This window comes from Aquarana catesbeiana, linkage group LG01 (assembly GCF_042186555.1).
Source record: "Aquarana catesbeiana isolate 2022-GZ linkage group LG01, ASM4218655v1, whole genome shotgun sequence".
In the NCBI taxonomy this organism is placed as follows: domain Eukaryota; kingdom Metazoa; phylum Chordata; class Amphibia; order Anura; family Ranidae; genus Aquarana; species Aquarana catesbeiana.
The window spans coordinates 675,913,739-676,202,096 of record NC_133324.1 but is presented as its reverse complement, the minus strand read 5'-3'; the positions used below and the strand labels follow the sequence as shown (position 1 = coordinate 676,202,096).

Here is a 288,358-nt window from a genome sequence, read left to right as displayed (position 1 = left end):
TCTTCATGCATGCCTGTTTTTTTTACCTTAATCATTTTTGGGCCTACATGCATATTCCCCTTCAATAACCTCCCCACCATGCAATCCTGGGTTCATTTATACCTCTAGCCTATAGTCCTTTGAACAATGTATATTGTCAGCTCCATTGTACTGTTTTACCCTCCCCCACCCACTCAAATGTTTGCAACTGTCAGGTGTGTTCTTGGCCCCAATTAGTACCCCTCCCCCACCCCCTCAAATGTTTGCAACTGTCAGGTGTGTTCTTGGCCCCAATTAGTACCCCTCCCCTACCCCCTCAAATGTTTGCAACTGTCAGGTGTGTTCTTGGCCCCAATTAGTACCCCTCCCCCCACATACAAATTGATCAATGGTCCATCAGAGGGGGTGAGTAATCTTATAAGTGGGCCTTATTTTTATTTTATTTTTTTTTAGTTAAAAATAACACATATTAATAATGTTCTACTGCTGTTTTTCAAGACTGTTTTTGTGTAATCTGATATCCAAGTTATGTTTAAAAGTACTTATATTTTTTTTTCTTGTTTGACTCCACAGTTTCCTTCAAACACACAGGAATGGAAGACTGTGGCCTCCCAGTTCGCTGACCGTTGGGACTTTCCCAACTGTGTCGGGGCGATCAATGGAAGGGCTTGAGAGGGGAGCTTACTGCAAAAACATATATAGCAGATGAAGCCACTCCTGCTACTCCTCCTCCTCCTGCCCCAAGTACACCACCAGAGGCACAGCCTCCAAGGAAGGCTGCAGCGAAGCGTGGAAGGAAGGCTGCAGGGCAGCGTGCAGGGAAGGCTCCACGGAAGAGTCGAAAGTGATTGTCTGGCTTCTGTCTGGTCTGACTTCTGACTGTGCTCCCTGTGCTCCCTAGTCACAAGATACCAATTTTATCGTCCTCTAACTTGATGTGTGTCCTGGGGGACAAAAGGCTTCACACATTCCAGTGTCTCCAGTGTTGCCTTCCTCATTTCTGTTTTGACCAAAGTAAATGGATATTTTCGTTACCTTACATTATTGACTATGTGTTTTGATTCAAAAAGGACATTTGGTTTGTGAGTAGGCAGGTACAGGTCAAAAAGACTATATGTGGGTTATTTACAAAAGGCTAAATCATTTTGCAATCCAAGTGCAAAGTGCTAGTGCAAAGTGCACTTGATAAATTGCACTACAAGTACACTTGTTGGAAGTGCAGTCGCTGTAAATCTGAGGGCAAGCTCTGAAATGAGAGGAAGCTCTGCTGATTTTATCATACAATCATGTGCAAGAGAATTTTTTTGTTTTTTGGGGTTCCTTGCATGTGCCCCTCGGATCCACAGCGAATGCACTTCCAAATGCTCTTTTAGGGCAATTCCAAGTACAATTTGCACTTGTAGTGAAAAATGATTTTGCCTTTTTAAAATAACCCCACTATGTCTAATTAACAAGGGACACCAACCTCATTAAGGTTCATTAAAACAATAAAAATTATTAAGGTTATTGTGGTAACTTGAAACTCAAAATCCAAAAACAAAAAAAAATTAAAAAGAAACATTTTGTATAATTTAGCACACATTGTAAAATCTATATTGTTAAATTCTGTAAAAAGTAAAGATGAGTCCAAAAAAAAATTGCTACTTTATAGTTCTGGAGATCTGGCTTTTAAAATATATCATATTAGTCATGGCATGAGGATAAATCATGAAGAAAGTAGTTTGTGAGAACTCTGTGTGAATATAAGCAGCAAAACAACTTCCTTCTTCTCGCATTATAAAGAAAAAAAGAATGTGCTGTATTAAAAGATCACAGAAGAGGAATGTGCTAGCTTCAATACGAAGGCTAGTTTTACCAGACAGAGCGCTTCCGTCTTGTACTTGCTTCAGAGCATGCGTCAGTTTGGGTCCGTCGGACTAGCACACAGACGAACGGTTTGTACGCTAGAAAGCAGAGTCCGTCGGAAAGATTTGAAACATGTTTCAAATCTAAGTCCATCAAACTTTTGAGAAAACAAAGTCCGCTGGAGCCCACACACGATCGAACTGTCCGACGAAATCTGGTACGCCGGACCAAGTATGCCGTAAAGTCAGATCGTGTGTACGCGGCATTAGACCTCATTCAAACGGGTGATGACTTCTTCTGGCTTAGGAACACCTGCATGCATACAGTGCATAACAGCAGCAGTGGTTGTCTGACGTGTATTCTGTACAAATCAATCACTGCCACTGATAATGTTTATGGCCTCTAACCGGCCCTGGACATTTTGTGTCCAGGGATGGCATTTCTGGTCTCACAAAACTCTCACAAAAAATCAGTCAGTCTGTATACACCCATAGCTGCTGCATCCAAAGCTGTTGTTTAGCCACTGCTGAACACAGCAGCCTACCCACCATTGTTGCAATTTGATCAGAGGAAATCATGGACTTTTTAGGCACCAATATACCCACCATTGTTGCAATTTGATCAGAGGAAATCATGGACTTTTTAGGCACCAATATATTAAAAAAACTGTTTATTAGTAAGAATTTAACAAAATGTATTTAAAAATATATAAAGTACAGACTTATAAAAACTTATAAAAACAGCACATCCAACTCTATCCGATGGGCCCGGGTCAGTGCATGTATGACCATTGGGAAGTTCCCTTGGTAGAGAGGGAGCAAAAAATCATTTTTAAAGATACAGCTCGACATGTTTTCCGCAATAACGCTTCTTCGGGAATTTATCAATGTTTTTCACTAAACAGATAGATAAAACAATAGTAAATATACAAACAACACAAGGAAAAAAAGGGTTGTCAAACATAATACATATGTCCTTGTGGCTTTCCATGGTCGGTGTCCCTTGGTTGGTTGTCCCGGTCAGTCCTACTGTTCCATCAGTGCCTGAGCCAGCCTTACAGCCTTGTGGTAACGTTGTCATTCAAATTTGTACTGTTTTAATCTTTGGAATAAATTGCCAGCAACCTTTTTGAGTATACATGTGGTTCATTGCAGCCATTAACTATCAATTCCAGCTTAGTTCCTGAGCGCTGTCAACCCTTTTTGTCTTCACAAATATATGTGTATTTATTTTAGTCCATTCAAGCTTGTAGCCCATCTCCAAGGTATAAGCAACCCCCCTCCCTCCACCCTCAAGCTAACCACTGGTATAGAAAAAAAATCTAAATGCCAATTTTACTGACTTGAAGCCACTGTCACACGAAAATCCTTCCCACTGCTTCTACAATGCCGTATTTACATCCCGGGGCCAGGGGTCCTTTTTTTGGGTATCAGCCCCACTGCCTGTTTGATGTGCTTATCTCCTATTGGTGGATGTAACACTTGCAGGAGCCTATATCATAGGCTCCAGAGGCAGGATAACTCCTGGGGGAGGTGAGGGGACCAGTGCCCAAGAAGATAATGAGCACATAAAAATGCCTGGTCTTCAGGGCAGGAAACTAGCTTGACTCATAGCAAAACAAAATTTTATTTGATCTATTACACTGCAGGATGGCCAGGAGGGCACAAAGCAGTTTTTACATTTCATTTTTGCCTGGAGCTGGGCTTTAAGGTATTTGTAACCCCAAGTAACTACCCCACCTATACTTGAAGTCAAAATAAAACTTGCTTATAATTGATAAAGTAGCATCTGAATTGTGTCTGCTAAATTCACTTATAACTCTTCAGTTACCCTATTTCAGGCACCTATATTTTCTGTATTTAAAAATAAGAAATATTTACGTAGTTTAACATACAAAAGTAAAGACAGAAAGATACAAAACACTTGAATTGTTAACCATGCTGCATAATTATCTACTTTAGAGCAGAAGGGTTCAGTAAAAAAAATCCAATTAAAATAGCTGAACTCTTGATAGCAGCTCTTATCTCTTGTACACTCATTTTAGTAAGCCTCCTGGGAATATTGTAAAATCAGTTACTGTTGAAATTAATCATGGCATAGTTGCTTCACATATTCTCCCATGAGTAAAGAATGGGTTTTTCATGAGAAGTCAGCATGAACTTGTGAGTGGATAAAGGTGGTGATTTTGAAATCCAAGACAGATGGGTTGTGAATGTACTGTGGCTGTGTCATTATTTTCTGCCTTACGTAACCAGTACAACAGCTATAAGAAAGGAATGTATGGCTCAGCAAATCCCCATTTTATTGACTGTTATAGGTTCCACTGCTTGTAATTCTCACTCTTTCTTGACATACAAAATTAACCACACTTTTTTCTGTGTTTGCAGATCTTAGGAGGACATAATTCTACCCCTGTAATGGACCAATAGCTAAACCATATGGTCCATGTTTTGCACTGACTTTGGAGAAAGCCATGAAACAATATGAATATGGAGATTTGAAAAAAAAAATCACATCTATCATATCTCACCTACATTTTTACCTTACTAACCAACAGATTCCTGCATCTAAAGTCCCTAACTAATCCACCTACTGGCAAATGTTATACCACATACACACGGTCGGACTTTTCGACCGGACTTGTCTGACGGACGCCGTTGGACCAAATCCGGTGGAAAATCTGATCGTGTGTGGGCTTCGCCGGACCTTCAGCGGACTTTTCCAGTCGCAAATCTGACAGACTTTAGATTTGGAACATGCTTCAAATCTTTACGTCGTAACTCCGCCGGACCCAGAAATCCGCTCGTCTGTATGCTAGTCCGACGGACAAAAACCCACGCTAGGGTAGCTATTGGCTACTGGCTATCAACTTCCTTATTTTAGTCCGGTGTACGTCATCACGTACGAATCCGTCGGACTTTGGTGTGATCGTGTGTAGGCAAGTCCGGTCATTAGAAAGTCTGTTGAAAGTCTGCCAAAAGTCTGTCGAAAGTCTGTCAAAAGTCTGTCGGACGGGCTGTCGGCTTTTGTAGCTGAAAAGTCCGACTGTGTGTACGCAGCATTAGAGTCTATTGCAACCATTCTAAACCTTTTTACCTAAGAGGATGCCTTGAAAAACAGTTCAGATCTTGGGAAACCCCTGCTAAAACAAATTTATTGGGGGTCAGTAGGAAGCATTTCTAATACATTGGTTGGCAGTGGGAATAATGTCCCCCTTACAGTTCGATAAAAGGATCATTGTTGTCATGGCACAAGAGGTGTTGGCACCAGAACTATGTAGGCACAATAGAAGGAAGGTGCCAATCAGCCACAGCTTAAGGAATCCCACGCAAGCTCTGGAGGAACCCTAAGGTACCACAGAACCCGGGTTAACAATGCATACTGTAACCCTTTAAATTCTGCACTGATCCTTATGAACATGATGAGACTATTTCTGTGGGGAAAAGTTCAATGAAGTACCTGCTTGCCACTAGAGTTGGGCAAACGGTTTGGCCCGAGCATCAGTGCGGGTCGAACATTGGCTGGTCGCCCCATTCGGGGTACACCCAAATTTGCAGGCTTTTTGGTGGGTGTTCCCCCGCTGAATGCCCTGCAATGCACTGTGAGCTTTGCCCAATCAGGATGCAGTATAAGCTAGTTGTTAAGGAGTGGGGCCAGGAAGCTGGCTGCGGCGTCCTTAACAACCGATAAATCATCAGCTATCAATGGGCTTCCCCCGCTGATATTTGAGGGGAAAAAAATGAGGTCACCCCCAAAATCCATGCCAGACCCTTATCTGAGCATGCAGCCCCCCACGCCAAGGTACCTTGTCCCCATTTTGATGGGGACAAAAGCCTCATCCCCACAACCATGGCCGGTGGTTGTGGGAGTCTGTGGGCAGAGGACTTATCAGAATCTGGAAGCCCCCTTTAACAAGGGGTCCCCCAGATCCCAGCCCTCCCATGTGAATGAATATGAGGTTCACCAAAAAAGTGTAAAAAGGAATAAAACACAGAGACAGTTTCTGAGAATTCTTTTATTAAAATATAGAAAAAACAGTGTCCCTGATGTAAATCCTTCTTCAATCATGCCAGCCCTGCTGTCCGCCACATCCGAAAAAACCCCCACTCCCGCTGTCCATTAAGGCTGGCCGCCTACTGCAGGCTAATGCCCCGTACACACGGTCGGATTTTCTGACAGAAAATGTGTGATAGGACCTTGTTGTCGGAAATTCCGACCGTGTGTAGGCTCCATCACACATTTTCCATCGGATTTTCCGACACAAAAAGTTTGAGAGCTTGCTATAACATTTTCCGACAACAAAATCCGTTGTCGGAATTTCCAATCGTGTGTACACAAATCCGACGCACAAAGTGCCACGCATGCTCAGAGTAAATTAAGAGATGAAAGCTATTGGCTACTGCCCCGTTTATAGTCCCGACGTACGTGTTTTATGTCACCGCATTCAGAATGATCGGATTTTCCGACAACTTTGTGTGACCGTGTGTATGCAAGACAAGTTTGAGCCAACATCCGTCGGAAAAAATTCTAGGATTTTGTTGTCGGAATGTCCGATCAATGTCCGACCGTGTGTACGGGACATAAGACATTTGACAGTTCTTATATAGGTAAAGGGAGGGGCCACCTGGCTACGTCATCTGGTGGCCCCGCCCTCTTCGGATATTAATGGAAGACAGGAGCGTTTTTTGGGGTTTTTTCTTTCAGGTGCGGAGGTCAGCGTAATTGACGATGGATTTGCATTTTCTTTCTCTGTGTTTTTATTACTTTTTGATACTTCTTTGGTGAATGGGTAGGGGTACAATCAGTGGCGGATGGTGTTCCAAATTTTTGGGGGGGTGCAAACTGAACTGAAAAATACTGAACCCCCCATCAATTGCAGCCTCACTGTGCCCATCAAATGCAGCTATGGTGCCCATCAAACGCAGCCATTGTGCCCATCAAATACAGTCATTGTGCCCATCAAATGCAGCCACTTGCCCATCAAATGCAGCCACCTGTGCCCATCATATGCTGCCATTGTGACCATCATATGCAGCCACTTGTGCCCATCAAAGGCAGCCATTGTGCCCATCAAAGGCAGCCATTATGCCCATCAAACGCAGCCACTTTTGCCCATCAAATGCAGCCACTTGTGTCCATCATATGCAGCCACTTGTACCCATCATATGCAGCCACCTGTGCCCATCATATGCAGCCACCTGTGCCCATCAAATGCAGCCACTTGCCCATCTAATGCAGACATCTGTGCCCATCAAATGAAGCCACTTGTGCCCATCAAATGCAGCCACTTGTGCCCATCAAAAGCAGCCACTTGTGCCCATCATATGCAGCCACTTGTGCCCAAACGCAGCCACGTGTGCCCATCAAACACAGCCATTTGCCCATCAAATGCAGCCACCTGTGCCCATCAAATACAGCCACTTGTGCCCATCAAATGCAGTCACCTGTGCCCATTATATGCAGCCACTTGCCCATCAAATGCAGCCATTGTGCCCATCAAATGCAGCCACATGTGCCCATCAAATGCAGCCATTGTGCCCATCAAACACCGCCCTCTTTGGATATCAATGGAAGACAGGAGCGGTTTTTTTTGGGGGGGGGTTCAGGTGTGGAGGTCAGCGTAATTGACGATGAATTTGCATTTTGCATTGCATGTTGCATACATTAATGTGTACTCTTTATAGGCAGCCCATACATTTGAATGGACTGGTAATACACCAGATTGCACTTAAAATTGGATATGCACCATTTTGCAGCACAGTTCACCATAGTGGGTTACCATGCATTAAAGGGCGCTGCAACACAGGTGCATTGGGATGCCATTAAGAATGACCAACAATGCATTGCATCAGTGGAAGCAAAACGTGTATAAAAAAGAAAGTAGAGTAAAGTAAAGTAAAGTAAAAGAAAGTAGCCCATGGGACTTTGAATGAGGCGAGCATGGGGGCCAATGAAGTAAAGTTAAACATAGTAACATGGTTTATTAAAACCTGAGTAAATACATAAACATGAAAGCCAAGCTATTGAGGTAGCATGATGACAAATTGCTTAAAAACATGACATGTGTAGTTATATAGAATTGTAAAGTTATACAATCATAAAAAAAAAATTGACTTCACGAGCCACTGCATGCTTTTTAAGGTCTTCTGTAGGTCTTTGTATGCAGTATATCTAAAAAAAACAAAGTATCACATGAAATTATATGTCACAGAGAATATCTTTTTTGCAAACATGGGCACTGATAGAGCCCCATACTTACAAATCAGTGTAAGCCGAGGTTCCAAAAAGTGATCTCCCTGGAGGCGGCCATGGAATGCATCTGGCCCAGGAGCTGTGTTCCCCCAGTGTTTTGCTGATGGCTCTACCCCTTCAGCTTCTGGGCCAGATGCATTCCGTGGCCGTTTATGTATTTACTCAGGTTTTAATAAACCATGTCACTATGTTTAACTTCAGTTTGTTGGCTCCCACGCTCGCCTCATTCAAAGTCCCATGGGCTACTTTCTCTTTGTTGCATTGTTTAGGGATGGAGGTATGTCATGGGTAGTATCAGACCTGCCTCTTCTTTTGCAAAACATGTTTATGGCCCATCCACACTTTTGCATCAACCACTCTGCAGCAGTGTTGGTGAGTTTTAAACATGTTTTGCCATTTGTTTGGGGCATATGTACAGTATATAACAGTGCATGTGACATTCACCAAACATTCACTGCAGATGAATGAATCATTGCAATTTAAAACACATGAACCAGGAAGATACACCTCCAGTGAATGTTTGGTGAATATACTATATGAAGCAGTGCTAAAAAAATTAACTCAACATTGTGAAAACACAAAAATAAAGCAATATAATGACATCAAACTTATAAGGCCAAAAAACGTATAAAAAAATCACACCAAATATGTAAATAAGTGTTCAGAAGAGCCAATTCACAAGGGCTAAAAAGGAAAAATATACTTGAAACCAGAAAGTTTGAAGGAAACAAATCAGCCACGGTTTACAATATATTGATTTATTTTTGTGTTTTCATAATATTGAGTTCAACTTTTTAGCGCTGCTTCATATATTTATCACAATTCTTGCATCTAGTGTCACAGACTGCTTAAGCGGCTGCTCATTTGTAATTTATATGTTTTAGTGCAGATATCCTATATGACTTTTGATTTATTTTAAGTGATACCAATTATCGGCAGCTGATCCTGTTGGTCAAATGGATGTGTTTGATTATAGGAACAATCGCACCCTCAATACTGAGTGTGTCTTTGATGGTTATAATGCAATTAGTGATGAGCTAAGTGGCATGTTCATGAGGTTAAAAAACCTTATGTCATCAGAAATACATGCCGATTGGGACATCGCTTTTCCTGAACAATATGTGGGTGACAAAATATGTTCCAGATAGCCTCCGTTCCCAGTTGACGCCTTGTATGGGGAAACGCGTCAGTTGGAGCACTAATTCTTGACGTGACCACGTATCAGCCAGCTGGTCTGAGCCATGGCTGTTTTGATATTTTACTCTCTACTGTGTTCTAAGATGTAAGTGTTGTTATATTTTTTTCAATTAATCTCATGGGAATACTACACTATGAAGTCCTTTTCTTTCATTCTTTGCTAACAAGATCACTTAGGACTATCTGAGAAAAGAAGATGATCTTTGTCTCCAAGCTTTTTTCTTAAGTGGATATCCCACTGTATCAGAAGGATTTTTTTCCCCTGAGAGGAATCTAAGGAGGATTATATCCCTGCTGGCAGGCTTTTGCACAGGTGTGTCTGATCTCTATAATATGAGATCCTACGAATCTGGTAAGCGACATTGATTTTACCATCCTTTGACATCAGAGCATTGGAAGATTTATACTGTTTCACATCATGTTTTTCTGCTTTGAATTAATATGGACTTTCATTTATATGATCATATGTGTGTATATATATATATATATATATATATATATATATATATATATATCAGGTTTTTGATCACCAATTATTTTTCACTTGTTTTTTAATTTTTTTTAGTGGATGCGCGCTTGTTCCTACCACTTTCATATGTTTTAAGCTGAGTGTTCAGGCTAACTTTGAGCTGCAGCACCCTGTTCCACATATAACCTTTTTTGGGTTAGCGCAGATTTTTATCTTTATACAGGTCTAAATGAATGGTTCACCTATTTCAATGAGGCAGGATTGAAATTCCTACAGTTCCGTATAGGGAGGAAATGGAATAAGCTGACCCGACTAGACCGTGAGAATGGTGAGCTTAAAGACAAACTTACCCCCTTTAAGGAACTGGTTGAATAAAAGAAGAAATCTGAAAATGTAACGAAAACTCTATAAAAGGAGGAACAAAGGAATAAAAAAAAAATACATTTAATAGGGAAGTACAGGTTTATGCTAGCAACTTGGTATTTAGATGGCAGGCTAATGAGATATTGCCTATTTTGGAAACAAACAAGATGGAGGTTGAGGTTAAACCCTCCGCTACCACACTCCCATCTAGGAACCAAGTAAAAAAACAAATTGTGAAGAGAAATGCCCCTAAAAAAAACTTATCCTAACAATACTTACCAAACAGTCCCTGGAGGATCCACGTACCCCAATGATGGCACACCTAGAGGAAGATATAGTAATAATACCCAGTACTCCACCCCTAGGGGTTTGAGACATGGCAATATGAGGGGTCGCCCATATAACTCTTATAACAATCGAGGTCCTTGCAACCCCCCTACAGATGATTATCAACAGTTTTATACTGCTAATAGATTTTACACTCTAACAGACACTGAATAAGACCTCTATGAGGAACAGAATGTTATGACCCAACACCCACTTCACATGCCAGAAGTGGATTATTATCATAGACAACCACAGGGATATAGTAATTCTTCAGGATTTAACAGAACTAATGATGCATCCTGTTTATTCCTCCACCTATGTGGGAAGGAAAAAGGTCAAGCGAACAAAGAGAGGGACCCAAGGGGGAGGAGGCAGAGGTCAAAAAAGAAGAACTTAGCCTGCTCAGGCATCTTTAATCTCAGTGGAACCTGTCTTTCTAAGGAAGAGGAGTTAAAACATGTTCCCCCGAAATCACTTAATAAATTTGGAATCTTTATTAATGTCCAAAAGTTTATTAGGAAAATCAATATTAAGAGATATATGCTTACCAACCCCACACAGCGTACATTGGGACTGACTGATGGATTCAGACATACTCAACTTTTTAATACCTCTTTGTTTAATTCCCTCAAGGCCACGGCAACTTGTGTTTCTATGTTTCGTGATCTGGTTTGTAAAGATTTAGATAAGCTAACAATAAAAAATAGATTTAGGGATTTGTATTTTGAGAAAGGTTTACAGAAAATGCGCAAGAGAACTGACATTGTGGTGAGACCAGTGGACGGGGGGGCATAGTTGTACTCACTAAAGATGCATACGATGCAAAAATGAATCGTTTTCTATTTGATATGGACATTTATGCCCCCTTACAATGTAACCCAACCAATGTATATAAAAAAGCTTTGGTAAATATTATTGAAAGGAGTTTTGAGAATGGTATAATTCATTAAAAAAAAAGCATTTTTGGTCCCCCTGGCTCCACGGGTACCTGTGATGTACCTCCCTAAGGTCCCTAAAAATCTCCAGAATCCACCAGGTCACCCCATTATTAATGGGATAAACTCCATTACCTCTCACATGGCAAATACACTGAGCATTTTGAACTTTTGTGTTTGGCCCTATTTATCATGAGCTGAACTTAAAGAGCTACGACTTTTTTCTATGTACACAAAAGGCCTATTTCTCTCAAATATTGTTCACAAATCTGTCTAAATCTGTGTTCGTCAGCACTTCTCCTTTGTTGAGATAATCCATCCACCTCACAGGTGTGGCATATCAAGATGCTGATTAGACAGCATGATTATTGCAAAGGTGTGCCACAATTAGGGATGAGCCGAACACCCCCCTGTTCGGTTCACACCAGAACATGCGAACAGGCAAAAAATTAGTTTGAACATGCGAACACCGTTAAAGTCTATGGGACTCGAACATGAATAATCAAAAGTGCTAATTTTAAAGGCTTATATGCAAGTTATTGTCATAAAAATGTAATTTTGCTGTCAGATTGTTCTAAACACGGGAAACATGCGCCCCTTTACAGGCATACTGTAGACACCCCCCCAGGTACGAAATTTAAAGGAATATTACACTTTTATTGTTTCACTTTAAGCATTATTAAAATCACTGCTCCCGAAAAAACAGCTGTTTTTGAAACTTTTTTTTGCATTGATCCATGTCCCCTGGGGCAGGACCCAGGCCCCCAAACACTTTTTATGACAATACCATGCATATAAGCCTTTAAAATTAGCACTTTTGATTTCTCCCATAGACTTTTAAAGGGTGTTCCGCGGCTTTTGAATTTGCCGCGAACACTCCAAATTGTTCGCTATTCGGCAAACTAGCGAACAGCCAATGTTCGAGTTGAACATGAGTTTGACTCAAACTCGAAGCTCATCCCTAGCCACAATCAATAACCTGATCAACTCTATGCGAAGGAGGTGTGCTGCACTGCGTGAGGCAAATGGGGGTCACACCAGATACTGACTGGTTTTCGGACCCCTCAGACCCCCCAATACAGTAAAACTGCACATTTTAGAGTGGCCTTTTATTGTTGCCAGCCTAAGGCACACCTGTGCAATAATCATGCTGTCTAATCAGCATCTTGATATGCCACACCTGTGAGGTGGATGGATTATCTCGACAAAGGAGAAGTGCTCACTAACACAGATTTAGACAGATTTGTGAACAATATTTGTGAGAAATAGACCTTTTGTGTACAAAGTCGTAGATCTTTCAGTTCAGCTCATGATAAATAGGGGCAAACACAAAAGTGTTACGTTTTTAATTTTGCTCAGTGTATATTAATGAATTCTTGCAACCCTAGGTAGGTATTACACCTTCATATATAAAGACACATCAAGTGTAATTAATATAATGAATTATTTTGAGTAGAAACAAGGCTATCTGTTAGCTATGGCTGACATTACTCAGTGCCTTTTATTGTTGCCAGCCTAAGGCACACCTGTGCAATAATCATGCGGTCTAATCAGCATCTTGATATGCCACACCTGTGAGGTGGATGGATTATGCTCAAGGCCTCAGTGCCGTTAAACACTTTCTTCAGACAGATAGCACCTTATGCCTGGAACAGATTGGTTTTCTGTTAGAATTATTGAAATTTGCTATGACGCATAATCATTTTTCTATGTTAACCAATATTATGTTCAGAGAAGGGGGGTTGCGATGAGCGCAAAATTTGCCCCAAGCATGACTAATTTATTTATGGCCAAATGGGAGGAGGATGTTGTCTTTTCACATAGGCACCCAGAACTCGTATTCTGGGGCAGCTACATAGACAACATCCTCCTGGTATGGGATGGCACATTGGACTCTTTTCAAGAGTTCATTTGTGCCATTGATACCAATAACCGGGGCATTATTCTTAAATGCGAAGCCAGTGCTGGCCACATTAATTTTCTTGATCTAATCATCAAGGTGGGAGTAGAAGATCTGTCAACTATTACTTATTTTAAAGAAACTGACAGGAACTCCTATCTGGATCATGCAAGTTGCCACCATCCTTCATGGTTAAAAGCAATTCCGAAAGGTCAATTTTTGCACCTGAGAAGAAATTGCTCAAAAATGTAAGACTTTTTTGTCCAATCTCAGACTATAAAGTCCAGGTTCTTGGAAAAAGGCTATAATAGTAGTGAACTATTGAACAAGTGGCTTCTAGAACTACAGAGGACTTGGTGGCCCATAAGGGACAGGCATCTAATTTTGAAAAATATAATTGGGCATTCCTTACTTCTTATTCACAAAAACATGAATTAGTTAAAAATATTAAAAAAAAACACTGGAGGGTTTTGCAAAATGATTCTGTTCTAGGTCCTCTGATTCCAGCAAAACCTGATGTCTTCTTTAGAGGAGCCCCATCTTTGAGAAATATTGTGGCCCCTAACATCATCGAACCTCCGAAAAAAATGAATATTTTCCAAGAATTGAAACGTTTCTATCCTGGCTGCAGATGCGAAGTTTGTAGGATAAATGCATTTAGGTGTAGGAAAATTAACTTCTTTTCATCTAATCAGACTAACAAAACCTAGAAAATGCATTATTTGATTACATGCGACACTAAAAATGTGTACATGATAATTTGTGGCTACCAGTATGTCGGTAGGACAACAGGGAAATTACAAGCCCATTTAAAAGAGCATATTTCAAACATTAGGGCAGGTGTTGTAAATCACAGTGTGCCTACATTTTGCCAGATGCCATGGTACTACCTTTTTGGCCATTGATAAATTTTCTCCACATTGGAGAGGCCGTAATACCAGGAGGGAAATTTCTCACTTAGAAACTAAGTGGATTAACAGCCTGAAGATTTATGCACTGCATGAACGTTGATTGGGACATGAATTGCTTTATTAATAATAGCTGACCTACCATTTTTTCCCTTGATGGTATTAATAATTACTCTGTATATGCACTCTGCATTCACCAATGGGTGAGGCATTGGTGGTTTTTTGGCCTATGGATGTGGTTTAAACAAGTTTCATCAAAGAGAGGACAGCGTCGGAGGACTGAATTACACATCGTACACCACGCAAGACGCTTTTAAATGCCTGCTAATAACCAGGCAACCAACACAGACAGTGAAGTGCTTGTTATTGTAACGCAGCACATCTGAAAGAAGAGAAATTGTGGATGATTTGTTTCCTTTGGACTTTCTTGTTTCACATATATTTTTCTTTTTTAGCCCTTGTGAATGGGCTCTTAAGGAAACATATTTATTTATTTATTTATTTACATATTTGGTGTGATTTTTTTTTTATACATATTTTTTCACCTATTAAGTTTGATGTCATTATATTGATTTATTTTTGTGCTTTCACAATATTGAGTTCAATTTTGTAGCACTGCTTTATATATTTATCACAATTCTTGCATCTAGTGTCACAGATTCCTTAAGCGGCTGTTTATTTGTAATTTATTTGTTTTAGCGTGGATATCCTATATGATTTTTAATGTTTGGTGAATGCCACATTCACTGCTTTGTAAATATACCCCTAGAATAGAGACAAAAGGTTATCATTTTTTTATAATGTAATATTTAATTATGTAGCATATCAGTGATCTTAATGTACTTTTTGTAAAGTGATTGGAACTACTATTTTCACCCATGAGAGTTCAATTTGTTTATTGTAATAAATGTATAGATTACATAGCATTTGAAATTAATGTGTTAAGTGTCCCATTACAGCTTTTTAAAACATTATGTCATATAGGATTACCAGTGTATTGCAGTCCTTCCTCTAAATTACTTTACAAGGTTTCCAAAGTGTTTATTATGCATTTCACATGACATACACGATGACTGAATTAACTAGAAACACTTTTTAAGCTGTGAATCAAGTCTGTAACTTAAAGACCTGAATGGTACAGCCAAACACTTGCACTTCATTTATATGGATAGTGTTATACTAAAATCAACATGTAATATCCATGGTGTAATACTCTTGTTACCACAAAGCAAGTATTTTATAATACTTTGGTGGCATAATATTTTTTCTATGCTTGTAATATTTTTTAAAAAGTCAATCATTTATTGAAATAAATGTAAAAAAATGTAATCTCTTATTAATAATTATCACACTGTTTGGTTCATTACTGCTTCTCTATTGCCAAACTTCTTATAGGGCGTACACACGGTCGGACTTTGTTCGGACATTCCGACAACAAAATCCTAGGATTTCTTCTGACGGATGTTGGCTCAAACTTGTCTTGCATACACACGGTCACACAAAGTTGTCGGAAAATCCGATCGCTCTAAACGCAGTGACGTAAAACATGTACGTCGGGACTATAAATGGGGCAGTGGCCAATAGCTTTCATCTCTTTATTTATTCTGAGCATGCGTGGCACTTTGTCCGTCGGATTTGTGTACACACGATCGGAATTTCCGACAACGGATTTTGTTGTCGGAAAATTTTATCTCCTGCTGTCCAACTTTGTATGTCGGAAAATCCGATGGAAAATGTCCGATGGAGCCCACACACGGTCGGAATTTCCGACAACACGCTCCGATCAGACATTTTCCATCGGAAAATCCGACCGTGTGTACGGGGCATTACACTTTTTGTTTAACCACTTGACGACCGCCTCACGCCGATGTACGTCGGCAAAGTGGCACGGACAGGCAAAATCACGTACAGGGTACGTGATTTGCCTTCCGCGGGTGGGGGGTCCAATCGGACCCCCCCCCGGTGCCCGAGGCGGTCGTCTTTTGTCCAGCGGCGATCGGTGATGAGGGGGAGACCATCCGTTCGTGGCCCCCCCCTCGCGATCGCCGCCGGCCAATGAAAACACTCCTTTGCTGCTGTATGCTAAACAGCAGCAAAGGAAGTGATGTCATCTCCCCTCGGGTCGGTATTTTCCGTTCCGGCCCGAGGAGAGAAGACATCTATGTGAGTGCACCAACACACACACACACAGTAGAACATGCCAGGCACACAAAACACCCCGTTCCCCCCCCGATCGCCCCCCGATCCCCCCCCAATCACCCCCCCCCCCCCTGTCACAAACTGACACCAGCAGTTTTTTTTTTTTTTTTTTTTTTTTTTTCTGATTACTGCATAGTGTCAGTTTGTGACAGTTACAGTGTTGGGACAGTTAGTATTACCCCCCTTTAGGTCTAGGGTACCCCCCTAACCCCCCCTAATAAAGTTTTAACCCCTTGATCACCCCCTGTCACCAGTGTCACTAAGCGATCATTTTTCTGATCGCTGTATTAGTGTCGCTGGTGACGCTAGTTAGTGAGGTAAATATTTAGGTTCGCCGTCAGCGTTTTATAGCGTCAGGGACCCCCATATACTACCTAATAAATGTTTTAACCCCTTGATTGCCCCCTAGTTAACCCTTTCACCACTGATCACCGTATAACTGTTACGGGTGACGCTGGTTAGTTCGTTTATTTTTTATAGTGTCAGGGCACCCGCCGTTTATTACCAAATAAAGGTTTAGCCCCCTGATCGCCCGGCGGTGATATGCGTCGCCCCAGGCAGCGTCAGATTAGCGCCAGTACCGCTAACACCCACGCATGCAGCATACGCCTCCCTTAGTGGTATAGTATCTGATCGGATCAATATCTGATCCGATCAGATCTATACTGGCGTCCCCAGCAGTTTAGGGTTCCCAAAAACGCAGTGTTAGCGGGATCAGCCCAGATACCTGCTAGCACCTGCGTTTTGTGCCTCCGCCCAGCCCACCTAAGTGCAGTATCGATCGATCACTGTCACTTACAAAACACTAAACGCATAACTGCAGCGTTCGCAGAGTCAGGCCTGATCCCTGCGATCGCTAACAGTTTTTTTGGTAGCATTTTGGTGAACTGGCAAGCACCAGCCCCAGGCGTCAGGTTAGCGCCAGTACCGCTAACACCCACGCACGCAGCATACGCCTCCCTTAGTGGTATAGTATCTGAACGGATCAATATCTGATCCGATCAGATCTATACTAGCGTCCCCAGCAGTTTAGGGTTCCCAAAAACGCAGTGTTAGCGGAATCAGCCCAGATACCTGCTAGCACCTGCGTTTTGCCCCTCCGCCCGGCCCAGCCCAGCCCACCCAAGTGCAGTATCGATCGATCACTGACACTTACAAAACACTAAACGCATAACTGCAGCGTTCGCAGAGTCAGGCCTGATCCCTGCGATCGCTAACAGTTTTTTTTGTAGCGTTTTGGTGAACTGGCAAGCGCCAGCGGCCTAGTACACCCCGGTCGTAGTCAAACCAGCACTGCAGTAACACGTGGTGACGTGGCGAGTCCCATAAGTGCAGTTGAAGCTGGTGAGGTGGCAAGCACAAGTAGTGTCCCGCTGCCACCAAAAAGACAAACACAGGCCCATCGTGCCCATAGTGCCCTTCCTGCTGCATTCGCCAATCCTAATTGGGAACCCACCGCTTCTGCAGCGCCCGTACTTCCCCCATTCACATCCCCAACCAAATGCAGTCGGCTGCATGAGAGGCATTTTTATGTCCTCCCGAGTACCCCTACCCAACGAACCCCCCAAAAAAGATGTCGTGTCTGCAGCAAGCGCGGATATAGGCGTGACACCCGCTATTATTGTCCCTCCTGTCCTGACAATCCTGGTCTTTGCATTGGTGAATGTTTTGAACGCTACCATTCACTAGTTGAGTATTAGCGTAGGGTACAGCATTGCACAGACTAGGCACACTTTCACAGGGTCTCCCAAGATGCCATCGCATTTTGAGAGACCCGAACCTGGAACCGGTTACCGTTATAAAAGTTAGTTACAAAAAAAGTGTAAAAAAAAAAAAAAAATATGAAATAATAAAAAATAGTTGTTGTTTTATTGTTCTCTCTCTCTCTATTCTCTCTCTCTATTGTTCTGCTCTTTTTTACTGTATTCTATTCTGCAATGTTTTATTGTTATTGTTATTGTTATTGTTATTATGTTTTATCATGTTTGTTTTTCAGGTGTGTAATTATTTACACTTTACTGTGCTTTATTGTTAACCATTGTTAACCATTTTTTTGTCTTCAGGTACGCCATTCACGACTTTGAGTGGTTATACCAGAATGATGCCTGCAGGTTTAGGTATCATCTTGGTATCATTCTTTTCAGCCAGCGGTCGGCTTTCATGTAAAAGCAATCCTAGCGGCTAATTAGCCTCTAGACTGCTTTTACAAGCCGTGGGAGGGAATGCCCCCCCCCCCCCACCGTCTTCCGTGTTTTTCTCTGGCTCTCCTGTCTCAACAGGGAACCTGAGAATGCAGCCGGTGATTCAGCCAGCTGACCATAGAGCTGATCAGAGACCAGAGTGGCTCCAAACATCTCTATGGCCTAAGAAACCGGAAGCTACGAGTATTTCATGACTTAGATTTCGCCGGATGTAAATAGCGCCATTGGGAAATTGGGGAAGCATTTTATCACACCGATCTTGGTGTGGTCAGATGCTTTGAGGGCAGAGGAGAGATCTAGGGTCTAATAGACCACAATTTTTTCAAAAAAGAGTACCTGTCACTACCTATTGCTATCATAGGGGATATTTACATTCCCCGAGATAACAATAAAAATGATTAAAAAAAAAAATATGAAAGGAACAGTTTAAAAGTAAGATTAAAAAAGCAAAAAAATAATAAAGAAAAAAAAAAAAAAAACACCCCTGTCGCCCCCTGCTCTCGCGCTAAGGCGAACGCAAGCGGCGGTCTGTCGTCAAACATAAACAGCAATTGCACCATGCATGTGAGGTATCACCGCGAAGGCCAGATCGAGTGCAGTAATTTTTCCAGTAGACCTCCTCTGTAAATCTAAAGTGGTAACCTGTAAAGGCTTTTGAAGGCTTTTAAACATGTATTTATTTTGTTGCCACTGCACGTTTGTGCGCAATTTTAAAGCATGTCATGTTTGGTATCCATGTACTCGGCCTAAGATCATCTTTTTTATTACATCAAACATTTGGGCAATATAGTGTGTTTTAGTGCATTAAAATTAAAAAAAGTGTGTTTTTTCCCCAAAAAATGCGTTTGAAAAATCGCTGCGCAATTACTGTGTGAAAAAAAAAAATGAAACACCCACCATTTTAATCTGTAGGGCATTTGCTTTAAAAAAATATATAATGTTTGGGGGTTCAAAGTAATTTTTTTGCAAAAAAAAAAAACTTTTTCATGTAAACAATAAGTGTCAGAAAGGGCTTTGTCTTCAAGTGGTTAGAAGAGTGGGTGATGTGTGACATAAGCTTCTAAATGTTGTGCATAAAATGCCAGGACAGTTCAAAACCCCCCCAAATGACCCCATTTTGGAAAGTAGACACCCCAAGCTATTTGCTGAGAGGCATGTTGAGTCCATGGAATATTTTATATTGCGACACAAGTTGCGGGAAAGAGACAAATTTTTTTTTTTTTTTTTTTTTTTTTGCACAAAGTTGTCACTAAATGATATATTGCTCAAACATGCCATGGAAATATGTGAAATTACACCCCAAAATACATTCTGCTGCTTCTCCTGAGTACGGGGATACCACATGTGTGAGACTTTTTGGGAGCCTAGCCGCGTACGGGACCCCGAAAACCAAGCACCGCCTTCAGGCTTTCTAAGGGCGTGAATTTTTGATTTCACTCTTCACTGCCTATCACAGTTTCGGAGGCCATGGAATGCCCAGGTGGCACAAAACCCCCCCAAATGACCCCATTTTGGAAAGTAGACACCCCAAGCTATTTGCTGAGAGGTATAGTGAGTATTTTGCAGACCTCACTTTTTGTCACAAAGTTTTGAAAATTGAAAAAAGAAAAAAAAAAAATGTTTTTTCTTGTCTTTCTTCATTTTCAAAAACAAATGAGAGCTGCAAAATACTCACCATGCCTTTCAGCAAATAGCTTGGGGTGTCTACTTTCCAAAATGGGGTCATTTGGGGGGGTTTTGTGCCACCTGGGCATTCCATGGCCTCCGAAACTGTGATAGGCAGTAAAGAGTGAAATCAAAAATTTTCACCCTTAGAAATCCTGAAGGCAGTGATTGGTTTTCGGGGTCCAGTACGCGGCTAGGCTCCCAAAAAGTCCCACACATGTGGTATCCCCATACTCAGGAGAAGCAGCTAAATGTATTTTGGGGTGCAATTCCACATATGCCCATGGCCTGTGTGAGCAATATATCATTTAGTGACAACTTTATGAAAAAAAAAAAAAAAAGTGTCACTTTCCCGCAACTTGTGTCAAAATATAAAATATTCCATGGACTCAATATGCCTCTCAGCAAATAGCTTGGGGTGTCTACTTTCCAAAATGGTGTCATTTTGGGGGGTTTTGTGCCACCTGGGCATTCCATGGCCTCCGAAACTGTGATAGGCAGTGAAGAGTGAAAGCAAAAATTTACACCCTTAGAAATCCTGAAGGCGGTGATTGGTTTTCGGGGCCCCGTACGCGGCTAGGCTCCCAAAAAGTCCCACACATGTGGTATCCCCATACTCAGGAGAAGCAGCTAAATGTATTTTGGGGTGCAATTCCACATAGGCCCATGGCCTGTGTGAGCAATATATCATTTAGTGACGACTTTTTGTAAATATTTTTTTTTTTTTTTTTTTTTGTCATTTTTCAATCACTTGGGACAAAAAAAATAAATATTCAATGGGTTCAACATGCCTCTCAGCAATTTCCTTGGGGTGTCTACTTTCCAAAATGGGGTCATTTGGGGGGGTTTTGTACTGCCCTGCCATTTTAGCACCTCAAGAAATGACATAGGCAGTCATAAACTAAAAGCTGTGTAAATTCCAGAAAATGTACCCTAGTTTGTAGACGCTATAACTTTTGCGCAAACCAATAAATATACGCTTATTGACATTTTTTTTACCAAAGACATGTGGCCGAATACATTTTGGCCTAAATGTATGACTAAAATTTAGTTTATTGGATTTTTTTTATAACAAAAAGTAGAAAATATCATTTTTTTTCAAAATTTTCGGTCTTTTTCCGTTTATAGCGCAAAAAATAAAAACCGCAGAGGTGATCAAATACCATCAAAAGAAAGCTCTATTTGTGGGAAGAAAAGGACGCAAATTTCGTTTGGGTACAGCATTGCATGACCGCGCAATTAGCAGTTAAAGCGACGCAGTGCCAAATTGGAAAAAGACCTCTGGTCCTTAGGCAGCATAATGGTCCGGGGCTCAAGTGGTTAAGGTGGAAAAAAGCTAGGAAATGTTATCATTTTTTTTTCGTAGTTTCTAGACTCTTATCATTTCTGCAGTATTTCTAAGGTAACGTGTTTTGTAAATGGATTACAATTGATTTTTTGTAAAATCACTCCAGTACTAAATAAACCTAAACATTGTGTATAATAAGTTTATCCTTCCCTTTAAGGCCTCCTTCACATAGCCAAATCAGTCATTGTTTGGCAAGTATACTGCAAATATCTGTTTCTGGCAGCCCAGGTGTTTGCAGACAGCCACAGCCAGGAAGCCTAAATAAATCAATAGCAGGCTGATTGTCCTGTAAGTGTGTCTGCATATTAGTGGTTACACATGTGGTTATGGACAGCTGATGATTCCTGGACACATCCCACATGACGTCACTAATAAAATATAGTAATGTCCATATTTGGTCAGTTGTGTCAGTCGAGATCCCCCCCCACCCCTCTGTTCACATTCTGCTGCTGGCTGTCATTTACGTTTAGCCTGCATTGTCAGTGTATTTTTGCTTCAATGGCTCAGCAGGCACTGATCATCATGATTGATGTGGATCTATGTTGCTGGTCAATATGATTGATGATGAATTGACATACTGGAACATACAGCATTTTTGAGTTTTTTGTAATAAAGGACTTAAATATTCCTTTAAATATTTAAATGTTAAATATGTGTGTTTACTCATTTATATGGGGGGGCAGTATCTGAGAGCCTCCCTGGCAAAGAACCTTGTCATTAAGTCGATGGGGGCAAGGGCTGCTTCCGCACATCCCTGGCTGGTAGGTGTGATGAACTGTGGGCAGGTTTATCAGAATGTGGGAGCCATCTATAAAATAAGAAGGGAATTGCACTGTAAAAAAACACATACATGCATAAACACAGACGCCAGCAGAGAAGGTCTTCCACCATTCACTTCCTCTGCATCTCTGCCAAATGATGTCTTCCAACGCAGAGTGTGGCAGAGGAAACAAGTAATGGAAGCTTTCCTCTCCTTGCTGCTGTATTTACAAATGACAGCAGTAATCAGGTGAGCTGTCAAAACATGTGTGGGCCCCCCAATCGAGGTCTGGATGGGGTCAGGCTAAGCGGCAGCTGCTGAAAAATTATTGTTACCTTACCAGCAATCCAAGTCCATCTACAATTAAGTCCAGGTATCTTTTTTTTCAGTAGTTCCTCAGGTAATTGTTTTGAAGTCTGTAGAACAGGTAGGAATAGTTGTTGACCCATAACAATGACAAAACAATCCAGTGGTAACAATATAGTAGGACCCTTTCAGAATTGTTCTTTTAAAATATTTTCATTACCAAATCTGAGCTATGATTTAGCTGACAGTTTTAAAATGTTATATATCATAGGCCATTTAAATTACTCAAATGTGGGTAATGTATAACAGTTAACAGATAGACAAATCAGCAGTACAGCATGCTCATTTTTTTTTACAATTATATTTGCAGACTTTCATGGTCCATCTGAGTTTTACGTATGACCCTTGATTTTTTTGTGGTGAGATCTCATTTTTTCCATACGCCATAATGTATATTTCCTATGCCGCCAAGCCTGATTCTGTAAGTCATGCTGTACGTTTACTATTCCTCACCACCCCATTCTGTACGCCATGCTGTGTATTCCTTTTGCCACAACACCTAATTTTGCATACCATGCTGTACCTTTCTCATTCTGCAACACCTCATACTGTATACTGTGTTGTACCTTCCCTATGGAATTCCATATAACATTCCATATAACATGCTGTAATTTTTTTATTTCACACAACCTCACCAAGAATGCCAAACGGTACGTTCCTTATTCCCACCACCTCTTTTCATATACCATGTTGTGTGTTCCCTAATTTGTACCACCTCACTACATATGCTATGCTGTATTTTCTTTATTCTGCACTGCCTCATTCTGTATGCCATTCTGTACATTGCCTATTCCATGTTGGCTCATCCTTTAAGCCTTGTACATTATATATTCCATACTGTCTGATTTTGTAAGCTATGCTGTAAATCCTCTTTTCTGCACTGTTTGACTCTTTGCAGCATGCCATACATTGTGTATTTTATATTGCCTCTATGAATACGCTGTGCTGTTTATTCCACACTAACCCATTCTGTATTCTGTGCTGTACACAGGTCTGTCACTTATCTCATTATCACTGATGCGTCCTCTGTAGTCCTGTGTCACTTGCCATGTCAATTAGAGCCTTGTATAAAAGTTTTTCTTTTTTACTTTTGTTTTGGAGTTCTGTGATCTCTAGTTACTTCTCTGACTCTTATGTTTGTACTATATTTCAGCAATGCATTTAGCTGTATGCCTGGAGTTCAGTTTAAATAAAGAATAAATAAAGCAGGAGACAGGAGGTATACCATCCACTTATTAGAGCTTGGAGCACACTAATAAGGCGTACACACGGTCGGACTTTGTTCGGACATTCCGACAACAAAAAGGATTTTTTCCACGGATGTTGGCTCAAACTTGTTTTGTCTACACACGATCGCACAAAGTTGTCTGAAAATCCGATCGTTCTAAACGCGGTGACGTAAAACACGTAGGTCGGGACTATAAACGGGGCAGTGGCCAATAGCTTTCATCTCTTTATTTATTCTGAGCATGCGTGGCACTTTGTCCGTCGGATTTGTGTACACACGATCGGAATTTCCGACAACGGATTTTGTTGTCGGAAAATTTTATCTCCTGCTCTCCAACTTTGTGTGTCGGAAAATCCGATGGAAAATGTCCGATGGAGCCCACACACGGTCGGAATTTCTGACAACACGCTCCGATCGGACATTTTCCATCGGAAAATCCGACCGTGTGTACGGGGCATAAGTCTTGCAACCCTTCATTGCTGTAACGCAATCTCTTGGCAGCTGGAGAAAAGCTGTGCTAAAATTTATTTCCCAAAAAAAACAACATATTTATTTACAAATTGAACCTGATGGCTTTTCTAGTTGTATAATGCAGTGTAATAAGTTTAGCATCTCTTTAAGAAGAACACTCTGTAATCATACTCTGCTATTGTTCACTAATCCAAAATTAATATATTTTAATCCCTGGGTTTTCCTTGTTTCTCTTTAATTGTGTTCAGCGGTGTGTAGAAAGTTTAGTTGTGGCATAATTAAAGTTAGATGTCCCACTGGCTTTAATTACATGTCTTTGATGAAGCACTTTGTACTTCCCTTCCCGTTCTAATAATAATTTTAACATAGAACATCTTGATCATGATTTACCGTAGTACAGCTTGATCAAGATTTAATGAAACTTTGATAAAGGCCTCTTTTAAAAAAAAAGTGACAATTTGTTTGCCAATGTGATTGATTTTTATAGGTAATAAGAATGACGGATTGCTTACATCAAAATTGAATTCAAGCTTATCTGCCCTTTTTTGAACTGGTAACACCGCCTATTCACTGTCTAACATCTAAAACAGAAACATGCCATATCCCTGGCTATACAGACTTGTTGGGCTGGGTGAATCACAAAATGTTTAAAGGAGAAATACAGCCAAAGATTGTTTGGCTGTACTCCTCCTGTGGAACGTAGGAGTGCAGCCCGTTCTGCACCCCTGTGACCCGTTTTTCAGCAGACAGTGGGCTGAAGCCTGCTTTTGGCTGATGTCACAGAGCCAGTTCAGGCTTGGGCAAGATTGTGACAATGGAGCCGGGATCCGCCCACATGCCTGGACCAGCACTCAGCTCAGCCTCTCAATGAGCCGCTCAGAGCCTGACCCGGCCGTTCCCACCCCCTCCACAGCCCAGCGCTCCAGTGAGCATGGGGGAGCAGAGCAGAGAACTGTGACTGTAAGTCACCAGCTCTTTGCTCATGGAGCTGTGATAATCAAGCAATCAGCGGTGTTTGATCGCTTGGTCTCAGTGTTAGAGCTGACAGGGGACAGATGCAGCATTGGACCTATGCTGCACTCACCTAGGTAAGTATGATTCTGAAAAAAAACTAAATCCCATACTTCTCTTTTAAAGTACTTTGTTGTGTGTATATATATATATATATATATATATATATATATATATATATATATATATATATATATATATATATATATTATATATTATATATATACATATATTTCAATGTGTTGGAGCTAATACAGTGAGATAACAAGGGGTTAATGTTCTGCTATTATCTTATAAGTAAAGCTGGCAATATGATAATAGATTTTTTTATTTAGCCAAAATAAAAAAGATTCTTCCATCCAAACTATACAGTGCAGCTAGATGAATATCCCACTGAGGCTATTGCATTCTGATAGCCAGTTCTGTCAGAATACAGTGGACACTGCCAAACAGTGATTGCAGCTGATTGGCTGCAGTCACTGTTCAACCAAAAATCTCCCTTTATTTTCAGATCAAAGGATGTCGGGTGTTAGGGTGATAACAAAGCCATCCACTTCTCATATCTTGGGTGGTTTATCAAAAATCGGACAAAAATTGATCAGTGTTTGGCCAGCTTAACCAAGCCGTTAGCCTTCAAATGTCAAATTTCTGAAAAGAAATTGCTAGAATTTATTAATAATTAATATATTTATTTATTTTCAGCACAACTCTCAAACTCAATAAAATGAATAAGAATGCATATAGTTTAGATTATACTTCTGTGTAGTATTTAACTATCGATTCAGAAAAGCATAGATTGCATATCATTGTATATCACCATTCATCAGAATTTAACAAACTTCATGCATGGAAGTTACAACAGGCTCTCATTCTTGAGAGTATGAATAAAGTTTAAGAGAGGCACCAGGCTTCAGTATAATAGCTAAAGAACAGAAAAGCTTACGTTACGCACTTTAAATAAAGATTTGAACTTTCCTCAACTTGGTTACCACTTGCAATGCCCCAATAAGCACATTTATGAATTTGCTGCTCTGCACACCATGTTTTCAATAATCAGTCCAGCCAGTAAAAGCTGCCAATTGTTAACTCTATCTCTAATATTGAGTGCCATTAATCTTTTTATACTGTATATCTTTATAACTGCAGGCTAAACTCATAACACAATTTGTAAAAAAATAAACTTTCAAACTCCAGGCTTGTATACTGTGGTTGAGTGTTAGTTTCAGTAACAGCTAAGGCCTCTTGCACACTGCAACTTGAAAACTGAGGTAAAATACAACCCATTTATTGTAATGTACCTATGCACACAGGCACGTAAACAAGCACTGTGCATTCTTCAGTAAAAAAATAAAATAGAAAAATCAGCTTTTTTGGTCAGTAATTTACCTTTCATGAGCGCAAATACGCACAAATGCGCACAAATGCACGCTAATTCCCGCTTACATATTATACGGAACGAGAATGCGAGAATAAGTTTTGGTGCATTTGTGAGAAAATGAGGTAGTGTACGTGAAAATGTGCAAACGCATATATGTGAAAATGCGTCTAAATACGTGCAAATACATACCAAAAAAAAAAGTCTGAAAAAGTAGATGCTCAAACAGGAGTATCATGTGCAAGAGGCCAAATAAGGCACATTAGTATAACACATTTGGTGCAGAGTGGCAGGCATTCAGTATTGTAAAGTGTAAAACAATATAAAGAATAAAAATACATTTATAAATATTTGTGCATACACCCAATTCTTTATTTGCAACTAAATGGCAAAGATTTCTAATCTGAATAAACAAGTGATAATAGGGTTTATAGTAACCAAACTTTGACACAGAGCCAGACCACATCTGAAAGTTCTCACCTTGCATTCTGTTCTCAAATGCGTCATGCAACTACAATGAGAAAACCACACAATGCTTAACTTGCACTGCTTCAACAATCTTGCAAGAGAAAAATGATTATTTCCATAAACATAAAATAGTTTTGCAACATGGACATTTGGAACATACCAATACTTCTGGAAACCTAAAGTTGACCTGAACTAAAAAAAATTATTAGATTACTGTACCAGTCATCAGGGATGCTAAACAATAACTCCACTGAAATGGTGCCTCTACATAGAGAGGCATATCCAGGCATGGTAGGTCAACAATAGGGAAAGATATATGTGGGGTAACCACATGAAATACTTAAAACTAGTCATCTGCCCTCAGCATGCCTTTTTTTAGGCACAGCTTTCAGAGTTACATAGTTTATGTAAGTTCTAAGTGTCATTCAAAAGATCACCAATAAAGTGCCAACAAGAGAGAACAGCTATGCCATGGAAATTTTTATGAACAGCACCAAGGAGGATTAAAACAGAGTCTAGTGTGAATAATCTGATGTGTCAAATGTACTTCAATTAGACTCTTTAGCATCCTTATGTCTTTGAGAAGGTATATTTAAAGTGATATTAAAGGCGGATTTTTTTTTCAAATAACCAACATGTCTTACTTACCTGCTCTGTGCAACGGTTTTGCACAGAACAGCCCTAATCCTCCTCTTCTCGGGACCCCCGCTGGCGCTCCCGGCCCCACCCTCCTGCCGAGCGCCGAGAATGCATGAAGGTAAAAAACCCTTGATGTGGAGCTGTGCCTCACTGTGTAGTTTTAGTGTAGGCTACTCTCCTGGCCAGAAGGATCTTTTATTTATATGGGAACCATGTAATTGCCCGCATAGTATGTGTGATTTATTACAGATTTAAACAAACACCTGGCTTACAAACACATGGCTTCTTATCAACATACTGGAGAACGTGGGGAATGGCTGGCGGTGTACCTCTGTGAGGAATCAGTACCCGAGAGCTTCATTAACGGCAAAGGTGTAATATATTGGTCTATGAGAGTGTTCTGAGTCCCATGAAGGTTATGGGGGAGACTTGTGTACTGTGTTCAGGTGTCTGTCATCCTTCGTACATACAGTATGTTTATCTTCCACAAGTTCCTGAGGAAGCAGTATAGTAGTGCTGTAATTTGAGTTGAACCTCTCCCTCACCTCATTGAAGTATTCAGCAATCAAGGAGAAGTAAAAAAGTTATAGCTCCATTATATATGTTTGTATTTGGCTGACTGGCACTGGTACTGGTGAGGGGTTTTAGGGCAGTGTATATGTGGAGAATGTTTTCTAGGACTAATAACAGACAGATGCAATTAAATGTTAATATGTGTATGTTGTATACTTTTTAATCAATTTTTCTACATGATGAATTCAAGTACTGGTTTTAAATCTTTAAATATGGTGTGTGAATCCTTTTACAGTAGCACCTGAAAAATCTGATTGTTCATAAATGTTTGCATAGTTACTCTTACAATAGGAATGTAATGTAATTGGCCCAGTGTAACTTGTCTGGTTGGACTGATTATTGGTATTAAAACTGAACTCCAGGAAACCTAAAAATCTTCCCGTATGGTGGGACTGCCCCTGCACTGGAAGGGTAAACATTTAGGTCTAGAGGACTTAGGAAAGCAAATTTCCTTATCAAATCCTTAGCTCCTGCCAGCTCCTCTGTGCTGCTAGACCAGTCCCCGTAGCCTCTTTTCCTCTATGCTCCAGTGATCTAAGATCCTCTCACATCATCAAGACCATTGCGGGTCCATAACCCTTCACTGGATGTGAGGATACTGAAGAACAGTCCACCATAGGAAAAAGGGGAGTGTCATTTATGCATAAAATCATAAAATTAGGTATGCTTATTACTTGGAATTAAAGCAGACATGCTACACTACTAGCAAATACTAGTGCAAAAACAAATATTGTATATGTGTGATTGTTGTTCTCATACGTTGTCAGTCATGAACAAAAAAAGTGGCAACAGTGCAAACTCAAACAAGTGTTTTAGTGAGTTTTGGTGAGTATCCCCAGTGGTCCACAGATCTTAACACAGCAAGATCTACATGCTGTTACACAGCAATAATATCTCTCTGGTAGGGATGAGCTTCGAGTCGAACCCATGTTTGTCGTCGAATTTTGAACGTTATGGGCTGTTCGCCCCAAATTCGAGTGGCGCGTCATGGCCCATAATTCACTGCGGCATCACAGTGCAATGCTGGCTGATGATTGGCCAAGCATGCACTATGACCCGCATGCTTAACCAATCACAGCGCCGTCTGTACAGAGATCCGTAATTGGCCAAAGCCAGGGTGGCTTGGCCAATTATGCCCCACACTATATAAGGCCGCCTGCGTGGCAGACTTGTGTAGTGTGTTGCGGTGGCGGCGGAGATATAGACAGAGAAACAGTATCATTTGATTTAAGTTAGATAGAGTAGGCAGGCGAGTTAGCTGGACTTACAGTGTATTGTGTATATATATATATATGCATCCTAGGTGTTGTGTATATATATATATATATATATATATATATATATACACACTGTATTCAGTTTAGCTAGATCCGTTCTTGTTATTCTCTTCCTACTGACAGGCAGGCAGGTGTTTTTACAGAATTTACAGCTACCTGAAGAAAATTGCTGGTGTTCTTCTGATCCTATTAGTCCTATTAGCTACAGTATTTACAGTTAGTGTAGTGCGTCCTCTGCTCAGTGTGCACCTAAAGCCACCTGAAGAAAATTGGTGGTGTTCTTCTGATCCTATTAGTATCACAGGCAGCTGCAGTATTTACAGTTAGTGTAGTGCGTCCTCTGCACAGTGTGCACCTAAAGCTACCTGAAGAAAATTGGTGGTGTTCTTCTGATCGTATTAGTACTGCAGGCAGCTGCAGTATTTACAGTTAGTGCAGTGTGTCCTCTGCACAGTGTGCACCTAAAGCTACCTGAAGAAAATTGGTGGTGTTCTTCTGATCCTATTAGTACTGCAGGCAGCTGCAGTATTTACAGTTAGTGTAGTGTGTCCTCTGCACAGTGTGCACCTAAAGCTGCCTGAAGAAAATTGGTGGTGTTCTTCTGATCCTATTAGTACCCTAGGTAGCTGCAGTATTTACAGTTAGTGTAGTGCGTCCTCTGCACAGTTTGCACCTAAAGCTACCTGAAGAAAATTGGTGGTGTTCTTCTGATCCTATTATTACTGCAGGCAGCTGCAGTATTTACAGTTAGTGTAGTGCATCCTCTGCACAGTGTGCACCTAAAGCTACATGAAGACAATTGCTGTTGTTCTGATCCTATTAGTACCACAGGCAAGCAGCTGCAGTATTCACAGTTAGTGTAGTGCGTCCTCTGCACAGTGTGCACCTAAAGCTACCTGAAGACAATTGCTGTTGTTCTGATCCTATTAATACCACAGGCAGGCAGCTGCAGTATTTACAGTTAGTGTACTGCGTCCTCTGCACAGTGTGCACCTAAAGCTACCTGAAGACAATTGCTGTTGTTCTGATCCTATTAGTACCACAGGCAAGCAGCTGCAGTATTTACAGTTAGTGTAGTGCGTCCTCTGCAGAGTGTGCACCTAAAGCTACCTGAAGACAATTGCTTTTGTTCTGATCTCATTAATACCACAGGCAGGCAGCTGCAGTATTTACAGTTAGTGTACTGTGCCCGCTGCACAGTGTGCACCTAAAGCTACCTAAAGAAAATTGCTGTTCTTCTGATCCTATTAATACCACAGGCAGGCAGCGACAGTATTTACAGTTAGTGTACTCTGGCCTCTGCACAGTGTGCACCTAAAGCTACCTGAAGTAAATTGGTGGTGTTCTTCTGATCCTATTAGTACTGCAGACAGCTACAGTATTTACAGTTAGTGTAGTGTGTCCTCTGCACAGTGTGCACCTAAAGTTCCCTGAAGAAAATTGGTTGTGTTCTTCTGATCCTATTAGTACCGCAGGCAGCTAAAGTATTTACAGTTAGTGTAGTGTGTCCTCTGCACAGTGTGCACCTAAAGCTACCTGAAGAAATTTGGTGGTGTTCTTCTGATCCTATTAGTACCGCAGGCAGCTGCAGTATTTACAGTTAGTGTAGTACGTCCTCTGCACAGTTTGCACCTAAAGCTACCTGAAGGAAATTGGTGGTGTTCTACTGATCCTATTAGTACTGCAGGCAGCTGCAGTATTTACAGCTAGTGTAGAGCATCCTCTGCACAGTGTGCACCTAAAGCTACATGAAGACAATTGCTGTTGTTCTGATCCTATTAATACCACAGGCAGGCAGCTGCAGTATTTACAGTTAGTGTACTGCGCTCTCTGCACAGTGTGCACCTAAAGCTACCTGAAGACAATTGCCATTGTTCTGATCCTATTAGTACCACCGGCAAGCAGCTGCAGTATTTACAGTTAGTGTAGTGCGTCCTCTGCACAGTGTGCTCCTACAGCTACCTGAAGACAATTGCTGTTGTTCTGATCCTATTAATACCACAGGCAGGCAGCTGCAGTATTTACAGTTAGTGTACTGTGCCCGCTGCACAGTGTGCACCTAAAGCTACCTGAAGAAAATTGCTGTTGTTCTGATGCTATTAATACCACAGGCAGGCAGCGACAGTATTTACAGTTAGTGTACTCTGTCCTCTGCACAGTGTGCACCTAAAGCTACCTGAAGTAAATTGGTTGTGTTCTTCTGATCCTATTAGTAACGCAGGCAGCTGCAGTATTTACAGTTAGTGTAGTACGTCCTCTGCACAGTTTGCACCTAAAGCTACCTGAAGAAAATTGGTGGTGTTCTTCTGATCCTATTAGTACTGCAGGCAGCTGCAGTATTTACAGTTAGTGTAGAGCATCCTCTGCACAGTGTGCACCTAAAGCTACATGAAGACAATTGCTGTTGTTCTGATCCTATTAGTACCACCGGCAAGCAGCTGCAGTATTTACAGTTAGTGTAGTGCGTCCTCTGCACAGTGTGCACCTAAAGCTACCTGAAGACAATTGCCGTTGTTCTGATCCTATTAGTACCACAGGAAAGCAGCTGCAGTATTTACAGTTAGTGTAGTGCGTCCTCTGCACAGTGTGCACCTAAAGCTACCTGAAGACAATTGCTGTTGTTCTGAACCTATTAATACCACAGGCAGGCAGCTGCAGTATTTACAGTTAGTGTACTGTGTCCTCTGCACAGTGTGCACCTAAAGCTACCTGAAAAAAATTGGTTGTGTTCTTCTGATCCTATTAATACCACAGGCAGGCAGCGACAGTATTTACAGTTAGTGTACTGTGTCCTCTGCACAGTGTGCACCTAAAGCTACCTGAAGAAAATTGGTGGTGTTGTTCTGATCCTATTAGTACCACAGGCAGGCAGCTGCAGTATTTACAGTTAGTGTACTGCGTCCTCTGCACAGTGTGCACCTAAAGCTACCTGAAGACAATTGCTGTTGTTCTGATCCTGAAACTATGACAACCCCATATCGGGGCTTTAAAGCAGCCAATAAAATTCAGCAAGGGTAGTCAAAAAAGGTTGATTTTATTAGTACAAAAATTTGTATAAAAATAGATAAATAGCTTCTGACAATTCAAGTCAGGACATGAACTGAATACAGCATAAAGTGGACAACCCATCCTCTGAAGAAGACCCAGTGAGGGTCGAAACGCGTCAGGATTAATATATAATATTCTTGTTGTCCTATATACTGTACTGTACATTGCTCCTATTCACAGGCCCTGTTTTTTGCAATGTCATAAGTAGGGATGAGCCGAACACCCCCCTGTTCGGTTCGCACCAGAACATGCGAACAGGAAAAAAGTTCGCTCGAACACGCGAACACCGTTAAAGTCTATGGGACACGAACATGAATAATCAAAAGTGCTAATTTTAAAGGCTTATATGCAAGTTATTGTCATAAAAAGTGTTTGGGGACCTGGGTCCTGCCCCAGGGGACATGGATCAATGCAAAAAAAAAGTTTTAAAAACGGCCGTTTTTTCAGGAGCAGTGATTTTAATAATGCTTAAAGTCAAACAATAAAAGTGTAATATCCCTTTAAATTTCGTACCTGGGGGGTGTCTATAGTATGCCTGTAAAGGGGCGCATGTTTCCTGTGTTTAGAACAGTCTGACAGCAAAATGACATTTGGAAGGAAAAAACACATTTAAAACTACCCGCGGCTATTGCATTGCCGACAATACACATAGAAGTTCATTGATAAAAACGGCATGGGAATTCCCCCCAGGGAAACCCCGAACCAAAATTTAAAAAAAAAAAATGACGTGGGGGGGTCCCCCTAAATTCCATACCAGGCCCTTCAGGTCTGGTATGGATATTAAGGGGAACCCCGGCCAAAATTTAAAAAAAAAAATGACGTGGGGTTCCCCCTAAATTCCATACCAGACCCGGTGGTTGTGGGGGTCTGCGGGTGGGGGGCTTATCGGAATCTGGAAGCCCCCTTTAACAAGGGGACCCCCAGATCCCGGCCCCCCCCCTGTGTGAAATGGTAAGGGGGTACTTACCCCTACCATTTCACTAAAAAACTGTCAAAATAGTTAAAAATGACAAGAGACAGTTTTTGACAATTCCTTTATTTAAATGCTTCTTCTATCTTCCTTCATCTTCTTCTTCTTCTGGTTCTTCTGACTCTTCTGGTTCTTCCTCCGGCGTTCTCGTCCAGCATCTTCTCCGCGGCGTCTTCTATCTTCTTCTCCTCGGGCCGCTCCGCACCCATGGCATGAGGGGAGGCTCCCGCTCTTCTCTTCATCTTCTTCTTCATCCTCTTCTCTTCTTCATCTTCTTCATCTTCATCTTCTCTTCTTTTCTTCTCCGGGCCGCTCCGCATCCATGCATGAAGGGAGGCTCCCGCTGTGTGACGGCGTCTCCTCGTCTGACGGTTCTTAAATAACGGGGGGCGGGGCCACCCGGTGACCCCGCCCCCCTCTGACGCACGGTGACTTGACGGGACTTCCCTGTGACGTCACGGGGAATGCCACAGGGAAGTCCCGTCATGTCCCGTGCGTCAGAGGGGGGCGGGGTCACCGGGTGGCCCCACCCCCCGTTATTTAAGAACCGTCAGACGAGGAGACGCCGTCACACAGCGGGAGCCTCCCTCCATGCATGGATGCGGAGCGGCCCGCAGAAGAAAAGAAGAGAAGATGAAGATGAAGAAGATGAAGAAGAGAAGAGGATGAAGAAGAAGATGAAGAGAAGAGCGGGAGCCTCCCCTCATGCCATGGGTGCGGAGCGGCCCGAGGAGATGAAGATAGAAGACGCCGCGGAGAAGATGCTGGACGAGAACGCCAGAGGAAGAACCAGAAGAGCCAGAAGAACCAGAAGAAGAAGAAGATGATGAAGGAAGATAGAAGAAGCATTTAAATAAAGGAATTGTCAAAAACTGTCTCTTGTCATTTTTAACTATTTTGACAGTTTTTTAGTGAAATGGTAGGGGTAAGTACCCCCTTACCATTTCACACAGGGGGGGGGCCGGGATCTGGGGGTCCCCTTGTTAAAGGGGGCTTCCAGATTCCGATAAGCCCCCCGCCCGCAGACCCCCACAACCACCGGCCACGGTTGTGGGGATGAGGCCCTTGTCCTCATCAACATGGGGACAAGGTGTTTTGGGGGGCTACCCCAAAGCACCCTCCCAATGTTGAGGGCATGTGGCCTGGTACGGTTCAGGAGGGGGGGGGCCGCACTCTCGTCCCCCCCTCTTTTCCTGTGGCCTGCCAGGTTGCGTGCTCGGATAAGGGTCTGGTATGGAATTTAGGGGGAACCCCACGTCATTTTTTTTTTTTTATTTTGGCCGGGGTTCCCCTTAATATCCATACCAGACCTGAAGGGCCTGGTATGGAATTTAGGGGGACCCCCCCCCCACGTCATTTTTTTTTTTTTTAATTTTGGTTCGGGGTTTCCCTGGGGGAATTCCCATGCCGTTTTTATCAATGAACTTCTATGTGTATTGTCGGCAATGCAATAGCCGCGGGTAGTTTTAAATGTGTTTTTTCCTTCCAAATGTCATTTTGCTGTCAGACTGTTCTAAACACGGGAAACATGCGCCCCTTTACAGGCATACTATAGACACCCCCCAGGTACGAAATTTAAAGGGATATTACACTTTTATTGTTTGACTTTAAGCATTATTAAAATCACTGCTCCTGAAAAAACGTCCGTTTTTAAAACTTTTTTTTGCATTGATACATGTCCCCTGGGGCAGGACCCGGGTCCCCAAACACTTTTTATGACAATAACTTGCATATAAGCCTTTAAAATTAGCACTTTTGATTTCTCCCATAGACTTTTAAAGGGTGTTCCGCGGCATTCGAATTTGCCGCGAACACCCCAAATTGTTCGGTGTTCGGCGAACTTGCGAACAGCTAATGTTCGAGTCGAACATGAGTTCGACTCGAACTCGAAGCTCATCCCTAGTCATAAGGATTCAACATTTGAAGAAACCTTGGCTGTTTCATAATACATTGTACTTTGTATTGCTCCTAACCACAAATATTGTTTGTTGCAATCTTTATGCTGTATTCAGTTCATGTCCTGACTTGAATTGTCAGAAGCTATTTATCTATTTTTATACAAATTTTTGTACTAATAAAATCAACCTTTTTTGACTACCCTTGCTGAATTTTATTGGCTGCTTTAAAGCCCCGATAGGGGGTTGTCGTAGTTTCTTTATGCACTTTATGGGGTGCGCAGCCCATTTGTCTACACTCCTATGAGTGTCCCTCGCTGTCCGTTGTTCTGATCCTATTAATACCACAGGCAGCTGCAGTATTTACAGTTAGTGTACTGTGTCCTTTGCACAGTGTGCACCTAAAGCTACCTGAAGACAATTGCTGGTGTTCTCATACTAATAATACTACAGGCAGGCAGTTGATTCTGCTAGCTGCAGTATCAGTACATATATACATCCCAGCTTTGTGCAGCTACATCTCACTGCAGGCCATTCGTATGTCTGGAAGGCCAACAAGGAGAGGCAGACAGTCACAAGCCAATAAAAGAGGGCAAGCAGGCTCTGTGTCTAGAGGTAACAGTGCTGGTCATGGAGACGGTGCATCCTCATCAGCACTTGGCCGTGGGACACACTTGGCCTTTTTTTCGGCAGCTGGCCGTGTTGAGCCGCAACATGCGGAAGACTTGGTAGAGTGGATGACCAAGCCGTCCTCATCCTCCTCATTCTCTCTCACTCAGGCTCAGGGTACTTTGTCTGGCAAAGCATCTGCCAATGTGGCCTCTTCCCTCAGCTCAATGGCTTCAGTCACTCCTTCCCTAACCACACCATGTGCTCCTGAGGAGTCCCCCGAACTGTTTGACCACAGTGTTGAGTACATGCTCCAGGAGGATGCCCAGCGTTTCGAAGGCTCCGATGATGGTACCCAGCTAGAGGAACGCAGTAATGTGAGCCCAGACAGAGGGGGTGCCCAAGAAGGACACAATCTGGCAGTCATGTTCCCCCTGCTGCAGCATACTGCCAGGTTTGCTCCAGTGATGAGGAGGGAGGGGATGATGAGGTCACTGACTCCACGTGGGTGCCTGATAGGAGAGAGGAGGAGGAGGAGGCACGTCTCCAATGAGGCAGGATGCCCTCTAGGCGCCAGCTTAAGGGCAGCACACCGACTGCATTGCACCGCAGAGCTCCGCTTGTGCAGGGCGCTGCTGTCTCTGCGCGTTATTTCAAAAGTTCTTTGGTGTGGGCCTTTTTTGAGATGAGTGCATCAGATTCCACCACTGCTATTTGCAACGTATGTCTCAAGCGTATCTCGTGTGGCCAAAACATCACCCGCTTGGGCACCACATGCTTGACCAGACATATGTCGACCTGCCATGCAGTTTGTTGGCAAGCGTACCTAAAAGACCCACACCAAAGAACAAAGCGGACCTTTCCTTGCTCCTCATCAGCTGGGATCTCCAACCCCACTATACCTTCAGTCCTCTCTGAAACCTGCACTGAGAGGAATGAAGGTGTAGAATTAGGTGTGTCACAGCCAAGTACTTGCGGGCAATCTGCTATCGGTACACCAACATCAGATTATACCAGGCAAATTTCCCTGCCACAGCTGCTGCACTGCCTAAGGAAGTTCGCTCCCAGCCATCCACATGCCCAGCGGTTGAATGCTAGCTTGGCTTTCAGTTGGAAGACTCTGCACCCTTCCGTGAGTTTGTGGAATGTGCGGTTCCTCAGTGGCAGGTTCCCAAACGCCACTTTTTTTCATAGAAGGCGATTCCGGCTCTCTACCGGCATGTGAAAGGCCATGTCTTGGCCTCGCTGGACAGGGTGGTCAGCGGAAAAGTGCATATTACCGCTGACTCGTGGTCCAGCAGGCATGGACAGGGACGTTACCTATCTTTCACCGCACACTGGGTGACTCTTCTGGCAGCTGGGAAGGATGCAGGACAAGGTGTAGTAGTGCTGGAGGTTGTTCCACCACCACGCCTCCAAAATTCTACTAGTGGTGATTCTGCCACACCTCTCTCCTCCACCCCCTCCTCTTCTTCTTCCTCCATGGCCTCTTCCTGTGCTGATTTGTCCTCGGAACCAGCGGTGCTCCGTAGGCGTTCAAAGGGCTACGCAAGCACGCAGGCAAAAAGATGCCATGCAGTGCTTGAGCTAGTGTGCTTGGGTGACAGGAGCCACACTGGGGCAGAGATTCTGTCAGCTCTGCAGGGGCAGGTTCAGGGGTGGTTGACACCATGCCAGCTTAAGGCAGGTATGGTGGTTTGCAACAATGGCACCAACCTCCTCTCCGCCCTCCGACAGGGACAACTGACCCATGTGCCCTGTTTGGCTAACGCCCTTAACTTGGTGGTGCAGCAGTTCTTGGGCAGGTACCTGGGCTTACAGGATGTCCTGAGGCAGGCCAGGAAAGTCTGTGTGCATTTCCGCAGGTCATATAATGCCAGTGCTCGGCTGGCTGACCTCCAAAAGGAATTTGACCTGACCAAGAATCGCCTAATCTGTGACATGCCCACCAGATGGAACTCAACGTTGGCCATGCTGCAGTGGCTGCACATGCAGCAGAGGGCCATCAATAAGTACCTATGCAACTATGGCACCAGGACAGGGTCAGGGGACCTTGGTTTTTCTTCCCCACGCCAGTGAGCTATGATCAGGGATGCATGCACTGTCCTGTCACCATTTGAGGAGGCCATGAGGATGGTGAGCAGTGACAGTGCATGCATCAGTGACACTGTCCCTCTTGTCCACCTGTTGGAGCACATGCTACGTGGAATAATGGATAGGGCACTTGAGGCAGAGCAGAGGGAGGAAGAGGATGACTTTCTTACCTCTCAAGGCCCCCTTTATCCAGACAGTGTTCCTGCGTGCCCGCCGATCACACAGGAAGAGGATGAGGAGGTGAAGGAGGAGGAGGATTGTGTCAGCATGGAGGTGGAATCTTGCACTCAGCATCAGCAGCAGTCTTCAAGGGATAATTTACAGTCCGAAGAAACCCATGGACTTGTACGTGACAGGGAGGAGGTGCCTGCAGATCATGTCGTCCTTAGTGACCCAGAGGACTCTGGACCGAATGCCTCAGCAAACCTACGCTGCATGGCCTCCCTGATCCTGCAAAGCCTGCAAAAGGATCCTCGTATTCGTGGTATCAAGGGGAGGGATCATTACTGGCTGGCAACCCCTCTTGATCCACGTTACAAGGGTAAGGTTGTGGACCTTATCTTGCCGTCGCAGAGGGAGCAGGGGATGAAACATCTTCGGGAGGCCTTGCAGAAAGGTTTGTGCAACGCGTTTCCAGAACCTGGGAGGTTACAATTTCCTGGTCCTCCTGGACAACGTGTTGCTGAGGCTTCGGTCAGTCACAGAAGGAGAAGGTGGCTGTCTGACCGATGCGTTCAGACAATTTTTTAGTCTGCAGCCCCAAGGTCTGATCGGTTCCAGCAACCATCGCCAGTGTCTGATTCACATGGTGGAGGGTTACCTAGGGGCAAGATCAGACTTGGACACCTTTCCCACCGAAAATCCTCTGGGTTACTGGGTCTTGAGGATGGATCACTGGCCAGAGCTTGCACAGTATGCAATTGCAAAAATTTAAAATGTGGCGCTATTTGTTCTGTGTATAAAATATAAAGAACTAAACGTTTGAATAGCATCAAAACATTACAATAAAAACATAAAAGAAGAATGCCACGTGAGCACATGTGACAGTGACTAGTGAGCAAAAATAATAGTAGTACATATATGTGTTCAATTCAAAAAAACATCAAAGACGATATCATATATAAAGTCCATGACACACAAAAAAAATTTAAATAAAAGTCTGTGATAACAGTGAAATGATGAACAGGTGTTTTCTTGTACGTGCAGAAAATTTGATTAGACCCGGTAGTCTAGTAGAAAGATGGACCATGGAAGACCAGAGGTGCGCGGAAGTTTGAAAACGGTGCCAGGACCATCAACTGAAACTGTGGAGGCTTACCAGAAGTAGTGGCCTGAAATAGCATATGCTATACAGGTCAAAAAGGCTTGATGACCAACAGGTCTAGATATGTTATCTAGTTAGATATCATCACCCCACAGAACAAAGGGGGGGGGGGGGAATGGTCAACACAACTTCCTCATTGGTAGATGTACCACCATAGACCCAGCGAGAGATTCGTGTTGCGTGTGAGGGATAAAAACACTCACATAGTGTGATAACGTATAAACTTGGATTTATTTAAAAATAGCAATAAAAAACAGACTCACATTTTTTGAAGATAAGAATAGCATATAAATCGTGTAGCGGTAGTCGTGAGGGGACGTGGTGTCCCTATACACTTGTATTCCGCACCGCGAGGGTGTGGATGCTGTAAAATACTTTCTTGATAGGGACGTTTCCCTTGCTTCACCCCAGATTAACTTTATTATGGATTTAATTGAGTTTGCAACGCAGCGCAATTATTTCTGGTTTAATGGCAATTACTATCGCCAACATAAGGGGGTGGCAATGGGAGCTAAGTTTGCTCCCAGCTTGGCTAACTTATTTATGGCCAAGTGGGAGGAGGACGTTGTCTATGCTATGGATAACCCACATCTTCTGTTGTGGGCCCGGTACATAGACGACGTCCTCCTCCTGTGGACGGGTAGCCATGATGACCTGACTGATTTCATGATGACTTTGAATGCTAATGATAGGGGTATTGCCCTAACGTTTGAGGCTAGCACTACTTCAGTTCATTTTTTGGATTTGGTCATTGATAGAAAAGAAGGTGGATTTAGTTTTAGTACTTATTTTAAGTCCACCGATAGAAACGGTTACATACCAACCGATAGTTGTCACCACGGCTCTTGGATCAAATCAGTCCCTAGGAGCCAGTTCTTACGGTTGCGTAGGAACTGTACTGATCGAGACACCTATATGGTTCAGGCTGGGATGCTTAAAGACAGGTTTATTGAAAAGGGCTATAACCCGTCCGACCTGGATAGAGAGATTGTGAATGCCTGCAATGTAGACCGCCAGCTACTATTGCAGGACAAACCTAAACAGTCCAATGAGGAATTTAAATGGTCATTTTTGACGTCCTTTTCTTTGCAACATAAACATATTAAGAAAATTTTTGAGCATCATTGGGGTGTTCTAAAAACGGACAAAATATTGGGACCACTGTTACCTGACACTCCTAAGGTGGTTTTTAGGGGTGTTCCATCTCTTAGGAACAAGTTGGCACCCAATGTTATTGATCCACCAAAGAAACCATCTTTTTTTCACAATTGGACTGTTTTTTTTCCTTGCAAGAAATGTTTGGTTTGCCAGTATAATACCTGCGGCAGAAGGGCTAGTCACGAGTTTGCCTCAACCGTAACTGGCCGCACATATGCAATCAAGCAATTTTGCACGTGTGCCACTACCGGGATTGTATACCTGTTGACTTGCCCCTGTGGTAAACAATATGTGGGCCGTACTATTAGATCATTTACTGTACGGGTTTCTGAACATATCAACCTTATTAAGGCAGGTAGCACTAAGCACACTGTCCCTAGGCACTATAGGGAATGTCATGATAGGAATCCTGCTGGTACTCAGTTCCTCATCATAGACAAATACACGGCCCCATGGCGGGGTGGGTCGATTCTTAGGGGTGTCTCCCGTCTGGAGACATATTGGATATACGAACTGGGGTCCCATTTTCCGCGAGGTATTAATGTCGAATGGGACATCAATTCTTTTATTAATCAGGCGTAAATTTAGTTTTGATCTCTCCTTTTTTCTTACTGATTATGGACATTTATTATTTATGCTAGCTTGATAAAGAATATTTTTTTTTTTTGTCTGATCCTCCATGTTTTTTATCACGTTTATATACTATATATGTGATTCTGACATTATTGTCGTACATAAGATTGCTCCGATGTCCCCCATTGGTAGTGTCTGGTAGGCTTTTTGTTCGGATCTTTACATTTTAAATTATGGGATTATGTTCCCGATTTTTTAGCACATATTCATGTGCTAAACAAATTTTTTATAACTTGTTTTGGCCTTTGAAATATTTGTAGGTACTTTAAGTTTTCATGGATTTATTATTATTTAATATTATGCCCTTTTTGGATTTTTATAAGTTTTCACTTTTCTCAGTACTACGTTCCCATCCTTGATGACATTTTGGTGCCCTTTCCGCCCCTTTTTTGGGAGGTTGGGCTTCGCTTCCTGTGTATGGCGATTGTGCTGGATGCAGGCAACGGACTGAGAATGAGGCTTGGTTAATGCCCTTGAGCGCACCGCCGTCGTTATTCATGACGGCGGTGCACTATGCGGTGGCTGACTGATAGCAAGGCTTGGGTGACGCTTTGGAGCGCACCGCCATCGTTACCTAGCCATAGGCGTGACGTTATTACGTCATCGCGCTCAAAACGAGGCTTGGTACGGAGAGTGGAGCGCAGCGGTGCTGATGCGCTCTCACTCAGAAGATAGAGGTATCGAGAGTGAGGCTTGGTTACGGATTTAACCATCCGGACCAATGCCAATCTATATCTGCCATAATATTTTAATATTTGGGCTTACAATAAAGTATTTGACTTTTGTGTTTAGTCTTTTAAATTGAATGTTTTTTTAAATAAATAAAATACGAATTATATGCCCCTCTAACCGGAAATAAGGTCATCTGAATCACTTCCGGTTTTGGACACTTCCAGTGGGGGTCATTATCTTTCTGTCCATATATAGAGCGGTGGGGTGAGAGGGTTCCACACCCCAGAAGACGACTTTTTTAGTTGAAACATGTCGGGTGGACCCCTCACGACTACCGCTACACGATTTATATGCTATTCTTATCTTCGAAAAATGTGAGTCTGTTTTTTTATTGTTATTTTTAAATAAATCCAAGTTTATACGTTATCACACTATGTGAGTGTTTTTATCCCTCACACGCAACACGAATCTCTCGCTGGGTCTATGGTGGTACATCTACGAATGAGGAAGTTGTGTTGACCACCCCCCCCCCTCGTTCTGTGGGGTGATGACATCTAACCAGATAACATATCTAGACCTGTTGGTCATCAAGCCTTTTTGACCTGTATAGCATATGCTATTTCAGGCCACTACTTCTGGTAAGCCTCCACAGTTTCAGGTGATGGTCCTGGCACCGTTTTCAAACTTACGTGCACCTCTGGTCTTCCATGGTCTATCTTTCTACTAGACTACCGGGTCTAATCAAATTTTCTGCACGTACAAGAAAACACCTGTTCATCATTTCACTGTTATCACAGACTTTTATTTAAATTTTTTTTGTGTGTCATGGACTTTATATATGATATCGTCTTTGATGTTTTTTTGAATTGAACACATATATGTACTACTATTATTTTTGCTCACTAGTCACTGTCACATGTGCTCACGTGACATTCTTCTTTTTTGTTTTTATTGTAATGTTTTGATGCTATTCAAACGTTTAGTTCTTTATATTTTATACACAGAACAAATAGCGCCACATTTTAAATTTTTGCTGTTACTTTTGATCCTGAGTCTACGGGTGTGTTGGCTGCTTTTTTAGTTTACTTTTAGCGCAGCGCTGTACTTAACCCTTTTAATATTTTTTTACAGTATGCAATTGAGCTACTGGCCTGTCCTGCATCCAGCGTTCTTTCGGAACGCACATTCAGTGCTGCTGGAGGCTTTGTAACCGATCACAGGGTGCGCCTGTCCACCGAATCGGTCGATCGGCTGACCTTCATAAAAATGAATCAGTCTTGGATCACCTGCTACCAAGCACCTGATGCTGATGTAACCGATTTATTTATTTTTTAATGTGAGATCCCTTCAAGACTGCCTATGCTGATGTTGAGTAACTATCCTGTTATGCTGGGTCACAATCATCTTCCTCCTCAATTTTCATGCTGATAGCTTGTAAGAACATTTTTGGTTCTGGGCACCGCCACCCGTGGCCAAGGCCCAATTTTTCTGCCCCTGTTTAACAGGGGCGTGTAATTACAATTTTTGATGTAATACTTTGCAGCAGGGCTCATTCCTGCACTCCAACTATAGTATCTGTGAGGGGTTGCAGTGTTGTGGCACCAGCACCAGTGCCCAAGGCCCAATTTTTCAGCCCCTGTTTAACAGGGGAGTATAATTACAATTTTTGATGCAATACTTTGCAGCAGGGCTCATTCCTGCACTCCAACTATAGCATCTGTGAGGGGTTGCATTGTTGTGGCAATTTTTCTGCCCCTGTTTAACAGGGGCGTGTAATTACAATTTTTGATGCAATACTTTGCAGCAGGGCTCATTCCTGCGCTCCAACTAGAGTATCTGTTAGGGGTTGCAGTGTTGTGGCACCAGTGCCCAAGGCCCAAATTTTCAGCCCCTGTTTAACAGGGACATGTAATTACAATTCTTGATCTAATATTTCACAGCAGGGCCCATTCCTGCACCCACCAAGAGTAACTGTGAGGGCTTACAGTGTTGTGGCAACACCACCACCAAAGACCCAATTTTTCTGCCCCTGTTCAACAGGTGCATGTAATTACAATTCTTGATATAATATTTCACAGCAGGGCCCATTCCAGCACCCACCAAGAGTAACTGTGAGGTCTTACAGTGTTGTGGCACCAGCACCACCACCACCACCACCAAAGGCCCAGTTTCTCTACCACTGTTCAACAATGGCATGTAATTACAATTCTTGATCTAATATTTCACAGCAGGGCCCATTCCAGCACCCACCAAGAGTAACTGTGAGGTCTTACAGTGTTGTGGCACCAGCACCACCACCACCACCACCAAAGGCCCAGTTTCTCTACCACTGTTCAACAATGGCATGTAATTACAATTCTTGATCTAATATTTCACAGCACGGCCCGTTCCTGCGCCCACCAAGAGTAATGCCCCGTACACACGGTCGGACATTGATCAGACATTCCGACAACAAAATCCATGTTTTTTTTCTGACGGATGTTGGCTCAAACTTGTCTTGCATACACATGGTCGCACAAAGTTGTCGGAAAATCCGATCGTTCTGAACGCGGTGAAGTAAAACACGTACGTCGGGCCTATAAACGGGGCAATAGCCAATAGCTTTCGTCTCTTAATTTATTCTGAGCATGCGTGGCACTTTGTCCGTCGGATTCGTCTACACACGATCGGAATTTAAAGGATCTGATTTTGTTGTCGGAAAATTTTATAGCATGCTCTCAAACTTTGTGTGTTGGAAATTCTGATGGAAAAAGTCCGATGGAGCCCACACACGGTCGGAATTTCCGTCAACAAGCTCCGATCGCACATATTCCGACGGAAAGTCCGATCGTGTGTACAGGGCATAACTGTGAGGGCTTACAGTGTTGTGGCAACACCAGCACCTAAGGCCCCAATTCCCCAGGCCCCAGAGTATATAGGGCAGGCCCCTATTTTAAAACATCCAATTTACAAACGACTCCTACTTGCAAACGGAAGGAGACAACAGGAAGTGAGATGAAATCTACCCCTAGGAAGGGAAATTCTCTCCTGTAAGAGTTAATATGGGAAAAAAGTGTCTCCTCTTCATTGATGCTTTATCACCAATCCTTGTTTCACTAAAAACCCCAAATTTTCAGAAACCATTTGTCATTGGGACAGAAAGTGAGGTGAAATCTTCTGAAGAGGTGCACAGACAGCAAAACAAATGTTACAGGGGTGATAACTCTTCCCTATGTCTTTCAAAAAGCTTAAAAATAGATTTTTTTGTCTGGAGCTACACTTTAAAAATGTACAGGAATAATTTAAAAAATGTAGCGCATAGTAAACAAAAACCTATTAATAACCTATTAATGGAAAACAATAAATTAGATGAAACACAAGTCCTTCGACCAAGTGTAATAGACTTGATAGGTGACAACCCAACGTCTAGATAGCTGATAGCAAAAAGGGCAGATAAAATGATGTCCAATTGTGTGTATACACACAAAGCTTTATTACCATCCTCCACGTTGCCCTAGATTCTATTTGTGATCACGTTTTATTATTATTGGTTTTTAGAAATAAAATACCCCTTTTTTACCTGCACTATGTGGAAGCACAATTTTTTTCTCCACATATTATCTCGATGAGAGTGAATGTCCAGTCTTTTGTCATACCTGGTACATCTGACCTCCAAGACTCCTGATCCAGAGTGATGACTGACCTTGGTGATCCCTGGAGTTCCTACTGAGTCCGTCCCTGAGGTTTCAACTGCCTGGATATCTCCATATCTGCCATATGTGGCACACTGCTTTCAAGACTCCATGTTGCTGACAGTGGAGTCCACCAGATCTGGTAAGAGTACGCACATATTACTTATCTATTGATGTCCTTTTTTCATCTGATGTTGTGTCCATGCACCAATCAACATACCCTTTGTCAGCACCTGGAAATCCATTACCCTGAGTTGTTACACACAATTGGACATCATTTAAACCTGCCTTTTTTGCTATCAGCTATCTAGACGTTTGGTTGTCACCTATCAAGTCTATTACACTTGGTCGAAGGACTTGTGTTTCATCGAATTTATTGTTTTCCAATAATAGGTTATACTATTTTGTTTACTATGCGCTACATTTTTTATATTATTCCTGTACTGTTTTGGTCATACTGTATGTAGCTGCTCACCTTTTACTTTAGTTAGCGCAGTGTTTTCTTTCACTTTTTCCACTTGAAAAATGTACCAGTTCAAAATTACAAACAGATTCTACTTAACAACAAACCTACAGTCCCTGTCTTGTTTGCACCACCTGTATACTGCTGTTCAGATTATATAGGGCCTGGGGGCCCCACGCCTTTCCTTTTTTTAATTTGGGCGTGGGGTTCCCCTTAAAATCCATACAAGACCCAAAGGGCCTGGTAATGGACTGGGGGGTGGGGGGTACCCATGCCTTTTGTCAAACTGATTTTCATCCATATTGCCAGGACCCGACATTACATTAAAGCCGCAAGCAGTTTTAAATGACTTTTATTCCTTTAAAAATGACATTTTGTGCAGGGACTGTTCTAAGCACGGGAAACAAGTGCCACTTTACAGGCATACAATAGACACCCCCCAGGTACGATATTTAAAGGAATATTTCACTTTTTTTTTTTCACTTTAAGCATCATTAAAATCACTGCTCCCGAAAAAACGGCCGTTTTTAAAACTTTTTTTTTGCATTGATACATGTCCCCTGGGGCAAGACCCGGGTCCCCAAACCCTTTTTAGGACAATACCTTGCATATTAGCCTTTAAAATTAGCACTTTTGATTTTGAACGTTCGAGTCCCATAGACTTTAATGGAGTTCTAAAGTTTGCGCAAACTTTCGGTCCGTCCGCAGGTTCTAGTGCGAACCGAACCGGGGGGTGTTCGGCTCATCCCTACTCTCTGGTACTCCAGCTCAGTGGTACACAAAAGATGTCATGAATACTGTACTTGAATAGGGCATAGGAAGAACACAAGGCAAAGCTGATAGCGTAGTATTTAAAATTATCCAGATTTATTATATAAAAAGAAACTCACAAAGAAGCACTGAAAGATCGGCATACACAGCATAAACAAATGGTGCCGCCGCGGGTTCCTCCGGCGTGCATGATGACATCACGGATCAAAACCCCACTCGAAGTGTTTTCCTGTCATTTGCCAGGGGAGCAAAGATCAAGAAAGTAAAAGTATTTTTCTATCTCCTAGACATAAACTAACATAACTGTTGCAGTGTGGGTGCAGCCCCACATCGGAGGGGGGTATTATGCTTCCTGGAGTTGGGCTTTTAAGAACAAAAAGCAGCAAAAAGAGTCAACCTTATTAAAGCATGTGATAAGATAAGTACCTGTGATGATCAGTAAATAATAAATATTAAAATTAATGAAAACTTTGGGAGAGAAAAGGTAAAAATGGGGGGGGGGGGGGGCACAACACAACAAGGCTACTGACCATGGACTTCACATTCTTAGTGTGCAATACCCACCAAATACATTGTGGTGTATTTTGTTAACTATAGGTCATGCACAGTATCTCACAAATGTGAGTACACCCCTCACATTTTTGTAAATATTTTATTCTATCTTTTCATGTGACAACACTGAAGAAATGACACTTTGCTACACTGTAAAGTAGTGAGTGTACAGCTTGTATAACAATGTAAATTTGCTGTCCCCTCAAAATAACTCAACACACAGCCATTATTGTGTAAACCGCTGGCAACAAAAGTGAGTACACCCCTAAGTGAAAATGTTCAAATTTGTCCCAAAGTGTCAATATTTTGTGTGGCCACCATTATTTTCCAGCACTGCCTTAACCCTCTGGATCATGGAGTTCACCAGAGCTTCACAGGTTGTCACTGGAGTCCTCTTCCATTCCTCCATGATGACATCACGGAGCTGGTGGATGTTAGAGACCTTGCGCTCCTCCACCTTCCGTTTGAGGATGCCCCACAGATGCTAAATAGGGTTTAGGTCTGGAGAGATGCTTGGCCAGTCCATCATCCTTACCCTCAGCTTCTTTAGCAAGGCAGTGGTCATCTTGGAGGAGTGTTTGGGGTCATTATCATGTTTGAATACTGCCCTATGGCCCAGTCTCCGAAGGGAGGGAATCACGCTCTGCTTCAGTATGTCACAGTACATGTTGGCATTCATGATTCCCTCAATGAACTGTAGCTCCCCTGTGCCGGCAGCATTCATGCAGCACCAGACCATGACACTCCCACCACCATGCTTGACTATAGGCAAGACACACTTGTCTTTGTACTCCTCACCTGGTTGCTGCAACACACTCTTGACACCATCTGAACCAAATAAGTTTATCTTGATCTCATCAGGCCACAGGACATGGTTCCAGTAACACATGTCCTTAGTCTGTTTGACTTCAGCAAACTGTTTGCGGGCTGTCTTGTGCATCATCCTTAGGCTTCCTTCTGGGATGATAGCCATGCAGGCCAATTTGATGCAGTGGGCGGCGTATGGTCTGAGCATTGATAGAATGACCTCCCCCCCCACCCCTTCTGGCAATGCTGGCAGCACTCATATGTCTATTTCCCAAAGACAATATCTGGATATGACGCAAGTGCACTCAACTCCTTTGGTCGACCATGGCGAGGCCTGTTCTGAGTTGAACCTGTCTTATTAAACCGCTGTATTGCCTTGGCCACCATGCTGCAGCTCAGTTTCAGGGTCTTGGCAATCTTCTTATAGCCTTTTCCATCTTTATGTAGAGCAACAATTCCTTTTTTCAGATCCTCAGAGAGTTCTTTTCCACGAGGGGCCATGTTGAACTTCTAGTGACCAGTATGAGAAAGTGAGAGCGATAACACCAAATTTAACACACCTGCTCCCCATTCACACCTGAGACCTTGTAACACTAACAAGTCACATCACAATGGGAAGGGAAAATGGCTAATTGGGTCCAATTTGGACATTTTCACTTAGGGGTGTACTCACTTTTGTTGCCAGCGGTTCAGACATTAATGGCTGTGTGTTGAGTTATTTTGAGGGGACAGCAAATTTACACAGTTATACAAGCTGTACACTCACTACTTTACATTGTAGCAAAGTGTCATTCTTTCAGTGTTGTCACATGAAAAGATAGAATAAAATATTTACAAAAATGTGAGTGGTGTACTCACTTTTGTGAGATACTGTATGTTAAGGGGGATTTATCCAGGGTTCAACCTTATAGTTCCATAATACTCCACACACCACTGTCTCTAAGGTCTCTCCCTACTGGCAAGCACTTGCTATGTGACAGCTCTGATGTCATCAGTGGTCTCATCTATGACATGTGGGTGGGTACAGCGGGGTTCGGCAGCAAAAACACACATTTCACTCAAGACGAAGATAATGGAACTTATATTGAAGTCAATAAAAAGCAGTTCACAACAAGTCTGGCAGAAGGAAGCCCAACTGAGAACTCTAACGGATAACAACAGCATGTAGTTAGTTAGCAGGTCTTACCCGAGCTGACAGTGTCTTTCTGGAGAGGCGGATTGCAGCCTGGCTGGTCCCGAGCCCAAGTGGGAAGCTTTCCAAGAAGAGTGGCGGATCGCTAAGCTTTCCCAACTTGTCTGGAACCTTTGGATACAAAAAGTGTAGCGCTTATATGTAAAGCATAATGCAACAATAAATGTCAAAGAAATGAGTAATGAATCCCAATAGTAATAAGAAAGAACAGAAATAAAAATACAAATGCAAATAAACCCAGTGACTGGTGATAAGTGTCCAAGGAAAAGTCCAATTTAAGAATTTGGGTCGAAATGTAATTCTGAATCCCATATAAAATAAATACAAAAACTTCATGTGAAGATCATAACGGTGAACATAATTTGAGCCTGGAGTGAAAATGCCACCACCCAAAGCTGGGAGGCTTACCAGAACGTTTGAACCCACAGAACATATGTTCTGTGGGTCAAACAGGCTTGTGTTGTATGAGCAACAAATGGAACTGGACACTGGGATCCTCAGAAGACTCCAACAGGAACTCGCAGCTGTCCTTGGGATAGTAGGTGTTAGTATTGGTGTCTGGGGGACGATGTCTATGGAGACAAAATGCGTCGGGAAGGACTCCACTGCCACCATTTGTTTTTAAGAAAAGCGCTGTTTTTATCTGCCTAATGTAAGTCTTCTAACTTCATTAAATTCATTGCACATTTTTACGGAATTAAGCCTTTTTGGCCTTTTTTGTTCTCCCCATTTTGAATCCATCTGCTACATCCAAATTTATTTGGCTATCATTCTTATGAGAGACACCAATACTACCACCTACTATCACAAGGACAGCTGAGAGTTCCCGTTGGAGTCTTCTGAGGATCCCAGTGTCCAGTTCCATTGGTTGCTCATACAACACAAGCCTGTTTGACACACAGAACATATGTTCTTGTGGGTTCAAACGTTCTGGTAAGCCTCCCTACTTTCGGTGGTGGCATTTTCACTCCATGCTCACATTTTTTTTTTTTTTTTTTAACAGAAAAGTTTTTATTTGTCTCCTATCGGAGATGATTCAACATACAAACATATTTACAAAGAACATAATGTTGCTACATTTTTCCAGATATATACATTAAAATAATTGCATATTTCCTACTCATACAATCTGAAATCATTTTATAATGCTTACTTTGCTATCATTGCTTTGTATACCCTGCTATCCGGAGGGAAGGATTTGTGCACCATCAATCATACAGAATTATCCATGTTTACCTCTACATCATTGTAAACTTCTTCAGGCAGTCTTTATGTTATCTAATTGCCAGGGTATTCCCTCATTAAATTCTGACAGGTCTTTCAATGGGGGAGGGGGGGGAGAGGGAAAAGGAGAAAAGGAAAGGGAAGCGGAAAGAGGAGGGGTCAGGAGGAGAGGGGGGGGGGAAGAGGCCAAAGGCGGGAGGGGGGGGGGCACCAGAGAGACGAACAACCTGTGTTTGACGGATCACTAATGGGCATTGCTACTGTTTGGTCCAGGCTCCCCAAATCTTGGAGAACTTTTTGGGGCATTTACGGTTGATATACGTGATTTTATAAAGCGGTAAAATGGAATTTATCATATCCTTCCATTGGGTTACCGTGGGGGGGTCGGGTTGTTTCCACCTGAGGAGAATAGCCTTCCTGGCATAGAATGAGGCGTAGAATACAAACAGTCTTTTGTGCACACTAGGTATAATATTGTCACACACCCCGAGCAATAGAATAATCGGACTTCTTTGTATATTTAGATTACCTACTGTATTAATCACTTCAACTACCTCTGTCCAGAATTTTTGTATAAGCGGGCATTCCCAGACTACATGGATAAAGGTACCCAGCTCCCTCGTACATTTCGGGCATCTGTCCGTTTGTGTCGGGTATATTCTAGCTAATCTCTGTGGCGTGTAATACACTCTATGGATAAATTTTAGTTGAATAAATCTATCCCTTGCCGATATCATAAGGGGGATATATTGCTGCAGACCTTCCTCCCAATCATCTGGAGCCAGTTCTGGAACGTCCCTCCTCCATTTGTCGTACAGTCCCATTTCTCCAGTCTGCTCCTCGGTCAGAATTTGATTGTATAGGGAGGATAAAATTCGATCTAAGTGTTTAGAAATGAGAAGCTTCTCTACCCCGTGTGACTGCAAAGCAACCCCGCCTGGGTACTGGGCCTGTATCGCATGCCGCAATTGCAGGTAACGAAAGAGCATTTTGGAGGGAAGCTGGAAGTCGTTTTTTAGAGTGTCATACGGGAGAACTCCATCCCCAGACCACACTTGTTGCATTATTTTAATTCCATATCTTGCCCACAGGGCTGGATCTGGGACTGTTTGGAGATGTTTTAATTTAGGGTTGCCCCACAGTGGTGTGTAAGGAGAGATAGTGTTGGGTCCTGCAATCTTCTTTGACATCTGTTCCCATACCCCAACTGTCGTTCGCATCGGAGTTGTCATATCCTTATGTGCCTTGGCCCCTCTAAAGACCAGATTACTCAAAGCTGAGTATGAACCCAGTATTGCTGCCTCAAGATTAAGTGAGGGGTTAGATTTCGGTTGGGAGAACCACCAACGGACAGTAACTGCTACTGCAGCCCAATAGTATTTTCTAAAGCATGGGAGCGCCAGGCCTCCCAGCGATAAAGGGAGTTGAAGGGTGGTTCGTGCTACTCTGGGGGCAGAGCCCCCCCACACAAATGAGCTAACAATCTGGTCCAGTTTGTCAAAGAAGGATTTGGGGATAGGGACTGGGGTGTTGCGGAATACGTATAAGAGTTTGGGGAGGAACGTCATTTTTAAAAGATTAACCCTACCTACTGGTGATAAGGGGAGGGATTTCCAGGCCTGACAGCGGGTAGTAAGTTGGTGTAAGATTGGGTATACATTGTCTATCAAGTACATGTGTGGCTCTCTCTGAATCTCAGTCCCCAGGTATTTAAACTTAGAGACCAAAACTAGAGGGTTTGAAGGGTCCACATCAGGCAATGTCGGAGACAATGAGAATATAATGGATTTAGCCCAGTTGATCCGGATGCCTGAGAAGGATCCGTATTGATTAATAACTTTGAGGGCTGCTGACAGCGATGTTGACGCATCTGGAAGGTACAGCAATGCATCATCAGCATACAATGAAAGCCTCTCATTCAGCGGACCAACCTTTATTCCCCCCAACCTCCGGGGACATTCTAAGCAGAATAGCCAGAGGCTCAATGGCTAGAGCGAACAGACCCGGGGACAACGGACACCCCTGTCTGGTCCCTCTCTCCAAAGAAAATGGAGGAGAAAGCAATCCATTCGTTCGGACTCTTGCTGTGGGATTCGTATAAAGTAGTTTTATCCATGAGATGAACCGGGGGCCAAAATTGAAACGTTGCAATACTTGCCACAAGAACCTCCACTCTACCGAGTCGAAGGCCTTCTCGGCGTCCAGAGAGGCCACCACACCCAAGGATTGGGACCTCTCTGCGTGGGAAATATTAGTGTACAATCTACGTAAATTTATGTCCGTGCCTTTACCTGGCATAAAGCCCGTCTGGTCGCCATTTATAAAAGATAGGATGACCGAATTAAGTCTATTTGCTAGGATTTTGGTAGTTATTTTGGCATCTACATTTAAAAGTGAGATGGGACGATACGATGAACATGACATGGGATCTTTGTTGGGTTTAGCTATAACTACAATTACAGCCTCTGACATTGAGGGAGGGAGGGAACCTTCTTTTAGCATTGTGAGGAGCAGTCTGTGAAATATAGGGAGGAGAAGTTCATTGTTTGTCTTATAAAATTCTGCAGGCAGGCCGTCAGGGCCTGGAGTTTTTGCTGACTGAAGAGATGCCACTGCTGTCTGGACCTCTTTAAGAGTAATTGGTTCTTCTAATGTGTTTCTGGCTTCTGTAGTTAATTGGGGGAAATCAATCCGATCTAAGAATTCACACATATCTTCCTCAGTAGAGGTGGCCTTAGAGGTATATAGCTGTTGATAGTATTGCGTAAATTGCCCATTTATGGCCTTGGGGTCAGAGTGGATCACACCCTTTTCATCTTTGATATGGGCTATGTGTAGGGAAGAGGAACGCTCCTTGGCCAGCCAAGCTAACATTCTACCTGTCTTCTCTCCCTGCTCGAAGATCCTTTGCGACTGAGCCAGCAGCTGTTTCTTAGTGGTCTCAATCCGCAAAGAGAGATTTCTCTATGTAAAGACTGCATAGCATCATATATTAATACGTCTCTAGTGTGCACATACTCGTTTTCCAAAAGGAGTACCTTTCTCTCAGCTTCCTCTAATGCCAACCGTGTATCCTTCCTAACCCTCCCAATTGCCATTTTGTATTGTCCCCTAGTGTACGCCTCAAAGGCATCCCAAAGCGTAGGTGGAGAAACCGTGCCCTCATTGAGCGTCCAATAGACCCCCAACTCGCCCTCCACCAGGGGGACCACCCTCTCGTCCGCAATCCAAAGCCCCGAGAGTCGCCAAAGGGCATTTCCCATAGGGGAGTCTGTTTGCATTTTTAATAGGAGGGGAGTGTGGTCTGAGATACCCCGCGGGAGAATATCCACCTCAAGTATTCTGGGGAGCAGAGAGTCAGAGGAGTACATCAGATCGATTCTAGAGAAAGATGCATGCGTCGCAGAGTGACATGTGTACTGTCTCTCCCCCGGATGCCTCAATCTCCAGATATCTGTAAATCCATAATTGTCAGCCCACTGTGACAAGGGGGTCACCCCTGATGGTCCCACACCCAATCTATCCAGGTCTGGGTTTGGGGTCATGTTAAAATCTCCGGCCATAAGTACCCCAGCCGAAGGGTACTGAGCTATTATTGGGGTAATTTTCTTAAGGATCTCCATCGTGGCTGGGGGGGGGATGTATATACCTACTATGAGTAATTCTATCCTGTCGCACATTGCATGTATGGCCACATATCTTCCATCTGGATCCAAATGAAGATCCAATAGTGTAAACCCCACCGACTTGTGGACCAAGACACTGACACCCCGGGAGTACGAGGAATAAGTCGAGTGATAATATGCACCGACCCACGGTCTCCGTAGTGCCAGCGTCCTGCTCCCCACCAGGTGAGTCTCCTGAAACACACATATATGCGGGTTGTATTTTTTTCAGGAAATTAAAAACCAAAGATCTCTTAATTTTGGAATTCAACCCTCTAACATTCCACGATATCAGTGTCAGTGGTGGCATTGATTCGCTGTTAAAATAGGAAACCAGGCTGGTAACCAACCCCTCTCGGAGCCATTTTAAATTTGAGCAGGAGGAAAAAGAGCAAAAATAGCATACATCCATTACCCTGAGAATCAGATAGTAGGCCTCTCATGCCATCTAGTGGACAGAGATCAAAACAGCCCTGTTCTTCAATACAATATACATCAGCACAGCATGTTAAGCATATGTAGCAACAAAAAAAGAAAAAAAAAGGAAAAAATATCAAAAGTCCCAACTTGGAGCAAAAACTTGTGCTCCCCATCCATCCCGCCCTCCCCCACCCCGCACCACCCCCCAAACTTCGGCGTGCTTCATTCCCAGAAACCTTCATGGCAATTGCCAATTGGGGAGATGAACAAGAAGGGGTCCGAGCGTTACAGTACACACAGTAATGCCCCGTACACACGGTCGGACTTTGTTCGGACATTCCCGACAACAAAATCCTAGGATTTTTTCTGCCGGATGTTGGCTCAAACTTGTCTTGCATACACACGGTCACACAAAGTTGTCGGAAAATCCGATCGTTCTAAACGCGGTGACGTAAAACACGTACGTCGGGACTATAAACGGGGCAGTGGCCAATAGCTTTCATCTCTTTATTTATTCTGAGCATGCGTGGCACTTTGTCCGTCGGATTTGTGTACACACGATCGGAATTTCCGACAACGGATTTTGTTGTCGGAAAATTTTATCTCCTGCTCTCCAACTTTGTGTGTCGGAAAATCCGATGGAAAATGTCCGATGGAGCCCACACACAGTCGGAATTTCCGACAACACGCTCCGATCGGACATTTTCCATCGGAAAATCCGACCGTGTGTACGGGGCATAAGTCTCCCCTTGCAGATGAAGGATAAACGTTCCCTGCAGAATAAAAGAATCAACTTCACCCGGGGACATAAACACAGTCCTCCGGGGGCACATAACTTGAACCTGTTTTCTTCTTTAAACCTTTAGGTACATATAATCAGAGGGATTTCCTTGCAGAAAACGAGCATTAGAGATGCTCTGTCTCATATCTTCTCTGGCCGCACGTGCTTATTTTATACCTGAAGCAGCTCATCAGTGTCTCTGAATGGTTTCCAGCCATTGCGACGCTTCTTCTGGGGAAGTAAAGAAACGCACCCTCTCACAATCCTGGACCCGCAACCTCGCCGGGAACAGCATACTATATTTTATTTTCTTGTTGCGTAGGTTTAGTTTCACCTGATCAAATGAACGCCGTTGTTTTTGGGTATCGACTGAAAAATCCGGGGAAGATCATTAATTTAGCCCCCTCATATCTCAGCTGTTCAACCTTCCTTGATTCACGGAGGACAAGGTCTCGATCCCTAAAGTTCAATAGTTTCAGGATGAATGTGCGCGGAGGAGCTCCCGGGGGCCCCCCGGGCAGCAGGCATTCTATGTGCCCCTCTCCACCACAAAGACATTTGAAAATGCCGCTTGAGGTAGCAATTCACGCAGGAGGTTTTCCGTGAACGACGTGGGATCAGCACCCTCAGCCCCCTCCGGGAGACCCACTATACGGAGGTTGTTCCTCCTATTTCTATTTTCGGCATCCTCTGCACGGGTTTCAAGGGATTTAATTTTTGTCTGCAGCGTGTGGAGCGAGACTGTATGGTCTTGCAACACATCTTCCGTGTCTCCCACGCGGCGTTCAGCCTCAGTAAGGCGGGTTCTAAATGTGTCCATGTCTCGCCGTATGAGACTGATATCTAGCTGTATTTGCTCGATTTTCCCTGTGAGGGTTGACTGGCAGTTGGTAATTGCCTGCATAAGGGCCTCGAAATTAGATTGTCCCTGTTCACTTTCTGGAGAGGCCTGCTCCATGTCTTCAGGCTGCTCCGCCATCTTGTGGCCTTTAGCGGGGCGTGGGGTCCGTGCGGGGGTACTCGGGGCACCTTTTTGGGACTTGCGGGCTGATACAGGTCCCTTCCCCTTGGTCATACCTCCCTCCACTCCTAATTGCAGCTTGTGAGGGCCGCGTATAGACAGCGGACTTTAGTGTAGTAGGAGTTCCGGCCTACAGACAGGCGAAGCTGCAGCTGGACCCAGGGACCGCTGTGGGGTTCGTGGGGTGAAAATTAGTCCCTTCCCCTGTGTCCTACCTTCCTCCGCTGTGGATTGCAGCTTTTTAGGGGCGTTCAGAGCCAGCAGTCTGCAGGGAAACAGGACTTTAAACCGGGAGGCGAGCGGAGCTATCTCACTGCACGTCCGCTCCGGTCGCCATCTTGGACATGCCCCCCCATGCTCACATTTTGTTCAGTGTTATGATCTTCACATGAAGTTTTTGTATTTATTTTATATGGGATTCAGAATTACATTTTGACCCAAATTCGCTAATTGGGACTTTTCCTTGGACACTTATCACCAGTCACTGGGTTTATTTGCATTTGTATTTTTATTTCTGTTCTTTCTTATTAGTGACTATTGGGATTCATTACTTATTTGTTTGACATTTATTGTTGCATTATGCTTCACATATAAGCGCTACACTTTTTGTATCCATTTCTATTGCATTTATCCAATTTGCTGTGTTAGCTGCTATTTCTCTTAGGCAGCGCAGAATTACTTGTCACATTATTTTGTCTGGAACCTTTCCCTACCATTATTACTGTCCCCGACAGACAGGTGACCTATCCCTACGCTACCTACATTTGAATGCACACTAAACCCAGGAGCCAGGGTTTTAATATACTCTGCCTGACACAAGATGGCTGCCAGGGTCACATGCGCTTTCAGTATCCAAACAGATCGCTGACCCAGTGACCCAGAAAACCATAGAGGATCCATATTCCTCCTGACTTCCTCCTTTCCTCTGCACTGGCACTGCAGTTAGGCACCACCTGCAGTGGAGAAAACAGCCTGTACCTGCCCACAATCCCCCCCTTTGACAAATACTGTCCTTGGCATTGCAACATCCTATAGTACAAATGAGTGATACAATGAACATGGTTAAGGCACAACAGGAAAAAGTTCAAACAACATATTCAGAGTATTGCGGTTAGACAGCAAAGGGGTGATGAGCAACAGTGTCCTCTAGGGAGTCAGGTTGCAGGTAATCATCTTCTTGATGAGGTTCCACGACTCCTTAAACAGATCTAAATAGTCTGCATTACTCTCTGGGATAGCTGGACTGTCCGTGCTCATATTGCTGGGGCTCCTTGCCTCTGAAGTATAAGAAACCGGAGGCTCAAGCAGGAGAGTGTGCAGGTACCATTCCTCAGGTACCTCCTGTACTGGTGGGATATCCACAGAGTTAAAAGGCTCTCTGCCTCCAACTGACTTGGTAGAGCAATCGCCACTCAACACACAAAGCCTTAGTAGGTTACGGTGAAGGAGTCTCTGAATGGGGTTAGGACCTTCCGAGACTACATCATACACCAGAGTTGGGGTGAAGGGCTGCTCTTCCACCCAATAGGGGCTACATTCCCTTTTTGGTTACTCTCCTGGATTATCCCACTTTGCAACATGTTGCAAAGTAAGTCTTTGACCTCCAAGCACAGAGCTGGCGGAATGTGACAATACCACTCTGATTGGTGGAACATCCCCCGTATAAATTAGGTGGTCAGTGGCATCTGTTTACCCATAGTCCTCCAGGCTAGTGGCAAAGACTAAAAGATGCTTCTCTAGCAGTTGGTGTAGCAACTACACGCGCTGCATTACTACTATGCTTGAGCCACCCAAAGGTGTCCCAGGTCTTTAAAAATACTATAGTGTATACTACGAGAAAAAAAAAAACTGCCCTGCATTGCTAAAGTGTTTGAGTTTCAGTTTGACTTGAAGAAAAGGTGGCAACCCTAGCTGGACCACCACTGCAAAGTGCATAAGACTCTCGTTCTCCTGTTGTGCTTTGCACCTCAGCCCTGGGACCATTACCTTTGCACCGAACTGGACCTTCAGTCATGTCACTTTTTGCTCCAGTGTGGCCCCGTCCTCTTCGGGCACAGCCATTATAACTTGTTAGGTGTCATCTTCCAGGGAGTTAATGGCTAGTTCTGTGATCAGCCTGATGGGAACCTGGTACAGGGGCGCAGTGCTCTCTAGTCTTTCCTATCATTCTGCCAGGGGCATATTTGAGCTATTAAACTTAGGCTAAAGGACCAAGGCTAAACCCAATGGTGCCATGATAGAGCCTACTTCTGCACCTGCTGCGAGAAGTGACATATCCTGCTGACTGCCGCCAAGTGTGGGTGGGTGCTGCATGGTGCTGCGGCAATAACACACACTCAGTCCAGATACAGATAATGGAACTTGTTTCAATGAAAAGCAGTTCACAACAAGCGTGGCAGAAGAAAGCCAACTGGGAACACTCACAGATAACAGCAGTGTGTAGCAAAACGGGTCTCAGCCAAGCTGACAGCATATGTCTGGAGGGTCAGAATGCAACATGGCCAGTCCAAGCCCAAGTGGGAAGGTTTCCAAGAAGAGTAGTAGATTCCTAAACTTTCCCAACTTATCTGGAACCTTTCCCTACCGCTACTACTGTCCATGACAGACGGGTGACCTATCCATATGCAACCTACATGTTGAATGCACACCAAACCCAGGAGCCAGGGTCTGAAAGAGACTCTCCTGACCCAAGATGGCCGCCAGCATCACATGAGCCTGGCAGAAGGAAGCCCAACTGGGAACACTCACAGATAACAGCAGTGTGTAGTGGAGCAGGTTTCAGCCAAGCTAACAGCGTATGGAGGGGCAGAATGCAGCCTGACCAGTCCAAGCCCAAGTGGGAAGGTTTCCAAGAAGAGTAGTGGATTCCTAAACTTTCCAAACTCATCTGGAACCTTTCCCTACCGCTATTACTGCCCCTGACAGATGGGTGACCTATCCCTACACTAGCTACATGTTGTATGCATGCCAAACCCAGGAGCCAGGGTCTTGAAGAGACTCTGCCTTACCCAAGATGGCCACCAGCATCATATGAGCTGTCAGTATCCTGCCAGATCACTGCCCCAGTGACCCAGGAAACCATAGAGGAACCATGTTCCTCCTGAATTCCTCTCCCTCTGCACTGCCGCTGTGGTTGAGCGCCACCTGCAGTGGAGAAAACAGACTGGATCTGCCTACAGACAGTTCTAAATTCCCTCCCATCTGTATCCATACTTTCAGCACTTTCTTATATCACTTCCTACACTGTGACTGTTATCACTCGGCTAATAGCATTATGTAGAATCTTTCACAAACTATCATACTAGCAAATATCCCTTTATAATATCTGTTTTACTCACTAAAATACTGACTAATGTATATAGTCTGCCACTGGCTTTTACAATGACTCTTACCAGATATAATCTTTTACAAACTATCATATCAACTGCTGTCACAGTATATAATCTGTCATCCACTGTCATAGTGACTAATGTCAGTATTTTTCTAATCTGTTACCAACTACCATATCAAATAATGCCTTACAACTGTCAAAACAACGAATGACACTGTATGAAACCCATAATCAACCAGCTGAACCATGTCTGAGCACAGGAGATGACATATCTTTCATCTAACTGACACCTCTAGAAGCACTGCATGTTCTTGAGACATGCATGTCTATGAAAATGAAGAAGCACCCACTCAGATATTTTTTCTTCTTATCTGTGGTTCTTGTACCATTATCAACAGTCCTGTTTTTCTGTGGACATACTGTATGACAGAGACGTTGTGCCCCTTTTCACTCCTCTGCCCACTTTTGTATGACATGTACTGTATCTCATCAATCATAACATTTAGCACATATGTACACAAGATACAATCTACATACCTTACACGCCACATTCCACATGCACAAAATTACAACAATCAACAACCTGCACTGACATTCAAATTACACGATTCGTAAACACACATATTTGCTAATCCAAGTACAGAGATCAGTAGCATAACAAGAATATCCTGAATATGGAATTCACATTTGACCCAGATGTTAGGTAGCTACACAACAGATGTTTTATGAGTGTCAAATAAATGGCAAATGCATGAAAATATTGTACTTAGGTCCAATAATTTATTGATTCTCCAAAAGTGTTTTATCTATTGTAATAATAGTTCTCATATACCCAGTATTCTTCCGTTTTCACTGCTATCTGTGAACAAAGGGAATTGTGACATTGCTTTTGCAAGGTTTCTGTGGTTCTGTAGCTGGTAGCTATTTGTTGGCTATTATTTTTATAGCTGCTCCATGTTTCCTGTTTGTGGTCTACACTGAAGTCTAGGCACAGAACAGCTAGGCCTCATTACCAAGGAATTTATTTTTAAATAGACTTTTAAGTATAATTTCTTTTGTTGTAAGGCTACATATTTTCAATATAAATGATAAAAGATTTTCCTGTGCTGCCACACAGCTATCCCAAAATAATAATCATATTTTGAAGCTGCTGCTGCCACCTATGCTGAGCTCCCACACGTGTTAAATACTAAATTAAATAAAGTATTATACTATGTAACGCATCCTATATATATATGATTATTTAAGTGAAGAAATTTGCAATAAACCTACATTGAGCTTCAATTATTTAATATTTAAAATCTTTCTTAATATTGATTTCAAGTACATTGTTGCATTGTTGTTATTTGTATTATTTTTACAATTACTTTTAATGTGTAAAGCAAAGTTATAAAAAGTAGTTCCGTTTTCTGGGTAATAAAAGGTTCATATCATTAGACCTCTCACAATCCAAAATACATTTAGCATGGGAGGCTGTTATTGCTTGTGTCCTAGAAGAGTAATGCGCAAGGTCGGTGCACCCTCCTGTTCCTTTTGTATGTTTCCGTTCTAACGATACCCATTATTCTGAGGAGGGCAGCAAGACCTGCGACATTCCATTGATTTTGCTAAGGAGGTTGGCTGCGCCACTTACTCAATTGACCGTGCGCGCGAGCGCAGGAGATTGCTTTGTGTTATTTGAAACCTCAAGGCACCCTGGTTGAAAAAGGCTGCTCTGCAGCATGGAGTACACCAATGTACTATCCTCAGAATTAGCACTGGTTCCAAGAGATATATAATGGAAGATTCCAGGTTGGCTGGATGGATGGTGATAGCTGTGCCAGTTTACAGCCCATCTCCGGGGAGGCCTGAATTTTAAGTCTTAGCCCCAATTCATAACCGCTTTGACCAAAATAGAATCACTCTGATCCTTCCCGGAAGCCCTAAAGAAAGAAGGGTGGGAATGTCAAATTCACGGACCGCTACATCAGCTGTAAGTACAGCAAGGACTGAGGGTGGTGGGGAAGGTGTAGGGTGTTAGATCTCCTTTTAATTGTTTCTGAAAGGTGAACTAGCCCTCTAAATATGTTTTACTTCATTAAAGAAAAAGTTGAGTTTGTTTTTTCTTTTTTTTTAAGCTGAAACTGCTCTTCTCACTTTTAAAAATTACTGGGGTCCAGTGTTGTGTTCCTGAAGCTTTTCTTCTTACAGCTGTAGGTCCCTGGTGGTGGCATGTTGGACATGGGAGCCGGCTGTGGCTTCCTGAGGAACTACAGCCGGATCCCCACTGCACATGTGTGACCTCACACAGCCCTTTCTGAATGGTTATGCAGCTTCCTGGGACAATTGCTGTGTCCCAGGAGGCTATAGGAGAAAAGAAGGTTGGGCAAAGGTTGTCATTCTTGCCTAGTCCAGAATTGCGGAAGCAGGAGTGGGAACCAATAACAATCAATGAGTGACAGGGGGCGCTGTGAGATTATAATATGTATCTAATCTCAATATACCATATAACATGGAATGACATGACATGTATTAAAAAGTGCTACGTGCGGTATCTACTACCTTCCAGAAAAAATTACAGGACTTGAATAAATCAATTAAAATATAAAGTGCCTTTGATACGATTGACCACCCCCTCCTCCTCAAAAAACTACACGCCTTTGGTCTCCGTGACTGTACAGTTCGCTGGTTCTCTTCCTACTTATCCAACCGCACCTTTAGCGTTTCTTATAACTCTACTTCCTCCTCTCCTCTTCCTTTCTCTGTTGGGGTCCCTCAGGGTTCTGTTCTTGGACCTCTACTATTTTCAATCTACACTGCCTCCCTGGGTCAACTGATAACCTCCCATGGCTTCCAATACCACCTCTATGCTGATGACACCCAAATCTATTTCTCTACCCCTCAGCTCACTCCCTCTGTCTCCTCACGTATCAGTGATTTACTCTCAGATATATCAGTCTGGATGTCTCGCCACTTCCTTAAACTCAATCTAGCAAAACCGAACTTCTAATTTTTCCTCCCCCCTATGCCTCTTCCCCTGATCTCTCTGTCAAAATCGATGGCACAACTATAAGCCCATCCCACATGCCAAGGTTCTAGGTGTAGTCCTAGACTCTGAACTCTCCTTCAAGCAACACATCCAATCACTGTCCAGGGGCGGATCCAGGGGGGGCAACAGGGCAATTGCCCCCCCCCCCAAAATAGAAGCACTGACATTTCTTGATACCAGTGCCAATGCCGCTGCCTCTACCCGAGTCTCTCTCTCACATCAGCCGATCAGCGGCGCCGAGAGAGAGACTCGCACTGACATGGCAGGATACCAGGAGGAGGAGGAGGTGGGTGGAGCCTCTTCCCTGCACTCGTTGCTAACGCCAGGGCCGCCTGGCATCTAGCAACGAGTGACATCAGCGAGTCACGTCGGACTCGGACTTGAGTCTGAAAGCCGACGTGACTGTGACAGGTCAGACGGAGCTAAACAGTCATGTAAGTGCAGGTACGGCGCTCGTACAGTCACACTGAGAGGGGGGCTGGATGGGAAGCTGCTGGGTGGCTCGGCAGGGGGGGATGGACTGGCCAATCAGTGGGTGGCAGAGCAGAGAGATGACATCATCTCTCACCGCCCGGCGCCCGCCCTGCATTCTGGCAGTTCTGCCCTCACTCACTGTGCAGGCAGCAGAGAGATTACATCATCTCTCTGCTGCCTGACTCAGACTGGGACGCAGGAATTGACAATCCCCATTCCCCACCTTAGCAGGAAAGTAACTATCTGCAACTTGTGGCAGGTGATGTGGCAAGTGGATAATCCGCAATGTGTGGCAAGTGAACAATCCGCAATGTGTGACAGGTGACGTGGCAAGTGACAATCTACAACTTGTGGCAGGTGACGTGGCAAGTGGACAATCCGCAACTAGTGGCAAGTGAACAATCCGCAATGTGTGACAGGTGACGTGGCAAGTGACAATCCACAACTTGTGGCAGGTGACGTGGCAAGTGGACAATCCGCAACTTGTGGCAAGTGAACAATCCGCAATGTGTGACAGGTGACGTGGCAAGTGACAATCCACAACTTGTGGCAGGTGACGTGGCAAGTGGACAATCAGCAATGTGTGGCAGGTGATAGTGGACAATTTGCAACATGTGGCAAGTGACAATCCGCAGCTTGTGGCAGGTGACGTGGCAAGTGGACAATCCGCAACTTGTGGCAGGTGACGTGGCAAGTGAACAATCCGCAATGTGTGACAGGTGACATGTCAAGTGACAATCCACAACTTGTGGCAGGTGACGTGGCAAGTGGAGAATCAGCAATGTGTGGCAGGTGATAGTGGACAAATTGCAACGTGTGGCAGGTGACGTGGCAAGTGATAATCTGCATCTGGTGGCAGGCGATGTGGCAAGTGACACACTCGGGGCTCCCACTGATTCTGCATTATGGTGAGTTGAACTATTTCATTTTCTATAACAATGTAATAATAGAAGTAATGTGTTTCAAACATCCTGACACTATAATAACCATGGTGCCGTGATGATTGAAGCTCCAACATCAGCCATTTCCCTGATAAATTGCCCCAAAAAAACGTATTTTCTGGCAGTGCCCCTCCCGACACTAGACTCTGGATCCGCCCCTGTCACTGTCCAAATCCTGCCGCCTCAACCTCCGCAACATCTCCAAAATACGCCCCTTTCTAACCAATGACACAACAAAGTTCTTAATTCACTTGCTGGTCATCTCTCGCCTCGACTACTGCAACTCCCTCCTCATTGGCTTACCTCTACATAGTCTATCACCTCTTCAATCCATTATGAATGCCGCTGCCAGACTCATCCACCTTACCAATCGCTCTGTGTCTCCTCTCTGTCAATCCCTCCACTGGCTTCTGCTCAGCCAAAGAATTAAATTCAAAATTCTAACAACTACGTACAAAGTCATCCACAATTTCGCCCCCAGCTACATCACTAGCTTGGTCTCTAAATACCAACCTACTCGCTCTCTTCGTTCCTCTCAAGACCTCCTGCTCTCTAGCTCCCTTGTCACCTCCTCCCATGCTCGCCACCAGGCCTTTTCCAAAGCCTCTCCAATCCTATGGAACTCCTTACCCCAATCTGTCCGCTTATCTCCTACTTTATTAGCTTTCAGAAGATCCCTGAAAACCCTTCTCTTCAGAGAAGCCTATCCTACCCACACCTAACAACTGTACTTTCATTTTTTTTTTCCATCAGCTCATCCCCCACAGTTATTACCTTTTGTCTCCACTTGACCCTCCCTTCTAGATTGTAAGCTCTAACGAGGAGGGCCCTCTGATCCCTCCTGTATTGATTTATATTGTAAGTGTACTGTCTGCCCCATGTTGTAAAGCGCTGCGCAAACTGTTGGCGCTATATAAATCCTGTATAATAATAATAATATATGTGCCAATACAACAAAACTTCTTTTAAAAAATTTAAAAAATATATAAAACACCCCCAGGAGTGCTCATATATGAAAACTGCTCACGAGATGGATATGACCTCTTTAATTAAAAAAAAGGTTTAATGCGTTGTAAGGAAATCCTGTTAGGAACCCTTGGGTAATGGATAATGGATGGTAATGAATTTCATCAAACATTTGGCCAATATAGTGTATTTTGGGTGTAATTCCACCTATAACCATGCCATGTTTGAACAATATATCATTTAGTGACAACTTTGTAAAAAAAAAATAAATAAATTAATTTAATTTTCCCGAAACTTGTGGCAAAATATAAAATATTCCATGGACTCAACATGCCTCTCAGCAAATAGCCTGAAGTGTCTACTTTCCAAAATGGGGTTATTTGGGAGGGGGGGGGGGGGGGGGTTGTGCTATCTTGACATGTTATGGCCTCCAAACTGTGATAGGTAGTGAGGAAGTGAAATCACCATTCTACACCCTTAGAAATCCTGAAGGCGGTGCTTGGTTTTCGGGGTCCCGTACGCAGCTAGACTCCCAAAAAGTCTCACACATGTGGTATCCCCGTACTCAGGAGAAGCAGCAGAATGTATTTTGGGGTGTAATTTCACATATGCCCATGGCATGTTTGAGCAATATATCATTTAGTGACAACTTTGTGTAAAATTATTTATTTTTTTGTCATTTTTCAGTCACTTGTCACAAAAAAAATGAATATTCAATGGGCTCAACATGCCTCTCAGCAATTTCCTTGGGGTGTCTACTTTCCAAAATGGGGTCATTTGGGGTGGGGGAGGTGGGTTTGTACTGCCCTGCCATTTTAGCACCTCAAGAAATGAATAGGCAGTCATAAACTAAATGCTGCGTACATTTCAGAAAATGTACCTTAGTTTTTAGACGCTATAACTTTTGTGCAAACCAACAAATATACGCTTATTGACTTTTTTTTTTTTTTACCAAAGACATGTAGCTGAATACATTTTGGCCTAAAATTGAGTTTATTGTATTTTTTTATAACAAAAAGTAGAAAATATCATTTTTTTTCCAAAGGTTCTGTCTTTTTCCGTTTATACTGCAAAAAATAAAAATTGCAGAGGCAATCAATACCATCAAAAAAAGCTCTATTTGTGGGAAAAAAAGGACGCAAATTTTGTTTGGGTAAAGCAATGCATGACCGCCCAATTACCAGTTAAAGCAGCGCAGTGCCAAATTGTAAAAAGTGCTCTGGTCATTGAGGGGCCAATTATTCCGGGGCTGAAGTGGTTAATCTATCCATAGAAGCCAGGTGAATGAAGGAATCCCCCCCATCAGGATATTGTATCCTAAAAACAGGACCCACAGCTATCAGAATACACTGATCAATGGCTGCAGCTGCTGAATGACAAATGTTTTCCAGCATGTTCCTTCAACAGAAGTTGATCAAATAATTTCTGTAGAGTGCAGATGGCCACACACAAATCAAAATTCTGCCGATCCCTGCTTAACCGGCCAGATTTTGACCCTACAATGGCCAGCTTTACTGGTGCCAGGCTTTAGATATTAACGTATTTTAATATTTTAACAAGCAGATTAAAACAAGCCATTTTTTACCTTAATAGAGACAGGTCTGAAGCAATTCCTCATCAAATTTTACAACAGAAGCACTGAAGTCATATCAGCCATTATCTCACTTTTTACATTATAAAGTTGGAAGTCACTACTGGAAGTGGAAAGCAGGGGCAGCTGAGCTGCTTAGATGACCAACTTGAAAAACTTCAGTGTTTCAGCTTGAAGACCACCCCTACTGGAACACAACGCACAGCAAACACATTTACACCCAACCTATTAAAGATGTAAATATACAAGATTCATATGGGTATGCACCAGACAAAAGTTCAAAATGGCAAGCAGTCAGTCAATTTAGGGCTAAGGAGGTTCACAATTAGTACAATTAAAAAAAGCACAGTAGATCCCAGGGAAGAGAATTTCAGAGAAGTTATTGAGAGCAATCCTAAATGGCAATGCTAAAGCCCTGCTCAATATGTCTGCAAGGGATAATGCTTTATATAAAACTCAGATTAATTTCAAATGATTTTCCTAGATTGCATTTCATTGAACAATTTTACCTACTGCCCGGAGTAGCCTTTATTGGACACGGATATTTTCCAACATGTTTAAATTGTATGACTTGTGAAAGATTGAGTCTTGCCCTCAAGGTAACCGTCTGAAATTTTTATTGATATGCCATAAAAAATGAGTCATAGGAGAACAAGGTATACTGGCCAGCAGCTGTTTCACCCCCCCGCGCACACTTTCTCATGGCTGCATCACAGGGTAAAAAGTATATGTAAAAGCAGTATTTTAGTATTTTATAATGTTTCACTGTTAGCAAGTGTACTGTAAGTAAATTAATTACAGGTAAGTGTACTAAATGTACAGGGCTTATTTTTATTTTTAATAGCAGTAACCTTATTTGGCAGCAATTCATGCATTCCTTATTTCCCTGTTTTGTGGCATATCAGTGCTGTTTTCCATAAAACACAATTAGCTTCATGTTTTCTTTCATTTACAATCAGCACTCAATTATATGTTGCTAATTCTTGCCCCTTGAACATATGATATAAGTGGGAGGCATGCAAATATAATTCTGTGACATATGCAAGTGAATACTGAAACAAATCAAATTGCACAAATTAGGGTTCATGCACACAGGGCTTTAACAGGCATTTTAAATGGTTTGACTAATTTACCGGTGCTCTTCTACACACAGGAAGCCACTGTGCCGCATACAGCCTGCCATACAAGTGGATGGCTGTACCAGGCATGGCATATCCAAGAGAGAATGGGCCCAGGGGCTAGGCAAAGCATGAAGTATATAATTGCACCCTGTGAGTGCCGCATTATCTTTTGGACTAATATATATATATATATATATATATATATATATATATATATATATATATACATATATATATATTTACACTATATTACCCAAAGTATTGAGACACCTGCCTATACACATACATGAACTTTAATGGCATGGGTTCCATACATTGGAATGGCCCCCTCACACACACCTGTATATATGTCAGCCCCCCCACACACACACCTGTGTATATGTCAGCCCCCTCACACACACCTGTATATATGTCAGCCCCCCCACACACACACCTGTATATATGTCAGCCCCCCACACACACACCTGTATTTATGTCAGCGCCCCCTCACACACACACACACCTGTATATATGTCAGCCCCCCTCACACACACACACACACCTGTATGTATGTCAGCCCCCCTCACACCTGTATATTTATCAGCCCCTCTCACACCTGTATATATGTCAGCCCCCCCACACACACACCTGTATATATGGCAGCCCCCCACAAACACCTGTATATATGTCAGCCCCCCACACACACACCTGTATATATGTCAGCCCCCCCACACATACCTGTATATATGTCAGCCCCCCACACACACCTGTATATATGTCAGCCCCTCACACACACCTGTATATATGTCAGCTCCCCCCACACACCTGTATATATGTCAAACCCCCCCCCACACACACACCTGTATATATGTCAGCCCCCCACACACCTGTATCTATGTCAGCCCCCCCACACACACACCTGTATATATGTCAGCCCCCCACACACACACACACCTGTATATATGTCAGCCCCCCCCACACACACACCTGTATATATGTCAGCCCCCCGCACACACACACCTGTATATATGTCAGCCCCCCGCCACACACACACACCTGAGTATATGTCAGCCCCCTCACACACACCTGTATATATGTCAGCCCCCACACACACCTGTATATATGTCAGCCCCCACACACACACACCCGTATATATGTCAGCCCCCCCCACACACACACACCTGTGTATATGTCAGCCCCCCCACACACACACCTGTATATATGTCAGCCCCCCCCCACACGCACACACACCTGTATTTATGTCAGCGCCCCCACACACACACACACACACACACCTGTATATATGTCAGCCCCCCTCACACCTGTATATTTATCAGCCCCTCTCACACCTGTATATATGTCAGACCCCTCACACACACCTATATATATGGCAGCCCCCCCACACACACCTGTATATATGGCAGCCCCCCTCACACACACCTGTATATATGTTAGCCCCCCACACACACACACCTGTATATATGTCAGCCCCCCCACACATACCTGTATATATGTCAGCCCCCCACACACACCTGTATATATGTCAGCCCCCAACACACACCTGTATATATGTCAGCCCCTCCACACTCACACCTGTGTATATGTCAGCCCCCTCACACACACCTGTATATATGTCAGCCCCCCCACACACACACCTGTATATATGTCAGCCCCCCCCCACACACACACCTGTATTTATGTCAGCGCCCCCTCACACACACACACCTTTATATATGTCAGCCCCCCTCACACACACACCTGTATATATGTCAGCCCCCCTCACACCTGTATATTTATCAGCCCCTCTCACACCTGTATATATGTAAGCCCCCCACACACACCTGTATATATGGAAGCCCCCCACACACACCTGTATATATGTCAGCCCCCACACACACACACACCTGTCTATATGTCAGCCCCCCACACACACCTGTATATATGTCAGCCCCTCCACACACACACCTGTGTATATGTCAGCCCCCTCACACACACCTGTATATATGTCAGCTCCCCCCCACACACACACCTGTGTATATGTCAGCCCCCTCACACACACCTGTATATATGTCAGCTCCCCCCCCACACACACCTGTGTATATGTCAGCCCCCTCACACACACCTGTATAGATGTCAGTCCCCCCACACACCTGTATATATGTCAGCCCCCCACACACATGCCTGTATATATGTCAGACCCCCACACACCTGTATATATGTCAGCCCCCCCACACACACACCTGTATATATGTCAGCCCCCCCACACACACCTGTATATATGTCAGCCCCCCCCACACACACACACACCTGAGTATATGTCAGCCCCCTCAATCACACCTGTATATATGTCAGCCCCCTCAATCACACCTGTATATATGTCAGCTCCCCCCCACACACACACCTGTGTATATGTCAGCCCCCTCACACACACCTGTATATATGTCAGCTCCCCCCCACACACACACCTGTGTATATGTCAGCCCCCTCACACACACCTGTATATACTGTATGTCAGTCCCCCCACACACCTGTATATATGTCAGCCCCCCCACACACACACACACCTGTGTATATGTCAGCCCCCTCACACATGCCTGTATATATGTCAGCCCCCACACACCTGTATATATGTCAGCCCCCCCACACACACACCTGTATATATGTCAGCCCCCCCCACACACACCTGTATATATGTCAGCCCCCCACACACACACACACCTGAGTATATGTCAGCCCCCTCAATCACACCTGTATATATGTCAGCCCCCTCAATCACACCTGTATATATGTCAGCCCCCCACACACACACCTGTGTATATGTCAGCCCCCTCACACACACCTGTATATATGTCAGCCCCCACACACACACACCTGAGTATATGTCAGCCCCCTCACACACACCTGCATATATGTCAGCCCCCCCACACACACACTTGTATATATGTCAGCCCCCCCACACACACACACACCTGTATATATGTCAGCCCCCCTCACACACACCTGTATATATGTCAGCCCCCCTCACACCTGTATATTTATCAGCCCCTCTCACACCTGTATATATGTCAGCCTCCTCACACACACCTGTATATATGGCAGCCCCCCCCACACACACACCTGTATATATGTCAGCCCCCCCACACACACACCTGTATATATGTCAGCCCCCACACATACCTGTATATATGTCAGCCCCCCACACACACCTGTATATATGTCAGCCCCTCCACACACACACCTCTGTATATGTCAGCCCCCTCACACACACCTGTATATATGTCAGCTCCCCCCACATACACCTGTGTATATGTCAGCCCCCTCACACACACCTGTATATATGTCAGCCCCCCCACACACCTGTATATATGTCAGCCCCCCCTCACACACACCTGTATATATGTCAGCCCCCCTCACACACACCTGTATATATGTCGCCCCCCCCCCCCCCCACACACAAACACCTGTATTTATGTCAGCGCCCCCTCACACACAAACACCTGTATATATGTCAGCCCCCCTCATACACACACATACCTGTATATATGTCAGCCCCCCTCACACCTGTATATTTATCAGCCCCTCTCACACCTGTGTATATGTCAGCCCCCTCACACATGCCTGTATATATGTCAGCCCCCACACACCTGTATATATGTCAGCCCCCCCACACACACACCTGTATATATGTCAGCCCCCCCCACACACACCTGTATATATGTCAGCCCCCCACACACACACACACCTGAGTATATGTCAGCCCCCTCAATCACACCTGTATATATGTCAGCCCCCTCAATCACACCTGTATATATGTCAGCCCCCCACACACACACCTGTGTATATGTCAGCCCCCTCACACACACCTGTATATATGTCAGCCCCCACACACACACACCTGAGTATATGTCAGCCCCCTCACACACACCTGCATATATGTCAGCCCCCCCACACACACACTTGTATATATGTCAGCCCCCCCACACACACACACACCTGTATATATGTCAGCCCCCCTCACACACACCTGTATATATGTCAGCCCCCCTCACACCTGTATATTTATCAGCCCCTCTCACACCTGTATATATGTCAGCCTCCTCACACACACCTGTATATATGGCAGCCCCCCCCACACACACACCTGTATATATGTCAGCCCCCCCACACACACACCTGTATATATGTCAGCCCCCACACATACCTGTATATATGTCAGCCCCCCACACACACCTGTATATATGTCAGCCCCTCCACACACACACCTCTGTATATGTCAGCCCCCTCACACACACCTGTATATATGTCAGCTCCCCCCACATACACCTGTGTATATGTCAGCCCCCTCACACACACCTGTATATATGTCAGCCCCCCCACACACCTGTATATATGTCAGCCCCCCCTCACACACACCTGTATATATGTCAGCCCCCCTCACACACACCTGTATATATGTCGCCCCCCCCCCCCACACACAAACACCTGTATTTATGTCAGCGCCCCCTCACACACAAACACCTGTATATATGTCAGCCCCCCTCATACACACACATACCTGTATATATGTCAGCCCCCCTCACACCTGTATATTTATCAGCCCCTCTCACACCTGTATATATGTCAGCCCCCCCACACACACCTGTATATATGGCAGCCCCCCACACACACCTGTATATATGGCAGCCCCCCCACACACAAACCTGTGTATATGTCAGCCCCCTCACACACCTGTATATATGTCAGCCCCCCCACACACACACACACACCTGTATATATGTCAGCCCCCACACACACACACACCTGTATTTATGTCAGCGCCCCCTCACACACACACACACACACACACACCTGTATATATGTCAGCCCCCCTCACACACACACACCTGTATATATGTCAGCCCCCCTCACACCTGTATATTTATCAGCCCCTCTCACAACTGTATATATGTCAGCCCCCCACACACATGTGTATATATGGCAGCCCCACGCACACACACCTGTATATATGTCAGCCCCCCTCACACACACCTGTATATGTCAGCCCCCCCCACACACACCTGTATATATGTCAGCCCCTCCACACACACCTGTGTATATGTCAGCCCCTCCACACACACCTGTGTATATGTCAGCCTCTCCACACACACCTGTATATATGTCAGCCCCCCCCACACCTGAATATATGTCAGTCCCCCCACACACACACACACACACACCTGTATATATATGTCAGCCCCCCCCACACACACACCTGTGTATATGTCAGCCCCCTCACACACACCTGTATATATGTCAGCCCCACACACACAATCAGCCCCCTCACACACACCTGTATATATGACAGCCCCCCCACACACACCTGTATATATGTCAGCCCCCCCCCCCACACACACACCTGTATTCATGGCAGCGCCTCCTCACACACACACACCTGTATATATGTCAGTCCCCCTCACACCTGTATATTTATCAGCCCCTCTCACACCTGTATATATGTCAGCCCCCCCAACACACACCTGTATATATGGCAGCCCTCCCACACACACCTGTATATATGGCAGCCCCCTCACACACACCTGTATATATGTCAGCGCCCCCCCCACACACATACACCTGTATATATGTCAGCCCCCCACACACACACACACACCTGTATATATGTCAGCCCCCACACACACACCTGTATTTATGTCAGCGCCCCCTCACACACACACACACACACCTGTATATATGTCAGCCCCCCTCACACACACACACACACACATCTGTATATATGTCAGCCCCCCTCACACCTGTATATTTATCAGCCCCTCTCACACCTGTATATATGTCAGCCCCCCACACACACGTGTATATATGGCAGCCCCACACACACACCTGTATATATGTCAGCCCCCCCCCACACACACCTGTATATATGTCAGCCCCTCCACACACACACCTGTGTATATGTCAGCCCCTCAACACACACCTGTGTATATGTCAGCCCCTCCACACACACCTGTATATATGTCAGCCCCCCCCACACCTGTATATATGTCACCCCCCCACACACACACACACACCTGTATATATATATCAGCCCCCCCACACACACACACCTGTGTATATGTCAGCCCCCTCACACACCTGTATATATGTCAGCCCCCCCCACACACACACCTGTGTATATGTCAGCCCCCTCACACACACCTGTATATATGTCAGCCCCCCCACACACACCTGTATATATGTCAGCCCCCCCCCCCACACACACACACACACACCTGTATTTATGGCAGCGCCTCCTCACACACACACACCTGTATATATGTCAGCCCCCCTCACACCTGTATATTTATCAGCCCCTCTCACACCTGTATATATGTCAGCCCCCCCAACACACACATGTATATATGGCAGCCCTCCCACACACACCTGTATATATGTCAGCGCCCCCCCACACACATACACCTGTATATATGTCAGCGCACCCCACACACATGCCTGTATATATGTCAGCCCCCCTCACACACACCTGTATATATGTCAGCCCCCCACACACACCTGTATATATGTCAGCGCCCCCCCCACACGCACACACCTGTATATATGTCAGCGCCCCCCACACACACACACCTGTATATATGTCAGCGCCCCCCACACACACACACCTGTATATATGTCAGCGCCCCCCCCACACACACACCCCTGTATATATAGCAGCCACCCCCACACATAAATCTGTACACACACAAGCCTCTGGCCCCTCCTTGTACACAAACAGCCCCCTTCCTTACCTTCACAGCCCCTACTTGTAGCTTCTTACCTGGTCCCAGCTTGTTTTCACAAAGCTGACATGTTGCTGAGAAGCACAGTACAGGCAGATCACTGTCACATGAGGGGTGCACATGCACATAGTAGCCAAAGGTGGCAGTAAAGAGCTTGATGCCTGAGTCAATGACACGAGAACAGCAGAAACTGTGAGATTGTTTCTGTACTGCACAGCACAGCACAGATCCCCTTCACCCATCCTGCCTTCTGGCCCCTTACAGTTGTAACGGCTGTACCCCCCTGATGGCCGCCCTGATTGCAGCAAAAGGTGGTTATACAAAGCATTGACTCAGGGTTGCTGAATACAAATGCATGCCACAATTTTCACATATTTATTTGTAAAAAATTGAAAACCATTTATAATTTTCCTTCCACTTCACAATTATGTGCCACTTTGTGTTGGTCTATCACATAAAATCCCAATAAAATACATTTACGTTTTTGGGTGTAACATGACAAAATGTGGAAAATTTCAAGGGGAATAAATACTTTTTCAGGGCACTGTACACAAAACATTTTCATCTTAGTTATTACTACTGCTATTTTAATGCTTGCTTGATGAATATTCATTGAGCATTAAGAGCATTTGTGAAGTCCTTAAATCAACCACTTACTCCAGTCTGGAAGTGTTGAGGTCGAGTGGAAATCCTGCCTGTAGCTTCAATCAATTATTAGGATTTAGCAGGCATTTAGCAGTGCTAGCCCTTTGCATGACATTCTACTTGCACGCACAGCATTTCCAAGTTCTTCTTCGTTAGTGATTCCTAACAACTGACAAAAGTTCAAAGAGGTAGACCACTGTAAATCATTCCTAATGGAAGGAAGTTTTTCAAGATTTACTTCCATGGAAAACTTTTAATTGTAGACATTTAGCCTTTTTTCTGTGTATTCATAGATTTCTTGATTTATGTCTCTCTTTTATTGTATCTCCTTCTGTTCACATGTACTGAAACAATTTACATAGTATACATTGAGGCTGAAACTTCCTGTTTTTGCAAATGTTTATTTTTCAACATAACCCACAAAGCACCATTGACACTGCTTGTTTTTTTTTTTTCACTTTTCTTCTGCCCTGCTCAGTTGTGCCTGTAGAAAACATTAAGTGCCTGTGAATGACAGCTTGGAAACAAGGAACCCAAGGATCCAGAGCTCACCAGGCAATTTTACACTACTCACTGGAGATCATTAACTTCAATGATAGTCTTATATTCTGTTTTGTGACATAGCTGATGATCATTTATTTTACATTAAGGCAGATACCTTTCTTTTGCAACCAGACAAAAATGAAGATGACTACATAAAACATGTATGCATATGAATCCAATTACATCAATGACCTTGTGATTGCTATCCTTGTCTTTTTCAAAACATCCTTTTACAAAAGTGGAAACTGACATGAATTGGGCAGCAGTCAACATAGATGAATGTTATGTATATTTTTATTGTTACCATGCCAGCAGATTTGCAGAGTTTTACAGTGTCTGAAAATTAGGTTTCTTTGGGCCTCTCTATTGAACGTAAATCTCTTGACAGGGTTATCGAATGAATAAAAGGTTTGGATACATTAAGCAGTTAGGACACATTAGACAAATGTTGTGCTATCAGTGTTATCCGATATGCAGTATTTTAAGTTCATTAATGAGAACATCACTCTTCAATTACCCTTATATGACCATGTAAGTTCAATAAACATTGCTTCATTGTATCTCATGCTACGTTTTATACCGCAGTAAATATGATTTCTCAGGAGAGAGAGGAAAAAGTTGAAGGAAATCTGACTGCATAGTGGTTATAGAAAAATATGCACTCTCAGATTTTCCTCTTCTTTGGCAAATCCTCCCTCTTATGAGAAAGTACTGACACAACCAGTAATAAGAATCAGCACTTCCCAGAAATGTGGCCAAACATTTGTAAGTGAAACATTCATTCAACTTAGTACTATACAAATTTTTCACATGTATATACTGTAACTGTATGAATTTATGAAATATATTTAATAGTATACAGCACTACCCCCGCAGGGGCTGCAGATGACTGGTTTCCCTATTCCTGCACAGCCAGGAGACAAGCATTTTTAACTTTCATCCAGACACAAGGAACAAACTTTGAGCTTGGATTTTGTTGTTTATTAGGGGTAATAACATGGATGGGGAATATGAATTATGGGATGCCCAGCATGATTGCAACAATAGCAGGGACAATCTTCTCCCTGTATACACGATCCTTCTCCTAAATGCTGACAGTCTCTGATAATAAAAGATGCAAAAGCCCCTTAAGGTCTAGTAACTCTCAGTCCCTTGGAAAGTAGCATAAAGTGTTTGTAGGCTGCGTACCGGAGTATTTCCAACACCACTGTAGACACTGATCCCAACTCTACGGCCTACAGGAACTATCAGCCCACCTGTCTGCTTCTTCACCAGCCCACCCGGCTGCTCCGAAGATCTCCCAGGGCAAGGAAAAGGAAAGAATAAGCACAACGCTGTCTCCCTGAAAGGCTGGCTACATTTGGCAGTCTCTCCCCTTCTGAATCCCTGGGTGTGCTGTTGTACTCTCACTGTCCTCCATGCCTTCTGCAGTTTCCTTGGGCAAGATTCTTTTCAAACTGCACTGCTATCAGGATCCTCTCAAGCCTGCCTGAGCTCCAGCCTGAGGCAGAGTCCCCCCTAGACCAGGAGCTCCTCTCCAGACGACCGACAGTCTCCTCTGCTGGAATGACTCATCCATATTCAAGGGCTGGCTCAGCCACCCTGCCCAGCCACCTTGCCAGGCCCACTGCCTGGGGATTGGCCAAGCTCCCATAAGTATGCAGATCAACCCTCCTGGCCTCTGCCCTTTAGCTTCAAGAAATTCCTCCAAACTTCTAGAACCAGGGGGAAGCACCAGAGACCTGCCTGTATGAGTCACCCAGGCTGACCTGCAGTAAACCCTGACCCTGACCCAATTTAGACTCGCAAGTTAACTATGAGTCAGAACATAGAGTTGCTCACACTGACACTAGTAGCACACTAGAGAGTGTTACACTTATATCATGGAAATTCAGTTAAAATAAAACTCCAGCCCATTTTTTTTTTTTTACCCTTGGATAGGGTGGGAAGAATCCCTGTCGGGTCTTTAATTATGTCCCTATTGGGGGGGAGATTTTCTCTTCGTATTGTTCCAAGGACAGAATCCATCCAGTGATGATGTGGGCAACATTAAAAGCAATTTTTAGATTAGCTTGGGGAAAGTTTAGAACCTCTGTTGGGTTTTTGCTGCTATCTGTATCCCCTACTGAGGACATTTCTTTACTCCTTGTTTGCTTTGTTATAACTCTTCCCTTATTTTTTTTATTAAATACTATTTAGAAAAACAAAACAAATTGGACTACTTGAATTTTAAAACCAGTTACACAAAATAGGGACAATATGGATTATGGTATATGCTAAAATCGTCATACAGTATAAAATAAGCCCAAAGTTAACTTGGGAGATTTCTGTTTATCAGAGGCAAGCCAAGGACAGGGTGGTGGTTGTGCTGCACCCCAATACAGCCTGTATGGGAGTGCACTACAGTGTTTTTGTGCTGACACTATTAGGTAAACTGATATTCTGCCCAGTAGTAATTGGGCCTGATGTTCTTTGACAGAGCCAATGCCACCAGAACTATGCTCTACAGGCTCTGCATCCCCTTTAAGATATGTAAACATTGATATTTTTAACTGTCAATTTTTGTCTGCATTTTTCCCAATGACCTCCAAAGCAAATGGGCACCGTACAACCGGGCAGTGGAAAGAAGGCATCTCTCCACTGTTCAGTAATGTAAGACAGAATTTCCTCACTGACCATCAAGGTAAGCAATCACCTCTAGACTGACCACCAATGTAAGGGGGCACGAGAATGACCACCAGTATAATAAGGATACTACAATGGACACCAATACAAAGTGAGTACCACACTGCTCTGACTACCAATATAATGGGACCACTACACTGGCCAATAGTGTAATGAAGCACCACACTGACTAGTAAGGAGGCACTATACTGGCTACTAATATAATGGGGGGGTTAAACAGGCTACTAATGTAAGGTTGCACTATAATGACCACCAATATAATGGAAGTACTACAGTGGCCACCAATGTAAGGGCACACGCACTGACCAGCAATGTAATTGAAGCACTACACTAACCACCAGTGTAAGAGGGTACTGCACAGGCCACTAATATAATGGGGGAATTACACTGTCCACCATTTTAAGGAAGTACTATACTGGTTACTAAAACAATGTAAGAAGGTACTATACTGGCCTGCAATGTAGGGAAGCACTACACTGGCCACCAAGATAATGGGAGTATGACATTGTCCAACAATGTAAGAGGCCCATCACTGGTCTGTGTTACTACCACTATATTAAAAGCACTACACTGGCCACCAATGTAATGTGACACTACACTGAACAGCAATATAATGGGAGCACTACAGTGGACACCAATGTAGGAGAGGCACTCCACTGGCCAATATAATCGGACCCTGACATGGGCCATAGATATAATGAGGGCACTACACTGACCACCACTATAATGGAAGCACTACACTATCCATCAATACATGGGGCACTACGCTGACCACCAATATAATAGGACCACTACACTGGCTACTAATATATGAGTGCATTACACTGACCACCAGTGTAAAAGAAAGTTATGCCATTGGTGAATAAGGGGATCTATTATATATACCTATGGTCTTGGAAAAGTTGCATTGCCTGTATTCCCTGTAGTTTGATGAATAAACCAGACCTGAAAACCCCTGCTAGGAAAATAGAGATCAGTAGAATGTAGGGCAGAATACAAGTGTAAGCACTATGTAAGGCAAAGTACAGGGTTCAGTATTATGTGGATCAGAGTGCAGAGGTCAGTAGTATCTAAGGTAGAGTGCAGAGGTCAGTAGTATGTAGAGAAGAGTGCAGTAGGGTAAGTATGGCAGTAAACAGAGATCAGTAGTATGTAAGGATGAGTACGTGGATCAATATTATGTAGGGCAGATTACGGGGATAAGAAGTTTTTAGGGCAGAGTACAAGGGTAAGTAGTATGTAAGGTAGAGTACAGGGGTGAGTATTCAGTAAGGCAGAGTTTAAGAGTCAGTACTATGTAGGGCAGAGTACAGGGGATGGTACTTTGTATAAAATAATATAGGGGTCAGTTGTTTTTTAGGGCAGAGTACAGAGATCAGCAGTATGTAGGGCAGAGTACAGAGATCAGTAGTAAGTGGGGCAAAGTACAGAGTTCAGTAATATGTGCTGTAGGGCAGATTACAGGGGTCAGTTATATGTAAGGCAGAGTGCAGGAGGTCAGTTGTATTTAGGGCACAGTGCAGGGGTCAGTAGTATCTAAGGTAGAGTGCAGAGATCAATAGTATGTAAGGTAGAGCAAATAGGTAAGAAGTTTGCAGGGTAAAGTACAGGGGCCAGTAGTATGTAGGGCAGAGTACAGGGGGTCAGTAGTTTTAGGGAAGAGTGCAGGAGTCAGTAGTATCTAAGATAGAGTACAGAGGTTGGTGGCATGTAAGGAAGAGTACATGGATCTATAGCATGCAGCGCAAAGTACAGGGGTCACTAGATTGTAGGAAAGAGTACAGGGGTAAGTAATTATCAGGGCAGAGTACAAGGGTTAGTAGTAAGGGCAGAGTACAGAGGTCAGTAGTTTGTAGACCAGTATATAGAGGTCAGTAGTATGCAAGGAAGAGTATATAAATCAATACTAAGTAGGACAGAATACAGAGGTCAGTAGTATGTAAAAATAAGTGTAGGAATCAGTAGTATGATGGGGACGGTATAGAGGTAAATAGTATATAAGACAGAACGCAGGGGTCAGTAGTATTTAGGGCAGAGTACAGAAGTCAGTAGTATGTAAGGCAAAGTGCAGGGTTCAGTAGATTGTAGGGTAGCGTACAGAGGTTAGTAGTATATGGGACAGAGTACAGAGGTCACTGGTATGTAGGGCAGTATATACTGTAAAGGTCAGTAGTATATATGGAAGACTACATGGATCAATCATATTTAGAACAGAGTACAGGGGTCAGTAGTATGTAGAACAGAGTGTGGGGATCAGTAGTATGTTGAGCACAGTATAGAGGTCAGTAGTATAAAAAGGCAGAATGCAGGTGTCAATAGTATTTAGGGCAGAGTACAGAGGTCGGTAGTATATATAGTATGTAAGGCAAAGCACAGGAGTCAATAGATTGTAGGGCAGAGTACAGGGGTCAGTACACTGTAGGTCAAAGTACATAGGTTCATATTATATAGGGCAGAATACAGGGGTCAGGAGATTATAGGGTAAAGTACAGAGATCTATAGCATGTGGGGCAAAGTATTGGGGTCAATAGTGAAATAAAGTAAGTGTGATGCTACAACCAGGATAAATTGATAAAAATGCTGGAGAGATACTTTGCAGGGTGCCTGGACAACAGATGCACACTCTGTAGCATAATTTGAAGATAAACAAGGGTCTGGCAGAACAGTATAATATTCAATCTTCTTTATAAGTAATCTATCAAGACATAGGGGAATTCAATAAACAGAAGGTTGACATGTTTCAGCCCTGCCATGGGCCTTAGTCATACCGACCTTTGCATATCCAGGCCAGAGTATAGAGGTCATTGGTAGTTAGGCTGTATACAGAGGCCAGTAGTATGTAAGAAAGAGTACACAATTCAATAGTATGTAGGGCAGAGTACAGAGCTAGGCAGTTTGTAAGGCAGAATGCAAACATTAGTAATATGTAGGGCAGATTACCTGGGGCCAGTAGACTGTAGGGCAGGGTGCAGAGGTCTGGAGTATGTAGGCAAGAGTACAGGAGTCACTAGTATGCAGTTTATACTGGTCAATAGTATGTAAGGCAGAGTGCAACGGTCAATCATATGTAGGGCAGAGTACAGGCCAGTAGTATGTAAGACAAAGTGCAGGGGGTTAATGGTATGCAGACAAGAGTACAGGGTCAGCAATATGTTAGTTAGAGTGCAGGGCTGAGAAGTATGTAGGACAAAGTACAGAGGTAAGTAGTCTGTGGAGTAGATTACAGAAGTCAGTAATATTTAGGGCAGCATACAGAGATCAGTAGTATGTATGGCAGACTACAGGGGTCAGCATGATGTAAGGCAAAGTCGGGAGATCAGTAGTATTTAGGAAAGAGTATGGAGTTTAGTAGTTTGTAGGAAAGAGTACAGGGGTTAATAGTATGTAAGGCAGAGTGCAGGAGGTCAGTACTATATAAAGAAATGTACAATGGTCAGTAGTATGTAAGGCAAAGTGCTGGGGTCAGCAGTATGTAGGACAGAGTACAGTATAACATGGGAGGAATGGTTGGGACTTTGTGTGAAGCATGCAGCCAGGGAGATATCATAACAAAAATGTGTCTGGCAGGTACATAATAAGTTTAGAACTTTTCTTCAGAGTATAGTATAAGTAATTTGTAGGGCAGAGTACAGGGGTCAGTAGTATGCATGGCAGCTTACACGTATACATAGTATTGAATGCAGAGTGCAGGGGGTCAATAGTAGGCAGGGAAGAGTGCAGGGGTCAGTAGTATGTAAGGCAGAGTACAGGTGTTAGAAATATGTAGGGCAGAATGCAGGGAGTCAGTAGTATGTAGACAAGAGTGCAGACTCAAAAATATGTAAGGCAGAGTGCAGGGCTCAGTAGAAGGTAGGACAGTGCGCAAGAGGGTCAGTAGTTGGAAGGGCACAGTGCTGGGGGCAGTAGTATGTAAGTCAGTATAATGAGGGGCAGAGAACAAGTTTCTAGAGCAGAGTAGAGAGGTAACTAATATGTAGGACACTGTACAGGGGTTAGTAGTGTGTACTGTAAGGCAGAGTGCAGTGGTCAGTGGTATGTGGGGCAAAATACAGGGTTCAGTGGTATGTAGAGCTGTCAGGAAAGGACTCACCTGCTAGTAGCACTGTGGCTCCCAGCTCCATAGGATGCAGTTTCAGTGTCCACCAGCGGGTGTCATCCAACAGATGGACTATACAGGGAATTAGGCTTCACCTGATATGGACTGCTGGGGGTATATAAGCCTGCCTTTCACTGAGGTCCAGTGCTTCAGTATTTTCCCTGCCAGCAGTGTCCCTGCCTGAGCCTGATCTGTTCCTGTTCCTTGTACCCTGATCCGAAGACATGTCCCCGGGAACCTGCTCCCTGCTGCCACTAACTGGCTTCCTGCTCCCCTTGTCTCTGCCTGCCTTTCTCATGTGTGTTCCCCCACTTGTATTTAGTTAGTTAGGTATAGTTTGTTAGGTTATTATATAGGGTTTGCTGTGTTGTGTTTATTTTTCCACTTGCTTGTTTATGATTTACTGGTGTTGGTATTGGATGTGTGTCATTTTCTTAATAAACATATTGTTTTTTTTTTTTCCCTCCCCCCCCTGCCCTTTTCTCCCCATCCCGTCCCCTTTTTTTTTTTTTTTTTTTGGATAGGTATTGGATAGGTTTTTTCTTTTTTCCTTTTTTATATATTTGTTCGGCTATAGGGTGCCTGAACAAATAGTAGTAGTAGTACGATATCCCCTTTTAGGGGTATATCTGCAATATAGTTGCAATACAGTTGCAGCTTGCGTGTGTGTTCTTTTTTTTTTTTTTTTTTTTTTTTTTTGGGAGAAAACTAATCCCAACTCTCCTCCTCCTTTTTTTGTTTTTTGAGAGGAGATGGGACTTAGTCGGATAAGCACTTCGTGCTTGGGTATATATATTTTTTTGTTATTTTATGTTGGTCTTTGTCATGGTTTGTATAAGCTTGTTTCAAAAATTGCCTTAAAAATTAACATTGCTGGTACATGGTATATTGTAAAAAACTTGCTGCTTGTGAGTTACTCCAAATGGTGTTCCCCTAGTCATTTTACTTGGCCATGGCTTCTTAAACCTATATGGCCACTTTCTTAGCTGAAACCTTTTCGGTCCTTTCATGGAATGTGAGAGGTCTTAATTCTAAATTTAAACGGGCACTGTTGATGAGATATTTAAAAACCCACTCTCCACATTTTATTCTTCTACAGGAAACCCACCTCACAGGCAGCAAGGTTTTAACTCTAAAAAAACCCTGGATTCAGAGGACCATCCATGCGACTTACTCCTCTTATGCTAGAGGGGTCTCAATCCTAATACACAAGAAATTCCCCTGTGTTATTGAGGACGTGTGCACGGACCCCCAGGGCAAGTTTGCAATGGTGGTGTTTTCACACTGGTCTCAGCGATATATAATCATAAATGTTTATATTCCTCCACCTTTTACACACGATTTATTATATAAGGTTTTGGAAAAAGCAGCTCCTTTTTATCCAGCGAAATTGCTGGTGATGGGGGATTTCAACTCTACTATCTCCCCATATTTGGACAGACCAGTCCCATCAAAAAACTATAGCTCTGAACTATCTATATGGGCACAGGCAATGGGGCTACAGGAGATATGGAGATGGAAACACCCGGCTATTAGGGCATACTCATGCTTTTCGGCCTCACATAGGACTGCCTCACGGATTGACCTAGCCTTCTCTAATTCAATCCTGTTGACGGATGTAATAGGGGCTAAATACCTACCCAGTGGGTTGTCCGATCATAGCCCACTGGTAATCGAGCTTCGCTCGCCTGCACGCCGAGATGCGGCCCTGTGGAGGCTGGGGGCACAGTGGATCTCCCACCCTGAGGTGGCTGACACTATCCCACCCAGACTAGTTGAGTTTTGGGAACTTAATGAAGGCTCCTCGACCCCACAGACGGTCTGGGACACCTTCAAGGCCTATACAAGAGGGCAATATATCTCTATTATCGCTAGTGTCAAGAAACAGCAGGGCCGGGAAACTTACAGGTTACAACAGATGGTAGAGGATCAAACATTAATCTATAGTACAGATCCTACAGCAGCTCATTTTGACGCATTAAATGCCGCCCGCAGTTCACTAAATTTACATTTAACGGAAGTTACAAGATTGGATATGCATAAAGGTAGACAGCGACTATTTGAACAGGGGGACAAGAATGGTCGTTTCCTGGCCATGTTGGCACAGCATGAATATCCATCCACAGTGGTTTCGGGCCTGCGGTCTTCAACTGGGGATAAGGTGACCTCTCAGGTAGAAATCTTACAAATGTTTAAAGCCTTTTACCAAACTCTTTATACCTCTGCTCTTCCCCCCGACTTCCAGCCAGAGATGTTGCAAAACCTTTTAGATCCACTAGCACTTGGCTGGCTGTCGAATGAGGAACGAGAATCGTTGGTACGCCCTATTTCGGCCTTAGAGGTTTTAAAAATTATACGGTCCTTCCCTTTGGGCAAGGCGCCAGGGCCGGATGGTCTTCCTATAGAATTTTATAGGGCACATGCAGCATTTTTGGCACCCATCCTGGCCCAATTATACACCCTCTGCCTATCCAAGGGTGATCTGCCCCTTTCAATGCACCAGGCCTATCTTACTTTGATCCATAAGGACCTTAAGGACCCAGAGCTATGTGCCTCATATAGGCCAATAGCCCTATTGAATAATGACCTGAAAATCTTAACCAAACTGCTGGCTACCCGTCTATATCCATTATTACCTTCGGTTATTGACTCTGATCAAACAGGATTTATGCCTAAAAGGTCAACCGACGTTAATCTTAGGAGACTCTTTACTAATATTCATGCCCAACACAATAACTCCGGTACCAGAGCTATTGCCCTACTAGATATAGAAAAGGCATTCGACACTGTGGAGTGGCCCTTTTTGTGGGAGACTCTACGTCGAATGGGTTTTCCACTACGGTTTATATCATGGTTGCAGGTGATCTATAGGTGTCCCATCTCATCGATTCGTTTGGGCTCCAGACTCTCAACTCCATTTCAACTGTTTCGGGGAACTAGACAGGGCTGCCCTCTTTCTCCGGCTCTATTTGCTCTAGCTATAGAGCCAGTTGCAGAGGCTCTCCGTACATCGCCTCATATTAAGGGGCTTAGGATAGGCATGCTGGAGGAGAGGGTAGCCCTGTATGCTGACGACATGGTTTTATTTTTGGGGGACGCGGGTCCATCACTTCAGGGTGCTCTGTCACTCCTCAACACTTTCTCCATGGTAACGGGCCTCCGGGTAAACTGGCCAAAATCTACTCTATTTCCAATAGATCAAGCAGCCAAATTGACATCCTCTCCAGATAGCCCATTAAAGTGGGTTGACTCCTTTAAATATCTTGGGGTTTGTGTCTCTGCACAAGCCTCAGATTTTCTTAAATTAAACTTGGATCCGGTAGTGGGGGATATGAAAGCTAAACTCAAGGCATGGAATAATCTCCCCCTATCGGTATGGGGAAGGGTCAACTTGCTTAAAATGAAGGTCATCCCCAAATTCATATATTTATTCCGCCATTCCCCGCAGTGGATTCCTAAATCCTTCTTTACTAAACTAAACCAACGCTTTTCAGAGTTTCTCTGGGGCTCCTTACCACCGAGATATAAGTTAACTACATTAATGAGGCCACTATCGCAGGGTGGTATGGCCTTTCCGGATTGCTATAAGTACTTTTTGGCGACACAGCTGGTGACAGTGGTCTGGTGGCTAAATCCTGATAAAACCAATGTGGCCTCCGCTTTGGAGGCCACCGTGGCAGGCTCCTGGGAATCTCTTCAATACCTAATTTACAGAGGCCCATGTGCCCCACACTTATTAACCACTTCAGCCCCGGAAGGATTTACCCCCTTCCTGACCAGAGCACTTTTTACAATTCGGCACTGCGTCGCTTTAACTGCTAATTGCGCGGTCATGCAATGCTCTACCCAAACGAAATTTGCGTCCTTTTCTTCCCACAAATAGAGCTTTCTTTTGATGGTATTTGATCACCTCTGCCGTTTTTATTTTTTGCGCTATAAACGGAAAAAGACTGAAAATTTTGAAAAAAAATGATATTTTCTACTTTTTGTTATAAAAAAAATCCAATAAACTAAATTTTAGTCATACATTTAGGCCAAAATGTATTCGGCCACATGTCTTTGGTAAAAAAAATGTCAATAAGCGTATATTTATTGGTTTGCGCAAAAGTTATAGCGTCTACAAACTAGGGTACATTTTTTGGAATTTACACAGCTTTTAGTTTATGACTGCCTATGTCATTTCTTGAGGTGCTAAAATGGCAGGGCAGTACAAACCCCCCCCAAATGACCCCATTTTGGAAAGTAGACACCCCAAGGAAATTGCTGAGAGGCATGTTGAACCCATTGAATATTTATTTTTTTTGTCCCAAGTGATTGAATAATGACAAAAAAAAAAAAAAAAATTTACAAAAAGTTGTCACTAAATGATATATTGCTCACATAGGCCATGGGCATATGTGGAATTGCACCCCAAAATACATTCAGCTGCTTCTCCTGAGTACGGGGATACCACATGTGTGGCACTTTTTGGGAGCCTAGCCGCGTACGGGGCCCCGAAAACCCAGCACCACCTTCAGGATTTCTAAGGGCATACATTTTTGATTTCACTCCTCACTACCTATCACAGTTTTGAAGGCCATAAAATGCCAAGATGGCACAACCCCCCCCCAAATGACCCCATTTTGGAAAGTAGACACCCCAAGCTATTTGCTGAGAGGCATGGTGAGTATTTTGCAGCTCTCATTTGTTTTTGAAAATGAAGAAAGACCAGAAAAAAATTTTTTTTTTCTTTTTTCAATTTTCAAAACCTTGTGACAAAAAGTGAGGTCTGCAAAATACTCACTATACCTCTCAGCAAATAGCTTGGGGTGTCTACTTTCCAAAATGGGGTCATTTGGGGGGGTTTTGTGCCACCTGGGCTTTCCATGGCCTCCGAAACTGTGATAGGCAGTGAAGAGTGAAATCAAAAATTTACGGCCTTAGAAAGCCTGAAGGCGGTTCTTGGTTTTCGGGGTCCCGTACGCGGCTAGGCTCCCAAAAAGTCCCACACATGTGGTATCCCCGTACTCAGGAGAAGCAACAGAATTTATTTTGGGGTGTAATTTCACAAATCCCCATGGCGTGTTTGAGCAATATAACATTTAGTGACAACTTTGTGCAAAAAAAAATTTGTCTCTTTCCCGCAACTTGTGTCACAATATAAAATATTCCATGGACTCGACATGCCTCTCAGCAAATAGCTTGGGGTGTCTACTTTCCAAAATGGGGTCATTTGGGGGGGTTTGAACTGTCCTGGCATTTTATGCACAACATTTAGAAGCTTACGTCACACATCACCCACTCTTCTAACCACTTGAAGACAAAGCCCTTTCTGACACTTTTTGATTACATGAAAAAATTATTTTTTTTTGCAAGAAAATTACTTTGAACCCCCAAACATTATATATTATTTTAAAGCAAATGCCCTACAGATTAAAATGGTGGGTGTTTCATTTTTTTTTTCACACAGTAATTGCGCAGCGATTTTTCAAACGCATTTTTTGTGGAAAAAACACACTTTTTTAAATTTTAATGCACTAAAATACACTATATTGCCCAAATGTTTGATGAAATAAAAAAGATGATCTTAGGCCGAGTACATGGATACCAAACATGACATGCTTTACAATTGCGCACAAACGTGCAGTGGCAACAAAATTAATACATTTTTAAAAGCCTTTAAAAGCCTTTACAGGTTACCACTTTAGATTTACAGAGGAGGTCTACTGCTAAAATTACTGCCCTCGATCTGACCTTCGCGGTGATACCTCACATGCATGGTGCAATTGCTGTTTACATTTGACGCCAGACCGACGCTTGCGTTCGCCTTAGCGCGAGAGCAGGGGGGACAGGGGTGCTTTTTTTTTTTTTTTTTTTTCTTTATTATTTTTTTGCTTTTTTATCTTATTTTTAAACTGTTCCTTTCATATTTTTTTTTAAATCATTTTTATTGTTATCTCAGGGAATGTAAATATCCCCTATGATAGCAATAGGTAGTGACAGGTACTCTTTTTTGAAAAAATTGGGGTCTATTAGACCCTAGATTTCTCCTCTGCCCTCAAAGCATCTGACCACACCAAGATCGGTGTGATAAAATGCTTTCCCAATTTCCCAATGGCGCTGTTTACATCCGGCAAAATCTAAGTCCTAAAATGCTCGTAGCTTCCGGTTTCTTAGGCCATAGAGATGTTTGGAGCCACTCTGGTCTCTGATCAGCTCTATGGTCAGCTGGCTGAATCACTGGCTGCATTCTCAGGTTCCCTGTTGAGACAGGAGAGCCAGAGAAAAACACGGAAGACGGTGGGGGGGGGGGCATTCCCTCCCACTGCTTGTAAAAGCAGTCTAGAGGCTAATTAGCCACTAGGATTGCTTTTACATGAAAGCCGACCGCTGGCTGAAAAGAATGATACCAAGATGATACCTAAACCTGCAGGCATCATTCTGGTATAACCACTCAAAGTCGTGAATGGCGTACCTGAAGACAAAAAAATGGTTAACAATAAAGCACAGTAAACGGTAAAGTATAAAAAATTGCATACCTGAAAAGCAAACATGATAAAACATAATAACAATAAAACATTGCAGAATAGAATACAGTAAAAAAGAGCAGAACACCAGAGAGAGAATAGAGAGAGAGAGAACAATAAAACGACAACTATTTTTTTTTATTTTTGTTTGTGTTTTTTTTTTTTTTTACACTTTTTTTTTGTAACTGTAACTTTTATAACTGTAACCGGTTCCAGGTTCGGGTCTCTCAAAATGCGATGGCATCTTGGGAGACCCTGTGAAAGTGTGTCCTAGTCTGTGCAATGCTGTACCCTACGCTAATACTCAACTAGTGAATGGTAGCGTTCAAAACATTCACCAATGCAAAGACCAGGATTATCAGGACAGGAGGGACAATAATAGCGGGTGTCACGTCTATATACGCGCTTGCTGCAGACACATCTTTTTTGGGGGGGTTCGTTGGGTAGGGGTACTCGGGAGGACATATAAATGCCTCTCATGCAGCCGACTGCATTTGGTTGGGGATGTGAATGGGGGAAATACGGGCGCTGCAGAAGTGGTGGGTTCCCAATTAGGATTGGCGAATGCAGCAGGAAGGGCATTATGGACACAACGGGCCTGTGTTTGTCTTTTTGGTGGCAGCGGGACACTACTTGTGCTTGCCACCTCACCAGCTTGAACTGCACTTATGGGACTCGCCACGTCACCAAGTGTTACTGCAGTGCTGGTATGACTACGACTGGGGTGTACTAGGCCGCTGGCGCTTGCCAGTTCACCAAAACGCTACAAAAAAAAGTGACAGTGATCGATCGATACTGCACTTGGGTGGGCTGGGCTGGGCCGGGCGGAGGGGCAAAACGCAGGTGCTAGCAGGTATCTGGGCTGATCCCACTAACACTGCGTTTTTGGGAACCCTAAACTGCTGGGGACGCTAGTATAGATCTGATCGGATCAGATATTGATCCGATCAGATACTATACCACTAAGGGAGGTGTACGGTGCGTGCGTGGGTGTTAGTGGTACTGGCGCTAATCTGACGCTGCTTGGGGCTGGTGCTTGCCAGTTCACCAAAATGCTACCAAAAAAACTGTTAGCGATCGCAGGGATCAGGCCTGACTCTGCGAACGCTGCAGTTATGCGTTTAGTGTTTTGTAAGTGACAGTGATCGATCGATACTGCACTTGGGTGGGCTGGGCGGAGGGGCAAAACGCAGGTGCTAGCAGGTATCTGGGCTGATCCCGCTAACACTGCGTTTTTGGGAACCCTAAACTGCTGGGGACGCTAGTATAGATCTGATCGGATCAGATATTGATGTGTTCAGATACTATACCACTAAGGGAGGTGTACGGTGCGTGTACGGTGCGTGCGTAGGTGTTCGCGGTACTGGCGCTAATCTGACGCTGCCTGGGGCGACGCATATCACCGCCGGGCGATCAGGGGGCTAAACCTTTATTCGGTAATAAACGGCGGGTGCCCTGACACTAAAAAAAATAAACGAACTAACCAGCGTCACCCGTAACAGTTATACGGTGATCAGTGGTGAAAGGGTTAACTAGGGGGCAATCAAGGGGTTAAAACATTTATTAGGTAGTATATGGGGGTCCCTGTCGCTATAAAACGCTGACAGCGAACCTAAATATTTACGTTCCTAACTAGCGTCACCAGCGACACTAATACAGCGATCAGAAAAATGATCGCTTAGCGACACTGGTGACAGGGGGTGATCAAGGGGTTAAAACTTTATTAGGGGGGGTTAGGGGGGTACCCTAGACCTACAGGGGGCTAATACTAACTGTCCTACCACTGCTAACTGTCACAAACTGACACCATGCAGTAATCAGGAAAAAAACAAAACAAAACAAAAAAACCTGCTTGCTGTCAGTTTGTGACAGGGGGGGGGGGTGATTGGGGGGGGATCGGGGGGCGATCGGGGGGGGATCGGGGGTGTTTAGTGTGCCTGGCATGTTCTACTGTGTTGTGTGTGTGTTGGTGCACTTACATGTCTTCTCTCCTCGGTGCTGGAACGGAAACTGGCCAGCCGAGGAGAGATGACATCACATCCTCTGCCTCTGTGTACTATACAGAGGCAGGGGATGTTTCTCATTGGCTGGGAGCGATCGCGAGGGGGGGCCACGATTGGATGGTCTCCCCCTCGTCTCTCAACTCTCCCAGCCAAACGCCGACCGCCGCTGGCACTGGGGGGGGGTCCGATCGGACCCCCCCGCCCGCGGGAAGGCAATCACGTACCAGGTACGTGATTTTGCCTGCCCGTGCCGCTCTGCTCACGTATATATGCGTGAGGCGGTCGGCAAGTGGTTAACTCCGTCTATGCTTACTACTTTACGGGCCTGGAAAATGGGCCTGGCTATTGAAAAACACAAACAGATGGGAATTTCCCCTAATACACCCCTATGGCTAAACCCCAATTTACCACATTTTTACAAATCTATTGACCCCCAGATATGGACTAGATATGGTATAAAATTAATCTCACAAGTGGTGTCTTGCACCTCACTGCTTTCTTTTTGTCAGCTTTCCTTCCAGTATAATCTTCCGCAGCACTATCAGTTCCGTTATCTTCAACTTTCGCATGCTTTCGAAGCCCAATTCCCACGTTCGTCCTGTATATTAATACAGCCTAAACTGGAGACTACTCTTAGATCCGGTTGTACAAAAAAACCTATATCTCACATATATCAGCATTTAATCTATGAGTCCTTGCCTCCGTTGGACGGCCTTTTGTCCCGTTGGCAGCGTGACATTCCAGCTTTGAGTGGCGAAGATTGGGATGGTGTTTGGGACTTCCCTTTTAGTTCGCTAGTCTCTATACGTGACAAGTTAGTCCAATTTAAAATAGTCCACCGGGCGTATTTCACTCCCCACAGACTTCATTTGATAAATCCTGCCCACTCCCCTAAGTGTTGGAGATGTAGCTACACCCCCGGAGATTTTTCCCATATCTTTTGGCATTGTCCAAAGATACAACAATTCTGGGGGGAGGTACTAGGCCTAATCAATAAAATTGCATCCACTAATCTACCACTGTCTATGGAGATTTGTATGTTGGGCCTTATAAAAAAATTAGTTCCTGCTGTAGCTAAACGCACGATGATTGGTTTGCTTCTATTTTACGCTAGGAAAACCATAACATTTCAATGGAAGAAGCCCTATCCCCCCACAAATGTCCAGTGGAAACGTTTGGTTAACGATAATCTTCCACTATATAAAGATACCTATCTTAATAGAGGCTGCCAATTGAAATTTAATAAGGTTTGGAGTGGGTGGCTGGAGGAAATGAACATTGCTTACTAATGTTGGACTAGCTTCAGTTACGATACCAAGAATCGACGATTAAATGTAATTCCTAGTTAATAGGTATAGGCCTTTATGGGCAGTGGGGGGGCGGCCCAAAAATTCCAAAAATCCCCTTTTCACTTATATGTTAAAATTGTATTGCATGGATGTATTCCTCTCTTTTTCTTTTTTTTTCATTTTTTTTTTTTTTTTTTTTTTTTACCTGATGTACTTGCGACATTACCTGTACAAGCTAGACAACCAATTTGTATATGTCTTTATGTCTTTGTGTCTTATAAGGAAAATTTGAATAAAAATAAATTAAAAAAAAAAAAAAAACATATTGTTTACTTATTCATCTGGTCCTGATTCCTTAAAGCAGAGTTCCACCCAAAAATGGAACTTCCGCTTTTCGGAATCCTCCCCCCGTTCGGTGTCACATTTGGCACCTTTCAGGGGGGAGGGGGGAGCAGATACTTGTCTAATACAGGAGACAACAGGGACCAGTGGGAACGCGCAGCGTGAGTTGCGCATGCACAGTAGGGAACCAGGAAATGAAGCCGCAAGGCTTCACTTCCTGGTTCCCTACTGTTTGAAATTGTCCCTAAAGCGGAGCTCCAGCCCTCCCCCCACCCCCTCCAAAAATTATAAGTCAGCAGGTACAAATACTGTAGCTGCTGACTTTTTATATTAGGAGACTTACCTGTCCAGGGATCCCATGATGTCAGCACCCCAGCTGATTTTACAGCCTGCTCATGGGTGCTACCACTGCCATTCCTTGCAGCTTCACAGCCGGTTCCCTACTGCGCATGCACAAAGCGTGCTGCACTTTGAATGGCCTGGCGGGAGGGGAAGGAGGAGGGGAGCTGAACCTCCGGGGGCCCTCACCGCGACAAGGTCTCCCGGAAGTGGGGACGGGTACCTGTCAAAAACAGGTACCCACTCCCTCCCGAAAGGTGCCAAAAATGGCAGCGGAGGGGGGAGAAAGCAAGCAAACAGCATTTCCCCTTTTGGATGGAGCTCCGCTTTAACTTTCACTCTCTGTGATAACAGTTAACAGGACAAATGGAGAGCTTAATCACCCTATGGGTGCACAGACTACAATAAAAACCTGACAGGTGTTATAATAACTCTCCACTCTATCCAAAACTTTAAAAAAAAAGTTTCCCTCTAGTTACACTTTAGATACTATTTTATTCACTACTATGTATCAAAACATTCAACAAAAGAAAGTTCTGTTTTGTTTTGTCCATGTAAGAATCAGGCTGCAGCTTTTCCTTAGAAAATAGAACGTTCAACTCTGTGGGTTATCTATGGAATTTCTAAGGTTATAGCCACAATTAGGAGACCTGCCAGCTGTTCTCCAAAGGAGGATCTTATCTGTTCCCCTGCCATGGTCTCTGTAAGAAAACCATGAAGTTTACAGGAAGAAAACGTAGCATTTGGATATTGCAGCAACAATGTCAGATATGATAAACTAGTGCAACTGCTCTAATCTCTCTGAATCTCCTCTGTCTAAACTGTTTATTTTCAGATTTTTCCAAGCAGTGATCCCCTGTCCATGAGTACTATACACATGTGTGTGTGTTGTAGGAGTAGATAGGAGGGTGGTATAGTTTGGATACAGAGAGGCTCAGTCTCACCTCCCCATGCAGCAGGAAGGGGAGCAAGTTCCCCAGAGAATTCCATTATTCAGCACATCCAAGGGAGGAGAAGAGGAGAATGTGGAGGCAGCCCTGGCTTGCTGGAGCTCAGACATCCATGAGAAGTTTCTAAAGTCTCCTGTGCCTTTCTCTCCATCTGCCTGGCATCAAGCAGTACATGTGTTCAGCCTGCTGGATGCAGAAAGCCCAGCCCTGCTCAGATGGAAGGGACTTCAGCCTGAGGGGACTTCTGCACTGAGAGACACATCTGTCCTTCTCCAAGTTATTGGGTGGCAGGCAAGCACCAGGATGGACTGGGGAGCTATAGGACAGCCTGCCAACAACAGCCAGATGCTCTCACTTCACTTCTTTCGCTGTGCAGCTGGGAAGTAGAGCAGGAATAAGTAGAAGTAGAGCAGGAATAAGCAGAAGTAGATCAGGATGTAGTAGAAGTAGAGCAGGAATAAGCAACTTCTATAAGGACTGCTGCTGTGTCCTGGAAACCAGAGTTCCCAGCACATTCCTCCAGCAGGGAGCTGGATAGTGACTCACCTAAACTTAGGTCAGGGTGGGGGGTGGGGTGGACAAATGGTCACTTTGCTGACCCCTACACAGCACATGGCTACTAGGCTATGCTGGGCTGACCCCTGACTAAGCCTGGAATGGGGCAGGCTGGCTGGATGAAAATGCCTGGGCTGGGGGCACTGGCTGCCCTGTCTATGGTGAGCCTCATGACCTATGGATACCTGTCCTTGGACAAAGGTGTGGAGGAAGAAGAAGAAGACATCCTGGGGAGAGAAGTGGGGGATCAGCCTCACATCATCTTCATCCTGGCTGATGATCAGGGATACAGAGACATTGGGTACCACGGATCGGAGATCAGAACTCCTACCCTGGATACATTAGCGGCACAGGGAGTCAAGCTGGAGAACTACTATGTCCAGCCGATCTGCTCACCCTCCAGGAGTCAGTTCATCACTGGGAAGTAAGTACTGCATGAGCATACAATACACACACACTGCCCACATCACCACTGAGAACCGAGTATCCTACATCACCACTACAATCCCTACTGTGTGCTCAGCACTGCACACTCAGCTACAACAACTGGGGGGCTACACCCATCAAACCTGATTTATACTATCCTATATATAACACTTTACAGATCTATGACACATCCTCCTACTATTATTGATAGTTGGTGTCTTTGGCACAAGTTTCTCTATGTTTACAAACATTTAGTAACAACATGTACAAGTAACTGCACAGAAAAATAAATAGCTGCTATATTACTTAAACTTTATATACTGACTAATTCCTTGCACACAGGATTATCAGACGATTGATCGCCCATTTTTTTGCATGCTAATCTCAAATCGAAAATTACGAAAATTCTCATACAACAGAATAAAAAATTCACAAGTGATGTAATGTGTTGTACTGTATTTGTATTGTATTTTTGAATGAGAACTGTACTGGTTCAATGAAAATCGCACAATCTGGTATCGTAAGAGAAAAATGTTCCTGCTTGTGCCATCGGATAATATCGGATGAACTGTCGTGATCGGCTCTCAAAAGCTGTGTACTAACAATCAGATTATTATACAATCGCTTAGAAAGCGGTATTTTTTGTACAATTTCCTGATCATGTGTATGGGCTATTAGTGTCCAATGAAAGGCTGATCATACACTATACAATCTGGTTGTACAATCTCCTTTAGTGCTGGTTTACATCGAAGCATGGTGCGGGAAACCCACATTCTGTGTATGTTTCCCACACCACTTACAATCTGCAGTGGGGTGTCAGTGTTAACTTAACACCCCAAGCACAGGTCACAAACGTAAAGTGTTTGCTTGCACCGGACCACATGGTACAGTAATGCCCCGTACACTCAGTCGGATTTTCTAAAAGAAAATGTTCAATGGGAGCTTGTTGTCGGAAATTCCAACTGTGTGTAGGCTCCATCGGACATTTTCCATCAGAATTTCCGTCACACAAAATTTGAGATCTGGATCTCAATTTTTCCAACAACAAAATCCGTTGTCGGAAATTCTGACCGCGTGTACACAATTCCGACGCACAAAGTTCCACACATGCTCAGAATCAAGCAGAAGAGCCGCACTGGCTATTGAACTTCATTTTTCTCGGCTCGTCGTACGTGTTGTACGTCACCGCTTTCTGGACGTTCGGAATTTCCGACAAGATTTGTGTGACCGTGTGTATGCAAGACAAGTTTGAGCCAACATCCGTTGGAAAAAATCAGTGGAATTTGTTGTCGGAATGTCCGATCGTGTGTACAGGGCATTACCGTGTGTTTTATAAAGTGAAATTCGTTTAATTAAAGCAGTAGTAAACTGAGCAAAAAAAAAGCTTTCCCCCTGCTAGGCAATGTTCTATTGTGCTAGTATGCATTGTAGCATACTAGCACATTATGTGAAACTTACCTAAATTGAAAGAATAGAGCCGGCAGCTCCAAACGTCCTTGTTGCTTCTTTATCGTAATGTTAGCGGCATGTCAGAACTTTAGCTTTACACTTACTTTATAGAGTATACCAGAAAAAAAGTGAGTAAAAATATACAGGGCCTCACGCGTTTCGGCTTACAAGCCTTGATCACAGCACCGTCCAGCTGGGCACTGTCACCACTGACAAGGCTTTCATCTTTATCCAGTCTTCCTCCCTGGTTCACTGGCTCCGGCTGTTTGAATGGCAGAGCTGCAATGACATCATTCCCGTGTATGCGCGCTGGAGTCATGGCACAGAGCTCTGAAGGAACAGCACGAGTATGCTGTTCTTTCAGAGCGCATGCGCCGTTGACATCACGACTGCTACACAAGTAAATATTTCCCAAATGGTGCATGTTTGAGAAATATTTACGGTACCTACTAGTAAATCGTATTATTGGCTTACCTGTAGGTAAAATATAAACAAAACAACTCTACTAGCACTTTAAAATAAAATCTCGCTGCACCCAGATTGGCCCTTAAGCTAGGTTCACACTTCTGCGGGTGGTTACGGGTGCGGAACAGTGTGTAAATCGCACCCGCTCTTTTGCAGACCGTCAGTGCCGGTTCACACTGGGGCTAAGTCGCCTGTCAGGTCGCGCTCCATTCAGTGCAATTGAACCATTCAAAACGAAGCAACTCAAATCGCTCTGACTTAGAAAAATGTTCCTGTGCTACTTGGGGGCGACTTCGGAGTGGCTCGCATTGACTTATATTAAAGAAGTAGTTTGCAAGCCATGCTGAAGTTGCACTGTGTGGGGCAGCTTCAGAGTCGGACGACTTTGAAGCCACCCCAGTGTGAACCGAGACTCATTCATTCCAAATGGCATTCCTACACATCTAAAAAAGCAGCGCATTTTTGGTTGTGGGAAATCACATGTTGAAAAACCACTATGCGATTTCCCTGCGGCTGCATTTCCAGACAGGTGCCGGAAACCTTTTTCCTGCATGAAATGCATGCACGGCAGCCCATTCAAATGAATGGGCTGACATGCTTGCACAAATAAAGCTTGCAGAGTTGCATAGATAGGAACCTATAGCCTTAGGGTTGGTTCACACCAGATGCAGTCCAGTGCAATCTTATTCTGCATCAAAAATGAATGGACAGTGTTTAACATAGACTCCAATGGCCCTAGTTCACACCAGTGTAGTGCGTTCCAGAGCAATCAACAAAAGAAGAAACAAGAAAAAAATGTTGTATTTATTTCTGTATGGCATCTGGAACGTGACAAAATGCATCAAAAATGCTCCGAAATGCACATGTCCTCAGATGAGATGAAGAAAAAAAAGGGAGGGGGAGCACTGGAATGCATCAAAAATGCACATGCAGAAATGCATCTGAAATCCAGAAATTGCGTTGTGAACTGGCCCTTTACACCGGTTCACAGCAGAACACAGGTTCCTGCGCAATCCCACGCATTCCTGTGCAGTGCACTTTTGACCACCCATTCATTTGAATGGGCTGTAACATGCATCGGAATGTGGAAAAAGTAGTACAATCACTATTTTTCAGATTACACTGCACCAAACTGTATGGTACTGTGGTACCATGCGATTTGGTGACTGCAAACATATTGCGTTTGCAAGATTATTATTATTATTATTATTATAATACAAGATTTATATAGCACCAACAGTTTGCACAACGCTTTACAACATGATGCATTTAAGGTGCCATTAACAATTAATTGGCAACCTCACGCTCTCGCAAGGACAGAGCATTCACCTAGGGTACAGGAAACATGCATGGAACACTCCTTTCCCACATTTTCATGTGAACCAACCCTAATGCCGAGTACACACGATCGCACATTCCGACAACAAAACCATGTATTTATTTCCGACGAATGTTGGCACAAACTTGTCTCGCATACACACGGTCGCACAAATGTTGTTGGAAATTCCAAACGTCAAGAACGCGGTGACGTACAACACGTATGACGAGCCGAGAAAAATGAAGCTCAATAGACAGTGCAGCTCTTTTGCTTGATTCCGAGCATGCGTGGACTTCTGTGTGTCGGAATTGTGTACACACGATCGGAATTTCTGACAACGGATTTTGTTGTCGGAAAATTTGAGAACCAGCTTACACATGGTCGGAATTTCCGACAACAAACTCACATCCAACATTTGTTGTCGGAAATTCCGACCGTGTGTATGCGGCATTAGAGTCACCATACACGTTACAATCTGATCATACAGTTTTTGTACAATCAGCTTTACATTTACCAAAACTGTGTAATATGAGGACCTACCTAATCTATCCAATCAATTTTTATCCAATCAGGCAGGCCCTTGTACTACACAGTTTTAGTAGATCTAAAAGAGCTTGTACAATCAGATTGTAAAGTATATGGTGAGCTGATGATCTACCATCAACTATGTAGTACAAGCCCCTGCCTGATTTGATACTAATTGAATGGATTGTTTAGGTTTGTTCTTATGAAACATAGTTTTGGTAGATCTAAAAGTGACCATATAACCATATAATCTGATTGCACAATCTTCTTAAGATCTGCCACCAACTATGTAGGAAAGAGCCTGCCCAATTTATTAGATTGTTTATATGTGTTCTCCTATGACATAGTTTTGGTAAATTTACCTAGATTGTACAATCAGATTATATAGTGTATGAACAGTTTAAAGGTGATTGTGCAATCAGATTGTTTAGTGTATGTCCAGCTTAAAGTGGTACTAAAGGCAATATAAAAATTACCAGAATAAAGGAAAGGGATGGTCGGCACTCAGGATGACATCCAAAGTAGTATTTCTTTATTAAATGCATGTACAAAGCTATAAACAGCTTACACGTTTTGGGCATTAGTATTTAGTCATAAAGACATGGATGAGTGAGTTTAGGGTGGAGGAACTTGACTGGTCTGCACAGACTCCTGACCTCAACCCGATAGAACACCCTTGGAATAAATTAAAGAGAAGACTGCAAGCCAGGCTTTCTCGTCCAACATCAGTGTCTGACCTCACAAATACGCTTCTAGAAGAATGGTCAAACATTCCCATAGACACACTCCTACACCTTGTGGACAGCCTTCCCAGAAGAGTTGAAGTTGTTATAGCTGCAAAGGGTGGGCCAACTCTATATTAAAGCCTACAGACTAATGCCCCGTACACACGGTCGGATTTTCCGATGGAAAATGTCCGATCGGAGCGTGTTGTCGAAAATTCCGACCGTGTGTAGGCTCCATCACACGTTTTCCATCTGATTTTCCGACACACAAAGTTGGAGAGCAGGAGATAAAATTTTCCAACAACAAAATCCGTTGTCGGAAATTCCGATCGTGTGTACACAAATCCGACGGACAAAGTGCCACGCATGCTCAGAATAAATAAAGAGATGAAAGCTATTGGTCACTGCCCCGTTTATAGTCCCGACGTACGTGTTTTACCTCATCGCGTTTAGAACGATCGGATTTTCCGTCAACTTTGTGTGACCGTGTGTATGCAAGACAAGTTTGAGCCAACATCCGTCGGAAAAAATCCTAGGATTTTGTTGTCGGAATGACCGAACAAAGTCCGACCGTGTGTACGGGGCATAAGAGGGGGGTGCCATTAAAGTTTATGTGTAAAGGCAGGTGTCCCAATACTTTTGGTTATATAGTGCAGGAATAACCCACTCAGTACAGTGGGGGACCAGAAATCTGACACTGGAATTCTCACATTTTCACCTGGTGATCTGATTAGTGCCACACGTCCTGCGCTTTGGTGTCTCCACTCCACTGGAAAAGCAGCAGAGACACATTTTACCAGCAACATTGTCAATCTGGGGATACGGTAGTGTTAGATGCACTAGTAGATTTGGATGTACTTGACTAACAAATTAGCTAGCATGTATTAAGCATTTACAGCAACAGCTTTTTCTTTTTAGATAAACGTTTTGCATTATTGAATAAAAGATGACCATTGTAAGCACCCTTTCAGCGTTAAATGGTTTGTCTCAATACTCTGACTGCCGCTTTGACTAAGCAGCTGGGTCTTTGAAGTTGAAAAATAACAGACTTAGGGCCTGTTTACACTTGTGGTCAGGGGGCACTAAAAACACACTGTTGAGCCGTGCTTTTATCATGCCCAGCAACTCCCACTTAACCGCTTACCGACCGGCTCACGTCGATATACATCGGCAGAAGGGTACTTACAGGCAGATTCACATACCTGCACGTTGCCCTTTAAGAAGCGGTTTGCGGGGGCGTGTGCACCTGCCGCGACCTCCGTGAGTGTGATCGCGGGTCCCGTGAACCTGATGTCCACGGGGATACCCGCGATCGTCTCACAGAGAGGAAGAACGGGGAAATACTGATGTAAACAAGCATTTCCCCGCTCTGCCTAGTGACACTGACACTGATCACCGCTCCCTGTGATCGGGAGCGGTGATCAGTGTCATGTCACACATAGCCACGCCCCCCACAGGTAGAATCTCTCCCTAGGACACACTTAACCCCTACACTGCCCCCTAGTGGTTAACCCCTTCACTGCCAGTCACATTTACACAGTAATCAATGTATTTTTAATTGCACTGATCACTGTATAAATGTGATTGGTCCCAAAAGTGTCCGATCTGTCCGCCATAATGTCGCAGTCATGATAAAAATCGCTGATTGCCGCCATTACTAGTAAAAAAAAAATTATTAATAAAAATGCCATAAAACTATCCCCTATTTTGTAGACGCTATAACTTTTGCACAAACCAATCAATAAACGCTTATTGCGATTTTTTTACCAAAAATATGTAGGCGTACCGGCCTAAACTATGTATACGTATCGGCCTAAACTGAGGGGAAAAAAATGTTTTTTTGGGGGGGATATTTATTATAGCAAAAAGTAAAAAATAATGTGTTTTTTTCAAAATTGTTGCTTTTTTCTGTTTATAAAGCAACAAATAAAAACCGCAGGGTTGATCAAATACCACCAAAAGAAACCTCTATTTGTGGGAAAAAAGGACGCCAATTTTGTTTGGGAGCCACGTCGCACGACCGCGCAATTGTCAGTTAAAGCGATGCAGTGCCGAATCGCAAAAAGTGCTCTGGTCTTTGGGCAGCCAAATGGTCCGGGGCATAAGTGGTTAAAGGAATTGTAAAGTCTCAAAGTTTTTCATCTTAATGCATTCTATGCATTAGGGTGAAAAACCTTCTTTGCTGCAGCGCCACCCCAGACCCCCCCCCCCCCTTTCTTTCTTACCTGAACCAATCTGTTTCAGTGCCGTGCACGAGCCCATTGGCTTCAGCCACTGACTCTCATCTCATTGGACAGATTGATAGCAGCAGAATCCATTGGCTCCCACTGCTGTCAATCAAATCCAGTGACACGGATCCGGGAGCGGGGCAGAGTCACTCTGTCTGTGTCAGTGGATGCAGCAGCAGGACTTGGGAGCGCACCCAGGGAAAGCGGGGGCACCGTGGGGGTGAAGGCTTACAGCTTATAATCTAAGAAATGCATGCAGTTTTGGTGTGGTAGTGTAGGGGGTTAAAACAAGTGGTGGGGGGGACATAGTGCCTCCACACCATTTGTCAAATGACCTCGAAAAGCGATCTGAGCATGGATCAATTTTTGGAAAAGAGGCAGTCCTTACCCCACGTGTAATTGACAGATGAGAATTAAGGAAGAAAGCAAAAAAAAGAAAACTAATAAGGAAACCATACCAAAGAATTGGTAAACTGCAATATAATACATTTATGATTTTGGGTTTAATACTTCTTAAAAGTGTGCCAAATAAAGTGATAAAATGCTTTTATGTTTTATGTTATGTTTTCATGTTTTTATTGCTGTCTGTGTCCCCACAGGGGAGATTCACTCTCTCCTTTTGTCCTGGTTAAGCATTGTAAGGGGGACAAAATTCCTAAATTTTACACCTGTCACTAGAACAGGAGGCAGAGGGAAATCACCAAATGGGGACACCTGTATTATAATGACAGCTGTCTAAGAGAAGGTGTCTCCTCCCTTTTGGAGAAATTGCCTCTCACTTCCTGTTATGACACTGGGAAAGGAAGTGAAATTCGCACAAATGAAAAACAGACAGAAAAAAACAGACTTTTTTTTGCTCCCCTTGATGCGGAGCTGGCCACACTTCAGATACACCCACACAGAGGATCCAGCTTTATCCTGCTGAGACCCTCTTCTCTGCAGTCGCTGCTGGGTCCCACGCTGCCATGTGCATTAGTGATGTCATCGGGAGGCTGCGCCGCCTCTTCCAGGTTCTGGTGCAGGTTACCGATGGCGTGTCGTTAGGCCAGCTCTCTTCTTATGTGGTGAATGGGGTAACGTGCGGGCTCCCGGTGCCTCTTGAGATATGCATGCCACATATCCCAGGAGCCGCCCGGGGCACATACTTGATTTGCCTAGGAGAATGAAAAAAACTGACATATGCATACCTCCCAACTTTCTGAGATAGGAATGAGGGACACCTATTAGCAAAAGTATGTAGGCATAGGACATGCCCCCTGCCACGCCTCCTTTAAAGGAGAATTGTACAAAAATAAATAATTGGTTAAACCCACAATTGCTTTTTTTACCCCTACTATTCCTTTATACTGGCTTTTGGAATTTACAAATGCAACAATTTAGAAATTGGATGAAATGTTTAGCACTGGGAAACACTTTTTGAAAGGTAAATAGTGCATTTTATATACAACTATATAGATCAGACCAAAATGAGGGACAAATGAGGAGGAAAGGAGGGACAGAGGGACATTGTTCCGAATGAGGGACTGTTGGGAGCTATGTGCAGCAGAGGCTAAGTCATTGCAATGGGTGAAGATTAAACTGTTCCCTACTTTATACAAAACTAAAACAAATACGTTTCGTATTTAGACATACTTTAAACATGAACCAATGAGTAATTCATATTTAATGCATTAATACATTTTATGACAATTTTATTAGACACTTCTTAATAAACAGTCACACATTACATCCTGTCCAAAAAAGAAAAGTACAAATCTGGCGTTTTATTTCCCATTTCTGAATTCTTCTTGAGTTTTGTCAGCAGATTTTTTTTTTTTTTCTTTGGAGAGGATAAAGGCTGGAGAGCAAAGCTAGACACTGATTCACCACTAGATCCCTGCACTTCTGAAAAGGAAACGCTAGCTGCTTCGTATGGTACAAGATGAGCTCATTAGCTTTCTGCTAACCGAGTGCAGTAAATTACATCCAGCGTCTAACAATCTGCAGAAATGTCTCAAAGTTACAGAAAGCTGGCATGAAGTATCCCCTTGTCAGGGATTGTAAGTCATATTTCTGAAGCAAGTTAACTCTCACAAACCAAAACTATGCATTGGTACTAGGAGTAGTAATAGTAATATACAGTATATGCTACACCCCAACAAATCTGTCCAAACACATTACATTCTTCCCCATTGTATATAATCTAATTTCCGTACCCTACCACAGACACACAATCACATACGAAATGGACAATTTACTCTGACGCTAATTAGTATTTCTTTGGATCTTGGAAGGAAATAGCAACAATCTGAACAAACACAGAGTCTGTGCTAACTCACTGACTCTGAATGTTACATAAAGCAGCTGATTGCAACCAAGGTTGTGTAAAACCCTGGGGCTCCCCCAGAGCTTGCTAGAGGGCTAACTAACCTCTCATTTGATGGTGCTTGGACAGTTCCTGGGTCAACACCACTTGGCAGCACCAGCTGCATGACACCAATAATCCATAGCTTCCAACTGTTCCTGATTTCAAGGGACTGTCCCTGATTTAGAACAATGTCCCTCTGTCCCTAATTCCTCCTCATTTGTCCCTCATTTTGGTCTGATCTATATAGTTGTATATCAAATGTACTTTTTATCTTTCAAAAAGTGTTTCTCAGTGCTAAATTTTTCATCCAATTTCTAAATTGCTGCATCTGTACATTTTAAAAGCCAATATAAAGGAATAGTAGTGGTCAAAAAAAGCACTTGTGGATTTAATTAACCTTTGTTTAGGGGTTGATTCTCCTTTAAGGGGGTGTGGCAGGGGGAGTGTCGTATGCCTACATACGTTTGCTAATAGGTGTCCCTCATTCCCATCTCAAAATGTTGGGAGGTATAAATAATCTGTTTAGATGTCTGTAAGAGTGGCATTCTTTTCACTGGCTACCATTATAAGGGGCATTTCCAACTCACCCTCAATGAATTGGTATTATCAGGGGTTCCCTAAGACCTAAAAAGGATTTCAGCAGTTCCTCTACAGTAAAAAAAGGTTTTGAAAGGCTGACATAAGGCATAGTTTAGGAATTTTTAAGTGTGTTCCAAGTTTACAGAAAGGGTTCTACAGTGAGAGAGAATTGGGTGTGTTTGACTCTCTTCTTACATCATCTGCTGATGTCACATTTAATGGTCCTGTCCAGTAAGAATTCTTCAAAAATAAGAATTGAAGCTCCAATTTTTATTGTTGCTGTATTACACTACAAACCAAGGAAACTGTGGAGATCACAAAAGTAAAACCCCATGTACACAAATGGAAGATTTTCCAAAACTATATATGATGCCAATTATTTCTACTTATAGCCTTATGCAAATTCCTACAACTTGTAAAGCTAAACTTCAGGTATGATTTTAATTACATATTTACATTGGTGCAACTTGGCACAATGCAAATATGAATACCTGAGGGTCCACTGGGGAAGCTGATAATCACTGTAGTAGTTGGCGTTACCACAGTGATAGTCGCTATCTGCGACTACAAGGTGGAAAAGAGGGCAGTGCCGTACCAATCTCCACCTCATCCAATTCGATTATGCCTTGCATCCATTGAAAAAAATACAAGGCATTCTGTGAATGGTGGCAGTGCCAAGTGAGCAACCCCCTGTGGTCAGTGTGCATAGGGGAAGCCCTGTAGTTATCGAAAAAGTGCCAGGTACTCTGCTTAAGGGATGACTATTGTGGTTAGCGTGCAGATGGATAGCCACTTGGCATAGGACCTAGAAGATAGCAACTATCACTGTAGTTGCTTTGACTACTACAGTGATTGTCAGCTTCACCAATGGACCCTCATGTATGAGATATACATATTACATTGTGCCAAGCTGGACCGTAACTATACAATAAAGTTCGTAATTGGAGTTCAGCTTTAAAAAGTTTTTTTATTGATCAAATGGATCAAGGCTACTTACCACCATTATTTGTTTTACAGTGTCTTGAAAAAGTATTCATACCACTTGAAATTTCCACATTTTGTCATGTTACAGCCAAAAACGTATTTTATGGGATTTTATGTGTAAAACACAAAGTGGCACATAATTGCGGAAGGAAGTGGAAGGAAAATGATAAATGGTTTTCAAAATGTTTTACATATAAATATCTGAAAAATGTGGCATGCATTTGTATTCAGCCCCCCTGAGTCAATACTTTGTAGAACCACCTTTTGCTGCAATTACAGCTGCAAGTCTTTTTGGGTATGTCTCTATCAGCTACAGAGTGACATTTTTGCCCATTCTTCTTTGCAAAATAACTCAAGCTCTGTCAGATTGGATGGAGAGCGTCTGTGAACAGCAATTTTCAAGTCTTGCCACAGGTTCTCAATTGGATTTAGGTCTGGACTTTCACTGGGTCATTCTAACACATGAATATGCTTTGATCTAAACCATTTCATTGTAGCTCTGGCTGTATGTTTGGGGTCGTTCTCCTACTGGAAGGTGAACCCCTGCCCCAGTCTCAAGTCTTTTGTAGACTCTAATAGGTTTTCTTCTAAGATTGCCCTGTATTTGGCTCCATCTATCTTCCCACCAACTCTGACCAGCTTCCCTGTCCCTGCTAAAGAAAAGCATCCCCACAACACAATGCTGCCACCATCATGTTTCATGGTGGGAATGGTGTGTTTAGGATGTTGTGCAGTGTTAGTTTTCAGCCACACATAGCATTTTGCTTCTAAGCCAAAAAGTTAAATTTTGGTCTCATCTGACCAGAGCATCTTCTTCTACATGTTTGCTGTGTCCCCCACATGGTTTCTTGCAAACCGCAAATGGGACTTACTATGTCTTTCTTTCAACAATGGCTTTCTTCTTGCCACTCTTCCAAATAAGTGCGATTTGTGGAGAGCACGAATAATGGGGCGTACACACGTACTTTTCGACTGGACTGGTCTGACGGATGCCGACGGACCAAATCCGGCAGACAATCCGATCGTGTGTGGGCTTCACCGGACCTTCAGCGGACCTTTCCAGTCGCAAATCTGACAGGCTTTAGATTTGGAACAGGCTTCAAATCTTTACGTTGTAACTCCCCCGGACCCAGAAATCCACTCGTCTGTATGCTAGTCCGACAGACAAAAACCAACGCTAGGGCAGCTATTGGCTACTGACTATCAACTTCCTTATTTTAGTCCGGTGTTCGTCATCATGTACGAATCCGTCGGACTTTGGTGTGATCGTGTGTGGGCAAGTCCGTTCATTAGAAAGTCCGTCGGAAGTCTGTCAAAAGTCCGTCGAAAGCCTGCTGGAAAGTTTGTCGGACCAGTCCGGTCGAAAAGTCCGCCCGTGTGTACGTGGCAAATAGTTGTCCTGTGGACATATTCTCCCACCTGAGTTGTGGAACTCTCCTCTAGAGTTACCATGGTCCACTTGGCTGCTTCCCTGATTAATGCTCTCCTTGCCCAGCCTGTCAGTTCAGGTGGGTGGCCATGTCTTGGAAGGTTTGCAGTTGTGCCATACTCTTTCCATTTTCAGATGATGGATTGAACAGTGCTCTGTGAGATGTTCAAAGCTTGGAATATTTTTTTATAACCTAACCCTGCTTTAAACTTTTCCACAACTTTATCCCTGACCTGTCTGGTGTGTTACTTGGCCTTCATGGTGTTGTTTGTTCACTAAGGTTCTCTAACAAACCTCTGAGAACTTCACAGAGCAGCTGTATTTATACTGAGATTAAATTACACACAGGTGGACTCTATTTACTAATTAGGTGACTTATGAAGACAATTGGTTGCACCAGATTTTAATTAGAGGTATCAGAGTAAAGGGGGCTGAATACAAATGCACGCCACACTTTTTAGATATTTATTTGTAAAACATTTTGAAAACCATTTATCCTTCCACTTCACAATTATGTGCCACTTTCTGTTGGTCTATGACCAATAAAATACATTCACATTTTTGGTTGTAACATGACAAAATGTGGAAAATTGCACTGTATATAGCAGATATGTTCAAAGGTTTCCTTGATCTACAATAGGTTTACAATAGAAAACACAATAGAAAATACAATAGAAAACACATTCAATGTACTGGAAATTGCTAGGAAATTGGCCATTTGTATGGCCAGTATTACAGCGTATAAAGCAAATAAAGTGGAAAAGACCACTGAGGCAGTCAGCAGAGGCTCCCCTGCTTTGATTCTTACCAATCAATTTTTTTCTCTTTTCTTGTAAAAGGAACTTAACAGGGCTGCTGGAAGTTTGAGATTTTGGATTTTTTTCAACGGATTTCTAGGCCTACATAAGGGATGTGGTAACCGGTATTTCTTTTTATTAGAAGGCTTTCCAATCAACAGCTAACTCCATCTGACAGCAATATTAAGAAGCTTGTTTTAGGTCAGGGTGGTGTATAAGACCCCTTTCACACCGAGCTATTTTTAGCGGTGCTTTACTGTCGGATTTGCGGCGCATTTTGGCCGCTAGCGGGGCACTTTTACCCCCCCGCTAGCGGCCGAGAAAGGGTTAAAATTTACCGCAATGCGCCGCAACAGCGGCGTTTTGCCGGCGGTATCCCATCTCTGCCCCATTGATTTCAATGGGGAGCAGCGGTGAAGGAGTGGTAAACACACTCCTTCACCGCTCCAAAGAAGCTGCTGGCAGGACTTTTCCTGATGTCCTGCCAGCGCACCGCTCTGGTGTGAAAGCCCTCGGGCTTTCACATAGGGTTGCCACCTGTCCGGTTTTGACCCGGACAGCCCGGGTTTTGACACATGTGCCCGGGTTTTTTTTTTTTTTTTTTTTTTTTTTTTACTTCAAAATATTTTTTATTTTATATCCATCAAAAGGCAATATACAGCAATAATACGGTTACTTATTTATTTCCACCAAGGTTACACCATTCATTCCTCTACATGTTTCACCGAAGTTGGCTTCTTCAGGAGGAGTGTTACCAGGAGTTAATAAGCTCACCAAGGGTTAGGCCTATCTTGACTTCATTAGTAGCTGTTTTGAAGGATTTAGCACGGGTGCACGCTGAAAAGTAGAGGGAATAATCCTTTGGCCAGTGAAAGCCGTAAATGGATCCGGGGGGCCCCCATATTCGCCCCTGTCTCCCCAGAGCGCATGAGTCCAGCCCAAGGGGCTTGCAAGGAGCCACATAGACGCCCTCCAGGGGAAGGAGAAGTCAGCACCTTGTGCCACAGTGTGGCTGATGTAGTATGGTAAAGTTTGACTTGTATGAACCAAATTGCAATGAAGCAAAAAAGGTAAAAAGCTGGAGCCAAAAAAGGATTTGTGCAGTGCCATCCATTACGGTCTGCGTGGAGTCATGATATGCCCGGGTTTCAACCCGCCCGAAACCCGGACACATATAGCAACTGTTCAACCATCCGCTGGCCCCGGCCGCAACTTCTAGAGTGGCGCATGCCGATTCCCGTGCCCGCCGCCATAAATGTACACTGTCACACTGTGCGAGTGTGCGAGAGCTAGGCAGTTGGCAGTGGGCGCCCCGTGATTTTCTGAATTAGTCATGTGCGGGCAGCGTTCATAAGGGTTTGTGATTGGCCTGGTGGAGCTGTGGGTGATCAAGGCCGCCCGGAGTCCCGCCTCCCTGCCTGGCGCGCGATGTCTGTGTGTTTCCTGACTGAGGTGAGGTCTCTCTGTCATCTGCTCTACCAACCGCCTGTCTGTCAGCCCCCTCCCCTCTGTCAGCTACCCCCTCCCCCCTGTCAGCTACCCCCTCCCCTCTGTCAGATACCCCCCTCCCCTCTGTCAGATACCCCCCTCCCCTCTGTCAGATACCCCCCTCCCCCCTGTCAGCTACCCCCTCCCCTCTGTCAGCTACCCCCTCCCCCCTGTCAGCTACCCCCTCCCCTCTGTCAGATACCCCCCTCCCCTCTGTCAGATACCCCCCTCCCCTCTGTCAGATACCCCCTCCCCTCTGTCAGCTACCCCCTCCCCCCTGTCAGCTACCCCCTCCCCTCTGTCAGATACCCCCCCTGTCAGATACCCCCCTCCCCCCTGTCAGCTACCCCCTCCCCTCTGTCAGATAACCCCCTCCCCCCTGTCAGCTACCCCCTCCCCTCTGTCAGCCACACCTTCTCCTCTGTCAGCTACCCCTCCCCTCTGTCAGCTACCCCCTCCCCTCTGTCAGCTACCCCCCCTCTGTCAGCTACCCCCCTCCCCTCTGTCAGATACCCCTTCCCCTCTGTCAGATACCCCCCTCCCCTCTGTCAGATACCCCCCTCCCCCCTGTCAGCTACCCCCTCCCCTCTGTCAGATACCCCCCTCCCCTCTGTCAGATACCCCCCTCCCCTCTGTCAGATACCCCCCTCCCCTCTGTCAGCTACCCCCTCCCCTCTGTCAGCTACCCCCTCCCCTCTGTCAGATACCCCCTCCCCTCTGTCAGATACCCCCCTCCCCTCTGTCAACTACCCCCTCCCCTCTGTCAGATACCCCCCTCCCCTCTGTCAGATACCCCCCTCCTCTGTCAGCTTCCCCCTCCCCTCTGTCAGCTACCCCCTCCCCTCTGTCAGCTACCCCCCCTCCTCTGTCAGCTACCCCCCCTCCTCTGTCAGCTAACCCCCCTCCTCTGTCAGCTACCCCCCCTCCCCTCTGTCAGCTACCCCCCCTCCCCCCTGTCAGCTACCCCCTCCCCTCTGTCAGCTACACCTTCTCCTCTGTCAGCTACCCCCTCCGCTGTCAGCTACCCCCTCCGCTGTCAGCTACCCCCTCCCCTCTGTTAGCTACCCCCCTTCCCTCTGTCAGCTTCCCCCTTCCCTCTGTCAGCTTCCCCCTCCCCTCTTTCAGCTACCCCCCCTCCTCTTTCAGCAACCCCCTCCTCTCTGTCAGCTCCCCCCTCCTCTGTCAGCTACCCCCTCCCCCCTGTCAGCTACCCCCCTCCCCTCTGTCAGCCACACCTTCTCCTCTGTCAGCTACCCCCCTCCCCTCCGTCAGCTACCCCCCTCCCCTCTGTCAGCTACCCCCCCTCCTCTGTCAGCTACCCCCCCCTCTGTCAGCTACCCCCCCTCCTCTGTCAGCTACTCCCCCTCTGTCAGCTACCCCCCCTCCTCTGTCAGCTACCCCCCCTCCTCTGTCAGCTACCCCCGCTGTCAGCTACCCCCTCCCCTCTGTCAGCTACCCCCCTCCTCTGTCAGCTACCTGCCCCTCCTCTGTCAGCTACCCGCCCCTCCTCTGTCAGCTACCCCACCCTCTCTGTCAGCTACCCCCCCCCTGTCAGCTACCCCCAAACAGCATGCATTCCCCCCCTTCGTCCCCCGCTCCAGCGGGGCTAATGTCCTGCAGCCAGGTCACACTGCACTGTCTGTCTGTGCGCGCTCTCTCTCCCACCCAGCCGCCTGCACCGATACCCCAAGACAGTGAATTGAGGGCCTCTGGACTGGTGTCCTAGCAACCAGGGATGCTTTTGCAGGAGAAAGCATGGTATTATAGACTCTGCTCTACTGACATCATCCTCTGCCCTACTGACGCCGTCCTCTGCCCTACTGACGCCGTCCTCTGCCCTACTGATGCCGTCCTCTGCCCTACTGCCGCCGTCCACTGCCCTACTGACGCCGTCCACTGCCCTACTGACGCCGTCCTCTGCCCTACTGATGCCGTCCTCTGCCCTACTGACGCCGTCCTCTGCCCTACTGACGCCGTCCTCTGCCCTACTGACGCCGTCCACTGCCCTACTACTCTTTTTTTGGGTACACAAATGCTTTTGTTTTATTTAATCATGCCCCTTTAAGTCCCCCTACTGTTAATGCAATTTGGCCATAGCCACTGTTCACTGTAGAACACCTCATTACTACTCTCTTTGGGTAACCCAAAAGGTGTCCCAGGTATTTTACAATCCTATAGCGTGTACTACAAAAAAATTGCCGTGCGCCGCAAAAGTGTTCGGGTTTGGCTTGAAGAAAAGGTGGCAACTCTACTTTCACACTGGAAACAATGGAGCAGCTGTTTGAGGGCAGATTGCAGGCGCTATTTTTAACGCTATAGCGCCTGCAAAACGCCCTCGGTGTGAAAGGGGTCTAAGTCATTCAGTAATTGGCAGGTATCTCAACCCTGTTGTTCTTGGTGAAATATCTGCTTACTTATGACTTTTCCCCTAACTGAGCTGTGAATATACTTTTATTTAGTTAAAGGGATACTAAACAGAGAAGTGTTAATTACCAGAATGTATTCACATATATATCATGGCACTGTATTTTGTTTTTTGTTTTTTCTTTAAATCCTCTTCTTCTTTAAATTTAAAAAGTACATTATTCCTGCAGCACTATTGTGTGGTCACATGATCTTTCCCTGTATCTCTAGGAAAAGACCCTTGGGAGGGGCTTCTATTACTCTGCTGATGTATGCTCTCTACAGTGTGAGTCTGTGTCTGTACAGCCTTGATTGATTTTGTACCAGTCACATGACTAAAAAAAAAAAAAAAAAACAGTTTCAGAAGAGGATTTAAATTAAATTATAAATATAAAAAAAAATGTTTTATAGCTCCCTATAAATCTATTTTTGAACATCAGATGTGTATTTTCTGTGCATTAATATGGTGTAGGCGGTGTCAGGGAGCTTAAATTGCACTTTGCAAAGCTCAGTGAGGAGCGCTCTGAGAGCTGATTGGAAGGAAGGAACACACGCCCCTTCAGCAACCACACACAGGAACAGGGCTGAGACTGTCAATCTACTGGACCTCCCTCCCCGTCACCTTTTTTCTCTTGGTGTCAGGAAACGACTTTAAAGTGACACTAACACTTATTTATTTATTTATTTTAAATAACAAACATTTCATACTTACCTCCACTGTGCAATTCGTTTTGCACAGTGTGGCCCTGAACCTCGTCTTCTGGGGTCTCCCGGTGGCACGCGATGCTCCTCCTCACATTGGTAAGCCCCCTGGGAGAAGCGCTCTCCCAGGGGGGGTTACCTTGCGGGCGAGCTCCCGAGTCTAGCATTTGCGTCTATAGACATAGAATGTCGGACTCGACCCCGCCGTCCGGCACCCGCGTCATTGAATTTGATTGACAGCAACGGGAGCCAATGGCTGCGCTGCTATCAATCTATCCAATCAAGAGCCGAGAACCCTGGGCAGAGAGGAAGAGCGCGTCCCCACCGAGGGATCGAAGGGCTCAAGTGAGTAAAACTGGGGGGGGGGGGGTGTCAGTGTTAGAAGTTTTTTCACCTTAATGCATCCTATTGATCCATCCCATAGGATGCATTAAGGTGAAAAAACACGAGAGTTTACAACCCCTTTAAGATGATATCTCAGGAGATGCTGCATGCAGAGGCACAGCCACAGCTGTGAATGTAAACATTTCTGTAACTAGTTAGTAATCTCTCATGAGAGACATATCAAATCCTATTTCATAAGCAATCTGAAAACCTTATCCAGACATATTAGAATGAGGTAGAGTGTATTTAGATTCCTTACCCAATCACAGACACATTTATAATGGATAGTGTATTGAGGCTGGGTTCACACTGGTGTGACACGACAGCCGTCCTACTTTGAATCCGACTTTGCCCTGCGACATGAAGCCGGCATGCGTCCGACTTTCAATGAATGGGGATCCGACTTGGATCCCCGCCAATGTGTTTGGTATGAATCTTGAGGGGGAACTCCATGCCAAATTTTAAATAAAAAAACGGCATGGGTTCCCCCTCCAAGGGCATACCAGGCCCCACTACGCCGAAAAAACGGTGTGGGGGTCCCCCCAAATCCATACCAGACCCTTATCCGAGCACGCAGCCCAGCCGGTCAGGAATGGGGGTGGGGACGAGCGAGCGCCCCCCCTCCTGAACCGTACCAGGCCGCATGCCCTCACCATGGGGGGGTGGGTGCATTGGGGCAGGGGGGCGCCCTGCGGGCCCCCCCACCCCAAAGCACCTTGTCCCCATGTTGATGAGGACAAGGGCCTCTTCTCGACAACCCTAGCCGTTGGTTGTCGGGGTCTGCGGGCGGGGGGCTTATCAGAATCCGGTAGCCCCCTTTAATAAGGGGCCCCCAGATCCCGGCCCCCCACCCTTTATGAATGAGTATGGGGAACATAGTACCCCTACCCATTCACCTAGGGAAAAAAGTGTCAATGAAAAAACACAGTACACTGGTTTTTAAAGTAATTTATTAGGCAGCTCCGGGGTCTTCTTCCGACTTTGGGGGTCTTCTTATGACTTCGGGGGTCTCTCCGGTGTCCTGATCTTCTGCCGGCTCCTCCGCTATCTTCTGCCGCTCTTTTGCTAGTGGTGGCCCGGACTTCTGCCTTTTTCCCTCTTCTCTTCCGATGTTGACACGACGGTCTCTCTGGCTGGAATGCTCTCTGAGCGCTCCAACGTGACTTATATAGGCGGTGACCTCGCCCCCTTATGCCGTCACAGTCCCTGGGCATGCTGGGACTGTGACGTTTTAGGGGGTGTGGTCATCAGGTGATGTTGACCACACCCCCTTATAAAGGCACAGTCCCAGCATGCCCCGGGACAGTGACCTCATAAGGGGGCGGGGTCACCGCCTATATAAGTCCATTGCGGTGCGCTCAGAGAGCATTCCAGCTGGAGAGAGCGTCGTGTCAACATGGGAAGAAAAGAAGAAGAGAAGAAGAGAAGAAGACACGAAGGCAAGAAGGCAGAAGTCCGGGCCACCGCTATAGCAAAAGAGCGGCAAAAGAGCAGAAGATAGCGGAGGAGCCCGGCAGAAGACCCGGAGAGCACGGAGAAGAACCGGAGAGACCCGATGTGACTTATATAGGCGGTGACCTCGCCCCCTTATGCCGTCACAGTCCCTGGGCATGCTGAGACTGTAACGTTTTAGGGGGTGTGGTCATCAGGTGATGTTGACCACACCCCCTTATAAAGGCACAGTCCCAGCATGCCCTGGGACAGTGACCTCATAAGGGGGCGGGGTCACCGCCTATATAAGTCCATTGCGGTGCGCTCAGAGAGCATTCCAGCTGGAGAGAGCGTCGTGTCAACATGGGAAGAAGAGAAGAAGAGAAGAAGACACGAAGGCAGAAGTCCGGGCCACTGCTATAGCAAAAGAGCGGCAAAAGAACAGAAGATAGCGGAGGAGCCCGGCAGAAGACCCGGAGAGCGCGGAGAAGAACCGGAGAGACCCCCGAAGTCGGAAGACGACCCCCGAAGCCGGAAGAAGACCCCCAGAGCTGTCTAATAAATTACTTTGAAAACCTGTGTAGTGTGTTTTTTTATTGATACTTTTTCCCTAGGTGAATGGGTAGGGGTACCATGTACCCCATACTCATTCACATAGGGTGTAGGGCCGTGATCTGGGGCCCTCTTATTGAAGGGGGCTCCCGGATTCCGATAAGCTCCCCGCCCACAGACCCCGACAACCAACGGCCAGGGTTGTCAGGAAGAGGCCCTTGTCCTCATCAACATGGGGACAAGGTGCTTTGGGGTGCCTCAAAGCACACACCCCCATGTTGAGGGCATGCGGCCTGGTACGGTTCAGGAGTGGGGGGTGCTCGCTCTTCCCCACCCCCATTCCTGACCGGCCGGGCTGCGTGCTCGGATAAGGGTCTGGTATGGATTTGGGGGGACCCCCACGCCATTTTTTCGGCGTAGGGGGTTCCCCTTAAGGTCCATACCATACCCAAGGGCCTGGTATGCTCTTGGAGGGGGAACCCATGCCGGTTTTTTATTTAAAATTTGGCGCAGAGTTCCCCCTCAAGATCATCTGAGCACAAGTCGCATGCCGAAGTAGGATCATGCAAGACGGCGATCCGACTTTGATCCGACTTCAATGATAGTCAATGGGCTGAAGTAGGATCAAAGTCGGACCAAAGTAGTACAGGGAGCATTTCTAAAGTCAGAACGACTTGTGTCGGACCAGTTAGGACGGCTCCCATATGGGAAACATTGGATTTCACATGTCATGCGACATCAGCTCCCAATGTCAGAGCATTTGTCGGACCAGTGTGAACCCGGCCTTAAGAAGACAATTGAATTTCAATATTAGGATGTCTATGGCACCCTAAAGTATATAATAGGAACCTAAATAAGTTTAGGATAGTCCTATTGTAGTTAGTAGTTTCAACTTTAAATGTGGATGGATTCTTTAATTTCAGTTCAGTTCCTCAAACAGCCTGTATAATATACTGTAAAGCATAGATTGGATTTTTATCTTTAACACAATGAACACCCCCATCTGGCCTGTTTCTTTTATTGGGAACCTGTATGGATAGAATAATGAGAACTGACTATATCCCGGAGTGGGGCTATAACTAGTGAAATAAATAATCCAAAAATCATGAAATTTTTATGAGATGCTACTGTAGATTTTGTTTTTCTCTCATTTAATGCTGAGTGTACAGTTATGTCACAATGATTTACACTCCCCTATCACACAGTTCCTCAGCCACCCTAATACTTACCTGAGCCCCCTCTCTGTCCAGCGCTGTCCACGAGTGCCTCAGCCATCCAAGTCTCTCTCTCCTGACAGGCTGAGACACAGCAACGACGCCATTGGCTCCTGCTGCTGTCAATCAAACTTAGTTAGCCAATCAGGAGAGAGAGGAGACGGGGCTGAATAACAGCAACATGTCTGAATGGATACACAGAGCTGCAGCTCGGCTCGGGTGCCCCATAGCAAGCTGCTTGCTGTGGGAGCGCTCAACAGGAGGGAGGTGCCAGGAGCTCCAGCCAGGGACCCGAAAAGAGGAGGAATTGGGCTGCCCTGTGCAAAAACCGCTGCACAGCGGAGGTAAGTATAATATGTTTACTATTTTAATAGAGAAAAAAATTAGACTTACAATCTGCCTGAATTTCAGCTTTACTTAAAGTAGAAGTTAAAAAAAAAACAATTAAATTGTCTCTAAATCTACTGGCAGCCACGTTACTGATCTATCAAACCCTGTAAAGAAAAAAATCGCTAAATATACCTTTTCTGCCACCCCGCGCGTTTGCAGGAGAGGCAGCCGATAATGAAAGCCCCGTAGTAACTCTATGTGTGATGTCACTTCCCAGGCATTTCACAGCTGTTGTGCACACCAGCCACCGCTGAAGACCAGAACGGATTGGCTGCAGAAAAATTATGTATAACGACTTTTGCTTTACAGGGTAAGATAGATTAGTCTTAGAATGTAGCTGCCAGTAGATTTAAAGTTAGTTAGTTTTTGGCTAAACTTCTACTTTAAATATCTGCAATTGTGTTTTCTCAATCCTAAAGTCTTGTTCTGGTTTATATAAATATACCTTTACCACCTTTTTGTTACAGTTGGCAATAACAGCCCACACTATTGGCCTAAAAAGGACTGGATGTTCACTGAAAACAAGATCTAGCCAAGAAATATTTAGACCAGTGTTTTAATGCACTGTGTGAAGCCAGGAATAATGCATGCTGTGTGGTCTGATGTTCTAGCAACTGTTCTGCTGTTTGTCAGAGGCCGACTGCTTTGTTTCCACAAATATATCTATCTTACAGTGGACCGGTGAGAACAGAACTACGGGAGTTGCCATTGCTAACTTGTCTTAGTATGGGCTCCTCGAATGTTAGATCTTGGCTTATGTATCAAGTAAAGCCTGCCATAAAGGTTAGATTTTTGTTGAAATACTCATAAAATTCAGAAAAATCATTCATCAGAACATTCTTTCTTGCCATTATGACTGGCTGACCAGGTACTGTACAAGCTTGCTGAGTAACATCCATCTTGTACCTTTTTTGCAGGGCAGATGTTCAGACTTGCTAGCTATGCACTTGTTCCATGTTAGTGCAGTGGTCATCAACCCTGTCCTCAGGGCCCACTAATAGGCCAGGTTTTATGTATTACCTTGGGGAGATGCAGACTAGAATACTGCAATTACTGAGCAGCAAATGAGATCACCTGTGATGTATTTCAGTTATCTTGCAAATCTGGCCTGTTAGTGGGCCTTGAGGACAGGGTTGATGACCATTGTGTTCGTTTCTAAGAAATAAAGTATGGATCATGAGGACAGCCCCAGAAACCTGAACTTTCAAAGTTAACTTACAAGATTGGTGGAAAGTACTAAACTGACAGCAGCGCCAAATAAGCTCTTGGTGGGCATCATTTATCTTTCATCTTGCCTCATTGGGCTTACCTGGGCTGTCCCATAGTCTCTCCACTTCTCAGTAGTAATGAACATTCAACCCCCTAAACTTGCTCCATTTCTCACTATGATGCCCAATGTGCAGTCTGGAAACATCAGCTGCGGTGCCGACATCGCTGGACTCCAGGTCAGGTAAGTGTCCTATTATTAAAAGCCAGCTGCTGCAGTATGTGTAGCTGCTGGTTTTTAATTTTTTCAGCGGTGGGCGGACCTCTGTTTTAACCATGTGGAGATGCAGAAAGAGAGATGAGGGCTCTCTGGAGGGGGTGGATGGCCGGTCCGGGGTGATGGTGAGGAGTAGGGACGAGCCCAACGTTCGAGACGAACGTAAGCTCGACTTGAACATTGGCTGTTCGCCTGTTCGCCGAACAGCGAACATTATGCGGTGTTCACTGCAAATTTGAAAGCCGTGGAACACCGTTAAAGTCCATGGGACACTAACATGAAAAACCAAAAGTGATTATTTTAAAGGCTTATATGCAAGTTATTGTCATAAAAAGTGTTTGGGGACCCGGCTCCTGCCCCAGGGGACATGTATTAATGCAAAAAAAGTGTTACAATCGGCTGTTTTTTCAAGAGCAGTGATTTTAATAATGCTGAAACAATAAAAATGAAATATTCCTTTAAATATCATGTCTGAGAGGTGTCCTTAGTATGCTTGTAAAGTAGCACATTTTTCCCGTGTTTAGAACAATACCACAGCAAAATGACATTAGGATAAAAAGTCATTTAAAACTGCTTGCAGCTGTAATGTATTGTCGGATCCCGGGAATACAGATAAAAATCATTGAAAAACCGACATGGGTGCCCCCCCCAGTCCATTACCAGGCCCTTTGGGTAAGGGGAACCCCTCACCGAAATTTAAAAAAAAAAATATGTGGGGGTCCCCCCAAAATCCATACCAGGCCTTTCAGGTCTGGTATGGATATTAATGGGAACCCTGCACCATTTTTTTTTAAATGTCGTAGGGGTCCCCCCAAAATCCATACCAGGTCCTTCAGGTCTAGTATGGATTTAAAGGGGAACCCAGCGCCAAAATTTAAAAAAATGGCGTAGGGGACCCTCCCAAAATCCATACCAGACCCTTACCCAAGCACATAACCTGGCAGGCCACAGGAAAAGGGGGGGGGGGCAAGAGAGTGCCTCCCCTCCTGAACCTTACCAGGCCACATGCCCTCAACATGGGGAGGATGCTTTGGGGTCGCCCCAGAGCACCTTGTCCCCATGTTTATGGGGACAAGGGCCTCATCCCCACAACCCTCAACTGGTGGTTGTGGGGGTCTGCGAGCGGGGGGCTTATCGGAATCTGAAAGCCCCCTTTAACAAAGGGACCCCCAGATCCCAGCCCCCTCCTATGTGAATGGGTATCGGGTACATTGTACCCCCTACTCATTCACCAAAAAAGTGTCAAAATGTTAAAAATGACAGTAGACAATTTGGGACAAGTCCTTTATTAACCACTACAATACAGGGGATTTTCACCTCCTTCCTGCCCAGACCAATTTTCAGCTTTCAGCACTGTAAAATTTTGAATGACATTGTGCAGTCATGCAACACTGTACCCATATGAAATTTTCATAATTTTTTTCCCCACAAATAGAGCTTTTGGTGGTATTTGAACACCTCTGTGGTCTTTATTTTTTGCGCTATAAACAAAAAAAAGACAGACAATTTTGAAAAAAAAAACACAATATTTTTTACTTTTTGCTATAATAAATATCCCAATTTAAAAAAACAAAAACAAATTTCTTCCTCAGTTCAGGCCGATATGTATTCTTCTACATATTTTTGGTAAAAAAAAAAAAAAAATTGCAATAAACATATATTGATTGGGTTGGGCAAAAGTTATAGCACCTACAAAATAGGGGATAGATTTATGGCATTTTTATTATTTTTTTTATCGGGACTGCGATATTGCGGTGGACAAATTGGACACTTTTGACACATTTTTGGGACCATTGACAATTATACAGCAATCAGTGCTATAAAAATGCACTGATTACTGTATAAATGTCACTGGCAGGGAAGAGGTTATCACTAGGGGAGGGGACTGACTGGGGGAGCTGACCGATCGGTGTCCCTATATACAAGGAACACACGATCTGTCTCCTCTCCTCTCACAGGACGTTTACACACACAGATCCACGTCCCTGATCTTTGACAAGCAATCGCGGGTGTCCGGCGAAAAAGTTGCGGCCGCCGGGCAGGCGCATCGGCTCCCGAGAGATTCAGCGGCGGGCGCGCGCCCCCCTAGACGGCCGGGGAGACGAGGACATCATATGATGGCCACCCAGGATGAGAGAGCCACCTTGCGACCGTCATATTACTATACGCGGAATGGGAAGTGGTTAAACAACAAACAAAAAAAAACGTCCCGCGATGTCAATTCATCTTCGATCACAGCGCAGACGGACCGAAAAAAAACATCACGTGACCTCCAATGGGGGCAGGGTCACCCGTTTAAGTCACCGGGTGGCCCCGCCATCAGCTATATAACAGCTGTCATCGCGAAAAGCATTCAGTCAGCGGGAGCCTCCCATGGAGGCGGAGTTGTTGCTTTTTTTGTTTTTTTTTCTTGGTCTATTGGCGCTGTGATCGAAGATGAGTGGACGTCGCAGGACAGTTTTTTTATAGGACTTGTCCCAAGCTGTCTCTTGTTATTTTTCACATTTTTACACTTGTTTTGGTGAATGAGTAGGGTTACCCGATACCCATTCATGTAGGCGGGGCCAGGATCTGGGGGTCCTCTTGTTAAAGGGGGCTTCCAGATTCCGATAAGCCCCCCACCCGCAGACCCCCAAAACCATTGTGGTTGTGGAGATGAGGTCCTTGTCCCCATGACCCCAAAACCTCCCCATGTTGAGGGCATGTGGCCTGGTACGGTTCAGGAGGGCGGGGCTCTCTCACTCCCCCTTTTCCTGTGGCCAGCCAGGTTGCATGCTCGGATAGGGGGCTGGTATGGATTTTGGGGGGACACCTATGCCATTTTTTTGTTTTTTTGGTGCAGGGTTCCCCTTAAAATCCAAACCAGACCTGAAGGGCCTGGTATGGATTTGGGGGGGACCCCAGGCATTTTTTTTTAAATTTTGGTGAGGGGTTCCCCTTAATATTCACACCAGACCCAAAGGGCCTGGTAATTGACTGGGGGGGAACCCATGCCGTTTTTTTCAATGATTTTTATCTGTATTGCCGGGATCCGACAATTCATTACAGCCGCAAGCAGTTTTAAATTACTTTTTTTCCTTTAGAAATGTCATTTTGCTGTGGTATTGTTCTAAACACGAGAAAAATGCGCTACTTTACAGGCATACTTAGGACACCCCCCAGGCACGATATTTAAAAGGAATATTTCATTTTTATTGTTTCACTTTAAGCATTATTAAAATCATTGCTCCTGAAAAAATTGCAGTTTTTAAAACTTTTTTTTGCATTGATACATGTCCCTTGGGGCAGGACCCGGGTCCCCATACACGTTTTATGGCAATAACTTGCGTATAAGCTTTTAAAATGAGCACTTTTGATTTTTCATGTTAATGTCCCATAGATTTTAATGGTGTTCTGGCGGCTTTCGAATTTGCCCCGAACACCGCATATTGTTCGTTGTTCGCAGAACATCCGAACAACCAAAGTTCAGCCTGAACGTATGCTCCATTCGCCCATCCCTACAGCTGACACTTTAATTTCTTAACATCAGTATTGTAACAGCAATACAAATAGTTGTTTTTGATAATTTAATACTGTATTAACTTACTAATATTTCCTTTCATGTTGTGAGTGCTGCCTGTCTGTTTGCCATCTCTTTCTTCTTGAATTCCCTGCATGCTTTGCAACTTCTCCTCTGCTGTTTACTTTCAATTTCTAAGGACTACATATCCCAGGGTACCTTGCTGCCTGCAAACAATGATTCCTGTACTGACTCCGCCTCCTGAAACCCCCCCTCTCAGAATCTCTGTAGTTCAGACAGTAGGCTCTCTGAAATGAATAACACAGCAGTGCACATAGTGAGTAAGCCTAGCCAGTTCCCTTGATGATGCTTTCACTATTCTGTACTACTTCTCCTGGATCTCTCTGCTGCCTTTGACACAGTGGACCACCCCTCCTCCTCAATAAACTCCACTCCTTTGGTCTCCGTGACTGTACTCTTCGCTGGTTCTCATCCTACCTATCCCACCGCTCCTTCAGTGTCACTTACAACTTTACTTCCTCCTCTCCTCTTACTTTCTCCGTTGGGGTCCCCCAAGGTTCTGTTCTTGGACCTCTCCTTTTCTCAATCTACACCTCCCTGGGTCAGTTGATTGCCTCCCAGGCTTTAAATATCATCTCTACGCTGATGACACCCAAATCTATCTCTCCACCCCCCAGCTCCCTCCATCTGTCTCCTCACGCATTACCAACTTACTAGCAGACATATCAGCCTGGATGTCACATCACTTACTAAAACTCAACCTATCCAAAACCGAGCTCATGATATTTCCTCCCTCACTTCCCCTAATCCTGGACTCTGAACTAATCTTTCAACCCCACATTCTATCACTATCCAAAATTTGCTGCCTCAATCTCTGCTCCAAGATACGCCCCTTCCTAACCAATGTCACCACAAAGCTTCTAATCCACTCCCTGGTCATCTCCCGCCTCAACTACTGCAACTCCCTCCTCATTGGCTTACCTCTAAATAGGCTATCCCCACTTCAGTCCATCATGAACGCTGCTGCCAGGCTCATCCACCTCACAAACCGCTCAGCGTCCGCTATACCCCTCTGCCAATCCCTCTACTGGCTGCCACTCAGTCACCAAATTAAATTTAAGATACTAACTATAACTTACAAAGCCATCCACAACCTGGCCCCCAGCTACATCTCTAACCTAGTCTCAAAATACCAACCTAATCATTCTCTTCGCTCCTCCCAAGACCTCCTGCTCTCAAACTCCCTGGTCACCTCATCCCATGCTCGCCTTCAGGACTTCTCCAGAGCTTATCCCATCCTCTGGAATTCTCTACCCCAATCCGTCCGATTTTCTCCTACTTTATCCACTTTCAGACGATCCCTGAAAACTCATCTCTTCAGAGAAGCTTATCTGGGCCCCACCTAACAACTGTACATTTATCTTCTCAATCAGCACATCACCCACAGTTATTACCTCTTGTATCTCTTGACCTTCCCTCTTAGATTGTAAGCTCTAAGGAGCAGGGCCCTCTGATTCCTGCTGTATTAAAGTGTATTGTATTTGTACTGTCTACCCTCAAGTTGTAAAGCGCTACGTAAACTGTTGGCGCTATATAAATCCTGTATAATAATAATAAAATAATAAAAATGAATAACACAGCAGTGCACATAGTGAGTAAGCCTGGCCAGTTCCCTTGATGATGCTTTCTCCAGCCAAACCCATCAGGCAGAGTCTTATGCCCTGTACACAAGAGCGGACTTTTCGACCGGACTGGTCCGACGGACCGAATCCGTCAGACATTCCGACCATGTGTGGGCTTCATTGGACTTCTGACAGACCTTTTCGGTCGAAAATCCGACGGACTTTAGATTTGAAACATGTTTCAAATCTTTCCGCTGGAACTCCGCCGGACCCAGTTCCTATCGGGAAACCCCTTCATCTGTATGCTGGTCCGATGGACCAAATACAACACAAGGGCAGCTATAGCACCTGCCCACGAGAATGTTTTCAGCGTGAGGATCGCGCTGGTTCTCGGCGACGTGTGTGTACACAATTTCTGACGCACAAGATTCCACGCATGTGTGGAATCAAGCAGAAGAGCCACACTGGCTATTAAATTTCATTTTTCTCGGCTCGTCATACGTGTTGTACGTCACCGCGTTCTTGATGTTCGGAATTTCCAACAACATTTGTGTGACCGTGTGTATGCAAGACAAGTTTGAGCCAACATGCGTCGGATAAAAATCCACGGTTTTGTTGTCGGGATGTCCGATCGTCTGTAAGCGGCATATCAGAGGCAGGAAAATTGCAGGTTAAATCATGACAGGATCACTGGCTTATTTGCAGCCACTCAATAAAACTCTTATGCCCCGTACACATGGTCGGATTTTCCAATGGAAAATGTCCGATCGGAGCATGTTGTCGGACCGTGTGTGGGCTCCATCGGACATTTTCCATCGGATTTTCCGACACACAAAGTTGGGGAGCAGGAGATAAAATTTTCCGACAACAAAATCTGATCGCGTCAATTCCGACCGTGTGTGGCCTGTTCCGACGCACAAAGTGCCACGCATGCTCAGAAGAAATTCCAAGACGGAACAGCTCGTTCTGGTAAACTTAGCGTTCGCAATGGATACAGCACTTTCATCACGCTGCAATGTTAAAAATGGTTTAATACAGCGCACTCTCTTCTTCTTTATAATGTGACAAGAATTAAGTAGTTTTGCTGCTCATATTCACACACACTTCTCACAAAGTTTTATTCTTGTTTTTTTATTCGGATTCCCTGAATATATTGTTATTAGTTGTCACATCTGACAGAATTTTTTTTTTTATTTAATTTTTTTGGGGATTTTAAGCCTTTTTTTTTTTTTTTTTTAATGTTTGAATTTTTTCAAAGGCTGATCTTTGTTCAATGTTATTTTTATTTTTACTCCAGAATATTTTTGTGTGTGTTTTGTGTGTCAAGTTACCCCAACACCATTGATATCTTTTATTATTTAATCTCAAGGAGATTGTTTGGTGTTGGTGTCCCTTGTTCATTTCACATTGTATATTTGAAATGTACCTGAATCCTCACAAACCAACTGTCCTTTTTGAACTAAAACACATAGGAGAGTAGAATTCATCAAGATGAGAAATTAGCAAAGCCTGGGACCCCCACGGCAGACATCAATTCTTGAACATCAAAATTGGTGGTCTGAGGAGTCCATATGTAAAGGAGGGCAGTCTGGTCCAGAATTCGCAGAGATCCGGATAGCAGCAGATGACATGTGTGTCCCCGGGCTGTAGTACCACAAGAGGCTGCATTTTTTGGCCGACCAGACTGGATCCAGGGTCCTCACTTTCTGGTCTTCCTTTCACGCTTCATTCCGGGCTGTGGCTGTGCAGTTGGAGATGTGGCAGGAGGAGGAGTAGGACCTGGAGGAGGACTGGGTGGACCTGGAGGAGAGGGAGGACGAGGAGGAGGACCTGCAGGAGGAGGAGGAGGACCATCGCAAAGGTGTGTCTGAGCTGTCATTTGGCCCCTCATACCTTTGTTAAGAGCCTCCAATATGAGCGCCTCACACAAGACTTGTTGGCCCTCCTCCATCCTCTGCATTTTATATGCAATGACGGCAGCAATGTCCTCCTCCACGGTCTGTCGTGCTCCCAGGACCTCTGTAGCCCTCCAAAAGAGTCCTCCGGTAGCCTCCTCTAGGGCACTCCTCCTACTGCCACTTTCTCTTTTCAGGGGGGGTGGAGGGACCTGCAGATCAGCCAGTCGGCTCGGCCCGGCCACCTCCTGGCTGAGACGTCCCTGTGCATGAAAAAGGGACATGGTTGTAATGTTTTGCTTCATCAATCACAATCCTAAATTAGTACTCCAAACTAACATCTAGTTAACATCATTGATTGGACAAGCAGAAATATTTAGAGGAATGCTATACCTGGCTCAATCTTGGCTCCTCCACATGTTGCCTGGAAGGCCCAGGTTGGGCGTTAGAAGCCTCAGCCGGGGGGGAAGGAAGTGTGGAAGGAAGACTGGAGAGGGATGGCCTGGGTTCAGTCTGGCCTGCCAGAAAATGCAGCCTGTCATAGTACAACATCCTGGGGACATAGATGTCATCTGCTGCTCCTGATCTCTGTGAATCCTGGACTTTCTTGCGCTCCCTTAGATATGTGCTCCTCAGGCCACCAATGAAGATCTTTAAATAGGTGATGTCTGCCGCGGGGATCACCTGCTTCACAATTTCACACAATTGCACCAGTGCTGCCTTCCTCTTTGCTTGGTTCTTGTAATGGGGGTGTTTAATCTCCCACAGACATGGCAGCTCCCTTAAGATATCTATGAATACTGACATGAAGTCATTGTCTTTCACTAAGATATCCATGTTCACTGCAAGACACAACACAAGACAAAGCCTAATGTCAGACAAAACTCTCCTAATCTTGTTACAATATAGGCTTCAATGTAGAAGCAGTATAGGAACAAGTTTGTCTCTTACCTTCGTTCTTACGATCGGCGCGTCCAATGCTCCTTCCTCCGCTCACAGATCGTACGTAATACGCACGCGTGTTACGCTTTATACACACTGCGCATGCGTGTAACTCCGCCCGCCCCTGACGTTCTTTCTAGTCTATTCCCCGCCCCTTTTCGTTCGGCGCAGTGGGGGAAGAGCACATGGCGGAGTCACAGCAGGTGCGTGCTAATTGCAGGAACGAGGAGGAGGAGGAGGAGGAAAGCCCGGATCCGGACATGTCCCGATCCAGAAGGAGACGTTTTAAGGCCACAAATATGTCCTTTGGGGAGATGTTGGAGATGGTCGACATCATGAAGAAGTCCGACTATGACGGAAAGTATGGGCCTTACCCCAACCCCAATATCAGAAAGGCCAAGATCATGGCGAAAGTGATCAAAAGTCTGCAGAAGAATTTCGGGGTACGACGATCGATAGATCAGCTCAGGAAGCGGTGGTCGGACCTGAAATTGAGAGAGCCCGAGCAGTACCGAAAGATCCGGAGAGTGCTGCAAAAAAGTAAGTAGTTGTGCTGTGTTCCTATTCTTTCTGTCTTTATTGCGTTCGTGCTGCTCCATATGCTTTTCTTAATTGTACAGTTTAAAAGGGCAACTTTAATGTTCATGGGCCCATTATTCGTTCGTATCAAACATTTTTCTTTCGGCCTCTAAAACACCATTGTTTAGGCCATATGCATTTTCCCACATTTTTTTTGGGCCTACTTGGATGCCAAATAGTTGTTTGTGTAGATGGGTTTGTTACTAGAATGAAATGCCAACTAGATTGTGTGTAAGGAGAGGACACTGAGCAGCTGTTTTCACATCTGGACACTGGAGCACTAGTGTGGGACACAAGAACACCATTTTTATTAGGGGGCCACACAGGTGCTCCAGTGTATACTATAGGGGGGTCTCCATCTGTGAAGCTTGTACTAAACAGGTAAAGTATTGCAGCTTGACAAAGGCCAATAAAAAAAATACATCTTGGAACTCGGCTAAAATAGACAATTGTACCCCACTTCCAAGCAATGTTTCCTATTTCTAGTTCTGCCATCAAATATCTGTGTGCTAATTATACCATTTTTGTTTTACATAGGGGAGAAAAGACTCGGAGGACACCCCTCATCCGAGGAGACCACAGACCCTCCACCTCTGGAAGAAGGGGAACTAACACCAACCCAAGAAGAGCAGGAGGAAGAAGAAGATGTGGTGGAGATTGGCACCACAACAGGTGAGTGTCTGCGACCACAGGCTCAGGTAAAAGAGATGGATGGTGGCAGATTTTTGAGACCTGTTTTTGTTTTCTTTCTCTCTTTTTAGGTGATCGTGATGTGAGGGATCCAGAACATTTCACATCAGAAAGTGCCCAGATCCTGATCGGGGAGATCATGGGGTGTAATGTCGAACTGCAAAACATACAGCAAAAAATCAATGATGTTATTAAAAAAAATAATAACATCATTGATGTTTTGGGGCGAATTTAAAACCCCACAAAATCACTTTTTGGATTGTGGTCCAATCTTTTAAATATTTTTGCAATGTTTTGAAAAGCCAAATTTGGAGGATGCACACAGTGTGCCAACATGTGCTATCTGCCATCACGGGAGATCAATGGACGCGTTTTGGGGGTGCAACCCCTTCCTCAATTATAAAGTAGCGTTGAGGAAGGGCTTGCTCCCCCAAAACACGTCCCTTGATCCCCCCTGATGGCAGATAGCACATGTTGACATTCGTAAATTGGTGTGCATCTTCCAAATTTGGCTTTTCCAGGGGTGATTTTCCCACATCTGAACGCTATATCAAACCCAGTTCCTAAATACTGATGTCTGATATAGCCTTCAGGTTTTACCTAATGTGAACTTTGTAAGTTCAAGTTTTTTTGGCTTTCTTGTTGTTTTTACACAGGCCTGTTTTATCTGAAATGGACATTTCGATTTTTGATAATGCTACTGCAAAAATTGTTATACAACAAACATGTTGGTTTGTTTTAAAAACCTTTGGTAAATGCACATGTGATTGTGCAGGTATAAAAAAGTTGCTTACTCAAGAATGTGTGGATTATTGTCTCAACACTGCAATACAACACTTTTGGGGTGATGTAATTGCTGTTTTCTGCAAAAATGGCTGTTATTTCCTAAGGGCAAATCCTCTTTGCAATACAAGTGCAGTTTCAGTGCAGTTGCAAGTGCACTTGTAGTGAAATGTGTTTTTGCATTTAGGAAATAACAGCCAACAGAGCTTTGTATAAGGTTACACAATCACGACATTTTCTGGACTCAACACATTTCTGTCAGGGTCAGCTAAAACAAACACAAGCAGTAAATGTCCACCAAGAATTTCTTTTTTTTTATTATAAAAAGGCTTCACAGATTGTCTGGCATATTGATAGCCCTCCTACCCGCAAAGAACTCCAGGTAGCGTAACGGACATCACAGGCACTCAGGGAGGGCAAGCCAGGACGGCCACTTTCAAGAGCCGTCAGTGTGGTTTGATGTAGGATTCTGGCCTCAGGCCCAACTGAGCCAGCATAGTTGGCCGAATGTTTCCTTAAAAAGTTATGGAGAACACAGCACGCCAGTATAATATGGTTCAGTTTATACTCCGCCATATGGATGGGTGTCAGAAATAGTCGAAACCGGCTGGCCAGGATTCCAAATGTGTTCTCCACCACTCTTCGGGCTCTGGCCAGCCAGTAATTAAAAACCCTCTGTTCCGGGGTGAGGGTCCTCATTGGGAATGGCCGCATCAGGTGGTCCCCCAGCGCAAACGCTTCATCAGCAACGAACACAAATGGGAGTCCTTCAACATTGTCCTCTGGAGCTGGCAAGTCCAAGCTGCCATTCTGGAGACGCCTGTAAAACTCAGTCTGGGCGATGACTCCACCATCGGACATCCGGCCATTCTTCCCCACGTCCACATACAGGAAGTCGTAATTAGCCGACACCACCGCCAACATCACTATACTATTGAACCCCTTGTAATTATAATAGTACGACCCCGAGTTGGGTGGTGGGACGATGTGGACGTGTTTCCCTTCAATTGCCCCTCCGCAGTTAGGAAAGTCCCACCACTGGGCAAAGTGGGAGGCCACAGTCTGCCATTCCTGTGGCGTGGAAGGAAACTGTTGAGGAAAAAACAATAAACATTACTATTTTTTCACAGAAACATGGCAAGCAGATTAGGCACAAACATTATGTGGCAACCTCCAGATAGCATTTAGTAAGGGGACTTTAACAAGGCCAAAGTATAAGGTACACCTATCATATTCCCCCTCCCCCCCTCTCATGGGCCATTTCTAACATTATAGGGGGGGGGGGGGATCTTGGACAGGTAACCCTCTTCACTTCATTGAGAGCTGAATGCCTAAATAATGGGTATTACTTGGAACAGCCCCTCCTTATTTATGCTATTGGCAGACCACTGGACAGGTAAGAAGTGTCATAATACAAAGGTATAAATACACATTGTACACATTTGAGGACATTTGGACATTCTGCTATTACCTATCAAGATAATAATAGAATACAAAAACTTGAAACAGTACCATTGGAAAGTATACAGGCAGGCCCTTGCACTACATGCTTTGGGCAATTCATCCATAAATCTGACCAGTAAAGAGGTGGGTATAGTGTGTATGGGTTTGGCAAAGTCAGCAGATAGATGATTGAGGATACATAGAGAATTGGGATCAGCTGACTTAGCAGTTGGGGGAGGGGGGGTTACAAAAAATTATTTCGGGACACCAACAAAAAAAAGCCTCTGGCACTCTGCCAGAATTTAAATCAAAAATAACATTTCCAAACATTTTAGGGGGTGTTTTGGGTAAAGCACTACTATAGAGCTGATAAAATACATTGTTAAGTGACTACATGAGGTGAATATAGGCCAGGAGACACCATGCTGGGGAGGTTATTGAAGGGCAAATATGTATGAAGGACCTAAAATAATAATTACATAAAAATCCAGCATGCATGAGAACAAAGGGGACATTCACAGCATATTACAATCATGGTAATTAGGGAATGAGGAAAGAAATACAATATATTAGCAAACATTCAATACAATAAAATGTGATATAAAAGGATAAAAATCTTACCTTCATATACTCCTTCTGCAGGACCTGGATGATGGCAGAACAGGTCTCTGGGATAATGATCCCTAGAGCCTGGGGGGAGATGCCTGGCGAGAACTTCAAGTCCTGCAGGCTTCTCCCTGTCGCCAAATACCGCAGGGTAGCGACCAACCTCTGCTCCGGAGTGATGGCTTGCCTCATGCAGGTATCCTGCCTGCTGATATAGGGGGTCAGCGAAGCCAACAAACGGTGAAACACGGGGTCCGTCATCCTGAGAAAGTTCCTGAAATCATCAGGATTATTCTCACGGATCTAACGGAGCAAAGGCATATGAGAGAACTGGTCACGCTGAAGCAACCAATTCTTGGTCCATGAACTCCTCCCCACCCTGTTCATGGACTGGACTTGTGTCAAGGTCAGGACCCCAACACCAAGCCCCCGCACAGCACGAACTCTACGAGGAGTACGCATACGAAACATGGCTAGAAAACGGTCGGCTGCTCAGAACGAAGTAACAGAATGCACTGAAGAACAGCAAGGCCTGTGAAGAGCGACCTGAAAACCAGTAACGAACGAACAAGAATACAATGACTACTTAAAGTCACGCGGAACTTGCTTGCACGCACTGAAGAGCAGATACAAACCCACAAGCACAAACTGAACGGCAGAAAACGATCTGAAAGCCACGAGTCTGAAAAAGCGCGAATCGTCTCTCACCAAACTTTTACTAACATGAGATTAGCAAAAGGAGCCCAAAGGGTGCCGCGCTTGGTTCTGAACCAGCCTTTTCTAGTCTCGTCGTACGTGGTGTACGTGACGTACGTGACCGCGTGGTTGGCGATCGGAAATTCCGACAACTTTGTGCGACCGTGTGTAGACAAAAAAAGTTTGAGCCAACATCCGTCTGAAAAAATCCTAGGATTTTGTTGTCGGAATGTCCGAACAAAGTCCGACCGTGTGTACGCCCTATTATAGGCTACATTAAGAAGAAACAATATGAAGTCACCAACAGATATATTTAAACACTTTAAACATTTAGTGTAATAAATAAAAAGTCAAAGAAAAAAGAATGCATTTGCATAATAGATTAAATGTACAAGAGAATGTTCCCAGATCTTTACAGCTATGGGAATTATCTAAAATCTGATTAGTATCAAAAGGCTTGATTGCTTTGATATTTTAATGCACCAATTATTCATTCTATGTTGGTCTGTTAAAGAATCTCTGAAATTAAACCTGACCCTGGAGGAGAAAAAAAATGACAGTATATTCTAAAGGCTGGCACAGATGGCTGAAATTTCAAGCCATAGGTAGCCCTGTCAGCAACACTTAGCTCAACAAAAGTTGATTTTTCATTTGACTTTTGTAGGAGTCAGATAGTAATTTGTGCACGAGTGCCAGTTGTCCAAATACAATAGTCAGCATGGGAAGTTCCTCCATCCATTCTTTGCATCATGGATGGAGGAATCTATAAGGCTTCTCTTGTTCAGCCTGCAGGCTGAACAAGAAAGATCTATATGTGTATGGCTAACTGGAGCACAATCCCTGTTCAAAAAACATTGCTGTTACTCCCCATTCCATCTCTAAGATATAAATTAAGTGGGGGAAATGGCAAGGTCAGCAAAATATGCATGTAGCTAAGTCCCGGGCCTCTCCAGGCCTAATGGTGACCTCCAGAGTTAGGGACAGCTGACATCCTTCTGTGTAGAGTGGGTTACGAGAAAGGGTGGGTGCAATGTAAGGTAGATTAATGGGCGCCAGACACATGTATTGTCTCTTAAACAGAACTGTGGGAGAGAGGGTTAGGGCCAGGACACCCTTTAGTAGTTGCAATGTTAATTTAGCAGACTCCAAGACTTCTAAAGGTAGACAGCCATGTAGGGAAAGGCATGCAGCTGGACACCACATCTGCATGAGTAGGACAGCTGTCTCCTATGGCAACAATCTAACAAAGGTGGTAATGAACTTATTCACTTCTTCTACAAGCTCCAATTGTAGATCTTCACTCAACTGAGCTCTCAGTCTTTCACTAGACTTGCTGATCCACTGCTGCTGGATCCCCTGAGTTCTTCCAATCTTCTCATTCAGTACCTCAGTACCTCAAGCGTCACCCCCACGTCTCTGCTGGGTCCCTAGCTTGACACTCACAGATACTCCTCAAGCGTCACCCCACTAGCCTGCTTGGTCCCTGGCTTGGCACACAATATTGCTCTGCAGGTGTCACCTCCACTGGCTGGGTCCCTGGCTTGACATCTGCTGAAGTTTCCCTATTCTTCACAGTCCCGGTTGGTGAGAATACTGCTCTGGTACTTGCTTCAGCAACTCACAGTGGTCTCCTGGAACAAGGTGGATGGTCCCTTAGTGGCGACAGCTTCCTCTCTACCTCCGACCATGACAGGTTCTCTGACTGGCAGAACCATCACTTCTGGTTGGACAGCAAGCCGCAATCCAAACCCTACACTGCTCTCTTGTTCTGGATAGGCCCTCAGACAGCCCAGCAGCCAGATGTCCCTGGGATAGGCCTCAGGCTCTGGCCTAGTAGCCTGGGGCAGCACAACACACGTCCACCCAGATCACCGTCCAGGTGGCACAGGACCCTGATCACCTGACCTCACCCAAATAAATAGGCTCTTTCAGCAGGCCAAGGGACCTAAGAAAATCCCTGCCCATTGGCTGAGACACCCCATTCATTCCTAATCTGTCCTTGCAATGTCCTTACCTAATGCCACCAGATGCCATCTAGTGGCAGAAGAGAGAAGTGCAGCAATTCCATCCAGAATTAGGAGGAAGTCAATTGAGCTCCTATCAATTGGCCAAGGCAACTCTCACTTGGCAAATAAATTTACTAGCAACCCTGCCTAAACATCATGGTGCTACATGTACAGTCAGTATGTTTGTTTGCATTTAAAATATGTTTTAGTTGTTTCCATGCCATTCAGAAGCATAAGAGCCACTCCAATCTTCAATTTGAAATACTCTTGAAGGAAAATGGCTAATGGCCATCATGAACTAGCAGCATACTATGCCTCCCCCAAGTAAGCAGTAATATAAGCTAATGTTGTAATGTTACTTGCCTCAGCATATGTTAGTTCAGTTTTTGAGTGAGGTCAGGCAAGATGGGAAGGAGATCAAGGTGGCATTTTATTTGTCTCTCTACCTGTAGAAAGCTTATTCCCTAATCAATTTGTGCTGACTGGTGGCCTGTTGAGGTAGAGAAGGTTCTGGGGTGGCATAGAATGGCTGTTTTACACCAATACCTCCTTGCATAATGTTACAGCCAGCATACCTTATATTGCAGCACATTACACTCAGAAACCTGCACATTAGGCCCTGTATAGCTTACACAGCAACTGGCACCGCATTGGACTGAAGAACATGTCTCACATTCCAGCACATAATGCCTAATATACCTCACATTGCAGTGACTTATGCCCAATACCCATAACTTTGCAGTCCGGCCCGGTCCAGAGCTCCAGTGCTACGGTGTGTTCGGCAGCTCTGGTGGAGGTGGTGCCCAAGCATGTTGTATGATGTCATGGTGCAAGAAAGCCAAGCAGAGCGGCCGGAGCCTTGTGTGTGGGTCTACAGGAAAGGAGCAGGGCAGGTCAGGAGTGGGACTGTCGGTGCTGTTTAGACTGGAGTGGACTGAAGGGACCACCTGGCTCGGAGAGAGACCGTCACTGTGACTCAGGAGGGGGACATGTAATGCCAGTGAGAAGTCAGCATCATCTGTGCTGCTGCACACTTCTTTCATTGTCACCGTGAGAGTCAACTTCATGTGTGTGTGTGCCTTCCTATTCTAATTTATTGTCCTCCTGAGTTCTGTCCCTGAGCTACTTACTTACTATATTGAAAATAAAAAAGGAAATATGTTTTTTGCCCTAATATCTACCTTAAATCACATTGCTAATTGCATATTGTATTTGTTTATAGCCTAAATACTAACATTTGTACTTAAAACTGTAATTTTGTAATTTTTGGAAATGCCAGTAAAAACTTGGCTGTGCCAGGAAATTTTGGGTGTTGTGTCAGTAAATTTCAATCTGGTAGCTTGGCAACACTGTTTCGGAGCCATGTGTGGTTGGATGTGGATGGAGGAAGAAAGCCCCTAGCAGAGAGGCCCGGTACCCGTAAGTAAAAGAGACAGAGAATGGCACCTGTGAGGAACAGAAGAATGTGGCTTACTACTACTGGAATGTAAAGACTGTCAGAGCTTGGGGTCCACTCTGAAGACACTGGCTGTTGTAGAATGCCTCTGATGGACTCAGTATTTTACATGAACACTACCTTTGCAGAGATGTTGGGGCAGCACACAGCCTGAGTTAGGGTTAGGAATGTAGGGAAGAATAATGCCTCCACATGATGGACTTTGTAATGCCTTTTGCACATAACCGACACCATCCTATAGTTCAGATCACTAAGGTACTTTGGGGTATGAAGACTTATTACCAGCCTGTTATTAAGCGTGTGCCTGAGATAGGTGGGCTAGCTTCTTGTAGGTGGGGGTTTTTGTTGGCACTTTCTCCCAGGTATGGAATAATGTCTCAGCATGTTGGACTTTGTAATTCCATTTGCATGTAACTGGCACCATTGTAAAGTTAAGGTCACTAAGGTACTTTGGGTTATTAAGACTTCAGTACAAGAGTTAATACGGTGTGAAGACACAAGAGTTATCTAGGGTAACGGCAGTTGCTAGCAGCCTGTTGTTAAGCATGTGCCTGAAATAGGTGGGATAACCTCTTGCAGCGAGAGCAGCCAAGCACCACAGATGTTGCCAGCCTGTGCCCGGGTATGGAGGAGTTCAGTGAAGTGCACACATAGAGTCTGCGCTATGTCACGATGGGGCCCCATACCATTACTGGGAGAGAGGTAGCAGTGATACGCTGGACAGGTGGATGTGGATAAAGGCTCAGTGTGCTCCTCCTAAATACAAGTTTAAAGACATTTGTATTAGGGTTACTGTAATTGTGTGCAAGAGCATTAATCATTTTGTCATAATGGAACACAGCATTATGGTTATTATTTTATTGCTACTATAACTATAAACGGTATCCCCCGCACTTGTCCTTAGTAATGTACTGAATATGTTGACAGCTCTTCTGCTGCCTGTCTTTGATTTAGGCATACCTTATGTTAATATCAATGATACATATTGTCTCATTTGACACTGCCAGCTGCTACAAGGCGAGTTAGCCAGGGGGAACCCATCAACATTTTGCTATAGGGTTCCATGATTTGTAGTTATGCTCCTAAATTAGCTGTTCGTGAAGTATGGCAGCTCTTTACACTCCACAACTCTGCATATAGCCTGTTCAAAATAAGCCTGCTAGTTATCTAAAACCTTACCAGCATTTTGCTGTCAAACAGAATAAAACAACTAAACTTGTTTTGTGTGAATTGCTTATAAAATGTCTTACATGACCAAATACATTAGCAAAAAAAAGACAAACTAGACATATAGCACGTAGCTCTCTAAAAGTAGAATATTACTCATGCCAAAGAAGGATAAAATGGAAAAATATCCGCCTGTTTGGCACCCCAAACAAAGGTAGCTCAACCTCCCTGGTGCATACGTACCTGAATCCAGTGCCCAGGGCCTATTGCAATCTTTAAATCTTTTATTTTCAAATCTCATGTCTGAAATCTTCTTTCTCCTGGCTGCCCCCATAGGCTTCTATAAGTGCTGCCTTTGGCCAGGAAATTCTGTCAAGTATGCATCTTTCTGTGAAAGTACAGTTATCATTTAGGTGTAGAGCATAATAATATAAATAACTAGTCTGAATTATATTTATCTCTGTATCATCTGTTTGTTGCTAATATTTTTAAATTGTGAGTGCAGTTAGCCTTTTATGTATGTACAATTGCAGTGTACAGTAATGCCGCATATACACGGTCGGAATTTCCGACAACAAATGTTCGATGTGAGCTTGTTGTCGGAAATTCCGACCGTGTGTAGGCTCCATCGGACATTTGTTGTCGGAATTTCCGACAACAAAAATTTGAGAGCTGGTTCTCAAATTTTCTGACAACAAAATCCGTTGTCGGAAATTCCAATCGTGTGTACACAATTCCAATGCACAAAATTCCACGCATGCTCGCATTCAAGCAGAAGAGCCGCACTGGCTATTGAACTTCATTTTTCTCGACTCGTCGTACGTGTTGTACGTTACCGCGTTCTTGACGTTCGAAATTTCCGACATTTGTGCGACTGTGTGTATGCAAGACAAGTTTGAGCCAACATCCATCGGAACTAAATCCAGGATTTTGTTATCGGAATGTCGGATCGTGTGTACGCGGCATAAGTGTTTGCTCCCTCTATTGGATATTCTATGAATCTATATATTTAATATATTATAATTAAATGCTACAATAATATCACAAATATGTTCTCACATTATACTGTACTTTTCATTTTAATAGGAAACTTTGCATCAACTATTATATTATTATAACAAACAAGAAAAGTGTGGCCCGTTCCTACAAAACAAGCGCTTATGTGGCGGTGAAATGAATGAATACCCTTAATGGGTAAAGAAAGGGCCAATTAAGGCTACAGATGCTACCATATAACCTGTCAAATGGCAAGTGATACACATAAAACAAAATCAATAGAAAAAAGCAGCGCTATACAATAAACCACTGTGAAGATACAGGAAGCAATCTGAAGGCGGAGACAGATTGCTTCCTGTGTCTTCCTGTTCTAACAAAGTAGATTGGGAGAATGGCCCCTTGACTGTGAGATCCAGCTGTCCGGTATTAAGGAGACTTGGAGAGGAAATATCCCGGGATAGATTGTCCAGGTAATACTTTGGTGTTTATGCACATTGTTCCGGTGCTTTCTGGTAGGAGTTTTGTGCGCAGGGGGAATCTGTGCCCCCCCCCCCCCCGCCCCCCACCCGCTTTTCTACGCGTGTGGAGGTGTTGGTGACAGCAGCCTTATTTTACTGAATTTGGAATATCATTGGTCTTTCTCACCATTCTGGGTGCAATTAACTAGGCATCTCTCTGCAACTCATTATGGACTAAATAAATGTTTATATGTATGCACTTTAAGTTAGCACAAGGGGTTATCACAGTGGGTTTTTATATAGCAATGCTTTTTTCTGTTGATTTTGTATTATTTTATTATATACTATTTAGTTTCTGGTATCCTTCAACACTCTGGTTTTGGAAAGAACTAGTAATGTCCCTTTCTCAGGGACACCGTGGGGGTTATTTACGAAAGGCAAATCCACTTTGCACTACAAGTGCCCTTGGAAGTGTAGTCGCTGTAGATCCAAGAAGGGCATGCAAGGAAAATAAAAAACAGCATTTTAGCTTGCACATGATTGGATGATAAAATCAGCAGAGCTTCCACTCATTTCAGATCTACCCCTTAGATTTAGAGCGACTGCACTTCCAAGTGCATTTGCAGTGCAAAGTGTATTTGCCTTTCATAAATAACCCCCCTAGTGTCTATATCCATGTGCAGTTAAAATAATTAAGCTTTTCCAGAGCATACAATGCGTAAACTTACCATAGCTACAGTAGAAGGAAATGGTAAACACAGAAAATGTGTAAGTCTGGATCTCCTTGTAGAGCTAGCAATTTTACAGCTGGAGGAGTTTAGCTGATTTGATTGGAAGACTTTTAACTGACTTAGAGGCTGATGTGGATTTCTTATTTTAGATTCCCCCAACAAAATGCTTCTAAATAGAGGCACCCATAAAATACCTACATTTTAATGGTAGACCAGCTGCAGATGGCAGTTTATTTTACTTTTTGTTGTTTCTTGTTTTCTGTACAGTACTTGCACTCGTGCTTTGATGCCATCTGACTTCTACCACTATGCCATGCTTAAAACTCAGTTGCTGATTGGCAGAGAACTGAGAAACCTGGACATCACAGTATGTCACTAGCAGAGAGAGACCTGGAAACAGATTCTAGTACCTTACTGGCATCTCTAAAGCCATGAGGATTTGTACCCTAAAGCTTAATAAGAGTACCATAATACTTACAGTAATATCCTCTGTAAGTTTTATTCTGAATTACAGGACTACAATTTGTAACGGATCTATGTCCACTGCTGTACCACAATCTTTGAACAGATAACCATACTTATAATTGTATGGTGATTTAACGGAAGGGCCAGATGATCAGCAATGAAAGGAAATAGCCTTCCCTATCCTAAGCTGGATAGGGAAGGCTATTTCAGGAATATTCTTTTACATCATTGTTGGACCTCTTGTTGATTTGTTCTCTTGTGCAGTAGCAAAGTGAACCAAATTGACAAGGGGTCAACAAGGGGATATACAATCAATATACCTAAAGTACAAATGCAACTGGTGGACATTTAGTGCACATCACTTTTGCAACATGTATATGAACGATGAGTGAACCAAGCAAAGTTCAGTTTGCTCAGTATTGCCAACCTACCGGATTGAAATTTACTGACACGACACCCAAAATTTCCTGGTACAGCCAAGTTTTTACTGGCATTTCCAAAAGTTACAAAATTACAGTTTTAAGTGCAAATTTTAGTATTTAGGCTACAAACGAGTACAATATGCAATTAGCAATGTGATTTAAGGTAGATATTAGGGCAAAAAACATATTTCTTATTTTATTTTCGATATAGTAAGTAAGTAGCTCAGGGACATGACTCAGGAGGACAAGAAATTAGAATAGGAAGGCACACACACACATGACGCTGACTCTCACAGTGACAATGAAAGAAGTGTGCAGCAGCACAGATGATGCGTACTTCTCACTGGCATTACATGTCCCCCTCCTGAGTCACAGTGACAGTCTCTCTCTGTGCCAGGTGGTCCCTTTAGTCCACTCCAGTCTAAACAGTACTGACAGTCCCACTCCTGACCTGCTCTGCTCCTTTCCTACAGACACACACACACACAAGGCTCTGGATGCTCTGCTTGGCTCCCTTGCACCATGACATCACACGACATGCTTGGGCACCGCCTCCACCAGAGCTGCCCGAACACACTGTAGCAGGCACTTGGATGATCTCGGCCGGCTCTGGACCGGGCCAAATATCACAGCCGTATTTTTTACTGGCAACTTTTTCCTTTTACTGGCAGGAGAAAATTGCCTGTTTTTTACTGGCTGCCAGTAAAAATACTGATGGTTGGCAACATTGAGTTTGCTGGATATCTACCAAACACTTAAAGCATTTGCAATCCCTAAGCATAGCACTTAAACCCCATTGAATTCTATGGGAGCCAAATTGTGTATTTTCTTCTGGCCTTTTCAAGGTCAATTTACAAGCTTCTTGGTAAAAATTGACATGTAGACATGGGCAGCTGGGTACAGGCCATGTACCAATGCAAACAAAAAGTTTAAATAATTTCAGTAAGTGGGTAGGGGGTATTTGAATAAGGCTTAACATTAGAAACATTAGAAAGTTTGCAACATTAAAAATATACAGTTTCTTTAGCCCCTTCCCGCTGATGTAACACATATACGCGGCCCCACTGCACTGGGCTTTTTTCTATGCTGAGACCGACCGAAATCCGGGTCACCCGATCACTGTGGTAGCCTCTGATTCTCTCTCTGTGAATGGAGAGGAAACATCCAATGTATCTTTCTCTTTCCTTGCAGAGAGGGAAAAAAAGTGTGTGTGTAAAAATAAATAAATAATAAAAAATAAAGAAAAAATACCTAGATCAAGGTGTGATCTCAGTTAGTGCCAGGGTTAGTGTTTGGGTCAAAGGTCAAGATCAGGGTAAAAAGTCAAGGTTAAAGGTCAGTATATTTTTCAGCAGGATTAAAAAAAAAAATAGCATCAGTGTCAGGTAGTATTAGTTTTGGTGTGTTTTAGGTAGGACAAAAAAAGTTTTTTTTGCATTGATCCATGTCCCCTGGGGCAGGACCCAGGTCCCCAAACACTTTTTATGACAATAACTTGCATATAAGCCTTTAAAATTAGCACTTTTGATTTCTCCCATAGACTTTTAAAGGGTGTTCCGCAGCATTTGAATTTGCCGCGAACACCCCAAATTGTTCGCTGTTCGGCGAACTTGCGAACAGCCAATGTTCGACTGGAAGCTCATCCTTAGTAAACACCTAAATGCCTTTGCTGAACACCAAAAGTGTCCCTTAATTGTGTTAATTGGTTCTCAGCTAATTATTCACACAGCAACATGTAGCAGTTTCTAAATTCATAAAACAATTTTATTTTTTATACTACATTTTGCTGGAACAAATTCCCATTGTACTTTCCACCATGGGGCCTTTACATTTACACAGTTGGTATGTCAAACTGTTTTTGGGCCTGATGGCATAATATTTGTATTGCATAGGACATACAATATCCATGTTAACCAAAAAATAATATATTATATAAATGATAACAGTGGAATGGCAGGATGTCCCTAGCAAAAAGTCTTTTAAACAAACACTGCAGCTAGCATGAACATTATGCCCTGCCACACGGTTGAGTGATTTGGAACAAATCTTTCTTTTCAGTACTTTTGTTACTTGTATGCTAACTCAGAGGTTTCTGTTTCGTATCGCTTTGAAAAACGTCCAAGAGATGTGAGGTTTTGAAGCTTAGAAATATGATTAGAAACTTCTAGATTTCAAAATGAAACCCATCTGAACAATAAAGGTCATTGTTCTCCATAGTGGTATGACCTGTACACCTGTCAATACGCAGTTAAATGGTAAAATAATCTGTAAAGTTTCTTGTGCCTTTTGGCAGATATTAGCACATACAAACTGAATACATTTTACAAGAATATAATGAGGATTTTTAACAAACCATAGGTCTGGGCAAACCCAGGCGCCAAGCTTTCTGGAATGTGTTCTTTGTATGCTCTTCTACCTACATTGAAATCTGTTGCTTAACTTGATACAGCTCACCTGAATAAATTATGTATACGACGTCTCTGCCTGCCAATTACTGTACTTGTGTAATATTGGAAAAGGTGGAAAGGTGTACTACTATGTTTAAGCTTTTGTGACCACTGGGAAAAATAAGTGGTCACAGGACAGGAAGTAAGCAGAATTATACCAACCGAAACATAAACAGTATTAAACACCTGTCAGAAGTTTTAATCACACATCCCTTGCTAGCTGTACCAAAAAAAATTTTCTGCTGTCTCTATCATGGTTGAAAAGATTTTTCATCTTTTTCTGTGGATCACATGGGGGGAGTTGTAGCGCCTACCCACTCAATTCAAAATAAAAATTTCAGTGCAGGATGCAACCCCACCTTTAAATGCTAGAGACAGGAGCCTTCACATTGCATTATCAGAGGGACTAAATGTTTGAGTTATTTAAACTTTTTTTTAATGTCCTTTTTGTTTCCTAATAACTCATTGTTACTACTCATGTGGCTCTTAGACCACAGCGACCAGTAGCCAATGTTCTCCTTGCCTAGGTGCTTACTTTGGGTCAGTGAAGGAAAATATTCTTTAATATTCTTTCTCTGGCTTTTGCTAGTTAAATAGTTTAGTTTATCTTTTTCTCTGACTTTTAATAGTGGATCTTACTGGGAAGAATATAAAATTTGTTATCAGCAATTTTTAGAGGAGAACAAATGTAGGAGGATTTGTAAACCAATGTAATGGCAATGAACTCTAGCACTCTCTTTTACCATGTTCCCAGTATCTGACTAACTGCTGCAGCACATCCTTAGTCTCTAATTACATATATTATTTTATTATTATTATACAGGATTTATACAATTCAATACAGCAAGAATCAGAGGGCCCTGCTCATTAGAGCTATAAATAGTATATCTACAGTTTTTAACCATCTACTGTAGCATTTTTACAGTCTCTGACTATCTAGCATAGTATATCCAGAATCTTTGACCATCCAGTGTAGTATTTTAAGAGTTTCTGACCATCTTGTGTAGTATTTTTCACGATTAAACAGTCTTTATTTGCATAAACTATTTTGAATATTATGTGCATTCTTTTGGTGTTGTAAGGGACTGCACTTTAGGCTTCCTTGTTGACCCCTGATGCATAATAACCTTTTGCTTATGTAAACCTGCTTAAGCAGAAAACAAGAAATTAATATACTATTGCAAGGATATTTCTAATACATATTTACAGAATCAACGTGTGTCCTGGTAGCCAAAAAAAAAAAAACTTATAGGCAAGATGCAAGGCTTTCCCTAGAAACCAGACATAAAATAAAGAAATAAAGTTTAAAATGACTAATTCACAGACTGTTGGCATTTCAGGCAACTTAAAGAAGTAGTCTCCTCAATAATAGAAAATTAACTGCAGGTCTACTCGTGTTTAAATATATATGATTGTTTGTAAAAAGAAATGCTGAGCATGTTGTCAGTAATTCACACATCTCTGACAGCTATTACTGCATGTCAACTCCTTCCCTGCATGAAGCCCGATTTGTGGAGTGTTCCCTTTGTGGAGCTGAAGCACAGCACTGTTGATACTACACCCTTTGCTGTGAAGACAACTGTTATAACAGTGTACAAGTAAAAATAACTTGTCACTTTATTGATGATGTCTGCTCCATCTCTCTCATTCTGCCCGCTGCATCCAGCTTTCATCTACTTTTTCTGCTTCAACTCTCCACTCTCTCTGCAGCATATCCCCTACTCTGTCCTCTTCAGCTTCCATTCATATTTTCTTGTCTCCCCCACTCTGCCATCTCTAGTAGCATCAAGCAAATGCGATGACACAGCCCCAGAACTAAGCTGCAAGTGGTTGTAGGTGTTCTGATATCTGGTTAAACATTGCTGTTTTCACCCCTAGCTGACTTGTCTTCTTCCCGTGGCTTACATGCCTCCTTCTTCTGGCTACTGTTGCTTTGCTGTTTTCCCATAGCACCAGTGAAAACTTGCTACACACCAATGTTTCTTCCCACTGCTAATGCGCCCCCTAACCTGGATATTATGACCTGCCCCTCTGCTTTTATTGTGACAGCACTGGTCTCAGACATATTCCTTGTTCCCAAGACCAGGACTGTCAATCACTGCTCATTAACAAGCCATCTCATACTAAACAGCATGGTTGGACAACAGTGGGGGGGAGGGGGCACACCGTTGACAACTCTAGTTCTGCATCTACTGCGCCAATCACAGAAAAAAAAATGCTTGGTGGGACTTTTTCTTTATGGAAGAACTGAACTCTGAAAGTTGGCCCAGATATATAAGTAATTTTGTACATGGGTAAAGCCACGTCCACCATTGCTTCCCAGGAGGACACCGAGGGGGGAAATGAGGAGGTCCGCTTGAGAAGGATTGCTTTTTTTGCATAGAATAAAAGATAGGAATTGAACATTTTGGCATGGTAAGAACGCTGAGCATCCTCATGGACTCCCAGAAGGGCCAGCTCTGGGGAAGCAAACGTATGTAATCAGAGATTAATCAAATCAAACACATCCGACCTTAACCTTGTTATACTCGGACAGTCCCATAACATGTGTAAATAAGACCCTAGATGAACATGAAAAATCAACATCTTTAAAGTGTCTCTTAAGAACAATTTTTTTTTTTACAAAAATAATAAATATGTTATACTTACCTGCTCTGAGCAATGGTTTTGTACAGAGCAGCTCCGATCCTCTTCTTCTCCCCCCCCCCCCCCCCGGGCTCCTCCCCTTCATCCAGTACCCCTATTGAAAACTGCTTCCTATGGGGGCACTTGTGCAGGCTTGCTCTCAAGCCCCACTGCCTGCGTCCATAGACAGAGGGGCATTGCCCTGCCCCCCCCCCCCCCGCTTCCTCATCACAGATTTTGATTGACAGCAGTCATAGCCCACTGCTATGGATCTGCCCTGTGAGGAGGGACAGAGCAGAGAGAGACACTGCTCTCATGCACATCGCTTGATCGCAATGGAGTTAAAATATCAAAGTATTGGTCCTAAAAAGACTTATATAGGGCATGGAAATAAACAAATCAGTTATCACTCAGTTTTGGAACTTCTATTTCTGCTTTTACTTGTTTTATTTCTGTCCATAAAATGTTCAGGGTGACAGCTGTTTGCAGTGCAGGGGTATGTGCCATCTGTTTTCCAAATGGGCCTCATCAGTGTCTGTTTAAACTTTCCTGATGTTTTTACAAGCTGTTCTGTAAAATTACCATTATATATTATATCTTAAAAGGGTCATGTGCAAATCCTTAAATACTCTAGTTCTATGTAATAAATAATCTGTAGGTTCTTTTTAACTAGAACCTATGTTTCTTTTTTTCCATATTGAAACGCCCAGCAGGTTGTACTCAAAAAATTTTGTCTACAAATGGAAGGGCATACAATATATTGTGTTGTTTTTTAGAGCTGTTTATATCTCTGGGTATAAGATACTAATATTTTTTTCTAAAGTTCTGAAGCTTGAAAATGCTGCTAATGTAAATAGCTGACCCACCTTTTACTGCTCCACAGTCCGTCCTGTCACTACTTTACATCTGTAAAAAATATATACCCCTTCTCCTTACTGAAGACCTTTCCCCCTAATGCAAATCACCTCTGCCAACAGAACAACACACTTCTCCCCCCCCCCCCCACCAGGTGCCAGGTGCCAGGTGATCACTTACCTCTTCCAAGAAGATTCTATTAACCACCACATCACAGTATACAACAGACAAAGCTAAGTTGTTACTGCCATTTACCATGCTGAGAGGTCACCGCTCACTCAGTAACCTCAATTCAGTCCGACCACTCCTAAGTCTTTACTATCCCTGAAAATGATTTACTACTCCCTTTTCCCCACTCAAGGAATTTTGTAAATATGGGTTTGCCATCTTTCTTGTATTCATTGCATTTGTAATTATATAGCTGTTATCCCAGAAGCATCTGCAACTGATGTCAAACTGATGCCATTGACTCAAGCCCAAAGCTTGTTGACACAGGCTCTAAATCTGATTGGTTACTTTGGACATTTGCCATTTTCTTCTACTAATTACTCTCTCCTAATATATCGTCTCCAGTGTGTTCTGATACGAATGCATGTGCAGAATGGCAAAATGATATACCTGTCTAAATATATTTTATGTTTTATGTATTGTGCCTACAACTGAACTGATTAAAATGCAGTTGCATTCATTTTACAGCACTGAGCAGCTGAGTTTTTCAGTAAACTGCCAATCATTTTTAAGCAAGTAATGCCAATCAGCTAAGCAAATCTTTCCTTTCATTAACTGTTTTTTGACTGAGTAATTTTTAATATGCTGTTCTGTTACTGACAATTTTGCAGACATTTTTGTTTTCAATTATATGCTGTATATCATGTAGCATACCTGAAGTTCACTTTATCCAGCAGACATTACTGTCATGTAGCTGAACCAGTGACAGATTACCAAATAGGAAGAGCAGGCACTGGCCCTATGGGCCCTATGCAGGGATCAAGTCCTGGGAAAAAAAGTGTGGGAACTCACCCAAGATTCCCACCCCCACCTCAAAAATAAAAAAAAGTGTGTGTGTGTGTATATATATATCTATATATCTATATATATATAGATATATATCGATATATATCTATATATAGATATAGATCTATATCTATATATAGATATAGATCTATATCTATAGATACAGTATCTCACAAAAGCGAGTACACCCCTCACATTTTTGTAAATATTTCATTATATCTTTTCATGTGACAACACTGAAGAAATTACACTTTGTTACAATGTAAAGTAGTGAGTGTACAGCTTGTATAACAGTGTACATTTTCTGCCCCCTCAAAATAACTAAACACACAGCCATTAATGTCTAAACCACTGGCAACAAAAGTGAGTACACCCCTAAGTCAAAATGTTAAAATCGGGCCTAATTAGCCATTTTCCCTCCCCGGTGTCATGTGACTCGTTAGTGTTACAAGATCTCAGGTGTGAATGGGGAGCAGGTGTGTTAATTTGGTGTTTTCGCTCTCACTCTCATATTGGTCACTGGAAAGTCAACATGGCACCTCATGGCAAGGAACTCTCTGAGGATCTGAAAAAAAGAATTGCTGCTCTACATAAAGATGGCCTAGGCCAGTGATGGCGAACCTTGGCACCCCAGATGTTTTGGAACTACATTTCCCATGATGTTCACCTACACTGCAGAGTGCATGAGCATCATGGGAAGTGTAGTTCCAAAACATCTGGGGTGCCAAGGTTCGCCACCACTGGCCTTGGCTATAAGAAGATTGCCAAGACCCTGAAACTGAGCTGCAGCACAGTGGCCAGGACCATACAGCGGTTTAACAGGACAGGTTCCACTCAGAACAGGCCTCGCCATGATCGACCAAAGAAGTTGAGTGAACGTGCTCAGTGTCATATCCAAAGGTTGTCTTTGGGAAATAGGCATATGACTGAGACCAGCATTGCTGCAGAGGTTGAAGGGGTGGGGGGTCAGTCTGTCAGTGCCCAGACCATATGCTGCACACTGCATCAAATTGGTTTACATAGCTGTTGTCTCAGAAGGAAGCCTCTTCTAAAGATGATGCACAAGAAAGCCTGCAAACAGTTTGCTGAAGACAAGCAGACTAAGGACATGGATTACTGGAACCATGTCCTGTGGTCTGATGAGACCAAGATAAACTTATTTTGTTCAGATGGTGTCAAGCGTCTGTGCTGGCAACCAGATGAGGAGTACAAAGACAAGTGTGTCTTGCCTACAGTCAAGCATGTTGGTTGGAGTGTCATGGTCTGGAGCTGCATGAGTGCTGCCGCCACTGGGGAGCTACAGTTCATTGAGGGAACCATGAATGCCAACATATACTGTGACATACTGAAGCAGAGCATGATCTCCTCCCTTTGGAGAATGGGCCACAGGGCAGTATTCCAACATGAAAACGACCCCAAACACACCTCCAAGACGACCACTGCCTTGCTAAAGAAGCTGAGGGTAAAGGTGATGGACTGGCCAAACATGTCTCCAGACCTAAACCATATTGGGCATCTGTGGGGCATCCTCAAATGGAAGGTGGAGGAGCGCAAGGTCTCTAACATCCACCAGCTCTGTGATGTCGTCATGGAGGAGTGGAAGAGGACTCCAGTGGCAACCTGTGAAGCTCTGGTGAACTCCATGCCCAAGAGGGTTAAGGCAGTGCTGGAAACTAATGGTGGCCACACAAAATATTGACACTTTGGGCCCAATTTGGACATTTTCACTTAGGGGTGTACTCACTTTTGTTGCCAGCGGTTTAGACATTAATGGCGGTGTGTTGAGTTATTTTGAGGGGACAGCAAATTTAGACTGTTATACAAGCTGTACACTCACTACTTTACATTGTAGCAAAGTGTCATTTCTTCAGTGTTGTCATATGAAAAGATATAATATTTTTTTACAAAAATGTGAGGAGTGTACATATATATATATATATATATATATATACACACAAAATGTCTTCAGGCTGCCTGTGTTGATTGTGCAAAGTGGGGCCCAGGCCTCGGGCTGCTAACTCCTCAATGCCCATCAAATGCAGCCTGATCAGTGCCCATCAAATGCAGCTTTACCAGTGCCCATCAAATGCAACTTTAGCAATGCCCAGCAATGAGGCCTTACCAGTGCCCAGCAATGCGGCCTTACCAGTGCCCAGCAATGCAGCCTCACCAGTGCCCACCAATGCAGCCTCACCAGTGCCCAGAAATGTAGCCTGATCAGTGCCCAGCAATGCAGCCTGATTAGTGCCCCCAGCAATGCAGCCTGATCAGTGTCCCCAGCATATTCAAAGAAAGAATGTTTGCAACAAAGTGCATATAGGAGACGCCCCTTTGGAGTTTACGGGGCAGGAAAAAAGTATGGAGAGTAAATATATGTATAAAAGGCACAGAGTGCCAACTTTATTGATATACAAAAGATAAGAATTTTAAAAGGCAAGATACAGTTCACTTATTGAAGACGGTGATCAAAATGAGTTGATATAAAATATTTAGAACATACAATGAATATCACCCAAAGTTAGCAATCCCAATAAACTGCTCTAATTGAAGTGGGATGCAGTTAGGGGTTGGTAACTAGCGTGTGCATCCCAACATGTTTTGGAAAAACCGTAATCGGACATGTGTATTCCTTCTTCAGGGGAGTTTACACAATTGGGTAAAAGTGTTCTTATCATCTGTAACATAAATATATATTCATGTGATAACATAATGACATGAAAGAAACATCAAGAAAAAAATCTGTCATACAAATGTGTAGAGATGCCAAATAAGTAGTACTTACATAATCAGACTCATTAGAAAAGGGTAAAAACAAACAAAGAAGGTATGTGCTGGCTGCAAGGGTCCACTTATGGCAATGTTTGTGTGTCCATGGGCCAGTCTGCAGGGCACATTCACAAGGGATGCCCAGTCCACCCAACAGCGAAAGCAAATGCCGCTGTAGGGAATAATTGTACCAAAAAAGTAGTAGCAATTCAAAATTAATCCTAATAGATTAAAGAGGAAGGTAGAGGAAAGTACAAGAGGCATTCAGGGCAGGCAGCCATGTCTATGCATGGTGTATCAAAGACATAGTGTTTACCTTAAACTGGAAGTTTAGAGTGTGCTGCTGACATCCTGATAGGGGCCGATGAACTGACACAGGCCGCTCGGGTGTGAGCATTAAAATACATGTTTAATGAGGGAATTAGCCAATGGGAGAGAAGGCAAGCATCTCCGCCAGTGCAGCTGTGTGTAAACACAGCCTAATGGCAAAAATTAGAGCGGCCCTCTGACGTGGGGGTGCACGGCGTCACCACGCCCAGATTGTGCGTGATGACATCACGCATCGGCTCGTCACCGGCGGGTAAGGACTAGCCGATCGTCAAGGAGACGGCGAGAACGTAGGCATGCTCCTACCCACGCAGCTATCACAGGGCGAAGACAGAAGCAAGTCCGTCGTAAGCCCCCACTGTCCCCAGCATATCAGCCTTACCAGTGTCCCCAGCAATGCAGTCTGATCAGTGTCCCCATCAATGTAGCCTGATCAGCGGACATGGTACAAGAGATGGTCAGAGACTGCAGACATGATACAGGAGATGGTCAGAGACTGCAGACATGATACAGAAGATGGTCAGAGACTGCAGACATGATACAGGAGATGGTCAGACTGCAGACATGATACAGGAGACGGTCAGAGACTGCAGACATGATACAGGAGATGGTCCGACTGCAGACATGATACAGGAGACGGTCAGAGACTGCAGACATGCCACAAGAGATGGTTAGAGACTGCAGACATACTACAGGAGATGGTCAGAGACTGCGGACATGATACAGGAGATGGTCAGTGACTGCAGACATGATACAGGATACGGTCAGAGACTGCAGACACGATACAAGAGATAGTGAGAGACTGCAGACATACTACAGGAGATGGTTAGAGACTGAAGACATACTACAGGAGATGGCCAGAGACTGTGGACATGATACAGGAAATGGTTAGAGACTGCAAACATTATACAGGACATGGTCAGACTGCAGACATGATACAGGAGACAGTCAGAGACTGCAGACATGCCAAAAGAGATGGTCAGAGACTGCAGACATACTACAGGAGATGGTCAGAGACTGCAGACATGATACAGGAGACGGTCAGAGACTGCAGACACCATACAAAAGATGGTCAGAGACTGCAGACATACTACAGGAGATGGTCAGAGACTGTGGACATGATACAGGAGATGGTTAGAGACTGCAAACATAATATAGGAGATGGTCAGAGACTGCAGACATGATACAAGATGATACAGACATGATACAAGAGATCAATGCAGCCTCACCAGTGCTCGTCAAATGCAGCTTATCAGTGCCCATCAAATGCAGCCCCATCAGTGCCCACCAATGCAGCCTACCAGTGCCCATAAATGCCGCCTACCAGTGCCCACTAAATGCAGCCTCTTCAGTGCCCATCAATGCCACCTATCAGTGCCCATCAATGCAACCTACCAGTACCCACCAATGCCGCCTACCAGTGTCCACCAATGCTGCCTACCAGTGCCCATCAATGCCACCTACCAGTGCCCATCAATGCGTCTTACCAGTACAGACCAATGCCGCCTACCAGTGCCCACTAATGCCACCTACCAGTGCCCAGCAATGCCACCTACCAGTGCCTATCAATGCAACCTACCAGTGCTCATCAAATGCAGCTTAGCAGTGCCCATCAATGCAACCTACCAGTACCCACCAATGCTGCCTACCAGTGTCCACCAATGCTGCCTACCAGTGCCCATAAATGCCACCTACCAGTGCCCATCAATGCGCCTTACCAGTACCCACCAATGCCGCCTACCAGTGCCCACCAATGCCACCTACCAGTGCCCATCAATGCCACCTACCAGTGCCTATCAATGCAACCTACCAGTGCTCATCAAATGCAGCTTAGCAGTGCCCATCAAATGCAGCCCCATCAGTGCCCATCAATTCAGCCTACCAGTGCCCATCAATGTAGCCCACCAGTGCAGCCTACCAGTGCCCATCAATGCTGCCTACCAGTGCCCATTAATGCAACCTACCAGTGGCCATCAGTGCTGCCTACCAGTGCCCATCAAGTGCAGCTTATCAGTGCACATGAAATGCAGCATCATCGGTGCCCATCAGTGCAGCCTACCAGTGCCCATCAATGCCGCCTATCGGTTCCCATCAATGCAGCCTATCAGTGCCCATCAATGCAGCCTATCAGTGCCCACCAATGCAGACTACCTGTGTCCACCAATGCAGCCTATCATCAGTGCCCACCAATGCAGACCACCTGTGCCTACCAATGCAGCCTATCAGTGCCCACCAATGCAGCCTACCTGTGCCCACATGGATCACACACAGCGGCGATCTCCTGCAGTGTCACAGAGCTTTGCTCTGAATTGCCCGGGACTCGTGCTGTATTAAAGTCCCGCCTACTAGACCGGTGGCTCCTATGATAGATGTCACACTGATCCAGTGCCAGGAAATTGGATCAGGGTGATATCTATCATAGGAGCCACTGGTCTAGGAGGCGGGACTTTAATACAGAGCTGCAGAACAATTCAGAGCAAAGCTCCGTGACACTGCAGGAGATCTTCGCTGGAGAAGAGAGGAGAAGGGAGGGAGAAGAGGATTCTGAGGCACATTTTTGGCACCGGGGATCGGCCCTGCTGCATCCACAGCTCAAAGCGGCCCCAGTCTGGCCCTCCTCACAGTCCTGCAGGAAGCGGCTGCTAATGGGAAGGATGTTCCCGCTGTAAAAAAAGTGCAGGAACGTTGTTCCCACGTGTTTCCGCAGGGCTCAAGCCCTGGCCCTATGCCATTTAAGGGTCCCATGACAACAGATCAAAATCATTTTTATCTGATCTTGAAAGAAAATTACAATGAAGCTTTCCCAAATTGTTTACAAAAGTTAGAAAAAAAACGAATTAACAAAAAAACAAAAACCTTACATTAAAGACTCTATAGAGGAAATACTGTATTAACCACTTACCCTCTGGAAAATGTACTCCCCTTCATGACCAGGCCATTTTTTGCGATACGGCACTGTGTTAATTCAATTGACAATTGCGCGGTCGTGCGACTCTGTACCCAAATAAAATGTATGTCCTTTTTTTCCCCATAAATAAAGCTTTCTTTTGGAGGTATGTGATCACCTCTGCGGTTTTTATTTTTTGCGCTATAAACAAAAAAACCCCACCAGTTTCAAATTTCTTCATAAATTTAGGCCAATATGTATTCTGCTACATATTTTTGATAAAAAAAAAAAAAAAAAAAAAAAAAAAACCCAATAAGCGTTTATTGATTGGTTTGCACAAAAGTTATAGTGTCTACAAACTATGGGATATTTTTACTTTTTTTTTTTTTTTTGTATCTTTTAATTTTTTACTAGTAATGTAACTGAGATATTGTGGCAGACAAATCGCACACTAACTGACACTTTTGAGCCTTTTTGGGGACCAGTGACACTAATTCAGTGATCAGTGCTAAAAAAATATGCACTGTCACTGTACTAATGACACTGGCAGGGAAGGGGTTAACATCAGGGGAAATCAAAGGGTTAAGTGTGTACCTAGCTGCAGACTAAACGTACAGATATCTTTAAACTGCTTCAGTCATCATTAATAGCACACAGTGTAACAGGGACTTTTACAAGCTCATCGGGCAAACTGCTGATGGAGCAGATCTCTAAAGCTCACTTATTGTTAACAACGACCATTCATTTGTCTGGTAAAAGAGCTGCAGGAGAACAATTTTTATGATTTAAAAAAACGAGGATGCTAGTGGTCAATTGTAAGCAGCTGCTGCATTTGATGAAACCTTCCTATCAGTAGGAACCAACACCATCATGTGAACATAGGGAGAAGCAAAGTAAAGATTCATGGCAACTTTGATTACTCTAGCAGCTGGAAGGTCCTTTGAGGCTCTTTGATTCAATATTGGCATCTCTGCTCAAGCTATTTTTTTGTCTCAGAAACATGAGTAGTCATTTAGGCTTTAAAAAAAGAATATATTAAAGTATGGACTAAAATTGTGGATACTTTGAACATGTTTCACAGTCCACCTCAAATATGTTTGATATGAGAAACAGTAAAATATATATATATATATATATATATATATATATATATATATATATATATATATATATATATATATATATATATATATATATATATATATATATATATAATGTTTTGAAGTGAAATCTCAATTATGATTGATTGAGATATATATATATATATATATATATATATATATATATATATAAATGCTGATAGACTCATACCCAAAAATACTGAGTGCTGTAAAAAAAATCAAGAGGTGCTTCAACATAGTATTAGTTTAACGGTGTGCACACTTATTCAACCATATTATTTTATTTTTTTATTTTTACTTCCCTCCACCTAAAAGATTTTTTTTCAACTGAGTTGTACAGTTTATAAGTCACATTAAAGGTGGAAAAAGTTCTGAAATGATTTATCTTTGTCTCATTTTTTTTACATCACAGAAACCTGACATTTTAACAGGGGTGAGTAGACTTTTTATATCCACTGTAGTTTGGTACTAAAATCTCAATTTTAAACATATTTTTCATTGATGCCTGGAAGCCTAGGCCAAATTTTCATATACGCTGCTCTGGCTGTTCCCCCCTCAAATTTTTTAGTAATTCCCAGCTTTGAAAATGACAGTCGGAACTTGTTGTGTAAATACAGCAGCTGGTTCAAGCTTCTGTTGTTCTGTTGCAAAAAAAAAATCTTTCTGTGTTTATAAACATTGTTCAGACACAAAATTCAAAGATACAAGACCTTATTCTAGGCTTACCTATATGAGCAAAGTGTAAATGGAGGTTTACAACTTCGTTTCTGTTTTAATTCTGTTTTTATTGAAAACATTTTTTAAATTTACATAACAAAATAAAGAAAAAGAAGAAAGAAAACATTAAAGTGGAGTTCCACCCACTTTTACAACTCTTTAACATCCCTCACTAAACTGTGCACTGTAAACGAATTGGATTTTTTTTTTTTCTCAGCACCTACTGTATATCTGCTGTATTCATTTTTCACTTCCTCCTTCCTGGCCGTGGCCCATCATATCATTTCCTGTTTGCAATGCCTTCTGGGAAGGGGCGGCAACTTCCTCTGACACTGCCGTTGCTATGGAAACTTGACCTGAAACCTATTACACTGCTTGTGCTGCACTGAGCATGTGCGAGATCTGCAAGGATGAGATCCAGGAAGAAATACAGTCTGGCTTCAGATGCCCAGACTTAGGATGGCCACGGCCTGCTGTAAGTTTATAAAATAACAACCTACTGCTATAAACTAACAAAACAGACCTTAGTTTACAGACTAACTTTACTAGAATACATTAAACTTGTGTATTATAGGGGTATTTTTATTTAAAAAGTATAATTTCGGCCGGAACACCACTTTAATCTCATCCAATAGGTGCCAATAAAGAACATACCACATTATAATAATATATAAAACATAAACATTAATGTTTGCAACCTCTTTAAAGTTTTCTTAGAAGTAAAAAAAAAAAAGCGTTTTTAAAAATAAAATATGCTTAACCCCAATCAGCTGAATTAACTCTTCCCCTCCTCCTTTTCCCCCTTAGCTATTATTGTTCTGCTATTTTTTTTTATTTCTAATTTTTTAATCCATTTATATTGTATCTTTTTCATATGTATGAGAGTTGCATAAAAAGCCCTTTATTCATTTATAAATATCTTTTAATACTTTTTACCCGAGAAATAAGTTAGTGTCATTATAAACGAGTCAAATTAATGAATATAATGTATGCTTTTAATGCAATGTAACACATTTTTTTAAAGTAACAATAATAAAAGTAAAAAAAGGTGTATTTTTCTCATATTTTTATCAAAACAAAATATGAACTCTGACTCAAGGTATACAAAACTATTCTTATACAGCCTCCAAATTAGAACAAGCACAAAGTTCAGCATCCACCGGTAACAATCAAAATCAAAAGCACAAGTCAAGTTCTGAAGGTCAAAGACCAAATAAAAGCTAAATGATGTGTTATGCATATATGACAATCTGCACTAATTAGTCATGAGACGCAAGGTTGAAGGAGCTTTTATGGAGGGAACTGAGTGAACTTAGTTGCCTTTTACCACATCTGATAAGGGTGTCTCCCCTTTTTAACCACTTCCCGCCCGGCCTATAGCAGAATGACGGGCGGTGGTTCCGTTATCCTGACTGGGCGTCATATGCAGGATAACAGTCGCCACACGCCCCCACATGCGTGTGACGACTGTTATCCTGCATATGACGCCCAGTCAGGATAACGGAACCACCGCCCGCCCGTCATCGCGTCAATCGCATCGCAGCAATCGGTGGTGCGGTGTGTCAGTCTGACACACCGCTACACCGATCTCGGTAAAGAGCCTCCGACGGAGACTCTTTACCACGTGATCAGCCGTGTCCAATCACGGCTGATCATAATGTAAACAGGAAGAGCCGCACACTCACGTCAGACAGACGCGAATAGAGGAGAGCCGATCGGCGGCTCTCCTGACAGGGGGGGTCTGTGCTAATTGTTAACAGTGCACCCCCCCTCGGATCCCGCCCAGGACCACCAGTATGCCGCCCAGGACCACCAGGATGGCCATCCACATTGGGCCACCAGGTATGCCCCCCTAGACCACCAGGGAAATGGAAATCTGTGCCAAGGCAGCTACCAATCAATTCCCAGGCAGCTGCCAATCAGTCCCCACTCACAATGCCTACCACTGCCAGTGCCACCAGGGATCAGTGCTGTGTATCAGTGCCCATCAGTGCCACGTATCAATGCAGCAGTGCCCCCTATCAGTGCCACCCATAAGTACCCATCTTTGCAGCCTTTCAGTGCCCATCAGTGTCGCCTATCAGTGCCCATCAGTGCCAGCCATGAGTGCCCATCAGTGCCGACTATCAATGCCCATCAGTGCTGCATATCAGTGCCACCCATCAATGCCGCCTATCAGTGAAGGAGAAAACTTACTTATTTACAAAATTTTATAACAGAAAAAAGCAAAACTTTTCAAAATTTTCGGTCTTTTTTTTATTTGTTTAGCAAAAAAATAAAAACCGCAGAGGTGATCAAATACCACCAAAAGAAAGCTCTATTTGTGGAAACAAAATTATAAAAATTCTGTTTGGGTACAGTGTAGCATGACCGCGCAATTGTCATTTAAACAGCAACAGCACCGAAAGCTGAAAATCGGCTTGGGCAGGAAGGTGTATAAGTACCTGGTATTGAAGTGGTTAAACAGTACAGTCAAATTCCACTCTTGAAATCTTGGAAACTGATGACTATCTAGAGCTGGAGCACCATTACTGCTTCAGAGAGTGCTGGTCTTCATGTTAACTGTGGGTGCATGGCGGAACCATGACGTGGTTTTATATCAGCAATAAAGGGCACTATCCGATTAGACTTTTTTCTTTTATTTTCATCTGGTGATCCAGCCAGCAAGTCTGTTGTTTTTCAAAAGCATAAGCTCTCCAGCAGAATGTATCAGTTTACATGAATGAGACAAATCACTTAACACTGGCAGTGATCAAAATTATTATTTTTTATTTATTCATGCAAAAAGAAAAAAAAACTGTTTGCTCTAACTGAATATAACCACTTGCCAGTATATTTACCATAGTTTGTAGAGGTTAAAACTTTCACGCAAACCAATTAATATACATATATTGAGATTTTTTTTTTTTTTACAAAGACATGTAGCAGAATACATTTTGGCCTAAATTTATGAAGAAATATTATTTTTTTATTGAATATGTTTTAAAGCAGGGTTTAAAACCACTTTAAGTTTATATATAGTATTGACATTTTGGACATAGATTGTAGAGTCTGATATCGAGGGGGATTTGACATACTATACATTGTATATAAAATAAAATATTTATTGCTATATCTTATTATCATAAGATAATATTACCAAACGAAAGCCTTGTTTGTCCTAAAAAAACCAAAATACTGTATGCATTACTTTATTACCTTAAAGTGTTACTAAACCCAAGACCCAGCATTCGCGATACCTGGTCTCCCACAACACACAGAACATGGAAATTAAATTATTTTATTACATATAAACTGCTAAATACCTTTTTTTCATCAGCGGTAAATAGCAGTCTTGTGACTTCTATGAGTGTCTAGCTAAACCTTGTAGGAGGAATTTTCATTCTTCTCTGACTGTCCTATGAGGCTGCAGGCAGGGCCAGGACAAGGGGTGGGCAGGAGGGATGGCTACCCTGGGCGCAATGGTTTATTGCAGGGATGAGGGGGGGTGCCCTGACCCTTACCCTAAGGGAAGGGAAGGGCGCAGTTTGACATCCTTGCCCTGGATGCCCTCGCTCCGGGACTGGCTGGGGGATCCCTGACCCTCCATCTGGTCAGTGCTGATTGGCCCTGTGCTGATCACATGCACCCTCTCAAGAAAAAAAAAAAAAAACTCTAGCAATACACACCTAACTGAGCATGTGCAGAGTGCCTGCTAGGGCTCTGTTCTATCAACAGATGGATTAGGGACTGTGGAAGAAGGGAAGGATCTGTGCATACCGGATTAAACAGCCTTTTTACACAATGCAAAGGATTAACCCCTAAGGTTCCACAGGTATTATAACAAGCATGCTTTACTGCATATGCAGACTGATTTTACTGTTGTGGGTTTAGTGACACTTTAAATAATGCTTTAAGTAATGACAAAATTATCACAGAATAAACAGGCAATTAGCAGAAATGTAAAAAAATTGCTCTCGTCTATGTGTGTATACAGGTGGAAGAGCTGATTGACAAACCAAACTGCAAAAAACTATTATAAAGTGGCAATGCTAAAGTGTAGATGTTTATTTAAAACTTTCAATAGTAAATATTAAGTAAGTAGCTTTTTATTGCTAAAGTTGCTCTATGACTGAGTCTTATGAAATGACAAGCATGACAATATTCTGTAGAAAAGTAAAAACCTTTCACTTGGCTGCATTATGTTGTCATCATGCTGTTATCTGCTTTATAGAGCTATGACATTGAAAGTAGTAGGATGGAACTGTCACTTAACTCCTAATGAAAATAAGAGTGGGAATGTAAGTGAAATCACCCACACTAGCACATCTATGATCCATGTCCTCCTCTATCATCCCACTTCACTCTGCAAACTCACATCCACAGAATTTGTAAGAGCTATCAATTTAACCAATAGAAATTGGGAGACAACTGTTGGAGAAACAGTTATGCCGCGTACACACGAGCGGAATGTCCGACAGAAAAAGTCAGACGGAAGCTTTTCATCGTATATTCCGATCGTGTGTATGCCTCATCAGACTTTTTTTTCAAAAATTCTGACGGACCTAGAAATGGAACATGTTCTAAATAATTCTGATGGAACCAATTCCTATCGGATCGGGAAAACCGCTCATCTGTATGCTGTTCCGATGGACCAAAAACGACGCATGCTCTGAAGCAAGTACGAGACGGAAGCTATTGGCTACTGGCTATTAAACCTCCTTTTTCTAGTCCCGTCGTACATGTTGTACGTCACCACGTTCTTGAGGATTGGACTTTGGTGTGATCGTGTGTACACAAGACAGTTTCAGTGGAATTCCGTCAGAATTCCGTCGGAAAAACCTTCAGAGTTTATTCCGATGGGAAAAACGGTCGTGTGTACGCGGCATAAGGGTTTGGAGACAAATGTACCTAGGTCCAGTTCCTGGGAAGTTTGCCATATTGTGCTGAAGTTCTGTATGTTAATCGAATCCACAATAAAGTCAATAGGAGCCGCATCTTTAAAATCAAGTATGGTTATTTTCATGCCCTAAATGTGCCTAAACGGTGTCCTACATAAATTGTTCTTGAATTCTACACCATTATTGTCTGTGTTCTCCCTGCAGCTAATCTCTTCTGCATTACCAACTTGCTCTGCACCATACCTTTGTGTGGATGTAGCTATATTAGAGGAGCAGGACTTTACTACCTCAGTTCAGAGCAGCCCTCTGATAATTAATGATCTAATAACTGTAGATGAAATACTCAAGAGACATCAGGAGAGGGGGAGACATCACAGAACCACAGTACACTAATGTAACCAAATTTTCATCCAAATATTATGAGATCAGCATTTACAGGCAACTGCGCCTTAGATCAGGGGTCTCCATACTTTCTAAACAAAGGGCCATTGGCCTTTAAACTTTAGTGGGGCTGTTGCCAGTAGGAGGAAAAAGTGCCCCAGCTTCAGTGAGAGGAAAAAAATTACATAGTGCCTATGGTCATTAGGAGGAGGAATAGTGGCCCATCGTTTGTATTAGTGGGTGGAATAGTATCCTATTGTTGTTTTCAGTGGAAGGAATAGTGCCCAATTGTTTATCGTGGTATTAGGAAAAGTGCCTTATCAATGGTGTCAGTGGAAGACGCCCTACTGTTGGTGTCAGTTGAAGGAATGATGCTCCATTACTGATGTCAGTGGAAGGAATAATGCTCCATTTCTGGTGTCAGTGAGATGAATACTACCCCACTGTTGGTGTCAGTGGAAGGAATAGTGCCTCATTGTTGTTGTCAGTGAATAAAAGTGCATAGTTGTTTATATCAGTGGGAGGAATTATGCCCCATCATTGGTGACGGTGGAAGGAATAGTGCCCAATGTTGATGTCAATGGAAATAATACTGCCTCACTGTTGGTGTCAGTGGAAGGAATGGTGCCTTACTTATCAATGGTGTCAGTAACAGAAAGAGTGTGTGTGGGGGGGGGGGGCTGGGGGCTGGGTAAAAGCAAGCAAAGAGCCTCAGCTTGGAGACCACTGCCTTACATGATGCCACTTTGCAGGGGATAAATTAACATGCCCCCTGTAAGTTAGAAAGTCTTTAATTTTTCAGATCAAGTACACATTAAGATGCAAAAATAGACATGCTAAAGTATTCTTCCCCAAAAATGTCAGCAGACTGACTTTGTGCTGACATTTGTCTACAGAAGATTTTCCATATGAACTACCTTTCACATCACTGCCCAATGTCTGGGCGCAATCTTATCCACAAATGTGTTTTGTACATACAGCATGTCTTTATATCTATAAATAACTAGACCTAATAAATTTCAGAAGGTGTAGGGTATGCTTTTTTAATGGAAATTGTAATGGTTTGGGGTCCATCATAATGATATATACAGTACGTTTGCAGTTTTTAATTGATGTTGATCACAATTTTTGTTTTCTTTTGCTTAAACATGTATGTTAATTTCAGATTCAGCCATTGAGCTGTGTAAACCTCAGGCTTTTTACAACAGGAGCTAAAGAGAAGCTGAAAATATGATAAGGAGCCAAAAGCTCCACTGGCTGGCTACCTGTAAAAATGTTAAATATTATAGCGCAAAACGTCATATTTATCTGACTAAAACAACAAAAAAGTACTTTTTAGTCCTTATAATAATAATAAATGCTGATAGAAAATAAGTACAAATCCACTAGAGATTCAATTTAAATTTCACCTTAGCTACAGCTTAGAACAATCTTGTCTGTAGATGAGCAAAGAACGGTAACTGATGGTATGTAGGTGGCAATGTTTCCAATAAAATCAATAAAAAGATATAAAATTCTAAGCTGACAAAAGGTGATCTGTCAAAGTCAGCACTATCTTCAAAGAAGAGGCTCAATTACAAGTTTAATGAAATCTGTCACTGGATTTTTTTCCAGCTAATAACATTGTAGGTTTCCAGAAATCCTTAGTGCAATTTACTGGTTGATTACATTGAGAGCTAAAAATACCATCACAGTTGCTGGCTGGTAGGCGGACAGCTCCTTCAGAAATATGCCCAAAGTAGCCATAATGCAATGCATGCTTTATTGTGTTTCTCTTTGCTTCTGGCATCGTGTTTCAGGAAAATTCATTATCAGGCAAGCACACTACTGTCTTTTTTTAATGCAAAAATACCTTATCTTCATAGAAAATGAGCCATGTCCTTTAGCAAGGTCTACTGCTTAGAAATGCCACAACGTATCCGTAGGACACAATACAGCAGGCACCACATGATGCCAGAAAAACAAATGTAGCTTTAGTCTGTATCTTGTGTTCCTTAAGTTTGTTTGCTTCTATATTTATTTATTTATGGCCCCCAAGAGCTGTGTATGCTTTAGGGAAGCCAATTAGTGAATTTCATGCTGTTCACAGGTTATATGTTGTGAAAGGGGATTCTGTGTCTTTCATGTTTGTTTATTGATCATAAAACTAGATCAGTTCTAATGTTTGCAACAACGAGGTATGAACCTCCGGTTTTGCCACTATGGGTGCAAATGAAAGATATCTGCGGAAGAATAGGTCCTATTTTTGTGTGTGGGGTAGATTAAATTTTGCACCAATTTCTTATCAAATATGATAGCCCAGTAGTGGTCAACTTTCTTGATATGGGGGGCCTCAGGTGTGGCCTTTGACATCACGAAAGGGCTACACTTACAAATCAGTGAATATTCAGAGTCAAAAACAGCAGACACACAACAGGATATAGCCAAGACTATGGGCATGATACAAGAGATGGTCGGAAACTATGGATATTTTACAGGAGATGATCAGAGGCTACAGACATGATACAAGAGATGTTCAGAGAATGCAGACATGGTATTGGAGATGGTCAGAGACTGCAGACAGGAAACAAGAGATGTTCATAGATTGATGGTCAGAAACTGCAGACATGGTACTGTACAGGAGATGATCAGAGACTGTAGACATGGTACAGGAGCTGGTCAGAGACTGCAGACATGATACAAGAGATGTTGAGAGACTGTAGACATAGTACAGGAGATGATCAGAGACTGCAGGCATGATACAAGAGATGTTCAGATACTGTGGACATGGTAGAGGAGATAGTTGAAGATTGCAGACATGATACAAGAGATGTTCAGAGACTGCAGACATGGTACAGCAGATGGTTGGAGACAGCAGGCATTATACAAGAGATGATCAGAGACCGCAGACGTGATACAAGAGATGTTCAGAGACTGGAGACTAGGGATGAGCTGAACACCCCCCCCCCCCCGGTTCTGTTCGCACCAGAACTTGCGAACAGACCAAAATATTGTGCGAACATGCGAAAACCATTAAAGTCTATGGGACACGTACGTGAAAAATCAAAAGTGCTCATTTTAAAGGCTTATATGCAAGTTATTGCAAAAAAAAGTGTTTGGGGAACCAGATACTGCCCCAGGGGACATGTATCAATGCAAAAAAAAGGTTTTAAAACGTCAGTTTTTCAGGAGCAGTGATTTTAAGAATGCTTCAAGTGAAACAATAAAAATGAAATAATAAAATAAAAAATGTCATTTAAAATTGCTCACGGCTTTAATGTATTGCCAGATCCCGGCAATATACATAAAAAATAATTTTGAAAAACAGCGTGGACCTTCGGGTCTGGTATGGATATTAAGGTGAACACCACGCCAATTTATTTTATGTAAATTGCATGGGGGTCCCCCCAAAATCCATACCAGACCCAAATGCCTGGTATGGATGGGGGAACCCATGCCTTTTATTTCTTAATTCTGTCATAGGGCTCCCCTTAACCACTTCAACTGAGTGAACTATATACTCTGAACTGCAGTGTATATATACTATATGGACTGCACTATATACTCAGAACTACAGTATATATACTATACGGATTGCACTACATACTCTGAACTGCAGTATTTATACTATACAGACTGCAGTATATACTCTGCTGAAAAATTGGGCCTTAGGTGTTGGTGGTGCCAGAACAGGGTAACCCCTCACAGTTACTCTTGTTGGGCGCAGGAATGGTCCCTGCTGTTAAATATCATTTCAAAAATTGTAATTACATGCCCCTGTTAAACAGGGGCAGAAACACTGGGCCTTAGGTGTTGGTGGTGTCAGAACACTGTAACCCCTCACAGTTACTCTTGTTGGGTGCAAGAACAGTCCCTGCTGTTAAATATTATTTCAGAGGCTGCTTGCCCTCTTTTAGTGGCCTGTGAGCGTCTGCCTCCCCTGGCCTTCCGGACATGATGGAAATTTTTTTTTAACACTACACTGTATTCTATACTGTGTACACTGCCTGCACTGTATTAGAAACTGTACACCACCGAATGCACTGTATATATACACTATAGTCTGACTGTGTGTATATATATATATATATATATATATATATATATATATATATATATATATATATCACATACACTGCCACTAACTAAACTGCCTGCCTAATCTAGCTCAATCTCTCTATCTCTGTCCACTGTAACACACTATAGGGCGCTGTGAAAGCAGCCTTCTATAATGTGGGGCATGGACTTAGTCACCCTAAGCCATGATTGGCCAAAGGCACCCTGCCTTTGGCCAATTATGGCTCTCACTGAGGAGCGTGCTGTGATTGGCCAAAGCATGCAGTTCAGCTGTATGCTTTGGCCAATCATCATACAGCAATGCACTGGGATCCTGCAGTGCAATACGGGGCTCTTGAATTTGCTGCGAATGCCCCATAAAATTCCCTGTTCGTCGAACACCCGATTTTCGAGTCAAACAAACTCGAAGCTCATCCCTACTGCAGACATGGTACAGGAGATGGTCAGAGACTGCAGACAGGATACATGATATGGTCAGAAATTGCAGACATGGTACAAGAGATGGTCAGGGACTACAGATATGGTACAGGAGATGTTCAGAGACTGCAGACAAGAGATGTTCAGAGACTGCAGACATGGTACTGGAGATGGTCAGAGACTGCAGACATAGTACAACAGGTTTTCAGAGACTGGGGCATGGTACAGGAGATGGTCAAAACTGCAGACATGGTATCGTACAGGAGATGGTCAGAGACTGCAGAGATGGTAGAGGAGATTGATAAAATGATTTCGCGCAAATATTAATAAATGATTCAAGATATAACCTTCAGGAGAGAGTTAATTATGAAATAAAATAAATGATTAATGAGATATAATGAAACAAATGTGAACAGTGAATTATATTAAAATAATGTGTTAATTTATATTGGTGTCTTAGTGTATATATTAAAAGATGGCCTGGTGAAAATATAATACGGTGAGATTTTGCTATATACGTGCACTTCAAATTGTGTGTATAAAAATAAAAATTAAACAATAATATAGGAAGTCCAGAGTTCTTGCAATAGGTGAAAAATAATGAGATTCAATAGTGTAAATAATTATTTTGCCCTCGTAGTCTTGTTGCAGCTTCTTTAGTAGTCTGGTCTCCCAGAACTCTTTCCTCAATGCTAGTTATAGCATGCAGTCACCATTAGAGGGATCTCCCGTCTTTCCTGGATAAGATGTGTTATTTCTCTTGTTGCTTTAATGTATCCGTCTTTCTTCTCAGGTTGCAGCAGTTCACTCAGTGCTGGTTATAGCATGTAGTCGCCACTAGAGGGATCTCCCAACTTTCCTGGATAGGGGATGTAGTTCCTCTGGCTGGTGTATTGTATCCGTCTTTCTTCTTAGACTGCAGCATTTCACTGTCCAATCATCTAGTGAGGGCGGTGCCTCAATGCAGGGGGAACTCACGTTCTGACCCCTGTTTCACTAGAAGGTCAGAAAAAGCAGGTTCCCTCTCTGGGATACAAACGTATCAGCTGATCATTGAACTCCTATTCCTTCCATGCTGCCTCCGCCTGATTAGATGGATACCAGCCAGTACAAATTCCCTCAATGGGGTCCAGTGCACATGGGAATACGAAAGGCAAAATTTAGTGCTCTCTGTATATCAAAACGGTTTATTTCCTCATTAAAACATTAAAACGTTACTCACAAACGCAGCACTTAAGCAGTGCGGGCTCAGGATGCATAGAAAGGATAAGATGCTTGCGGGATGACGCTGCCACTGCGACTCCTTACCCCTATACGCGTTACGTCGAATGGGCTGCTACACCACCATGACTTCTTCAGTAAGGGCTGAAGATGTTCAGAGACTGCGGACATGATACAGGAGATAGAGACTGCAGGCATGCCATAAGAGATGTTCAGAGACTCCAGTTATGGTAGAGGAGATGGTTTGAGACTGCAGACATGATACATTAGATGGTCAGAGATTGCAGGCATGGTACAGGAGATGGTCAGCTGGCTATAGAGCAGAGCAGGCTTTGTCCGTGACCCACTCTGCTCTAGTCAGCAGGAGATCAGCGAACAGATCCCCTTCTGATCAAAGCATCCAATCCAATATGGAAGGGGCCTAAGGCCATGATAGCAACAGAACTGGATCTCCTTTCTTAGATTTATGAGACTTTAAGCTGTCTACAGATTACTGAATCCCCAGAATCTAACGTCGAAAAATCAGCTTACATTCCTTTCTTTGTGCACAGATGCTCACCTCCAGAGCTGATCATATCCCAACTCCTCTACAAACCTCTGTAAGATTCACTTTTATTATTTAGTCTTTTTTGTTAAATTTTCATTGACATACCTGGAAAATGACCAAATTTGACCCCGGCAATACCAGAATTCAGCTCAGGCTGTCTGGTCATTTTCGGCATTGCTACATCTCTGTTGTAATCAAAGTTGCTCCCTGTATTCACTAGCTGCCAGGAGAGAAAGAGGAAGGGAGAGGATGGGGAGCTGTGCTGTAAGTGGACTGGTCACATATTGCCTGTCAAACACCCTTTGCACAGCAATCCACCATGGATCGCTCTTCAGAGGGGCAAAAAGGGTTACTGCACATGATAATGGGCTCTAGCTGTTTGAATGTATAAATTACTGTAATTCTACATACTTAACAAAAAATTAAATTTTGTATTTACTTTTTAAACTTATTTCAATTTCTTTTACTTTGAAATTTATCCAAAAATGATTTCCAGAGCTGCAATTCCTGTACTGATAGACACAAATCCAAAATGTATTACAAGTCCAACCATATCAGTCATTTTAACAAAGCTTTTTTGCAATAAATTGATATAAGTGTACATAAAACATAAGCTGTTTAATCTGTTCTGAACAATTAGACGTAACATATTTAGTTTACGTAAATGATGAGCGCTGTTTGTTTGCAATGAATAGCTTCTTATATGAGTAATATGTTCAGCCAAGTACAGAGGAAGCTCTTCTATTTTAGGCTGATAGGTATAGAGGTGGGCGAGTGTTTATTAAAGATATGGATATTTATGCTATACCAAATGGTTACACAAACTGGGTATGTTTTCTATAGGGAAAGAAGCCATTCAGGCTGAAATGTACATGGTGTAGTATGTTTTATATCTTTATACAGTATATATTAAAAGTTACTCTAAAGAGCTCTAAAGAAAAATTCACACAGTATTTACCATCTTAATCTGTATTGAGAACTCTCAGACTTTAGCTGAAGGGTACTAAAAGGGGATCTTCAGGCTGTATGAAAAAATACTGCAGCTGCTCAGTGGTGGCTGGTGCTCAAGATTTTTGGGGGGGCACAAAGAAACTGAAAAATTCTGAAAACAAAAATTCAATTGCAGCCTCACTGTGCCATCAATTGTGGCAACTGTGCCCATAAAATGCAGGCACTGTGCTATCAAATGCTGCCACTGTGCCCATCAATTGCAGCCACTGTGCCCATCAAATGCAGCCACTGTGCCCCATAAAATGAAGCCACTGTGCCCCATAAAATGAAGCCACTGTGCCATCAAATGCAGCCACTGTGCCCATCAAATGCAGCCACTGTGCCCATCAAATGCAGCCACTGTGCCCATCAAATGCAGCTGCTGTGCCCATCAAATGCAGCCACTGTGCCCCATAAAATGAAGCCACTGTGCCATCAATTGCAGCCACTGTGCCATCAATTGCAGCCACTATGCCCATCAAAATCATCCACTTTGCCCATCAAATGCAGCCACTGTGCCTCATAAAATGCAGCCACTGCGCCCCATAAAATGCAGCCACTGTGCCCATCAAATGCAGCCACTGTGCCCATCATATGCAGCGCCTGTGCCCATCATATGCAGCCTCTGTGCCCATCATATGCAGCTTTTGCCCATCATATGTAGCCTGTGTGCCCATCATATGTAGCCTGTGTGCCCATCATATGTAGCCTGTGTGCCCATCATATGTAGCCTGTGTGCCAATCATATGCAGCCTCTGTGACCCATCATATGTTGCCTCTGTGCCCATCATATGTAGCCTGTGTGCACATCATATGTAGCCTATGTGCTCATCATATGTAGCCTGTGTGCCCATCATATGCAGCCTCTGTGACCCATCATATGTACCCTGTGTAAGTGTGTGCCCATTATATGTAGCTTATGTGAGTGTGTGGCCATCATATGCAGCCTCTGTGAAACCACCCGCTCGCTGTCTCACCGACACATACTTACCCCATCCTGGTGGCAGGTGACGGCAGCGAGCAGTGGGACATGCAGCAGGTGATGGCGGCGAGCTCCTGTGTCTTCCATGGCTCTCTGTCCTCCCGGTCTTCCGTTCCGTTAGGCGTCCAATCAGGACGCCTGTGCCTTCACCCAATCAGGTGACGGGTATTAGATCCACACCCCCTGATTGGCTGAGAGGCGGTTCAGTGTTAGCAAAGCAAATAATAATTTGCTTTGCTAACCCATCTGGGTGAACTGCGAGCGCACTCACAGTTCACCTTATTTGAAGCGTATTAGAGCCTATGGCTCTAATCAGGTGCATCAAAAACACCCCCCCTGCCGCTATAATTCAGGTGCCTGGCGACCGAAAAGGGGCCGGTTGCCTGAATAGGGGGTGTCTACAACAGCCATTGATAGATTCATGCAATGCATGAATCTATCCATTATACACAGAGGGGGGTGGCTGGAGAGAGGGGGTGGCGCTCGTACACCCTGAGGGCCGGTTCACACGGGGGCGACTTGTCAGGCCTAGCCGCCTGACAAGTCGCCTCCCGTTCTGTACAATGGAACCGTTCTAATCGGAGCGACGCAAGTCGCTCCGACTTAGAAGAAAGGTTCCTGTACTACTTTGGGGGCGACTTGCATAGACTTCTATACAGAAGTCGTCTTGCAAGTCGCCGCGGCAATCGTGTGCAGGTCGCCTCGGTGAGGCGACCTGCAAGTCGTGCCGCGTCTAGTGTGAACCGGCACTTATGGACGCGCCGCCACTGCAGCTGCTGACTTTTAATAAAAGGACACTTACCTCTTCAATGATCCAGCACCGTCCTCACCCGGGAGGTTCTTTGGTCTTTGGAATGTTTACTAAGGGAAATCGGTTGTTATTTCACAGCTGTCTTCCCACTGCGTATGCAGAAAAAGGGGGGAGCAGAACTTCTATCCAAGCAGCCGCTCCCCCCCCCCAAAAAAATTTGTCTAAAAGTGTAAAGAGGAGGGGGGATAATGAGGAAAAGCGTAACTTCCCTTTTTGGGTAGTTCCGCAACAAATAAGGACTTCACGCCTCTGTGCCAAAAAATCCTGATGTTTTTCAATAAATGCCCCCCCTATTTTATAAAGAATAATATATACAAGGTCATCAAATACAATAAATAAAAATAAATGGTGCTGCGCTGTTCTCTAATCTCCAAATAAATGTTTGGTAAATGTGTTACTAAATGTGCAACACGATTACTGTTTACAAATAGTGCAAATACAGTGCTTGTATAAACAAAGTGCAAACTGTGCTCAAATTAAATGTGCAAATCCAGCAATAAATTAAAATAAATTATATACTGTATATATTTATACTGTATATATTCATATATATTCAGTCATATAAAAAAGACGTATGAGTGCTGCCAGCATTGCTGCAGAGGAGGTTGAAGGGGAGGGGGATCAGCCTGTCAGTGCTGTGTTGATTTTTGTAAATATTTTATTATATATTTTCATGTGACAACACTGAAGAAATGACACTTTGCTACAATAACTCAACACACAGCCATTAATGTCTAAACCGCTGGCAACAAAAATGAGTACACCCCTAAGCGAAAATGTCCGGGGAGGGAAAATGGCTAATTGGGCCCAATTTGGACATTTTCACTTAGGGGTGTACTCACTTTTGCTGCCAGTGGTTTATACATTAACGACTGTGTGTTGAGTTATTGTAGCAAAGTGTAATTTCTTCAGTGTCGTCACATGAAAAGATATAATAAAATATTTACAAAAATGTGAGGGGTGTACTCACTTTTGTGAGATACTGTGTATATCTATATATATCCACTTACCGACCGGCCACTGTATATATACGTCATTACTTTAAAGATGGATATCTCGGTAACGGCAGCAGCTGCTGCCACAACCGGGGTATTCATCTTTAGGGCTGGCGGTTCTGTACACGATAATGGTGGTCTCTGCGGTGGGTTCACTGCGAGATCACCGTTATCGGCGGCGGGAGAGGTGCCACCCCCCTCCCGCCTCTCTCCTGCGCCCTCTGCAGATTACCGGAGCCGTCAGTAGCGGCGGAGGCGATCGGGTCCTCTCACTTCCTCAGTATGGAGACGAGTGAGGCTAAGATGGTGCCCACCCGTCTCCATACCATAGGACGGCCGGAGTGACGTCATTACGTCAGCTCCGCCCACTTGTCTTAAAGGCACATTTTTTTGTGTCATTTTTTTAAACGACTTTTTTTTTTTTTTTTGCATTAAAGTCTACATATGAGATCTGAGGACTTTTTGACCCCAGATCTCATATTTAAGAGGACCTGTCATGCTTTTTTCTATTACAAGGGATGTTTACATTCCTTGTAATAGGAATAAAAGTGATCTTTTTTTTTTTTTAACAGTGAAAAAATAAATAAAATAAAGTAAAATAAATAATAATAAAAAAAAATGTAAAGCGCCCTGTCCCGACGAGTTCACGCGCAGAAGCGAACGCATACGTGAGTAGCGCCCGCATATGAAAACGGTGGTCAAACCACACATGTGAGGTGTGGCCGTGACCGGTAGAGCGAGAGCAATAATTCTAGCCCTAGACCTCCTCTGTAACGCAAAACATGCAACCTGTAGAATTTTTTAAATGTCGCCTATGGAGATTTTTAAGGGTAAAAGTTTGACGCCATTCCACGAGCGGGCGCAAATTTGAAGCGTGACATGTTGGGTATCAATTTACTTGGCGTAACATTATATTTCACAATATAAAAAAAAAATTGGGCTAACTTTACTGTTGTCTTATTTTTTTATTCAAAAAAGTGAATTTTTTCAAAAAAAAGTGCGCTTATAAGACCGCTGCGCAAATACGGTGCAAAAAAAAAAAAAGTATTGCAATGACCGCCATTTTATTCTCTAGGGTGTTAGAAAAAAAACAATATATAATGTTTGGGGGTTCTAAGTAATTTTCTAGCAAAAAAAACCTGTTTTAAACATGTAAACACCTAAAATCCAAAACGAGGATGGTATTTAAGTGGATATAGTGCTCGGAACGCAGTGTGGTGACATCACTGGAGCAGATGCAACATGTTTCTGAGTGATGTCACCATGAATCATGCCACGCTCCCTGAGTGCCTCAGCCCTCATTCTGGGATTCCTTCCCCCACACGACCAACTTCCTGGAATCGAGTGATGGACTGTAACGGGTGGAGATGGTGTTCTCAATGACAATCACTGCTGATAGCTTACCCTAGATACTCTTCAGATGTGTTTGTTTTACACTGGCTGAATGTAAGTTGCCAGTTGTTTGATTTCAATAAATTTACTCAGATGTCTGCACTCAGAGACGCCTCTCCTTCACTTTTTTACAGGTTTTACTCACTATAAGCGCTGTGATACTAAAGGATGTTGTAGGTATCTAGCTACTGGTAGGAGGAACAACAGTGTCCAGTGGAGGATCAGGTATCCTGGCACATGCAGTAGAGTTGAATACCAGGAACACCCATAGTTCTTCAAGAGACAGCACCTTTTATAGGATGCTTGTAATTTTATTATTTTAGCACACCAATGGGGATTATTTAAGGTCACTTAGAAGCCACACTAATCATATGTAATTGTCCATATCACTAGATTAATACAGTACAATAAAGCCAGCAATAGATTATGTTTTTTTTTTTTTCCTGTAGCCCTTGATTTGCTCAATTCCCCCATCAACACAGTCAGTGTTGACAGGTGAACCTTTCCCGCTGAGCTATTGTGTTCTCACGATGGTTGCGGCATGAGGAGCTGTCTCTGCCGGGGAGAACACTGTGATAATTGCTAGCAGCTAATACCTCTGGCAATAATTGCATGAAAAATCCAACAGGCTGTCTGCACCGAAGTATGATTGATTGATCAAATTGGGTACAATCAGCCTGTCCATACCATGGTTTATATGTCGGCCGGTCCCTGCTGAACCGGCCGGGATGTGAACCATCTATGGCAGGGATATGCAATTAGCGGACCTCCAGCTGTTGCAAAACTACAAGTCCCATCATGCTTCTGCCTCTAGGTGTCATGCTTGTGGCTTTCAGTGTCTTGCTATGCCTCATGGGACTTGTAGTTTTGCAACAGCTGGAGGTCTGCTAATTGCATATCCCTGGTCTATGGCCTGCTTTGCTTTGAATGTATGACTGAGTGTTAGATAAGATGCACACTTTTTACTTCATCTATTTTAATGAATAACATGGATTGCACATTAAATACAGTCAATGGTGCTAACTCGATTTCACAGTTCTCCAATGCCATAGATACAAATTTTGCTATAGCCAACAGATTCACAAATGTTCAACAGTAAGTAAAAAAGATCTGGACAGGAATCACCATATGGTTAGTTTTAGCATTTCAAGTAAAAACAACACAAAAATAATACAGCTATGTGGATACCACAAGGTTAGTACTTTAAGATAACAAAGTTACACACAAAAATGCAATCACTAAAAGTCACAGGAAACAATTAATCTGCACAGCTGTAAGGGCCAGACCTAGTAAGCTAGACGTATGAGTGCTGCCAGCATTGCTGCAGAGGTTGAAGGGGTAGGGGTCAGCCTGTCAGTGCTCAGACCATACGCCGCACGCTGCATCAAATTGGTCTGCATGGCTGTAGTCCCAGAAAGAAGCCTCTTCTAAAGATGATGCACAAGAAAGCCCACAAACAGTTTGCTGAAGAAAAGCACACTAAAGACATGGATTACTGGAACCATGTAAGATAAACTTATTTGGTTCAGGTGCTGTCAAGCGTGTGTGCCGGCAACCAGAAGGGGAGTACAAAGACAAGTGTGTCTTGCCTAGAGTCAAGCATGGTGGTGGGAGTGTCATGGTCTAGGGCTACATGAGTGCTGTCAGCACTGGGGAGCTAAGTTCATTGAGTGAACCATGAATGCCAACATGTACTGTGACATACTGAAGCAGAGCATGATCCAATCCCTTCGGAGACTGGGCCACAGGGCAGTATTCCAACATGATAACAACCCCAAACACACCTCCAAGATGACCACTTGCTTGCTAAAGAAGCTGAGGGTAAAGGTGATGGATTGGCCAAGCATGTCTCCAGACCTAAACCCTGTTGAGTGTGGGGCATCTGCAAATGGAAGGTGGAGGAGTGCAAGGTCTCTAACATCCACCAGCTCCGTGATGTCATCTTGGAGGAGTGGAAGAGGACTCCAGTGGCAACCTATGAAGCTCTGGTGAACTCCATGCCCAAGAGGGTTAAGGCAGTGCTGGAAAATAATGGTGGCAACACAAAATGTTGATACTTTGTGCCCAATTTGGACATTTTCACTTGGGGGTATACTCACTTTTGTTGCCAGCGGTTTAGACATTAATGGCGGTGTGTTGAGTTATTTTGAGGGGACAGCAAATTTAGACTGTTATACAAGCTGTACACTCACTACTTTACATTGTAAAAGTGTCATTTCTTTAGTGTTGTCACATGAAAAGATATAATAAAATATTTACAAAAATGTGAGGGGTGTACTCACTTTTGTGAGATACTGCATATCAATAATCCTCCTGGTCTGTAGATCCTGTTACATCTTCTGCCCACGAGGGACCCTCTAGGTGAAGTCTCCCACTAATCTTGGGTATAGGTAGGTCTGTTCTCCTTTAAGGTGCAGGTCTGTACAAGCCATGGGTTTAGCTTCGTCCCGGACATAAAACATGTAGAAGAAACCTCCCATAGTGTAGTATTGTAAAACCAACCAATTGAGTTAAAATTATGTACCGCACTTACAATAAAAACACTTTAAAACGGCATTAAAACCACAAGTACCAAACTTTTGCTTCTGCCTACGTCACTTCCGGTAATCTCGTGTGCCTCCGCTTTCGCCCTACACATTACGGCACTGACACGTGACTTCTTCAGGGGTTGTGATTCAGGAGATCCCCTGAAGAATTCATAAGCAAAACTAAAATTGGTCAAATTTCTTGCCACTCTTGTGTTGTGTATGGCCAGCTGGCCACTGGCAGACTGGCCAGATGACACTGGAAGATAAGCTAATTTGTCATAATATTTACCAAGATCATTGGGCATTCTTAATGTTTTTTAACATTTTTTTTCTGTAACGCTTTTTTTTTTCCTGGTGTTTGATTCAGTGATGTGGCCTAGCGTGGCATCGCTGCTGGGACTAGGACTACAGCCACCCACGCATCATGTTATTGACTGTGAGGAACAAATTCCCACATATAGTTGTAGAGCTACCTGCGTACGAACCGCTGGTGAATGTTGGTTATCGTCTACTCTGCACAGCCAGGCACACAGATTTTCCAGTCAATCCTGAGACAAGAAGCAGTCCTTGCAGCTTTATTTGTTTTTTTTTTATTTAGGGTGTTTAAACTTGGTTTGGGGAAGGGTTAATATGGGATACCCATTTGATCAGCAGAACTCTTCGGGGACTCAACCTATATACATCCGGTATATACACACCTCTTTCTTCTACCTCCAGCACACACTTACTTGTAGAACTACAATTCCCAGGACTAGCTAGCATTTTGAAGATGGTCTGATAAAGGCATACTCAGACCATAGCAAATGCCCTTTGCAGGCAGAAACTATTGGCCCCTTTTGGTGTAGCAAAAATGGAGGGGTTTTGTTGCTAGCTGTCTTTTTCTTTTGGCTACTGCTCCCAGTACCACCTCTTTAGGCACTGCCAGCCCGCCTGGCTGCAGCTGCCTCTTTCATTAGTCCTCCCAGACTGACTGTGCATCCATCCCAGACTGCTTGCACCGAGTCCCTTAAGGCAGGGGTCTCTAAAGTGATGTGACACTTTGCTAGCCTTTATCCAGCCCTTGGGACACTATTCATCCCACTGATACCAACAATGGAGCACTATTCCTTCCACCAATACCAATAATGGGATACTGTTCCTGCTACTAATTAGGGAAATCACTCCTCCTCCTATTGACCACTAACCCTGAGGCCATATTTATTCTCACTGATGCCGGGCCGCCGCTGGGCACAATCAGGCCCTCCTAAAGTCTGAAGACCAATAAACTGGCCCTTTGTTTGAAAAGTTTGGAGACCTCTGCCTTAAGGCATGGCTCTTAGTCCTCTGACTGTATCACTCACCAGCCCACGTAACTGTCTTCCTCCCTGGAGATTTGCCCGGCAGTGTCCTCCTGCTGTCCTCTCCTTGCTCCTGTGCCTCCTGGTCAGGATCCCCTTGTTCGTCATGAAGAGGGGTCCCTTCTGCACCCAAGCCCAGGCCTGAGTTCACCCACCCCCCCAGACTCGGGAGCTACTCTCAAAGGCCCAGACAGCATAACACTCCATCTCCATCTTTCAACCAAACTCCAGACTGCCCCTGCTGGGCTGACTCAAAGTATTATGGGGGCCTGCCCCCTACCAACCCTTCTGTTTGGGATTGATCAGGGCCCTCAGAACATTCCAGCTAGGTTCTCCTAGACCCCTCCCAACTGCTTCTGGAAAAATCTACCAGTTTCCAGATAGCAGGGGGAGTCGCCAGAGAACCTGCTGATGACTCATCCAGCCTATCTGAGTCACTCACCCAACTAAGAAAAACACACAGGCTTGGCTACCAGCCAAGCCTAAAATTTACCTACACTAACATAACAAAAATCCTAACACTAATGTAGCACGGCCCCCTAGAAGACTGCTGAGAATTACCTGCTCATCTGCACGGCCATGACCAATTGAACCTTCCAAACCACCTGACACTCTGGGTTCAGACATTCTTGCAGCACTGTGTGGCAATAAACAACTCAAGGTAATTAGGTTCTAAAGATATTTTACTTCAACCAAATAAAAGTAGAAGTTGTTACAAAGAGGAAGTAATAAATCTGCTGAGATTTAAAAAACAGCGTTAACTCAGCAGAAGAATTCCTCCCAAAGGTACAAGACAGAGTTTAACGACAATACCATATACATATATATACACTTCCTTTAGATATAATGTCACCCCCTAGTGGATGTTTCTGTTAACTGCTTATACTGTCACACTATAGAAGATGGAACCTAGCCAGCCTACACCCTATCCTAGGAAGGGAGAGCGGGTCTGGAGAGGAATAATATGGGACCTTTCTATAAGTATGGCAATAAAATCCTTGTTGCAGATCTGATGTTCTTCACCGGCTAGTTGGAGCTCGTTAACTGTAGTCCGTTTGGGTATAGTGAATTCCTCGCAATAAAGAAAGCTAAAGGTGTCTAAGCACAATGTTCAAGTAATGTAGTAAAGTGTTCTTGTGCAAAGTATCTCAATATGATGGTGGTAAAGAATGGATAAAGGTCGAGCAATTTGCCCTCTTTCCAATGTCCAGACCGTTCTCATGTTCTCCGAACAGAAACTTGTGTAGCAGCACTCGTGTAGCAGCACTCGTGTAGCAGCACTCGTGCAGCGGATCCGCTGTCTCGATCTCCCGACATGAACCTGCCACACACACCGACAGGCAGGCAACCAGAGTGGCGCTGGAAAGGATGTCCGACAGCGAACAACAGAGCTAGGCCCTTCTGACAACTGGTTGGAAGTACGACTCTGCGGAGTAGGCCGCGACCTTTCTCTCTCTGTTGCACAGAGAGGTCCGTCTTGCATCAGGCCCAGGAGGAAGAGACTGTCCGTGCGGGCTTTGGTTGCTTTTATAGCTACTCCCAGCAATCTTCAGATGACAGCAAAGGACTCTGGGATATGTAGTCCTGGCACACAATCGTACAAAGCAATTATGTTACGGGGGAACTATTCGTCCCACAATCCTTTTTTATTGAGCACACAATTATGATGTCACTGGATACATTGAGCACTAGAGGGACAGGCAATACCCAGCAATGCTAGAAGGTATGGTGCTTTATGTTTGTAGTCCATACTGCTACACTAACACTCTAGCAACGCTAGGGGGGTGCTACATAATTAAAGTTTCCAAACTTTTGGTTTACCTGTGTAATGGTGTGCTCCTTTACTTACCATGTGCAGACATAGAAATGGACTCCCTTAAAGTAATTGTAAAGCTTAATATATTTTTTTAAATGAAATAAAAAAAGAGGGTATACTTACCTGCCAGTGGTGGTCCGTCCATGGGGGGGCCCGGGCGCCGACCCCCGGCTGTAGTCACAGAAGAAAAATTTTTTTTAAACTGCCCCTTTAAGAAAAAAAAAAAAAATTACCTTTAACTAAGTGCACCAGACACAGTGCACTATGGGAAGCACCACATCAATGCAATCACGAGATTGCAGACGCGGCGCTTCATTGGTGGGGTTTTGAGATGCTTTGCGGCGCAATCGATCGCGCCGACCAGCATCCACCCGGCCAGGTACTTTGTTCTCAGTGTGAGAACAAAGTCACTTCCGGCGGACTACAAAAAAGACGGCTGCCGTGAAGACTGATTCCCGTGTGTTCAGTGGAGAGGGGAGGCCCCTCCCCTCTCCACTGAGCACACGGAGAAAACCAGAGAAAACCAGGAAGGAATGGACGGGCCGCCACTGGTAAATCTCATGCTCACAAGTGATTCAAATCTGACATGTAGCTGAGCTCTTCCCTAGCTGCATGGAGTCATGGGTGGTGATTGGGGCTGCCTGGAGGGCTTTATTGGGCTGGAGAGGAAACTCTGGATGGAGTTAAAACACGTCAGCTGAGGGAGGCAGGAAGGAGAGGAGAGGAGAGTGAGGGGTAAGTGAGCATCCTTATGTCTGGGGGGATTATATGATCAGCAGGGATCTCACACTTATAATGAGCCTGTGCTGATCACATCCACTCTTCAATCAGACACACACAGGGTGGGAGCAACACAACCACACACTGACTTGGATTTGTTCAAACATGCTGCATTCTGGAAGTTTTACAAGTTTTCTATAGAGCCAACATATTCCATAGCGCATTGCAGCAAGATGGTGATCTGAATGTAATGAATGACATTTGTCACCAATGACACTAAATCGTGATTTCTTCCACTTCCAAAAGAGATCATCTCCTTTGCTTAGGATCAGGCTAAACTCCCTTTACAAATCATGGAGCTACATCGCTTTTCCTTGCTGTGGATATGAAATCAGATGTTTTATTTTTTTTGCTTTATAACTTAGTATATAATGTACAGCATTCAGTCCGTCCCCCCCCCCCCCCCTTTTTATCACATTTTTATCGTTTTTTTTTTCCTCATATACAACAAAAACACATTACAACATAAAACATTACCATCAAATATCCCATATAGCCCAAAAACAAAAAAAAACACAGCAGCCACAGCCGCCGCTTCATGCCACTACAGAAGAGGAGAGCCCCACCACACGAGCGGTAAGTGCCGCCACTGTGAGCACCAGCCGCCACTGTTACCTGCTCTGTGCTATGGCACTTCTCACCCCTTCTTCCGCAGCTCGGCCCAGCTGCCCACTCTCTCCTCACAGGATTTGACTGAGAGCAGCGGGAGCCAATTGGAGTGTTCTAAATAGAGCACTGTGCCAGCTGTTTCTGGAGTGTCAAGCCTATAATGGGGTGGCCCTGTACATCTGGAGCAGAGACTTTTCTTTCCACTACCCTATGGAGCAGGTCCAGGGATGCCTTCATCTGCCCACCTAGACTATCAGACTCTTCCTATCATCCTGTGAAAAAGGTGTTCCAAGGGAAATGCAGGTAGCAAGTGGCACTGTCTTCTTATTGGTAACTAATGAGTGTCTTCTGGTCTTTGCTGCCACCTAGTAACCATATAGGGAAATTGCACCTAGGCAGCCCTGTTATTTTAGGATTTACACACAGTGGCAGTTTTAACCGTACCTGGGCACAATTCACCCTTGGCTCCGTTCACTTGTGTAGTGTGAGTGCTGTGAACCTCTCCTGAGAATGACTGTGTTTGGGACTGCTTGGAGAAGATGATCCCAGGCATGGTTCACTTGTGCTCCGGTATGAACACAAACCATGCGGCCTGAGCACAGAACTCCTCATAGATCACTGAGCATTGTAAAAGGTATCACTGTGGTCTGGTTGGTAGAGGTGATAACGTATGCATTCCCAGGAATGCTTCCTTGAATAAAATGGGGACACAATTCAGTTCAATTGTGGCCAGTGTGAATACAGCTTTAGCTTCAGTATTTCCTCTGCATTTGCTGTGCATTGCTGATTCTGTGCATAGATTTTTGTTCTTTCACACTGTATGTAAAGTAAAAAGAATAATTCCAGGCGTGGCAATATTATACATAGTTACACTGGTCCAGTTTAGACCAATGTAACTTTGTATATACCATACCTGGACGATCCCCGTAAAAGCTGGAAATCACTGAAATAAACATTGCTACTTTTGTGATTTCCATTTGCTCCTGGGTCCCACGGCGAGCTGCTGCATTCTTGCTTACTGAATATGGGACATCAGTGGCTTGATATGGGCACCATTCAGAGAATGCTTTGCATTTTCAATGCAAAGCATTCTCTGATTAGATGAGACAGAGAGGTGGGACAGTGATGTCATGCTTTCCCCCTTGTTAAATTAGAGAATGCTTTGCATTCCTTCAGAAATTGCAAAGCATCCTCTGAATGGCCCAGTGATGAACAGCCAACCTCCTGTTTTAAGAATGCATAGGGTGGGTGTGGCCAAATTGTACAATGGGAGGGTCTTAAAGGGACATTGTTCAATAAAACCAGGAATGCATAACACAGGGTTCAGGAGAATGTAATACACAGAGCGCTGTGTTCAGAAAAGCGTAATACATAGAGTACTGGGTTCAGGAGAACGTAATACACAGAGCGCTGGGTTCCGGAGAATGTAATACACAGAGCGCTGGGTTCAGGAGACCGTAATACACAGAGTGCTGGGTTCAGAAGACCGTAATACACAGAGCGCTGGATTCAGAAGAGCGTAATATACAGAGCGCTGGGTTCAGGAGAGCGTAATATACAGAGCGCTGGGGTCAGGAGAGCGTAATATACAGAGCGCTGGGTTCAGGAGAATGTAATACACAGAGCGTTGGTTTCAGGAGAACGTAATACACAGAGCGCTGGGTTCAGGAGACCATAATACATAGAGCGTTGGGTTCAGAAGAGCGTAATACACAGATCGCTGGGTTCAGAAGAGCGTAATACACAGATCGCTGGGTTCAGAAGAGCGTAATACACAGAGCGCTGGGGTCAGTAGACTGTGATACACAGAGTGCTGGGTTCAGAATAAAGTAATACACTGAGCGCTGGGGTCAGGAGAGCGTAATACATAGAGCGCTGGGTTCAGAAGAGCATAATACTCAGAGCGCTGGGTTCAGGAGAACATAATACACAGAGTACTGGGTTCAGGAGAGCCTAATATACAGAGCGCTGGGGTCAGGAGAGCCTAATACACAGAGTGCTGGGGTCAGAAGACTGTGATACACAGAGCGCTGGGTTCAGAAGAGCCTAATACACAGAGCAATGGGGTCAGGAGACTGTGATACACAGAGCACTGGGTTCAGAATAACATAATTCACAGAGCACTGGGGTCAGGAGTGCGTAATACATAGAGCGCTGGGGTCAGGAGACTGTAATACACAGAGCGCTGGGTTCAGAAGAGTGTAATACACAGAGCGCTGGGGTCAGGAAACCATAATACACAGAGCGCTGGGGTCAGGAGACTGTGATACACAGAGTGCTGGGTTCAGTAATACACAGAGCGCTGGGGTCAGGAAACCAAAATACACAGAGCGCTGGGGTCAGGAGACTGTAATACACAGAGCGCTGGGTTCAGAAGAGTGTAATACACAGAGCGCTGGGGTCAGGAAACCATAATACACAGAGCGCTGGGGTCAGGAGACTGTGATACACAGAGTGCTGGGTTCAGAATAACGTAATACACAGAGAGATGGGGTCAGGAGAGCGTAATACACAGAGCGCTGGGGTCAGGAGACTGTGATACACAGAGCACTGGGTACAGAAAAACGTAATACACAGAGCACTGGGTTCAGAAGAGCATAATACACAGAGCGCTGGGTTCAGGAGAACATAATACACAGAGTACTGGGTTCAGGAGAGCCTAATACACAAAGCGCTGGGATCAGGAGAGCGTAGTACACAGAGTGCTGGGGTCAGGAGACTGTGATACACAGAGTGCTCGGTTCAGAAGAGCATAATACACAGAGCACTGGGGTCAGGAGACCATAATACACAGAGCGCTGGGTTCAGAAGAGCGTAATACAAACAGCGCTGGGTTCAGAAGAACGTAATACACAGAGCGATGGGTTTAGGAGACCGTAATACACAGAGCGCTGGATTCAGAAGAGCGTAATACACAGAGTGCTAGATTCAGAAGAGCGTAATACACGAGTGCTGGATTCAGAAGAGCGTAATACACATAGCACTGGGTTCAGAAGAGCGTAATACACAGAGCGCTGGGTTCAGGAGAACATAATACACAGAGTACTGGGTTCAGGAGAGCCTAATACACAGAGCGCTGGGGTCAGGAGAGTCTAATACACAGAGTGCTGGTGTCAGAAGACTGTGATACACAGAGCGCTGGGTTCAGAAGAGCCTAATACACAGAGCGATGGGGGTCAGAAGACCATAATACACAGAGCGCTGGGGTCAGGAGACTGTGATACACAGAGCACTGGGTTCAGAATAACGTAATTCACAGAGCACTGGGGTCAGGAGAGCGTAATACACAGAGCGCTGGGGTCAGGAGACTGTGATACACAGAGAGCTGGGTTCAGGAGAACATAATACACAGAGTACTGGGTTCTGGAGAGCCTAATACACAGAGCACTGGGGTCAGGAGAGCGTTATACACAGAGTGCTGGGGTCAGGAGACTGTGATACACAGAGTGCTGGGTTCAGAAGAGTGTAATATACAAAGCGCTGGGGTCAGGAAACCGTAATACACAGATCGCTGGGGTCAGGAGACTGTGATACACAGAGTGCTGGGTTCAGAAGAGCCTAATACACAGAGAAATGGGGTCAGAAGACCGTAATACACAGAGCACTGGGGTCAGGAGACTGTGATACACAGAGCACTGGGTTCAGAATAACATAATTCACAGAGCACTGGGGTCAGGAGTGCGTAATACATAGAGCGCTGGGGTCAGGAGACTGTAATACACAGAGCGCTGGGTACAGAAGAGTGTAATACACAGAGTGCTGGGGTCAGGAAACCGTAATACACAGAGCGCTGGGGTCAGGAGACTGTGATACACAGAGTGCTGGGTTCAGAATAACGTAATACACAGAGCGATGGGGTCAGGAGAGCGTAATACACAGAGCGCTGGGGTCAGGAGACTGTGATACACAGAACGCTGGGTACAGAATAACGTAATACACAGAGCACTGAGTTCAGAAGAGCATAATACACAGTGCGCTGGGTTCAGGAGAACATAATACACAGAATACTGGGTTCAGGAGAGCCTAATACTCAGAGCACTGGGGTCAGGAGAGTGTAATACACAAAGTGCTGGGGTCAGGAGACTGTGATACACAGAGTGCTGGGTTCAGAAGAGCATAATACACAGAGCACTGGGGTCAGGAGACCATAATACACAGAGCGCTGGGTTCAGAAGAGCGTAATACACAGAGCGCTGGGGTCAGAAGAGCGCAATACACAGAGCACTGGGTTTAGGAGACCGTAATACACAGAGCGCTGGATTCAGAAGAGCGTAATACACAGAGTGCTAGATTCAGAAGAGCATAATACACAGAGTGCTGGATTCAGAAGAGCGTAATACACAGAGCACTGGATTCAGAAGAGCGTAATACACAGAGCACTGGGGTCAGGGGACCGTAATACACAGAGCGCCAGGTTCAGAAAAGCACAATACACAGAGCGCTGACAAAGCAATTATTTAACTGCTGCTTCCCATTCTTTATTCATAGAATACTGTTTGTTATGATTTAACAGAAACATCTTACTGTTTGTACCTAGTAGCAGCATCAATTCAGCATTGCTGGCAAATACATATAGAATTATATCCCTGTGCTGGTGTTTCCCAGCTATTTATAGTATATTTAAGACCTTGTGTAACCTACTTTTGCTTTTAACGTGCTTTTAATTCTAGTGCCGCGTACACACGAGCGGACTTTACGGCAGACATGGTCCGGCGTACTGGATTTCGTCGGACAATTCGATCGTGTGTGGGCTCCAGCGGACTTTGTTTGCTCAAAAGTTGGACAGACTTAGATTTGAAACATGTTTTAAATCTATCCGATGGACTCTTCTTTCTAGCGGACAAAGCGGTCGTCTGTGTGCTAGTCCGACGAACTCAAACTGACGCATGCTCTGAAGCAATTACAAGACGGAAGCGCTCGGTCTGGTAAAACTAGCCTTCATATTGAAGCTAGCACATTCCTCTTCTGTGATCTTTTAATACAGCGCTTTTTTTTTCTTTATAATGCAAGAGGAATGAAGTTGTTTTTCTGCTTTATATTCACACAGAGTTCTCATAAACTACTTTCTTCATGATTTATCCTCATGCCATGACTAATATGATATTTTTAAAAAGCCAGATCTCCATAAATTAAGTATTACATTAGATTTTGGACTCATCTTTTTTTTTTTTTTTATTGATTTCAACACTTATCTATTTTACAATGTGTGCTAAATTATACAAACATTTTTTTTGTTTTTTTTTTTTTTGTATTTTCAAGTTACCACAATAACCTTAATATTTTGTTTTGTTTTAATGAACCTTAATGAGGTTGGTGTCCCTTGTTAATTAGACATAGGGGGGTTTATTTTCCAAAGGTAAATTCATTTTTCACGACAAATGCAAATTCTACTTGGAATTGCACAGAAAGAGCATTTTGAAGTGCCTTCGCTGTGGATCCGAGGGGCACATGCAAGGAACCCCCCAAAAAAAAAAATGTTTTCTTGCACATGATTGTATGATAAAATCAGCAGAACTTCCCCTCATTTCAGCTCTTCACCTCAGATTTACAGCGACTGCACTTCCAACAAGTGCACTTGATGTGCAATTTCTAAAGAGAACTTTTCACTAGTACTTTTCACTTGATTTTAGAAATGATTTAGCCTTTAAGCAAAAACACACATAGGGGTTGATTTACTAAAGGGAAAAAGACTGTGCGCTTTGCAATGTGCAGTTGCCCTCTGCAAGAACAGTTGCTCCAGAGCTTAGTAAATGAGCAGAAGCTCTGCTGACTTCCATCATCCAATCATGTGCAAGCAAAAATGCTGTTTTTTGAATTTTCTTCGCACAGGATTTCCTAAGCTCTGGAGCAATTGCACTTGCAGAGGGCAACTGCCCTCTGCAAAGTGCACAGTCTATTTGCTTTTCTTAAATCAACCCCATAGTCTTTTTGACCTGTACCTGCCTACTCCCCAACAAAATGTGGTGTTGGAATCAAAATACATAGTCAATAATGTAAGGTAACCCAAAAATCCATTTATTTTTTTGAAAAAAAAAATAGGAAGGCAACACTGGAGACACTTTTAGAATCTGTGAAGCCTTTCCTCCCCCAGGACACACATCAAGTTTTAGGACAAGAAAATTGATATCTTGCGACTAGGGAGCACAGGGAGCACAGTCAGACAGAAACCAGGCAATCACTTTCGACTCTTCAGTGGAGCCTTCCCTGCACGCTTCTCTGCAGCCTTCCCTCCACGCTTCGCTACAGCCTTCCTCGGAGGCTGGGCCTCTGGTGGTGGACTTGGGGCATGAGGAGGAGGAGGAGGAGTGGCTTCATCAGCCAGATACGTGGTAGCAGTAAGCTCCCCTCTCAAGCCCTTCTGATAGGCCTGAAAAATCAAACCCTCGCAGAGGAGGCGATGCCCCTTTTCCAATTCCAGCAATCTGGTGGCCATATATGTCCCATATGCCTCCTCTGCATTCGGTGGTGTACTCAGGATTTGGCTTGCTTCACGTATGAGGGCTAGGGATTCCTCCTCAGTTTGGGTCATTCTCCTGGGCCTTTTGGTGAGAATGCGGAGGGGAGGCACCTGACATTCCGTGTGGCTTCTACTTGGCCCAGCCACAGCCTCCTCCTCTCTCCCACTGGGCAAGGCCTCCTCCTCTCTCCCACTGGTCAAGGCCTCCTCCTGGCTGAGGTCATCCTGTGTCAAAAAAAGGTACATAGTTGTAATTTTTTGTTACGCAATCACACACAATTTTCAGCTCATGACTTGCAAATATAATTCTCCACAAATAGTAAAGGCTATCTATTTGACACCACCAATTTTTCAGGTGATCAACAATATCTGAAGTACATAGGCGTGCCCACAGGGTGTGCCAGGTGTGCCTGGGCACACCCTAATCGCCTTGTGTGGTGCATATTCCCCCCTGTTTAGACCACTGATATTTCATCACCAAAAAAAAAGTTCCTAAAGAAAAAATTTTTTTTGCAAAGCAAATAAAAAAAATTACACTGTCCACTGCCCTACTGACACCATCAGTACATATACACATGAATATGTATTTGAGCTTTGGGGTGTACACCATAATGCAAGAGGCTGCGCACATCTATGCAGAAGTATATTTTTGGCCACTACTGTCTAGTGATATGTCTACATATTAATATTTATGATGAAGTCATTTTTTATTAAGCACTTCAAAATTTAACACGTTAATATCATTAATAACATTTACACAATCACAAATTCAACAAAAAAGGATACCTGGCTGAAGCTGGGCGCATCCACTTCATCAGGGATGAAAAGGCCCAGTTCTTCCTGGGACTCCTTAGCTAGGGTGGAGGTGGATGGAAGGCTGGAGGGAAGGCTGGAGGGAAGGCTGGAGGGAAGGGTGGGGGGAAGGGTGGGGGGAAGGGTCGAAAGTGATTGCCTGGCTTCTGTCTGGTCATCCAGGAATGCATTTTGTGGTAGTACCACAACTTGGGTACATAAACGTGGGCGGCTGCTGCACCGGATCTGAGCGACTCCTGGATTTTATTGTGTTCCCGCTTGTACATGTTTCGCAAGATACCAATTTTCTTGTCCACAAACTTGAGGTCTGCCTGGGGGACTCGAGTCTTCACAAATTCTAAAAATATGCCCAGTGTTGCCTTCCTTACATCTCGATTGTAATATAGTGGGTGTTTGACCTCCCACAGGTTTTTATTTTCCTGATATAGGTCAATAAATCGCGACAAAAAATCTGCCTCTTTAAAGGGATTCATTGTTGCTGAAAGACAAGACACAAGATAAAAACTGTAATGTCAGTCAGAACTCCCAGGATTATTTGGTGAAGAATCTAGGGGACACATATACACACACACCCCCACGTTTAATCTTACCTTCGTTTCTGACGCTCGCTACTTCCGCATGGACATACGTAGGCCATCGTAATAGCTTTATATACACTGCGCATGTGTCATGCTCCGCCTGCGTCGCCCGCCCCTGACGTTCTTTAGTACGATTTGTCCCCGCCCCTTCACTCTTCGTTGCGCAGTGGGAGTAGATAGAGAAAGATGGCGGAGAGAATCAGTGGAAATAGCGTGGAGGAAAGCCCGGAGCCACAACCATCCACATCCCGGAGGAGATATAAGGCCACCAACATGGCTTTTGAAGAGATGGTGGAGATGGTGTCCATATTGAGAAGGGAGGACTACGATGGGAAAAAAGGACCGTACACACGACCGAATATGCGTAAGGACAAAATAATGTCTCAGTTGTCACCGCTCTAGAAGCAAAATTTGGCACAAAACGGTCTAAAGAACAATTGAGGAAGCGGTGGTCTGACATCAAAAGTTGGGAGCCAGAACAATATTTGCGAATAAAGAAGCTGCTTAAAAAAAGTAAGTACTTGTTGTGTTTTCCTATTGAGATACTTAACTTGCATGCTCATCCATATTTTTTTCGTTTGTACAGCATCGTTCGTAAAGACCATTCTTTGTAAAAGACATATGATACAAAAGAAACTGACGGGGTTTTTTTCGCCAAATACGATGGTACAGGGGTGGACATATACATTTATGTCTTGTTAATTTTTAGTATTCAAATAATTTGTGGATGTGGTGTAGATGTGTAGGAAAATATAATGCTTCTTCAAAAATGATTCAGTGTAATGTAAGGACAGGACACAGCAGCTGGTTCCACATCTGGACTCACGAGCACTAGTGTACTATGTGACCATAAAGAAATTTTAGAGGGGTAATACACATAGGAGATCATTGAGGTATCTGCATCTGTGAAACTTGCATGAAAATGTGTATTTTTTCGAATTGTTGTTCAGAGGGAATGTTCATCCTGTCTTCTAATTTTTGTCCATAACTCCTAACCAACGTTTTTCAGATTATTTTTAAAAATCTAAAATAATACTGTGTTTTAACTATACCTTTTGTTGACTTATCATAGGGGAGAAAAGACTCAGACAACAGTCAAAGGATCCCAGGACCCCCCCAAGTCACCAGCCTGAGGCTGAAGATAGCCCCAGCCCAAGACCACGCCCACCCGACAAGCTGGAGGAAGGAGAGGTGGAGGAAGTGTGCGACCTTTCAACCCCACCAAGTGAGTGACTGACACCCCACATAAGGTAATGTATTTAGGCGTGCATATTTTAACCCTTGTTATTTTAACACATTTTAGGTGAGCTTCTGGTTGCGGAAGGCCAAGCGGCAGAGCCATTCACCACAGACAGTGCCCAAAGACTGATTGGCCAGATAATGCTGTGGAATGGCCAGATTGATAAAATGCGTGAACAAATTCAGACCATGCAACTTCGCCTGGACTCCATGCAACAGGAAATGAAGAACATGATTGATGTTTTAGGCAGAATATAATAACGTTTGGCCTAAAAACATCAATCATGTTCTTCATTTCCTTGTGAAGTTTCTTTCTTATAGAAATGTTACCAATTTTTTGCCTTAACCAAAAATTTTTAGGATGCACACGGTGTGTCATCATGTGCTATCTTCCATCATGGGATATCAATGTACTTGTTTTGTGTTTGCAACCCCTTCATCCTCAAAATTATTGAGTGCTGAGAGGAACAAAGGGATTGCACACACAAAACACGTACATTGCTCACCCATGATGGGAGATAGCACATGTTGACTTGACCCTTTTGTAATGCTCAATTTTGAGCATATTAAAAATGTTCTATTTACAAGGGAGACATCACCAGCGCCGTTCTTCAAATGTTGAACTTTGTAAGTTCTTTGTTTTTTTTTTGTTTTTCAAAAGACTGTTGGGAATTTGAAGATTTTAAACAAGGTGTATTTTTGTTTTAATATGCCTTTAATAAAGTTTTATACAAAATAATTTATTTTTGTTAAAACCAAAAAAATAAAAAAACAAAAAAAAAATCTCAATTAATGCACCTTTCAATGTGCACACAGTAAAATGTTTTTACTACTACTATGTGTGTGGCTGATTATTTCTCAATGAGATGTTTATTCAATTTGTGTGTGGTTACAGTGACAAAGGGCCTTATTAACTAAAGGTAAATGCACTTGCCACTACTACAAGTGCACTAGGAGACAGACCAAACTAAATGCAAACAATACTAAAAACAAGATTTAAAAAAAAAAAAAAATATTTTTATTTTGTAAAATTAAAGCTCTTCTTGAATAGCAATGGCCCCCCGACCATTAAAATAATTCACATATCGGTCATGCACTTGGTTCGGGGGCCAAGCCAATACGGCCAATTTCCAGGCCTGTCATTTTTGGATCTTGTACAAGTCTGGCCTCAGGCCCAACAGAGGTTAGATATGTAGCAGAATGTCTACGTAAAAAGTTATGTAGTATGCAGCAAGCAAGTATGACGTGATTTATTTTATAGTCCGCCAGATTTATGGCTGAAAGGAACAAACGGAACCGGCTGGCCAGAATCCCAAAGGCATTCTCCACTACTCTTCTTGCTCTGGCCAGCCAGTAATTAAATACCCTCCTCTCAGGGGTGAGTGTTCTTTGGGGGAACGGCCTCATCAAGTGCTCACCGAGAGCAAACGCTTCATCAGCGATAAAAACTGAGGGGAGTCCATCCACATTCTGGTCAGCAGGTGGCAATCCCAGGCCACCAGTCGTGAGATGCTGGCACAGCTCGGTCTGTGCAAACACTCCTCCATCAGACATCCAGCCGTTCTTCCCCACATCCACAAACAGAAAGTCCAAATGTGCCGAGACCACCGACATCAAAACTACACTATGGAACCCCTTATAGTTGTTGAAATAAGACCCCGAATGTGGTGGTGGCACAATGCGGACATGCTTCCCGTCAATCGCCCTGACACAGTTGGGGAAGTCCCAACGGTCAGCGAACTGGGAGGCCACAGTCTGCCATTCCTGTGTACTGGAAGGAAACTGTGGAGTGAAAAAAAAAAAATAATATAAGGAATTTCAAACATAACTTGGATATCAGATTACACAAAAACATTATTGAACAACAGCAGTCAAACATTATTAATATGTGTGTTTGTTATTTAAATTAGAACAAACATAAGACCCACTTATAAGATTACTCACCCCCTCTGATGGCCCATTGATCAATTTTAATATGGGGGGAGGGGTTCTAATTAGGGTAAGAAACACACCTGACATTTTAAAACATGTGAGGGGTGGGGGAGGGGGTCTAATTAGAGAGAAAAACACACCTGACATTTTAAAACATGTGAGGGGTGGGGGAGGGTCAAACAGTACAATGGAGCTGACAATATACATTGTTCAAGGGACTATAGGCTAGATATATAAATGGACCCAGGATTGCATGGTGGGGAGGTTCTTGAATGTAAATATGCATGTAGGGCAATAAATGATTAATGTCCAAAAACAGGCATGCATGAAGATAAAGGGGACATTCACAGCATATTCAAAGCATGATAATTAGGTAAGGAGGACATTTAGACTATACATTATCAAACATTTAATACATATCATGTAATGTTAAAGGATAAAACTTACTTTCATATAGTCCTTCTGCAGGACCTGAATGATGGCAGAACAAGTCTCTGGGATTATTATCCCCAGAGCCTGGGGGGAGATGCCTGTCGAGAACTTCAAGTCCTGAAGACTTCTCCCAGTCGCCAAGTAACGGAACGTGGCAACTAGCCTCTGCTCTGCACTGATGGCTTGCCTCATGCAGGTATCCTGCCTGCTGATATAGGGGGTCAGCATAGCCAGCAGACGCTCAAAAACGGGGTCCGTCATCCGGAGATAATTCCTGAAATCCTCAGGATTATTCTCACAGAGCTCACGGAGCAAAGGCATATGCGAGAATTGGTCACGCTGGCGCAACCAATTCTTCATCCATGAACTCCTCCTCGCCCTGTTCATGGACTGGACTCGGGTCAAAGTATTAACCCCAACACCAAGTCTCCATGCAGCACGAACTCGAGAACAAGTACGTCCACGCGACATGGCTTCAAAACGGTCGGCTGATCAAACAAACAAACTTATAACAAACGCACTGAAGAACAGCAAGGCCTATGAAGAACGACCTGAAAATCAGGAACGAGCGGACCAGAACGGCCTGCAAGGCAGGTTACGAACTGACCAACACGCACTGAAAAGCAGATGCAAACCTCACAAGCACAAACTGAACCGCAGAAAATGATCGAAATAAGCTGAAGCGTGAAAAGCGCGAATCGTCTCTAACCAAACTTCTACTAACACGAGATAAACACGAGATTAGCAGAAGGAGCCCAAAGGGTGCCATAGTGGGGCTTGAACTTCCTTTTTATAGTCCCGTCGTACGTGCTGTACGTCACCGCGTTCCAAACCAGCGGACTTTTGCAGTGATCGTGTGTGTCCAAGTCCGTCCCTTTTTAAGTCCGGCGCAAATAGCCAACAAAGTCCGGCGAAAAGTCCGTCGAGCAAAGTCTGCCGTAAAGTCCGATCGTGTGTACGCGGCATAGTTCCCTCTAACACCCAGTGAGCATTTCTATTGTTCAGGCATATGGACAATATTCAGAAGACATGCATACCTCATAAGCCCTCCTTAAAAAAGCTGCGCACAAGGTAAGTAGTAAAGTAATTCTACAGTTTGATAACACTTAAAAGTGGTAATAAACCCAAAAACAAAAATTTTATATATTGTAGCTTATTGATTATTACGTATGCTGTTTGCATAAGTTTTCTTTTTTTTAGACCTTTTTGTGCTTATTGGTGATCTGTCCAAAAACACACTTCCTGTCTTGTAGTCTGGATGAAGTAGCAAAGCAGACAGCTTTGGACAACAGAATTGACAGTCAAGGGAGAGGGTAGAGCTAAGCCGGGTAGAAACAGGCTGAATGTTGAGAGACAACAGCCAGTTTGGAAAAAAAAAAAAAAAACGGATAACATTCAGCCCGTGTGTATGTTGGTCAGTCTGACAGAAGCTGGCCATTTGGCCGGCTTCTGTCAGACATGGATGCTGGAAAACCAGCATCCAACTGACTCCCGATCAGCGCATTCAGCCATTGGCAGAGAGCACTGATCAGAGTGTTCTGGCAGCGATCCGTCCCCTTATCAGAACACAACAGCTCAGCAGGTGAGATCGCTGAACTAACCTCACATGGTTAGTACAGCGGCTCCGGCCGGAGCTGACAGTTTTTTTTCATTGCACCCGTGAGGTTGAACAAAAAAAAAACGAATAGTGTGTACCCGGCCTTAGACTAGCAGATTTAGTTGAACTTGAGTAACAAAATAAAGCTCCTTGTATGTCATAGCTCTCTCCTACATAGTATAATTACTCTCTCCTCCCTACATAACCTATTATATAGCTTCTGGGGGAGGAGTAGAGGAGGAATACTATACAGTGTCACTTGAGTGATAGCTCTGAGTCTGCTGGGGCTACAGACATCATATCCAAGATGGAAGCACTCAATAGCAGTCTCAGGGCTTTTGAGAGTCATACAAAGACAGCGTTTGCTTGTAAATCGCATGCATAAAATACAGTGAACATATGTATAATGCAATGGGAAGGTTTTGTTGAAATGAATGGTCTGCCAACAGGGTTTTTTTAACAGTTAGGGAAAAAATACTGACTTTATAAGCTAATAAAATGGCAGTGATCACCAGCTGGGAGTGAGTGTTTTTATACGGACTACTGCTGTTATAGAGCCTGGTCACAGCACATGCAAAGTGCACATGAAGGTGCACATATGAACGTAACCCATGTACTTATTCACATGCACAATTCTTTGATATTGCATGTTCTTGCAGCATAGATATGTGGTTGTATAATGGAAGGGCAGTAATTCACTATATCTCAGGTCCACCAAACCAAGGCACCAGTGCTGGGACAAGGCCATTTGGTGCCCAGGGCGAAGATGGCACCCCACCCCCCCCCCCCCCAATTTTTAAGAAAGAATCAATGTCGTTTCAAAACAAAAATATACTTAAAACAATACAAATTCAATTATCACCCCACACACAGTATTTCACCCTTTACATGACCCCCCCCCCCCACACACACACACACACACGCCTGCTAACAACCCGCCCAGGGCCGTCTTTAACCACTTGCTGACCAGCGCACAACGATATACGTCACAATGGCACGGCTGGGCAGATTTTTCTTTTTTTACGTTTTTATTGAACAATTTACATTTTGAACATAGTTCTGCAAGTTACAAGGCAATAATGGAGAAATGCATAAAACAAAGAAATGTGGCTTATACACATATAGACACAGCAGATCAAAAACTTATTCAGATAGCCACTTCTGTATCCCCCCTTCCACAGCCACCTCTTTACCCCCCTTCCACAGCCACCTCTGTACCCCCCTTCTATAGCCACCTCAGTATCCCCCCTTCTATAGCGACCTCTGTATAACCCCCCTTCTATAGCCACCTCTGTATGCCCCCCTTCTATAGCCACCTCTGTATACCCCCCTTCTAAAGCCACCTCTGTATAATCCCCTTCTATAGCTACCTCTGTATACCCCTCTTCTATAGCCACCTCTGTATACCCCCCTTCTATAGTCACCTCTGTACCCCCCTTCTATAGTCACCTCTGTATACCACCCTTCTATAGCCACCTCTTTATACCCCCCTTCTATAGTCACCTCTGTACCCCCCTTCTATAGTCACCTCTGTATACCCTCCCTTCTATAGTCACCTCTGTACCCCCCTTCTATAGTCACCTCTGTACCCCCCTTCTATAGTCACCTCTGTACTCCCCTTCTATAGCCACCTCTGTATACCCCCTTCTATAGCCACCTCTGTATACCCCCCTTCTATAGTCACCTCTGTACCCCCCCTTCTATAGTCACCTCTGTACCCCCCCTTCTATAGTCACTGCTGTATACCCCCCTTCTATAGTCACCTCTGTATACCCCCCTTCTAAAACCACCTCTGTACCCCCTTCTATAGTCACCTCTGTACCCCCCTTCTATAGTCACCTCTGTACCCCCCTTCTATAGCCACCTCTGTATACCCCCCTTCTATAGTCACCTCTGTATACCCCTCTTCTATAGTCACCTCTACCCCCCCTTCTATAGTCACCTCTGTACCCCCCCTTCTATAGTCACCTCTGTATACCCCCTTTTATAGTCACCTCTGTATACCCCCCTTCTATAGTCACCTCTGTACCCCCCATTCTATAGTCACCTCTGTATACCCCCCTTCTATAGTCACCTCTGTATACCTCCCTTCTAAAACCACCTCTGTACCCCCCTTCTATAGCCACCTCTGTTCCCCCCCTTCTATAGTCACCTCTGTGTAACCCCCTTCTATAGCCACCTCTGTACCCCCCCTTCTATAGGCACCTCTGTATACCCCCCTTCTATAGTCACCTTTGTACTCCCCTTCTATAGTCACCTCTGTACCCCCCCTTCTATAGTCACCTCTGTATACCCCCTTCTATAGTCACCTCTGTATACCCCCCTTCTATAGTCACCTCTGTACCCCCCCTTCTATAGTCACCTCTGTATACCCCCTTCTAAAACCACCTCTATACCCCCTTCTATAGTCACCTCTGTATAACCCCTTCTAAAACCACCTCTGTACCCCCCCTTCTATAGCCACCTCTGTATACCCCCCTTTTAAAACCACCTCTGTACCCCCTTCTATAGCCACCTCTGTATACCCCCCTTCTATAGTCATCTCTGTACCCCCCCTTCTATAGTCACCTCTGTATACCCCCCTTCTATAGTCACCTCTGTATACCCCCCTTCTATAGTCACCTCTGTATACCCCCCCTTCTATAGTCACCTCTGTATACCCCCCTTCTATAGTCACCTCTGTATACCCCCCCTTCTATAGTCACCTCTGTACCCCCCCTTCTATAGTCACCTCTGTACCCCCCCCTTCTATAGTCACCTCTGTATACCCCCCTTCTATAGTCACCTCTGTATACCCCCCTTCTATAGTCACCTCTGTATACCCCCCTTCTATAGTCACCTCTGTACCCCCCCTTCTATAGTCACCTCTGTATCCCCCCTTCTATAGTCACCTCTGTATACCCCCCTTCTATATTCACCTCTGTACCCCCATCTTCTATAGTCACCTCTGTACCTCCCTTCTTTAGTCACCTCTGTATACCCCCCTTCTATAGTCACCTCTGTATACCCCCCTTCTATAGTCACCTCTGTACCCCCCCTTCTATAGTCACCTCTGTACCCCCCTTCTTTAGTCACCTCTGTATACCCCCTTCTATAGTCACCTCTGTACCCCCCCTTCTATAGTCACCTCTGTATACCCCCTTCTAAAACCACCTCTATACCCCCTTCTATAGTCACCTCTGTATAACCCGTTCTAAAACCACCTCTGTACCCCCCCTTCTATAGCCACCTCTGTATACCCCCCTTCTAAAACCACCTCTGTACCCCCTTCTATAGCCACCTCTGTATACCCCCTTCTATAGTCATCTCTGTACCCCCCCTTCTATAGTCACCTCTGTATACCCCCCTTCTATAGTCACCTCTGTATACCCCCCCTTCTATAGTCACCTCTGTATACCCCCCTTCTATAGTCACCTCTGTATACCCCCCCTTCTATAGTCACCTCTGTATCCCCCCTTCTATAGTCACCTCTGTACTCCCCCTTCTATAGTCACCTCTGTATACCCCCCTTCTATAGTCACCTCTGTATACCCCCCTTCTATAGTCACCTCTGTACCCCCCCTTCTATAGTCACCTCTGTATCCCCCCTTCTATAGTCACCTCTGTATACCCCCCTTCTATATTCACCTCTGTACCCCCATCTTCTATAGTCACCTCTGTACCTCCCTTCTTTAGTCACCTCTGTATACCCCCCTTCTATAGTCACCTCTGTATACCCCCCTTCTATAGTCACCTCTGTACCCCCCCTTCTATAGTCACCTCTGTACCCCCCTTCTTTAGTCACCTCTGTATACCCCCCTTCTATAGTCACCTCTGTACCCCCCCTTCTATAGTCACCTCTGTATACCCCCTTCTAAAACCACCTCTATACCCCCTTCTATAGTCACCTCTGTATAACCCGTTCTAAAACCACCTCTGTACCCCCCCTTCTATAGCCACCTCTGTATACCCCCCTTCTAAAACCACCTCTGTACCCCCTTCTATAGCCACCTCTGTATACCCCCTTCTATAGTCATCTCTGTACCCCCCCTTCTATAGTCACCTCTGTATACCTCCCTTCTATAGTCACCTCTGTATACCCCCCCTTCTATAGTCACCTCTGTATACCCCCCTTCTATAGTCACCTCTGTATACCCCCCCTTCTATAGTCACCTCTGTACCCCCCCTTCTATAGTCACCTCTGTACCCCCCCTTCTATAGTCACCTCTGTATACCCCCCTTCTATAGTCACCTCTGTATACCCTCCTTCTATAGTCACCTCTGTATACCCCCCTTCTATAGTCACCTCTGTACCCCCCCTTCTATAGTCACCTCTGTATCCCCCCTTCTATAGTCACCTCTGTACTCCCCCTTCTATAGTCACCTCTGTATCCCCCCTTCTATAGTCACCTCTGTATACCCCCCTTCTATAGTCACCTCTGTATATCCCCCTTCTATAGTCACCTCTGTATACCCCCCCTTCTATAATCACCTCTGTATACCCCCACTTCTATAGTCACCTCTGTATACCCCCCTTCTATAGTCACCTCTGTACCCCCCCTTCTATAGTCACCTCTGTACCCCCCTTCTTTAGTCACCTCTGTATACCCCCTTCTATAGTCACCTCTGTATATCCCCCTTCTATAGTCACCTCTGTATACCCCCCCTTCTATAGTCACCTCTGTACCCCCCCTTCTATAGTCACCTCCGTATACCCCCCTTCTATAGTCACCTCTGTATACCCCCCTTCTATAGTCACCTCTGTAATCCCCCATCCACAACCCCCTCTGTATCCAACCCCCCCACGTCCATCCACAGCCACCATTGTAATCCTCCCTTTAGAATTCTCACCTCTTTTCACAAATTTCTCCCCCTCCTTCTCACAGATCTCATCCTCACTCCATGACACTGCACCTTTCTGGTATGTTATTGTTATTCCAACACACAGGGGGTGATTTACTAAAGGGAAAAAGACTGCCTTACCTCATTTACTAAGCTCTAGAGCAATTGCACTTGCAGAGGGCAACTGCCCTCTGCAAAGTGCACAGTTTTTTTGCCTTTAGTAAATCAACCCCACAGTCTCAGTGCAGTCTCAGATCTGTAGCATACAGCTAGAACACTTCACTCTGTTCTATGCTGTGCTATAGAAGTCTGAGGGGGGTGATGGGTCGGGGAGCATAGACGACCACTCTGCCTCACTCCCTGTCACAGGCCAGCCACTCCAATCCTGCAGCTCCTGACAGAGGGAGTAGCAGGACGAGTCGGCACTTACACACACAGCCTGCAGCTGTTCTCCTCCCCTGTCAGTTTGGCCACCTGTGTTAACCCGACCGGGAGAGCAAATGGGGGGGATGGCACAGCTATGTTCGTGACCACTACACCGGCAGAACTGTTCTAAGGCAGTGCGGGCTTCAGGGGCAGCTGATTTTGCTCTGCGTTAAAGAGGGCCTGAACCCGCCCCCTCTCACACTCTGCCCAGGGAACTCGTCCCTCTCGCCCACCCCTTGTACCGGCTCTGCAAAGGAACTTATCTAATGATCTTTGCTATTTATCCATTGTTAGGCCATTTATATGTGGCCTTGGGAACAAATGGTCATACCAGAACCATGGCTTCAACTGCCGCCATGATCCTGGTATCATTTTCTAATTGCCGGCAATGGACTTTCTGGTAAAAGTGATCCAAGCAATAACTCCAATCCCTCTGCCATTCCCAGGCTTTCCAATTCCACCGGAGAGCCTGGGGCTGCTACAATCTATCATCAGTGAAGCCAAAAGTGATGAGGATTTGGTTCCTTCCATTTTCAGTTCAGTGACCAACTGCCTTGAGAGCACTGGCCTCAACATACATGCTGGCAGCACAGGGGAACTGTGTGCTATGAATGAATGAATGAATGAATGATTTGTATGGCGCTGCAATTGCGAACTGAATCGCCTCAAGGCGGTATCCAACAAAGTCCAACTTCTGGTTTACATTCTGTATTTATCTGACTAATACCAGCCAGGGAAATAGCCAATGAAACGAATCTCAATTTGATCAGCTGTCTTCAAGGGCAGAGGGGGGAATCAGGGGTTGAATAGACTCTTCATAAAGAGGACCTGCCACTGCCCAAGCTATCACAAGGGATGTTGTTCATCCCTTGTGATAGCAATAAAGTTTAATGAAAAAAAATATATATAAAAGATAGTGTAAAAAATGAATACATTTAAAGAAAAAAAAAAAAATTTAAAGCATGTCTCGCACACATATCTAAACGGCGATTGCACCACACATGTGAGGTATCGCCACAGACGTCAGAATGAGAGCAATAATTCTAGCACCAGAGCTCACTTTTAAGTGTAAACTGGTAACTGTAAAGGCTTTTAAAGCAGCACCTATAGAGATTTTTAGGTACCATAGTTTGTCACCATTTCACGGGTGTGCGGAATCTTAAATTTTGACATATTTGGTATCTATTTACTTGGCACAACACAATTTTTATTTTACCAAAACATAGGTATTATATTGTTTTTGTATGCACTAATATGCATTCAAGTGTGTTTTTCTTGAAAATTTGAATTTGATAAATGGCTGCCAAAAAATATGCAACATAAAATATGCCAACAGCAACCATTTTATTCTCCGGGGCCTCTGCTTTCAGAAAATATATAATGTTTGGGGGTTCTAAGTAATTTTCTAGCAAAAAATGCTAATTTTAACATGTTTGTGAAAAAATGTCAAAAGTGTCCCTGATGACAAGTGGAAGTTTAATTTAGTACAGCTTCTGAAAAAAAAAATCTTAGTGTTCATTGGGTCCTCATGCCTCATTTGCTTGTGGCTCCATATTACTCCTAGTAATCTAAAAGTAGAGTGGACACATTTATTCTGAATGAGGCATGCACTGTTGTTATGGAAACCATAAAACGAACTGTTAGGCCGATTCCTGATTCCTATCTATACACATGAATGACAGCTTATGAATGTTCCCTTGAGCACTTGCAGAGAAGTGCACATACATGTTCATGTGAGAAAAGGTGCAAATTAGCTACAGATAGTCTTATAAAGATGTAAAAAAACTGACATATTCCTCCAACCACACAAATTAAAATGAAAATTTTTTCCAACGTGTCCTTTCAACAGAAGTTGATAAACCACTTAAAAATAGGCCTGTTAAACCCCCTTTCTACTTATATTACAGCTACATCCCAAAACACATTCTTTTATCCCTCTGAATTATGGCAATACCACATGTGTGAGACTGTTTTGCAGTCTAGATGTATAGAGAGGCCAAAAATCCAAGGATCACCTTCAGGCTTTTAAGGGGCAGCTAATTACTGTGAAAGTAAACAAGGCAATGGCTGCAACACACATGTTGGGGACGTGCATGCCATACAACAAAGTTTTCTATTTTCTTAACTGACCTGTGAGTGACCGCTGATCGGCCTCACTAGGCCTCACACTAGAAGGATCTTGTCTACCCATTCAACAGTGACACCTGTCCTAGCATTGAAGTCATTGATCCATTTTGAGGGAAATAGTGCAGAACCCTCATTATCATCCACCAATCCTTATGCACACAATTCATTGTGCTTACTTCAGCATGGAGGCATGAAGGGAAGTCACCGAACACCTGTTAGGCCTCACACATTTATGGTCCAGGCCCAGTCTCTGAGAAGGGCAGATTAGCCAAGCATACAGTAAATCCACCCCACTGACAGAACCTCCCTTAAGGGCCACCACCACTCCCTCTCCCGAACTATCTGCTCTTTTTTTTTGTTATACTCTATTACATACTTGACTATCACCATGGTTATACACATCATTTCCCATTAGCTTTTACTGAAGAGGCACACACTTGATTCTTTAGGATAGTGATCAGACCTGGCATTGTTGAATAAACAGAACTTGTTTACTGAAGTTGTCATTTGTACACTTGTATGAATGGGTTGTAAACAGTTCAGTAAAGTAACACTTTCATGAATGCAGTGACTGTTACAGGCAATTTTTTTCATTAAATGATTACTCACCCTTACATAAAAAAACACCCCTATATATAAACTGTGGCTTCGGCTGTAGCAGTAGTGTGTGTGCCTTGAGCTATGACAGCTCCATACGCTATTCAATGTTTTCTTATTCCCATGCTCATGTCCCCAAAGTTTGGGTGGATTTTCTCTACTAGAAGTGATGACATTGTTATGTGTGTAACTTTCCTCCTGCCTCCCTTGGAAATAGCCCCAGGGAACAAATTCCTCTCCCCTATATACCTATAACTAATGGGAAGTGACACAACCTCAGGTTGATGCAAGGCCATCCACAGTTAACTCCACAGTAACTGGGAATTAACCCATAGAAAATCCATATAGACAATACTTCAGGCCCTGCTTAAATGCAGCCTTTGTTTACAAGTGGGATCACTGTGATTGGTCATAGGAATCACATGGTACATGGCCAGTTTCATTGCATGCAGCTGCGCCTGCTAGAGGGCATACACGGTGGTGGAATGTTTCTAAAACGCCTTTCTACACTCAGGAGTGAGCCGTCTGGCCATTTATCCACAATTGTCAGATGGCAAATGGTTAAACAATAGACATCTGTTGAGTGGGAAAGCCTACACACTGATGGAAATTCGACTGATGTTATCAAATTTCGATATGTGTATGACCAGCTTTGCATAATTGCCAAGTAATCACCAGGCTTCCTGTGCCCCTTTATCTAGGCACATAATCAGGTGCTTGCTATGGTGGCACTCGTGCATGCTTGCTGCTGAACTGACTCTATATTTCTATATGACATGCAGAGCATGGTTTGGCTCCACCCCCCCCACTCCCTCCTCACTGGCTTTAATTGACAGCAGCAGGAGCAGCTGTGTCAGAGACAATTAGGAGGGAGAGAGCCAAGAGAACCTCTGCAATGGAGGCAGGGGCACTGTAATCCAACTGACAGATGCTGAGATGCACATGTGCTCCTTTTATAGGGAAGCCTAGAAGAGGTAAAAAGGCACCAGAAGTGGCATGAGGAGAGGCTTTTCCCAACTGAGCCCTGCACTTGGCTGCCTGAGGGGACTCTTAAAGGAGTCATAACACCTAAAATAAAAAAGCAGGGCAGGGAAAAATCAAATGTCCCCCACAATAAACAATCTTGTTTGAACACATACTTTTTGAAGATCCACACACATTTGGTTCTTTAAATTCTGTGGCACATATTCACTATGCCCTGTGATTTCTCAGATGGCAAGCAATTTAGCTGAAAGTTTGAAAAGTACTTGCTAAGTTATTGCTAGACTTGTCAGGTTTCACAAATTTGCTGCAAAAGTCCTCATTGCATGATTCCAGATCAATTTTCTGTGCAAACATTCTGCAAGTCTGCTGCAAGTTCTGGTTCAGTTATGTTGTGCAATAGTCATCCCACCACAGGGGTCACTGTGACATGTAGAGCTCTTGCTGTAGACTCACCACTGCAACTTTGCTCTTGCTAGGGACTCGGCATGCACATTTGCTACAAACTGGAAAAGTATTAACTAGAACATGTGCTTCAAGTGCTCTGCAAGTGTACAACTTGCCATTAAAAATGTGCAAGACTTACAATTTAACACTGTCACAAATTTGTGGCAAGTTATCCTTGCTATCTGGGTTGGCACTGCTTTTTCACACATTTCACAGAGCCTGCCTTCTGAACCACAGAGGTGCTGAGAGGAGGAGTTTCAGGAGGCAGAGTCGGTACAGGAATTACTGCTTGCTGGCAGCAAGGTACCATGGGATATGTAAAGAGCCCACAAATTTCTTTGGTGGGTTAAGTGAGAGGGCACCACACCCTGATTCTAAATAAAGTTGCACTCCATACCACTGAGAGAGGACTTTTTAGGTGTCCAAAGACTACACATACATTATTTTAAAAATGTATACAAAATGTATTAATGCATCTGTTAAGATCATTGTACACATAGCAAGACATAATACCCCCTTCCCCCTCAAAGGTGGGCATAGGAATCCCTCTTGATACAGAATCCCTTTGCTTTTCTAGTTGCAGTATATTAATTGCATACATCTGCTATTAGATTTAGACAATACATTCCCCTCAACATTGGCAATAATATCTCTTACTGGGGTGTCCAAGAGAACTTGTGTTCTCAACACATTTCTTGGGAAAACCCAGCTTCTTCAGGAGGTTAGATGGAGATCAATAGATCCAAATATGCAAAAGAAGATAATCATAAACTATACAAAAATGGAAATCACTTGAACATTTTATTATAGCATTGGATTATTTTAATACAAATTTCTGACTCCAGTTCTACTTTCCAATCTGCATGTTTGTTCTGTGTGAGGAACTAATAATATCTCTACAAGCGAATATTCTATTTATATCATCATTTGACAGCAACATAGAAAAACAACTTCATAAAAGCTTTGAATTACTTTTAAAGATTTAATGCATAGCTGCATTTAGTATAGGTGTCTTGGCATTTCACTGAACAAAGAATAATTGCGGAAGGCGAATCTGTTATGTCAATGAACCTCTACATGAATGGTAATTAGCACACCTAGCGTGACTCCAGCAATGTTATTTCTTTTTCATCTTTTCAGAAACAAAGCTTGACGTTCCATGAAATTCATTTAGCATTTTTCCATAGTGGTGTTTTATACTATATACATTCATTGTCTTCCATCTTACACCTCCATCTATACTTGGTGTCTATTTTTGACAAAGCATGGACAATTTTATTATTAGTTTACCTAGGTCCTCTACATGATGGTTAAGCTGCTTATTATCTACGTATTTCATACATTTTTTTAAGTTGTGGTTCTTACAGTGATAACCTGGATCCAATAGATTTAACTATAAATTACTATCAAAAACTCTATAGCATCTTGCATGAGCCCTTTTGGTTCATGACTTAAAGAGACTCTGTCACTTTTCCCATTTAGCACAAAGTGGCAGGTTCTCATAAGATGAACAGACATATAACCACCGCCTTCCCTAACTTCCCCCCACCGCTCCATTCCTCTGTCGAAGTTGAAAGTCCAGACCCTATGTAAGCTCAAGGAGCCCACGCCCGAAATGCATTGGATGACAGCCTTCCATCTGCTCTACTACCACATCTGCGTTCTATCCCAAGCCTCGTTGTGGTGAGTCTGTCTGACATCGCTCCGTGTTGGTGACGTCACATCCGGTGCGCCGTTTGACTATACCAGCTGCACCACCCAGGGATTTGGAGTCCTCTGCCCGGCCCATTGGGGGCCTCTCTACATCACTGACCCTTACAGGTTCAACCAGTGGTCTGTCATCCCTTCCATTGGGTGGATGCCCATGAGACATCTGGCACCTAGACCTTTTGGCCACCCCCAGCACCGGCCCTGATATCCCTCAGTCAGCCTGCCGAGGTTTGGGTGAGATCGAAGTTCATATTCAAGCATATGTTTAACATCAACTGTCTGTCAGCCATTCCTGGAATCCTTTGACTTTGATTTCACAATAAATCTTTTAATCACATGGCATAGACACGTGGCATAGACATTTTTATGACTTTTCCGAGGTATGCCTCAAGTGGTTTATAGCCATCGCCCCCCAGCGCTGGATTAGGAGTAATCTTTTGTTGATTGTTCTACAGCTTTATCGTAGGTTTTACTGTGCAACAATGATATGAAGTGATGAGAAAATTTCAGCATGGAATGTATATCACCAGGTATGTATTTGCAATCTTCCCGACATGAAATTAAACAGTAAATGGGTCCTTTTAGACCCCTTTCTAGTTTACTTAGACTCTAGGCACCCAGCCTTTATCCCACATAACTGAAATGTAGAAATTCTTTATTAGAGCAGTGACATTGTGGTGTCAAGAAGTCTAAACTGAAAATGCTCTGCATTTCCTATCAGCTATAGTGTTTTTAAACTCAAGAAGAAAGTTTTTATATATTGCATCTTATCAGTTCTTAGACGTGATGGCTGCACTAGCTTTTTTTTACTCATGATCATGCCAGTAATGCACTTCTTGTCCTAGGGTAATAATGCTCACTCTATAAAGTAGCAATGTTGTCATTATAGGACTATAGAACACATCCCTCTCTCCTCTTTTTCACAGCATAGAAGGAGTGATTCTATATTCTTCAGAGATATCTGGCATCAGTATATTGGTAACAATTCAGCACAGGCAAACAGCACAAGTTATCAGCTCACAATATTTCTGGCAGGATCAACAGGTATTTTTTGCACTTTTTGAACTGATATAACAAAACACTTTTAGTGGTATATTTAACAGACCAAGCAAGAAAAGTATATTGTTAGGGTTTATGTAACCTTTAATAAAAGGAGAGTCAACGCCGAGTCTCATTCATTCCTGACCAAAAGCTTCCTACTAATCATTTGGTGGAATTATGCTGATCCAATGTGATCCTGTTCAAGGTAAACCAATCTGCCTATGTCTATTCCTTAAACTTGTGTTGCTCTTTTAGTGACATATCCATTACAGCGCTATTAGCAGTATGTATAAGCCTTAAATAGGGAAGTGATTGCACTTTTAACATAGAATACGGGTCTTGATATCATATCATATATTGGCCAATACTTAGCATCAATATTGAAGTGATTTTGTAGATACTCCTTAGGCATTGTTCTTTATTCTAAGCCTGCCCTATCGGCATTATATTGAACAGCATTTTCTCATGAATGGCATTTTCACTCTAGGGCCTAAAGATAGCCTGTCCTATTTCTTTTATGGTCCACTGTTAGCCTACTGTAACTCTTCATACATACACACACATTGATCATTCAAAATTGATTGCTTGTTATAATAACATTTCTATTTACACATGCAACTTTGTGCCATTCCATTTATTTTCAGCAAATATAGTGTCAGCATAAATCAAGAAATCACTGTAGAAAGATATAGATGCATGACAAACATCTCAAAGAGTATTGATCACATTTATATTTAGCTTATGTAACGAGCCCCTTGCTCGCTCGGTTCCACTCTCCCGACACTCCTCTGCAGCTATAGAATCAGATTGCAGATCGCAACATCTGATTGCTCGGTCATCCAATGCTCCGGGATTAGAACTACAGCTATGTGCCGTTCTAACCCAGTTGTGATAGCTCAGAACAAACACCAGGCAGGCTGTATGTCAGTTCAAACAGGAATCTCTTTTATTGCAATATACAGGCTCTTTTATACACTAAAAGTGGAGGTGCATACCTCCGACTCATATTACTCTAACAATACAGCTGTAACCTAATTAACCTAATTAACATGAGCTAATTAACTAATCCCTTTAGACAGCCTAGATGACTCAGACATGACCTTTAGGCCAGACTGGCCGTCTTGTAGTTCAGAAAATCCAATCAACATTATCACAATAGCAGAGTTAATTAAACACAAACAACAATGGGATCTAATGACTCTTAGATCCCATACTAGAGACTTATTTACAATACAAATTTTAGCAGACAACAGACAGGTAGCTGGAATTGATGACATTAGCATTTAACAGTAGGAGTCCCAACGGTATGAATCAGTCACTATTCCAATATGGCAAATCCAGGGTCCCCAGAGTCTGTGTGTCCTGGGGGACCAGGACCCGAATCCACAATAATACCACCTCAAGGGTCCCCAGGCATACAGCTCACAAAGAGCACCGTTCCCCCAAATGCCAGGGCCCATGATCGATCGGCAAGAGGCTAGCATACAGTCCCCTCCAAAAGTCTCTCTCCCGGCTAGGTCTGTCACATTTCTCCCCTTTCGGCAGGAGACTAACACAGGAGGAGACCCCAGACGGGGTTGACTACGAAGTTAGTCAGTAGTTCCAGTCCTCTAATGCCTGTACCTACACAGTACCCCAAACAAATTGTTCCGAACAGAGTATTACTCACCCAGCCAACCTCTGCCTCTCTCAGAGAACATATCTGCCGCTGGAGAGAGGCCTGGACTGGCCCTTCTCCCTGGAGTCCTTTCTGCCGCTGGAGAGAAGACAGGGTGTCTGGGCTCACTCCGTCATGCTGTTGGGGATCTGGGCCGACTGACCAGCATCCCTGGGGTATATGGGTGGAGACTGAAGTCCCATCCACCTTCACAGGAAATCCATCCTCTGTAAGTTGAGGGCAGAGGCCAGCAGTACTCGGCCCTATTGCCAGCCCTTCTGCTGGAAACCCCACACCATCTGCTCCAGCTAACTGTTGGGGAGGGATGACGAACCCTCCTCTCCCTTCTCCCCCTGTATCCTGATCTGCTGCTGGGAAGTGACCACCTCCCTCTCACCCTGAGCCTCCGGAACCGACGCAGGTGTAGGGTAGAGATCTTGGACCCTCTGTCCAGTTGCCAGCGCTTCAGCTGGGGAAGTTCCTTGTAACTTCACAGATACTTCTGTTGGTGCTGGGAAGAGCACAGTGAAGTTTGGCCCTAATAACAGCTCTTCTTCTGCTGGAGGCTCACCAGGTTGTTCTTCCTCAGCAGAAAAGTCTATCAAATCCCCTGTCTCTGCAACTGGTGTCTGGGGATAAAGGTTCACCATCTCCTCTCCGTGGAACCCAGAAGATGCTATCAGTGCTGGGCAGAGGTTAGCAGAGCTCTGCCCTGTTGTCAGCACTTCAGGTTTGGGGATGGCAATCTTCAGATTTTCCACTGCCGATTCTCTGGCATTCTGCTGGACAGACACATTCCTCCATCCAAGATCATCCAATGCAGAAACAGGTTCATCAAGGTCAGTCAGCACTTGCTGCATCCGCCATAAGACCTCCGCCTCCATAGCTGCGGGTGCAGGTTGGCAAAGCACACCGTTACTCTGCCACATTGTCAACTCTTCAGCCAAGATTTCAGAGTTAACTGGTATTTCCTGATAGTCCCAGGCAAAGGGAGCACCACCCTGCTGCTGAGCAGAGTCTAACAGCTGTCTGTAGGCGATCTCCAGCTCCCATTCCTGAATGGCCAGAAACTCCAGATCTTCCTGTGCCCAGTGCACTTCTGAGACATTCAGTCTTCACTCTCTGTGCTCCATTATTTCCTCCAAACGCCACTCCCGATTACTCCCAAAGTCAGGGTCCCTGGACAGCCTCCAGTACAACAATCCCAGGCCATCGTAGTCAAAGCCTTCCGTGGGGCTGTCATCCGCTGTCCATGGGCACACATGGGCTACATACCACTGGAGGGCTCTGTAGCTCTCGTCCAACCTCATTTCTGCCCGAATCAGCCTGCTTAACTCAGCTGTCCACTCCTGGTTTGGCTGTTCCCCCAATAACAGCATACTGCGACCAGTACCTTACATGGATGGAGGGGAGAACTTTTCCCTGGTTTTGCTGCTCACGGGCTAGCACTTCCTTCCAGAGTTCGCGGCAGATAGAATCAAACCATCCTAGCAGGACCTGCTCTAATACTGGTCCTCTGTGCTGTATCTGCTTCTCTCGCAACCTCCTTCTGAATTCCTCATCCATGGTGGCTGGTATCTCTCCTCTCCTGCTATCTGGACCTTGGATCCAGGTGGTGGTTTGGATGTGTTCACGTCAAGGAAGCACGATCCCACCATTCCCTCCATGGCTCTCAAGTAAGTCTTTCAGTGTGGCTCTCCTGCAGGCTGGTTTGGAGTGTCCCAGTAACTGGAGAGCAAATCCCACGGCTGCCAACCAATGTAACCAGCCCCTTGCTCGCTCAGTTCCACTCTCCCGACACTCCTCTGCAGCTATAGAATCAGATTGCAGATCGCAACATCTGATTGCTCGGTCATCCAATGCTCCGGGATTAGAACTTCAGCTATGTGCCGTTCTAACCCAGTTGTGATAGCTCAGAACAAACACCAGGCAGGCTGTATGTAAGTTCAAACAGGAATCTCTTTTATTGCAATATACAGGCTCTTTTATACACTAAAAGTGGAGGTGCATACCTCCGACTCATATTACTCTAACAATACAGCTGTAACCTAATTAACCTAATTAACATGAGCTAATTAACTAATCCCTTTAGACAGCCTAGATGACTCAGACATGACCTTTAGGCCAGACTGGCCGTCTTGTAGTTCAGAAAATCCAATCAACATTATCACAATAGCAGAGTTAATTAAACACAAACAACAATGGGATCTAATGACTCTTAGATCCCATACTAGAGACTTATTTACAATACACATTTTAGCAGACAACAGACAGGTAGCTGGAATTGATGACATTAGCATTTAACAGTAGGAGTCCCAACGGTTTGAATCAGTCACTATTCCAATATGGCAAATCCAGGGTCCCCAGAGTCTGTGTGTCCTGGGGGACCAGGACCCGAATCCACAGTAACACCACCTCAAGGGTCCCCAGGCATACAGCTCACAAAGAGCACCGTTCCCCCAAATGCCAGGGCCCACGATCGATCGGCAAGAGGCTAGCATACAGTCCCCTCCAAAAGTCTCTCTCCCGGCTAGGTCTGTCACAGCTTATAAAAATGTAAAAAAAAAAGTAATGTGTCGACATGTACTTCCTTTTATGGTGTATTCAATTTCCAGAGTGGCCCCTTAGTAGTACTAAGGGGGCACTTTGGAGGATGAAAGGGGGCACTCTGAGGGATCTAAGAGGGCATTCTGGTGGTACTAACTTAGTGCCTCCAGAGCGCCCCCTTAGAGCCTTCAGAGTGCCCCCTTACATTCTCCTCGAGACTGCCCCCTTACATCCTCCAGAGGGCCCCCTTAGTACCTTCAAAGAGCCCCCTTACATTCTCCAGAGGGCCCCCTTAGTGCCTCCAGAGTACCCCCTTAGTATTACTGTACTAAGTGGGCACTTTGGAGGATGTGCTTGCCATCACGCATCCTATCTTTGCACGGGGGGCGTGGCCTCGCAGTGCTTGCCATCACGCATCCTATCTTTGCACGGGCGTTCAGCCTTTGTTTTATGCCGGCTTTTTTAATTTTTGCTTTTTAAACATTGTAATTTGTACAAGACCTTTGGTCAATTAAGGTAATAAACTCCTATGATTATTATTACTACACTATCGGAGTTTTCCTTCCCTCCTTGTTTTTCCTACCCATGGACCATCTGTGTAAGGAGTCTCCCCCCTGATGCTGAAACGGAGATAACTACTGGAAGCGGGTGACGCTTGTGAGCAGGACCAGGACATCTTCTCCCACTTGTCCCTGCAGAGGGCTATATCTGCAAGCTCGTACGACCTCGCTACACAGGAGGTCCAACAAGTTTGGTAAGAGTACAGCCATTACTACTCTCCTGCAACTATTGGTGGCTTGGAAGTGTTCTTATACCTCTTACCTCTCCCACCTTGATGTGACACATTAAAGGAACGGTTCATCTTCTTCACCCACGTTTTTCTCTTGTAATCCCGTTTCTCACTAACTGAATGTGGCGCTTTTTAAGCGTTTTTTGGTTTCAATCACATTTTTTGAACTTTTTACTTTCTTGTTTTTTATATAATTTCTTTCACGGAGATGTGTTATATTTTGTAATTTGTCATTTTGCAGCACTGTGGTTTGTTTTAAGGTATATACTACAGCTTCGGGTGGCCTTTCAAGAAGCCTTGTTTGTTGCAGATTTATTTTTAATTTTATTTATGCCAGCGCACATTTTAAGTTTATTTACTCTGGAGGATGTAAAGGGACACTCTGTAGGTACTAATAAGACACTCTGGAGGTACTAAGGGGGCACTCTGGATGATGTAAAGGGTCACTCTGGAATCACTAAGATTGTACCTCCAGAGTTCCCCTTGCAGAGAGCCCTGATGAAGGATGGCTGCCATTGATCCATGCCATGCGCACCAGCCTGTTCCCGCCATGTCAGTGTTAGGGGGAGCGAAGCACACTGCCCACCTCACGGCCACCCTATTTCCATTCTGCTTGCCCTCTCTCTGCAACACACCCCCGACATTCACCCACTTCAGCTTGTGGTGTATGTTCCCATGCTAACTGTGGAGTACTGCAGCTCCTGTCGGCATCACTTCTTGCAGCAGGTGTCTTCCATCTTTGCGGTGAAGGGCAGGAGGAGGGGGAGGAGGAGTCTGGTCTACAGTACACATGACACATCAGCCTGAACACCAGGACCGGAGTCCTGACACTGCATCTTCCTCCACTCATGTCAGCCCAACAGCCTTGCTATTTTCCTAGCCAGGGATCAGTGCTTCTGTCCCTTGCTGCTCGAGCAGTAGCAGCAGTCAGGTAGTTCAGAGCGGACAGCGGGCCATATTGGGCCCCCCCCAAAGTGTCAGAATGCCAGGGCCTGGTCGGAAGTGTGACCTTTGTATCCCTAGTAGTTCCGCCACTGCTATCCATTCTTGACATTGATGCTCAGTAAATGGCCCATATCTCTCAGAGAGTGATGAGGAGAGTCCTCAGCCCTTTTGCTTTCAAAATATTTTATTAGATTTGATTGTAGCCGTATTAGTGCAATTGTGACAGAGAAAATTGAGTACTGTCCGTGATAGTTTTTTTATTTGCACTAACATACAATTTTTCAGGACAAGCTTTTGGGGTATGTCCCCTTCTTCAAGGTCCAAGCAGTACTGATTCACAAATTTTTAAGTAGCATGTTAAAGAAGAAGAAAAAAAAAAAAAAAACAAACACATACAAATCAATGGTAATAAAGATAGCAGCAGTATTAGTGAGATAAGACAGAGGGAGAGCTATAGAATGCAGGGGGGGATACTAGTCACAGAGGGGTCGTAAAACTTTAGCATAATGTGTAAGGAAACCAATATCTAAATTCAGGCTGTTATTTGTCGTGTCAAAAAGAAGTATCATTCTTAGTTAAAATGTTTTCCTTTCCTGGATAGTTCTGAAATTCCCTTTAAGAACTAAACAACAATTACCACCAAATACACTTCTAGTCACTATGGATGTAGAATCTCTGTACAGTAACATCCCTCACACGGATGGGTTGGCGGCATGTCACAGATTCTTATCATCCTCACCAAACCACAAATACACGGCTGAGGATGTGACACAGCTCATTGAATTCATTCTTACACACAACTACTTCACTTTCAATAATGACATCTATCGCCAGTGTATGGGTACTGCTATGGGAAGCAAAATGGCACCCCAATATGCAAACTTATTTATGGCTGACCTGGAGGACAAATTCCTGAACAGCATACAACAAAAGCCATACAGATATTATCGCTATATTGATGATATATTTATGATATGGACTGAAGGTGAAGAAAATCTAAACCAATTCTTCTCATTGATCAACACTTTTCACCCATCTATCAAACTAAAAATGGACTATTCGAAAACACATGTCAACTTCCTGGACACTACAGTATACATCAGGGATGACAAGCTTCACACGTCGATATACAGAAAACCTACTGACCGATGCAGCTATCTTCATAGTTCCAGTTTTCACCCCCAACACACTAAACGGGCCATCATACACAGCCAGGCCATCAGATACCACCGAATTTGTTCAGACCCAGAAGACAGAGATAAACATCTCAGAACACTGGCCGACTCCTTCCATAAGAAAGGTTACAAAGACAAAACCATCAACAACAGCATAAACACAGCCTTGAAAACCCGAAGAGAAAATATCATCCAATACACAGAGAAAAAAAAAATAACCGAGTACCTCTAGTCACCACATACAACCCAGCACTTGAAGGGATCAAAAAGATAATCAAAGATTTACAACCCATTATAACAGAGGATGAAACTCTGAAATGAATATTCCAACAACCCCCATTATTGGCTTTCAGACAACCACCCAACCTCAGACACAAACTAATCAGCAGGAAACTTCACTCTGATTATGAAGTCACAAATAATGGAAGCAAACCCTGCAATAAAAAACGCTGCAAACTTTGCAACCAGATCAATCTATCCAAAAGTGTTACACACACAAATAGGACCTTCAATATCATGGGATCTTACAGCTGTACCTCCAGTAATGTTGTGTACCTCATCCAATGCAAAAGGTGCAGCAAAGGATCTTATGTTGGTGAAACAGGACAGAAGTTGCAAGCGAGGATGAATTTGCACAGACATACCATCAAAGAACATAAAGAAGACAGTTTATGCACACCTGTGGGACATCATTTCTCACAACTGGACCACACTATAGAAGACCTCAATGTTTTAGTTCTTAAAGGGAATTTCAGAACTACCCAGGGAAGGAAAACGTTTGAACTAAGAATGATACTTCTTTTTGACATGAAAAATAACGGCCTGAATTTAGATATTGGTTTCCTTACACATTATGCTAAAGTTTTACGACCCCTCTGTGACTAGTATCCCCCCCTGCATTCTATAGCTCTCCCTCTGTCTTATCTCACTAACTCTGCTGCTATCTTTATTACCATTGATTTGTATGTGTTTTTTTTTTTCTTCTTCTTTAACATGCTGCTTAAAAATTTGTGAATCAGTACTGCTTGGACCTTGAAGAAGGGGACATACCCCGAAAGCTTGTCCTGAAAAATTGTATGTTAGTGCAAATAAAAAAAGTATCACGGACAGTACTCAATTTTCTCTGTCAAAATATTTTAATGAATTTCCAAAAATATAAAACAATATAAAACAAAACAATACAATACAGTACCCTTTGAGGGGGTGCAATATATGCCAGAGACATAGAACATGTATCAGGCAAGCGTCTAACAGATGGAAAGGTACCTTAGAAGCCAATATAATTCCTCCAACTGTATATTATCTGCCCGGCCTGAGGACAAAAATGGGAGGGGGCAAGGAGAGGTTCCGCCAGCACCCCAAAAGGGATCATGCTGTGCCCAGCCGAATCTCTACGAACCCCCAGTTTCAAATATCACCAGTCAGGCCTGGAATCTAGCATAAACATTAGGGTTGCTATGTCCTGATTCGCTAGCCCCAAAGGGTTCGTCCTCCCAGTGTAGGACATGATGCTTTGATGTCGGAGGGTCTCTCGGTGTACCTAAGAAGGTTAAGAGGAGGGGGGTGGGAAGAGGGGGGAGGTGAGGAAAGAAGAGGGGGTGGAAGAGAGAGGGAAAGAATAAATAGCCTATCAACGGGAGAGGACCACGCGTCCCCCGGTGAACCAAAGAACTTTACGGTTGAACTCCTGTTATAAGGGAAATGCCCATATAACGGGCCCATGGTTCCCAGGTAGCTTCAAATTGCACTTTGGTGTTGTGGAGAATGCTCGAGGGTTTCTCTTGGGCCATGATCCAGAATATTTTACATGTAGCAGCCTTGAAGGAAACCTTGGGTTGTTTCCAAGCTTTGGCAATGGTCAGCTTGGCACCAAGGAGAATGAAGTGAATTAATTTGCGCGTCTGTTTCTGTGTTTTGGGTAAATTTGCATTAAGAAGGCTATGGCTGGGGTTTTCGGGATCTGAACTTTCGTAACTTTTCGGATCAGGGAGAAGATCTTGCTTCAAAAGGGCCTTAATCTCGGGCATTCCCACCATATGTGAGCTATGGAGCCTGAGAGTTGACACCCTCGTGAAGCACCAGGGGTCTGCTGAAGGGAACATTTTGGCCAGTCTGTCTGGGGTAAGGTACCATCTAGTAATGACCTTGAGGCTGGATTCAAATAGGGAGACATTCTTAATGCCCTTGAATGATCTATTAAAGGAGACCCTCCATCTCTCTATGTCCCAGTAGAGGGATAAGTTGCTCTCCCAAGCGATCATGTACGGGGTCTTTGTGGATTGGTGGGCCAGTGACTGATAAATGATGGAGATTCCGCCCCTCTGTTCTGTGGACTGCCCACACCATAATTCGTACGGTGTGAATCTGGGAGGCGAGGGTTTCCCCACCCAGATTTGGTGAAGGAAGTGGCTTATTTGGTAGAATCTATAACGTTCTGAATTTGGGATCTGTAATTGATTCACACAAAATTCCAGGGAAATAGGGCCATTAGAAGTGAAGAAGTGTCCGATTCAGGGCTTTTTTTCTCAAACAATAGGTGCTGGAACTTAACCACGGCCCCACAAAAAACCCCTCCCCCTACACACACCCTCCAAATCACATCAAATAGTGGGTGTGTTCAGTCAAATTTCACGAAAACAGTAGGAGGGTCTTAAAGAGGCATTAAATACCAGGATTGCATTACATACAGAGTGCAGAGCTGTCACTTGTAAACACAGAAACCAGACTTCTGTGTTTAGAAGTGATTGTGGTGACCAGGCACCAAAGGGTCTGAGCCAGAGGTGGTGGAACCACCAAGTTCCCCCTGAAAAAAAGCCCTGGTCTGATTCATTACAACCCTTTGTCCAACCACCATTTAAAGGCTTTGATGTCTGGGCCCGGAGTAAAGTCAGAGTTATTGAAGATGTGAGCTAGGGGGCGGCTGCTATCCTCAGCCCTTTTTAAACTCAGACTTTAGTGACTTGGGCATTCCCAGAGCTTCCTTTGTTTGCTCCCACTGGATGAACAGAGTGGTGGTGAACAAAGAAAAAACAAGTATCTTGGTTGGGAATGGGGCATTAATGTGAACCTGTTTACTTTGCCTGGTTATGCAAAGCACAGGCTCACTTTAAGGAAATATGGCAAGGTAATATCACCTATCAAGCATATGAAATTTGTCAGCATGTGTGGTAACCAAAAATGACAAATCTTTACAAAAATAATAATTGAGAATTCACCTTTGATATAACAATGCACAAAGCTTTATCATATAAGCCTCCTTCTGCAGATTTTATATTATGGTTATTCCTCATACATCAATTCTAAAGTCTAATGCCCCGCACACACGGTCGGATTTTCCGACGGAAAATGTGTGATAGAACCTTGTTGTCGGAAATTCCGACCGTGTGTAGGCTCCATCAAACATTTTCCATCGGATTTTCCGACACATAAAGTTTGAGAGCAGGATATAAAATTTTCCAACAACAAAATCCGTTGTTGGAAATTCCGATTGTGTGTACACAAATCCGACGGACAAAGTGCCACGCATGCTCAGAATAAATAAAGAGATGAAAGCTATTGGCCACTGCCCCATTTATAGTCCCGACGTATGTGTTTTACGTCACTGCGTTTAGAACGATCGGATTTTCCGACAACTTTGTGTGACCAAGTGTATGCAAGACAAGTTTGAGCCAACAAAAATCCTAGGATTTTGTTGTCGGAATGTCCGAACAAAGTCCGACCGTGTGTACAGGGCATAAGAGGACTCAGCTGTATAGAAGATGCAGTGATTGGTTTGCTGAGGGGGGGGGGTAACCCACTCACACCAATGCTACGGGAGGGATGTCTTTCTAACATTAATGCTAAGGGATTGTAAACTAACAATTCCACTAACACTAATTCTTATGTCCGCTGACCTCTGACATCAGAGCATTCTTCCTCCCCAAATTACCAGCAAAACAAATGACAGCGAATCATTTAAATTTCCTTTAATGGGAAACCTAAAGAAGAAAAATCTATGAATAAATGCCTGCACAAAAAAATCACAGATTTACCATAATAAATTAACCAAAAATACTAAAACTAAAGCCATAGCACACAGGTTCACCATAAGGCACTGTAGATTTGTGCCTATAGGCAGCAAAGACAAGCAGAAGGATCTTTCCTGTATAGAATGAGCCCACACTTTTTTACAGCATCAGCAGCAATGCACTTATCCAATTTAGGGTGATTTACACATTGTCAGTGAATGTGTTACACAGTTTCAGGAGGGCAATAAGAATTTATTTTAACAAAAAAAAAAATGAATTTTTAATAAACTAAAAGAATCATATTTACATTATCGGAAGCATGAGTGATTAAATATAGGGTTGAGAGAATGCTTAATGATTTTCATTTTCATGATGGCAAGCGCTATATTTCTTCTGGCAGGTATAGTGTTTGTAATAACAGACACAAATAATTTGTTTCTACAATGGCATTTTGAGTAAGTTGTTGTATTTCTTTTAAACATATGTGTTTGTTAGGTTTATATATAGATATCATGTATAAGGTATTAAGAATTCTGTTGTTGCCCTCGGATGGTGGTTGGCTTGTTTCCTTGCCTTTACTGCATTTGTATGGAGTGCTTAGATATAGTCAAGCTGCAGCTACACACACAAAATGGACTTACACTCCCCAATACAAAAGGTTTGTCTTTTTTAGACTCCTATCTTTTTTTTAATATCTGGTGTTACCTATCTCACCTAGGCTTTGATGTGCCCTGCTTCCCCACCCTCCTGGGATATCCCATCACTATCCCAAGATTCCTTCATTCACACAAAACCCTGCTGCCTACTGTATTTCGACAGTAAAATACCTGAACAGGTATTGAATGCAGATGGTGATTGACTGTCACCTTTCCAGCCAATTCCTTCAACAGAATTAAAATGAACAATTAACTTTTGTTATCAGATGGTGCCAACAGGGCACCCCCGACTTGAATTTCAAGCCGCGTATGCCTGTCTTAACTCATGCTTAACTTATGCTTTCTACTTGTGATGTCTACTATAGTTTAACTAGTGTCATTCATCTGTAGATTATACTGCTGATGTCTGACTATAATCGGAAAAACTACTGAATAGAAGTGGTAAATTATGAGGACCATGTGTTTTGTTTCAAATGCAAATATTTGCAATGACATGATTCTTAGGCTTAGTCTGTGCAAACATTAAGACCATGCGTAGAATTCACAGGCAGCTTTCTCCAACATAATATCTACATAGTTTTTTTTCAGATCTGCATAAAAGATATGCTGCCTTCACCCATTTATGTCTGTAGGTGGCTGTACCCGTCTCTAGGACTTTTGGCACACCAGAAATATGCAGTATCTTTACAGACTCTGCACGAGCAAATGCACCCATGTGCATGTAGCCATAATGCACCCATGTGCATGTAGCCATAAGGCACCTGAAAAACCATTGCATGTGAAATGTCATGGCACCTCTTTGGATTCTCCTCCCAGCATCTCATAAGTAAGGGTTCAAAGAAAAAAAACGATATATAGGACATTTCAAGAGTTTTATGGTATTGGGGCTATGCATAGGGAGAGGGATCTATTGTCGAAAAGGTAGCTTGATCCTGAAGTTCAAATTTAATCAAATCCAGTAAATAGATTGAATGACTATAATGTCAAATTCTTTTTTTCCCCAAGATCATAAACCAGGTCTGAAACTCTGCTCTGAGTAAAAGATTAATTTAAAGGGGAGAGAGAAAAAGACTTCACTATATTTCAAATAATACAAAAGCTTTAAGTCTTCTACATTACAGTGTTTCTAAACCCAAGAATAAAAATGTAATACATGATAGCTTACTAGTGCTAAGATATGGTGGCTACATTAGATTTCATTTTGTTTTTTTAATTTTTTTTTCTATTATTTTCAACTGACAACCCTTGCAATCCTTGCCAGTAACATACAGTATTCCTGTCTTGAGTGACAATGCTCAGTCAGTGCATTCCATCTATGGAGAAGCAGTGTTGTCTCCCCAGGACAGGACTACATGCTGTCCCCTCCATGCTTCTCTATGACGTACAGAGGAAGTGTCTTGTTGTCCACAGAGAAAACTGGGAACAATGCTAATTTCTAACTGTCAACAGAGACAGAGAACACAGAAAGTTATAAGCTCGTAAGATTTCTAGCAGGATCAGCTTATCCTAAAAAGCATAATAAGCAGGGTTCTTGCTATTCAAAGGTGTATTTAATAAGGCAAATAGTAGCAATTAAGAGAAGTTCACTTGAAGTGGATCTGTGAAGGTGAAGGTCCACTTTCCTTCCATTGCACCTCAGTTCATTGCAGAAGTATATTCTGACAGGATTTTAAATGTACATGAGGCATCAGTGAGAAACACGCCTCCTAGATGTGCCAGAAGTCAGTACCAAAGTTATCATTTTTAAATTTTATTTTATTTTTTTTATAACATTTTTTATTTTTTTATGTTTTTTTGCAGCTACTTTTGTGTGGGCAACATAGGGATGGCATGAAAGCAGACCTTCCATTCGTATAGAAGGTTACCGTACTTTAAACAAGTGGAAAATCATTACCATGTTTTAGTAAGCGGCTGCAGTTATAATGCATAGTAAGATATTAACTACCATACATCACTGGATGCAAAAGACACATTGTCAGTAATATTTTCTGCTGGTGAGTTGTATTGTGAAGCAGGGTTCTTGTTGCTCAGGGCACTTTTTTATATGTCCTTTAATAAAAGATGATAGGAATTCCTCAAGAGCTTTAATGAAGGGATTTACAGAGAAAAAGCCAAACACAGTAGTTGGAATTTATCACACTGGAAAAGAGAAAAATCCCACAGGCTTCAAGGCAATTACTTCTGCCTTGTGTTTGCAACTGAAGATATATGTTCATGTACACCTGTGGTTAAATTAATCCACTGGTATGTATGTGTAAATTCAAGGTTATCTTTCCATCCTTCTCAGACATCAGTGTTTAATCAAAAGATAACCATGACTGGTGCTTATAAAACTATAGAGCCTTTTTCTGAATTGTATTCAGAAAAAAAGGTGTACTAGATATCTCTTGTTAGATTAAAACACTGAAGTACAAACAGGTCTGTTGATATAAATGTACGTAGCTGGGAAATTCCAATTTATTCAGAGCCTGATAAAGGGTTGCCACCTTTTGGTTTATTGATAACTGAACATAATGGGAGGGTAGGCAATGGAAAGTGAGTGAGGCTTAATAGGTGTGTTAAAGCGGAACTAGAACAAAATGTACATGCAGACAGGTTCTTTATTTCTAAGGCAACATGCTATTTCTGCCAACATTCTTCTTTAGATTGCACATTAAGCTGTGCATGTGCAGCTCACTTTTAATTTCTGGCACAGTGTCAGGGCTGGGCTCAGCCCTTTCTTCTCTGTGCTGGCTGCTCAGCTGTTGACTCTCGTAGGTTCCGTGGGCGCATACAGTACCTGGTGCATTGGAAGGGGTACAGTCCGGAGGAAAGCTCTTGGGTCTCATCCTTGGACGTACATGCCCCTGTCCTCCTCCGTGATTTCCATAGACATGTTCCCCTCAAGCCTGGTGGTCCTCTGAGGAGGAGGGGTCGTTGAGGAGGAGGTACTGTCAGGGCTGGGCTCAGCCCTTCCTTCTCTGTGCTGGACGCTCAGCTTTCGGCTAATTGCCAGCTCCCATCTCTCTCCACAGTTACCCAGCTGTTGTTGATTCTGCTCGTCAGTCCTGCCTACTTAAAGCCATCCAGGTCACTTGATCTCTGCCTTCGCCTTTGTCAACATCACAGAGACTTTCTCCTGCGTTCCTGTTGAAGACTTGCTCAGCTGACGTTCCTTCTGGCTCCTGATCCTGCTTGCTGTACTACTACGTTTATCTCTGGCTCTCTGACATTTGCTTGGCTGACTACCCGATCCGGTTACTGAACTCTGGCTTGTTTTGACTACACTTACTCTGTTTACTTTATTATTATTATTATTATTAAACAAGTGTGATTTAACTATACTTCTGTCTCGGTCTGATTCATGGTTCCTGATAGTAGGCGAAGGCCATGAATTCAGAAGATACAGTCAATCCACTTGTTGGTAATATTTTTTCCAGATTGGATGAGCAAGATCACCACATGGATCAGTTTGCCATAGCGTTACAAACGCTCCTGAGTCACATGGCTAACCTGGAAACTCCCACTGTGGCTACTCCGGTACAACCTGAGTTGTAGGCCACCCCTGCTGCTGTGCCAGTCTCTGTGCAGTCACCCGCCTCGAGTATTACCTCTATAAGAGGTATGTCTGGTTCCGCTCCGCTTCCCCAATGATTTGGGGGCGATCCAGTTCACTGCAGAGGGTTTCTCAAACAGATAGATATTTACTTTGAGATGCTGCCCCAGGCGTTTCCCACGGACAGAAGCAAAGTAGGTTTTGTGATATCTTTGCTTTCTGAGAGAGCCTTGGCCTGGGCAAACCCTCTATGGGAGACGAAAAAACCTGTTGTCTTCAGTTACCCTGAGTTTGTGGCCTCCTTTAAAAGGGTATTTGATGTTCCCGCACACTCAGCTTCTGCTGCCAAGTGCCTCATGTCCATAAAACAGAGTACGAGAACTGTTGCCGTCTACGCCGTTAAATTAAACAACCTCTGGCAGCAGAGGTTGCTTGGAACAATGACGCCCTCATGGCTGCTTCTTCTCGTGGTCTCTCGGATTCCATCAAGGATGAGATAGCAGCCCGAGATATACCCACTGAGCTGGAGAGGTTGATCACGTTTGCCATCCTCATTGACTTCAGACTCAGAGAAAGACTCTCTTTTAAGGAACGCTTGCGGAAGCCTCCTGTACGTTTGCCTCCGAGCTTTTCAGTCCCACCCGTGTCTCCCTTGCCTCCCATGCCTCCTGGTTGGTCAGTGAGGATGAACCCATGCTCTTGGGCTTCACGCATTTCTCTGCGGATGAGAGCCTTTAGGAGGAGGGACAGATTGTGCCTTTATTGTGGCAAGGCAGGTCACTTTTTGAAGTCTTGTCCTACCCATCCAGGGAACACCCGAACCTTGAGGTCCTGTCATGGACAGACCTTAGGTGGCGTTGTTTCGTCCCCAGTTATCTAGAAGGATAAGCCCCTGGTTTCGGTCACCCTTTCTTGGGCTGAGTCGTCCATCGAGATACAGGCTCTAATCGATTCTGGGGCTGCAGGCCTGTTCATTGATGCTGCCTTTGTAGCAGCACTTGATTCCGCTGCAGCTGCATGATGGGAGACCTCTACAGCCTGCCCATGTGAGCTGGTTTCCTCTTTGTGAAGAAGAAGAGCGGTGAACTGAGACCTTGTATTGATCATTAGGGTCTCAATCGTTTCACGATTACGAATGCCTACCCGAATCCGTTTATTACAGAGTTATTTAACCGCCTCAAGGGAGCAACGGTTTTCACAAAGCTAGATTTGAGAGGGGCTGTCATGAACCGGTGTGACCAGATTGTGTGGACTGCAAAGAGGAAACCAAAACGCATGTAAAGTGAAATAAGAATGTTTATTAAAGATAAGTGATATAAATAAACAAACACCCCAAATATAAATAGTGCTCAACCAACCGACAGAAACCCACAAACAACAGATAATATATACAGCAAGGGGCAATACCGGAATCATAGATGTCAGCCAGGCCAGGGTCATACACAGCAGGTCAGCAGGAACAAGGGATATACCAGAAACATAAACGTAGCCAAGCCAAGGTCATACACAGGAGATCAGCAACTGAACAAGGGCAGGTTGGGAAAGGGAGATAAAGGATGGGATAGGATACAGGCTCAGGAACAGGTTCAGGGTCCGATACAGGTTTACAGGATAGCAGGATAACAGGTCAGGGCGCAAGGAAGAAAGATACCAAGGCAAGCCTATGAGGGCTTGCCGGGTATTTATAAGGCTGTGGTAATTGACCTCATGTCACAGCTGATTGCAGAGTGTGCTGTTTGCTCCACACTGCCGGAGTGCACCCGCTGGTGGACACCGGTACTACGGCCCAAGGATGCAACAGTGCCACCAGCAGGAGAGACCTCTTACTGCAGGTCCCAGGTGTTGGAAGACACCCGCTGGTGGACACTGGTACTGCGATCCAAGAGGCCGATAGCGCCACCAACGGGTAAACCCTCTCATGACAGTACCCACCCCTAAAGGAGCGGCCTCCGGACGCTCTAACAAGGTGCAATTGTCCAAAGTTCATGGCCTCCAACCGAACAGATGAGGGCACATCAGGCTGGGCATCGGGTACATCAAACTTGACAGTGGGTACGTCTGAGAAGACAGCAGGCACATCCGAGCAGGCAGCGGGCACATCCGAGCAGGCAGCGGGCACATCCGAGATGACAGCGGGCACATCCGAGATGACAGCGGGCAGGAACATACCAAGCTGGGCAGCGGGCACTTCGAGCTGGGCAGCAGGCGTATCAGGCTGGGCAGCAGGCACGGGCACTTCGAGCTTGGCAGCAGGCACTTCGAGCTGGGCAGCAGGCACATCAGGCTGGGCAGCGGGCATGGGCACTTTGAGCTGGGCAGCAGGCACATCAGTTTAGGCATCAGGCATGGGCACTTCGAGCTGGGCAGAAGGCACATCAGGCTGGGCAGCGGGCATGGGCACTTCGAGCTTGGCAATAGGCACATCAGGCTGGGCAGCGGGCATGGGCACTTCGAGCTGGGCAGCAGGCACATCAGGCTGGGCAGCAGGCATGGGCACTTCGAGCTGGGCAGCAGGCACATCAGGCTGGGCAGCAGGCATGGGCACTTCGAGCTGGGCAGCAGGCACATCAGGCTGGGCAGCAGGCATGGGCACTTCGAGCTGGGCATCAGGCGCATCAGGCTGGGCAGCGGGCACGGGCACTTCCAGCTTGGCAGCAGGCACTTCGAGCTGGGCAGCAGGCACATCAGGCTGGGCAGTGGGCATGGGCACTTCGAGCTGGGCAGCAGGCACATCAAGCTGGGCAGCGGGCATGGGCACTTCGAGCTGGGCAGCAGGCACGTCAGTCTGGGAAGCTGGCGCATCAGTCTGGGAAGCTGGCACATCAGTCTGGGAAGCTGGCACTGAGAGATCAGGCTGGAAGGCAGGCACAGGGACAATAGACTGGGAAGCTGGCACATAGGACTGGGAAGCTGGCACATCAGACTGGGAAGCTGGCACATCAGACTGGGAGGCAATCTTCAAGACATCAGACTGGAAGGCAAGCTGCAAGACATCAGGCTGGGAAGCTGGCACATCAAACTGGGAAGCTGGCACATCAGACTGGGAAGCTGGCACATCAGACTGGGAAGCTGGCACATCAGGCTGGGAAGCAATCTTCAAGACATCAGGCTGGAAGGCAAGCTGCAAGACATCAGGCTGGGAAGCTGGCACATCAGACTGGGAAGCTGACACATCAGACTGGGAAGCTGGCACATCAGACTGGGAAGCTGGCACATCCGTCTGGGAAGTTGGCACATCCGTCTGGGAAGCTGGCACATCCGTCTGGGAAGCTGGCACATCAGACTGAAAGGCAGGCACATCAGGCTGGTAGGCAGGCATCGAGACATCAGGCTGGGAAGCTGGCACATCAGACTGGGAAGCTGGCACATCAGACAGGGAAGCTGGCACATCAGACAGGGAAGCTGGCACATCAGACTGGGAAGCTGGCACATCAGACTGGGAGGCAATCTTCGAGACATCAGGCTGGAAGGCAAGCTGCAAGACATCAGGCTGGGAAGCTGGCACAGCAAACTGGGAAGCTGGCACATCAAACTGGGAAGCTGGCACATCAGACTGGTAGGTAGGCATCAAGACATCAGGCTGGAAGGCAAGCTTCAAGACATCAGGCTGGGAGGCTGGCACATCAAACTGGGAAGCTGGCACGTCAGACTGGGAAGCTGGCACGTCAGACTGGGAAGCTGGAACATCAGACTGGGAAGCTGGAACATCAGACTGGGAAGCTGGAACATCAGGCTGGGAAGCTGGAACATCAGGATGGGAAGCTGGAACATCAGGCTGGGAAGCTGGAACATCAGGATGGGAAGCTGTAACATCAGACTGGGAAGCTGTAACATCAGACTGGGAAGCTGGAACATCAGACTGGGAAGCTGGCACAGCAAACTGGGAAGCTGGCACAGCAAACTGGGAAGCTGGCACAGCAAACTGGGAAGCTGGCACATCAAACTGGGAAGCTGGCACATCAAACTGGGAAGCTGACACATCAAACTGGGAAGCTGGCACATCAGGCTGGGAAGCTGGAACATCAGACTGGGAAGCTGGAACATCAGGCTGATAGGCAGGCATCAAGACATCAGACTGGGAAGTGGGAGCAGGTTGGGTTACTGGCAGGATTGTGTGAGTGGGGAAGAACTTCCGTTTCTTCTTTGGCTTAACTGCTGGAGATCTGTAGGTGGCTGTAGGACTGTAGACAGGAGGTGAGGCATACTGAAAGGAAGGGCTGGGATATGGCAAGGAAGGGGGGACAGCAGCCAGAGAGAGTTCTTGTGGGGAAGTTGCAGGTATTAGAGAAGAGGCAGGTGGGTTAAAGGCAGGATAGGTGCAGGAAGTAGAAACAGGGCATTGATACTTGGTGGGGAGCAGGGTATATTGGACTGCAGCTGAGGTTGCCAGGGGTGATGGGAGAAAGGACATCTGAGCAGGCAGGTATTTAGTAGCAGGTTTGGTTTGTGGAGAGCTGACAGAAGCTGGGCATAACAGGTCTAACCATGCCTGAAGTACAGGTAGCACAAAAGTGGCCTCACATTCCCCCTGTCTGACCAGCGACTGCACTTCATCTATACAATCCTTCAACAACTGTTTGGGACAAACCGAATAATGCTCAAAAAAGGATGCAGAGTCATCCTCCAACAGCCATACTAAGGACGCAATCTGGTTAATGCTGAAGGGGGGAGAAAAGTCATCATGGCCCTCTGGAATACAAGGCAGAGCCAGCTCTGTACACATTCCAATCAAAGGCTGAACATCCTCAAACCGTATACTGCCCTGATCGACCACAGAGTGAGCTAAACGGATAATCTCCAGCAGCTGATCACTGGACCACCCTTTCAATGTCTGGCGGAGATATTCATAACTCTCTGTTGCCAGCAGAGCATAATAAGCAATTATATCTGAATTCATCCCAGTAATGTGCAACAGAACCAAGATGGTTCCCTTGTGCAGCCACTTCTGGTCAGAGATGGCCTTGGTATACTGTCATGAACCGGTGTGACCAGATTGTGTGGACTGCAAAGAGGAAACCAAAACTCATGTAAAGTGAAATAAGAATGTTTATTAAAGATAAGTGATATAAATAAACAAACACCCCAAATATAAATAGTGCTCAACCAACCGACAGAAACCCACAAACAACAGATAATATATACAGCAAGGGGCAATACCGGAATCACAGATGTCAGCCAGGCCAGGGTCATACACAGCAGGTCAGCAGGAACAAGGGATATACCAGAAACATAAACGTAGCCAAGCCAAGGTCATACACAGGAGATCAGCAACTGAACAAGGGCAGGTTGGGAAAGGGAGATAAAGGATGGGATAGGATACAGGCTCAGGAACAGGTTCAGGGTCCGATACAGGTTTACAGGATAGCAGGATAACAGGTCAGGGCGCAAGGAAGAAAGATACCAAGGCAAGCCTATGAGGGCTTGCCGGGTATTTATAAGGCTGTGGTAATTGACCTCATGTCACAGCTGATCGCAGAGTGTGCTGTTTGCTCCACACTGCCGGAGTGCACCCGCTGGTGGACACCGGTACTACGGCCCAAGGATGCAACAGTGCCACCAGCATGAGAGACCTCTTACTGCAGGTCCCAGGTGTTGGAAGACACCCGCTGGTGGACACTGGTACTGCGATCCAAGAGGCCGATAGCGCCACCAACGGGTAAACCCTCTCATGACAGGGGCATACAATCTCGTGCGGATTAAGGAGGGCGACGAGTGGAAAACTGTGTTTAATACCAGAACAGGCCATTATGAGTACCTTGTAATGCCTTTTGGCCTTTGTAACGCCTCAGCATTTTTCCAGGAATTTATTAACGATGTCCTCCGAGATTTGTTGCAGTTATGTGTGGTGGTTTATCTCGATGATATCCTCATATTTTCCAAGTCCTTGGAGAGCCACCACACAGATGTCTGTTGTGTGCTTCAGAAACTAAGAGAAAACAATCTCTATTGTAAACTGGAGAAGTGCGAGTTCCATCATGAACAGGTTAAATTCCTGGGTCATTTCCACTGCTGGTTTTCCGATGGACCCAGAGAAACTTTTGGCAGTCCTACAGTGGCCCGTGACCCGTGGGTTTACATCCTCTGCAGCGTTTCCTGGGTTTTGCCAACTATTATCTGAAGTTTATTCGTAACTTCTCGTCTCTGGTCAAGCCCCTGACTGATATGACCAGAAAGGACGGTAACCCACAGAGTTGGTCTCCGGAGTCCATTAAGGCCTTTGAGAGTCTCAAGGCTGCCTTTGTTTCTGCTCCTGTGTTGGCACATCCTGATCCTATGTTGCCTTTTATCCTAGAAGTTGATGCTTCTGAGACTGGAGTTGGCGCCCTTCTGTCTCAACGTCCTAACTCTGAGAGCGCTATGCATCTGTGTGGCTACTTTTTCAAGAAATTGTCACCTGCAGAGTGCAATTACGAGATTGGTGACAGAGAGCTGTTGGCGATCATTTTAGCCCTGAAAGAATGGAGACATCTCCTTGAAGGTACCACTGTGCCGGTTCTCATTCTAATGCCGCGTACACACGAGCGGACTTTCTATCCTACTTGGTCCGGCACACTTTCCGACGGACTTTGTCCGCCAGGTGCGCCGGACTTTAAAACGAACGGACTTGCCCACACACGCCGGGATTTTCCGGCGGGCTAAGTCCGCCCGTCTTTCCGACGGACTTTCGCCGGAGTTCCGGCGGACTTTCAGAATGAACGGACTTGCCCACACACGGACAAGTCCGTTCATTTTGAACGTGACTCAGGTGCGACGGGACTAGAAAAGGATGTCAATCTTGCCGCTTTTATCGGCTAGATTGACACCTTGCGAGCCCCGTCGCGGGGCATACCAGGCCCTTAGGTCTGGTATGGATTATAAAGGGGAACCCCGCTACGCCGAAAAAACGGCGTGGGGTCCCCCCTAAAATCCATACCAGACCCCGATCCGAGCACGCAGCCTGGCCGGTCAGGAAAGGGGGTGGGGACGAGCGAGCGCCCCCCCCCCTCCTGAACCGTACCAGGCCGCATGCCCTCAACATGGGGGGTGGGTGCTTTGGGGGAGGGGGGCGCCCTGCGCCCCCCCCCCCCAAAGCACCTTGTCCCCATGTTGATGAGGACAAGGGCCTCTTCCCGACAACCCTGGCCGTTGGTTGTCGGGGTCTGCGGGCGGGGGCTTATCGGAATCTGGGAGCCCCCTTTAATAAGGGGGCCCCCAGATCCCGGCCCCCCACCCTATGTAAATGAGTATGGGGTACATGGTACCCCTACCCATTTACCTAGGAAAAAAGTGTAAGTAATAAAACACACCACACAGATTTTTAAAATATTTTATTAAACAGCTCCGGGGGGGGGGTCTTCTTCCGGCTTCGGGGGTCCCTCCGCTTCATCTTCTCCCGGCGTCCGGTTGGTTCTTCTCCGCTCTCCGGCCTCTTCTCCCGGTGTCGCAGGTCTTCGGCCGGCCCCTCCGCTCTCTTCATGTAGCTCTATTGCGAGCGGAGGTCCGGACTTCTGGGCTTCTTGGCTTCTTGGCTTCTCTTCTCTTCTCTTCCCCCAGATGTTGACACGACGCTCTCTCCGGCTGGACTGGTCTCTGAGGGCTGCGTTGTGACTTATATAGGCGGAGACCCCGCCCCCATATGATGTCACAGTCCCTGGGCATGCTGGGACTGTGACGTTTTAGGGGGCGTGGTCGGGGGGCGTGGTCGACCACGCCCCCTAAAACGTCACAGTCCCAGCATGCCCAGGGACTGTGACATCATATGGGGGCGGGGTCTCCGCCTATATAAGTCACAACGCAGCCCTCAGAAACCAGTCCAGCCGGAGAGAGCGTCGTGTCAACATCTGGGGGAAGAGAAGAGAAGCCAAGCCAAGCCAAGAAGCCAAGAAGCCAAGAAGCCCAGAAGCCCAGAAGCCCAGAAGTCCGGACCTCCGCTCGCAATAGAGCTACATGAAGAGAGCGGAGGGGCCGGCCGAAGACCTGCGACACCGGGAGAAGAGGCCGGAGAGCGGAGAAGAACCAACCGGACGCCGGGAGAAGATGAAGCGGAGGGACCCCCGAAGCCGGAAGAAGACCCCCGAAGCCGGAGGAAGATCCCCCCCCCGGAGCTGTTTAATAAAATATTTTAAAAACCTGTGTAGTGTGTTTTATTACTTACACTTTTTTCCTAGGTAAATGGGTAGGGGTACCATGTACCCCATACTCATTTACATAGGGTGGGGGGCCGGGATCTGGGGGCCCCCTTATTAAAGGGGGCTCCCAGATTCCGATAAGCCCCCGCCCGCAGACCCCGACAACCAACGGCCAGGGTTGTCGGGAAGAGGCCCTTGTCCTCATCAACATGGGGACAAGGTGCTTTGGGGGGGGGGGCGCAGGGCGCCCCCCTCCCCCAAAGCACCCACCCCCCATGTTGAGGGCATGCGGCCTGGTACGGTTCAGGAGGGGGGGGGGCGCTCGCTCGTCCCCACCCCCTTTCCTGACCGGCCAGGCTGCGTGCTCGGATCGGGGTCTGGTATGGATTTTAGGGGGACCCCACGCCGTTTTTTCGGCGTAGCGGGGTTCCCCTTTATAATCCATACCAGACCTAAGGGCCTGGTATGCCCCGCGCTCGCCGCAATAGGAAGATTTGTTTTTCCTATTGCAGCGAGCGCGAGATGCAATACCATCCCCTCGTGTCGTATTTGGTCTGTCGGACCAGCCTACACACGAGCGGGCTTTCCGTCGGACCAGCACACACACGAGCGGACTTTCCGCCCGAAACTGAGTCCGACGGAAAGATTTCAAACATGTTTGAAATCTAGGTCCGGCGGGCTTTTGGGAAGAAGTCCGCCGGAAAAGTCCGCCGCCGCCCACACACGGGCGGATTGTCCGGCACACTCTGGTCCGCCGGACCAAGTATGCCGGAAAGTCCGACCGTGTGTACGCGGCATAACTGATCATAAGAATCTCACATTCTTGTCTGAGGCTAAGCACCTCTCTCCCAGAAGGGCGCGATGGGCTCTTTTCTTGTCGAGTTTTAATTACATTGTCTCATTCTTACCCGGTACTAAGAATGTAAGGGCTGACGCCTTGTCACAACAATTTTCCTCCACTTCCAAGTTGGAGTCGGTTCCGGTTCCTGTGATTCCTCCTGATCGTATTCTGGCTACGGTTCGCACCAGTCTTACTTCTCCTTTGGGTGACAAAATTCTTGCTGCTCAGGTCCATGCTCCTCCTCAGAAACCTTGTGACCGCTGCTTTGTCCCAGAGAGTCTCCATACTGCTGTGCTCCAGACTTACCATTCTCCCAAGGCAGATGGCCACCCTGGGAAGAATCAACTCATTTGGGCCATTTCCCAACAATTCTGGTGGCCTAGTCTACGGGCTGATGTAACTGCCTTCGTAGCTGCCTGTTCCGTGTGTGCTCAGAGTAAGACTCCACGAAACCTTCCAGTGGGCCTCCTACAACCCATACACAATGGAGAGAGGCCCTGGACCCACCTGTCCATGGATTTCATTGTGAAGTTACCCAACTCCCAAGGCAACACTGTTATCCTTATGGTGGTTGACCGGTTCTCAAAGATGTGTCATTGTATTCCACTTAAGAAGTTGCCCACTTCTAAGGAACTGGCTTCCATTTTTGCTCGGGAGATCTTTCGCTTACATGGGCTACCCGAGGTGATTGTCTCAGACAGGGGTAGTCATTTTGTCTCCCGGTTCTGGCGAGCCTTTTGTGCACAGTTGGGAATTCAGCTTGCTTTCTCCTCTGCGTATTACCTGCAATCTAATGGGGCCGCAGAACGAGCCAACCAGTCCTTGGAGCAATTCCTACGTTGCTATATTTATGACCATCATAACAACTGGTCAGACCTATTACCGTGGGCTGAGTTTGCTTACAACAGTGCCTTGAATTCTGCTTCCCGATTGTCCCCGTTTATGGCAAATTATGGTTTCCAACCTTCCATGTTGCCTGACTCATTTGTTCCGCAGAGTATTCCTGCATTAGAAGAGCATCTCCGTGGTCTTCATTCCACTTGGGTACAAGTTCAGGAGGCTTTGCAACATGCAAACAATAGATACAGACTCCATGCTGACCGCAGACGCCTGCCTGCACCTTCCTACCAGGTTGGGGACAGAGTCTGGCTATCGTCTTGCAACCTCCAACTTCGTGTTCCTTCTTTGAAGTTCGCACCTTGGTTTATTGGGCCTTTCCATGATTAACCTAGTGGCTTACGCCTTGGACCTTCCTCCTAGTATGCGCATCTTAAATGTGTCTCCTTATTGAAACCTTTGGTCTGCAACCGCTTTACCACCTCGATGCCACGTCCTCAACCTATACAGGTTGAGAACCATGAGGAGTATGAAGTACAATCCATTGTTGACTCCCGTAGGTTCCGTGGGCGCATACAGTACCTGGTGCATTGGAAGGGGTATGGTCCGGAGGAAAGCTCTTGGGTCTCATCCTTGGACGTACATGCCCCTGTCCTCCTCCGTGATTTCGATAGACATTTTCCCCCTTAAGCCTGGTGGTCCTCTGAGGGGGAGGGGTCGTTGAGGAGGAGGTACTGTCAGGGCTGGGCTCAGCCCTTCCTTCTCTGTGCTGGCCGCTCAGCTGTCGGCTAATTGCCAGCTCCCATCTCTCTCCACAGTTACCCAGCTGTTGTTGATTCTGCTCGTCAGTCCTGCCTACTTAAAGCCGTCCAGCTCACTTGATCTCTGCCTTTGCCTTTGTCAACATCACAGAGACTTTCTTCTGCATTCCCATTGAAGACTTGCTCGGCTGATGTTCCTTCTGGCTCCTGATCCTGCTTGCTGTACTACTACTTTTATCTCTGGCTCTCTCACATTTGCTTGGCTGACTACCTGATCCGGTTACTGAACTCTGGCTTGTTTTGACTACGCTTACTCTGTTTACTTTATTATTATTATTATTAAACAAGTGTGATTTAACTATACTTCTGTCTCGGTCTGATTCATGGTTCCTGATACACAGTACCTGTGCCAGGATTAGGGATGAGCCGAACACCCCCGGTTTGGTTTGCATCCAGAACATGCGAACAGGCAAAAAATTTGTTAGAACATGCGAACACTGTTAAAGTCTATGAGACACGAACATGAATAATCAAAAGTGCTCATTTTAAAGGCCTATATGCAAGTTATTGTCATAAAAAGTGTTTGAGGACCTGGGTCCTGCCCCAGGGGACATGTATCAATGCAAAAAGAAGTTTTATAAACTGACTTTTTTTTGGGAGCAGTGATTTTAATAATGCTTAACCACTTCCCGCCCGCCCTATAGCGGATTGACGTCCGGGAAGTGGTTGTGTTATCCTGACTGGACGTCATATGACGTCCAGCAGGATAACATGCCGCAGCGCGCCCCCGGGGGCGCGCATCGCGGCGATCGGTGGAGCGGTGTGTCAGTCTGACACACCGCTACACTGATCTTGGTAAAAAGCCTCCGGCGGAGGCTCTATACCACGTGATCAGCCGTGTCCAATCACGGCTGATCACGCTGTCAATAGGAAGAGCCGTTGATCGGCTCTTCCTCACTCGCGTCTGACAGACGCAAGTAGAGGAGAGCTGATCGGCGGCTCTCCTGGCAGGGGGGGGTCTGCGCTGATTGTTTATCAGCGCAGCCCCCCCGCAGATCACCCCACTGGACTACCAGGGATGCCACTAGGACCACCAGGGAAGGGGCAACGTGGATGGCCAGGTATGTACCCCATGGCCATCCACATGTGCCCAATCTGTGCCAATCAGTGCCCACAAATGGGCACTGATTGGCACTATTATGCCAAAGATCTGCCCAGCAATGACCAGATCTGCCCAGCAATGCTATATCAGTGCCACCTGTCATTGCCCATCGGTGCCACCTGTCAGTGCCCATCGGTGCCACCTGTCAGTGCCCATCTGTGCCCATCAGTGCCCACCTATCAGTGCCCATCAGTGCCACACATCAGTGCCACACATAAGTACCCATCAGTGCCACCCATATATGCCAATCAATGCCACCTACGAGTGCCCATCAGTGCCGCCTATGTGTGCCCATCGGTGCCACCTAAGAGTGCCCATCAGTGCCGCATACCAGTGCCACCTATCAGTGCCCATCAGTGCCACCTATCAGTGCCCATCAGTGCCGCCTATCAGTGCCCATCATCAGTGCCCGTTAGTGCCACCTCATCAGTGCCACCTCATTGGTGCCACCTCATCGGTGCCCATCAGTGCCGCCGTATCAGTGCCCATCAGTGCAGCTATATCAGTGCCCATTATTGAAGGAGAAAGCGTACTTATTTACAAAAAAATTTAACAGAAACAAAGAAAAACTTGTTTTTTTTCGAAATTTTCGGTCTTTTTTTATTTGTTGCGCAAAAAATAAAAACCGCAGAGGTGATCAAATACCACCAAAAGAAAGCTCTATTTGTGGGAACAAAATGATAAAAAAATTGTTTGGGTACAGTGTAGCATGGCCGCGCAATTGTCATTCCAATTACAACAGCGCTGAAAGGTGAAAATTGGGCTGGGCGGGAAGGTGTCTAAGTGCCTGGTATTGAAGTGGTTAAAGTGAAACAATAAAAGTGTAATATTCCTTTAAATTTCGTACCTGGGGGGTGTCTATAGTATGCCTGTAAAGGGGCGCATGTTTCCCGTGTTTAGAACAGTCTTACAGAAAAAAAAGATATTTCTAAAGGAAAAAAAGTCATGTAAAACTACCTTCGCTAGCGCCGGCTATAATGAATTGTCGGTCTGGCAATACACATAAAAGTTAATTAATAAAAACGGCATGTAATTTCCCAACCGGGGAACCCCGAACCAAAATTTAAAAAAAAAAATGCTTGGGGGTCCCCTAAATTCCATACCAGGCCCTTCAGGTCTGATATGGATATTAAGGGAAACCCCATACCAAAATTTTTTTTAAAAATGGCGTGAGGGTCCCCCTAAATTCCATACCAGGCCCTTCAGGTTTGGTATGGATATTAAGGTGAAACCCGTGCCAAAATTTTTTAAAAAAATGGCGTAGGGGTCCCCCTCAAAATCCATACCAGACCCTTCAGGTCTGGTATGGATTTTAAGGGGAACCCCGCACCAAAATTTAAAAAAAAATTGGTGTGGGGTCCCCCAAAAATCCATACCAGACCCTTATTCGAGCATGCAACCTGGCAGGCCGCAGGAAAGGAGAGGGGACGAGAGAGCGCCCCCCTCCCAAACCGTACCAGGCCACATGCCCTCAACATTGGGAGACCCCGCCCTCCTCTGACGCACGGGGACTTCCCTCTGGCTTTCCCTGTGTTGTCAGAGGGGGGCGGGGTCACCCAGTTATGTGCTACTGCTATTCTGGACTCTGTTAAAGAGCATTTTTCTAACTTGTCCTACTGTCAATAACTTCACTAGACAGGAAGTGAGGACAAATCTGCACTAGGGGGCCAACAAGAAAATAAAAATCTGACAGGGGTTCTATCCTTCCCTCTATGTTAAAAAAAGGCATTAAAAAACTCCTTATTATGCAGAATTTACAAGTCAAACAAATAACTCAGTGTTTCACAAAGTAGGGTTTGTACATTTACAGCACAGTACAGTTAAAGTGGTTGTAAACCCTTTACAACCACTTATCACTACAAGTAAGCCTATAATAAGGCTTACCTTTAGCTACCGTGTATATTTCCTAAACTTGCACAGTTTAGGAGATATCTCCTGTATCAGCAGGTGCCAACGTCATCGGCACATGTGCACTGAAGCAGCGGCTCGTTCGCGCCGTTTCTTCAGCTGACGTGCCACTACCGGCTGCTCCCACGCGCATGCGTGGGAGTGACGTCATCGCGGCTCCGGCCAATCACAGCACCAGAGCCTGCGATACCCGGAAATAACTCCGGTAGACGCGTCGCCGGACAGAGCAATGTGAATGGACCGATGCGGGGGCTTCGATCTAAGGTGAGTATTTCATAATGAGCTAGTATTGGTTTTTTTTGTTTGTTTTTTAATGGGTTTACAACCACTTTAAAATACAATTTAATACAAGATGGTCAGGAAGGCCCTGTTGTGAGAGCTTACAAATATGTTGTTGTTAAAGAGTTCCCATAGCTTCCTGTCTATTAAATGTTGTCAGCAGGTTAGAAATTGAGGGGAAATCTGTCTTAACGAAGTTCCGGACAGCAGTAAAATCCTAGCTGAACCCACACTACACTTTCCCTGAAAGAAGATGGCTGTACAGTAAATCAAAAATCTCACTAGGGAGAGCTCATTTTTACCATTACAGAGTGGCATGTCAGCTCAAGAAAAGGAGTTGACAATATTATTATATTTCCATTTTTTCTCTAACATCAGCATATTACACAGCACTATATATAGTACATAGATCAATTTGCATAATTACTCATCCCCCTAGGGATCTCACAATCAAATTTTCTACCATACTCATACACACACTTGAGTTATATTTGTGAAGAAGCCAGTTGACCTACCAGTATTTCTCAAAAGGAGGGAACACAACAGGAATAAAACTAATAAAAAAGATGGGATGGGATGGGATTTATATTATTGACTGCTTACATTGTAATGTGCACTCTTTTCTGTCAAATTATTTATTTTACATGGATGTGGTTACTGAATTTACCTGAATACAACAACACTTGTGATGTCTGTATGGTACCCTCATCTACAGTATGCCTTGATATATAAAAAAGGGGGACATTTAGTTATAGTGTAAAGCAATACTATAATAAAATATTTTTAAAAGAAATACGATAATTAAAAAAAAAAAAACATACATATAACAGGCATATATGAAAGCTCTGTTATTTGTAAATTGTAAGCAATTATGTATCCAGAAACCCCAAAGGGTTTATAAACAATTTTAGAGTGTATCATTAGGTCACTATGCTTTCATTGATTTTATATATCTTCTATATTTTGATCTGACTACTTCAGAAGCATGCAAGTTCATCGTTTATAATTAACTGGAATTCTGAAGATCATATTGTTTGCATATATAGTAATGTATTTTTAATTGAAAAGTAATTACGATTAACCTTTGTTAGAGCTTTATGGGACACGTGCTAAAAAGACTACCCTTTAAATCTATGGGTACTTTCAGATAATATATTATTTGGAAGTTTTCAGTAAATTTTCAGATTGCGTACATGTTATCAGTGCATTTGGAAAAACTGGTTTGGTCGCTTGGGGTGTAAAATGGGAGCTAGCTCATGACAAGCTTCTACAGGAGCTTGACACTTTTGTTTCAAATATTATACAGATTGATGAAGCAGCTTCTCTAAGAAAAGCAAAATAATGGGCAGAAGTGCCAGATTCCCACAGCTGGTGCCACCCAGAGCTGAGATGTAGAGATGTTTCGTGTGTGAATGCAGCTAACTGCACTTTGATATACAAATGATAAGAAATGTCCTAATTGCTTCAAGCTATTAGCATTTCCAGTGCATAATGTTTCCTTTGTGGGAAATGACTTCTAATTACTGTCTAATTGTTCTTAAAATTAGAGGTTTATCTTTTTTAATCGAAAACATAAAATATTAAAGACAGAGGACAAGAAAGGCATCCATACTTTCAGCAAAAGGAAACTTTGCTCCTTGTTTCATATATTCAGAAAGACAAAGCAAATATGCAGTGTATATGCAGTGCATCTGGAAAGTATTCACATAGCTTTACTTATTCTACATTTTGGTATATTGTAGTCTTATTCCAAAATTGATTCAATTGATTATTTTCCTCAAAATCCTACAAACAATACCCCATAATGACAACGTGAAAGTAATTTGTTTGAAATCTTTGCAAATTTAATAAAAATAAAAAACAAAAAAAATCACATGTACATAAGTATCACAGCCTTTGCTCAATACTTTGTTGAATCACCTTTGGCACCAATTACAGCCTCACGTCTTTTTTAGTATGATGCTACAAGCTTGGCACACCTATTTTTGGGCATTTTCTCACATTCTTCTTTGCAGGACCTCTCAAGCTCCATCAGGTTGGATAGGAGCGTTGGTTGTCCTGTAGCCACTCCTTTGTTATCTTGGCTGTGTGCTTAGGGTTGTTGTCCTGTTGGAAGATGAACCTTCACCCGAGTCTGAGGTCCAGCGTGTTCTGGAGCAGGTTTTCGTCAAGGATGTCACTGTACATTGCTGCATTCATCTTTTCCTCGATTCTGACTAGTCTCCCAGTTCCTGCCACTGAAAAACATCCCCACAGCATGCTGCTGCCACCACCATACTTCACTGTAGGGATGGTATTGGCCAGGTGATGAGCGGTGCCTTGTTTCTTCCAGACATGACGCTTGACATTCAGGCCAAAGAGTTCAAACTTTGTTTCATCAGACCAGAGAATTTTGTTTCTCATGGTCTGAGAGTCCTTCAGGTGCCTTTTGGCAAACTCCATGCGGGCTGTCATGTGCCTTTTGCTGAGGAGTGGCTTCCATCTGGCCACTCTACCATACATGCCTGATTGGTTGAGTGCTGCAGAGATGGTTGTTCTTCTGGAAGGTTCTCCTCTCTTCACAGAGAAATGCTCTGTCAGTGACCATTGGGTTCTTGGTCACCTCCCTGACTAAGACCCTTCTCCCCTGATCGCTCAGTTTGGCCAAGAGGCCTGCTCTAGGAAGAGTCCTGGTTGTTCCAATCATCTTCCATTTATGGATGATGGAGGCCACTCTGCTTATTGGAACCTTCAATGCTGCAGAAATTATTCTGTACCCTTCCCCAGATCTGTGCCTCAATACAATCCTGTCTCAGAGGTCTACAGACAATTCCTTGGACTTCAAGGCTTGGTTTGTGCTCTGACATGCAATGTTAACTGTGGAACCTTATATAGACAGGTGTGTGCCTTTCCAACTTATGTCCAATCAACTGAATTTACCACAGGTTGACTCTAATCAATCAATCTAATCAATCTACACCCATAAACAAATGGGTGACAGCAGTTATATTGCTATATCCCCGTCCCTGCCTGTGCATAGTAGGCTACATACAAACCCCTTTAAAGAATGGGAAATGGAAAGGCACAGCTTCTGCTAGGCTTTCTCTTCAGAAACATCATCATACTCTGATAATCATTTGTCCTATGTATATTTTATATTAAATGTTTATTTGTAAAAGAGGGGTTTTATATGCAAAGCAAAAACTGAAATAATATATTACTTTAAATACCCACAAATAAGAAAATAAAATATACCAGGAACCATTATAGTTTCCTTTAATTTACTGTTGTGTCATAACAGATGAAATGGTTTGAGAGAGCCCACACACTGATTGAAAGATATTTGTTAATTGAATATTGTTTACTAACAAATGTATATAAGGGGGCCGTCTTGTACTAGCCTCAGACATACTTTCCTACTGCTTTCAGAATACTTGTCTCTCTTTACTGCTACACACAGAAGATAAAACCGCTGAAGACTGTTTTGCCCCTTTCACACCAGCAGACCGATTGGGTCCCCCTATCCGTTTTTCAGGCTGACCCAATCGGGCCACCCATTGTCCTCTATTGGGTGGCGGATTTCAGCGTATATGTGTCCACTGACACCTGCCGGGCATCCAATCTGACAAAATCCGCTGAAAACAGAGGGATGGCAATTCGCTCGCCATCTGTCCAGCAGTTCGGATCGGAAGGAAACGGACACGCAGTCTGTTTCTATTCGACCGTCACATAGAGGAGAGCGGGCTCTGTCCTTGTCCACTTTGCATAGCGGATCAAACACAGACCTGTCATCCGCCTGCTGATTTCAGCGTATATGTGTCCACTGACACCCGCCGAGCATCCGATCTGACAAAATCTGCTGAAAACAGAGGGATGGTGATTCGTTCGCCATCTGTCCAGCGGGTCGGATCGGAAGGAAATGGGAATGCAGTCTGTTTCTATTCGACTGTCCCATAGAGGAGAGCGGGCTCTGTCCTTGTCCACTTTGCATAGTGGAGCGGACACGGACCTGTCATCAGCCTTCTCAGCGGAGAGATCCCCCGCTGAGCAGCGGACGCTCGGATGGATCCGCTCGGACGGATCCGCTCCATGTGAAAGGGGCCTTATCTTCACTCTCATTGTGACATTGTGATTGTGACCTTTTTGTGCTTATGAGGAATATAAGAATAAGGAGTAAAGCTTACTCATACACTGATTGAAATTTGACTGGCTGAGCAGGAACAAACCAAATTTTCGACAGTGTTTGGCCAACCCTGCTAGATAAAAGTAAATCATGTGATCAACTTCTGTCAAAAGGACATGCTGCCACCACTGACCAATGTTGTTTTTACAGTGAAAAGTCTCGCTGTCAAGATGCAACAGGGTTTATTTACTAAAGGCAAATCGACTTTGCACTACAAGTGCACTTGGAAGTGCAGTCGCTGTAGATCTGAGGGGTAGATCTGAAACGAGGGGAAGCTCTGCTGATTTTATCATCCAATCATGTAAAAGTAAAAATGCTGTTTTTTTTTTTATTTTCCTTTCCCCTCAGATCTACAGCGACTGCACTTCCAAATGCACTTGTAGTGCAAAGTCGATTTGCCTTTAGCAAATAAACCAAATAAAGCAAATGTCCTTGCAGGGGGAATTTCTCCATCCACCTTCATGGATGGAGGAATCATTTTTTTTTTTCATTCAGCCCACTGCTGTCTAGGGCCATCTTAAGTAAGAGACAATACTATTGTTATTGATTATAAATTGTTCACGATTGAACACATGAGCCTTATTATTCAGTGTTTCTACAAAAATCCATCATCTCTATATTTCACCCTACACCAGAGGTCAACAAACTTTTCCACATCAAGTGTCAATTTACAAGCCTTAGACAACTAACGTGCCAGTAAATAATAGCATGCCATAGCAGTATAGTTTGTTTTTCATTTATGCACTCATAGTTGTACTACTAAAGGCAAGTTAAATTTATGAACTATTAACTGACAAAGACACAAAACCTATTCATCTTTAGTCCACTAATCAGCCCCAATTTTGCACCTTAAGTTTACTGATCATCCCCAGTTCCTGTACCTTCTCACCTTAGATAAGCCCCAATTCCTGCATCTTCAAACCTCAGATCAGTCCCAATTCATACACCTCCACACCTGAGATCAGCCACAAATCCTGCACCACCAGAAAGACAGGGGTTTTACGTGCATGACAGCTACAGCTGGCATTTCCACTAGGAGAAGAAAGAAGGTAGGTGGGGGTATTCTTCATGAATCGTGCACCAATGTCCAATGGCGTCCCTGGGGGGGGGGGCAGAGGGGGCCCTGATCCCCCCAACATTATGCTGTGCCCCACCATGTGGCCCCAATTTAAAAAAAAAAAAATTTTGTTTTACAAAAAGGCAATGTCTTTTTGTTTGCATTCGTAGCTGATGCGCCGCATCTTACTCGGGCCGCCACTGGAGTAACACAGTCTCTATTGAGAGGGAGAGCATCCCCAGTCAGCTCCTGCAGGTGATTCCTCCCCCCTCCCTCTGCTCGCTGACACTGCATAATGCGAGCGCTCACACAACCACGGCCACCGATCTGCTCCTTCCCCTGCATCCTTATTGGCAGGGAGAAGAGCGAGTTGCATGGAGGACTCCACCAGGACTCTCACTTACTGAAAAAACAGACTGATTTCTCTCGTCCTTAGGACAGGAGAAGGAGCCTGTAAATTCCAAGAGATGCCAGACTAGCGTTGTCAATAGCAGGGGCAGGACAGCAAGAGGAGGCTGGGGAACCCCACAGTGGCAGAACACCAGGGCCCGGTGGCAAGACAACCTTTGCAACCCTGATAGTTCTCCCACTGCTGTGGCCCCTTATATTTTCTTGGTATGCTGGTGACATATATCTCTTGTTTTCTGCCACCCTGGGGGGGCCCAATACAGTAGGAAGGGAACTCAATGCAGAACTTGTGAAAGGGCCCGTTGTGGGATCATAGTAAAGGGCCCCAGGATATAGATATATATAATTGCATTTTATAGTTGCCCTCCTACTTTTGTCCCTGTCCCCCCATGTGCCCCCCCTAAATATGAAAGCTGGAGACACCACTGCCAATGTCTACAGTCACCGGAGGAGAGCCAGCACCTGAATGTCAGTCACATAACAGGTAGGGCATAGGTGAGCTATCAATGACAGCCTGTGGTAGTGGAACTTCCATGGGACACTGAAAAACAACATGCGTGCTGTAGGTTGCTGGCTCCTGCCCTATGCTCTGTTGAAAGGTTGAGGATTTGTTTCTATTTTTATAAAACCCAGATATGTGTAATAAAGAGCAATAATATTTAATATAGTCAGGGCTATCTTTAAGGCAGGGCAAAAGGGCCATCATTGTTGTGGGGCCCAAAGCAGCTGTCTATCCCAGTTTAAATTCCCTTGCCCCGTGAAGTTTTAGTCCCATGCTGTGTCCCGATATCTCAGTGTGAAGTTCTGTTACTAATGCTGCCCAGCTCTGCCCTATTGCCGTGTACCGATGACTCACCTGCAGGCCCTGTGTTTACATGTAAATAACATGCATTAATATATAAATAGCGACAGCATTAATGTGTAAATAGCCAGCTGCATTGATATGTAAAGGGCAGCACGTTTCAGTCGGGAAAGAGATTTTGCATGCGTTCCAGACACACACAAATATGAACGCAGGCTAAATGTCTCAGTCACATTGGTGGTCAGTGTAAATCTTCTCATTACATTGGGGCTTGGTGTACAATTCTTTCATTTACACTAGTGGCCAGTGTGAAGGTCCCCCTTACATTGGTGGTCAGTGTAAATACCTCCTTACATTGGTGGTTACTGTGAATGCTCCTATTACATTAGTAGTCAGTGTAAATACCTATTACATTAGTAGTCAGTGTAAATCCCCATTACATTGGTGGCCAGTGTAGAAACTCCTCTTTATATTGGTAATCTGCAAAAAATCCAAACTTGCATTTGTGATCGAATCCTCCCTTATGCCCCGTACACACGGTCGGACTTTGTTCGGACATTCCGACAACAAAATCCTAGGATTTTTTCCGACGGATGTTGGCTCAAACTTGTCTTGCATACACACGGTCACACAAAGTTGTCGGAAAATCCGATCGTTCTGAACGCGGTGACGTAAAACACTTACGTCGGGACTATAAACGGGGCAGTGGCCAATAGCTTTCATCTCTTTATTTATTCTGAGCATGCCTGCACTTTGTCCGTCGAATTTGTGTACACACGATCGGAATTTCCGACAACGGATTTTGTTGTCGGAAAATTTTATCTCCTGCTCTCCAACTTTGTGTGTCGGAAAATCCGATGGAAAATGTCCGATGGAGCCCACACACGGTCGGAATTTCCGACAACACGCTCCGATCGGACATTTTCCATCGGAAAATCCGACCGTGTGTACGGAGCATTACAATGGTTGTTCATGTAGAGGCCCTCTTTAAATTGATGGTGAGTGTAAATCCCCCCTTACATTGGTAGCCAGTGTAGAAATCTCTCTTTATTGATTGCTGATGTAAAATCCCCCATTACATTGGTGATCAGTGTACATTTCCCTTTACATTAGTGGTTAGTGCAGAATTTCCCTTACACTGGTGATCAGTGTAAAGCCCCATACACACTATCAGATTTTCTGCTGATTTTTGTCTCCAGATTTACCAAAACCATGTAGTGGAAGGGCCTGCCTGATTGCATACAAATTGAAACTCCTAAGGTTTGACCTCATATTATATGGTTTTGGTAAATCTGAAGACAAAAATCAGCAGAAAATCTGATAGTTTTTATGGGGCTTTAATCCCCCTAACATGGGTGGTCAGTGTAGAAGTGTCATATTACATTGGTGGTCAGTACAAACCTCGACAATGGTTGTCAGTGTAAATTCTCCCTTACATGGAGGTCATTGTATATTCCCCCTTACACTGGTGATTGGTGTAAATGCTCCTATTACATTGGTGTCAGTGTAGAAATCCCTCTTTAGTTTGCTGGGTGGTGTAAAATCCCCATTACATGGTGGTCAGTGCAAATTCCCCCTCACATTGGTGGTCAGTGTAAATCCCCCCTCACATTGGTGGTAATTGTAAATTCCCCAATACATTGGTGGTCAATGTAGAATCTCCACTATACAGTGCCTTGAAAAAGTATTCATATCTCCTTACATTTTCCACATTTTGTCATGTTAAAACCAAAAATGTAAATGTATTTTATTGGGATTTTATGTGATAGACCAACACAAAGTGGCACATAATTGTGATGTGGACGGAAAATAATAAATATGTGAAAAGTGTGGCGTGCATTTGTATTCAGCCCCCTTTATGTTGATATCCCTAACTAAAGTCTAGTGGAACCAATTGCCTTCAGAAGTCACCTAATTAGTAAATATAGTCCATCTGTGTGTAATTTAATCTCAGTATAAACACAGCTGTTCTGTGAAGCCCTCACAGGTTTGTTAGAGAACCTTAGTGAACAAACAGCATCATGAAGGTCAAGGAACACACCAGACAGGTCAGGGATAAAGTTCTGGAGACGTTTAAAGCAGATTTAGGTTATAGAAAAATATTCCAAGTTTTGAACATTTTTGGTTGTAACATGCCAAAATGTGGAAAATGTCAAGGGGTATGAATACTTTTTCAAGATGCTGTATACTTGCCATAGATTTCCAGCTTTGCTCTACATGATTCAGAATTTCCCACAGAATACTGCCTCCTAACTAATCCCATCATCCCACCACTTCCACTGATCCCATCCACCCCCCCCCAGTAATGGCACTGATCACACCCCCCTCCCCCAGCATTGCCACTGATCCCAGGAGTCCTAGGATCCCTAGGAGTTTTCTGTCTATTGATGGGTCCCTCACCTCCCCAGTCTGGTGTGCAGGCAGCGAGGAGATGATGTGCTGTAACCTTTAGCAACCAATCAGTGAGCAGTGATGATGTGCACTAACCTCTAGCAACCAACCAGTGAACAGTAATAATGTGCAGTAATCTCTAGCAACCAATTAGTGAGTGGTAAGGATGTCCAGTAACCTCTAGCAACCAATTAGTGAATGGTAAGGATGTCCAGTAACCTCTAGCAAACAATCAGTGAGCAGTATTGATGAACAGTAATCAATCAACAAGCAGAAGTCATGTGCTGTAACCTCTATCAAATAATCAGTGAGCCATAATGTGTGCTGTAACCTCTAGCAGTCAGTCAGTGAGCAGTAATGGTACACTGTAACCTCTGGCAACCAATCGCAATTGCTGCCTGATCTGATTCATTAACCACTTCAGCCCCGGAAGGATTTATCCCCTTCCTGACCAGAGCATTTTTTGCGATTCAGAACTGCGTTGCTTCAGCTGACAATTGAGCAAACGTGCAAAATCGCAATAAGTGTATATTGATTGTTTTTTGCACAAAAGTTATAGCGTCTACAAAATAGGGGATAGATTTATGGCATTTTAATATTAATTTTTTTTTTTTACTAGTAATGGCGATGTGTTCTAACTGTAGGGGGGATGAGCTCACTACAACATGACAGAGATCACTGCTCCGAATGACAGGAAGTAGTAGAGCCCTGTCATGTTGCTAGGCAGAACAGGAAAATACCTTGTTTACATAGGCATCTCCCCGTTTTGCCTCTCCTCGTCACAAGCGCGGGCCGCTGGCAAACATTGAGTTTTTAGGACCTGCGGGCACGCTCCCGTGGCGCCTGCTAGGCGGCAAATTCAAAGGGATGTACGGGTACGCCCTTTTGCCTGCCTGTGCCATTCTGCCGACGTAAATCAGTGTGCAGCGGTCGGCAAGTGGTTAAATTGATTTTGAGTCTAGCTGCTATTTATTGTATGTCTCAGAGCAGTTGGAGAGTGAAATTGCATGGAGGGGTGGGGAGGGGGGGAGAAAATGTTTGCCCAGGGTCCAATCAATATCAAAGACGGCCCTGAATATAGTCCAGCTTTTTTATTGAAAACACTAGTCTTGAAGTTCACATACATCTTTACAGTGCAGTCAGGTTATTAACAATGATAGCCAATCAAAGCTGAAAATATCAGCCATAAAGTTATGCTTCTGGTCTGTGACATTCCCTGAAAATATGATTATATGGTCTATTTGAGCTAGTCTTTTTTCCTATAATCTAAGTCAGATTCAGCCAATGATGTCATGACATTGAAATCTCATTATTATATATCTATTAATATCTATTATTAAGAGAATACAAATGTACTTTGATGTTGTAAACTCGGACATCTTTTAGGATATATATTTATATAATATATATACAGAATTGTTGTTTGCCTTGCCCCTAATAAGGGTTAATATGATATACCTATGTCTGTACACTATTCTGTCTCTTCAATGGAATTTTTTGCAAAGAATACAATATCATTACATGGTTTAAGACAATGATTGTTCTGGGAAATACTGTATCACACAAATCTAAATTTGGTACATTTTTGTGAGCCACTGAGTTGGCTAGGTTTTAAGGTGCTTAATGTTAAACTCAAGTCTGGATTTAATATTAGGCACAATGGAGTTATGTCATAGACTAGCCAGGGTTCAGAGGTGACTTCTTTCTGCACACAGCATATGTTAAATCTTATTTCACCAGTACAACTAAAATACCTGGTGGATTTAGAAAAGTAAACTAATGAGTCAAAGGGGGGTCAAGGCAGCCATAAGTAACTTCACTTAACCAAATATTTGGCAATGATTTATATTTGTCTTCCACATTTGACCAGATTTTCATTGCTTAAGACGTACTTAATATGTCACTGCATGAAGAAGTTAAAGTGCTATCCTATAAGGTAGTGGTTCTCAACCTCAGTCCTCAAGTACCCACAACAGGCCATGTTTTGGGAATTTCTCTTAGATAAAATAGCTGTCCAAAATAGCAAGCCATTGACTCTGATTGAAAGAACCTGTGCAAGAAAACCTGCAAACATGGCCTGTTGGGGGTACTTGAGGACTGAGGTTGAGAACCACTGCTATAAGGGAATTAAAGCAAATTTCAGGGGAAAAACAAATTCATAACATCTCTCTAACACATGTTATGTGTTCCCATTTAAAAATGCTGCAAGTAAAGAAAAATACCCGTTGGCCCACCAGAAGTACAGTGTGGTTCTACTTTCCTGTTTTGGCTAATAAGGTAGAAATACTAAGTTGGGACTTTTAAGGTGGTCTAAAGATTTTTTTTTCAAATCATCAATATAATAATTTTCAATACAATAAAATCTGATTATTTCTTCACAATATAAGAAATCGTTATAAAAAATAGCTTTGTTAAAACATATGCAGAGGCCTTTGCTGCAGTGAAATCTCAAGCCATATTGTCAGCCCTGCCTGCTGGACTACAGAATTCCACCCACCCCCTCCCTTCTCTGGGTCTCTTCTTGTCTCCCAAAAAAGCATTGGAGCTTCTTTCCCCACACATTGTATTGCAGACAGGTAGCATGTGAACTCTATATTGTCATTATAACTATTTTAAGTAATAAACATAGGTATTATAAAAAGAATAAACATTCAGACTCATTCAATAAAGCAGTGCACAATGATGTGTAGATAGCCTAAATGAATAGCAATCAATTCAAACTTTCTGGCATTAAATCACTTTGAGGTGCATTCTGATTGATTGTAATTGATTACTGCACTTTACACATTGCTCTTGCTTCGAGGCTATATGTGCGCATAGTGAAATACATTCTCTTTATAGGTTTATTAGTATATTTTTTGCTTCTACGTTTACCTGGCTGATATACTGTATAGTTACCAGGAGCTATATACACTATTTTAAGACAGCATACTATGAATGATACTCCTTTAACCATAATAGGCATAGGGCCACAGGGCAGTTTTCTACCAGTATAGCAAAATAATTGGTCTCATGCTGTTCATGCATAATAGAAAAATGGTAATTAAAGTAATTCCTTATGAATTATTTACAATAGTTTATCAAGATAAGCATGACGTTAAGTATTAAATGCATGAAATCCTGTTTCTATTCCTATTAAAGCTGAACTCCAGGCAAATACATATACAGTAACAATTTTACCCATACCACCTAATCATCTCATCATCCCAGCAAAACTTTCCTATGATTTTAACAAAATCCCGGTTGTAAGGGTTAATTCTGCTTAGACGTCTGGACGATCAGTGAGAATCTGTCGTAGCCCCGGAAACATTCAAATGAAGACAAGAGAGTCATTTCAAAGAATGCTTAGTTTAATGGCAGCATGAGCTGAGTTTATATGCAAACTGAAATAAAAAGAGTGACGTGACACATATGGGGGGGGGGGGTGTCAATACATGCAGCATGACACCTTACACACCTGGTTTAAACTAGTTCATAGGTCATGGGATGCTGATGGTTGACTTTGTCTGAAAACATAATTTCACAACCAGTTCTTACTGGAACCCACTTAACAAGACCGCAAAACAAAGATATTCTTCTGTCAGCTATTTAATGTTTCAGTCTTGTTAACTCTTTCTCACCCTTCAATCCCCTCTTAAATCATAAAGTGACTTCACCATGATTGCTTAATATTCTCTGTGTGGGATCCTTTTGTTGCATTGTATAATTACAGATACATTAAATAAGCTTGAACAATATAGCAAAAGGAAAGACACATACAAGAGAGATACAACAGCTGCACACCCCAAAACAATTTGTGTAACAAGGGAAGGTTCCCCCAGTGGGGCTTTAAAACAGCAATACAAGCAATTCAGAAAGGAATTATATAAAAATATTTTATTGGAAACATGTGAGGTCAATAGCATGTTGCCGTATCAAACAGTATAATCTGGTTAAGGGATAACAAAAACATTTCACATTTACAGAAAGCAAACACAAAATTACAGCATCACGTATCATTGGTCTGTTGTGATGATGCACCGATGCGTTTCGACCCATATGGTCTTCTTCCAGGGATTGGTTTGCTAAAAAGAGATATATTTAGTATCTCAAAATAAGGAAATATTCCAACATGTATTCAATTTCATATATACAAGGTATAGTTACCACTGAAAGGTGAAAAGAGAGATCTCTTGACCAGAAATTTTAAACTGTTGGATGATCCCTGAGGGTCCATACCCATTCTTGTCCCAAAGGTTAGAAAGATCGATCCGATGTGACTTGCAAGCAGTCACGCTGAAGACACCCTCAGAGGGTAAGGGAAGCCAACACCTGCAGCAAATTCCCATTGATATCAATGCATCAAAAGGGGATTTGAAAACATCCTAACATTCTAAAAAGTCAAATGGATTCCAATTGTTTATTATCAATATATGTCTCCTTTATGAAGATCTTATTAAGTTTACAACGTTAGATGCCAAACAGATTCCATATGTTTATTAGGTATTAAGATGTTCATTAATTGTTATAGTAATTCATTTCTGTTAATTTGATTGAGTGTGTATGTGTTGTTCTGACAATAGTATGGTGTTGTGTGAAAGGAAAAAAGTGATGTAATGGGTATAAGTTGAGTGGATGTGTTGTGTGAGGATAGAAGGGGAAGAAAGATAGAGTGAATGCAAGGTGAAAATGACAATGAGACAAGAGCATGTAAGGCGTAAGTAGAGAAGCAAAGATGCAGTGTTGAGGTATATTTTAAAGATGGTAACCTGAAAAGGCAAATTGGGAATCGACCATGATTATATAAGGTACTTAGAGCCATTCCTGTGGAATGACTATAGGTTCAGGGATGCATGGGATCCTGTCTTTATCCACATGCAGCCTAAGGTTATTTATAGGGCTTCCTGAATTCCACTAATAGGCTGCAGGTGCCAACCACTCCCCCCACCTCCAAGATGTGACATCCTGGCTGCAGGAGGAGCAGCCACAGCGTGACTGCCCTGGCGTCCCGAAAGGGAGAAAGCCCTGACCACCGTCGTCACTTCCGCCGTAATTACGTGATGTCACGGTGCCACGCACACACGGGATTCCCGTGCATGCGCGCCCTGCCGCGCCTGTCTGAAAGTGATCCAGGGACTCCGCCGGCAAAGTGTTGCTCCCTCCAGCGGCCGAAAAGAATTTCGGCCGCCTGTTGGAACATGGCCGGGGAACGCAGAAGACCTCTGCATCCCCCCACCCTTCCGGGAAGCCACAAGTGGCCGAGCCCCCGCCCAAAGAGACACAAAAGGCAGTAAACCACCGGAATCTACAACGGGTATAATAATGAACAAGTTTGAATCTATAGAATACAACTGTAATAAATGAGAAGCAGCAACATGCAAAATGGACCAAAGTTAAGCAATGTTCCAATCTTTTCCGTTTTTATTCCCTATGGTCATATCTAGTGCATTACTAGAGACCTATCAATTTTATGTAGCTCTCATGGGTCAAGGGGAAAGGGGTGTTTAACCACCCAAAAATGAATTTATCATACTTTGTAGGTTCCAGTACCCCTTCAATTCTCACACCACCACTCACGTCTTACATGCTTTTGTCTCATTGTCAATGTCACCTTGCACTCACTCCATTATTCTTCCCTTTCTATCCTCACACAACACATCCACTCAACTCATACCCATTACATCACTTTTTTCCTTTCACGCAACACCATACTATTGTCAGAACAACATATACACACTCTATCTAATTTATACAAATTAATTACTATAACAATATATGAACATCTTAATACCTAATAAACATATGGAATCTGTTTGGCATCGAATGTTGTAAACTTAATAAGATCTTCATAAAGGAGACATATATTGATAATAAACAATTGGAATCAATTTGACTTTTTGTAATATGCTAGGACTTTTTGGAATCCCCTTTTGATGTATTGATATCATTGGGAATTTGCTGCGGGTGTTGGCTTCCCTTACCCTCTGAGGGTGTCCTTAGCGTGACTGCTTGCAAGTTGCATCTGATCGATCTTTCCCACCTTTGGGACATGAATGGGTATGGACCCTCATGGATCATCCAACAGTTTTAAATTTCTGGTCAAGAGATCTCTTTTTTCACCTTTCAGTGGTAACTATACCTTGTATATATGAAATTGAACACATGTTGGAATATCTCCTTCTTCTGAGATACTAAATATATTTCTTTATAGCAAACAATACCCTGAAGAAGACCATATGGGTCGAAACGCGTCAGAGCATTGTCACAACAGACCAATGATATGTGATGCTGTAATTTTGTGTTTGCTTTCTGTAAATGTGAAATGTTTTTGCTATCCCCTAACCAGATTATACTGTTTGATACGGCAACATGCTATTGACCTCACATGTTTCCAATAAAATATTTTTATATAATTCCTTTCTGAATTGCTTGCATTGTTGTTTTAAAGCCCCCCCGGAGGAACCTTCCCATGTTACAAGCTTGAACAATATATATATAAAACAAGGATAAAAACCAGGCACATTGAAATTAATATTCCTGCCTGTCGGAAACAAGAGAAAATGGAACCAAAAAAATCACAGAAACTTCCTAGTCCCTTAAAAGGGTTTCATCCATTTTTGGCAGTATCTTTGGCTTCAGCTTGGAGGTTTGACACCTCCTTTCAGTGTTTATCAATTATATCCTAGTAATCCAGAACTTCCATACTGGTATGCGTGTGTGCAGCACTCATATTCCTCTGGTACTTCACAGAGTCCAGTCAGAGCAGCACTTATGGATTCGTGCATATCTAGTTGTTTACGAATAGCCCTTTCTTCAATACTTAACAGTTTGATATCTACAGAGTTCTTTTCCAAAATTTCATCTATGATTTTAGAGTAGTTATTCAATCTTTTCATCAGTTCTATCCCCCATTCTGTCCATGAGGGAAACAATGACCCGGCCTGATCCTTTTCAATAAATAGCTCTCTTTTCTCTATGTGTTTATGGGGGTAGCTGGGGTATGCGCTAGCTTTCAAAAGATGTTGGTGCTTTCCTTTTTCATCCCCTATGATTCTCATCACTGTAATCAATGAAGCCAACCAGTATCCATGGGTAGCATTCCTTGCTGCAACATACATATACACTATCCCCTAGGGAAAATGGTCAGTGGCTTATAGTATGCTGAAAACATTCAGAATAGGCAGCCATGGTCAACTGGTTCAAAATGAAACTCACAAGGTTGTTGATACCAGCTCCCCGATTCAAGACGGTATTTAAATATGTATTAATTTCTGGGTTATTGGTGTGAAACATGGAGGACAAATCTCTGCTTAAAGAGATATTAAACTGTGAGCTTTGGCATATCTTTTGACCTTTATTTAAGAAACTTCCTAAGTTAAAACATCAATCTGGAGAATGGCTTCTACCAACTATCGGGAAGGAAATTGTGTTATTCGCATATATGACCGATATATTGGTTATAGTTACAGGCAACGCTGTATCCTGGCCTAGGCCGACAAAGCCCAGGCCTAGGGCAGCACTTTGCAGGGGGGGGCAGCACTGTGTCAGGATTTTTACAACTGTCCTTGCATCTTCCCGGGTACATACAAAAACTTCTACCCACCTGGAGAACATGTCCACTATCACTAACAAATATTCCCGTCTTTTGCCCAATTTTGGCATGTGAGTGAAATCAGTTTGTAGATGTGTTAAAAGATAGGTAGGATACAGTAGATGTTCATGTTTAGGCTTATTTGGTGTGTGTTGGGTTATTTCTGATACATTCAATGGATCTAGACACAAAAGATTTACATAAGGGTAATACATGTAAAATGTGGAAATCTTGTGTTAACATTTCAGCTGTAGCTTTCCATCCTTTATGTCCTATGCCATGGTACTGTGAGATGAATAAAGGTGCACTTGCTTTTGGTATGCCTGGTTTCCCCTCTTTGGCAATAAGTCCAGTCTCAGGACTCATTGTCAGACCCTGTTTTTGCCAATAGGCTAGATCTTCTGGTGAAGCCATAGCCTGTAGGTCCTGAAAAACCTGTTCCCAGGGCAAAGTTGGGGGTGTAAGGGGGGTATTTGGATAAAAGCTGGGACTGTCAAAGCAGCTTGTTTAGCAGCGGCGTCGGGCAGTGCATTTCCTTTGAAATGTCATCAGTACTGTGTGCTTTACAGTGAATAACTGCTACCTTGCTGGGTAGGATGATAGCCTCGAGCAGTGCGGTGACCAGGGAGAAGTGGGAGACGGATTTGCCATCCGCAGTAATGTAATCATGCCTCTGCCAAATTACTCTGAAGTCGTGTGTGACTCCGAAAGCATATTTGGAATCTGTGTAAATGTTCACTTCTTGTCCTGTAAAAAGCTGACACGCTCTAGTGAGAGCAATAAGCTCTGCTGCTTGAGCTGATTGATAAGGGATGGGTTGTGCCTCTATCACTATGTCAGGTAGTTTTACCACTGCATAGCCTGCATAGTAGGTGTGATCATTGGAGCGATAGCAAGACCCATCCACAAACACAGAATGTACTCCCTCAATGGGGCTTAAAATCTTGAGGTGATGTGTCCTGATTAGGGATGAGCTTCGTGTTCGAGTCGAACCCATGTTCGACTCGAACATCGTCTGTTCGATCGTTCGCCGAATTGCGAATGATATGGGCCGTTCGCTCCAAATTCGAGTGGCACGTCGCGGCCCATAATTCACTGCGGCATTGCAGTTCATTACTGGCTAATGATTGGCCAAGCATGCACTATGACCCGCATGCTTGGCCAATCACAGCGCTGTCTCTACAGAGAGCTGTAATTATGGCTCAGGGTGTTTAGTACACGCCCCACACTATATAAGGCTGCCTGCACGTTGGCCCTGTGTAGTGTGTTCCGGCGTTGAGAGACAGAGACAGAGAGACAGTGTCATTTGATTTAAGTTAGATAGAATAGGCAGGACAGTCAGTCAGTTAGCTGCACTTACAATGTATTTTGCATATATATGCTTCCCAGGTGTTGTGTATATATATATACACTGTATTCAGTTTAGCTAGATCCGTTCCTTTATCTTCCTACTGACAGGCAGGCAGGTGTTGTTACAGTATTTGAAGAAAATTGCTGGTGTTCTTCTGATCCTATTAGTCCTATTAGCTACAGTATTTACAGTTAGTGTAGTGCGTCCTCTGCACAGTGTGCACCTAAAGCTACAGTAGAAGATTGGTGGTGTTATTCTGATCCTATCACTAACGCAGGCAGCTACATTATTTTTTAGTGTAGTGCGACCTCTGCACAGTGTTCAGCTAAAGCTCCAAGTTAGTGTAGTGCGACCTCTGCACAGTGTTCAGCTAAAGCTACAAGTTAGTGTAGTGCGACCTCTGCACAGTGTTCAGCTAAAGCTACCTGTAGAAGGTTGGTTTTGTTTTCCTGATCCTATCACTACCGCAGGCAGCTACATTATTTACACGTTAGTGTAGTGCGACCTCTGTACAGTGTTCAACTAAAGCTACCTGTAGAAGGTTGGTGGTGTTTTCCTGATCCTATCACTACCGCAGGCAGCTACATTATTTCCACGTTAGTGTAGTGCAACCTCTGCACAGTGTTCAACTAAAGCTACCTGTAGAAGGTTGGTGGTGTTTTCCTGATCCTATCACTACCGCAGGCAGCTACATTATTTCCACATTAGTGTAGTGCGACCTCTGCACAGTGTTCAGCTAAAGCTACCTGTAGAAGGTTGGTGGTGTTTTCCTGATCCTATCACTACCGCAGGCAGCTACATTATTTAAACGTTAGCGTAGTGCATCCTCTGTACAGTGTTCAGCTAAAGCTACAAGTTAGTGTGGAGCAACCTCTGCACAGTGTTCAGCTAAAGCTACAAGTTAGTGTAGTGCGACCTCTGCACAGGGTTCAGCTAAAGCTACAAGTTAGTGTAGTGCGACCTCTGCACAGTGTTCAGCTAAAGATACCTGTAGAAGGTTGGTGGTGTTTTCCTGATCCCATCACTACCACAGGCAGCTACATTATTTAAACGTTAGTGTAGTGCGTCCTCTGCACAGTGTTCAGCTAAAGCTACAAGTTAGTGTAGTGCGACCTCTGCACAGTGTTCAGCTAAAGCTACCCATAGAAGATTGGTGGTGTTCTCATACTAATAATACCACAGGCAGGCAGTTGATTTTGCTAGCTGCAGTATCAGTATATATATATATATATATATATATATATATATATATATATATATACATATATATCCCAGCTTAGTGCAACATATGTCTCAAGCGTATCTCGCGTGGCCAAAACATCTCCCACTTGGGCACCACATGCTTGACCAGACATATGTTGACCTGCCATGCAGTTCGTTGGCAAGCGTACCTAAAAGACCCACACCAAAAAACAAAGAGGACCTCTCCTTATTCCTCATCAGCTGGGATCTCCAACCCCACTATACCTTCAGTCCTCTCTGAGACCTGCACTGAGAGGAATGAAGGTGTAGAATTAGGTGTGTCGCAGCCAAGTACTTGCGGGCAATCTGCTATCGGTAAACGGACGTCAGATTGTACCAGGCAAATTTCCCTGCCCCAGCTGCTGCACCGCAAAAAGAAGTTCGCTCCCAGCCAGCCACATGCCCAGCGGTTGAATGCTAGCTTGGCAAAATTGCTAGCACTTAAACTGCTACCTTTTCAGTTGGTAGACTCTGCCCCCTTCCATGAGTTTGTGGAATGTGCGGTTCCTCAGTGGCAGGTTCCCAAATGCCACTTTTTCTCACGGAAGGCGATTCCGGCTCTCTACCGGCATGTGGAAGGCAATGTCTTGGCCTCCCTGGACAGGGCGCTCATCGGTAAGGTGCATATTACCGCTGACTCATGGTCCAGCAGGCATGGACAGGGACGTTGCCTAATTTTCATGGTGCATTGGGTGACTCTTCTGGCAGCTGGGAAGGATGCAGGACAAGGGGCAGTAGTGTTGGAGGTTGTTCCGCCACCACGCCTCCAAAATGCCACTACTAGTGATTCTGACACACCTCTCTCCTTCACCCCCTCCTCTTCTTCTTTCTCCATGGCCTCTTCCTGTGCTATGCAAGTACACAGGCCAAAAGATGCCATGCAGTGCTTGAGCTGGTGTGCTTGGGGGACAGGAGCCACACTGGGGCAGAGGTTCTGTCAGCTCTGCAGGGGCAGATTCAGAGGTGGTTGACGCCATGCCAACTTAAGGCAGGAATGGTGGTTTGCAACAATGGCACCAACCTCCTTTCCGCCCTCCGACAGGGACAATGACCCATGTGCCCTGTTTGGCTCACATCCTTAACTTGGTGGTGCAGCAGTTCTTGGGCAGGATGTCCTGAGGCAGGCCAGAAAAGTCTGTGTGCATTTCCGCCAGTCATATAATGCCAGTGCTCGGCTGGCAGACCTCCAAAAGGAATTTAACCTGCCCAAGAACCACCTAATCTGTGACATGCCCACCAGGTGGAACTCAACGTTGGCCATGCTGCAGCGGCTGCACACGCAGCAGAGGGCCATCAATGAGTACCTGTGCGATTATGGCACAAGGACAGGGTCAGGGGAGCTTGTTTTTTTTTACCCACGCCAGTGGGCCATGATCAGGGATGCATGCACTGTCCTGTCACCATTTGAGGAGGCCACAAGGATGGTGAGCAGTGACAGTGCATGCATTAGTGACACTGTCCCCCTTGTCCACCTGTTGGAGCACACGCTGCGTGGAATAATGGACAGAGCAAGCAGCTTGTCTCAGCAAGTTGTCATAGTAGGAGCAATCAGGTATCCATTGGCGGCAGTAACCAATCATACCAAAGAAGGTTAACACTTCCTTCTTGGTTCCTTCAGCTCTCTTGTGGCTGATTCTCCTTTCACCATGGGACAGAGTAAAACCAAGATATTCAACAGTTTCCTGACACCATTGCAGCTTTTTCTTAGAAACTTTGTGACCTGTAGATCTTCTAACAGTAAAACAGTAAAACAGAATCTTTCTGACAGGCTTCCTGGGAGGGACTACACAACATTAGGTCATTGAAGTACTGAAGAAGGATGGAAGGATGGAACCATGGCTAGGCGCCCAAGACTGTAAGGTGGCCTGGAGAGCTATTGAATAGACTGCAGGTGAGTCTATATATCCTTGGGGCAATCGATTCCAGGTTATCTGGCGCCCTCTATAGGAAAAATCTAGTAGTAGTTGTGTCTCTTTGTGATGGAAAAAAAAGCATTACTTAAATCAATAACTGAAAAACACACTGCCAAGGTGAGAGGTAATGAGAGATGATACATCAAGTACTATAGGAGCAATTGGAATCACAAGGTTATTTATGGCTCGGAGATCCTGCACAAACTTGTATGATCCATCTCTCTTTTTTACTGGGTTTATGGGGGTGTTATAAGGCGATATGATGGGTCTTAAAATGCCTTGTTTCAGGAATTGGACAATAATGGGCCTGATGCCTTCCTCCTTCTCTTTGGAGAGATGGTACTGCTTGAGGTATTATCCTGAATGAATGATGTAAGAGTACAGTTCCAGGGACAAAGTCAGTAATGAGGAGTGGTGGCGTTTTGTACGTTTCGGTTGATATCCCATTAATTCCCATAGAAGGTTCAGCATCCGATCTCTCACCTCTATACATTTCCTCAGATATAGTGGATTTTGAAGCACCTGTATCTAGAAGATTTGGTGGAATCTTCCCGTTTACCTCCAAAGGGATAATAGGGGATTCAGTATGATTGTCGGTGAGGAGAAGTGGGAATGCCGGGACACCACCTAAAGGGCATCTCTATGCTTGATAATGTTGCTGTTGGTTCCAGGCTAGGGAGTATCTGACTTGTGATGTTTGCTGTGCTGTGGGAGCGGGCTGAATGGCAGGTTGGGCTGGGGGAGGTTGCGTTCCCTGATTGGGGGGTAAGGGCATTGGTTCTTCCAATGTCCTTTCTGTCCACAATTAAAACAGTGGTTCCGCCTTTGGGGTCCAGGGTGATTGTTGAAAGCACCCGGGATCCCCGGCTCCTGCCTCTACCTCTCCCCCCAAGGCCGCACTGTCTAAATTCCCCCGTGTTGTCCCAGGGTCTAGCATTCAAGGGGTTACAGTGCTGTAAAATTTCTTGGTAATGCATTGTGGTGACCCCTTTAAAGTCAAAACAACCTGCTGAGTCTTTCTCCATTATTTTCGCAGTGAACTGTTTCACAGTCAATCCGGGCCAATCTGAGATTAATTGCTTCACTACCAGGCCTGCAGCATTCCTCAAGCTAGAAATGAAAGTCTGGATAAACAGGGATCCCATTGTATCCTCTGTTCCTAAACCTGCTTCTTCCTTCCACACTTTCTTAAACCTTTTAAAAAAATCTATGATTTCTTCCTTTGGTTTCTGTTTACAAGCTATGGCCGTGGGGAGGGAGGATCGTTCTTTGAAAACCTTCTTCATTTTTGCCTCTAATTGGGTCCACATATTAGTACGACCTGCCTCTGAGTTAAGGTAGTAGTTGCGAGCTGTCGTGCAGGCAGGTTGTATAGTGTGTATACTGGCGATATTGTTCCAATTCCAATTGCTTTCTTGATCATGTCCCATGATACCATCTATTATTAATTTCATATCTTCTTGCATGTAATTCATACCCTTGCATGCCCTCTTTAAGAAAGCGATGCAAGCCATGGGGTTGACTTGAGGTTTGGGGGCTCTTTTTATTATGGTGGTAAGTTCCTCAAAATCTAATGGCTTCAAGATCATTTGGTCTCCCATGATAAGATATGGCATGGCAAGACTTGTTTTAGCTGGTGCAGACTCATTTGTATCAGATGCTTCCAACTCGTCCTTTTCCTCCTGTTCTCCACTATCAAGAATGGTTTCTGCCGAAGAGGTGGTAAGGAGGGGGGAACAAGTGCGCAAAACCAAAGTGAAAAAAAGGAATAAATTAAGGATGAGAGAAGCCGCCAAAAAAATAAAAAGTGCTTCCTTTTGGCCTATTTGAGTGGTGAGGAGTCCCTGTTTCCTTTTAGTTAGTTTTTGCTTTGCTGCAATCTTTGCCGCTCTCTGTCTAATTTCACACTTTCTCTCTGGGGTTAGACTACTCCCTGGGCCACTCTGTTTCGTTTGTAATTCAGTAACTTGATCTGAGATATTTTCTACTTTTTGCAGGGTTTCTAACATCTTCTTTTTAACAATTATATCTGAGCCTGCCTCGCTTTCTACATCAGAGTCTCCGGAGCCTGAGCCACCACTTGCCTGTGCCTGTTGTTGAGGTAAGGGTGGTGGTGGCGGTGCTGCAGGCGGGTGTGTTGGGTTACCTATAGCTAGGATGGCTATTTGGATTATTTCCTTGTAATCCCTCCCCTGAAACCTTGCAAACAGGTATGCTAGGATACAGGGGTGTGTAAGCGGGTGGTAGAGGAAGTGGAGGTGCACTAACTGTTGTTGGGAGGAATGGAGAGGTCAGAAACGTTAATATTAGATTGTATGGGGGGAGGGGGGGTCATTTTACCTTAGCCCCTACTAGGTGCAGTTGTTCTGCAGTAAAAGGCAAGGAAAAAAGGTTTTTATTCTAACTTTTCCAGATTAATTTTATTCTCTTTCTACCATTCCACTTCCTATCCTCAGGTTCCGTGTCATACCAGTAAACAGCTATAATTAGCCAATTTTCCTCTGCTTCCTTCATGTACTTCAGGTCCCACTCGGGGTCTCCTGTGTACCATGGGAAAGCTTTCTTATCCCCCAAACAGAGTCCCCTGACCATATCCATATGGAATAGGTCATTTGCACCTGTATGCGGGAAGGGTGAGCTACTGCACATACTTTGAGCCCATCCGGCCAGATAGTCTATGAAAGGATTTATCAAAAAACAATCCGTTCCACATACTCTGGCCACATAGTCTTTACATGTCTCTCTGGGATTAGGTGGGGGTATTCTTTACTTCCTCCCTTGCCCATTCATAATTTGGTTACGAACAACTTATACAAATTTACCGAGGGTCGTTGTCTCACCTTACAAGACCCTTTTGCAATGTACAACAATATTATAAGCTCTAAACAATATTCTTATTCTCTATACAGCGACAGAAAGAAAAGGTTGGTAGCGTCCCCCTCCTCCCTTAGGAGCCTCTACTTTTACTATTTTCAAATCAGTCTCCCAAGACTATTGCTTTAATGTGCTTCTCAAAAGCACGGCAGTTTCCAATTAACCTCTCTACAATTTTGCACTATACAAGGATGCGGTATTGTCAGAGCCAAAGCAAGAAGAAGAGCGTCAACAAAGCAGACACGATTAATTTATCTCAGGTGATCATTGCATTCCACCAGCGCTGTAAGGGTTAATTCTGCTTATACATCTGGACGATCAGTGAGAATCTGTCGAAGCCCCGGAAACATTCAAATGAAGACAAGATAATCGTTTCAAAGAGTGCTTAGTTTATTGGCAGTGTGAGCTGAGTTTATATGCAAACTGGAACAAAAAGAGTCACATGGCACATATGTGGGGGGGGGGGTCAAGACATACAGCGTGACACCTTACACATCTGGTTTAAACTAGTTCATAGGTCATGGGATGCTGATGGTTGACATCTGAAAACATAATTTCACAACCAGTTCTTACCGGAATCCACTTAATCTGTGGCCATTGCGATAGACAAGACCCTAAAGCAAAGATATTTGTCTGTCAGCTATTTAATATTTCAGTCTTGTTAACTCTTTCTTACCCTTCACCGGTGTCCTGAAGATCTGGGATGTGTCCAGCAGCCGAGTGCCAAAATCCTTATTCCAGCCCTCATCTCTACACCTAAGCAATTCACTTTCACACATTTTCTCTCCTCACTTACTTATTGGTTCCTCATTCAGATACAGAGTGCTGGTGACCTCACTTCTACCTTCAGCCAAGATGGAGTAATGTGTCAAAGCTACTGTAGATGATTTCCCCACTGTCAAGCAGTATCACTATCCTGCTGGCAAACAGAAATGTTTGGCCCTAAGTGACCTGCTCACCATACCCACTGCACATGCAGAAACAACCCTTTCTCCAATCCCCTCCCCTCCAGACCATACTCAGTGAGATTGATTTACTAAAACCGGAGAGTGGAAATGTGGTGCAGCTCTCCATAGAAACCAATCAGCTTCTATTTTTTTTTGTCAAAGCTGAACAAGCTGAAATTAGAAGCCGATTGGCTACCATGAACAGCTGCACCAGATTTTGCACTTTCCAGTTTTAGTAAATGAACCCCTGTGTGACACTGGCACCAGTCCACTCACTACCACTAATAAACAAGGTTCCCGATTCATTCATATGGATAATCATCTGCAGATCATATTATACATGGCTCCATTCATTTTTTTTTTCTTTACAAAAACCCACTATTTTTTTGGTTCTGCATACCTTGCCTCTTTCTCTATTATCTCTTAAGTGTAAACATATGAAATAACAGTTACAAAATTTCCATCTGGTAGATGAACAAAAGTTTATTGTAGTTCTTATCAGTTGCTTCTATTATTATAATAATGGTCTTCATATTTGTATTGCTCTACTATTATACATGTTATTGTCTCTATTATTATTATTATTATTATTATTATTATTACTTATATGGCATAAATATCACTTACAACCTCTTACAGAATTTATGTTTAGCATGAGTTACATCAAATATAATTTATAATTTTCATTCAGTGATCATCTTTTCAGGTAGATTTTATCTAAGCACATGCTGCCAGGTCACACCCAATATTCATTTTAGTTAAACCATACCCACCTTTTACTATCTCCTTAAAGTGTCTTGTTTTAAAGTTGGTAGGTATATTTTACCTGCCAAAGGATTTGTAATTCTGTTCAGCTAGTCTTCTACTCCAGGTACGTAAGTCTGGGAGCCTAAAAGCTCATTAAGGTGCTCAACCTACACTGCAGCAGCAGCACTACAACTTGGTCAAGAACATGCCTTCAGCCTTCAGATTGAACTATCAAGGAGCAACAGCAAACTGATGATTCCATCCCTCTGCTCATTATGCTTTGCCCTTCCCTCTGAATATGTTATTGTCAGGAAATCTACTCTGCAGTTTGACTGATTTGGAGTGCTGCTGTACAGTAGAATACAGGAGGCTGATGTCAAGGCAGAATCCTAATCTGTATTCTAAGAGCCTTTTTCTTAAATAGACAAGTGAACTACATGCCATTCTATCTTGTGTGCAGTTCAGCTTCAAAATTCTTATCACATTAAAGGTTTTCTGCCTAGTTAACACAGCTGTCTACTATTACACTACACTACTACACTACTACACTCTTGTCTCATTGCTAACACAGAGGGAGGCTCTTGAACATGTACTTCCACATAGCAGAACTAGCCTTTGATGTCCTATAGTCTGTGACCTCTGCCTCCCAGAAGATAAGCAGCGCACACATATGGACTTATAGATACAAAGGATTGATGGTCTGCATATGGACTTATAGATATAAAGGATTGATGGTCATAAACATCTGAGTGATGAAATGCTCAGAGTTCAAATTAGCCTAGCTTACTAGGTCTGGCCCTTACAGCTGTGCAGATTAATTGTTTCCTGTGACTTTTAGTGATTGCATTTTGGTCATACTTTATTATTAAAGTACTAACCTTGTGGTATCCACATAGCTGTATTATTTGTGTGCTGTTTATACTTGAAACGCTAAAATTAACCATATGGTGATTGCTGTCCAGATCTTTTTTACTTACTGTTTAACATTTGTGAATCTGTTGGCTATAGCATGGTTTGCATCTATGGCATTGGAGAGCTATGAAATTGAGTTAGCACCATTAACTGTATTTAATGTGTAATCCATGTTATTCATTAAAATACTGTAAATGAAGTAAAATGTGTGCATCTTATCTAACACTCATGTCTTACTTTCAAAGCAAAGCTGGCCATATACGGTTCAAATCCTGGCCGGTTCAGCAGGGACCGGCCGACATATAAACCATGTATGGAGAGGCTGATTGTACCCAAGTTGATCAATCAATCAACTTGGGTGCAGACAGCCTGTTGGATTTTATCATGCAATTATTGCCAGCGGCTATAGCTGCTAGCTATAATCACTGTGTTCTCTCCAGCAGGGACAGTACCTCATGCCGCAACCATTGTGAGAACACAATAGCTCAGCGGGAGGGATTCTCCTGTCAATACTAACTGTGTTGATGGGGGAATCAAGCAAATCAAGGGCTGCAGGAAAAAAAAAAAACACTATCTATGGCCGGCTTTATTATACTATATTATACTAATGATATGGACTCATACAAATAATTAGTGTGGCTTCTAAGTAACCTTAAATAATCCCCATTGGTGGGCTAAAATAATAAAATTACAAGCATCCTATAAAAGATGCTGTCTCTTGAAGAACTATGGGTGTTCCTGGTATCCAACTCTACTGCATGTGCCAGGATACCTGATCCTCCACTGGACACTGTTGTTCCTCATACCCCAGCATCTAGATACCCACTGCATGATTTAGTATCACAGCACTTGTAGTGAATAAACCTTGTAAAATAGTGGAGAGGCGCCTCTAAGTGCAGACATTGGGGTACATCTATTAAAATCAAACAATTTGCAATTTACAATCAGCCAGTGTAAAACAAGCACATCTGAAGATCTAGGGTAAGCTGTCAGCAGTTATTGTCATTGGGAACACCATCTCCAGCCATTACAGTCCATCACTCGATTCCGGGCAGTTGGTTGTGTGGTGGAAGGAATCCCAGAACGAGGGCTGAGGCGCTTGTGGAGCGTGGCATGAGGCGTGGCAATGTCACTTGCAGTGCGCATGCTCGGAAATGCATTGCTCCTGCTCCAGTGATGCCACCACACCGCGTTCCGAGCACTATATATATAGTTCTTAGTTCACTATTATTAGGTAGGTGTCTATCCTTGATAGGCAGTTGCTAAAATCCTCAACATGTTGCATGGAAAGGACCCGCTTCTTCAGAGGTAAGGGGAGCATGTCACAAAATCGAAACATGCCACAAAATTCAGTGTGGAAAACGCCAAGCTACCACTCGGATGGCTTGGCATTTTAACACTGGATTTTATGGCATGTTTAGATCCACATGGCTGCTGCCTGTTATTAGCTAATTTTTGGCATTTGGCTGATTGGAGTGGGTGGTGATATGCAGCCTTTTGTGTGGTGCGTTGCCAGCTTGTTTTATTCCCACAACAAGCCCAAGAGTGGTTTTGACACACGCATTTAGCCAGACTTCTGTGCCTTCCTTTGGTAGGTGCCGGAATTTTGTGACTTGCTCCCATTATCTCCTTAAGAAGTGGGTCATTCCCGCGTAACATTTTGAGGATTTAAACAACTGCCTGCCCAGGATAGACACCTACCTAGTAATAGTGAACTAAGAACTCTATATATATATTTTGTATGATCATGAATTGCTGTCATGGGAGGTATTTGGGGTTTGCAATGTACAATGTGTGTCAAAATATTTCTCCTCTTTCTTTAAAAACTGTGATTTTATTAATTTTTTTACAATACAACTTATGTTTTTATATATTGTTTTACTGTGTTGGCATCTTTTTCAATTTTTACCATATTAACCCTTTCATGACTAAGCCTATTTTTGAAATTTGGTGTTTACAAGTTAAAATCCATATTTTTTGCTAGAAAATTACTTAGAACCCCCAAACATTATATATATTTTTTTAGCAAAGAATCTAGAGAATAAAATGACGATTGTTGCAATATTTTTTATCACACGGTATTTGTGCAGCGGTGTTTTAAACGCAAATTTTTGGAAAAGTGACACTTTCATGAATTTTAAAAAATCCAAACAGTAAAGTTACCCCAATTTTTTTGTATAATGTGAAAGATGATGTTACGCCGAGTAAATAGATACCAAACATGTCACCCTTTATAATTGCACGCACTCGTGGAATGGCGACGAACTACGGTACCTTTGAATTTCCATAGGCGACGCTTTAAAAAAATTTTACGGTTACCAGGTTTGAGCTACAGAGGAGGTCTAGAGCTAGAATTATTGCTCTCGCTCTGACGATCGCGGCGATACCTCACATGTGTGGTTTGAACACCGTTTACATATGCGGGCGCGACTTCCGTATGCGTTTTCTTCGCTGCGCGAGCTCGCGGGGACAGGGGCACTTTAAAAAATTTTTTTTTTTTTTTTTTATTTAATTTATTTATTTTTGTACTTTATAAATTGTGTTTAAATTTTTTTTTTTTTTTTTTTTACTTTTATTGCTGTCACAAGCAATGTAAACATCCCTTGTGACAGTAATAGGTGGTGACAGGTACTCTTTATGGAGGGATCGGGGGTCTAAAAGACCCCCCATCCCTCCTTTACACTTCAAAGTATTCAGATCGCCGAAAACGGCGATTCTGAATACTGTGTACTTTTTTAAATTCGGCGCCATTGGCAGCCGAGTAAACGGGAAGTGACGTCATGACGTCGCTTCCGCATTTACAAGAAGAAGGCTGGAACGAAGCCGCTCGCAGCTTCGTTCCAGTCCGCCCCCAGCCGCCGAAGGCAGCGGACCGGACACCGGGCCTCCCGATCGCACGGGAGGCCCGGTAACAGCGGCGGGAGGCGGCGGGAGGGGGGGGATGTCCCCTCCCGCTCCTCCGGTATAACAACCGAGCGGCTTTTAGCCGCATCGGTTGTTATATTCGGGTAGCCGATCGCCCGCTGAAAACAACGGTACCGGGATGATGCCTGCAGCTGCGGGCATCATCCCGGTATAACCCCGGAAAGCCGAGGACGCATATATGCGTTCGGTCGGCGGGAAGGGGTTAATTGGATGTTGGTGCCTTTAGCAGTCTACTCTTTATCATATTTCTCATTGAAGTGATTGAAATGGTTCTCTCAGCAGCTCAGCTCACCCATCTCCCTTCTCCCAGCAGTGACTTGGCAACCCTTCAGCTGTCAAATCTCTATTGTAAACACAGAGCATGTGGTCTGGGAGAGAGAAGCAAGGTGAGCTGAGCTGCTGAGACATAAAACTTGAAGCAAATGTAAAGCCAAACCTTTTTTTTTTTTTTCATTTTGGATAGAGTATGAAATTGGTAAAACCCCTGTCAGTTTTTTCTTTTTGTTTGTTTTTTTCATCTGTGTCCCATTAAAGAGATTTTCCTTAAATTCCTGCCTGGTACACACAACAGGAAGTGAGATGACACCGCTTCAATGTGAGGTAAATCTCTTGGAAAACTGTCACTGGAACAAATGCCCCCATTTGAGATCTTTACTCCACTTTCTGTTGTGGTGGCAACACAAAGTTTTTGATTTTACCTCACTTTTGATTTTATCGCTGGTCACTGGGATACAAACAGCAAGAAATGAGGAACTAACATGGGTTCTAACCCTTCCCCGCTATATCCAAACCAAAATAAACATTTTGTGTTTTAGATAAGTGCTTCAGAAATATTTTTTTTTACAGTGACTGTGGCTACAGAGGTCAGTAAGAGCTTGTTTAGGATCTCATTTACTGCATGTTAAGACCTTGTAAATACTCAAATGTCCAAAAACTGGGCAATGATTCAGTTAAAAAAGGAAAAACAAAAATGAAAAATGATTACATTGTTTACCTAATGTATGTTTCTCCTTTTTCAGATACCAGATTCACACAGGTCTCCAGCATTCTATAATAAGGCCTTCTCAACCAAACTGTCTACCTCTGGACAACCTGACTTTGCCACAGAGACTAAAGGACATTGGTTATGCAACACATATGGTAGGGAAATGGCACCTAGGCTTTTATCGTAAAGAATGCATGCCAACGCATAGAGGATTTGATTCTTTCTTTGGATCGCTTTTGGGCAGTGGAGATTACTACAATCATTATAAATGTGACAGTCCAGGAACTTGTGGATATGACCTATATGAGAATGATAATGCAGCATGGGATCATGATCATGGTATTTATTCCACGGAGATGTACACTCAACGAGTACAGAACATCTTGGCTAGTCACAATCCTAAGAAACCTATATTTCTTTACATAGCTTATCAAGCGGTGCATTCACCTTTACAAGCTCCTGGAACTTATCTAGAAAATTATAAATCCATTACTAACGTAAATAGGCGACGATATGCTGCAATGTTGTCATGTTTAGATGATGCAATCAAAAATATTACCATTGCTTTAAAAAAATATGGCTTCTACAATAACAGTGTACTTATTTATTCATCAGATAATGGTGGGCAACCAATGGCAGGTGGTAACAACTGGCCTTTGCGTGGTAGCAAAGGCACATATTGGGAAGGGGGTATAAGAGCTGTTGGTTTTGTGCACAGCCCACTTTTTAAACACAAGGGTTATGTGTGTAAGGAACTCATACATATAACAGATTGGTTTCCCACATTAGTTACTTTGGCTGGTGGAGAAATAGATGAAGACATGCACTTAGATGGATATGACATATGGGAAGCAATAAGTGAAAAAAGACCTTCTCCAAGAGTGGACATTCTGCACAATATAGATCCTATGTACACCAAAGCAAGAAATGGTTCTTGGACAGCTGGATTTGGTATTTGGAATACTGCCATCCAATCTGCTATTAGGGTGAACCACTGGAAATTGCTTACTGGAAATCCTGGTTATGGAGACTGGGTGCCTCCACAAAGTTTCACCAATGTTGGACTCAGCCGTTGGCACAATGAGCGGGTTTCTCTCTCAAGTGGAAAGTCCCTGTGGCTATTTAACATAACAGCTGACCCCTATGAAAGAGTTGATTTATCAAAAAAGTACCCAGAGGTTGTAAAGCAGTTACTTAGAAAACTTGCACAGTTCAATAAATCTGCAGTTCCAGTGCGTTATCCCCCAAAGGATCCAAGAAGTAACCCTAAGCTTAATGGTGGAGTTTGGGGCCCATGGTACAAGGAGAATAATAAAGCAAAGAAAACAGGTTTAAAGAAATCCAAAAAAAACAAGGGGAAGAAAGGCTCAAAACACCGCAAACAGATGTATTCTGGTTGCCATCCACCTCCCTCAAATGCACAACAAGACAGTTTCGTGCTCAGTTAATTATACCATTGTTTTGTGTACTGCACAATACATAATATACAATGGCAATGCTACAGTACAGTATATTAACATTAGAATTATAATGTATACACCAACAAGTTCTATTGTTGAACATATATTGATTACATTGAGAAATAATGGATGCCTTAAAGCAAAGGGCTCTTGAAATGGAAATCTACCTAAACTTTTTTTGTATTGAGTTAGGAAGGATTAGAGCATGTCAGATTTTTATTACTACCTATGTTTATTGGGGAGATTTTCTCTCACGTTCTACATCACTGACCACCCATCATTAGGACAGAAAGTGAGGGGAAATCCTGCACAGCATTCTACTTTAAAGACCAGCTGCATCCAAAACTTTGTTGAGCTTAATCCATACTGTACTTGGCAAGAGTCAATTTTTGTTAATAGGACAGGGAATGTGAGGAGCAGTTGTCACTGTGACAGATAACTTGATAAGGATTAACCTTACACATTTTACAAAAAAAAATAAAAAATCGCAGTCTTTCCCCACTGGGGATTGTCCTTGACTATCTGTACTGTCAGAACTAAAAAAAAGTTTTGGCAGACATTGGGCTTTAAGCCAGTGCTTCTGTGGTAGCTGGTAAGATTGTATAAATTAATAATTATTAAGATTTCAAGTGAACATCAAGTAATGGTGCCCATGTACTAGACAAAAAAAAATTGAAAATCTATCTTTTGTACAGTTTGTTCATTTTTGGGCTAGTTAATGGGCACAAATTTGTAATTGGTTGTGACATCTTTGAGCTAAAAAAATCAGAGGACAAGTACAATACTTTTACAAACTTTTTTGAGCATAATTTGCAAAAATATTTTACAAACTTCATTGCGCATAATTTGCAAAGTATGTATTTTCTTAATTGATTTCCATATATGATTTATTAATCGAAAATCGGTCAATACATGATGGCTATATCGTTTGCTCTTATGAACGTGTGGTTGTTTTTCGAAAGCGCACTCAACCGATTTTTCGACTAGTATATGGCTAGCATAAAGGATGTAAGATTCAATAAACTAAACTGAAAGCCAAGCTCCAGGTACACAGGTTAATACATCAGCTAAAATACCGATTCCCAAGGCGGACAGGTAGGCAGCACTTATTGTCTCTGATTCTTTCCTTTTTGATTTTTTTCTTCCTTCCTAAACCTAGGAACAGTTTCTTTCTCCAGGCAAGCGAAATCTTGGTCTCTTCTTTTACAGCACAATATTCTATGTACCAAGAAACTACTTGGTAGACCTTATTTCATAATCTGTTTCTGCCATTGATTTATCTGCTTGTACATAATGCATCACTACATTTGATAGCAAACTACTTAAGTGCCTTTCAAAGCGTTACCTAATTACACAATGGCTCTACCTTTTGTGTGCTAAAATCTGAGAATTATGCTTTATGATTTTATTCTAAATGTTTCTTATATTTCTTTAATATAGATTATTCAAACAAAAGTATATAGAGTATGTATTTTGGTTTACCTGCTTAATGAGTTGTAGTTCTTTTCTGTCAGTATTATGCTTTACATATTCTTGCCACGTTGCCCATCCAGGCAGGGTGCTCCTGTTTTCTTGTTTCAGGTTTGAAAATTCTGTAGTCACATGTCTGCTAACAACCTGCTTTTTGAACATTAACCAGTTTGATAAACTGCTGCTACCTTATCCAGCAAGAGGGCAGATGACAGAGGAAGTTAATACCGAACCATGAAATTACAGAATTGTGTTCTTGTTTAAAAAACAAAACAACAAAGGCTACAATAATTAATTCATAAGCTTTATCTTTGTCTTATATCTTTGTTACAGGTTTGCTTTCATATTACTAAAGTCAGATGACTGAAAGATGGATTCTGATTAGTAACTGAATGCTATTACTCTTTACTGCTTTACTGAAAATACATAATTCTCAGTAACAATAACAGTAACTGATCCTGAAACTATTAATGTATAAATGTAACATTCACATAGGGATGCTCTGTAAAATATCTTTAAGCAACCCTATCAGGAAAGTCAATTCTGCCAAGAACAGCCTGCAATGGAAGGTTGTTGATACTTTCCTTTCCTGCTGCCCATGCAGCTGAAAGCTTCTACGTTGAACAGTAATTTTCGACTGAAATATAGTAAGAGACCAACGCTTTTGGAGTGTCAACCACCTGTATCCCCTGCAGTGGTCAATGGTACTTCCATGTCACTACTGGGCACAGTAGTGATGTGACAATTGTCCGGCCACCGGAGGATTCCTTTTCAACGGGGCAGTGTTTGGCGGCGTAGTCAGCAGAAAAGCTAAGCATTCCTTCTATTTTTTTGCAGGGTATTCTTTTTCTCAGAACCTATTTTTCCTCACCGAGCAGCTTTATTAACTCTGCAAAGGGGGCTTTGAGCATTTTCTTTACTTGTCATTATATTGCTCTAAGGACCCCAATCAGTGACCTTCTGTGGGATTAGTCTTACATTTAGCATTATATTCCATATAGTGCAGTAAATTTACTTGTATTTTTATATAACCTTGCATTTTGGTTTAGCGATCATAACATTTAAAACTATTTTTTCATAGAAAAGGTTTCTCAGTTGTACAGTCTTATTTATATCAAAGTAGTCTTCACACTGTATTATAATGTCTCTAGTATTAGCGAAGTATCTTCTATAAAAATTTAGAAGCAAGCCTCAAGCATTTTCAACTATGCAATGCTGTAATTTATAATAAAACATGCCCATTCTGAGACATTATGGAATAAAATATTGCAATGTAAATAAAAACAGCAGATGACTGGAAATGGTTGCTTTATTTGTCATGTTATTTTTTATATACTCTGCTTATTTCTGAATACTTTGTTACATTTTATTTATATGAGATGGCATAAAGACCATACATATGACGTAAATTAACACATCATTCAGAACCTTCTAAATCACACAAATGTTATTAAATAACTAGGAATTCCATAGTTAACAAATAAAGGTGGGAGTTCAGTGGGAATGTAATGCCCTTTCAAGCAAACTATGCAATGAAAAAACAGGAATCTTTAGTTCACACATATTGCAATACATGTTTAAGCTGGCCAACTGCATCAAAGTAATCCCTTTTACGGACAGTCCTACACTGCTCTGTCACTGCAAATGCTACGTTGGACACCATACCAACATAGGGAAATAAAGACACAAGCTGGGGGAGAGCTACTAGGTTCAGGACTGGTCACTGACCTGCATTACAACAGACAAAAGATACAGTATACCTGTACTTAAATCCCAATAGCTTGTACATGTATTTAAAATGGTTGTTAAACCACTATATCCTTTTTATATAATCCTCTCCGTTTCCTAATGCTGTGTGCCCCTATGTGTGTTTTTGTGGTTTATAAAAAAAATGGCATCTATACCTGATTTCAGAGCGCTGCTTGGCGCTCACGTGGCAAGTCGCCTCTCTCCTCCTCTTCATCTGACAGCTGCAGCGGGAGGGGCTGAGAATCCCCCGCCCTTGCAAAGTGTTTTCCCTGACCTCCTTATATTTACCTTAAATACATACCATTGTTAGGGCCCCTAGCACTCACGGGGCACCATGGGCTATGCTGCCTTTGTCTCCTCCCCTCTTTTCTCTATTGGCAGGTTTCTATTGGCAACAGCACTGAAGAACTGCACAGCAACAGCACTCCTATTTTTGCCGGGTTATTTTGGCGGGCTGCAGCAACGGCTGCCAGAGGGTATAAATAGTGCTGCTTTCCCACTCCTGCAGCCACCTGAGGAGGACTTCTAGCAGCAGGGAGCATCCATCTGCAGCTCCCACCCCCCCCCCCCAATTTTGTTATTACATTTTATATTTATGTCACGGCGTTGTTTAGGGGGGCTGTCATCTAGCCTAGTTCTGGATGGACAAGGTCATATTATTATCTGAAAATTGTTTATGGTTGGTCTATACCTTTAATGATAGATCTTTTCTGTTGTGAATTGATTCAATAATTATGTAATATGGCTTACCATATTAAGTCAGTCTCTTTATTAATGTTTATATCACATTGCTCCTTTGTGCTGTCCCATGCAGCCTCTTCTTCCTCTGCAGCTAAAATCAGTTGACGACCCAGGGGAATAATGGCAGTACTAGCCTTGTTACATGACAGTGCTCAGGAACGGTAATTGGGCGATAGATCTGTGCACCTGTTCCAGGTATTCTCACCGCCAGTGGAATAAGAAGTATCTGTAAGTGAGCACAGGTAAAGTAAGTGTAAGGGGATGCCCTTACAATTGAAGTTGCTCTTTTAAAAATTATCAAAATATTTTATATTCAAATGATGATTTTGTCATTACTATATTCTGGTTTAGAGTATTTAACAACTGAACCACCCTTAAAGTGAATGTAAACCCTCACATATATCCAGTGAAGTGAACAGCCTCAGATGATACACAGAGATGAAACAAATCTCCCTACATAAGTTTTACTTGTAAATCTGCTATCTTGCTCTTTCTACACTCTTTGGTGCAGTTTGTTTTAGAAATCTTTCTTCCTCTTTCAGCAGTGGGTGGGGAGTCTGGGCTTACACGGTTCAGTGTTGGGACCCTTACTTTTTAATATCTTTATAAATGATATAGGGTCTGGGATGTCAGTCTTTGCAGATGACACTAAGCTATGCAGTGGAATAACATTCTTACAGTATGTCTCCAATTTACAAGCTGACCTCAATGCACTGTCTAATTGGGCACCTAAATGGCAAATGATGTTTAATGTTGATAAATTTTAAGTTATGCACTTGGAGGCTAAGAATATGCATGCATCATACATACTAGGGGCAACTGGGGGAATCCATAGTGGAGAAGGATCTGGGGGTTTTGGTAGATAAGCGCAATAATAGCATGCAATGCCAAGCTGCGGTTTCCAAAGCGAGCTAAGTCCTTTCTTGTATTAAGAGGTATGGATTCCAGAGGGTGAGATATCATTTTGCCCCTGTACCAATCGTTAGTAAGACCTCATCTGGAATATGCAGTTCAGTTTTGGTGCACCAGTTCTCAAAAAGAATATTGGGGAACTGGAGAAAGTGCAGAGAAGTGCAACCAAACTGATAAGAGGAATGGAGGAGCTAAGCTATGATGAAAGACTAGAGGAACTGAACTTGTTCTCTCATGAGAAGAGGAGATTAATGGGGGATATGATCAACATGCACAAATACATAAGTGGGTCCAGATAGTGAACTTGGTGTTGCGTTATTCATTTTAAGGTCATCACAGAGGACAAATAGGGTACTCTTTACGTCTAAAGGAAAAAAATTTCCTCTCCAAATGCCGAAAGGTTTCTTCACAGTAAGAGCTGTGAAAATGTGGAATAGACTCACTTCAGAGGTGGTTCTGGCCAGCTCAGCAGATTGCTTAAAAAAAGGCCTGGATTATTTCCTTAATGTACATAATATAACTGGGTACTAACATTTATAGGTAAAGTTGATCCAGGGAAAATCCGATTGCCTCTCGGAGGATCAGGAAGAAATTTTTTCCCTTGCTGTAGCAAATTAGATCATGCTTTGTTGGGGTTTTTCGTATTCCTCTGGATCAACTGTGGGTCAAGGATTGTGTAAATGGGATTGTATGACATATTTTTTTTTTGGTTGAAATAGATGGACTTGGGTCTTTTTTCGACCTGACTATGTAACTATGTAAGTACACTGTGTGTGAGCTGATTGGAGGAAAGGGACACACCCCTCTCCACATAGGCAGAGGAATGAAAAAACATGCAGAGATGTATTCTGAATAGACAAGCTCTCTGCTTATTTCCCTCTAAGCTCCCTCCCGGACACAAGTTTTCAGCTGCTGTTATCTCATGTGTCAGAGAACTTGTCAGAAGTGACTCTACTGATAACAGAGGAACGGAGAACCAGAGAGAAACAACACTTAGAGCTTTGGGGAGTGATAAGTAAACACTACAGATATACAGTATCTCAGTATCTCACAAAAGTGAGTACACCCCTCACATTTTTGTAAATATTTTATTATACCTTTTCATGTGACAGCACTGAAGAAATGACACTTTGCTACAATGTAAAGTAGTGAGTCTACAGCTTGTATAACAGTGTAAATTTGCTGTCCCCTCAAAATAATTCAACACACAGTCCCTAATGTCTAAACAGCTGGCAACAAAATGTCCAAATTGGGCCCAATTAGCCATTTTCTCTCCCCAGTGTCATGTGACTCGTTAGTGTTACAAGGTCTCCGGTGTGAATGGGAAACAGGTGTGTTAAATTTGGTGTTATCACTCTCACTGTCTCATACTGGTCACTTGAAGTTCAACATGGGAGCTCATGGCAAATAACTCTCTGAGGATCTGAAAAAAATTATTGTTGCTCTACATAAAGATGGCCTAAGCTATAAGAAGATTGCCAAGACCCTGAAACAGAGCTGCAGCACGGTGGCCAAGACCATAAAGTGGTTTAACAGGACAGGTTCCACTCAGAACAGGCCTTGCCATGGTCGACCAAAGAAGTTGAGTGCACGTGCTCAGCGTCATATCCAGAGGTTGTCTTTGGGAAATAGACATAGTCACCTTTGTTGCAGAGGTTGAAGGTGTGGGGGGTCAACCTGTCAGTGCTCAGACCATACACTGCACCCTGCATCAAATTGGTCTGCATGGCTGTTGTCCCACAAGGAAGCCTCTTCTAAAGATGATGCGCAAGAAAGCCCGCAAACAGTTTGCTGAAGACTAAGGACATGGATTACTGGAACCATTTCCTGTGGTCTGATGAGACCAAGATAAACATATTTGGCAGCAACCAGGTGAGGAGTACAAAGACAAGTGTGCCTACAGTCAAGCATGGTGGTGGGGGTATCATAGTCTGGGGCTGCATGAGTGCTGCCGGCACAGGGGAGCTACAGTTCATTGAGGGAATGCCAACATGTACTGTGACATACTGAAGCAGAGCATGATTCCCTCCCTTCAGAGACTGGGCCGCAGGGCAGTATTCCAGGATGATAACAACCCCAAACACACCTCCAAGATGACCACTGCCTTGCTATAGAAGCTGACGGTAAGGGTGATGGAATGGTCAAGCATGTCTCTAGACCTAAACCCTATTGAGCATCTGTGGGGCATCCTCAAACAAGGTGGAGGAGAGCAAGGTCTCTAACATACACCAGCTCCATGATGTCATCTACTACTCCATGTCATCATGGAGTAGTAGAAGAGGACTCCAGAGGCAACCTGTGAAGCTCTGGTGAAGTCCATGCCCAAGGGGGTTAAAGCAGTGCTGGAAATTAGTGGTAGCCACACAAAATATTGACACTTTGGGCCCAATTTGAGAATTTTCAGTTAGGGGTGTACTCACTTTTGTTGCCAGTGGTTTAGACATTAATAGCTGTGTGTTGAGTTATTCTGAGGGGACAGCAAATTTACACTGTTATACAAGCTGTATTTGTTACTTTACATTGTAGCAAAGTGTCATTTCTTCAGTGTTGTCACATGAAAGGATATAATAACATATTTACAAAAATGTGAGGGGTGTACTCACTTTTGTGAGATACTGTATGTGCTTAAGTCAAATTTCATGAATGGGGATTACAACCACTTTAAAGGAAACTTGTATTGAGGAAATTTGGAAACTGCCATTATTAACCTTCACTTCAGAAAATATCAGTTACCTGACTGTCATGCGCATCCAGTGTGTTCAGTACTTTTTGAGCCACTGTACTAAAGCAAGTGTGCAGATCCATTAATTCTGATTGTGACATTCTTTTGGTCAGTGACTTTTCAGAGGGCAGCCACTATATATATATATATAAAAAAACAGCATTTTTGCTTGCATGTGATTGGATGATGGAAGTCAGCTGAGCCTCTGCTCATTTACTAAGCTCTGGAGGGAAGACAGTAATTATTGCTAGCGGCTATAGTAGCCGCTTGTAATAATTAGAAGCAAATCTGGCAGGCTGGTTGTACCCAAGTTGATCAGTCGATCAACTTGGTACATTCAGCCTGTCCCTTAATGGTTCAAATCTTGGCCGGTTCTTGCTGAAGCAGCCAAGATTCAAACCGTGTATGGCCAGCCTACATGAATGGAAATATCTCTAATGCAGTTCCAGATAGAGGTTCTAACTCTTCCTTGCTCTATTCAAAAAAAAAATTGGCCGTGCATACACTTTACAAACTCTTTTACTTTGTCTTATACAAATATAGTCCCTCTTTATCTTTTAGAGTGCCTATGTTTTCAGATATTTTAGATACTATATTTGCTTAATTTTCCTATATTTATTTCAAAAGAAATATGTTGTGCCATTATTTATCTCGCCTGAAAACTTTATTTCTCTTGCTATAATTTTGGTAATGTTGCTTCGATATTTCATTAAAAAAATTGCTGTGTGAATGTCTCAAGAATTTTGCCTAATATGTTAATTCGTAAGGAAGTTGTAGGCCAAAGTCACAGGAAAAGTCATACGACCTTGCCGTCGCTGCAGTGAACCAAGCCTAAAGCCTAGTACACACTATCAGTTTTTTTTTCATTCAACCCAGCTTGGTTGAACAGAAAAAATCTCCCTAGCTGAGCTATTGTGGTCAGACAGGGGGCGGCCCCCCTGCTAGCACACTGTGGTCAGCGCTCTCAGCCATCTCATCGGGAGCAGAGTGGCTGCCATACACACAGGCCGAATGTGGGCCAGTTTTTATTGAAATGGCTGATAACGCCCAGCATTCGGCTCATGTGTACTAGGCTTTAGATACTTTCATCCAAGACAGTGGCTGAAAGTATCAGTACCATTGGGTCAAAAAAACAACCAGGCAGCTAGCCCTCGACTTATTTAGTTGAATGGCATTGTTATTTTTTTTTTAGCTCTGTGAATAATCTTTGTATTATAATGTGCAATTATGCCTAATCCTCCACAGGCATTATTAACACATAGGCACAGGCAATTTGTGTTCATGGCCAAGGAATAATCTTTAAAAAGAACAATCAATTGGGATTAAACAACTTCCAGAGTATTCAAAGTTAGTATCGTGTTGAACCATGATGTCGATTATGATATATATTTATGTATATATTCATTTTTCGTTTCCAGCCCCAAGGGCTAATGATGAAAAGGAAACAAGTGCACATGTGCCTTCCATTACATCTAAAAGATATAAAGATCTAGTGTTTTATCTTCAGCCAAAATAAAGAAAACTTACATAAAAATGAAGTGGATAGTTAATGGTCTGTTATTATTAAAGGGTTTACTTTCTTTAGAAGAGTTTATTTTATCTTTCTTTTCTACTTTAAAGAGGATGTTGACATTACCATTCAAATATTATACTGTTGAGAAGGACTAAAAAAAGACATATGTTCATCCAGATCAACCTTTAGCATGCAATGCAACACAGTCAATACTGAATATACAACAATGCAATGCAATCAATACTGCATATACAACAAGAGTGAAATCAGTCAGTGAATTCTTAAAACATTAAAATTGCACTAAAGTTAGAACTAACACTCTATTTATCCTAACCTTAGGTATGGGTAAGCAATTGCAATTTTTATTTTGTAATATCTTGTGCGTGTTGGTGGATAACGATTCAAATTCCCAATTACATTTTTTGTGCTATGAAAAATTCCTCACTCAAGAAGCCTACATGACGGGTGATGGGTGGAATTAGAATACCTAGCTGGCCAACTCATATAGCTCTATAAATGGTATTCTTAGAACACAAGAGTTCCAACAATAAGGTATTTGAAAAGAGTTGTTGACTTACTGTACTACACCTTGTTAAAAATAAAACAGATGTATGTACAATATATAAAGAAATAAATAAATCTATGTGTGAAATTAGACAACTATACAATTAATGGACAGCATTTTGAAGCAGAACTGGCCCTAAGATATAATTGTCATGTTAAGTGTATGCATGTCAATTGCAACACTTTGTGGTACTCAGACCTCCAGTGCTGTTCTGAATCCTGACTATGCCTTAAAGCGTTTGTTACCCTAAAAAAAAAAAAAAAAAAAAAAAAATGGTTCCTGCTCCCTTAAGTCTAGGCTAAGGAAAATGTGTATTACATTAGGGCTCAATCAGGGGTGTGCATCATGCAGAGCTCAGGAGTGTGTATTGTGCAAAGCTCAGAAGTGTGTATAGTGCAGAGCTCAGGAGTGTGTATTGTGCAGAGCTCAGAAGTGTGTTTAGTGCAGAGCTCACAAGTTCACATCATGCAGGGTTCAGAAGTGTGTATAGTGCAGAGCTCACAAGTTGACATCATGCAGGGCTCAGGAGTGTGTATTGTGGAAGGCTCATAAGTTCACATCATGCAAGGTTTAGGAGTGCATATCACACAGGGTGCAGGGCTCATGAGTGCATATCGCGCAGGATGCAAGGCTCAGGAGTGGTAATTTCACAGGGCTCAGGAGTGTGTATAATGCAGGGCTCGGGTGTGCATATCACACAGGGTGCAGAGCACAGGAATACATATCGCACAGTGTGCAAGGCTCTTGGAGCTGGTATCATACAGAGCTGTACAGTATGTAATTCAGCGTTTAGGAGTGCATATTACAAAGGGTGCAGGGCTCAGGAGTGCATTTCACACAGGGTGCAAGGCTCAGGAGTGCACATCATGCAGAGCTTAGGAGTGTGTATCGTGCAGGGCTCAGGAGCGTGTATCGCACAGGGTGCAGAGCTCAGGGGTGCATAACATGGAAAGTGCATATAATGCAGAGCTCAGGAATATATAGGGTTGAGGAGTGTGTATTTTGCAGGGCTCAGTAGTGCATAGCACACAGGGTGCAGGAATCATGATTGCATATCATGCAGAGCTCAGAAATATATATCATGAAGGGCTCAGGACTGTGTATTGTGCAGGGCTCAGGGGGACTGCATATCATGCAGGGCACTACATATAATTTTACTCAGGGTTCAGGGCTCATGAGTACATATCGCACAGGGTGCAAGGCTCAGGAGTGGTTATTACACATGGCTCAGGAGTGTGTATCATGCAGGGCTTAGAAGTGCATATCACACAGGGTGCAGGGCTCAGAAGTAAATATCGCACAGTATGCAAGACTTTTGAAGCGAGTATCCTACAGGGCTGAGCAGTGTGTATTTCTGGGTTCAGAAGTGCATATCACTAAGGATGCAGGGCTCAGGAGTGCATGTCACACAGGGTGCAAGGCTCAGAAGTGGGTATCGCACAGGGCTCAGGAGTGTGTATCGCACAGGGCTCAGGAGTGTTTATTGTACAGGGCTCAGGAGTACGTATCACATAGTGCTCAGAAGTGCATATTGCACAGGGTTCAGGGCTTAAGAGTGCATGTCGCACAGGGTGCAAGGCACAGGAGTGCAAGCATATCGTTCAGGGCACAGGAGTTTGTATTATACAGGGCACATTGCTTAGGGCTCAGGAGTGTGTATTGCACAGGGTGCAGGGCATAGAGATGCATGTTGTACAGGGTGCACAGCTCAAGAATAGGTAACACACAAGTCAGTGTACAATTTTTTTTCTTTTAAATGAACCATCAATATTAATAGGACTAACAATGGTGCTACATGGCTAGACTTTGTCAACATGCCTGAACTTGGTGGTGTAGAAGGTATTTTCCTAAAGCTCATTTTAATGCAAATGACTCATACAAATCAGCAATTAACTAATGTGCAGTTGTTTTATCATGCATAATGTGCAACATGTTCACATATAGTATCCATCCCAACTCTAAGCATTGGGTCACTATGCCTGCAGATGGTAAGAATAAATGTGCAATATTTCATGCAATTGCAAGAAATAATTACGGTAGTTGCAAGTGCAAGTGCTTCAAGAGACTACATTTTTTCTTTCTTCCTGTTCCTGCTTTTCCATAGTCATCTCATGGACTTAGTTATGCTAATGTTAATGTACTTAGCTATACAAATTATAATGATTGCAAAGAGCACATTCAATTACTTTTTCCTTGATTTTGTGGAAATGATATGAACTGATTTGCTATCTCTAAAATTGATGTTTTGTATATATTCATCAGAGATCTAGGAGGAAAAAAGGCAGAAGCCAAAAAAACTCTAACTTAGTAATTAGCTTATTTCTTCTACATTAACTTATACACTTTAAAGCCTCGTACACACAATTGGATTTTCGGCAGGGAATTGTGTGATGACAGACTGTTTGCCTAAAATCCGACCGTCCATCAGACAATTGTTGTACAACTTTCCGCCAACAAATGTTGGATGGCAGGCTAGAAAATTTTTGGCGGTCTGTTGTCAGATTTTCGTATCGTGTGTACACAAGTCCATCACACAAAAGTCCAAAGTACAAACATGCATGCTCGAAATTAGTGCTCACCAAACATGACATTAGCAGAAGGTGCCCAAAGGGTGGCGCTCAAGAGCTGAAATACCACATCGTATGTCACTACGTTCGTGTTTGTTGGCCAACAATTGTGTGCCATTGGTATGCAAGATGAGCTCCTGGCACACGCCCTTCGGACAAAAGTTTGTCGCTCTGTTGGCCAACAATCTGAAGCTTTACACTAGTGAAGCTAAAATAAGATGACCAATGATTTTACTTAATAGTTTATTCTTTTTGCAAAAAAGTTAAATACGTGTGGTTCCAAAATCATTGGTGACATCTAAAAATGATAGGGTATATGCAATCAGTGCACTTTTTTGAGTCATAATTTTGACCTTAAGCGATAGCGTTTTACATGGCTTACCATACTTAGATGTTTGTTTTCTCATTTAGCACATTGGTGGAACTGCATTAAGAGAGCTACCCAGCACTTAATGCAATACTCACCATGTCTCTAGTGCTGTCCCCCACACGCGGCCAGCATCATTTAACACCTTTTCCTGTGAACCCAGGTTTTTATGGTCACTCCTCCTGGCCTCATGGTACAATGTTGCAGATAACTGTGCTGATGTCATATATCAGTGCCATTCTCTGCGGTATTGAAAACCAAATGCTGAAGGGAGAAGAGGAAGAAGACTTCACAGTACAGAGGACCCAAAGAAAAAAGTTATTTATAAAGGCAATTTTTGCGGAAATGGAGAGCATAGAGAGATGATGATCTGGGAGGCCTTTTTCTGCAAACCAGAGATCTGCTATCAGCACTTGTGTACAATATCAAAAAGCAACCTCATAAAGCAATGCATAAAAAGTGGTCATAGGCCATATTTTCCTATTTTTTTATCCAGCAATGCAATGAATGTTTATCCTCATGACACATCACAGGAAGCACCTCCATGGTTAACAGAGGACAGAATTAAAATTAGACTTGGGAAACTTAACATTAATAAATCACCGGGACCAGATGGCTTGCACCCGAGGGTACTTAGGGAACTCAGTCAAGTAATTGCCAGACCGTTGTTCCTAATTTTTCCTGACAGTCTACTGACTGGAATGGTACCAGCTGATTGGAGAAAAGCCAATGTAGCACCAATATTTAAAAAGGGTCCAAAACACATCCCTGGGAATTACAGACCAGTTAGCCTAACATCAATAGTATGTAAACTCTTGGTGGTGATGATAAGTGACTATATACAAGATTTTAGTAATGAGAACGGTATCATTAGCAGTAATCAGCATGGATTCATGAAGAATCGTTGTTGCCAAACCAATCTATTAACCTTCTATGAGGAGGTGAGTTGTCATCTAGATGAAGGAAGACCCATATCCGTGGTGTATCTGGATTTTGCAAAAGCATTTGAAACAGTTCCCCATATACGTTTACTGTACAAAATAAGCCCCATAAACACAAGACAGAAAAATTCCCCTAGGTGGACTTTCCCGGCACTTGCATAAAAAAAGAAAGAATATAGGAATAGAAACTATTGTACATAATAAAAGAATATATATTTTATTTGGTTGGAAAATACAAATATTAAAAACAAAGTGGATATCTTGAGTAACATAGTAATACTACTTAGTAGACATAATGAACATCAAGCAATAAGCAATGATGAAAGGAAACCAGAAGACTCTTTTCAAGCCAGACGCGTTTCGGGGTATTTTATATTTCTAGGGTCCTTCTTCAGGGGCATAGTTGAAAAGAGGGGTTCATCTAAGTTAATTGAGAGAATGAAAACAAGGGTCAAATAATGGTAGGGTTGTCACTAGATATCCAATGGGAGGTTTAAATGATCCATTGATCACCTACCTGGAAGAATTTCATTGAATGCTTGTGGAAAGGAGTTTAAAAAGGGAACCACTGAGAAAGGGCAGGGTGTAGAGGTGGGCAGTTATGGTATAGCAGGTATAGGTGCTATTCTTAGGTGGTACGAGCTGCAAGTTGGTAGGCAGCAATCTCCATAGAGGAGTATGACAATGCGCCCATCCCGCCCGACCCGGGCGTGCGCAAGCCAGAGCGATATGCTGAGGTCACAGGAAGGCGCCCCTATGAAAGGAAAAAATTAAGGTACCTTAGAGGGAGTTCAATATAAGTGATTTAATGAAAAGATAACAAACCAATTAGTGTAAAAAAAATATATATTATGCAGTAAATTACCTATTATAAGTACTGCATATATAGGCAGCATATTAATTGGAACAGTGCGGCCGAGAAAGGCACTGAATGTAAGTTGATAAATATGGTCTAGCTTGAAATACATAGGGTAATAAGAGTATTATTATAAAACAGGTTTATGCATTATAAAGGATAATAATAACTTCACATGTATACCCATGAGTGAGTAATATAATATGCATAGATCGTAAAGGATTCTATAATTATATATCCGAAGAGCTAGGGTAATGTGGACAAATGTAACATAGTAATATATAGCCAGTATGTCAAAGACAGTTGTCTTGCTAAAATAGCCATATGTATATGTTCCCAATGGCCTGCAGGAAATAAAACCATAGCAGGCTAGGAAGTGGTAAAGAAGCAAAAGCAATGCAACCGTATAGCTATAAATGTATAAATGATGAAAGAAAAGATATAATGCACTTAAAACAATGATCCTTGGAAAGGAAGGAGGTAAGAAAAAAATAAATAAAAATACCTTGAGAGGACAGTATGTGAGTACGGCTGACCACGCAATCCAGCATCCGGCATGTATAGCGCCTTAGCAGGGAATGAATGGGGCCGGTTTAAATAGTGAACGGGCTCCAATTAGCTGGCGTCAAAACGACGCACAGCTGTGTTGTGGAGACCATCAGCTGCGACGCCACACACAGACCCCCCGAAGCGAGGATGCGCGGCGCCGCCCCTACCGCGCATGCGCAAGCATGATGGCGTTGGAGCGACGTCGCGCACACCCGCCCCACCGACACGGAAGTGCCTATCCGGCGAACTGAGCATGCTCGCCGGAGTGGCAACATGGAGGCAATGGGCGTAGGATGGAGCAACGCCCAAATACCTCCCTAAGCGCCGCCCCAGGAATGAATTCTGGGGCGGCTTTCCGTGCCGGGCAACCGCTCTGGCCACACGTGCCTCGGGAGGGGCGGGGAGTGGGGGAACTGGCCAAAAAGAAGAAAGCATGTGGAAATGTATACCTAATGAGTGGGATAAAAATGGCCCAACCAAAAAAGGCATGGAAGAGTAAAAATAATGAAGGTTAAAGAACAACCTAAAGCAATTTTAATCAGGAAATTAGAATATAAGGATGGAACTAAACCCTGCTAGATCGGAGTGGTTTCTTAGAAATACAATAAATGGGGACTGGGACATGTTACAGAATGTAAGTTTTTTACAAGGGGGGGCAGACAGGATCGAATATTAAGCAGTGTATTGACAAAAGGTACATTAGGAGTGGTAGTATAACAGGCAAAATAATCCCTTTGTACAAACATTGTAGTATGCAGAAACATAAACAAAAATGGACAATAGAGAATTTAGCATTGGGCGACAAAAGGCCTAACCATGATTGAGGGTACATAAATGCTAACACAGAGTATGTAGTAATAACAAACAAATAATATATTGACAAAAGAGAGGTTCCTGGTGGGGAACCAACCAAGCTGATTGTGTGACTCCAATACATGGTTCCCTTATGGTACCAACTGAAGTAGTCGATAAAAGGATGAATACTTAAAATAAAAAATTGTAGGTGGGTGAATATTCCTTGTAAATTAAGGGGAAAGAAAGGGCGGGGGGGGGGGGGGAGCAAAGTATGTTAACACCTAATATCCCCACATACTTAAAGTTACATGAGCATAAATAAGACTCAATAACATGTCGGCATCTGAGGCCGATAATGCGGATATGCCTGTAGGGGTAGAGGGAGGGAAGGGGGAAGAAAAAAGCAGGGGGCATGTATATGGCCAGACACACAGCTTGGTGTACAAAGTACAATAACAGAGGGAAGAACAACCCGATAATACAACCAGCAGTTGGAAAAACGAAGATGGGGTAGTTACCACAGTGTGGCCGGAGGGAGGGAGAGGGTGGAATAACAGAATGCTGATGTGGGTGTAAAGGGTGATGGATGGAAAGGAGGGAAGGGGAGGGGAAGGGGGAGGGGAGGGAAGGGGAGGGGGGGAGAGAAAGGACCAGGGGGATGTAAAATAGGGTAGTCATGACATTACTTTTCCATTCCCCCGGAATTGAAACCTTCTAGGAATGGTTTAAAACAGACAGCCTCATTAAGGCCTGGGGGTGTAGTGGCCTTTAATGAATGGATCCATTTGAGTTCTCTCTGGAGTAAAATTTTATTCCAGTCACCCCCTCTGGGGCTAAGATGTATGCGATCCAAGATTAAAAATTTGATAGGGGGAAACTTGCCTCCATGTACCAGTGCCACATGTCGACCCAGAGGAAGGTCAGGGTCAGCTGTTTTCATGGATAAAATATGCCTGTATGCTCTTCGCCAAAACTCAAGTTTAGTCTTTCCTATGTAAAAGCAACCACAGTTACACTGGAGTAGATAAACCACTCCAGTGGTCCTGCAGGTAGCAAAATGTTTAGGAAAAAAAGTTTTCCCATTGGGGAGAGTGGGATTTCTTTGGGTCAACATGTAGCCACAGTAGTGGCAAGAGTCACAGGCAAATGTACCCCTGTATTTACAATGAGTTGTTGTTGATCTAAACTCGCTGTTGGTGATTTTGTCACCAATGGAAGTCGCTCTCCTAAATGTAAAATGGGTTTTTTTTGGCACTAGGTGGCCCAGGCTGGGGTCAAGAGCCAATAAGTGCCAGTATTTTTCAATTATTCTTTTAGTTTGATGATGTTGCTGGTTGTATGTTGTGATGATACTTAGTTGGTGTGTGTCCCTTTGTTGTTTAGTAGAGTGGAGGAGCATTTGTCTTGGTTTGTTAGTTGCTTTTTTAAAAGCCCATTTTTAGGGATTTGTGAGAGTATCCACGTATTAACAGTCTATCTCGTAGGGCAGCAGCTTCTTTAAAAAAGGTTTCATTGTCTGTGCAGTTGCGCTTGATCCTAATGTATTGCGAGTAAGGTATGGAATCGATCAAAGGTTTGGGGTGGAAGCTGGCAGCATGCAAAATGGTGTTGCCAGCAGTGCTTTTTCTGAATAGCTTAGTAGAAAGTTTGCCCTGTCCATCCTTGAAGATTTCAATATCTAAAAAAGTTACATGAGTATTGTTAAAGGACATAGTGAATGTCAGGTTGAAGTCATTTTTGTTCATCCTGGATATGAACTGCTCGAGTACATCCGAGGGGCCCTCCCAAACGACAAAAATGTCGTCTATGTATCGATACCACCCTTGAATGTGGTTTGTATATTGGGTGAGATTCCCGTCTGAAAGGAGGGCCTTCTCCCACTCCCCCAGGTACAGGTTGGCATACGACGGGGCACAACATGTCCCCATAGCTACCCCCCTGCACCTGGAGGTAGTGGGAGCCGAGAAAGGTAAAAACATTATGGGTGAGGATGTACTCGAGCAGTTCAATGATGAATTCATTGAATTGTAAAAGGGGGTCAGAGTCCAATTTTGTTGGAGTATATGTCTGATTGCTGCCAAACCTAATTCATGTGAAATGGAGCTGTAGAGCGTCTCCACGTCAATGGTGACTAGGAGAGCTCGATCTGAGACAAACAAATGGTCCAGGATTTGTAAAAAATGGCTTGTGTCCTTTACATAGGATGTCAATGACACAACGAAGGGCCTTAAGTATTCATCAATTAGTTTGCTAGCGTTGTCGCTTATTGAACCCACACCTGAGATTATAGGCCTACCCGGTGGATCTAACAGATTTTTGTGCACTTTAGGGAGTGCGTAGAATGTGGGGGTCTTGGGAAAGTTGTTTCTCACAAAAGTCCAGGTAGATTTACTGATTATGTTTTTGAGAAATGCGGAATCAACTAACGCGTAAAATTCTTTATTGTATTTCTCAACAATAGAGGCTGGCATACAACGGTACCAGTCCACATTGTTGAGAATTTTTTTACAGATCTTGATATAGTGGTTGTTGTCCAAGACTACCACATTCCCTCCCTTGTCAGATGGTTTTATAGTAATCGTATTATTAGCCTTCAGAGAATCTAGTGCCTGTAGTTCTCCTGGGCTAAGATTGGAAGGGAAACGGCATGAGGTAGTTATAAGGCCGGCCGACAAAGGAGGTGGACTGGTCATCTTGGACAAAAAAGACTACCAAGAAGAGATGGGCAACCTACTAAATGTGGAAAACACATATAAAAGACTCAGAACAAATCCAAAGAGAAAATATGAGAAACAACTAAAGAAGTACATCACTAAAGGAAAGGCTATGGGGATTTTGAATGCTAGAGAAGCTGAATATTTATACTCTAACTCTACAAAGACCCCTGTGATATATTACACACCAAAGATTCATAAAAGACTGAACAAACCACCTGGAAGACCTATTATCAGTGGCATAAATTCAATCTTCTCCAGATTAGGGGAATATCTGGATAAATATCTGAAACCTCTGGTACAGCAAGGGAAATCACATCTGCGGGATAGTTTACAACTCATCGAAGAACTCCAAAGTATAAAAGGTACAGAAAATTGGGTATTGGCAACAATAGATGTCAATTCACTGTACACAAGCATTGAGCAACCAGATGGATTGCTTGCAGTAGAAAAGGCTCTATTTGAGAACACAGGAATGAGACAGGGACAGATCAATTACATTGTGGAAGGCCTGAAAATGGCAATGGAGTGCAACTACTTTTGGTACAACAAGGAATATTTTGTACAAACCAAAGGTGTCGCAATGGGGGCACGATATGCACCAAGCGTTGCAAACCTGTTCATGAACATGTGGGAGGAGGAATATATTTACAACAAAAATATCCCTCAAATTAAAATGTATCGTAGGTATATTGATGATTTAATCATCTTATGGGATGGCACCACGGACAGCTTTGAGAAATTCCTTGAAGGGCTGAACGGAAATAGGTACGGCATCACGTTTACGGGTAAATGGAACCTGCATGCGATTGACTACTTGGATTTGGAAATCTTCAAAGCAGGTGATTCCCTTAACACCCGTACTTTCTTTAAAAGCACAGATCGTAACGGGTATATACCCACTTCAAGCTGTCACCATCCGAAGTGGAAATCCAACATTCCAAAAGGCCAACTACTAAGGATAAGGAGAAACTGCAATACATTGGAGGACTTTGAGGTCCAGGCAGATGTCTTGATTGAGCGGTTCCAGGAGAAAGGATATCCACAAGAAAATCTGAATAAATTGAAACAGGAGATCAAGAACATGGACAGGAACCAACTACTTCAGAAGAACATCAGGGCCAGGAATGACCAGATGGAGATGACCTTCATTACAGGGTTCAACAACCAATACAAGGATGTTGAACGGATCATTAAGAAATACTGGCCCATCCTGAAAGAGGACCGAGTATTAGCAAAAATCCTCCCCACCAAACCGAAGTTTATGTACAGGAAAGCACCTACCCTTCGTAACCATCTTGTACATAATGTTATTGACCCCCCCAAGCATACTCAAATTATACCCAATATGAAAGGGTTCTTCAGATGCCGCAGATGTCTACCATGTAGAGTTAGCAAACCCCAACCTAGGAAAAAGGAAAAGTTCAAGTCAACTGTAGACCATAAAGAATATCAGATTAAGGAGTTGATAACCTGTCACAGCACTCATGTCACCTACATCATTGAGTGCCCCTGCCATCTACAGTACGTGGGGAGAACCACCCGCCCACTCTATGTCAGGATACGGGAACATATCAAAAATATTAAAAAAGGGTTTCCGAAGCATCATCTATCACGGCACTTTGCCGAGTTCCATCAAAAAGATCCCAGTGGCCTTATTTTTTATGGTATTGATCAGGTGAAAACCCACTGGAGAGGGGGCAACAAAGAAACATTAGTCTCCAGGAATGAGACAGAGTGGATATATCGGTTGGGGTCTATTGCCCCCAAAGGGTTAAATCTGGACATAGACCTCAACTGTTTTATAGCTAATCCGTAAATCCACTCATAGTAGGAGATAGTTCCCCTGTGTCCTTTTTGGCACAGGTTCTCAGCCTGCACCTGTCAGTTGTTCAATAAAACTAAGAGAGGACTATAGCAACAAGAAACTATGTTACTAACTATTCTGTTGCCTTTGTATATATGTGCTATGGAACAATGGCTAAGTAGGGGATAGTGATAGAAATATAGTAGATATAAGGTTTATGGGGTTGTCATACAGGCTGTACATAATCACACACCCCACGAATATGGGGTACAGGTGCATGCCATACTAGGTTTGTGGTATTAGGTGTATTCTGTATGCAACAGGATACTGTTCCCATGCACTTGTATGAGCCCTGAGCCATTCCCTCCATGTTATCCTTCCTTTTTCAGCAAATATCGTATATGGGGATTCCATGTATATGTTTCTTGTTTTAAATATATCCCACATCTTGGGTCGTTATCATGCACCTCAATCCTTCCGGTTTTTTAGTTCCCTAGAATGAGATGAGGGGCCTGGGATTTGGACACCACAGTGGAATAGTATACTAAGCAGTATCTGGGTGGGAGTGAGAGAATACACCACCTAAGATAACACAGGGAGGCTAATGCACGTGGGCATTAATCACGTGAAGGAGCACCTTAAAGTTGGAAATGCTCTTTGGGTATATAATTTCATTTATAATTTCCATGAGGGACCCGGGTGGTACTAGACATACTAGGTATTGGTCCCAAGTCTCAGATGATATAAGCCTACTTAGTTTTTTATTCATTTATATATTTATTGTATTTTTTTCTATACATTTTCTGTTATTTTTTAAGTTTCCTGTTTTTTGTAATGTGGAGATCGGAGAATGAAATATATACAGATAGTAAAATATACCCAACATCCTGGTTCTGCACCCGCAATAGGGACTTGGGGTGACACTCTATTTCATCCACTTTTACAAGATAGACACTGAGTTTGCAAGGTGGAAGACATGCATTACCGTTATCCACCACTGCGGGCTGTGTCTATACGATATACTTACCTGGTGTAGAAGTAAAGATGATTTTTATTTAATCCTAACCTATATCGTACAAGATGCTTGATGTTTACATTGCTTTATGTGAAATGAGTCTGCCAATTTATGTAAAAGGTCAGCGGAGATGTGTGGGTCAGCATTAAATAGTAAACACCTCGACATATGCCCACAGGGATCTGATTTGGGCACCGCCCAATGGGGACGTATGGGAGGGGGAGCCACGGGATTGAAAATCCAATCAAAATCCCTGCAGGGACGGGATAGGGGAGGATCCAGCATGTCCGCCTGCCTTATAACCTGTGAGGTGTAGTAAGATGGCGCCGCCTTTGAAAACGTCGATGACGAAACGCGTAAGGCGGGGCTACGCACTTACGTCATTTCCGGGTATGGAGCGAGAGAGCCTGGAACGCAGCTGAACCGCACGCCGCACGCTGCGGGACATACTTCCTGGCTCTCGGCTTCACCCATAGTGTAGTACGCTGTGTGTTTTTCCCCGAGAGGGGAGTTTTTATGGTTTTATGGTATTAAAGATTTTTATCATACTACACTATGAGGTGGCATCTCTTTCCTTGAGGGCTTAGTTGCTGACCCCCATCCTGGATATCGTATGAAGTGGTAATCCGGAACTCCTGGGAGAGAGGCCATTCCACCGCAGCACCACGGGACACCGAATAAGAGGACGGTTCTGGGATCCTAGATTGTCTATCACCCCTGCAGGGGTAGTGGAAGCTGGTGAGTGGGGAGCCAAAGGGGAGCACAGAAGTCACGGATCTACCTCTGTGGGCACCAAAAGTCACTAAGCTGTTGGAACTTTTTTGCTGCTATTCAAAATTGGAATGCACTATTTGAGACAGACTCTTTCTCTCTCTTTTTTGCCTAATTTGAAATTTTGACGTCATCTAGAGTCTTGCTGGACTTGACTGCACATATTGCACTTTATTGAACATTTATAAGTTGGATTGTTGGTTATATATACACGTATGTGTGGGATTGCACTGTCATATTACATACATATATTGCATTGTTATACACTTGTTTTTGCACTGGTCATTTAGAGTCTTGTTGGACTCGATTGCACTATACTGCATTGCATTGCACATTTATAAGTTGGAGTGTACGGTCAAATATATATGTAGGTGCAGTATTGCACTGTCATATCACATACATTGCACTGTCATATGCTCGTTTTTGCACTGGTATACATACACATGCCACGAATTTTGTATATATAGAAGTTGGTATTTTAATTAGCTGCTTAGCAGCAGCACTTTAGTAGTTTCCTTTTTTTTTTTTTTTTTCTCATTATCCTAATATGGAGGTATGTGCAATAAGCTAAGGTTTGGCAACACGTATACCTATACTTCCACAAAGTTTTTATGATTTAATATGAGTTTCACCCATTAAGAATTTCACAGCTCTCACCGTTTGGGTTTGGATCACTATTTATTTATTCAACATAGTCACTGTTTATGTCATTGAATTTTGTACAGCCCACAAGGGAGCGCCATACCCCCATTAACTATTCAAGATTGGAAGGTCCTTTCTTTTTTATTCTGAGTTTATCCAGGTCGTTGTTAACAAGTTTAAGAAAAGCTACTGCATTCGGACATGTGCTAGGTGGCGGGTAAAGATCCGATTTTTTTCTTTAGTTTTGAAGCGCCCGAGTGTGATTGGACATCAGGGTCCTCTATTTGTTGGAGAATGCGAGGGAGGTCTATTTGGTCGATCAAATCGGTTGTATCGCTCTCCTCCAATAGCGCAACAAGCTGGTCCAGAGCTCGATTTTCCTGAGGGGTAAAGTTGCTTTTGATATCTTGTTTCTGGTAAAGTTTTTTAAGGATTATTTTCCGGATAAATAATTGGAGGTCTTTATATAGTTCAAATTTGTCTAACCTGTAGTTAGGACAAAAATTTAATCCTTTTTTCAGGATGGAAATTTCATATTCTGAGAGGGGATAAGAGGATAAGTTGATAATGCTCAAGTCAGTGTCCGAGTGAGTGAGTGTGGTAGGGAGGAGAATCATAGTGTCATTTGTGTGTAAGTGTTTAGGTTTGGTGGAGGTGGTTTGAGACCGGCCAATACCAGGTCTAAAAAAGACGAGTCGTTACGACTAGGCTCGTGTATGGTGGTGGTGTCCTGAGGAAGAGGAGGTGGGTGTGCCTGTGTTGCGTAATTGGACAACAATCCCTTAGTGATGTTGTCGGGATGTGCAGGAATAAGGGGATTAGATTTCTTATCTGAGATTGATTTTTTAGGTTTCTGGTCTTGAGTGGAATCGCCTGAGAGTTGGCGTTTGGTGCCAGAGGAGGATTTTGCTTTGGAAGTAATGAGCGGGGGAATGTGGGGCGGAGGTTTGTTGGAGGGAGGATTCTGGGGTATATTCGGATTCCTGGTTGTCTTGTTATTTTGGTTCCATTTGTAGGCCTTACCGGCCTCAAATGCGTTTTTATCCCTGTGGAATTTGAAGTTTTTTTCAATAAGAATATTTTTATTGAAGGATTCAAGATGGATTTTAAGTTTTTTCTCTTTGATGGAGACTGATTGGTGTGTCTTGAATTTTTGGAGTTGTTCACAAGTCTTGGTGATTTCAATGTCCAATGCTAAGGATCTTTTTGTATATTCATCTATTAGTATCTGCATAAGGTTCCGTGAACATGTTTGTAAAGCATTTTCCCATGTGGACTTGAAATCCGCGTCCAGATCCTCCAGAGTGGGGAAGATCTGGACGCGGAGACCCAATGGGTTCATATTGCTTTTTAGGTATTCCTGAAATGACCTAATATGCCAAAAAAATTAGGATTTTTTCTCTTAGTTCTTAGCAAGTTTAAAAAACAAAGAGGATATCTCTGCTTCGGTACGATCACTGTCGTCGAATTTATCCAAGTATTGTTGCATTAGAGTATCCCAGTCATGACCCACAAATATATTTTCAAAGTGTATAGTCTCCGTTTCAGAAGCCATTATCTAGTGATATGTTGAGGAAGTAAAATTTATTTAGATGGTTAACAAAACCTGGGGATGGGGTAGAAAATCTCTCCAGGGGAAGGGGGGATACAATCCCCAGGGAGGGTAATTTTAATTAATGTGGAAAATATCAGTAACCTAAAGTACGTTGGTCAAGCGGGGAGTGGTATTTGCTACCAGAGAAACATTGAACAGAGAGAGGAGACCAACTTGTTTAGGAGGAAAGCCGTGCCACGTCCAATAATACATAAACACAAGACAGAAAAATTCCCCTAGATGGACTTTCCCGGCACTTGCATAAAAAAAGAAAGAATATAGGAATAGAAACTATTGTACATAATAAAAGAATATATATTTTATTTGGTTGGAAAATACAAATATTAAAAACAAAGTGGATATCTTGAGTAACATAGTAATACTACGTAGTAGGGATGAGCCGAACACCCCCCGGTTCGGTTCGCACCAGAACCCGCGAACGGACCGAAAGTTCGCACGAACGTTAGAACCCCATTGACATCTATGGGACTCGAACGTTCGAAATCAAAAGTGCTCATTTTAAAGGCTAATTTGCATGGTATTGTCCTAAAAAGGGTTTGGGGACCCGGGTCCTACCCCAGGGGACATGTATCAATGCAAAAAAAACTTTTAAAAACGGCCGTTTTTTCGGGAGCAGTGATTTTAATGATGCTTAAAGTAAAAAAAAAAAAAGTGAAATATTCCTTTAAATATCGTACCTGGGGGGTGTCTATAGTATGCCTGTAAAGTGACGCGTGTT

General features: G+C 43.7%; 1 protein-coding gene across 1 annotated transcript; it reads left to right on the top strand.

Moving 5' to 3' along the window:
• The first annotated feature begins 94,197 nt into the window (after positions 1-94,197).
• On the top strand, positions 94,198-263,646 carry ARSJ (arylsulfatase family member J). Its single transcript, XM_073603120.1, has 2 exons — positions 94,198-95,304; positions 261,904-263,646. Exons 1-2 carry the CDS (start codon positions 94,982-94,984, stop codon positions 263,315-263,317), a joined length of 1,737 nt encoding a protein of 578 aa, XP_073459221.1. The 5' UTR covers positions 94,198-94,981; the 3' UTR covers positions 263,318-263,646.
• The last annotated feature ends 24,712 nt before the right edge of the window (positions 263,647-288,358 follow it).

Coding starts and splice junctions, on each gene's coding strand:
- ARSJ (XM_073603120.1), top strand. CDS start 94,982: ATGGGGCAGGCTGGCTGGATGAAAATGCCTGGGCTGGGGGCACTGGCT. Junction 95,305..261,903: donor AGTCAGTTCATCACTGGGAA/GTAAGTACTGCA, acceptor CTCCTTTTTCAG/ATACCAGATTCACACAGGTC.